Here is a 287,300-nt window from a genome sequence, read left to right as displayed (position 1 = left end):
TACTTCAAGATGTCCTTTTTATGTTACATTACGGTTGCTGTAACTGGTTTGTATTGGCGGGAAAATCCCAGGTACTGCTTTTACTATTGTGATTTGTTGCCAGCATTTATAACTTGGGAGTAAGGCTAAATTTCAGTTTTATTGCTGAAAATAAAGATGTAACATTTTCTTCCATCAAGTTCATGGTTACCCCTGGCTTCTATCCAGGTTAAGAATCGCTGCCTTTAGGGAAAATTCTGGATATAATCAGGACACTCCTGAAGAGGTTTAAAGAAGAGGTAAGACCTCACTCAAGAATTCCCACTGCAGTACAGACAGACTTCTATGGTTTCTTTCCTTGTTGTCTTCAGGGTTGTTGCAGATCCCTCCTCAGGGCTTGTTTGTCCAGGCCTCGTTGATGAGATGGTATTTTGAAAACAAGTTCATCAACAAGTTCCGGTTTTCCTGACATTGAGCAGTTTCTGAGTTGTATCAGCTTGCCAGCTAACCAAAAGTCAAGGAAAGTTTTTTTGTTTTGTTTTGTTTTTTTAGAGACAGGGTCTTGCTCTGTCACCCAGGCTGGAGTGCAGTGGAGCTCCATCATAGCTCACAACAACCTTAACCTCCCAAGCTCAAGTGATCCTCCCACCTCAGCCTCCCAAGTAGCCGGGATTACAGGCGGGCATGTGCCACCACACCCAGCTAACTCTGCTGCTAACATTTTTTGACATTTCCTCCTACTTTTATGGTGAACCATGACATATAGAAAATGCATAAAACCTATATATGTTCAGTTTAATGAATAACTACAAGGTGTTATTTGGTGTAACTGCAGGATGTTCACTGTCATTGTTGTACAGTTCTCCACGGTGAATGTACCACGATTTAATGGGCATATACTACAGATAGTGCTGCTAGCAACACTCTAGGACTCATTTCCTTTTGAGATGGAGTCTCACTCTGTCACCTAGGCTGGAGTGCAGTGGCATGATCTCAGCTCACTGCAACCTCCACCTCCCAGGTTCAAGTGATTCTCCTGCCTCAGCCTCCTGAGTAGCTGGGATTACAGGCGCCCGCAACCATGCCCGGCTAATTTTTGTATTTTTAGTAGAGATGGGGTTTTGCCATGCTGGTCAGGCTGGTCTTGAACTCCTGACCTCAGGTGATCCACCCACCTTGGCCTCCCAAAGTGCTGGGATTACAGGCGTTGAGCCACCGCACCCGGCCTCTAGGACTCATTTCTTAGGAGTGGAACTGGCACACATGCAGCTTTAGTAGGTAATGCCTAAGTTTTCCACAGTGGCTGCACCATTTTACCTTCCCAGTAGCACGTACGAGGCTTTCAATTGCTGCATATCCTTTCAAATACTTAGTGTTGTTGATATTTTGAGTTTTCACTTGCATTTTCCTGATGAGCAGCTTTTCATGGGCTTACTGGCCACTCTCATTTTTTTCCTTATTGATTTACAGGACCCTTTAAATATTAGAAATTGTAAATCTCTTTCACACAGTGATTTGCTGTTTCAATTTTTTCTTAAGGTGGCTTCTTGTGGCCAGGCGTGGTGGCTCATGCCTGTAATCCCAGCACTTTGGGAGGCCTGAGGCAGGCAGATTTTGTGAGGTCAGGAGTTTGAGACCAGCCTGGCCAACATGGTGAAACCCCGTCTCTACTAAAAATACAAAAATTAGCCGGGTGAGGTGGGAGCACGCGTCTGTAATCCCAGCTACTCGGGAGGCTGAGGCAGGAGAATCTCTTGAACCCGGGAGGCGGAGGTTGGAGTGAGCTGAGATAGTGCCACTGCACTCCACCCAGCCTGGGCGACAGAGCGAGACTCTGTTCTCAAAACAAAACAAAAAAGGCCAGATGCGGTGGCTCACACCTGTAATCCCAACACTTTGGGAGGCCGAGGCAGGTGGATCACCTGAGGTCATGAGTTTGAGACCAGTCTGGTCAACATGGCAAAACCCCGTCTCTACTAAAAATACAAAAATTAGCCATGCGTGGTGGCGGGTGCTGTAATCCCAGCTATTCGGGAGGCTGAGGCAGGAGAATCGCTTGAACCTGGTAGATGGAGGTTGCTGTGAGCTGAGATCATGCCACTGCACTCCAGCCTGGGTAACAGAGCAAGACTCTGTCTCAAAAAAAGGTGGCTTTTTGTGATGGCTGACTTAGTCTGAATAACCTGCTATGCCATTGTCAGAAAGGGCCATCCTCTAACATCGTGGTTTTAGAACATTTGGCTATGGATAAACTTTCCTCCCATACCAGGTGCAGTTCCATCTTTGGGACTTGGCTATTTCCTTTACCCAGAATGCTCTTCCCTCAGATAAACACATGGCTTCCCTCCAGCAGTGCCTTCAGGTCTTTGCTCAAACATTACCTCTGAGGAATGTCTGAGGCCTTCTATGACAACTCTTTTAAAAAGTGCAAACTGTCTGGGCGCAGTGGCTCATGCCTGTAATCCCGGTACTTTGGGAGGCCGAGGACGGCAGATCGCTTGAGCCCAGTAGATCGAGACCAGCCTGGGCAACATGGCGAAACTCCATCTCCCCTAAAAATACAAAAATTTGCCGGGCATGGTGGTGCATGCCTGTAGTCCCAGCTACTTGAGAGGCTGAGGTGGGAGGATTTTTTGAGCCCGGGAGATCACACCACTGAACTCCAGCCTGGGCGACAGAGTGAGACCTTGTCTCAAAACAAAAACACCAAAAGATGAAAACTGCCATGCCTAGAATTCCTGATTCTCTTCACCCTGCTTTACTTTTTTCTATTTTTCATATCCCATATTACTCTTACATATTATATATATTGCAAGATATGTAAATTGAGAAATGCAAGCTATATAGTATATGTGTGTATGTAAACTCTTGCACTTACGGACTGTTTTATTGATTGTTGCCTCTTTTTCAAACTGGAAGTACTGTGAGAGCCAAGATATTTGTTTTGCTCCCTGCTCTATCTCCAAACCTAGTACAATGCCTGGCACACAGTATGTGCTCAATAAATGTTTACCGAATGCCTCAAATGTAAAATGCTTAAAGCAGTTCCTGGCATACAACAACAGATGTTTAGAAAAGGGTTTGTTGATTAAAATCTTATCAGTTGACATAAAAATTTCAAAGGTGAAATTTTACTGAGGTTTTTCATAAAGGTTGCCCTTATTCAAACTCTTAGATAACAAGGCAAACTTACCGTAATGGGTTAAGGTGAACAACTCATTTCATTGTCTTCCATCTACCCAAGAAAAAGAAAAGTGATTCACATATTTGGCGAAACTTTTCCATTCATTATGCTTGGTTTTACCAATTTTTTTATAGCTATTGGGAGGCAAGAAAGGGAATTTTGGCCCCAGAAACCATGAGATTTGGGTCAGAAAAAGGCACATGGGGAAGGGGTCAATGCAGGCTGAGAGTCACATTTCCAGACCTCAGGGGCCAGCAGGGTATGGCACTGAGGGGCGGCCAGGGGCCGGGGAAACGTGTCCACTCTGCTGATGGGGCAGTCCTGGGGGCGGATCTCCTTGGCCAGCTGCCCCTTCTTCTTCAACGTGCAGGCCTCCTGGTATGGTGGCGAGATGGGGGGCTGTGTGGGTGGAGTGTACTTGTACTCTGAGCCGCCCTCTAGCTGCAGGGACAGAGGGGTAGGGAGATGGTGAGGACCTGGGAACCTAGGACAGCCTTCCTCCCACCCACCTACTGTTGGTTGGGCACTCACGTCCAGTGGGTAACTGCGGTCCGAATCATAGGAGCTCAGGTCCCCACAGGTCACAAAAGGCACAATGATGCGGGTGGGACCATCCAGCTGGTTGAAATCTGGGTCTTAGGAACAGGGGGAGACAACTGAGGACAAGATCAGGATGCCTGGGGCCAGTCATGACGCAGGCGGCGGTATGGCTGCCAAGCCCTCCCAACATATCCACCAGCTACTCTCTTCCCACCCCACCAGAAATCCTTCATTTGGTTCAGATCACCTCCTCGGGGAGGCCCTCCATAATCACCCCTTCTAAAACATCAGTGCCCTGCTCTTTTTCACTGCATTTATGTCCACCTGATGTTGGATTATATGCTGCCTGGATGACATCTCCCTCACTCAAATGTCATCCCAGGGCCAGGCTCTGTCTCTTCCTGCTAGAGGCTTAAGGGGCAAAAGTTTCACACCGAGGAGGTTTCCACCTGGGGGCGTGACTGAGATCTTCCTAGGAGAGAATGTCCTTAGGCAGGTGGAGTCTCCACTGGGGCAGGGCTCAGGATCCTCCTGGGATGGAATTTTCACTAGGCCCAAGAGTTACCACTAGAGGACTGCCTGGGCTGAAGCTCCTCCTGGGACAAAATACCCATAAAGGGGTGGGATTTCCACCAGAGAATGGGGCTGAGGATCCCCCTTGGGAAAAAAATTCCCATGAGGGGACAGAGCCTCCACCAGGGGGTGGGGCTGTGGGCCCTCGTGGGACCTAGATTGCATAAGGTGTGGCACAGTCCCCCAGGGTGGCCCATGCTCCAGCTCTCACCGTAAGAATGGTCCAGCAGGGGTTTGCTCAGGTCCGGGATGAAGCCCTCGGGAGGGTCATAGCCCTGACAGACAGCGAAGGCCTCTGCCGGGGGAAGGTGGAGTGAGGCGTGACTGCCGCTTCCTCCTCGTGCAGGCGGCGTCCCAGAGATCCCCCTCTGCCTGCCTGGCCCCTCCACCCCACTGACCGATGCTGGAGTTCCGGCTGCTCCTGGGCTTGGCACACAGCACGCTGGAGAAGAAGACCTGCAGCTGGCTGTAGAGGAGCGTCACATCCCGGCCTCGGAATATCTGCAGGGTGGGAAGGCAAAGACAGTGGGTGAGGGTGGCCCTCAGCGACCTCTCTCTACTCCACCAGGTTCCTTGAGACTTACCTTGGCCACAAAGCAGCCCCCTGGCTTCAGGACATGTGTAGCAATGTTCAGAGCCTGTGGGCAGGACAGACGGCTGAGGCTGGGGTGGAGACAGCCAGGAGGGGGCCAAAGTGGGTCAGGGGTGGCCAGGGTTACTCACGGCTAGGAGGAGCTGGGCCTGCATATACTCATCAACATCATGGAGGCCGGTTACTGTGGCAAGAGGAACAGCGTTAGTGGGGGGCCCATCTGGCTCTGTGCATCTTCTTGTACCACACAGATCAGACACCAAATACATTTTCCAGGCTCTTTTACTGCTAAGGTTCCAGATGCAAATTACTATCTGCTAACTGGATGCATATTCTGAGCTCCTAACCTTTAGGAACTCATTTCAATTCTAAAACAACCTCACGCACAAGCATCATTATCATTTCCACCTCCAGCCCAGATTGCTCCTCTGAACTCGATTCACAAATCAGATTCTACATCTCCAATACATCTACAACCAAACTCCTGACCTACCTCCCCAAACCTGCTCCTCCCACCATCCTCCCCATCTCATCTGAGCTTTCTAATTGTTCAGATCCAAAACCTTAGTCACCTCTGATGCTCCCCCTGCATCCTCTCCTCACACCCACATTGAAGCCATTAACACATCTACTTGCAAAATATCTGACTTGATCTTCTCCTCTCCACCACTGCCCTCACCCATTATCACTTGCCTGGACTACTACACCCCGGAGCCCCTGCTTCTGCCCTTGGCCCTCACACAGCTCATAGCAGCCCAGGCCCGGCACAGTCCTCTTCTCCTCACAACCCTCTCATGGTTTTCTCCAAGCTCTCATCTCGGTGAAAATGCCAACAGCCTCACCATGGCCCATGAGGCCCTATAGGACCTGTCCCCTGTCACCTCTCTGATGTTACCTTTTACCACTCTCCCCCTCACTCTGTTCCAACCACAGTGATCTCCTTGTCATTACTCATACATAGCAAGCACCCTCCTGCCTCAGGACCTTTGCATGGGCTGCAATTTTTCCTGGATTGCTCTTCCTCCAGACATATCCATAGCTTACTCCCCCACCTCCTTTAGTCTCTGCTCTTAAGTCAGTGAGGCCTTCCCCATCCACTTGATTTAAAATTTCAACAGGTACTCCTGCTTTCCTCCTGCTCAATGATTTCCCTATGGTACCCATCCCCCACCCTACCTTTTTTTTTTTGAGACGGAGTTTCGCTCTTGTTGCTCAGGCTGGAGTGCAGTGGTGTGATCTCAGCTCACTGCAACCTCCGCCTCCCGGGTTCAAGCGATTCTCCTGTCTTAACCTCCCAAGTAGCTGGGATTACAGGCACATGCCACCACAGCTGGCTAATTTTTGTATTTTTAGTAGAGATGGGGTTTCATCATATTGGTCAGGCTGGTCTCGAACCCCTGACCTCAGGTGATCTGCCTACCTCAGCCTCCCAAAGTGCTGGGATTACAGGCGTGAGCCACTGTGCCGGGCCTCCTCACCCCGTTTTTTTAGAGACAGGGTCTCACTCTGTTGCCCAGGCTGGAGTGCAATGGTGCGATCAAAGTGTACTGTAACCTTGACCTCTTGGGCTCAAGTGATCCTCCCACCTCAGCCTCCTGAGTAACTGGGACTATGGGCATGCACCACCATGCCCAGCTAATTTTTTAAGACAGGGTCTTGCTATGTTGCAAGGCTGGTCTCAAACTCCTGCCTCAAGTGTTCCTCTCACCTCATCCTCCCAAAGCACTGAGATTACAGGTGGAAGCCACCATGCCTGGCCCCATCCCCTTTTAATGGTACAGAGCTGAATCATTTATTTTCTTTCCCATTTGCTCCCACTAGAACATCAGCTCCATGAGGTTAAAGATTAATGGAATTTTATTCATGAATGTTTTCCCAACACAATAGGTGCTCAGTAAATGTGTGTTGAATGGCTGGCTGGCTGACAATGAATGAACAGTGCAACGGAATTGGACAGTTGCAGAGAGATGAGAGCAGGGAAAGGTAGACAACAGACATGAAACTCAAAGGGTGGGGTGCAAGTAGGAGGAAGAGAGAGGCAGAGAGAGAGCAGGCAGCAGAGGTAGGGAGAAGTTACCAGATGTGGGAGAAGCTGAGAGCGGAAGGGAGAGGCAGGGAGTAACTGAAGAGGTGAATAAGTCAACCAAGGTGGGAGATACAGAGAAGGACACACACAGGGGCCCCCGCCTGGCCTCCCACTTTCTGTTGCTATTTACCATCAGGAGCCCCATCACACACCACTAGGTCCGCAGGGCAGCCCTTAAAGTGCTGGATGATCTCCTTGGCAGTGGACAGCTATGGAGAGAGGGAGGATGAGTGGCCCCATGGCCCTCCACTGCTGCCCTTAGATCCCACCTGCCCATGGTCCTGGCCCACAGCCCCTGGGTCAGCCAAATTCCCAGGCTTTGCCTCTCTAAGACTGGGCTCCATCTCTGGGGACCCAGCATCATCATTTTCTGCTGTGTCTCTGCAATGACGACCTGCTGGCTGTTTCTCCATGGTTACTCTCTCATTCTCTTTCTCTCTCTCTGTTTCTCTTCCACTCTGCATAGACCCCAGGTAAGGGCCTTCACCCAGGATATACCCCAACACCCTCAGCCATGCTCTTACCTGGGTGATGTCCCCCTGGATCTGTACCACACCTGGTAGTGGAGCCATAGCCTGCAGGTCCACAGCCACCACGTGGCCGGACCCTTGGCCCCTGTGGACAATATGGCCCACATCAGCCTAGTTTCACTCCCGGGCCCCTCACACCCAGCCGGCCCTCCTGGGTCTCCCATCTGGGACCCCCACACTTACCCAATCTTCTGGCTCAACACCTGGCTCCAGCTGCCCGGGGCTGCACACAGGTCAACTGCCCGTGTCACTCCTGGGCATACATAGTGAAACCATCCTGGTCAGCTGCACCCACTTTTCCAACCTGGAGACCCTTGCAAAATTCACCCCTCTCCCCTGGGGAGCACCCACATATCTCCACTGCCCAGGGGCCCAACTCCTCTCCGGTATTCTGCCTATCTTCCTGCCTGTCTTCCTGCCCCAGAGACCCTCTGAGTCAGCCCACCTACCATAGGGAGCTCTGCAGACCCAGGCTACTTGTCTACCTCCTGTGCCCACCTCACCGCCCAGTGACCTGCCCACCAGTCAGGGACCTTGGAAGAGTTGGAATTCCTTATCCAGTTGTAGCAGTTTGAAGGCGCTGCGAGCACGCCAGCCATTCTCCTTGGCCAGCCGGTAGTAGACATCCCGCTTGTCCTTCGACGTCCGTCCCATTTCACACTCCAGTTGCTCAAGGACCTGCCGACAGTCAGCTGATGTATCAGTAACCAGATGAGTGGGCTACCACCTACCTCTGTAGGGCGGAGAGAACCACACAAACTAAACTGGGCTCATCTGACTCACATGACAGCTCACACAGAAGATGGGCTGACTGAAGCCCTGGCACTGACCCCACTGACCTTATAGGGCCCGAAGGACCCTATCACTGAACTCTCAGGCTCCATTGCTTATCACACAGACCCTCCTCGCCCCCATCACTTACCCCACAGTTCCCACAAAAAACCCCATAAACCCAACATTCATCCCATAGATGGCCCACTTGTGAACCTGTCCACCTCCCATCACTGTCACCCACACTCCACACATTAAACCCTGTAACTGTCACTATCAACCCTTCTCTGCCCATGTCATGCCCATTAAAATCTCACTGACTGTATCCCCAGTTGTCCCCATTGCCCCTAGATTCATATAGTCCCATTAGCCCCCATTAATCCCTTGTTTTCCACCTTTATCCTAATACTACTTCATTGTACCTCCTACTCCCTATATCTCTCTCGTTTCACCCCATTCCCCATTAATCCCTTAGATGATTAGGCCCCCTTTATTACTACATCCTTATGAACCTCTAACAATGCCTGGAGAATCATGGTCTATTAGCTCCCCATTGAGCATTCAATTACTGATTTATCAGCCCCCATTAACTCAGTTTCCTCCAATAGACCCTTCATAGATCACAGCACTAGCCTCCTGCCCTGTAACTCTTTCATTAACAAACACCTTACTCCCTGATGATCACACATCAGTTCCCCATTCTCCTCTCACTGTCCACCTTGCTCTCCATGGATCCATCACTGGATGATCACACTCCAACAGTTTACTATTCACCTACTATGTATCAGCAAAAGTTAACCCCCACAACCCTAGTTTACTATTGCCCTCTCTTTGCTCACTCTGTCCCCTAATTCCTCGACGGTCATGCCACCATAGCCCAACTACTGACTCTGACTACAACACCATCAGCCTCTCATTATCTTTTCTTTCACCAAGGCCCCTTGATCATGACCTCCATCCATCTATTATTCCCCCCACAACCTCACCATCATCCTTGCCATTACTATGCCCCATCACTTTCCATTAACCCGTTGAATATCATACCTCCATCAATACCTGGGGGATCACTTTTCCCATCCACCACTACTTATATTCTAGTTGCTTACTCTGCCATCCCCTCATTAATCAATCAATGAACAACACTTCGACTAAAATATTCTTATTAGCCCCCATTGATTCCCCAGTAACACCCCACCCTCGCGCTCCACCCAACCTTCCATTAAACAGCCTTCTGACCACACTCCCCTTCCCTCCTCATCAATACCTCAAAGATCATAGCTCCATCGGGACCACCGGGTCCCCCTCCAGGCGGCTCCGACCGCTGCGTCCCATGTCCCCACCTCGAACCCACCCCGTCTACTGGTCCCCTTCTGCAGAAAAACCTTGGGTCTAGAACCCACCCGGTGCCAGCCGCCCGAACCATACACAGCTGCGGCGCCCAGGGCGGACCTCCCTCCTTTCCCCGCAGGCGGGACAGTGCAGGCGTGCCTCAATAGCCTCCGCCCGCATCCTTGTCTTCCGCGCCCCAGGGCCCACCTTAGTTTTCGGAGCAGGGTGGTTCGCGAGCAGCCTGTGCCTCGGCGAGAGCGCAAACGGGCGACAAGTCGTAGGGCTTCAGTTTGTGTTCGTAGTCCACCCGAATGCCCAGGGGGCAAGCCTATGGGCTGACGCAGCGTGGCAAACTCGGCATCGTGGATCGCCCAGGTTCTGGCGGGCCGGGACCCGATGTGAACGTACAACGTGTGTCCCGTCATCTATTGTCGACGTATCCGGGACTCGCGAACTGCGTTTCCCGGCATGCAACGGGCACGGCCAAAGCGGCTGAATCCACGCACTGCGTGGCTGCAGCGACGCGACGCGCAAGCTGCCAGCGATTCTTTGTTCTTTTTATTCCGAGGGCAAGATCGATTTGCTCCCCCGCCCCTCCCTTCTTGGACCGTGCTTGTTATTGAGCCTGTAAACTACATTTCCCAAGATGCCACGCGCACGATGGCGCCCATTCATTTTTCGCGTGCCGGGAGGCGAAATTACCACTCGGGGCATAAACGTGACAGTAAGGAAAATGCGTTCTTGAAGTGCGCGAGCGCGCGGAGGCTGCTCGGCTGCAATTTCAGATCGTACTACAGCTAATGGATGGCGCTGCCTGAGTTTTACCGCCTCAGAACTTCAGTTTCCCTGTCTGGAAAGTGGGGATAATCAATAGTATAGACTTAACAGCATTATTGGGAGGGTTAAATAGGTGTAGCTTAGCCACTCTCTGGCCTTTTGTAATTCTGTGATCTTAAATATTTTAAATTCCAACCCAGACACAAAAAAAGACTATACATCCTGACCCAGTGGACAAACGGAAAAATAATGAAAACGTTTATCATAGTGTTTACCATGTGCTAGGCTCTAAATGCCCTCAGTGGTGTGCTGGTAAATGGTTAACCACTGGCTGGGGCGGGGATGGTGGCGGGGAGGGGTGGGGGGAAGGGAGGCTGGTTTCTAGCATTTACCAATTTCCATGGCTTAGGTACAATCTTCTTGTTAGATTTCAAGGTACCGACCTGTGGTCACTGAACAGGGAGTTCAAAAGAGATGCAGTAGTGCACTATCATGTATTATTTTTACCATACAGATAAAATGGGGGTAAATGACCTCAAGAGCATAGAGAATAGTGGAATGTGGTAAAATTAGGAAGTTATGAGTTTTGAGTAAGTTTATATCATTTCATTTTTAACCATAGCTCTTTAACTTTAGGAGGCTGAGGTGGAAGGATCGCTTGAGTCCAGGACTCAAGACCAGCCTGGGCAATATGGTGAGATCCCTGTCTCTACAAAAAATAAAAATCGCCGGGCGTGGTGGTGTGCGCGAGTAGTTCCAGTTACTTGGGAGGCTGAGGTGGGAGGATTGCATGAGCCTGGGAGGTCAAGGCTGCAGTGAGCCTTGATCGTGCCACTGCACTCCACTGTGGGAGACAGAGTGAGACCCTGTCTCAACAAACAAACAAAACCAGTTGTTAAACCAGCTGTTTAACAACCAGTTTGCAAAATTCCTGAAAATTGAACAGCTCCTCCCAACCTGTACAAGTTGGCTCCAGCATGTCCTTCCCTTTGTTCATTCATTTTAATCCTGACAACATGCATATGAGTATTAGCCAGGGGCGGCGGCATGCACCTTTAGTCCCAGCTACTCCAGAGGCTGAGGTGGGAGGATCTCTGGAGCCCAGGGGTTTGAATCTAGTCTGGACAACATAGCGAGAACCCATGTCTCTTTAAAAAATAAAAGGGCTGGATGGAGTGGCTCATGCCTATAATCCCAGAACTTTGGGAGGGCGAGGCGGGTGGATCACTTGAGGTCAGGAGTTGGAGACCAGCCTGGCCAACATAGTGCAACCCCATCTCTACTAAAAATACAAAAATTAGCTGGGCGTGGTGATGCACACCTCTAGTCCCAGCTACTCAGGAGGCCAAGGTGGGAGGGTCACTTGAACCTGGGAGGCGGAGGTTGCAGTGAGCCGACATCGTGCTACTGCACTCCAGCTTGGGCGACAGAGTGAGACCCTGTCTCAGAAAAAAAAAAAAAAAAAGAACAGAATGATTGATTCCTTAGCACAGGAGCTTCACCAGGCAGGGATTCCTGCTCTGTCATGTTCACTGCTGCCTCCCAGTGCCTGGAACACGGGTGGTGCACAGTCGATGTTCAATAAATGTTGCTTGAATTCATCCTTTTGTTGCTTCGTTCCTTAATTTTTTCCCCAGTGGTGCATCCTGCATTTCTATGGAGCCCTGAGTGGAGGCGTAGAGACTCTGAGAACTAGGGAAGAAGCCAGAGGTTGTCAGCAGAACTCAAGGGCATTGTGGGACTGTGGGAACATGACTCCCCTGCAGAGGCGAGCGAGTGTGAGAAAGGAAGGGTTCGAGCCACCAGGCCTCCGCTCCACAAGAGAGGAGGGGGTGCCAGGCATTGGGGGCCCATGTTCACCCTGTGGGACGCTTCCCACGTCCTGTTTTCTTGTCGCTCACGAAGAGGATGTTTAACTTTTAGCAAAGAAACTTGCTTCCTCCAGCAGGGCTGGGGGTTTGGGGGACAGAAGCCAGGCTCTGAACTCTCCAGGCTCTTCCCGAAGTAGGGTGTCGGCCTGCAGCTCCCACCCGGCACCCTACTGAGTGTAAAGGTGTCCTTCCCTTGGCCTCCTGGAGGGGTCAAGGAAGGGGGAGCTGCCAGGCCAGCTCTTTCCCGGAGGGGGCATCTTAGCAGTGTGAGGGAAGGAGGGGGGTGGCCCAGGGGCAGGGGACTAGGACTTTGCTGCCCAGGGGCTGCTTTGAGGAAAGGAAGTGACTGGAAAGAGTTACTCCGTGGGGAGCCTGCATGAAAGGACAGATCGGAATCCCATATGCAGCCCAGCAAGTGGGACTTTGCTTTCACAGAGAAGAAATCATTAATTCCTCCCACAAATATGTATTGAGCAATAACTATGTGTAAAGCATTGTCTTAAGTGCTCTGCCTGTGTTAATTAATTCAATTGTCTCAATAACCCAATGAGTTAGGTGTTATTAGGCCCTTGGGGAACCTGAGACTCAGTGAGGTTTAGGAATTTGCTTGTTTAGCCACACAGCTTATAAGTGGCAGAGCTGAGAAAGCTTTTGCTGTTAACTGCTTCACTGTGTCCCTCCCTCCCCTGGATGCTACCGGGCAGTGAGCAGTTTTCATCAAAGGTCTCCTTAGAACTGACGATAACCCAAAGTGACTTTTAACAGATTTCACGGGACTCCCATGTGTCACACAAGGGTCTGCTTTACTGAACCAACAGAAACCTTAAATGACCCTGAGAAGGAGCCCTACTTTGATGAACTAACAAAGTGTTCTTATCCCTGGCACAGCCTCAAGGCCTCGGTCCTGCTTAAAGACATCTGTTCCTTCTAAAGCAGGTTCCTCTACGCAGCCGGATCACACTTTCCCTTTGTTTTCCCACTGCCATACCGGCTTATGTTGAGCACCTGCTATCTGCAGTGCCCTGAAACTTAGCAGAGCTGTGGGGTTCTCAGAGCTGGATGGAGGTTCATCTCTCCCGTAGAAGAGTTCCTTTGGCAGAAATAAAAGTAATGATAATAATACGACATTAGATAAGTGGCCTTTGTTGAGCACCTGCTGTGTGCCTGGTAGTCCTGTGTTGGTCCATGTTGGAAGGCCAGTAGGGGCAGGCCCTGGGAGGGAAGGGGAGCAATCAGAGCAGGAGGCTGTGGCAGGGAGATGGCGAATAGATGCAGAGGGGAGGGGGGGTTGTCTTTTTTTTTTTTTTAATCCAAATAAGGTATGCTAGTTATTCGGACGGGACACTTCAGACTTGAAATATGGATACCTGCATCTCCCCACCCCCCGACCTTTAGCCATCTGGGTCAAAGCCTCTGGTGACAGGTGTCTCTTTCCCTGGCCAGCCGGTAGCACAGATGTGTAATGGCTCTGGGTGGGGGAGGGGTATGAGGGGAGAGAAATCAGAGTAGATAGGAAAGGAGACAGAGGCTGGAGGAGGCTGGACAGGAGTGTGTGTATGTGTGTGTGCACACGTGTGTGTGAATATGCTGAGTGTATCTCACCTGCCCGTTCTCAGCCACAGCCACGCATATGTGAGCTGTGCCTGCGTCTTCCTATGTAACTTGCCTGGTGCTGTGTTCTGTCTACGGCCGCCTGCCCAACTTGTGCTTTTTTTTTTTTTTTTTTTTTTTTGCTATGGAGTCTCACTCTGTCGCTTGGGCCAGAGTGCAGTGGCGCGATCTCGGCTCACTGCAACCTCCGCCTTCCAGGTTCAAGCAATTCTCTTGCCTCAGCCTCCCGAGTAGCTGGGATTACAGGCACCCGCCACCACGCCCAGCTAATATTTTTTGTAGTTTTAGTAGAGACGGGGTTTCGCCACGTTGGCCAGGCTGGTCTTGAACTACTGACCTCGTGATTCACCCACCTTGGCCTCCCAAAGCGCTGGGATTACAGGCGTGAGCCACTGCACCCGGCCCAACTAATGTTTTTTTTTTTTTTTTTTTGGCAACCGTGTGCATCGGTACTGTCTGTCGGCGCAGTTCATCTATATGTTGCGTGTGTGTGTTGCTTGGGTGTTTGTCTCCTTTGTAATGGTTGTGAGTGACAAGTGTGTCAGAGTACTTGTCCCTCCTATATGTGTATCTATGCGCACGTATCTTTCTTTGTGTGTCTGCTGCTGTATTTGTGTCTCTTCTTAGCGAGTGGCTGCAGGTATGTGTGCCCTCGGGGTGTTTCTTCTGGTGCCATGGTATGAGTACTATCTGGTTCTCTTGTTTCTTCCTTGTGTAACTTTCAGTGTGGTTTCTGGATTTTTTCTTTGCAACGATAGTAAGCGTACTCTGCATTCCTGTGCTTTGTGTTTGTGTGCAGGTATATGCTTTCCCTGTATGTTTCTTTTCTGACTTGATTTGTGACTAGCTGTGTGTATACATGGCTGTGTGCAGCCATTTGCTGAAATGCAGTTGTGCGTGTGTGTGTGTGAGAGAGAGAGAGAGAAGAGAGAGAGAAAGAAAGAGAGAGAAGGAGACTATGGCTTTTCTGTTTGTACAAAAATCACGTCAGCCTATGAGTGCCTCTCTCTGTGATTGGAGCTGTATGTGGTTACATGTGGTCACAAGTGCACATTCAAGTTCACATACACAGAGACATCATTTTAGGGCTTGAATCTGGAAGTTTGCCTCCAGGGTCATCTGAACCTGGATTCAGGTTCAGATCCAGGGCCATCTGAACCTGGATCGTGTGTGTGTGAAAGACCCAGGACCCATGAACAATGTCATCAGCTGTGTGTAATTGTCTGTGTGCAATTGTCTGTGTGCTCTGTGTGTGGCTGTGAATCTGTGTGTGTGATTTGCCTGTTGATTGTCTTTGGCATGGCTGTGGGTCCACGGGCGATGATGTTCAGGAGTCTAGAGTGTCTGGAAATCGGCACAAGCCTATCCCTGTGTTAGTCTGTGCTCTCTGTGAGTGGCTCTGAGCCTGTGGGTATTGATAGCTGTAAGACTATTGTCACTCTGGGTGGCCACGCGTGTGACTGTCCCATGAGCCTGTGCTCTTAACGTGCAGTGGTGAGTCTGTGTGTGTTCATGTCTGTCAGTCTTTATTCTCTTGTGTGGCTGTGTCTTTGTGCACCTCTGTGAGTGATGGCGAGTTGGCGCCTGTATCTGAGCCCCTTGATGGGGCTGTGATGGGTCCTGTTGTGTAGCTGCGATTCCTGAGTGTGCAGGAGTCTCTCTCCTGCTGTGGAGAAGTAAACGCCCCATCCCTTGTCCTCCTCCAACTGTGGGTGGGGTGAGGGCATCTAGGCCAGCTTTGAAGCCCCAGCCAGCTCCTGGCCTTTCCGGGAATTCTGTGTTCCCTGTCGGGGGTGGGCAGGCGGGCAAGGGGCCCAGACAGAGGCCTCTTGTCCACCTGGGCTTCAAGCAGCCCAGTTGAGGTGGTCCCAGACCCCAAGTCCACCCTGCCTGACATCCTGTAGCGGACACGTGCCTTGCCTGGGACAGGCATGCCTGTCATATGCCTGGAGGGGAGTGAACAGACGGACTCCCATAGAAGACAGACGGACAGACAGATAGTGGGACTTCTCAGGGCTTGGACAAGCCCCACCCCACGGTTGGGGTGGGGTCCAGGACTACAGTGCCCGCCCAGTTTGCGGACAGTGTGAGTTCACAGTCCACATTCCCCGCCCAGCCACAAATGCCCTCCCTGCCTCCCTCTGGGGGCCCCCAAGATCTAGGGTCCTCTCGTGACTAGGCTGTCTGCCTGAGGTCTGCCTGGAATAGCCTGGCTACTACCCCTGCACCTGTTCCCCTGCTGTCCCCAGGCCTCTCTGCCTGAATCTGCCTCTCTCTGCCTCTTTTCTTCTGTCCCTCCAGGAGTCTCTCTGCCTCAACCACTCCCTCTGCCCCTTCATCTCTCTGAGCTGGTGTGTCTGGTCCTACCCTCTGTTTGGGGAGCTGTCTGGCTCTGTCCCCCGCCTCTTTGCCAGCCTGTGTCTCCTGTCTATGAATCGGGGTTAAATGGGAGTCCCTGTGTCTATGACTGAGCCCAATTGCCTGTTGCCTTTCTGCAGGTGTTTTCACGAGCCTATCCCTACCCACCTGTCTGTTTCTGAGTCTGCCTGTGCGTCCCTTTCTCCCTGTCTCTGCCTGTCTACCAAGCTCCCCCAGCATCCCCTCCTCCCGCCCATCTGTCTTTCTGTCCCTTCTGTGGTCTGTCTGTTCCTGTGCTGTTTCTCATGCCTGCTTTCTTTGTAACTTCGGTTCTCCTACTCTCTCTCTGTCTCCTCTCTGCACCTTTTTCTGCCATCCATCCCATCCTGCTGTCCGTCTGCTCTGAGTCCATCCCCCCTCTGTCTGCCTGTCACTCTCTCTAGCTGTGGGTCTACACCCTCAATCTTTCAGGCCATTTCCCCCACCATCAACACACAGACAAACCTCTGTCTCCCTCCAAGTGGGTCCAGATAGGGGGCGCCCCTTCTCCACCTCTTCCCCCGCCCAGGGCCAGAAGGAGGGAAACGAAATTAAAATTAACATTTCTTCTCAGGAAAAAAAAAAAAAAAAAAAAGTACCGTGCCAGAGCAGGAGCCTAGGCAGCCGAGAGGGCGCCCGAACCTGAGTCTGAGTTGCGGCCACTTCAGGAGCTGAGAGGAGCAGGTAGGTGAGGAGGGAGCGTGGGCTGCCGGGATGGTGTTCCTGGGGGCCTGAGATATGAGTAGGGGTCCTGGGAGGGGGCTCGGGGTTCCTTGGAGACATTTTAGCACTAATGGGGAATGGAATGGCGTGTGTGTGGGGAGGTCCTTTTGGTACCCTGATCCCAGGAAGTGAATTCAGGTGTGGGTGGGAGGCTCCGGAGGGTGCTGGTCGTGGGGGATGGGACTCCTTGAGACCCTCCCTGTCCCAGGAACGGGATTCAGGACTTGGGAAAAGGATTTCCTGAGCCAGTTTGAGCTCTAATGGGGACCTTGAATGGGGGTTTCTGAGATACCTCCTTCCCAAGGAGTAAGCGAGGGAGAGGGCTGGGGTTTCTTCAGAGACGCCCTACCCACAAGACAGGGGCTCCAGGCTCGGGTGGGGATTGCAGAGACACCCCCACCCCAGGAAACTCGTTAGGCCACGGGAGGGGGTCTTTGATGAAGGTCTCAGAAATAGCTCGTCCTCCGGAGGGGAAATGAGGGCTCGGGCCAGGTTCCTGAGACACCCCACACTCCACACCCAGGAAGTTTCTCAAGTCTGGAAGTGTCTCCAAATGGACTTCTGCCAGAAGATGAGTGTTTAAGACTTGCTAGGGGTCCTGGAAAAGACCTCTAGGCCCTAGAATCGGGGTTAAATGGGAGTCCCTGTGTCATTTCTGTCCCTGGGAAGGGGCTCGGTTCGGGTACTTGTCTTTGGCTTCTAGTGAGGATATTCAGAGTCGTGGCAGAGAGCACTTTGCAGCGTCTGAGGCAGGGGTCTCCGAGTCTGTCCCCAACCCTCAGCTCACTCAACAGGTTGCATTAGCTCTGGGCTCGGGCTTGGGGACCCAGGCGGGAAGGAGGGGGGGTGAGGGCATTAGGAGGGGTGGGGCAGCCAGGCCGACACGTGTCCCTGCAAGGAGTGAGCTGCCTGGCCACGCGGTGAGGGTGGAGGGAAGGGGGGGCCGCGGGGGACCGGGGAATGAAAGACACAGACGGCAAGAGAGACAGCGTGAGTCTGGGGTCTGGGAGGAGAGGCTATCCCTTCTCCACGTGGTCGGCTCATCTGCGCTGGGGTCCGGCTCTCTCTCTAGCTTTCTGTCTCTCTCTCCCCCACTATTTCTCTCTCACTGGCTCTCTCTGTGTCTTTCTGAGTAACTAACTGTTGGCTTCTCTCCTTCTCTGATTTTTTTCTTCTCTCTCTCTCATCTCTTTCTCTGTCAACCTGCCTCCATTTCTATCCCTGTCTGTTCCTGCTCCCCTGCCTCATCTCGTTCTCCATGTTTCCGTCGGTCTCTATGGGACTCCCCTCCCCCCTTCTTCAGCTCCCCTCACTTTGAAGCACGCTCGTTCTATCTCTGACCCCCCACCCCATTTCTTTGCCCACAGGATGGAACTGCAGGATCCAAAGATGAATGGAGCCCTCCCTTCGGATGCTGTGGGGTGAGTCAGGGGTCCAAGGAGGTGGGCTCGGGGATCAGGGGTCAGGGTTACCCTCTTATCGGCCCCTATTTCCCTGCCCTATCCAGCTACAGGCAAGAACGTGAGGGCTTCCTGCCCAGTCGTGGTCCTGCTACTGGGAGCAAGCCAGTCCAGTTCATGGATGTGAGTGGACCCACAGGATCTGTCCTGGTGGCACCTTCCCCAGCTAATCTCCTCCCACACTGCTCCCTCTTCCCCACTCCTCCTCCTCCCTGCTGTTCCCCTGCCCAGCTATCTCCCCAGTGCAGCTACACACTATTTGGTCGCTCCCCTCTCCAGATACTCCTCTTCCCCAGATATGCCCTTTCCAGCTCTCTCCCTGGCCTTGCTTCTCCCCACCCGCTCTTCGGCCCAGTGACTGCTCTCCCTGTCTGCTCCCCTCCCGGCCTGCCTTTCTCCTCCAGCTGTTCTTCCTCCTCCAGCACTCCTCATCCTCAGCCTATCCCCACCTGCAGCGTCTCCCCTCCCCAGCTGTTTTACCTCTGGTTGCTGCTTCACCCTCCCCGGGTCCTCTCCACTTCCAGCTGCTTTCTCCAAAGTTTGTCCTAGTTTCCCCCTTCCCAGCTCTCCCCATTCGCAGCCTCTTCCATCTTCAACTCTTCTTCCCTGCTAGCCTCTTCCCTCCTCCTATGGTCTCTCCTTGGCTTCTCTCCACCCCGCTTGCTTCTTCTCCAGTCCTTCCCTTGCCCTGGCATTAGTCTCCTTACCTGGTGCCCCATCCCAATGTGTGCCCGGGCTTTGCTCCTTGCGTGCAGTTCGAAGGGAAGACATCGTTTGGAATGTCAGTGTTCAACCTCAGCAACGCCATCATGGGCAGCGGCATCCTGGGGCTGGCCTATGCCATGGCCCACACGGGGGTTATCTTCTTCCTGTGAGTCCATAGGTGGCCTGCGGGGCCAGGGGTGTTGCGGGGCAGGTGGGAGGCCTGGGGCCAGGTCTGAGCTGTGCCACCTGCCGCAGGGCCCTGCTACTGTGCATTGCGCTTCTGTCGTCCTACTCCATCCACCTCCTGCTGACCTGTGCTGGTATTGCAGGTGAGACCCAGAGCCTGGATCCCAGTCCCCACTCCACCCCTTTGGACCCCAGACTCTGGAGCCACATCCAGAGCTCAACACAGACCTTGGACCCCAGACCCCAGACCCAACTCCCTGAATGCAGACCCCAGATCCCAGATCCAGCATCCCAGAACCCACCCCCAGACCACTACACTCTACCTCTAACCCCCACCCCTCAGTCCCCGGTTCCCCAGCTCCTACTATGGTCTCAGTTCATAGTCTGGCTCCAAGACCCCTACTCTTACCTCCAGCCCTCATCCTTTTCCCTGGCCTCAGATTCCACCTCCCAGACTCTGCCCCCAAACTCAACCCCAACTGCTTAACCCCCACCTTCGTCCTCCATCAGTCAAAGCCGGTTCCCCCAAGCCCCAACTCCCCAGCTCCCGGGCCCTCTGGCCTGCACCTCTGGCCTGGCCTCCTGGACCTTCAACCCTTTTCCTGCATCCCCCCGCTAGGCATCCGAGCCTATGAGCAGCTGGGACAGAGGGCATTCGGGCCTGCGGGGAAGGTAGTGGTGGCCGCAGTCATCTGTCTGCACAATGTTGGGGGTGAGGACTCTGGGAGGTGGGGGTCAGCTTGGGGGGAGAGGGCGGAGTGAGGTGGGCTTCCCCAGGCTGGGCTGGGGAAGACGGGGTGGGGGCATGAAGAGAATCCTTCTGCTTACACCTCCCCCACCTGCACCAGCCATGTCCAGTTACCTGTTCATCATCAAATCTGAGCTCCCCCTGGTTATCGGCACCTTCCTGTACATGGACCCCGAGGGGTGAGTGAGCAACACCCCTTGGCTGGCCAGCAGCCCCTTGACTCTGCCTGTGAGGCCCGGTCAGTATCTTCAGCGCTGTGTGTGCAGCTGACTTCCAGATGTTCTAGTTTGAGACTGCTGGGCAGGCCACTTGGGTCAGACTGATTCCTCTGTGTGCCTGTTGCTCTGACCACAGGAGTCCAGTCGACCATGTGCTGATTTTGTGACTTATTCTGGCTGCTTCTGGCTGGAGGCTGACTCTTTACGTCCGGTTTACCCTGCTGCTGACCATGTGTGTGTGCATGTATATAGCCAATGGACTCAGACTCTGCCTGTGGGTTTGACTCTGCGTCTGCTCTCCTGGCTGATTCTCTTGGGCTAGCTCTGTGATTGACTACAGCTGTGTCCCGTATACTGGGATTCCAACCATGTGTGTCTTACCCTTGGTCACTCTGACTTCCCCTGTCCAGCTGATTGTTTGAGCTTGATTCTAGGTTCATCTGGCTGAATCTGTCTAACTGTAAGTGTGTGATCGCTGACTCCAGCAGTGTGTCTGTGTGCACGTAGTATGCTGTGGTACCAACTATGTGTGACTCACTCTGACTGTACGTGTCCAGCCAACTCCGTCTCTGTGTTTGATTTGGTGGCTGTTCTGGCAAATTCTCTCTGGTGTGTGTGTGTGTGTGTGTGTGTGTCTGTGTGTGTGTGTGTGTGATCCCTGAATGTGGCTATGTGTCCTCTGTATTATGGTTGCAGCCATATATGCTGGACTGTTCTGATGATGCATCTGGCTGACTGTGTGTGAGTCCGGATCCGCTGTGCTGGCTCAGTATGTGTGGCGGGCACGTGCACGATGGGACTCCAGCACGGCTAGTGTGTATGCATAGTGTGTTGCAGTGCTTGTGCTTCAGCTGCATGTGTGTAGCTGCCTCTGTGTGTTTCATGAACAGCTCTGTGTGTCCAGTGGCTAACTCTGCCTCTGGTCCCATGGGCTAACTCTGCCTCCGGTCCCATGGGCTTTGCATGGTGTATAGATGTGTCTCTGGTTTTGTCTGTCTGACTCTGGTCTGTGTGACAGTTGTTTTTTTTTTTTTTTTTTTTTGACGGAGTCTCACTCTTTCGCCCAGGCCTGGAGTGCAGTGACATGATCTCAGCAAACTGTAACCTCTGCCTCCCAGGTTCAAGCGATTCTCCTTCCTCAGCCTCCTGAGTAGGTGGGATTACAGGCATGCACCACCATGCTCGGCTAATTTTTTAATTTTATTTTTTTGAGACAGGGTCTTACTCTGTTGCCCAGGCTGGAGTGCAGTGGCGCCATCTTGGCTCACTGCAACCTCCACCTCCCAGGTTCAAGCCATCCTTTTGCCTCAGCCCCCATGCTTGGCTAATTTTTGTATTTTTAGTAGATACAGGGTTTCGCCATGTTGGCCAGGCTGGTCTTGAACTCCTGACCTCAGGTGATCTGCTCTCCTTGGCCTCCCAAAGTGCTGGGATTATAGGCGTGAGCCACCACACCCAGCCAGTCTGACAATTTTAACTGAGTGCTTGATCTTTACTCTCTGTGGGTATCCTTTTAGATTTTTGGTTTGATTCTGAGAACACTAGATAGCTGACAGTGTGACCAGAGATGTCTCATTATTATAGTTAGCTCCCATTGGTTTATTTCTGTGTAACTGTGTATGAGATAGAAAGAGACCATGTGAATGTCTAGAACATAGGCATTCAATCAAGTTGTTTTGAATGCATGAGCAGTTGTTCAGCTGATTCTGTCTTAACTGACTGTCTTGCCTGGTCACCTTCCTCCAATGTCTGTACAGATCCCACCTTTTCTCAGAGCTTGGTTCCAACAGTGTGGCCAGCTGGATGATTTCGTTTCTATTTCAGTCTTTCTTTGGCTGTGCAGCCAAATCAGTCCACAGGCATACTTTCAGGCATCCAACAAACCCTGAGCTGTTCAAACAAGCATGCATGTGTGTTTCTGACTTTTTGATGGACTCTGCATCGTGGCTTGTCTACTGGATCATCAGACTGTTGCTCTACCTGTCAGACATACCACGATCATGACTCACTCTCTTTGTGTCTGGCACCTTGTGTTGGACTGATTTTCTCTTTTCTCTTTTCTTTCTTTCTTTCTTTCTTTCTTTCTTTCTTTCTTTCTTTCTTTCTTTCTTTCTCTTTCTTTCTCTTCTTTCTTTCTTCTTTCTTTTCTTTCTTTATTTTCTTTCTTTCTTTCTTTCTTTCTTTCTTTCTTTCTCTCTCTCTCTCTCTTTCTTTCCTCCCTTCCTTCTTTCTTTTCTTTCTTTCTTCCTTTTTTTTTTTTTTTTTGAGTGTCTTGATCTGTCACCCAGGCTGGAGTGCAATGGCACTATCTTGGCTCACTGCAACCTCTGCCCCCTGGGTTCAAGTGATTCTCCTGCCTCAGCCTCTCGAGTAGCTGGGATTACAGGCGCGCGCCACCATACCTGACTATTTATTTATTTATTTTTTGAGACGGAGTCTCCCTCTGTCGCCCAGGCTGGAGTGCAGTGGCATGATCTCAGCTCACTGCAAGCTCCGCCTCCCAGGTTCATGCCATTCTCCTGCCTCAGCCTCCCGAGTAGCTGGGACTACAGGCGCTCCCCACCACGCCTGGCTAATTTGTTTTGTATTTTTAGTAGAGACAAGGTTTCACCATGTTGGCCAGGCTGGTCTCAAACTCCTGACCTTAGGTGATCCACCTGCCTCAGCCTCCCAAAGTGCTGGGATTACAGGTGTGAGTCACCGCACCTGGCCTGGACTGATTTTTATATTGAGTCTGACCGATTTGGGGTGTTTGACCATCTGGTTGTGCATCCACTTGTGATGTCTGATGGCAAGTTTTGTCCAGCTGTGTATGTGTTAGCTGTGTCCCACCGATAGTATCTGACAATCTCATAATCAGCTTGACTGTTTTTGTCAACCCTATTGTTCCATTTGTCACTGTAACCACCTAAATGACTTCTCAAGCTGAGGTTGTCAGCTTAAGTCTCCTGACTTAGGGCAGAAAGCTGCCTGTCCAGCTGTCTTCTGTGAGTGTCTGCCTGACGGTTTCCTTTGGCTGGCAGCTAGGCACTGTGTCTTCCTGTCTCTCTAGGGACTGGTTCTTGAAGGGAAACCTCCTCATCATCATTGTCAGTGTGTTAATCATCCTGCCCCTGGCCCTCATGAAACACTTGGGTAAGAGGCTCCCTGGGTTGGCCATTGGGTAGTGGGGTTAGACAGAAGAAGCCAGACTGAGAAAACCCCCATTCATTTTCAAGGGCTGCAGAACACTAGGAGAGAGCTTATTTGATGTGGGCTTGAACAGATTAGTAGGAGTTTGCTATGGAGGGGAGGTTTTTCTGGGTGGAAGTAGAAGCTTATGCAAAGGTAACTGGGGTGGGTAGACCTTGAAGGCCAGACTAGGTGTTTGCAGTTCACTGTACGGGGGTCCATTGAATTTTTTTTTTTTTTTTTTTGAGACTGAGTCTCGCTCTGTCACCCAGACTGGAGTGGTGCAATGGCGTGGTCTTGGCTCACTGCAACCTCTGCCTCCTGGGTTCAAGCGATTCTCCTGCCTCAGCCTCCCAAGTAGCTGGGATTACAGGTGCATGCGCCACCACACCCAGCTAATTTTTGTATTTTTAGTAGAGATGGGGTTTCGCCATGTTGGCCAGGCTGGCCTCGAACTCCTGACCTCAGGTGATCCGCCCGCTTAGGCCTCCCAAAGTGCTGGGATTATAGGTGTGAGCCACCAGCCTAGCTGATTTCTGAGACTCTGTGTTTTGCCCCTCTTAGGCTACCTGGGGTACACCAGTGGTCTCTCTCTGACCTGCATGCTGTTTTTCCTTGTTTCGGTGAGTCACAGAGAAGTGGGGAGAGAGTTTGGGACGTTGGGACACAGCCTCCCCCATGACCTGGCTTCCCCGCTGCCCCCATCCTCAGGTCATCTACAAGAAGTTCCAGCTTGGCTGTGCTATAGGCCGCAATGAAACAGCAATGGAGAGTGAAGCTCCCGTGGGACTCCCCAGCCAAGGGTTCAACAGCAGCTGTGAGGCCCAGATGTTCACAGTTGACTCACAGGTGTGTGTGCAGGCATGTAGGAGATTGCATCACACTCAGGCCCTCTGGTTCTGTCATACGGTGCATCCTGCTCAGAGTGGAGCCGGATATTGGACATTGGGAGCTTCTGTGTGTCTGATATGGAGGGCGATTACGGGGCGGGAGGGGGATGGGAAGAAGGGGATGGACCCCTGTGGGCTCTAATCCCATGTACTCGGGCATTCCCCTAGATGTCCTACACAGTGCCCATTATGGCTTTTGCTTTTGTCTGCCACCCTGAGGTGCTACCCATCTATACGGAGCTCTGCCGGTGAGTGGGCAGGCAAGTGGGCCTGAATGATGGGCCAGCAAGTGGGGTAACCAGAATGTCTGACACTCCCTACAGCAGTCCTGGGACTGTCACTTGGTGGAAGCTATGTTGTGTCATGGGAGGGGTTTGGGGTGGCCAGGAGGTCTTGGGGCACTCAGGGTAGTGATTGTTTGCTGATCGGGGCTTAAGTATTCTCCTATTTTAATATCCAGCACAAATGTGGATGGACAGAGTTGGGAAGCAGAGATCAGATGATCAGATGGAGGGGGTGATATGCATGGCTGGTGATATGGGGATAGGGAGGTACAGACAGAGGCGGAGGCAGGGATGATATGATGGGAGATGTGTGGATGATCAGACAGAGGGACAGCATGGATGGTCAGATGGAAGAGGCAGTGGCAGTCAAATGCAGGGGAGAGGGAGACGGTCATATGGGGGGGAATATGGATGGTCAGAGAGGGGATTTTGGCTAGTCACAGGAGAGGCGGAGACGGGTGTCCCCATGTGTGCCAGCTGAATGTCAGTCTGGGAGAAGGGGACTCTGGAGGGTGGAGGCTGGCTTTGAGGGACCTGGGGCAAGTCCCAGGGTCTGGGCATGACAGTTCCACGACCTCTACACCTCAGGCCCTCCAAGCGCAGGATGCAGGCCGTGGCCAACGTGTCTATTGGGGCCATGTTCTGCATGTATGGGCTCACAGCAACCTTTGGATACCTCACCTTCTACAGTGAGTGGGGCTGGGGCTAGGGCTGGGGGGAGGGGGAAGGCCTGGGGCGGGAGCCTCTGAGCTCTTTCCTTCTGTGACCACGGACCTGTCAGTTTCCAAACAGAAGGTGTGCCTCACTTGTGTGGATTTTGTCACTGTGCATGTATGTATGGGTTTCTGGGGCATTGATCCTGGTGCTGTCTCCACATCCTGCATCCCGTACCCCCTGTCTCACGGCCCAGGCAGCGTGAAGGCGGAGATGCTTCACATGTACAGCCAGAAGGACCCGCTCATCCTCTGCGTGCGCCTGGCCGTGCTGCTCGCGGTGACCCTCACTGTGCCAGTCGTGCTGTTCCCTGTGCGTGGGGCCTACGGCTCAGAGGGACATGGATGGATGGGTAGAGGGCATAGGCATGGATGTGTGGGTCGAGGCTGGAGACAGGAGTGGATGCATGGATGAAGGAGGCAAGGATGGACAGACAGGAAAGGGCAGCGTTTTCAGATGGACAGAGATGGCAAAAATCGATAAACAGAAGTAGGGAGGACATAGATAGTAGGAGAGAGAGGGTCAGGGGACGGGGTAGTCAGTTGGAAGGAGGAGGCACAGATGGATGGTTAGAAAGAAGAGGGAGGCAGGAAGGGTCAGTTGGAGGGTAGAATTAAGAAACAGGGATGGACAGAAAAAGGGTGGAGGCTGAAGTGATGGAATGTAGGAGGGTCAAGGCTCCCAGATGGGGAGGCAGAACTAATTAGACAGAGGAGGGAGGTAGAGGTCAGATGGAGAGAGGCAGGGAGCTCACACAGGGTGGAAGGATCGGTGGATGGTCAGACAGAAGGAGAAGGCGAAGATGGTCAGCTAGAGGAGGAGGCAAGATTTCAGACAGTGGGTGCAGGTGCCGATGAGTGTTCAGACAGAAGGAAGAGACGTGGATTGTCAGAGGATGGAGGCAGGAAGCCTGTTCAGAACATGGAGACACAGATGTTGGGTTAGGCAGGGTGGAGCCATAGATAGTCAGAGGGAGGGGAAATCAGGGATCTCAGCCAGAGGGTGGAGCTAAAGACAGATGATCATGTGGAAGGGGGGCAGCACTTGGGTCCTGACTTCTGTCCCACCCTACTCTGGCCACAGATCCGCCGGGCCCTGCAGCAGCTGCTTTTCCCAGGCAAGGCCTTCAGCTGGCCACGACATGTGGCCATAGCTCTGATCCTGCTTGTTTTGGTCAATGTCCTTGTCATCTGTGTGCCAACCATCCGGGATATCTTTGGAGTTATCGGTCAGTAAACCTCACCCCAGTCCCATACCCCATCTAATATGGGCCTTGTCCCCAAGTCAGGTTGACTCCTGTCCCTCCTTCTTGTTCTCCAGGGTCCACCTCAGCCCCTAGCCTCATCTTCATCCTCCCCAGCATCTTCTACCTCCGCATCGTACCTTCTGAGGTGGAGCCTTTCTTATCCTGGCCCAAGATCCAGGTAAGCATTCCAGGGCAGAGTAGGGAGAGAGGGAGCACTCCAAGGAGGGAATGCTCACTCCAGGATGGCTGGAGGTGAAAGGGACATGCATAGGAGGGAGCTGGGAGAGCATCTGAAAGAATGGTCTGGAAGAATGGAGGTGATTGTCTTAGGAAGAGGCAGAGGAGACAGAGCACCAGCAGGGTCCAGGAAGACAGGGAGCACTCAAACAGAGGCTGGCATAGAGGGAGCATTCTCCAGACAGATGGAGGAGCACTATTGGGAAGAGAGCTGGAAGCACTTTGAAGAAGGAGGATGGAGGAACGTGTTCTCTCATGGGTCCTGGGAAGGTGAAAGGACTCGCAGAAAGGGGCTGGCTGTAAAGAAGGAGAGGGCACGCAGAGGTGGGTCAGGAATGGATGGAGCACTCTCTGAAGGAGGTGGAAGACTTGAGGAACATTCTCAGAAGGCAACTGGGTGAGGAGTCCCAACCAGCCCCATCTTGTCTCTCTGGCCCGCAGGCCCTGTGCTTTGGAGTCCTGGGAGTCCTCTTCATGGCTGTCAGTCTAGGCTTTATGTTTGCCAACTGGGCCACAGGCCAGAGCCGCATGTCTGGACACTGATCAGGCCCTGCTGGCCCAGGTCCCTGTGCGCATGCACATGGAGGGGTCGGGGCCGCTCCCTAGGGTCCCTCCTGCCCGGCATGTGGAGGTGGCTGGTTCCCATGAACGTGGTTGTCAGAGGCGGGGGACAGCAGAGGTTGCAGACTGGCCCACTTCCCTCCTCCCCAGGGATGCCAAGCTTGGATCATGGCCCTAATCCCAACCCCAACCCCATGGGAGGAGGAAGAGGAGGAGGAGGAGGCCAGGTCCTGGTGGAGCCTTTACCCAGCCCAGTCCTCTCTGCCTCCTCCTGGCTGAAGCTGTTTGTCAGGATTACCCTCGGGCTAAAGAGGAAAAATAAAGATGTTGAGCTACCACTCTGGACTCAGCCTTCTGATCTTTCTCTGAGTCTTGCTGGGGGAGCCTGCCGGAGTCCAGGCTGGAGCAAACTGGAGCCCTGCGAGTGGGACTGTGCCTGATCATGCGTTCACTCACTTCACTCTTTCAGTAACTTGCTACTCAACTTAATATTTCACTCACTTGGCCAGGAGCAGTGACTCACGCCTGTAATCCTAGCACTTTGGGAAGTTGAGGCCGGCGGATCACTTGAAATCACAAGTTTGAGACCAGCCTGGCCACCATGGCAAAACCCCATCTCTACTAAAAAATACTAAAATTAACTGGGTGTGGTGGTGCACGCTATAGTCCCAGCTACTCGGGAGGCTGAGGCGGGAGAATCGTTTGAACCCGGGAGGCAGAGGTTGCAGTGAGCCGAGATCATGCCACTGTACTCCAGCCTGGGTGACAGAGTGAGACTCCATCTCACACACAGAAAAAGACTTCACTCATTCACTCAGTGAACATCTCCTGAAAGCTTACTGGGTGCCAGGCACCATTCTAGGTGCTAGCGATATAGCAGTGAACCAAGCAGACAATAGTGCCCTGGAGTTGATGTTCTGACACACGAGTGGGCAAATCCATCCTGCTGCCTGTTTTGGTATGGCCCTTTAACTAAGACTGGCTTTCATATTTCTAAATGATTGAAAAAAGGTGGACCCAGCACGGTGGCTCATGCCTGTAATCACCAGCACTTTGGGAGGCTGAGGCAGGAGGATCATTTGAGACCAGCCTGGGCAACACGGCAAGACCCCATCTCTACAAAAAATATTAAAAGAAATAGCCGGGTGTGGTAGTGCAAGCCTATAGTCCCAGCTACTTGAGAGACTGAGGTGGGAGGATAGCATGAGCCCGGGAGATTGAGGCTGCAGTGAGCCATGATCACGCCACTGCACTCTAGCCTGAGTGACAGAGTGAGACCCTGTCTCAAAAAGAAAAGGGGCTGGGTGTGGTGGCTCATGCTTGTAATCCTAGCACTTTGGGAGGCCGACGCGGGCAGATCACCTGAGGTCAGGAGTTTTAGACCAGCCTGGCCAACATGGTGAAACCCCGTTTCTACTAAAAATACAAAAATCAGCCAGGCATGGTGGCATGCGCCTGTAATCCCAGCTACTCAGGAGGCTGAGGAAAGAGAATCGCTTGAACTCGGGAGTCAGAGGTTGCAGTGAGCCGAGATCTCACCACTGCACTCCAGCCTCTGTCTCAAAAAAAAGAAAAGAAAATGAAAAAATATTATTAAAAGAAATAATATTCTGTGACACTTGGAAATTATGTGAAATTCAAATTTCAGTGTCTAAATCATTTACATATCAATTTCAGTGTCTGTAAATTATTTACATATCATTCACAGTGTCTTCTTCATTTACATATTGTTTGTGGCTTTCTCATGCAGAGCTGAGGATTTGCAACAGAGACCATACGGCCTGCAAAGCCTGAGCTATTAACTCTCTGGCCCTTTTCAGAAAATATTAGCTGACCTCTGACCTAACAAAGAGAATAAAAGAGAAATCATTCCTCATAAAGATGAATGCAATGAAGAAAATGAGCGATGTGAGAGTGGTGTGGGGAGGTGTGGGTGAGGAGGCGTTCAGCGAGACCTCGCCAAGGAGGGGACAATGAGTTTGGTCCTAGGTTGGCTGAAAGGAGCAAGCCTCATGGTTATTTTGGCAAAGGGTGTTCCAGACAGAGGGAGCAACAAGTGCAAGGGCCCCGAGGTAGGAACGAACATGGCTGGTCCAAGCAAGAGCAAGGAGAAGCTAGCATGAGTATGTGAGTGCCATTTTCACCACAGCCTTGTCAACAGCCTGAGCAATGAAACAGATTTTTGTCAGCCTCATAGAAAAAATGGTATTGCCATTACAATTCACATGCGTGTGTGTGTGTGTGTGTGTGTGTGTGTATTTCTAATTCTTTAATTTTTAATTTTTAACTTTTTTTGAGACAGGGTCTTGCTCTGTCACCCAGGCTGGAGTGCAGTGGTGCCATCACGGCTCACTGAAGCTTTAGCCTCCCAGGCTCAAGCTATCCTCCTGCCTCAGCCTTCTGAGTAGCTGGGACTACAGGCATGCACCACAATGCCTGGATGACTTTTTAAAATTTTCAGTAGAAATGAGATCTCTCTATGTTGCCTAGGCTGGTCTCAAACTCTTGGGCTCAAGTGATCCTCCCACCCTGGCCTCCCAAAGTGCTTGGATTACAGGCATGAGCCATATTTATGAAATAAAGTTTTTTTTTGTTTTTTTTTTGGCAGGGTTTCAGTCACCCAGCCTGGAGTACAGTAGCGAGATCACAGCTCACTGCAACCTCAACTTCCCAGGTTCAAGTGATTCTCTTACCTCAGCCTCCCAAGTAGCTGGGACCACAGGCATATGCTACCACACCCGGCTTATTTTGTTTTATTTTATTATTTTATTTTATTTTTTAGATGAAGTCTTGCTCTTGTCTCCCAGGCTAGAGTGCAATGGCGCGATCTCGGATCAGTGCAACCTCTGCCCCCCAGGTTCAAGTGATTCTCTTGCCTCAGCCTCCCGAGTAGCTGGGACTACAGGTGTGTGCCACCACACCTGGCTAATTTTTTGTATTTTTAGTAGAAACGGGGTTTCACCATGTTAGCCAGGATGGTCTCGATCTCCTGACCTCGTGATCCGCCTGCCTCAGCCTCCCAAAGTGCTGGGATTACAGGTGTGAGCCACCACGCCCGGCCTTTTTTGTATTTTTTTGTAGAGACAGGGTCTCACCATGTTGCCCAAGCTGGTCTTGAATTCCTGGGCTCAAGTGATCCACCCAGCTCGGCCTCCCAAATTGCTGAGATTATAGGCATGAAGCACTGCACCCAGCCTGAAGGAAGCTTTTAGATGTTTGAGAGACATTTGTTTATCTTCCCAGATAATTTTTATGCATTTATAAGCTACTACACATATATATTATTTCCCTGCTTCTATTTACAAATAGGGCAGTTGACTGTAGTTGCTTAATACTATATGCTCCTTGTTTCACTGTTCTTTATCCCTTACTGCCACTAAACTTAAGCTCAACAAGCCATTCTTTTTGATAATAACGGTAACCTGAAATTCCAGCACCTGGCCTTAAAATTGCAAGTCTTGGCTGGGCATGATTACTCATGCTTGTAATCCCAGCACTTTGGGAGGCCAAGGCAAGAGGATGACTTGAGGCCAGGAATTTGAGACCAACCTGGGCAACATAATGAGATCCTGTCCCTAAGTTTTTTTTAATTAGCTGGGCATGGTGGTGTGCACCTGCAATCTTAGCTACTCAGGGAGGCTGAGGTGGGAGAATTGCCTGAACTAAGGAGTTCAACGCTGCAGTGAGTTGGATTGGACCATTGCACTCCAGCCTGGGCAACAGAGTGAGACCTTGTCTCAAAAAAAACAAAAAAAACAAAAAACAAAAAACGAAAAACAACAACAAAAAGCCCCCCAGAAGCCTCATACCCATTAATAGTAACTCCCCACTCCACCCAGCCTTTGGGAACCATGAATCTACTTTCCGTCTCTATGGATTTGCCTATTCTTGGCATTCATATAAGTGGAATCATACACTGTGCCCTTTTGTGTCTGGCTTCTTTCACTTAGCATATTTTCAAGGTTTATGCATGCCACAGCATGTATCAGTACTTCATTAAATCTTCCGATCCATGAAAAATGGGCTATCTTTCCATTTATTTAGGTCTTTAATTTCCTTCAGCAATGTTTTGTAGTTTTCAGTGCAGAAGTCTTACACTTCCTTGCGATGCAAGTCCCACTTAGGGGATTTTAGTAGTCTTTTAGTGCTGCTGTGATAGAATACCTCAGACTGGGTAATTTGTATAGAACAGACATCTATTTTCTCACAGTTCTGAAGGCTGGAAAGTCCAAGATCAAGGCACCAGCATCTGGTCAGGGCTTTTTGCTGCATTCTCACATGGCAGAAGGCAGAAAGACATGAGAGAAGCAACTCCCTCTGTCTCATTTATAAGGACACCTAATCTCATTATGAGGGAGAACCGCTCATGGCCTAGTCACTTCTTAAAGACCCTATCTCTTAATACTGTCATATTGACAACACCTGAATTTTGGAGGGGACACATTCAAACCATACTAGGGATTAAAAATAACATCTTAATTTTTAGCAATCTAGTTCAGATTGATACCAACTTAATTTCAATACTGTACAAGACATTGCTCTTATATAGCTTTGTCCACTCCCTTTACTGCCACTAAACTTAAGCTCAGCAAACCATTCTTTTTGATAATAACGGTAACCTGAAATTCCAGCATGGAATTAAGACTGGCCTTAAAACTGCAAGTCTTGGCTGGGCATGATGACTCATGCCTATAATCCTGGCACTTTGGGAGGCTAAGGAGGATGACTTGAGGCCAGGAATTTGAGACCAACCTGGGCAACATAGTGAGATCCTGTCCCTACACAATATTTATTTATTTATTTATTTATTTATCTATTTATTTAGAGACAGAGTCTTGCTTTGTTGCTCAGGCTGGGGTGCGATGGCGCGATTTTGGCTCACTGCAACTTCTGCCTCCTGGGTTCAAGCGATTTTCCTGTTTCAGCCTCCTGAGTAGCTGGGACTACAGGCATTCACCACCGTGCCCAGCTAATTTTTGTATTTTTAGTAGAGACAGGGTTTCACCATGTTAGCCAGGCTGGTTTCAAACTCCTGACCTCAGGTGATCCGCCTGCCTCGGCCTCCCAAAGTGCTGAAATCTCAGCCACCGTGCCCAGCCTCCAATTTTTTTTTTTTTTAATTAGTCGGGCATGGTGGTTTGCACCTGCAGTCCCAGCTACTCAGGGAGGCTGAGGTGGGAGAATTGCTTGAACCTAGGAGTTCAGGGCTGCAGTGAGCTGTGATTGCACTGCTGCACTCCAGCCTGGGCAACAGAGTGAGACCTTGTCTCAAAAAGAAAAAAAAAGCAAGTCTTCATATTTAACAGAAAGCACCCCAAAAAGAGATGAGGGTGATGTCCCTACTCCTAGCATCAGCAGAAGATGAATTTTTCATTTTGATTATTACGTTTTAAACTCCAGAAATTTCTATTTGGTTCATTTTTTATATTTCTATGTCTATATTGATACTCTCTATTTGGTGAGATATTGTTTCTATACTTTAGTTCTTTAGACATAGTTTCTTTGAGGGTTTTGGACATATTTTAAATAGCTCATTTAAAGTCTTTTTATAAGAAAACCCAGCATCTGGCTGGGCGTGGTGGCTCACACCTGTAATCCCAGCGCTTTGGGAGGACAAGGCTGGTGGATCACTTGAGGTCAGGAGTTCAAGACCAGCCTGGCCAATATGGTGAAGCCCTGTCTCTACTAAAAATACAAAAATTAGCCAGGTGTGGTGGTGGGTGCCTGTAGTCCCAACTACTTGGGAGGCTGAGGCAGGAGAATTGCTTGAGTCCGGGAGGCAGAGGTTGCAGTGAGCCGAGATCGCACCACTGCACCCCAGCCCGGGCGACAGAGCAAAACTCTGTCTCAAAATAAATAAATAAATAAAATAAAATACATTGAGAAAAAAGGAAAACCCAACATCTGGGCTTTCTCAGGGATGGTTTCTATAGGTGGTCTTTTTTCTTTATTCTGTGGATGGGTCATATTTTCTTTTTTTGCATGTGTCATAATTTTTTTATTGAAAACTGGACATTTTGAATAATATAATGTGGCAACTCTGGAAACCAGATTCTGTCCCCTCCCTAAGGTTTCTTGTTGCTGTTTTGTTTGTTTGTTTGTTTTCAATGTTTGTTTAGGCTGAGCTTAGTGGCTCATGCCTGTAATCCCAGCACTTTGGGAGGCCAAGGCAGGAGGATCATTTGAGCCTAGGAGTTTGAGACCAGCTCAGGCAACATAGTGAGACCCCGTCTCTTAAAAAAAAAAAAATTGGCTGGGCACGGTGGCTCACGCCTGTAATCCCAGCACTTTGGGAGGCCGAGGCGGGCGGATCACAAGGTCAGGAGATCGAGACCATTCTGGCTAACACGGTGAAACCCCGTCTCTACTAAAAATACAAAAAAATTAGCCAGGTGTGGTGGCGGGCCCCTGTAGCCCCAGGTACTCGGGAGGTGGAGACAGGAGAATGGTGTGAACCTGGGAGGCAGAGCTTGCAGTGAGCCGAGATCGCGCCACTGCACTCCAGCCTGGGCGACAGAGTGAGACGCCATCTCAAAATAAATAAATAAATAAGTAAATAAGTAAATAAATAAATAAATAAATAAAATTAGCTTGGTGTGGTGGCGCATGCCTATAGTCCCAGCTACTCAGAGGCTGATGCTGGAGGATTGCTTGAGCCTGGGAGATAAAGGCTGCAGTGAGTTGTGTTAGTGCCACTGTACTCCAGCTTGAGAGACAGATCAAGACCCTGTCTCAAAACACAAGTTTGTTTAGTTTTTTTCCTGAACAAATTCTGTAGTCTCTATTACTTGTCCTCTGTGGCCACTGAAGTCTCTTGGTTAGCTTAGTGGCCACTAATGATTGAACAGAAATTTCTTTAAATGCCTGGAACCAGTATGTCTCCCAGTCTTTGCCAAAGGTATTTGTGTATGTGTTGGGACATACCTTCTGCACTCAGCCTGGCAGTTTACAACATTGCCTTATCTTTCTCTTCCTGCTTGCTCAGAGCCTCGAGGTCTGCAGAGGTGAGTGATTAAAGCCTACTTAGTTCTTCTGTGGGCATTCGCCTAGCTGCAGCCCAGGGCCTATGTGTGTGGCCTTCTAGATTTCCAGGCATGTGTTAGAGTTATTCAAGCCCCAATAGATATCCCATTTTCCAGCCTTTGCTTCTTCTTCTTCTTTTTTTTTTTTTTTTTTTGAGATAGAGTCTCGCTCTGTCACCAGGCTGGAGTGCAGTGATGCTATCTCGGCTCACTGCAACCTCTGTCTCCTGGATTCAAGCAATTCTCCTGCCTCAGCCTCCTGAGTGGCTAGGATTACAGGTGCACACCACCACAACTAGCTAATTTTTGTATTTTTAGTAGAGATGGGGTGTCTAGTAGAGACCATGTTGGCCAGGATGGTCTCGATCTCTTGACCTCGTGATCCACCCGCCTCAGCCTCCCAAAGTGCTGGGATTACAGGCATGAGCCACCGTGCCTGGCCTCCAGCCTTTCCTTTTAAGCTTGCTGGTCGATGTATTGTTTGCCCCAACTGCTATTCACTACCGCAGGTTGTAGTGTCAGTTTGAGTAAGGTCAAATGAAGACAAGGCTTTCAAGTGGGTTCTTCCAGGGAACCACCAGACAAGTCAAAACAAACAACTGTAATTCTTTGTGAATAAGGTCCATTCTTTTCTCTCTGGTACTGGTACCTGTACTGGGAATGCAGATCATTATCTTCAGGGCTACCACCAAGCTGGGAGCAGGAGATGGGATGAGGGTAAGTTAAAATACCACAAAGCTTACTGTTCTCATGGAGATTCAGCTGGTTTTTCTTCTTCCTTCCTTCCTTCCTTCCTTTCCTTCCTTTTTCTTCCTTTCTTTTTCTTTTTTTGACAGTCTTGCTCTGTTGCCCAGGCTGGAGTGCAGTGGTGCCGTCTCAGCTCACTGCAACCTCCACTTCCCGAGTTCAAGCAATTCTCGTGTCTCAGCCTCCTGAGTAGCTGAGATTACAGGCACGCGCCACCATGCCTGGCTAATTTTTGTATTTTTAGTAGAGAGGGGGTTTCACCATGTTGGCCAGGCTGGTCTCGAACTCCTGACCTCAGGTGATCTGCTTGCCTCGGCCTCCCGAAGTGCTGGATTATAGGCGTGAGCCAGTCAGCTGGTTTTTCTTGATTAAACATTCCTCTGCTTGTTATACGCTTTCGGTTAGTTTTCAAAGTTCTGAAAAAGTTGATCCTGATAGTTTTTGCCAGTTTTTTCACTGATTTTTATACAGGCATAGATTTTTGGAGTTCTCTATTCCACCATTTACTTTGTGTTAGAAACATTAAACATTTTAAACATCATTACTTGACATTAAAAGGTTTAAATTTGATTGATAACTTTAGTTTCCATTTTCACATGTCCTTTGATTACTTTAACTCTCATCTCCTCTTTCAATGTTTGTGTTATTGTGGCCTAGAACTTTATTTTTGTTACTTTTTCTTTCTTTTTCCACATGTTCTAATGTGGCCTAGTATTTTAGTACCACTTCAAATTTATGATCCCCAAATGCTCCCAATCAGTATTTTTGCAAATGACATCATCTTAATGAACACTGGATTATAATTAAACTACATTAAAACAGCATGTGTTTTAGTAAATAAATCCTTAAATAATAAAGTAATAGGTCTGGGTGAACTCACATAAGGAGCATTGGTGCTTTTTACCAAAGCTGGAAAATTCTCAGCCATTATTCCTTTGAACATTGTTCTCCATAAATCTTTCTATTCTCCCTTTATAGAATTTGTGTTCAATATATGTGAGCTCTTTTCATTCTATCCTCCATATCTTTATATTTTCCATTTCTTTTTTGTTTTTTTTTTTGACATGGAGTTTCACTCTTGTCCAGGCTGGAGTGCAATGACACAATCTCGGTCACTGCAACCTCTGCCTTCCGGGTTCAAGCAATTCTCATGCCTCAGCCTCCTGAGTAGCTGGGATTACAGGCATGCATCACCATGCCTGGCTAAGTTTTATATTTTTAGTAGAGATGGGGTTTCACCATGCTGGTCAGGCTGGTCTCAAACACCTGACCTCAGGTGATCCACCCACCTCGGCCTCCCAAAGTGCTAGGATTACAGGCTTGAGCCACCATGCCCGGCCTATTTTCTGTTTCTTTATCTCTAATTGTGTGTTTTCCTCAGAGCTATATTTTAGTTCACTAATTATTTCTTTGTTTGTGTCTAATCTGCAGTTTAATATGTTTATGAATTATTTAAATCACCATTTTCACTTCTAGAAGTTGTATTTGGTTATTGTGCAGATACTCAGATAAGCCTGTTGTTTCTCATCCTGATCTTTCATTAAGAAATGTATTTTTAGCTTGGGCAACATAGTAAGACCCCATCTCTAAAAAAAAAAAATGGCTGGATATGTGGCATGTGCCTGTAGTCCTAGCTACTTGGGAGGCTGAGGCAGGAGGATTGCTTGAGCCCAGGAGTTTGAAGCTGCAGTGAGCTATAATTGCCCCACTGCACTCCAGCCTGGATGACAGGGCGAGACCCTGTCTCAAAAAAAATTGTTTGTTTTTCCCTTTTTACTTGGGAATGGTATAGATTAATGGGAAATTGCAAAAATAGTACAGAGACGTCCCATATACCCTTTACTTAGTTTCCTCTATATTATAGTAGTGTAAAAATACTATAGTACAATATCAAAATCAGGAAATTGACATTGGTACAATAGTGTGTATAGTCCTATGCCTTTTTATCCCATTTGTAGACTCCTGTAACCAACACCGTAATCAAGATACAGAACATGGCTGTGCTTTGTAGATGGCATGTGTCCCAGGTGGTCCTCAGGCACTGTCAGGAGATTTTGGACTCTCTAAAGATCATCCTTGGATCTTGGGTTAAAAATCTGCATTCTAGTATGAACCATGGGAAGAAAAAAATAGTCGATCTGTGTGGTTTTTCTACTTGAAGGACACAATGTTTTCTAAACTAGCACCTTTGCAGAGGTTTGCTGTACTTAGTTGTGGAACTCATTCTTCAGTGGCTTCTGCTGCATCTTTTGCAACAAAAAAAAATCCAGACCCGGCGTGGTGGCTCACACCTGTAATCTCAGCAATCTGGGAGGCCAAGGTGGGCAGATCACCTGAGGTCGGGAGTTTGAGACCAGCCTGGCCAACATGGAGAAACCCCATCTCTACTAAAAATACAAAATTAGCCCGGCACGGTGGCACATGCCTGTAATCCCAGCTACTTGGGAGGCTGAGGCAGGAGAATTGCTTGAAACTGGGAGGCAGAGGTTGCAGTGAGCCGAGATTGCACCATTGCACTCCAGCCTGGGCAACAAGAGCAAAACTCCATCTCAAAACAAAAAGCAAGCAAACAAGCAAAAAAAACCAAAGAAAACAGTCCAAGGCCCTCCAACCTCTGATTACATTTTTGAAAGGGAATCTAAGTGTGGTGCACACAATTACCATCCTTTACCTGTAGCCCTGGAGAGAGGAAAATGTATTTACTTATGGGATGTAGAAGGCAGAAAATATTTTGACTTTCTGAGTTCTTACAGTGCTGTCAACCAAGGGCATTGTCACCCCAAGATTGTGAATGCGCTAAAGAGTCAACGGAACAAATAGACCTTAATAATAACGTACTTGGTGAATATGAGGAGTATATTACTAAACTTTTCAACTACCACAAAATTCTTCCTATGAATACAGGAATGGAAGCTGGAGAGACTGCCTGTAAACTAGCTCATAGGTGGGGCTATACCGTGAAGGGCATTCAGAAGTACAAAGCAAAGGTTATTTTCGCAGCTGGAAACTTTTGGGGTAGGACGTTGTCTGCTATCTCCAGTTCCACAGACCTGACGAGTTACGATGGTTTTGGACCGTTTATGCCGGGCTTCGATGTCATTCCCTGCAATGATCTGCCTGCACTGGAGCGTGCTTTTCAGAATCCAAATGTAGCTGCATTCATGGTAGAACCAATTCAGGGTGAAGCAGGTGTTGTTCCAGATCCAGGTTACCTAATGGGAGTGCGAGAGCTCCGCACCAGGCACCAGGATCTGTATATTGCTGACGAAATACAGATAGGATTGGCCAGAACTGGTAGATGGCTGGCTGTTGATCACGCAAATGTCAGACCTGATATAGTCCTCCTTGGAAAGGCCCTTTCTGGGAGCTGATACTCTGTGTCTGAAGTGCTGTGGGATGATGGCATAATGCTGAGCATTAAGCCAGGGGAACATGGGTCCACATAGGGTAGCAATCCACTAGGCTGCTGAGTGGCCATTGCAGCCCTTGGGGTTTTAGAAGAAAACCTTGCTGAAAATACAGAAAAAATGGGTATTCTCTTGAGAAATGAACCCATGAAGCTACCTTCTGATGTTGTAACTGCCGTAAGAGGAAAATAATTACTTATTCATTTATTTATTTATTTGAGTCAGAGGTTCACTCTGGTTGCCCAGGATGGAGTGTAATGGCGCAATCTCGGCTCACTGCAACCTCTGCCTCACAGGTTCAAGTGATTCTCCTGCCTCAGCCTCCTGAATAGCTGGAATTACAGGCACGCACCACTATGCCCAGCTAAATTTTGTATTTTTAGTAGAGATGGAGTTTTGCCATGTTGATCAAGCTGATCTTGAACTCCTGACCTCAGGTGATCCAGCTGCCTCGGCCTGCCAAAGTGTTGGGAGGCGTGAGCCACTGTGCCCGGCAAGGAAAGGAATTATTAAACATTATTGTTATTAACGAAACCAAAGATTGTGATGCTTGGAAGGTGTGTCTACGACTTCATCATTATGGACTTCTGGCCAAGCCAACCCATGGCGACATCATCAGGTTTCACCTCTGCTGGTGGTCAAGGAGGATGAGATTTGAGAGTCCAGTGAAATCATTAACAAGGCCATCTTATCGTTCTGAGGGTAGCAGCTGTTTTCAGTGGTCCCTGGGAGCCGGCTGGAGACAGGTGGTCCTGTAAAAGCTCTGCTCTAAATGTAGGCACATTCCACTCCATGTGTCTTCAAAACTGTTTCTTGGAATATATGTTTTTTTTCAGTTGATACATAATAGAAGAACGTTTATGAACCTGCCGTTTGCTTTGTAATATAAGTAAGAGAATGTAGTGGCATCTATATTCAGTGAAAGTGTTTTGATGTGCATATGTACTTTATAAGGTGAAACACATCTATGTATACAGATAGCTTTTAAATCACATCCTTCACTATACTTTATATATGCTTTCATAATTTCCTTGCTGGTATAAATGTTTTGTATTTGAAAAAGTTATCTCTGGCATATTACATAAAACGCTTCACCTTATAAAGTCAAATCATTGTTATCATTGAATTTTAGGAAGGATGAATGGTTAAGCATATATAAAATACTAATATTAAGTAAACTTCATGTTGGCCAACATCAGGATGTATTCTATGGATGTCATTATTTTCAATTAAGAATTAGTGTTTAAAATTCCTAAATTGTTTGAGTGCTTGATTATAATTTGTAAAAAAAGTTTAATATTTCTTTAAATTTAAAATAAAGCTTATATTTCAGAAAAAAAGAAAAGATACAGAACATGGCCAGGTGCAGTGGTTCACGCCTGTAATCCCAGCACATTGGTAGGCCAAGGTAGGCAGATCACTTGAGGTCAGGAGTTGGAGACCAGTCTGCCAAGATGGTGAAACCCCGTCTCTAATAAAAATACAAAAATTAGCCAGGCGTGGTGGCACTCAGCTACATGGGAGTCTGAGACAGGTGAATGGCTCAAACCTGGGAGGCAGAGGTGGCAGTGAGCCGAGATCCCGCCACTGCATTCCAGACTGGGTGACAAAGTGAGACTCAGTCTTGGAATAAAATAAAAAAAGGTACAGACCATTTCCATCACCACAATGCCATCCCTTGTGCTACTCATTTTTAGTAATACTCACTCTCCTCCCATCCACCATCCCTAACCCCTGACAACCACTAATCTATTTTTCATTTCTACAATTTTATCTTTTCTACAATGCTGTACAAATGAAATCTCATAGTATATAACATTTTAGAGGCTTGTTTCACTCAGCATAATTCCCTGGAGATTCATCCAAGATATTCATATTTGTGTATCAATAGTTCATATTTTTGTTGTTGTTGTTGAGATGGAGTCTCACTATGTCACCCAGGCTGGAGCGCAGTGGTGCGGTTTTGGCTCACTGCAACCTCTGCCTCCCGGATTTAAGCGATTCTCGTGCCTCAGCCTCCCAAGTAGCTGGGACTCCAGGTGCATGCCACCACGCCCAGTTAACTTTTGTATTATTAGTAGAGACAGGGTTTCACCATATTATCCAGGCTGGTCTCGAACTCCTGACCTCATGATCTACTTGCCTCCTGACCTCATGATCTGCCTGCCTCGGCTTCCCAAAATACCGGGATTACAAGTGTGAGCCACCGCGCACGGCCAATGGTTCATTTTTATTACTGAGTAGTATTCCATGGTATGGATGTACCACAGTTTGACCATTCACCTATTGTAGGACATATTGATTATATCTGGCTATTTGGCTATTACAAGTAAAGCTGCTATGAACAATTATGTACAAGTTTCTGGATGGGGATATATTTTAACTTCTCTGAAGTGTAATTGATGAATTGTATGGTCACTGCATGTTTAGTTTTATAAGAAACTACCAAACTGCTTTCCAGAGTGGCTGTAAGATTTTACCTTCCCAGCAGCATTTTACTAGATGCCCAGTTTCTCTGCATCCTTTCCAGCATCTCGTATTGCCACTATGTCTTTTATTTTAGCTGTTGTAGTAAGTGTGTAGTGATGCCTCATTGTGGTCTTAATTTGCACCTAGTGAAGCAGATAAGTGTTGAACAGCCTTTCATGTGCTTATTTGCTTATTTCCTCTTCAGTGAAATGTATGTTCATATATTTTCATAATTTCCTAATTGAATTATTTGTTTGTTTGTTTTTACCGTTGTTTTGTTTTGTTTTGTTTTGTTTTTGAGACAGAGTCTCGCTCTGCTACCGAGGCTGGAATGCAGTGGCATGATCTTGGCTCACTCCAACCTCTGCCTCCCAGGTTCAAGCGATTCTCGTGCCTCAGCCTCCCGCGTAGCTGGGATTACAGGTGTGAACCATCTTGCCTAATTTTTGAATGTTTAGTAGAGATGGGTTTTGCCATGTTGCCCAGGCTGGTCTCGAACTCCTGGCCTCAAGGGATCTGCCCTCCGTCCACCTCGACCTCCCAAAGTGCTGGGATTACAAGCGTGAGCCACCACGCCTGGCATACCGTTGAGTTTTGAGAGTACTATACATATCCATTATATATTCTGGATGTGAGTCCTCTGTTGGATATGTGGTTTGCAAACATTTTCTCCCAGTTTACACCCTGTTTCTTCATCCTTTTAACATGGTTTCTACAGAGCAAAAGTTTTAAATTGGATGAAATCTAATTTATTTTTTTCCTTATGGATTATGTTTTTTGAACCGTTCACTATGCCTAGATCTCAGACGTTTCTCCTACTCTTTCTTGTAAAAGTATTTTTAGTGTTATATTTTAGATTTAAAATCTATGATCCACTCGAGTTTTATGTATATATATATATACATATGAAGAGCAGGTGTTGTTTGTTGTTGTTTGTTTGTTGTTGTTGTTGTTGTTTTGTCTATGGATATGCAACTGCTCCAGCACCATTTGTTAAGCAGACGATCCTTCCTTCTTTTTGTCTCTTGGGAAAAATCAGTGTGGGGCTATTTCTAGGTTCTCTATTTTGTTCCAGTGATCTATGTGTCTATTCTTCTCCCAGTACTACACAGTCTTGATTCCTGTAGCTATATAAGAAGTACTGAAATATGGTAGAGCCATTCCTCCCACCTTATTCTTCTTTTTCAAAAATTGTCTTAGCCACATATACATTTTTTGAGAAGGAGTCTCACATTTGTCGCCCAAGCTGGAGGGCAGTGGGGTGATCTCGGCTCACTGCTATCTCTGCCTCCCGTGTTCAAGCGATTCTCCTGTCTCAGCTTCCCAAGTAGCTGGAATTTCAGGTACCCGTCACCACACCCAGCTAATTTTTGTATTTTTAGTAGAGAGGGGGTTTCTCCATGTTAGCTAGGCTGGTCTCAAACTCCTGACCTCAAGCGATCCACCCATCTCGGCCTCCCAAAGTGTCTTTGTTCAGTTCAGAAAATTCTAGGACATTATTTCTTCAAGTGCTGCCTTCTCCCCAGTCTTAATATTCTTTTTTTTTTTTTTTCATTTTTGTGACATAGTTTTGCTCTGTCACCCAGGGTGTAGTGCAGTGGCAAGACCTCAGCTCACTGCAACCTCCGCTTCCCAGGTTCAACTGATTCTCCTGCCTCAGCCTCCCAAGTAGCTGGGATTTCAGATGCCCACCACCACACCAGGCTAATTTTTGTATTTTTAGTAGAGACAGGGTTTTGCCATGTTGGACAGGCTGGTCTCGAACTCCTGACCTCAGGTGATCTGCCTGCCTCGGCCTCCTGAAGTGCTGGGATTACAGGCGTAAGCCACTGCGCCCGGCCCAGTCTTTCTATTCTGTATGTCTGGAACTTCTATTGGATGAATGGTGAAACTTCTGGGATCTATTCTCCATTTCCTTTATTACTTTACTTTCATACTTTCTATTTCGTAATCGTTTTCTACTATACCGTGAAGTAGTGCCGTGCCTGAATTTTTTCACTGGGTTATTCCAATTTCTCTTATGATATGCAAAAGCTTTGTTGCATATTAGAGATGGTTACTTTTACTGCGGATGCTTCACCATTTTCTCCCAAATTTGCCTTTTTACATACACAGTTGTTTATGGTGTCTTTTCACTTAAATGATACTTTAATTTTTACATCTTTAAGTATGTCAGATTCATTGTTCATAGCCTTGGTGTAATGTCAGGAAGTGCCTATGCCAACTCAAGATGTCTTACACTGTAGTATTTTCCTAAATTGTCATCTAGTTCTTTATGACTTCACGTTTTCACATTTAGGTGACTGAATTTTAGAATTTATTATTTTATGTAGTTTAAAGTAAGTATTTTAATCTTTATTTTTTCAAATGGATAGACACTTGTCAAGCAATCATTTATTATACAACCCATCTTTTGCCCAGTGTTTGGAAATGCATGCTGAATTTTGCACATAACTTAGTCTGTTTCTTGACTATTTTTTTTTCACTAATCTGTTTCTATATGTATTCATTTTTTATTGTTGCTGTAACAAATTGTCAATAGCTAAGACAACGCTGGGCTGGGCACGGTGGTTCACGCCTGTAATCCCAGCACTTTGGGAGGCGGAGACGGGCGGATCGCTTGAAGTCAGGAGTTTGAGACCAGCCTTGCCAACAGGGCGATTCCCTGTCTCTACTAAAAATACAAAAATTAGCCGGGTGTGGAGGTGCACGCCTGTAATCCCAGCTATTCGGGAAGCTGAGACAGGAGAATCCCTTGAACCCGGGAGGCAGAGGTTGCAGTGAGCCGAGGTCACCCCACTGCCTTCCAGCTTGGGTGACACAAGTGAGACTCCACATCAAAAAAAATTTATATAGCTAAGACAATTTTTGTAAAAGAAGAATAAGGTAGGAGGACTGGCTCTACCATATTTCAATACTTCTTATGTAGCTACAGGAATTAAGACTGTGTAGTATTGGGAGAAGAATAGGCACATAGATCACTGGAACAAAACAGAGAACCTAGAAATAGCCACACACTGATTTTTTACAAACAGACAAAAAGAAGGAAGGATCGTCGTCTGTTTAACAAATAGTGCTGGAGCAGTCGCATATCCATAGGCTAAAAAAAAAAAAAAAAAAGAACTAATCTTCATAACTTTATACAAAAAAGTAACTCAAGTGGATCATATGTTTAAATCTGAAACATAAAACTAAAAAAAAAGCTTTTACAAGAAAACGTAGGAGAAACGTCTGAGATCTAGCGCATAGTGAACAGTTCAAAAAGCATAATCCATAAGGAAAAAAAGTAAATTAGATTTCATCCAATTTAAAACTTGTGCTCTGCAAGAAACCCTGTTAAAAGGATGAAAAAACAAAGGATGGACTGGGAGAAAATGTTTGCAAACCACATATCCAAGAAAGGGCTCACATCCAGAATATATAATGGGTATGTATAGTACTCTCAAAACTCAACCGTAGGCTGGGCGTGGTGGCTCAGTCGTGTAATCCCAGCACTTTGAAAGGTCGAGGTGGACGGAGGGCAGATCCCTTGAGGCCAGGAGTTTGAGACCAGCCTGGGCAACATGGCAAAAACCCATCTCTACTAAAAATACAAAAGTTAGACAGGCATGTTGATGCATGCTGGTAATTCCAGCTACGAGGGAGGCTGAGGCACAAGAATCGCTTGAACCTGGAAGGCAGAGGTTGGAGTGAGCCAAGATCATGCCACTGCACTCCAGCCTGGGTAACAGAGAGAGACTCTGCCTTAAAAATAATAATAATAATAATAATAATAACTCAACGGTAAAAAAAACCAAATAATCGAATTAGAAAATTATGAAAAGATATGAACATACATTTCACTGAAGAGGAAATAAGCAAATAAGCACATGAAAAGATGTTCAACACTCATTTGCTTCACTAGATGCAAATTAAGACCACGATGAGGTATCACTACACACTTATTAAAATAGCTAAAATAAAAGACATAGTGACAACACCAAATGGTGACAAGGATGCAGAGAAACTGGACACCTCATTAAGTGCTGCTGGGAAGGTAAAATCTTACAGCCACTCTGGGAAGCAGTTTGGTAGTTTCTTATAAAACTAAACGTGCAATGACCACACAATTCAACAATTACACTTCAGAGAAGTTAAAATGTATGCCCATCCAGAAACTTGTTCACAATTGTTCGTGGCAGCTTTACTTGTAATAGCCAAAAGCTGGAAATAATCAATATGTCCTACAATAAGCGAATGGTAGAACTGTGGTACATCCATACCATGGAATACTACTCAGTAATAAAAATGAACAATTGGCCAGGCGCAGTGGCTCACGCATGTAATCCCAGCACTTTGGGAGGCCGAGGCGGGCAGATCACGCGGTCAGGAGATTGAGACCATCCTGGCTAACACGGTGAAACCCCATCTCTACCAAAAAATACAAAAAATTAGCCGGGAGTGGTGGCGGGTGCCTGTAGTCCCAGCTACTCAGAAGGCTGAGGCAGGAGAATGGCGTGAACACAGGAGGCAGAGCTTGCAGTGAGCAGTGATTGTGCCACTGCACTCCAGCCTGGGCGACGGAGTGAGACTCTGTCTCAAAAAAAAAAAAAAAAAATTACCCGGTCGTGGTGGCACGCACCTGTAGTCACAGCTGCTCGGGAGGCTGAGGCAGTAAAATCTCTTGAACCTGGGAGGCAGAGGTTGCAGTGAGCCGAGATCACGCCACTGCACTCCAGCCTGGGCGACAGAGTAAGTCTGTCTCAAAAAACAAACAGCATCTCTCACCTACAGTGATTTGAGCTGTGGTCTTGTCTCCTTGGGTTTCTCTGTCAGTCTGACCCCATCTACTCTATCTCCCAGGAATGCCTCAATATTTCTGGTGGACCGCTGACACGCTTTCCTATTTTCCTCTACTGTTAAGAGTTGACCCTTGAAACCATTTTCTTCCCAGTTCGATGGAATGTTGACTGGGGCACGGGATCTATCTGCCATCTTGCTCCAATCATCTGGTTTTAGATACTTTATGTACTTTTCTCACTATATACGTGTAATTTTTCTCAATTTGGTTTTCTAAATGGTTATTATTGGTATGCAGAAAACCTATCTATTACTGTATATAATATTTTGTTACCTGTCTGGGTGCAGCTTCCCCTGCATTTTGGCACAAGACTCAATCTGTTTTATTCTCCAAAAGAAAACTGACAGGCTGGGCGCGGTGGCTCACGCCTGTAATTCCAGCACTTTGGGAGACTGAGGAGGGTGGAACACCTGAGGTCAGGAGTTTGAGACCAGCCTGGCCAAGATGGTGAAGCCCCATCTCTACTAAAAATACAAAAAAAAAAAAAAAAAAAACAATTAGCCATGCGTTGTTGGCGTGCGCCTGTAGTCCCAGCTACTAGGGCAGCTGACGCAGGAGGATCACTTGAACTGAGGAGGTGGAGATTGCAGTGAGCTGAGATCGTCCCACTGCACTCCAGCCTGGGCGACAGCAATTCTATCTCTAAAAAAAAAAAAAGAAAAGAAAAAGAAAAGAAGAAAATTCACATCACTGGCAATAGATAGTTATAAAAGGATACTTTATGGAAGATTTCACAGGAGAGACTGATGGAAAGAAAGAAGTATATATTTTACAGAGCTAAGCAGTTCACTGCAAAAATCAACAGAACTGCCTTTTTCTCCAAAAATAGTACCCCTAAGCTATATTACTACTGGTTCTTCTAGTCCTTCCCCCTACTCCAAATCCTCAAATTGTCCATTTCCTTATTGGGATAATTTTCCTCTGCCCAGATCTGGGTCCTCCACAACACTTACCACTGTCTTTGGGTGTTTGAATGCCCGTTGTTTTAGCTCAGGTTCACAAGGAGACAGGCTTTGGGCCATACAGGACACATCTAGGCAGACTATACTGAGAAACCATGGCTGGAACGGTGCAGAGGAAGAGGAGAGGAGAGGAGAGGAGAGGAGAGGAGAGGAGAGGAGAGGCAATTTACGTACCCGACTCTCACTCCTGGTTCCTTTTCTTATTGGTCAAAATTTACCCCACAGGCACGAACTCCCCCACACTTCTAAATTGCACCATCTGCCCCTTTGGCAGCTGTCTGGGAAGCCAGATCCCACACTTTGAAGTGTAGTGTTTCATACAATCCAAAAGTGGTAGCAGAGGCCAAGCATGGTGCCTCACGTCTGTAATCCCAGCAATTTGGGAGGCCGAGACAGGCGGATCATGAGGTCAGGAGTTTGAGACCAGCCTGACCAGCATGGTGAAACCCCGTCTCTAGCAAATATACAACAATTAGTCAGGCATGGTGGTGCATTTCTGTAATCCCAGCTACTCGGGAGGCTGAGGTAGGAGAATCACCTGACCCCAGGAGGCAGAGGTTGCAGTGAGCTGAGATCGCACCACTGTGCTTCAGCCTGGGCGACAAAGCAAGACTCCATCTCAAAAACAAACAAACAAACAAACAAGCAAAAGTGGTAGCAGAAATCAGAAAGTCCAGGTATGTAGCTACTTTGCCTGGTTGTACAGCAGCAGCCAAGGGTGAAAACTGAATACTCCCACAGAAGTCCTAAGTTCACCAAGTAATTGCAGTACCCATCTGTGTTAATTAATTGCCTTTATCTGAAGGAAAAATAAAACTCCTATCTCTATGACAACCAGGTGCTTACAGCTTAGAGCAAGTCACCTAGGCTAAACTCCCCTGGTGACAGGGAGACAAGGACATCATCTTTCTAGACGTTCACATTTCAAAGATGGCTCCCAGGCCCTGAAGAAAGACATTTCCAGGGGACGGGTGTGGTGGCTCATGCCTGTAATCCCAACAGTTTGGGAGGCTGAGGCTGGAGGATCACTTGAGGCCTGGAGTTCAAGTTCAAGATATTCCTGGGTTCTAGGGTGGACAGAGGCTTACATATCAAAGGAAGAATTTATAAATACAAATTTTCTCAAGGAAATGCTCTAAGGAAAGTGAAATGGGGAAGGTCTCTTCTTGCTCTTTTGGCAACAGGAAAATCTCAATTTTCTGTTTAGTTACACTTACAGTTTCCCCCTTTTGTTATTCTTTTATAGTAACAGTACAATTTTCTAATTGTCTCCACTGCTTTGAAATGAAGCTCATTGGCACTGGAGAAGCTGGTTCATTCGCACAGTCAGCTTTCACATTCCCTCTTTTGATCAAGGTCTTTCTTTGAAAACCTCACAAACCTGAGGTGATCCACCTGCCTCAGCCTCCCAAAGTGCTGGGATTACAGGCACAAGCCACTGTGCCCGGCCCTATAACCAATGTTTTTAATTGTATCCCTCTAGAGAGAGTGAGCAGAGATGTCTGTGTATGTCTGTATTGTGCTTTGTGTTTTACAGAACATTTACTCTTTATAAAGCACATATTTCTAACCTAGGAAAATATCAAATGGAAAGGGGATGGGAATACCTTTGATATGTACATTCAGCAGAACTATGTGCTGCCGGGTACAGTTGCATGAACATATACACATCTCCACTTCCTGTGAGATAAAATTTTAGGAAGAAAATTTTCTTTAGGAATCAGTCTTCCCCCAGGCCTTATTTACAACGTCTGGCTTACTGTCAACCTGTGGGTCTGCCCACCAACCCTACAGGACCTCATATCCCTCCCTTCTCAAATGCCTACCTCTTCCCTTCCCTTCCCCCCCACCATCAGAAAACAGGCAGAGATATACACAGCCATCAGCTTCTCAAACTTGATTTTATTGTAATCATCACTGTTGGTGGTGAGGATTTGTCCAATTTGGTCTCTCCATGTTTAATTAGTCGTTGTCACCCTCCTCTGATGATCCTTCAGATGCGTCTGGGTCTTCTTCCTCTGTCGAAGATCCTTCGGATGAGTCTAGGTCTTCATCCTCCTGTGAAGATCCTTCAGCAGAGTCTTGGTCTTCATCCTCCTCCTCTTGGACTGGATTGATGGAGTTCTCCAGAGACTGGTCATTCTCCAGTTGATTTGGATGTATTTTCTTAGTTTTCCTGTCGCACAACACTAATATTGTTGAATATTCTGCTGTTTTCATCTTTTTCAAACTTGGTTCGGGGGCTAAGTCACTGTTTGGTGTCTCCTGCATCTGTTAAGAAAACAGAGAGAGGCCAGAAAGACATTATTTTGGGTGAATAGGATAGAGACTGGATAGCAACGGGGGCTTCATGAGAAGGAATGCAGGTTGAGGAAGGGGTTTGATCCAGAGAAGAACAAGGTTGAATCACAGGGTAGGGATCTATGGGGAAGAAGAAGAGGAGCATGGGTAGGGTCATCTGTTAGTCCAAACTGCACCATTTTGAAAGTTCTTTGCTATTTTGCAGACCTTGGTCAAAGTGAAACATCCCATGGGGGTTCAGGCCGTGAGAAACATCCTGCCTAACCACCTGTCCACAAGGCAGACAAAGGCCCAACTAAAGAAACAACCCTATCATATCTTGCTTGGCAAAGTTCTAAGGAACACCGCAATGATATTCCACCAGAAAGAGGGCCAAACCACCTGGTCATAACATCTTATCAATATCCTGCCGGGCAGCAAGCCATACTGCCCAGATCCCTCCCACCCATACCTGTAAGTACCCCAGGCTGTAAGCGGTGGTGGGATCTGGCATTAAGCTGATCCCCAACTTCCACAAGTGTCTGCAGTATTCCTGTGTTGCTGTTTGAGCTGCCCCCTCTCTGTGTGTCTTTCTTTCACCCTTGCCTTCGCTTCAAAACCTAACAATCTTACCTCATCATTTTTGTTGGAGTCTCAGGGGCTTTTCCTCTTCTCCCCGTTGGTGCTTGAAGTGGGCTTTTCCATGATTCTAGTTGGTTGTTGAATGTCTACAGCAGGATCTTGTAGAGTCCAGACTTCCACAGCTATATTGAAGCTTCCCAGTGGCCCAGAGCTCTTGCCCTCCCTATACATACCCTCCTGGTGACAAGGCAAAGCCACACCCTTGGGCTTTGTTCGATCATACAGGCAAGTGTCCCAGCCAATGGCAGACCTAGGGTGGCTTAGACATCACAAAGCACCACTGCTGACCACTGCCTGGGCTTGTGGGGGAGGGGTGACAGGGGTGTAGAGGAAATCAAATGCTGTTGTTCTTTCAGCATCCCCTGAAGATGCATCCCAAATTGATCTGCTGCCGCTCCTCATTTCTCCATGTTTAATGTTCATGGTTCGCATGGAAGTGAGAGGATGATTCCTTCAAGCCCTTCCCCATAGCCCTTCCTATTAAGTGATTCATTCTTTTGTCTTCCAGCCCTCACCATGACTTAGTATTTTAGATATCTCACCTCAAATCCCCCAAGCTAGTGTGGCTACATTTAATTATTGGTGAAGATGTGCATTATCCCATTTCCCTCCTACAGTTCCTTCATATGCACCTTGAAGACCATTTACTTTTGGGCTACTGCCAGGCAAATTTCAACCCATGTTCTTTTACCCAATGTCCATGTAGTTCTTTTAAGTTTCCTATTTCCAATCTGAAACAATGGCCTTCAGTCTGTCACAACTTTAGTGAATAAACATTCTTTACCGTGTATCCTAGTCTTGTTTCAAATCAGGGGTGTATGTTCATAGTAAATGTAGTATCCCAACATGAATTCTACCAGTACGTGGGGTGGGGGAAGGAGTAAATATTCAAGTGCTGGAAGTTGTTCTAAGTATTCACCTGCAGGATACTACAATCTAAGACTAACATGTGCAAGAATGTGGGCATAGTTAAGCTTTGTACTGGAGATTGTGTCCAGTGCCGAAAAAAAATGCATTCAGATTGGAAGGGAGAAGTAAAAGTATCTTTTATCAAAGACTACATGAGAGTGTATGTAGAAAAGTCAATCTAAAAAAACTGCTTCTACAATAATTGAGGTTAGCAAGATTTCAGAGTAAGCAATCAACATATAAATCAATTGTATGTTTATCTATTAGAAGTTATATATTAGAAATTTATATATTAGAAGAGACAGTGTTTCAGCCAATGGTAGTCCTAGGGTGGACTGGAAGTTAATTTCAACAACTGAAAGTTGAAACTAAGAACAGTGCAACTTAAAATATCACTAAAAATAGTAAGGCTTAGGGACAAATCTGAACAAAGATGTAAATGACTTGTACACTGAAAACTACAAAAAAAATTGCAAAGATAATGGCATAAGAAAAAATTAAAATGTATTTTTGATTTTTGGTTGGAAGATTCAATATTGTAAGATGGCAGTTATTTCCAAATTCATCTATACTTTCAACTCAATCTAACCAAAATCCTAAAATAGTTTTTAATAGAAATTGACAAGATAATTACAACATCCACATGGAAATGTAAAGTGCCTAGAATACCCAAAAGACAAGTGTTGAATCTTAAAAAGCTCTGGATTATATTAATGTCGGTGTTCTAGTTTTGATAGTGTAATGTGGTAGCATACTGAAGAGTGTAGTATTGGGAGAGACTGGTTGAAAGGTACATAAGGACTCCATGTACATATCTTTGAAACTTCTTGTGAACTTATAATTGTTTCAAAATAAAAAGCTAAAAATATTTTAAAAGGCAATAAAAGAGAGGGCCAAATACAGAGAAGGCATGGCCCTAGATTCTTCTCCCTGGTTGACACTTGTCTCATCCTCTATAGGAAGTAACAAAACTCGATAATGGAAAATAAATTTAAAAAATAAAACACAAGAGAAACAGACCCTGGAATTTTGTTTCAGTGTTCATCAAGCTCACATATCTTTACATCATACACCCTAAAATCAAGAGAGGCCTAGCAAAATACCCTGCTGACCTCCAGATGCAACCAATTTATTGCATTCCCATGACTGTCATCTAAACACAAATGAAACAAAAGATTGGTATTAACGTATATAATTTTTTTAGTGAACCCCAGATGTTGTCTAGAGTTCAACAATTCCATTTATTAAATGCTCACAAGCAAACTTTTAATAATTTTTTGCACTCTGGTCTGCAATTAACAGTGCGAATAAAACCCTGTCATGTCATGTTATAGAAAGAAAAACAAACAAACAAAACACCAAAAGGCCACATCAAATAGAGTAGGTCAGAAACTGATTCCAGTTGCTGAAAATAGTAACTTTCAATTACCTTATTACCTTTCAAAATTGTTTTCTGAATTTGTTTACCAAAAAAATTTTTTTTATTATACTTTAAGTTTTAGGGTACATGGGCACAACGTGCAGGTTTGTTACATGTGTATACATGTGCCATGTTGGTGTGCTGCACCCATTAACTCGTCATTTAGCATTAGGTATATCTCCTAATGCTATCCCTCCCACCTCCCCCCACCCCACAACAGTCCCCGGTGTGTGATGTTCCCCTTCCTGTGTGCATGTGTTCTCATTGTTCAATTCCCACCTACGAGTGAGAACATGCAGTGTTTGGGTTTTTTTCCTTGTGATAGTTTGCTAAGAATGATGGTTTCCAGCTTCATCCATGTCCCTGCAAAGGACAGGGACTCATCATTTTTTATGGCTGCATAGTATTCCATGGTGTATATGTGCCACATTTTCTTGATCCAGTCTATCATTGTTGGACATTTGGGTCGGTTCCAAGTCTTTGCTATTGTGAATAGTGCCGCAATAAACATATGTGTGCATGTGTCTTTATAGCAGCATGATTTATAATCCTTTGGGTATATACCCAGTAATGAGATGGCTGGGTCAAATGGTATTTCTAGTTCTAGATCCCTGAAGAATTGCCACACTGACTTCTGCAATGGTTGAACTAGTTTCCAGTCCCACCAACAGTGTAAAAGTGTTCCTATTTCTCCATATTCTCTCCAGCACCTGTTGTTTCCTGACTTTTTAATGATCGCCATTCTAACTGGTGTGAGATGGTATCTCATTGTGATTTTGATTTGCATTTCTGTGATGGCCAGTGATGATGAGCATTTTTTCATGTGTCTTTTGGCTGCATAAATGCCTTCTTTTGAGAAGCGTCTGTTCATATCCTTCACCCACTTTTTGATGGGGTTGTTTTTTTCTTGTAAATTTGTTTGAGTTCATTGTAGATTCTGGATATTAGCCCTTTGTCAGATGAGTAGATTGCAAAAATTTTCTCCCATTCTGTAGGTTGCCTGTTCACTCTGATGGTAGTTTCTTTTGCTGTGCAGAAGCTCTTTAGTTTAATTAGATCCCATTTGTCAATTTTGTCTTTTGTTGCCATTGCTTTTGGTGTTTTAGACATGAAGTCCTTGCCCATGCCTATGTCCTGAATGGTATTGCCTAGGTTTTCTTCTAGGGTTTTTATGGTTTTAACTCTAACATGTAAGTATTTAATCCATCTTGAATTCATTTTTGTATTACGTGTAAGGAAGGGATCCAGTTTCAGTTTTCTACACATAGCTAGCCAGTTTTCACAGCACCATTTATTAAATAGGGAATCGTTTCCCCACTACTTGTTTTTGTCAGGTTTGTCAAAGATCAGATAGTTGCAGATATGCAGCATTATTTCTGAGGGCTCTGTTCTGTTCCATTGGTCTATATCTCTGTTTTGGTACCAATACCATGCTGTTTTGGTTACTGTAGGCTTGTAGTATAGTTTGAAGTCAGGTAGCGTGATGCCTCCAACTTTGTTCTTTTGGCTTAGGATTGACATGGCAATGCAGGCTCTTTTTTGGTTGCACATGAACTTTAAAGTAGTTTTTTCCAATTCTGTGAAGAAAGTCATTGGTAGCTTGATGGGGATGGCATTGAATTACAGAGGAAGGCACCATGCCTGGCCTCTGCTACCACTTTTGGATTGCATGAAACACTACACTTCAAAGTGTGGGATCTGGCTTCCCAGACAGCTGCCAACAGGGCAGATGGTGCAATATAGAAGTGTGGGGGAGTTCGTGCCTGTGGGGTAAATTTTGACCAATAAGAAAAGGAACCAGGAGTGAGAGTCAGGTACGTAAATTGCCTCTCCTCTCCTCTCTTCTCCTCTCCTCTCCTCTCCTCTCCTCTCCTCTCCTCTCCTCTCCTCTCCTCTCCTCTCTCCTCTCCTCTCCTCTCCTCTCCTCTCCTCTCCTCTCCTCTCCTCTCCTCTCCTCTTCCTCTGCACCATTCCAGCCATGGTGCCTAGATGTGTCCTGTATGGCCCAAAGCCTGTTTCCTTGTGAACCTGAGCTAAAACAATGGGCATTCAAACACCCGAAGACAGTGGTAAGTGTTGTGGAGGACCCAGATCTGGGCAGAGGAAAATTATCCCAATAAGGAAATGGACAATTTGAGGATTTGGAGTAGGGGGAAGGACTAGAAGAACCAGTAGTAATATAGCTTAGGGATACTATTTTTGGAGAAAAAGGCAGTTCTGTTGATTTTTGCAGTGAACTGCTTAGCTCTATAAAATATATACTTCTTTCTTTCCGTCAGTCTCTCCTGTGAAATCTTCCATAAAGTATCCTTTTATAACTATCTATTGCCTGTGATGTGAATTTTCTTCTTTTCTTTTTTTTTTTTTTTAGAGATAGAATTGCTGTCGCCCAGGCTGGAGTGCAGTGGGGCGATCTCGGCTCACTGCAATCTCCACCTCCTCAGTTCAAGTGATCCTCCTGTGTCAGCTGCCCTAGTAGCTGGGACTACAGGCGCGCGCCAACAACGCATGGCTAGCTGTTTTTTTTTTTTTTTTTTTTTTTGTATTTTTAGTAGAGATGGGGTTTCACCATCTTGGCCAGGCTGGTCTCGAACTCCTGACCTCAGGTGTTCCACCCTCCTCAGTCTCCCAAAGTGCTGGAATTACAGGAGTGAGCCACCATGCCCAGCCTGTCAGTTTTCTTTTGGACAATAAAACAGATTGAGTCTTGTGCCAAAATGCAGGGGAAGCTGCACCCAGACAGGTAACAAAATATTATATACAGTAATAGATAGGTTTTCTACATACCAATAATAACCATTTAGAAAACCAAATTGAGAAAAATTACATGTATATAGTGAGAAAAGTACATAAAATATCTAAAACCAGATGATTGGAGCAAGATGGCAGATAGATCCCGTGCCCCAGTCAACATTCCATTGAACTGGGAAGAAAATGGTTTCAAAGGTCAACTCTTAACAGTAGAGGAAAATAGGAAAGTGTGTCAGCGGTCCACCAGAAATATTGAGGCATTCCTGGGAGATAGAGTAGATGGGGTCAGACTGACAGAGAAACCCAAGGAGACAAGACCACAGCTCAAATCACTGTAGGCGAGATATCCTGTTTGTTTTTTGAGACGGAGACTTACTCTGTCGCCCAGGCTGGAGTGCAGTGGCGTGATCTCGGCTCACTGCACCCTCCGTCTCCCAGGTTCAAGGGATTCTCCTGCCTCAGCCCCTGCAGTAACTGGAATTCACAGAGGCCAGCCACCACTACCGGCTAATTTTTGTATTTTTAGTAGAGATGGGGGTTTCACCCTGTTGGCCAGGCTGGTCTCAAACTCCTGACCTCAAGTGATCTGCCTGCCTCGGCCTCCCAAAGTGCTGGCATTACAGCGTGAGTCACTGTGCCCGACCAGGAGATGCTCTTTGTAACAAAGCCTCTGAAAAACTCCAAACCCTGAATCAAAAAAAAAAACACGGAGCAGGAAACGGCCTTAGGATAATCATCATGTAGGTTAATTTAAATGTTCAGATTCGCCTCCAACACCACAGACAGATTGGCTGGCAGTAGCCACTTTTGCCTCTAAGATGAAACTCTGATAATTGTTCATTAAAGAAAGTGAAGGCCTGGCGAGGTGGCTCACACTTGCCATCCCAGCACTTTGGGAGGCTGAGGCAGGAAGATTGCCTGAGGCCAGGAGATCGAGACCAGCCTGGGCAACATAGTGGATGCCGTCTCTACCAAAAATAAAAAATTAGCTGGGTGTGGTGGTGTGTGCCTGTAGTCCCAGCTAGTTCGGAAGCTGAAGCGGGTGAATCCCTTAAGCCTGGGAGCTCGAGGCTGCAGTGAGCTGTAATTGCATCACTGCACTCCAGCCTGGGAGACAGACTGTGATCCTGTCTCAAAAATAACACAAAAAATTAATGTATCAGAACTTGGTGCAACTTCAGCCCTTTACAGTAATAACCGAGGAGAAAAACACATTTGTGGAGAGGGGACCATATTCACTCTTTATCCATGATAGACAGATAGTCGGGAGCTTTATATACCCAAGGAACCTAAGAAATAATGTTCCCTGTCATAACTCACAATCTTCCAGCCACCCTTCCTGGCACCTGTCTTGTGGGCTGGGGGACCCAACTTATGGATCCCATCTTCCCAGGGAGAAAGAAAAATCAAATCCTTCATTATCTCTTTTAGGGTATCCTCTCCTCTATTTGCATGGAGGATAAGGCACTCAATATCTAGTAGCTGAATGTTACAATTGTGTAATACAGAACTATATTGGGATAAAATAGAATTTGTTTCCTCTGAGACACAGGTAGAGGTACGTCCACACTGACCTGGGTGGCAGCCACCTCTTCCTGCAGTGCCAGGCAGGGCATGCTCGCAGATCTGGGGAAACTCTACTGCTCCCGGAGCCCCACAACCTCCTTCCTGGCACCCTCTCCCTCTGGTGGCTGTGACAGCCCCCACTTGGCCTTGGATCTCCCCTGCTTCTTTGCCTGCCCCTCTTCTGCCCACCCTGCATATCTCTGTCTCCCACTGTCCCTGCTGTGACCACGACTGCCTCTCCCTCCCTGCACTCTCTCTCTCCTGGGGCTCCTTGTCTTGGGAAAATGAACCCGCAACCTCTACCTTGTCACTGGGGACAGAAGCCGGGGCTTGTTGAATTCTCCCTCCCTCCACCACACACACCTGTCCTCCTTAATGTTTCTGATTCAGTGAGCTCCAAACTCAGCCCCTCCTGCACCTGCCAGCTGTGGGACCTCAGACAAGACGCCTACCATCTGTCTGGGACTCCGTCTCTCATCTAATACATAAGCATAAAGATGATAGTGTCCTCCTTCCAAGGCTGGGGAGAAGCGGGAGGCCTTGATGTCTCCATTCACACACAATCACACACAATGGTTTGTTCGAAAATAGACTCCCATCTGCGCTCCCCTTCCGCAGACCTGTTTCCCCTCCACACTGTGCAATGGTACATGTGAGAAAGAACTGGCTCCTTCTGAAATCATCGTCCCCACCCCAGTCCCAGGCCTCTGGTTGCTGAGACCCCTGATGGGCAGTCTCATGCTTCTGTCCAGGGGACTTTCCCACCGTTGCTCCCCTGCATGGAGACTGAGTGGACTCTTCTATTCCCTGTCCATCACAGGGTCTACAGTGCACGCATCTTCCTCATTCCTCCATGTTCCCCAGATGACGATTTCATCTGTGTCTCCTCCCACATACTCCCAAATGGACCGTCCCAGCCCTTGAACTTGAAAATCATTCAGAGAGCAAAGGCCCAGATGCCCAACCTCCTGCTGCAGTATCCTGCTCCAGGACTGAAGTGTATAGTCTCTATCAAAATAAAAACTGGAGGCCAGGTGCAGTGGCTCACTCCTGTAATCCCAGCACTTTAGGAGGCCAAGGTGGGAGGATTGCTTGGGCCCAGGAGTTGGAGACCAGCCTGGGTAATATAGCGAGACTTTCTTGACAAAACCTAAAAAAATTAGTGGGTCATGATGGTGCGTGGCTGTAGTCACAGCTTCTCTGGAGGCTGAGGTGGGAGGATCCCTTGAGCCCACAAGTTCAAGGCTGCATTAAGCTATGATCGTGCCACTGCACTCTAGCCTGGACAGAGCAAGACCCCACGTCTAGAAGAAACAAAGGAACAAACAATACCAACGACTGGAAATATCCTCCTCTAGAATGGTGGTCAGGAACATCTGTCTGCCTTGGTCCCTGATGTCTCTCCAGCACCTAGAACAGGGCTCAGCACTAGTACACACTCATTAGTTTTTTGTTGAATAAATGCCTCCTTTGACACAGCAATTCCTCTTCTAAGAATCTTTCCTAAAGAAATATTCACACACGTGCACAGAGCTGTGTGCACAATAATGAGAGGAGCAAACAACTGGGGAACATTTGCAAAGGTTTATTAACTGTCAGTGACTGACAGAGGGGAATCGGATGAGGGCGGTACATGCTGAACAGGAAACAGAGTGAGGGAGGCTTGACCAGGACGCGTGGCAATGGAGAAAAGCAGATGGGAGATGCTTATACTGGTACTTGGTGTGTGTGTGCGCGTGTGTGGTGTGTGTGTAAATGCAGAGGAAAAAATCGGAAATTAAACACTCAGACCTCCCCTCAGCAGTCACATCTGGGGAGAGAGGAGGGTAGTGCTGTTCTATGGAGAGAATACCTGACTATACTTGTTTTCTGAGGTAGGTGCATGGATACACAAACCGAAATATGCTTTAAGCATGTCTTGCTCATCAGTGAAAACGCTAATATCTAACAGAATGGCACACTGTAAGAAAATACAACGGAAACGCCAACATCGAACTCTTGTCACACTAAGAAAAATGACGCCCAACTTTTCACTGTTGTGAACACTTGCTTTCACTTGCTGTACACCTGATGACGAGGGGTCCGCAGCCATGCCCATGTTCGTGAAAGGTCACCACATTCTGCTTCTCATCATGGGCATGTGTCATGTCCCTGAGGCTGAGGCAAGAAGAGAGAAGGAACGTAAGTGGCAGTGAGTTCCCACCATGTGACAACTCAATCTCAACTCCTCCTGACCTGCAGACCCTGCACACTCCGATTCTGCCCTATCTCAGGACCTGCACACACCTTCCACGGTTCCTCGAAGTGAACCATCTGTTCATGCCACAGTGACTTCCTCGCATGGGTTATCAATTCCTAGGCTGGAGGAAGGTGTGGCCCGCAGATCAGGGCTGACCTGGGGTTTGGGAACCCACAGCATCCTGGGTAGGGAGCAACCTTGGATATACAGGGCAGGGAGTAGAAAGAGCATGGGAAATCAGCCGGGCACGGTGGCTCATGCCTGTAAACCCAGCACTTTGGGAGGCCGAGGCAGGTGGATCACGAGGTCAGGAGTTCAAGACCAGCCTGACCAACATGATGAAACCCCGTCTCTACTAAAAATACAAAAATTACCCTGGTGTGGTGATGTGCACCTGTAATCCCAGCTACTCAGGAGGCTGAGGCAGGAGAATTGCTTGAACCTGAGAGGCACAAGTTGCAGTGAGCCGAGATCGCGCCACTACACTCCAGCGTGGGCGACAGAGCAAGACTCCTTCTCAAAAAGGAAAAAAAAAAATAGAAAGAAAGAGCATGGGAAATCTCATCATTCAGCCTCAGTGCTGTACCCTAGCAAATTATGAGAAGGGAATGATTTGAGGAACAAGTGAGAAGATGGGATACCAGTACCATAACAGAATAGCACATCTGCAGGGATGTGGGGGGTGAGCCGAAGGTTCACTCACGGAGTTACTCGTCATCTTCCTCAGGGTCGCTGATCTCTTCATAAATCACCAGCTGCTTTCTCTCACGCAGTCTGTGGGTCCAGGCATGTTCCCCCCTTTTGGCTCCTATGATGGAGAAGAGTTGGAAAATGAGGGTTGGGTAGATTGGAGAGTGTTAGGCTCTGTTTTCTCAAAAGAAGGAGATGCCTCCCCCCTCCCAAGTGCCCCGGACCTTCTTTATCCAGTTTTTCATATTCCCTGGTTTAGAGAGGCTGAGACCTTAGATCCACACCAACGCAGGCCAAATGCCAATTAAAATTTTAGCTTCTGGCTCCTTCCGTTGTCAAGTTAAATTCCCAACCTCTTCACTTACGGGAACATTCACCGATACCTCCTTTCATTCGGCATGTATTTGTTAAGGGCACACAGGCATACCTGGTTTTGTTGCACTTCATTTTTATAGTGCTTCACAGATACTGCAATTTTTTGGGGGAATTCTCACCAATTTTATACTTTTCCATTATTAGTATATCTGTTATAGTGATCTGTCATTAGTGAGCTTTGATATTATTATTGCAATTGTTTTGTTGTTCTTTAGTCTTTTAAAATAATTTTTGTTTTTTATGTTAGCGGGTACACAGTAGGTGTATATACTTATGGGGTACGTGACATGTTTTGATAGATGCATGCAATGCGTAATAATCACATCATGGAAAATAGGGTATCCATCCCCTCAAACATTTATCCTTGTGTTACAAACAATTCATTTACACTCTTTTTGGTTTTTTTAAATGTATGGTTAAGTTATTATCGACTATAATCATCCTGTTGTATGTAATTGTTTTTGGGGTACCATGAACTGCACCCATAGAAGATGACAAACTTAATCGATTAATGTTGTGTGTGTTCTGACTGCTCCATCAATGAGCTCTTCCCCATCTCTTCTCCTTTTCTTGGGCCTCCCTATTTCCTGAGACACAACAACACTGAAATTAGGACGATTAAGAACCCTACAATGGCCGCTAAGTGTTCAAATGAACGGAAGAGTCGCATGTCTCTCACTTTAAATCAGAAGCTAGAAATGGCTAAGCTTAGTGAGGAAGCATGCTGAAAGCCAAGACAGGCTGAAAGCTTGACCTCTTGCACCAGTCAAGCTGTGCATGCAAAGGAGAAGTTCTTGAAGGAAATAATAATACTAATACTCCAGTGAACACACGAAGAAGAAAGCAAAACTGCCTTACTGCTCAAATAGAGGAAGTTCGAGTGGTCAGGATAGAACATGAAACCAGCCACAACATTCCCTTAAGCCAAAGTCTAATTCAGAGCAAGACCAGAACTCTCTTCCAGTCCATGAAAGCTGAGAGAGGTGAAGAAGCTGCAGGAGAAACGTGTGAAGCTAGTAGAGGTTGGTTTGTGAGGTTTAAGGAAAGAAGCCGTCTCCATATCATAAAAGTGCAAGGTGAAGCAGCAAACCCTGATGGAGAAGCTGCAGCACGTTATCCGGAAGATCTAGCTAAGATCACTGATGAAGGTGGCTACACCAAACAACAGATTTTCAATGTAGATAAACTAGCCTTCTATTGGAAGCAGATGCCATCTAGGACTTTCATAGCTAGAGGAGATTGACTCCAACTTTGAAAGAAGTTCTCCTGTGGGTAAAATGCTGTCCAATAGCATCACATACTACAGAGAAATCCTTCATGAAAGGGAGAGCTAATCGATGTGGCAAATTTCACTGTTGTGTTCTTTTAAGAAACTGCCACAGCCACTCCAGCCTTCAGCAGCCACCACCTTGATCAGCCGGCAGCCATCACCACCCAGGCAAGAGTCTCCACCAGCAAAAAGAGTGACTCACTGAAGGCTCAGAAGATTGTTAGCATTTTTTATCGATGTATGATTTTAAAATAAAGGTATGTACATTTTTAGACATTATGCTATCGCACACTTAGTAGACTGCAGCATAGTGTAAACATAATGTTTGTATGCACTGCAAAACAAAAAAACAATGTGTGTGACTCACTTTATTGCAGTGGTCTGGAACCGAACCTGCAATATCTCTGAAGTACACCTGTACTGGGTATCAGGCATTGAGCTGAGTAAGATATGATCCCAGGTTACCACAGATAGAATCGCCTGAGCACCGTTCATGTCATCAGGTCTTCTAGATTAAATTTAATGCCTCCAAACAATCTATGAACTATGATTCTTTATTTCCATCTTATGGACTGGGAATCTGGAGCTGAGAAAATTTGGAAGACTTTCCCCAAGTCACGTGGTTTTTGTGTGGATGAGAACTCCAGTCTGTGTCTCTGGAGGTCACGTCTAACATCTCATCTGGAGCTGGGCGAGCTCCTGAGCCCAGCCTGGACCCGGGCTTGTCTGGGATCCATGCCACACACCCAGTCCACACACCTCAACATAGCCAGGGAAGCCAGAGGGGTTGTTCCCGCATTCTTTCCTCTTACCAGATGTCTCGTGAATCTTCTGAGAGGTACTTGGATTTCCCGGGGGGCACAGCTGTTTCCCATGGTTCTGTGGGGCAGATGCTTCTGACACTCCCTTCGAATCACTTCCTTCCTCTGCTGGGTTCTGGGGCATGATCTTTATAATGTGAAGGTCACAGATAAACAGTATGAGTGACATTTCTATAGTGCTTTAGAGCTTACAAAGGGTCTTCACATGCATTAGCTTATTCAGTGTTCTCAACAACGCTGGGAGAGTTACACAGGCCTAAATTAGGAGAAACCTGGGAGGTTAGAAGGGAAAGGAATGGCCTAAATGGATGGGCTTTCCAGGGCTAGAATGCTTATCTTCACACTCTTTTAAGACTCACATTCTTGCAAAAAGCAAAAGTCTCCATTTAATTGAGAGTTTGGTATACAGAAGATTTGGAGAATAGCATTCTAAGATTCACAAGGTCTAGAAAAGGAAAAGCTTCTATAAAATACGAGGGAGCTCATATAAGCTCTTAGCTGCTGCGAGAGTAAATATAAAAACATAGAGAGGGGACAAAACACTGCTGGGAAAGACGGTGTGGGGAGATGAATACAGGGAAGGGAGAGGGAAAGAAATGGTTTTGCTGAAATTAATCCAGGCAGCAAAGAAAGCTGGCATATGGCATACCACCCTACCGAGGCACCGACATTGAATGTGGAATTCAGTCAGGTGGTGCCCATCACAATTCTGGTTGCACTGGGATGTGTCACTGACCAACAATCTTAAGCTACTTTCTTTTCCTTTTTTTTTTTTTCTGACACAGAGTCTTGCTCTGTTGCCAGGCTTGAGTGCAGTGGCGCGATCTCAGCTCACTGTAACCTCCATCTCCCAGGTTCAACCATTCTCCTTCCTCAGCCTCCAGAGTAGCTGGGACTACAGGCAGGCTCTAACACGCGCCGTTACGTTTTCTATTTTTAGTAGAGACGAGGTTTCACCATGTCGGGCAGGATGGTCTCGATCTCTTGACCTCGTGATCCACCTGCCTCAGCCTCCCAAAGTGCTGGGATTACAGTCGTGAGACACTGCGCCCGGCCCTTAAGCTATTTTTATTCAGCTTCCTCACTTACGAAATAGTCAACAATACATGTAAAATAGGCTAAGGGAAAGTGCTCTCTGAGCTTGTAAACACTGTTTAAATGTAGTAATAATAAAAAACTAATATTTTTCATGATCCTTCTTTGAATTTGGTCTCCACACTGGCAACCCAATCTCAGATCCCTTTACCCTCCAAACAGAGTTGGATCTGCACTTGTGGGATCACTCATTCAGGGGCCTTCGAGGGATCCCCTGAGCTGGGAGCGGGGCTTCCCGGATGCCCCAGGTACACACAAGGCCATCAAGGAGATCACAGTAGGGAGGGGCCAACAGTCAAAGTGATTCCTAAGCCATGCAAGTGGCCCCAGTAACAGAGCAGAGGCCAGCTGGTCCTTCCTGTTGCGAGAGTGGGTGTCTCAATGGAAGCACCAGCAGGCCCTATGGGGTGAAGCCTTAGTGAGCAACATCTGAAGTTCATAAACAAATGCAAACGTGAATGAACTTTAAATGGCTTGGAGCTCTGGATTAGACTACCACTGCCGCTGCGCCTCAGGAAAATTCTTTAACATCTCTGTACCCAGATAGCCTCATTTTATTATCATGTTGCTGCTAACTATGATCTAAAACATGAACTATGATTCTTTACTTCCATTTCATGGACCAGGAATCTGGAACTCAGAGAACTTAGAAGATTTGCGCCAAGTTACATGGCTTTTATATGGGTGACAACTGAAGTGTGTGGCTCGATAGTATTTGGAGATAGTAATAGAAACATCGTCATAGAGGTCTTCTTAAGGATTAAATAAATTAACCCATGTGAACTGCTTAAAATAGTAATCTGGCATCACTATGAAAACCAAAGAAGTATTAAGGATCACAGCTGTTAATATTATCAAGCTGTCGGTGCTACATAAGTTGTTGTGATAGACATGGGGAGAAGGAGGCAGTGAGGACATTTTTTATATTCTCCCACTCTTAGCAGTGTTCGCATCCATGGAGGGACAAAGGTTCTCTGGTCCTTTAGATTTGAGAGATACACACCTTCGGGAAGATTCTCTGGAGCCTGCCGAAAGTCGTCTGAGGACGTTCAACTGAAAGAGAATACATCAGAATTTTTCTTTGTTGGTAAACATTTCCAAACTCTAGAGAGACTTTTGTCGCATGAGGGCACTCTGCAGCAGAGGTTACGAGTCCACTCATTGTTGAGGAGTTATTTGAGATTTGCTTCTGAATTATGCTTTGTAATGGTTGGTGCATTTATCTGTGGCTTCAATTCAGAATTTTCCATCTCATGGTTTATCACGTGGGTATTAAACCCCATCACAGTCTCATCTTATTCCATTACATATCTTTTACTTTTTCCCAAATAGTTAAATTGACTGGGAATCTAAACTGTAATCACTCAAGATGTGCAACAACTAAAAATCACTGTACACTTAAAATGGGTGAATCTTATGGTATGTCAATTAAGCTGTTAAATGTGTGATGAACCATCGATGATTTAGTCCAGTGGCTCTGAAATATTTTCAGTATAAATATTTGACACTCATTTAATGTCAAAAACTTGCCAGATACTCAAGCACCGGATTGTCAGACCTCTTATAGTGATTGTGGGAGATTGTAGAATCTGGCCTGTTTAGTTGGGAAGTAACAGGTCTATTGGAGACAGTTTGGACATTCTGACCTTGTCTTATAACTGTGTTCTCAGAGCAGAAGAGCAAGTAAACACATACATCCCCTTTATATTCCTGAAATGCACAAAGATCTCTACGCAAAACTTGCCTTTTATTCACCCTATGTTACCTCTGCTCACTGAGAAGTGGGAAAGCTCTCTGCGTGTTGGATGAGGGATCACTCTTTCAAACTCTCTTCCAAGCTCATCATAGAGAATTGGGGTTGCTGGGGAATGTGAGGACTATTTGGTTTTGATAAAATACAGAGAAACAGCGATCTTTATCACATAATGTGTTCATCACCCTCACTCCTAAGATACCTATCTAATACCTACATGCTGTTAATGAAACAAACTCTGGAAGTTTTTGGCGGATCTACAGTTTTAACATTTTCTTTTTTTTTTTTCACTTTTAACATTTTCTTAAATGTCCTTTGATTCGTTAACAGTGCTTAGGAAGAACAACATGTCATGTAAAAAAGAAATATTTCAAAAACACAGAAAAGTATGGGGAACAAAATTGAGCAGTCGGGTCTCAACATTACCCCACAGTTATCTTAGATCTGATTTATTTATTCAGAATATTAGCAATAGTATAAACAGTCCAGGAGTGGTAGCTCACGCTTATAATCCCAGAACTTTGGGAGGCTGAGGCGAGTGGATCACCTGAGGTCAGGTAGTTTGAGGCCAGACTGGCCAACATGGTGAAACCCCGTCTCTACCAAAAATACAAAAATTACCTGGGTGTGGGGGTGAGCGCCTGTAATCCCAGCTACTCGGGAGGCTGAGGCAGGAGAATCACTTGAACCTGGGAGGTGCAAGTTGCAGTGAGCTCAGATTTTGCTATTGCACTCCAGGCTGGGTGACAAGAGCGAAATTCTGTCTCAAAAAAAAATAACAATAACAAAAAACACAAAACACACTATCGACAAGCCACAGCTGAAGCTGTCTGTGCAGCACTCATCAATCCCTGCCCTCCCTCCCTCCTCCACTTACAGCCAGTCACCTTAATTTGATGGCTTTTTATTCACATTCATGTTTGTATACATTTACCATTTACTTATTATCCATAAAAATATATCTTCTTGTTTTGCATGTTTTAGAATTTTATGTGATTGGCCTCTGTAGTTAACTTTCTGCATGCAACTTTTTTTTCACTCAGCCCTGATGTGTGTGAGGGAACAAATGCCTGAGGATCTTTCCCAGGTAGCTGAGGTGAAAAGAAATTGGGCTTGAGGAGACCCTTTCCAGCCCCTTCCCATCTACTCACCCTGATTCCTGCGGTTTTGATCATTATAAAAATCATTCCCTTGGAAGTCTGCAGCCCGTTTACTACACATGAAAGGTGGGAGGGTGACCCTGAAACCTAGAAAGGAGCAAAATGTTTATTTCTTAAGAGACAAGCTTAGGCCTGGCACAGTGGCTCATGTCTGTAGTACCAGCCCTTTGGGGGGCTGAGGCTGGAGGATTGCTTGAGGCGAGGCACTCAACACTAGCCTGGGCAACATAGAGAGACCCACATATCTACAAAATATAAAATAAAATTAGTTGGGCATAGTGGCATGTGCCTGTAGCCTCAGCTACTCCATAGCTGGGCAGGAGGATTGCTAGAGCCCAGGAGTTCGAGGCTGCAGTGAGCTATGATTGCGCTACTACACTCTAGCCTAGGTGACAGAGTGAGACTCTGACTAAAAAAAAAAAAAAAAAAAAGAGAGAGATAGAGAGAGACAAACCAAGAGAAGGAAGGGAGGGTGTGCGTGTTGGGTGGGGGGGTGCCGGGATGCCACAGCGACAGTTGGGCTCATCAGAAAAGACGCCTATGGGAGAGAAACGTGCAGGATCCAGGTATGAGCTCCACTGCGGCCAGTCCCTGCCCTCAGCCCTGACAGGATACAGAAGACAAGAACACCCAGAAGCTGCCTTGTGATTTTTCCCTGCACAAAAGGAAAATGTGGGGTACTTTCTGCAGCCTAAGAAGTAGCCAAAGCAGGAAAAAGGATGCTCATGTGTCCCCAGACTTGTCTGTTCCTAGAACTTTCTGTTACCTAGTTTAGTCATGGCCTCATAGTTTAGCTTCATATACACACAGATGATTTTCTCCGAGGATTTCATCTTTTCCCACTCGTTCTTAGAGAAGTATTTGGCAATATCATCGAAGGCCTGGGGAAAAAAAAAGGAATTCTGGCAGTGACTCAGCTAGGCATGTCTGCCATTCAGCTGGAGCCACTTCCTGTGTGCTGGATCTGGGAAGTGGGGATGATAGTCTGTCCTGGATGACGCCATGGCTAACTGACAGAACATGAGGGAACTTCCCTAGCTTCTCCCTTGCCACACAGTAGGGCTTTAATGCTGCTGGCTGGCTCTCTTCCCACCTTCCAGAACGGAGTGGGAGTCACCAAATGAAGTGCAAGGGTCAGAGACTTGTCTCCAGGGATGCTAGGTGATGACAGAGCGAGGGTGGGAGGCTCCCAAGGATGCAGATCTCCCCCGAGACCCTGTTCCTTGTCTCCAGTACCTCTGTCCTCCCCTCCTCAGAAACCTGGTCACCCCACACTGTCCCCTGGGCCACTACTCTGCCCCCTCCAGGTCACCTCACCTTTCGTAACTTATCTGATATTTGAGCATCATCCCTGGGTCTGCTTGCAAAGGCGTCGTCTCCGTTCATGGCACTGGGAGCAGTCTCACCTGCAAGAGAAACAGCCTGAGTCTTTCCAGCCTCAGGACCTCTGGTGCTCTGGGCCGGGTGGTGCACGCCTGTAGTCCCGGGGCTGAGGCGAGAGGATCGCTTGAGCCCAGGAGGAATGATTTGAGTGAGCTTTTTTTTTTTTTTTGAGACAGGGTCTCTCTCTGTTGCCCAGGCTGTGTTGCAGTGGCACGATCGTGGCTCACTGCAACCTCCGCCTCCCGGGTTCAAGTGATCCACCACCTGTGGCCTCCAAAGTGCTGGGATTACAAGCGTGAGCCACCACGCCCAGCCCAGATTTCTTAAGTTACTACAGAGCTCCTAGGAAAAATCCCATACCTGAAAAAGTTAGAAACTGACAGGAAGGATTTGAGATGGCGACCTGCCTCACATAAATACATTATTAAAATTAGATAAGAAATGCACCATGGGGGAGGGGAGGGGTAGGAAGAATGGAAAGAGAAAATCAGCGCATGCTTACCCTGATTGTGGAAGAATCAAAAGAGCCAATCAGAGTGTGTGTACTCTGAACTTAAAGTAGCCAATCCAAGGGGATGCTTTCGGCGGGAAAATCAGAGTCTCTGCCCCCGCCCCCCCTTTGAGAAGGTTCTGTCCCTAGAGCCTGGACTGACAGAAGCCACATCAGCTTTGCTTGTTCCGCCTAGTGTTCTGACTTCTAATTGGCCAGATGGAGTTCACTAACTGCCCTGATTGGTCCATCATCCTTGGGCAGTGACATTGCAGACTATTGTCGCCTCCTCCAGCCACACTTCGTGCGACAAAGTGGATGGTCCTCAGGCGCCATCAGGAGATTTTGAACTCTCTGAAGACCGTCCCTGGATCTTGGGTTAAACATCTGTATTCTAGTTTGAACCATGGGAAGAACACAACAGTCGATCTGTGATTTTTCTCTTTGAAAGACACAATGTTTTCCAAACTAGCACATTTGCGGAGGTTGGCTGTACTTAGCGTGGAGTTCATTCTTCAGTGGCTTCTACATCTGTTGGAACTAAAAAAACAGTCCAAGGCCCTCCAACCTCTGATTGCATTTTTGGAAGGGAATCTAAGTAAGGTGCGCACAATTACCATCCTTTACCTGTAGCCCTGGAGAGAGGAAAATGTATTTACTTATGGGATGTGATTGTGGTATTCGTTACATCTGCCTTGGCCAATCCTCCCGTCTCGGTCTCGGGACTACAGGCATGCACCACCCTGCCCAGGTTGTGTTTTGTTTTGTTTTGTTTTGTTTTATTTTAGTTGAAACCGGGTTTCTCTATGTTGGCCAGGCTGGCCTCAACCTCCTGGGCTCAAGGGATCCTCCCGCCTCCTCAGCCTGGGGACTACAGGCGTGCACCACCCTGCCCACGGTATTTTTTTGTTTTTCAGTAGAAACCGGGTTTTGCTATGTTGCACAGACTGGCCTCAACCTCCTGGGCTCAAGCCAATGCTTCCGCCTCGGCCTCAGGACTACAGGCGTGTGCCATTCTGCCCTGATAATTTTTTTTAGGAGAGACAGGCTTTTGCTATGTTGACCAGGCTGCTATCGACCTTCTGGGCTCAAGCAATCCTCCCACCTCAGCCTGGGAACTACAGGGGTGAGCCACCCCGCCCACGCTATTTTTTGTTGTTCTTGTTAGTAGAAATGGGGTTTCACCATGTTGGCCAGGCTGGCCTTGACCTCCTGGGCTCAAGCAATCCTCCTGCCTCGGCCTCGGGACCATCGGCACACACCACCCAGCCCCCACTAATGTTTTTAATTTTTCTGGTAGAGACAGTTTCGCTGTGTGGTCCAGGCTGGTCTCCACCTCCTGGGCTCAAGTGATCCTCCTGCCTTGGCCTCGGGACTGCAGGCCTGCACCACCCTGCCTTTTGCTATGTTTCCCAGGCTGGTGTCGATCTCCTGGGTTCACTCAATGATTTGAACCCGGGAAGGGGAGGTTGCATTGAGCTGAGATCTCACCACTGCACTCCAGCCTGGGCGACGGAGAAAAACTATCGAAAAGAAAAGGAAGGGAAGGGAGAAGGGATGGGAGAAGGGAAGGGAGAAGGGAAGCGAAAGGAGAAGGGAAAGGAAGGGAAGGGAGAAGGGAAGGGAGGACGGAAGGGAAGAAGGAAGGGGAGAAAGGGAACGGAAGACGGGAAGGGAAGACAGGAAGGGAAGATGGGAAGGGAAGAAGGGAAGAGAAGAAGGAAGGGAAGGAAAGGGAAGGAAAGGGAAGAAGGAAGGGAAGGGAAGAAGGAAGGGAGGGAGGGAGGGAGGAAGAAAGGAAGGAAGGAAAGAAGGAAGGAAGGAAGGAAGGAAAGAAGGAAAGAAAGAAAGAAAGACCAGCTGAATCTCCGTAAGAACAGTAAGCTTTGTGATATTTTAACTTACCCTCATCCCATCTCGTGATCGCAGCTTGGTTCTGTTTATTGTTGATGAAATACAGACAGGAGTGGCCGGAATTGGTAGATGGCTGGCTGTTGATCATCAAAATGTTAGGCCTGATATAGTCCTCCTTGGAAAGGCCCTTTCTGGGGGCTGATACTCTGTGTCTGTGGTGCTGTGGAATGATAACATAATGCTGACCATTAAGCCAAGGGAACATGGGTCCACATACGGTGGCAATCCACTAGGCTGCCAAGTGGCCATCGCAGCCCTTGAAGTTTTAGAAGAAGAAAACCTTGCTGAAAATGCAGAAAAAATGGGTATTCTCTTGAGAAATGAACCCATGAAGCTATCTTCTGATGTTGTAACTGCTGTAAGAAGAAAATAATTATTTTATTTATGTATTCGTTTACTTAAGTCACAGGTTCACTCTGGTTGCCCAGGCTGGATTGCAATGGCGTGATCTTGGCTCACTGCAACCTCCGCTTCCTGAGTTCAAGTGATTCTCCTGCCTCAGCCTCCTGAGTAGCTAGGATTACAGGCACGCACCACTATGCCCAGCTAACTTTTGTATTTTTAGTAGAGATGGGGTTTCACCCTGTTGGCCAGACCGGTCTTGAACTGCTGACCTCAGGTGATCGATCCACCCACCTTGGCCTCCCAAAGTGTTGGGATTACAGGTGTGAGCCACCGCACCCGGCGTGGAAAAGAATTATTAAACACTATTGTTATTAAAGAAACCAAAGATTGTGATGCTTGGAAAGTGTGTCTAAGACTTCGAGATAATGGACTTCTGGCCAAGCCAACCCATGGCGACATCATCAGGTTTCGCCTCCGCTGGTGGTCAAGGAGGATGAGATTCCAGGGTCAATTGTTATCATTAACAAGACCATCTTGTCTTCCTGAGGGTAGCAGCTGTTTTCAGTGGTCCCTGGGAGCCAGCTGGAGACGGGTGGTCCTGTAAAAGCTCTGCTCTTAATGTGGGCACATTCCACTCCATGTGTTTTCAAAACCTTTTTGTGGAATATATGTTTTTTTGCAGTTGATACATACTAGAACAACGTTTATGAACCTGCCCGTTGCTTTGTAACGTAAGTAAGAGAATTTAATGGCATCTATATTCAATGAATGTTTTGATGCGCATGTGTGCTTTCTAAGGTAAAATGCATCTATGTATATTGACAGCCTTTAAATCACATCCTTCAGTATAATTTACATATGTTTTTATAATTTCCATGCTAGTCTAAATGTTTTGTATTTGAAAATGTTAGCTCTGGGGTATTACATAAATGGCTTCACCTTATAAAGTCAAATCATTGTTATCATTGAATTTTAGGAAGGATGAATGGTTAAGCATATATAAAATACTAATATTAAGTAAACTTCATGTTGGCTAACACCAAGATGTATTCTATGGATGTCATTATTTTCAATTAAGAATTAGTGTTTAACATTCCTAAATTGTTTTGAGTGCTTGATTAAAATTTGTAGAAAAATGTTTATTTTTTAGTTTTTATTTTTTGAGATTTTAATTTTTATTTTTTATTTATTTTTAGTAGAGACGGGGTTTCACCGTGGTCTCCATCTCCTGACCTTGTGATCCACCCGCCTCGGCCTCCCAAAGTGCTGGGATTACAGGCATGAGCCACCGCGCCTGGCCGAAAAATGTTTTTAATATTTCTTTAAATTTTAAATAAAGCTTATATTTCAGGAAAAAAAAAAGATACAGATCATGGCCAGGTGCGGTGGTTCACACCTGTAATCCCAGCACTTTGGGAGCCTGAGGTGGGTGGATCACTTGAGGTCAGGAGTTTGAGACCAGCCTGGCTAACATGGAGAAACCCCATCTCTACTAAAAATACAAAACTTACCAGGCATGGTGGCAGGCACCTGTAATCCCAGCTACATGGGAAGCTGAGACAGGAGAATAGCTTGAACCAGGAAGACAGAGGTTGCAGTGAGCCAAGATCGTGTCACTGCACTCCAGCCTAGGTGACAGAGTGAAAATCCCTCTCGGGAAAAAAAAAATTAAAAAAGAAAAAAAAAAAGAAAAAAAAAAGGTATAGAACATTTCCATCACCAAAGTGCTATCCCTTGTGCTACTCATTTTTAGTAATACCCACTCTCCCCCCATCCACCATCCCTAACCCCTGGCAACTACTAATCTTTTTCATTTCTACAATTTTGTCTTTTCTACAATGCTGTACAAATGAAATCTTATAGTATATAACATTTTACGGGCTTATTTCACTCAGCGTAATTCCATGGAGATTCATCCAAGATATTAATATTTTTGTATCAATAGTTCATTGTTGTTGTTTTTGTTGTTGAGACGGAGTCTTACTCTGCTGCCCAGGCTGGAGTGCAGTGGTGCGATCTTGGCTCACTGCAACCTCTGCCTCCCAGGTTCAAGAGATTTTACTGCCTCAGCCTCCCGAGCAGCTGTGACTACAGGTGCGTGCCACCACGACCGGGTAATTTTTTTTTTTTTTGAGACAGAGTCTCACTCCGTCGCCCAGGCTGGAGTGCAGTGGCACAATCACTGCTCACTGCAAGCTCTGCCTCCTGGGTTCACGCCATTCTCCTGCCTCAGCCTTCTGAGTAGCTGGGACTATAGGCACCTGCCACCACTCCTGGCTAATTTTTTGTATTTCTTGGTAGAGATGGGGTTTCACCGTGTTAGCCAGGATGGTCTCAATCTCCTGACCGCGTGATCCGCCCGCCTCGGCCTCCCAAAGTGCTGGGATTACATGCGTGAGCCACTGCGCCCGGCCAATTGTTCATTTTTATTACTGAGTAGTATTCCATGGTATGGATGTACCACAGTTCTACCATTCGCTTATTGTAGGACATATTGATTATTTCCAGCTTTTGGCTATTACAAGCAAAGCTGCCACGAACAATTGTGAACAAGTTTCTGGATGGGCATACATTTTAACTTCTCTGAAGTGTAATTGTTGAATTGTGTGGTCATTGCACGTTTAGTTTTATAAGAAATTACCAAACTGCTTTCCAGAGTGGCTGTAAGATTTTATCTTCCCAGCAGCACTTAATGAGGTGTCCAGTTTCTCTGCATCCTTGTCACCATTTGGTGTTGTCACTATGTCTTTTATTTTAGCTATTTTAATAAGTGTGTAGTGATACCTCATCGTGGTCTTAATTTGCATCTAATGAAGCAAATGAGTGTTGAACATCTTTTCATGTGCTTATTGGCTTATTTCCTCTTCAGTGAAATGTATGTTCACATCTTTTCATGATTTTCTAATTCGATTATTTGGTTTTTTTACCGTTGAGTTATTATTATTATTATTATTATTTTTAAGGCAGAGTCTCTCTCTGTTACCCAGGCTGGAGTGCAGTGGCATGATCTTGGCTCACTCCAACCTCTGCCTTCCAGGTTCAAGCGATTCTTGTGCCTCAGCCTCCCTGGTAGCTGGGATTACCGGCACGCATCAACATGCCTGTCTAACTTTTGTATTTTTAGTAGAGATGGGTTTTTGCCATGTTGCCCAGGCTGGTCTCAAACTCCTGGCCTCAAGGGATCTGCCCTCCGTCCACCTCGACCTTTCAAAGTGCTGGGATTACACGACTGAGCCACCACGCCCAGCCTACGGTTGAGTTTTGAGAGTACTATACATACCCATCATATATTCTGGATGTGAGTCCTTTCTTGGATATGTGGTTTGCAAACATTTTCTCCCAGTCCATCCTTTGTTTTTTCATCCTTTTAACAGGGTTTCTTGCAGAGCAAAAGTTTTAAATTGGATGAAATCTAATTTACTTTTTTTCCTTATGGATTATGCTTTTTGAACTGTTCACTATGCCCTAGATCTCAGACGTTTCTCCTGTGTTTTCTTGTAAAAGCTTTTTTTTTTAGTTTTATGTTTCAGATTTAAATATATGATCCACTTGAGTTACTTTTTTGTATAAAGTTATGAAGATTAGTTCTTTTTTTTTTTTTTTAGCCTATGGATATGCGACTGCTCCAGCAATATTTGTTAAACAGACGATCCTTCCTTCTTTTTGTCTCTTTGTAAAAAATCAGTGTGTGGCTACTTCTAGGTTCTCTGTTTTGTTCCAGTGATCTATGTGCCTATTCTTCTCCCAATACTAAACAGTCTTAATTCCTGTAGCTACATAAGAAGTATTGAAATATGGTAGAGCCATTCCTCCTACCTTATTCTTCTTTTTCAAAAATTGTCTTAGCTATATAAATTTTTTTTTGATATGGAGTCTCACTTGTGTCACCCAAGCTGGAGGGCAGTGGGGTGACCTCGGCTCACTGCAACCTCTGCCTCCCGGGTTCAAGGGATTCTTCTGTCTCAGCTTCCCGAATAGCTGGGATTACAGGCATGCACCTCCACACCCGGCTAATTTTTGTATTTTTAGTAGAGACAGGGTTTCGCCATGCTGGCAAGGATGGTCTCGAACTCCTGACTTCAAGCGATCCGCCCGTCTCCGCCTCCCAAAGTGCTGGGATTACAGGCGTGAACCACCGTGCCCAGCCCAGCGTTGTCTTAGCTATTGACAATTTGTTACAGCAACAATAAAAAATGAATACATATAGAAACAGATTAGTGAAAAAAAATAGAAAGTCAAGAAACAGACTAAGTTATGTGCAAAATTCAGCATGCATTTCCAAACACTGGGCAAAAGATGGGTTGTATAATAAATGATTGCTTGACAAGTGTCTATCCATTTGAAAAAATAAAGAATAAAATACTTACTTTAAACCACATAAAATAATAAATTCTAAAATTCAATGACCTAAATGTGAAAACGTGAAGTCATAAAGAACTAGATGACAATTTAGGAAAATACTACAGTGTAAGACATCTTGAGTTGGCATAGGCACTTCCTGACATTACACCAAGGCTATGAACAATGAATCTGACATACTTAAAGATGTAAAAATTAAAGTATCATTTAAGTGAAAAGACACCATAAACAACTGTGTATGTAAAAAGGCAAATTTGGGAGAAAATGGTGAAGCATCCGCAGTAAAAGTAACCATCTCTAATATGCAACAAAGCTTTTGCATATCATAAGAGAAATTGGAATAACCCAATGAAAAAATTCAGGCACGGCACTACTTCACGGTATAGTAGAAAACGATTACGAAATAGAAAGTATGAAAGTAAAGTAATAAAGGAAATGGAGAATAGATCCCAGAAGTTTCACCATTCATCCAATAGAAGTTCCAGACATACAGAATAGAAAGACTGGGCCGGGCGCAGTGGCTTACGCCTGTAATCCCAGCACTTCAGGAGGCCGAGGCAGGCAGATCACCTGAGGTCAGGAGTTCGAGACCAGCCTGTCCAACATGGCAAAACCCTGTCTCTACTAAAAATACAAAAATTAGCCCGGTGTGGTGGTGGGCATCTGAAATCCCAGCTACTTGGGAGGCTGAGGCAGGAGAATCAGTTGAACCTGGGAAGCGGAGGTTGCAGTGAGCTGAGGTCTTGCCACTGCACTACACCCTAGGTGACAGAGCAAAACTATGTCACAAAAATGAAAAAAAAAAAAAAAAAGAATATTAAGACTGGGGAGAAGGCAGCACTTGAAGAAATAATGTCCTAGAATTTTCTGAACTGAACAAAGACACTTTGGGAGGCCGAGATGGGTGGATCGCTTGAGGTCAGGAGTTTGAGACCAGCCTGGCTAACATGGAGAAACCCCCTCTCTACTAAAAATACAAAAATTAGCTGGGTGTGGTGACGGGTACCTGAAATTCCAGCTACTTGGGAAGCTGAGACAGGAGAATCGCTTGAACACGGGAGGCAGAGATAGCAGTGAGCCGAGATCACCCCACTGCCCTCCAGCTTGGGCGACAAATGTGAGACTCCTTCTCAAAAAATGTATATGTGGCTAAGACAATTTTTGAAAAAGAAGAATAAGGTGGGAGGAATGGCTCTACCATATTTCAGTACTTCTTATATAGCTACAGGAATCAAGACTGTGTAGTACTGGGAGAAGAATAGACACATAGATCACTGGAACAAAATAGAGAACCTAGAAATAGCCCCACACTGATTTTTCCCAAGAGACAAAAAGAAGGAAGGATCGTCTGCTTAACAAATGGTGCTGGAGCAGTTGCATATCCATAGACAAAACAACAACAACAACAAACAAACAACAACAAACAACACCTGCTCTTCATATGTATATATATATACATAAAACTCGAGTGGATCATAGATTTTAAATCTAAAATATAACACTAAAAATACTTTACAAGAAAGAGTAGGAGAAACGTCTGAGATCTAGGCATAGTGAACGGTTCAAAAAACATAATCCATAAGGAAAAAAATAAATTAGATTTCATCCAATTTAAAACTTTTGCTCTGTAGAAACCATGTTAAAAGGATGAAGAAACAGGGTGTAAACTGGGAGAAAATGTTTGCAAACCACATATCCAACAGAGGACTCACATCCAGAATATATAATGGATATGTATAGTACTCTCAAAACTCAACGGTATGCCAGGCGTGGTGGCTCACGCTTGTAATCCCAGCACTTTGGGAGGTCGAGGTGGATGGAGGGCAGATCCCTTGAGGCCAGGAGTTCGAGACCAGCCTGGGCAACATGGCAAAACCCATCTCTACTAAACATTCAAAAATTAGGCAAGATGGTTCACACCTGTAATCCCAGCTACGCGGGAGGCTGAGGCACGAGAATCGCTTGAACCTGGGAGGCAGAGGTTGGAGTGAGCCAAGATCATGCCACTGCATTCCAGCCTCGGTAGCAGAGCGAGACTCTGTCTCAAAAACAAAACAAAACAAAACAAAACAACGGTAAAAACAAACAAACAAATAATTCAATTAGGAAATTATGAAAATATATGAACATACATTTCACTGAAGAGGAAATAAGCAAATATGCACATGAAAGGCTGTTCAACACTTATCTGCTTCACTAGGTGCAAATTAAGACCACAATGAGGCATCACTACACACTTACTACAACAGCTAAAATAAAAGACATAGTGGCAATACGAGATGCTGGAAAGGATGCAGAGAAACTGGGCATCTAGTAAAATGCTGCTGGGAAGGTAAAATCTTACAGCCACTCTGGAAAGCAGTTTGGTAGTTTCTTATAAAACTAAACATGCAGTGACCATACAATTCATCAATTACACTTCAGAGAAATTAAAATTTATCCCCATCCAGAAACTTGTACATAATTGTTGATAGCAGCTTTACTTGTAATAGCCAAATAGCCAGACATAATCAATATGTCCTACAATAGGTGAATGGTCAAACTGTGGTACATCCATACCATGGAATACTACTCAGTAATAAAAATGAACCATTGGCCGTGCGCGGTGGCTCACACTTGTAATCCCGGTATTTTGGGAAGCCGAGGCAGGCAGATCATGAGGTCAGGAGGCAAGTAGATCATGAGGTCAGGAGTTCGAGACCAGCCTGGATAATATGGTGAAACCCTGTCTCTACTAATAATACAAAAGTTAACTGGGCGTGGTGGCATGCACCTGGAGTCCCAGCTACTTGGGAGGCTGAGGCACGAGAATCGCTTAAATCCGGGAGGCAGAGGTTGCAGTGAGCCAAAACCGCACCACTGCGCTCCAGCCTGGGTGACATGGTGAGACTCCATCTCAACAACAACAACAACAACAACAAAAATATGAACTATTGATACACAAATATGAATATCTTGGATGAATCTCCAGGGAATTATGCTGAGTGAAACAAGCCTCTAAAATGTTATATACTATGAGATTTCATTTGTACAGCATTGTAGAAAAGATAAAATTGTAGAAATGAAAAATAGATTAGTGGTTGTCAGGGGTTAGGGATGGTGGATGGGAGGAGAGTGAGTATTACTAAAAATGAGTAGCACAAGGGATGGCATTGTGGTGATGGAAATGGTCTGTACCTTTTTTAATTTTATTCCAAGACTGAGTCTCACTTTGTCACCCAGTCTGGAATGCAGTGGCGGGATCTCGGCTCACTGCCACCTCTGCCTCCCAGGTTTGAGCCATTCACCTGTCTCAGACTCCCATGTAGCTGGGTATACAGGCACATGTCACCACGCCTGGCTAATTTTTGTATTTTTATTAGAGACGGGGTTTCACCATCTTGGCAGACTGGTCTCCAACTCCTGACCTCAAGTGATCTGCCTACCTTGGCCTACCAATGTGCTGGGATTACAGGCGTGAACCACTGCACCTGGCCATGTTCTGTATCTTTTCTTTTTTTCTGAAATATAAGCTTTATTTTAAATTTAAAGAAATATTAAACTTTTTTTACAAATTATAATCAAGCACTCAAACAACTTAGGAATTTTAAACACTAATTCTTAATTGAAAATAATGACATCCATAGAATGCATCCTGATGTTGGCCAACATGAAGTTTACTTAATATTAGTATTTTATATATGCTTAACCATTCATCCTTCCTAAAATTCAATGATAACAATGATTTGACTTTATAAGGTGAAGCCTTTTATGTAATATGCCAGAGATAACTTTTTCAAATACAAAACATTTATACCAGCAAGGAAATTATGAAAGCATATATAAAGTATAGTGAAGGATGTGATTTAAAAGCTATCTGTATACATAGATGTGTTTCACCTTATAAAGTACATATGCACATCAAAACACTTTCACTGAATATAGATGCCACTACATTCACTTACTTATATTACAAAGCAAACGGCAGGTTCATAAACGTTCTTCTATTATGTATCAACTGAAAAAAAACATATATTCCAAGAAACAGTTTTGAAGACACATGGAGTGGAATGTGCCTACATTTAGAGCAGAGCTTTTACAGGACCACCTGTCTCCAGCCGGCTCCCAGGGACCACTGAAAACAGCTGCTACCCTCAGAAAGACAAGATGGTGTTGTTAATGATTTCACTGAACTCTGGAATCTCATCCTCCTTGATCACCAGTGGAGGCGCAAACCTGATGATGTCACCATGGGTTGGCTTGGCCAGAAGTCCATTATCTCGAGTCTTAGAATCACCTTCCAGGCATCACGATCTTTGATTTCTTTAATAACAATAGCGTTTAATACTTCTTTTCCTCACTGGGCATGGTGGCTCACACCTCTAATGACAGCATTTTGGAGGCCTAGGCAGGTGGATCCATTGTTTTCTTAGTTGGAAATGATCCTGGCATTTAGTGAGTACCTATTACTTAATCTGACATAATGTAACTTTAATATTTCATCTCCATATGGTAAGAGCAAAAGAAAAAAACATCTCAAATTACATGAAAAGTTCACTTATAAACATGTATCTCAGTTACCTCATTTATTCATTTTAACAATTATACCTAGATTACTTATGAAAACTGACATATTAAACAAAGCCAGTCGGCCGGGGTCGGTGGCTCACACCTGTAATCCCAGCACTTAGGGAAGCCAAGAAGGGCAGATCACTTGAGGTCAGGAGTTGAAGACCAGCCTGGCCAACAAGGTGAAACCCCATCTCTACTAAAAATACAAAAAATTAGCCAGGTGTGGTGGCGAATGCCTGTAGTCCCAGCTACTTGGGAGGCCGAGGCAGGAGAATGGCGTGAACCCTGGAGGCAGAGCTTGCAGTGAGTCGAGATAGTGCCACTGCAGTCTGGCCTGGGCGAAAGAGCGAGAGTCCGTCTCAAAAAAAAAAATACAAAAATTATCCAGGCATGGGGACGCACACCTAGAGTTCCAGCTACTTGGGAGGCTGAGACAGGACAATCTCTTGAACCTGGGAGGCAGAGGTTGCAGCGAGCCGAGATAGCACCACTACACTCCAGCCTGGGCGACAGAGGGAGACTCTGCTCTAAATAAATAAATAAATAAAGCTAGTCCTTTGGAGTTATTTTCCTATTAAAACATTTTTATAGCCTGTAAATGTCAGGTATCCACCTGAGCAAAAACCTTAAATACATGAGTATTTTGCCAATAACTCAGAAAATACAGCTGTTTTATTACACCCACAATATTAAATTAGTCTTACTTATCAAAGAATTGCACATAAAAGACCATTCTGTTTTTAGGTTAAGTTTATGTTTCATAACCTTAAAACATCTAACAGAGACAAACATAGAACCAGTAAACCCAGCCAAAAATGTGTGCTCACAATTTTGAAAACATTTCTCATTTTATTTTACCAATAATTTTAAAACCAGCTTATTTTTCAACTACTTAATTAAGTTGCATGAACTAAATGCGTTCCAGTTAATTACTGTATATTTATATGAGTACCTATTTAAGCCAATCTGAATAGGATTCTTTACATAAGTGTTTGCCAATGATTCCAGATTTTACCATGTAGACACATTTAACATAACACATGTACATATGTATGAATACACCCAAACACAGATACGTACATAAACAAAGGTAACTTTCATTTTAGAATTTTGATTATGGGACAGTAAAACATACAAACTCACCAATTTATAAAAGACGTTGGATCTCAATTATATTTCTGACAAAATGGAAGAAGGCTAAACTTTATTTAAGATTTTTCTCCTCGATAGGTAATCTTATGAAGGTGGTGACCCAAATTTTGGGTAAAGCAGTTTGAGTTAGTTATCAACATGTTGAATTAGACAAAGAATTGTTAACTGTAAAAGTGTGACTGAATTATGTGAGGAGGCCCAAAAGATAAGAGGTATTCCAATAAGCTTTGTATAGTGTTCTCTTGGTCTCAATTCCTCATCCTTGAAGACAAGAGTGTTGTCTTTCCTTTTAGTATAGGAAGGAGATCTTTTACATGGGAATTTCATCTTTTGCTTTTAAGAAACACTACAAAGGTCAGTGATTTTATTTTATTTGTATCTGATGTCTTTCAACTGTCTTTATTTTAATAGTCAGTATGCCAGAGTAGCTGAGGAGTTTTGGAAAAAGAGTTTTGCTTAAAGAAGGAGAAAGAGGAAGAGGTAAATGAAGGAGAGGGGAAGGCTTTGGAGAAGAAAATCTCAGCTAGCTTTAGACAGTATTTTGTAGTGAGGCAGCCTTTGAGTCTTGAATGTGTTCTGGAGCCTCAAGATACCAACTGAGATAGGAGTCCCATTTGGACTGTATTATTTTAGTTCAGTTTGAGGAAAACAGACTGCGTGAATGATCCCCATAATGTTGGCACATATTACCAGCTGGCATCCCAGAAAGAGGGAACTATGTTGGCATGCCTTTGAACTTTGAGAGCCTGTGTGCAAATAAATTAATCTAGGTGATTCGGTTTAATGCCTAATACACAAAAGCCAAATTAAACTCTAAGCATGCAAACGATTCAGCAAATAAAGTACAAACTTACCAGGAAGCATGAGAAACCTTCTCTAACAGAAAAATCTCTGTAACCAGGCCTCGTAACCAGGAGGGAGAAAATCCCTCTTAAACAGGCCGTCTCTTGCTGGGTGTAGTGGTTCACGCCTGTAATCCCAGCACTTTGGGAGGCCAAGGTGGGCAGATCACTTGAGCTCAGTACTTCAAGACCAGCCTGGCTAACAGGGTGAAACCACATATCTACTAAAAAATACAAAAATTATCCAGGCATAGTGGCGCACACCTGTAATCCCAGTTACTCCGGAGGACGATGCACGAGAATCACTTGAGCCTGGGAGGTGAAGGTTGCAGTGAGCCCAGATCACACCACTGCACTGCAGCCTGTGTGACAGAGCAAAACACTGTCTCAAAAAAAGAAGAAAAGAGAAAGACAAGATAAAAAAGACAAGACAAGAAAGGAAAAGAAAAGAGGAGGTTTCATAACCAGGAGAGAGAGAAAGACCCTTCCTAACAAATTCCCAAATAAAACTGAACTCAACTCAACAAATGGCAGTTTGATCCAAGAAAGACTCACCAGGGGGGAAAGAGGCAACCAGAAAAGCAAAAGCTCAAGGGGACCAAGTGCGCAGACCTCACGCCATAGTTCCAGAGGTCATTGATATCTCCAAGGTGAGTCAGCTTCGGACCCTATTTCTGACACCACAAATATCAAAATCAAAGACTATGGAGATGAATCTCTTTTTTTAACTACAATATTAAGGATGTTATATTATGTTTTTATTTTTGTTTTTTGTTTTAAGACTGGGTCTTACTCTGTCGCCCACCCTGGAGTGCAGTGGCACAATCTCGGCTCACTGCAACCTCTGCCTCCCCGACTCAGCCTCTGGAATAGCTGGGATTGCAGGCATGCACCACCACATCCAGCTAATTTTTGTATTTTTTTGTGGTGACAGGGTTTCACCCGTTGTCCAGGCAGGTCACGAACCCCTGGGCTCAAGCGATCCACCGGCCTCAGCCTCCCAAAGGGCTGGGATTACAGGGTGAGCCACCACGCCAGGCCATGAATCTCTAAACATTTTATTTGAGAATCATAGAATTGTAATCTGAGGCATACACACAAACTGGCTGGTCTTTGGTATGTCCAAAGAACAAAGAGAAAGTTGAGAGTTTTATTAGAAACAGAAAGTTACCTATATTTTTTAAAGCAAGTCCATTGGTACCAGAGAAGCTTTCAGGAGCTGGAAGCTCTGATTGGTGAGTGCGGACAATAGGTAAAACAAGCCTTAGAGTCATTGCAGGTTGTTTCAGCAGTTACTAGGTAAAAGTGGTCTTAGGGTGGCAGCAGGCCATTTCAGCCACCAGCCTTGCGGAAAATTCAATTCTTTGAGCAGGTGCAATGTGCCCTGAGTGCTTTTTCCCCTGGCCACACAACTCCGACATAGTTGTATATTTCAAGAATGAGTCAATTCAGGTGGGTTGTGGTGGAGCACGCCTGTAATCACAGCACTTTGGGAGGCCAAGGCAGACAGACGGCTTGAGGTCAGGAGATTGAGACCAGCCTGGTCAACATGGCAAAACCCTGTCTCTAGTAAAAATACAAAATTAGTCAGGTGTGGTGGTACGTGGCTGTAGTCCCAGCTACTCAGGAGGCTGAGGCAGGAGAATCGCTTCAATCCAGGAAGCTGAGGTTTCAGTGAGCCGAGATCATGCACTGCACTCCAGCCTGGGTGACACAGCGAGACTTCATCTCAAAAACAAAACAAAACAAAACAAAACAAAAAAACAAAACAAACAAAAAAAACTAAGAGGGACTCACTTCACATAATCAACTTTCACAATGGTTAAAGCAGAGTCCTGCTTAGCAATGCACAAAAATTCTCCTTCGTGATCCATTCATTTTACTGCTGTTGACTTTCTTGCTTTTGCTTTCAGACAGACACTCTCCTTTGACCAAACTTGAGTCGGGCTCCTCTGAGTCCTGTTTCTCACTAGGTCCCAACCTCGGGCTCTGTCCTTCATCCAGGGACTCTGCCCATTTAGCCTGTTTCAGCAAAAATCCTGTCAAGTCAGTTTAGCCAGAATCCCCCTGCACACCTGAGTTTTCCTCCAAGTAATTTCCCATCTTCTGACCCCCTGCTCCTACTCCCTGACTACAAATCCCCACTTGTCCTTGTGGAGTTGAAGTCGATCCCAATATCACTCTCCCACTGTAAGACCCCATTGCAGTGGTCCCTGCGCCTATCACAGTAGTCCCCCCTCTGAGTAAAATTGTCCTTACGATCTTTCTTTTTTTTTTTTTTTTTTTTTCAGAGACAAAGTCTCACTCTGTAACTCAGGCTGGAGTGCAGTGACCCAATCCTAGCTCACTGCAGCCTCAAACTCCAGGGCCCAAGCAACCTTCCTGCCCCAGCTTCCCGAATAGCTGGGACTATAGGTACGCACCACCAAATCCAGCCATGTATATATATATATATATATATATATATATATATATATATATATATATATTTTAATTCTCTACAGACCCAGGAACTTGATATGCCCATCTAATTTTTGAGTTTTTTGTAGAGACGGGGTTTTGCCATGTTGCCCAGGCTGGTCTTGAACTCCTGGGTTCAATCAATCCTCTTGCCTCAGGCTCCCAAAGTGCTGGGATTACAGGAATGAGCCACTGCAGCTGGCCCTTCCTTGCAGTCTTTAATAAGCGCAATAAATACTTGTTTGCTTTAACATTTCCCTCTATCTTCAATCTCCTGAAGTCATATGGCTGACATTGTCTTTACTCCACCTGGTATAAAAATTCCTTTCTTTCGTCGGGTGCAGTGGCTTACGCCTGTAATCCCAGCACTTTGGGAGGCCAAGGCAGGCAGATAACCTGAGGTCAGGAGTTCCAGACCAGCCTGGCCAAAATGGCAAGACCACATTTCTACTAAAAGTACAAAAATTAGCCAGGCGTGGTGGTGTGCGCCTGTAGCCCCAGCTACTCAGAAGGCTGAGGCAGGAGATTTGCTTGAACCCAGGAGGCAGAGGTTGCAGCGAACTGAGATCATGCCACTGCACTCCAGCCTGGGTGAGAAAGCGAGACTCTGTCTCAAAAAAAAAAAATCATTTTTTTCAACACCTTGGAATTATTACACCATTGTATCCTTGCCTCCAGTGTAGTATTTGAGAGATCCGATGTCAGTTTAATTATTTTTCCTCTGTAAGTAACCTGCTATTTCTCTCTGATCGTTTTTAAAATATTTTTTCTTTGTCTTTCACAATTTTACATTTCACTTTTCCTGTGTGTGTGTTTGTACTATAATACCTTTAAATCTTAAGTCATTTTTTTAAATCTGAGAAATTCTCATTGATTATTTATTTAAATACACTCTCCTTTTTAATGACTATATTCTCTTCTTATAAGGCTACTATTAGATGTGTTTTGACATTTATTCTTCTGTCCTCTCTATCCTCTCTATTAATTAACTTTTCTTTCATTTACTTCATCTCTATCCATTACCGATTACTTTTATGAATTCTTTAGACGCATTTCCTCAGCTCAGTAATTGCTTTTTCAACTATATCAGTTTTAACATCCAATCTATTCTGCTGAATTATTTATTTAAGCAGTTAATGTTTTCATATCCAATCTATCCAATAGGTTTTCTATTTACTTATTTATTTATTTATTTGAGACAGAGTCTTCCTCTGTCGCCCAGGCTGGAGTGCAGTGGCACGATCTTGGCTCACTGAACCTCTGCCTCCCAAGTCCAAGCAATTCTCCTGCCTCAGCCTCTTGAGTAGCTGGAACCACAGGCATGTGACACTATGCCAGGCTAATTTTTGTATTTTTGGTGGAGACGGAGTTTCACCTTATTGGCCAGACTGGTCTTGAACTCCTGAACTCAAGGGATCCACCTGTCTCGGCCTCCCAAAGTGCTGGGATTACAGGTGTGAGCCACTGTGCCTGGCCTTTTTTTTTTTTTTTTTTTTTTCAGAGTTTCACTCTTGTTTCCCAGGCTGGAGTGCAATCGTGTGATCTCACCTCAATGCAACCTCCACCTCTCAGGTTCAAGTGATTCTCCTGCCCCAGCCTCCTGAGTAGCTCGGGTTACAGGCGTGCACCACCAAATTCTATCATTCACTAGCATCTGTATCCATTCCTTGAACACCAAAAGAACTTATCTTTTCTTTCCTGTCCCTGCTCCCATCTTCCAAGTTTATAATACCAGGAATTTTAGTTCAAGACTCTAATTTTTAAATTTTTCAATCTAAAGTTTAAACTTTTCAATAAATTTTACTATTTTTCTCCTCACCACTGCTTACTGAAATCACCTCCTTCCTCCTAAATTTAGTTTTCCCTTCTCACAGGACTGTATGCCAATAATTATTTCTGAAGGGTCTATGCGTCATGAATTTTCTGAAATATTTTTCCCCTCATTCTGGATTATCCTGGCTGTGTATAGATATCTAGGTTCAACTTTTTTTTATTGTTTGTTCTTGTTTTGTTTTTTTGAGACAGTGCCTGGCTCTGTCATCCAGGCTGGAATGCAATGGCACAATCTCGGCTCACTGCAATCTCCACCTCCCAGACTCAAGCAATTCTCCTGCCTCAGCCTCCCAAGCTGGGACTACAGGCATGTGGCACCACACCTGGTTACTTGTATTTTTTGTAGAAGTGGGTTTCGCCTCGTTGGCCAGGCTGGTCTCAAACTCCTGAGCTCAAGCGAGCATCCGGTCTTGGCGCCCAAAGTGCTGGGACTACAGGCATGAGCCACTGCACCTGGCCCAAAGTTATTTTAAATCAGCTCCTTGAAAAACTTCTCCATTGCATTCTCTCTTCTCTTTTTCTCTCTGGGACCTTTCAGGATTTTATCTTTATCCTAGAAATTTTACCCCGAGGGGATTTGTGTGTGTGTGTGCTCCTGCGTGCGCAGGTGTGTGTGCACGTGTGGGTTAGTCAGGCTCAGAACTAGGTGGCTCTTTTCAGTTTGAAGATTCATGTCTTTCTTCAGTTGGGAAAATTCTAGAACAAGTAGTGCCTTCTCTCCAGTCTTTCTATTTTTTTTTTTTTTTTCATTTTTGAGATGGAGTTTTGCTCTGACACCGAGGTTGGAGTGCAGTGGCAAGACCTCAGCTCACTGCAACATCTGTTTCCTGGGTTCGAGTGATTCTCCTGCCTCAGCCTCCCAAGTAGTTGGGATTTCAGGCGCCCACCACCACACTGGGCTAATTTTTGTATTTTTAGTAGAGACGGGGTTTCACCATGTTGGACAGGCTGGTCTCGAACTCCTGACCTCAGGTAATCTGCCTGCCTTGGCCTCCCAAAGTGTTGGAATAACAGGCGTGAGCCACAGCGCCCGTCCCAGTCTTTCTATTCTCTACCTCTGGATCTTCTATTGGATGAACGTTGAAAGTTCTTGGATCTCTTCTCCATTTCCTTTATTATTTTCCTTTCGTAATTTCTATTTCATAATCCTTTTCTGCTATATGATAAAGTAGTGCCATGCCTGAACACATTTTTTCATTGGGTTGTTCCAGTTTCTCTTATTGATATGGAAAAGCTTTGTTATATATTAGAGATGGTTACTGTTAATTTATTGGGGATGCTTCATTTTCCCCAAAATTTGCCTTTTTTTTTTTTGAGATGGAGTCTCACTCTGTTGCCCAGGATGGAGTGCAGCGGTGCGATCTCGGCTCACTGCAAGCTCCACTTCCCAGGTTCACGCCATTCTCCTGCCAGGTTCATACCATTCTCCTGCCTCAGCATGCTGAGTAGCTGGGACTACAGGCACCCAGCACCACACCCAGCTAATTTTTTGTATTTTTAGTAGAGACGGGGTTTCACCGTGATAGCCAGGATGGTCTTGATCTGCTGACCTCGTGATCTGCCTGCCTTGGCCTCCCAAAGTTCTGGGATTACAGGCATGAGCCCCTGTGCCTGGCCTAAAATTTACCTTTTTAAATAGTTTTATATGGTATCTTTTGACTTAGATGACACTTTAATTTTTACATCTTTAAATATGTCAGATTCATTGTTTATAGCCTTGGTGTAATGTCAGGAAGTGCCTATGCCAACTCAAGATGTCTTACACTGTAATATTTTCCTAAAATTTCATCTAGTTCTTTATGACTTCACGTTTTCACATTTAAGTCTCTGAATTTTTAGAATTTATTATTTTATGTGGTTGAAAGTAAGGATTTAATGTTTATTTTTACAAATGGATAGACACTTGTCAACAATCCTTTATTATACAACCCATCTTTTGCCCACTGTTTGGAGATGCGTGCTGAAGTTTGTATATAAATTAGTCTGTTTCTTGACTTTTTATTTTGTTTCACTAATTAATCTATTTCTATGTATATTCATTTTTGATTGCTGCTGTAACAAATTGTCAATAGCTAAGACAACACTGGGCCCAGTGGCTCATACCTGTATTCCCAGCACTTTGGGAGGCTGAGACAGGCAGATCGCTTGAGGTCAGGAGTTTGAGACCAGCCTGGCCAACATGGCAAAACCCTGTCTCTACTAAAAATACAAAAAGTAGCTGGTGTGGTGGCGTGCACCTGAAATCCCAGCTACTTGGGAAGCAGAGACAGGAGAACCGCTTGAACACGGTAGACAGAGGTTGCAATGAGCCGAGATCACCCCACTGCCCTCCAGCTTGGGCGACAAAAGTGAGACTCCATCTCAAAAAATATTTATATATCTAAGACAATTTTTGAAAAAGAAGAATAAGATGGGAGGAATTGCTCTACCATATTTCAATACTTCTTATACAGCTACAGGAATCAAGACTATATACTATTGGGAGAAAAATAGACACATAGATCACTGTAACAAAATAGAAATCCTAGAAATAGCCCCACACTGATTTTTTACCAAGAGACAAAAATAGGGAAAGATCCTCTGCTTAACAAATGGTGCTGGGGCAGTTGCAGAGCGATAGGCCAAAAAAAAAAAAGGCCTAATCTTCATAACTTTATACAAAAAAGTAAGTCAAGTGGATCATAGATTTAAATCTAAAATATAAAACTATAAAAGGCCGGGCATGGTGGCTCAAGTCTGTAATCCCAGTACTTTGGGAGGCCAAGGTGGGCGGATCACGAGGTCAGGAGATCGAGACCATCTTGGCTAACACAGTGAAACCCTGTCTCTACTAAAAATACAAACGAGTTAGCCAGGCGTGGTGGCAGGCACCTGTAGTCCCAGCTACTCGGGAGGCTAAGGCAGGAGAATGGCGTGAACCCGGGAGGTGGAGCTTGCAGTGAGCCGAGATCGTGCCATTGCACTCCATCCTGAGCAACAGAGAGAGACTGAATCTCAAAAAACAAACAAACAAAAAAAACTAAAAAAAAAGTTTTACAAGAAAATACAGGAGAAACGTCTGAGATCTAGGGCATAGTGAATGGTTCAAAAATCATAATACATAAGAAAAGAATGAATTAGATTTCATCCAATGTAAAACTTTTGCTCTGCAAGAAATCTTGTTAAAAGGATGAAAAAATAGGGTATGATCTGAAAGAAAATGTTTGCAAACCACATATCCAAGAAAGGACTCACATCCAGAGTATGTAATGGATACGTATAGTGCTCTCAAAACTCAACAGTAGGCTGAGCGTGGTGGCTCACATTTGTAATCCCAGCACTTTGAAAGGTCGAGGTGGATGGAGGGCAGATCCCTTGAGGCCAGGAGTTCAACACCAGCCTGGGCAACATGGCAAAAAACCCATCTCTACTAAAAATACAAAAATTAGACAAGCATGATGATGCGTGCCTGTAATCCCAGCTACTCTGGAGGCTGAGGCACTAGAATCACTTGAACCTGGGAGGCGGAGGTTGGAGTGAGCCAAGATCGTGCCACTGCACTCCAGCCTGGGTAACAGAGCAAGACTCTGTCTCAAGAAAAAAATAATAATAAAAACCTCAATGATAAAAAATACAAACAAATAGTCCAATTAGAAAATCATGAAAAGATACTAACATACATTTCACTGAAGAGGAAATAAGCAAATAAGCACATGGAAAGATGTTCAACACTCATTTGCTTCACTAGATGCAAAATAACACCACGATGAGGTATCACTACACACTTATTAAAATAGCTAAAATAAAAGACATAGTGACAACACCAAATGGTGACGAGGATGCAGAGAAACTGGACACCTCATTAAGTGCTGCTGGGAAGGTAAAATCTTACAGCCACTCTGGAAAGCAGTTTGGTAGTTTCTTATAAAACTAAACAATGCAGTGACCATACAATTCAACAATTACACTTCAGAGAAATTAAAATGTATGCCCATCCAGAAACTTGTACATAATTGTTCATAGCAGCTTTACTTGTAATAGCCAATAGCTGGAAATAATCAATATGTCCTAAAATAAGTGAATGGTCAAACTGTGGTACATCCATCTCCTGGAATACTACTCAGCAATAAACATGAACTATTGTCAGGGCACAGTGGCTCACCCTGTTATCACAGCACTTTGGGAGGTTGAGGCGGGCGGATGATGACGTCAGGAGTTCAAGACCAGCCTTGCCAGTATGTTGAAACTCCGTCTTTACTACTAATACAAAAATTACCTGGGCGTGGTGGCGCGCACCTGTAGTCAGAGCTACTCGGGAGGCTGAGGCTGGAAAACTGCTTGAACCCGGGAGGTGGAGGTTGCAGTGAGCCGAGACACTGCACTCTATCCTGGGTGACAGAGTGAGACTCTGTCTCAACAACAACAACAACAACAACAACAACAACAACAACAATGAACTATTGATGCACAAATATCAATATCTTGGAGGAATCTCCACGGAATTATGCTGAGTGAAATAAGCTGTAAAACGTTATATACTATAAGATTTCACTTGTACAGCATTGTAGAAAAGACAAAATTGTGGAAATGAAAAACAGATTTGTGGTTGCCAGGGATTAGGGATGGCGGATGGGAGGAGAGTATTACTAAAAATGAGTAGCACAAGGGATAGCATTGTGGTGATGAAAATGTACTGTACATTTTTTTTTTTTCAAGAGGGATTCTCACTCTGTCTGCTAGGCTGTAGTGCAGTGGCACGCTCTCGAGCTCACTGCAACCTCTGCCTCCCGGGTTCGAGCTATTCTCCTGTCTCAGCCTCCCATGTAGCTGGGACTACAGGCGGGTGCCACCATGCCTGGCTAATTTTTGTACTTTTAGTAGAGACGGGGGTTTCTCCATGTTGGCCAGGCTGGTTTCAAACTCCTGACCTCAAGTGATCTGCCCACCTCGGCCTCCCAAAGTGCTGGGATTACAAGTGTGAACCACTGCACCCGGCCATGTTCTGTCTCTTTTTTTTTTTTTTTTCTGAAATATAAGCTTTGTTTAAAATGTAAAGAAATATTAAAAATAAACTTTTTTTTACAAATTATAATCAAGCACTCAAAACAATTTAGGAATGTTAAACACTAATTCTTAATTCAAAATAATGACATCCATAGACTATCCTGGTGTTGGTCAATATAAAGTTTACTTAATATTAGTATTTTATAGGCTGGGCGCAGTGGCTCACACCTGTAATCCCAACACTTTGGGAGAGTGAGGCGGGCGGATCACGAGGTCAGGAGATCAAGACCATCCTGGCTAACACGATGAAACCCTGTCTCTACTAAAAATACAAAAAATTAGCCAGGCGTTTTGGTGGGCACCTGCAGTCCCAGCCACTCGGGAGGCTGAGGCAGGAGAATGGCGTGAACCCAGGAGGTGGAGCTTGCAGTGAGCGGAGATCGAGCCACTGCACTCCAGCCTGGGCGACAGAGCGAGACTCTGTCTCAAAACAAAAACAAAAACAAAACAAAACAACTAGTATTTTTTATATGCTTAACCATTGATCCTTCCTAAAATTCAATGAAAACAATGATTTGACTTTACAAGGTGAAGCCTTTTATGTAATACGCTAGAGATAACTTTTTCAAATACAAAACCTTTATACCAGCAAGGAAATTATAAAAACATATATAAAGTATACTGAAGGATGTGATTTAAAGGCTGTCTGTATATATAGATATGTTTCACCTTATAAAGTACACATGCACATCAAAACACTTTCACTAAATATAGATGCCATTACCTTCTCTTACTTAACATTACAAAGCAAATGGCAGGTTCATAAACATTGTTCTATTATGTATCAACTGAAAAAACACATATACACAAAAAGATTTTGAAGACACATGGGAGTGGAATGTGCCTACATTTAGAGCAGAGCTTTTACAGGACCACCGGTCTCCAGCCGGCTCCTAGGAACCACTGAAAACAGCTGCTACCCTCAGAACAACAAGATGGTCTTGTTAATGATTTCACTGGACTCTCGGATCTCATCCTCCTTGATCACCAGCAGAGGTGAAACCTGATGATGTCACCATGGGTGGGCTTGGCCAGAAGTTCATAATCTCGAAGTCATAGACACACCTCCCAAGCATTACAGTCTATGGTTTCTTTAATAACAATAGCATTTAATAATTATTTTCCTCCTGGGCACAGTGGCTCACGCCTGTAATCCCAACACTTTGGGAGGCTGAGGCTGGTGGATCGCCTGAGGTCAGGAGTTCGAGACCAGCCTGGCCAACATGGCGAAACCCCGTCTCTACTAAAAATACAAAAATTAGCCAGGCATAGTGGCGCGTGCCTGTAATCCCAGCTACTCAGGAGGCTGAGGCAGGAGAATCGCTTGAACCCAGCAGGCAGAGGTTGCAGTGAGCCAAGATTGTACCATTGCACTCCATCCTGGGCAACCAGAGTGAACCTCTGACTCAAAAAATAATAATAATAATAATAATAATAATAATAATAATAATAATTCTGTTCCTTTTATGGCAGTCACACCATCAGAAGGTAGCTTCATGGGTTCATTTCTCAAGATAATACCCATTTTTTTTCTGCATTTTCAGCAAGATTTTCTTCTTCTAAAACCTCAAGGGCTGCGATGGTCACTCAGCAGCCTAGTGGATTGCCACCGTATGTGGACCCATGTTCCCCTGGCTTAATGGTCAGCATTATGCCATTGTCCCACAGCACTGCAGACACAGAGTATCAACCCTCAGAAAGGGCCTTTCCAAGGAGGACTATATCAGGTCTGACATTTTCATGATCGACAGCCAGCCATCTACCAGTTCTGGCCAATCCTATCTGTATTTCATCAGCAATGAACAGAACCAAGCTGGGAGCATGAGATGAGACGAGGGTAAGTTAAAATATCACAAAGCTCACTGTTCTTACGGAGATGCAGCTGGTCTCTCTCTCTTTCTTTCTCTTTTTTTTTCAGTCTTGCTCTGTCGCCCAAACTGGAGTGCAGTGGTGTGATCTAAACCACTCCTGTGGTTTTGAGGCCAAGGTGGGAGGATTGCTTGAGCCCAGGAGGTTGATACCAGCCTGGCCAACAAAGCGAAAGCCTGCCTCTCCTAATAAATAAATAAATAAATAAATAAATAAATAAATAAATAAATAAAAATAAAAATGAGCAGAGCAGAATGGCACACGCCTATAGTCCTGAGGCCGAGGTGGAAGCATCTTCTGAGCCTAAGAGATTGAGGCCAGCCTGGGCAACATATCGAAACCCGGTTTCTACTAAAACGAAACAAAACAAAACAAAAAATAGCCTGGGCAGGGTGGTGCATGGCTGTAGTCCTGAGGCGGGAGAATCCCTTGAGCCCAGGAGCTTGATGCCGGCCTGGCCAACATAGGGAAACATGGTTTCTTTTTTTTTTTTTTTTTTGAGACGGAGTCTCGCTATGTCGCCCAGGCTGGAGTGCAGTGGCGCAATCTCTGCTCACTGCAGGCTCCGCCTTCCGGGTTCACGCCACTCTCCTGCCTCAGCCTCTCCGAGTAGCTGAGATTACAGGCGCCCGCCACCACGCCCGGCTAATTTTTTGTATTTTTAGTAGAGACGGGGTTTCACCGTGGTCTCGATCTCCTGACCTCGCGATCCGCCCGCCTCGGCCTCCCAAAGTGCTGGGATTACAAGCGTGAGCCACCAAAAAAAAAAAGCGTAGGCCGGGTGGTGCATGCCTGCTGTCTCGAGGCTGTGGCGGAAGGATCCCTTGAGCCCAAGACGATGAGACCAGCCTGGCCAACATAGCAAAACCTGGTTTCTACTTAAAAATAAAAAAAAAAAAAGCGTGGGCAGGATGGTGAATGCCTGTAGTCCCGAGGCCGAGGTGGGAGGATCGCTTGAGCCCAGGACGTCAAGACCAGCCTGGCCAACACAGCGAAACCTTCTCTATTAAAAAATCAAAAAATAAAAAATATTAGTGGGGGTGGGGTGGTTCACTCCTGTAGTCCCGAGACGGAGGCGGGAGGATTGGCCAAGGCAGATGTAACCAATACCACTATCACATCCCATAAGTAAATACATTTTTCTCTCTCCAGGGCTACAGGTAAAGGATGGTAATTGTGCGCACCTTACTTTGATTCCCTTTCAAAAATGTAAGCAGAGGTTGGAGGGCCTTGGATTGTTTTTTCAGTGGCGACAGATATAGAAGCCACTGAAGAATGAACTCCACGACTAAGTATAGCAAACCTCCGCAAATGTGCTAGTTTGGAAAACATTGTGTCTTTCAAGTAGAAAAATCACAGATTGACTACTTTTTTCTTCCCACAGTTCAGACTAGAATACAGATTTTTAACCCAAGATCCAGGAACGGTCTTCAGAGAGATCAAAATCTGACAGCTCCTGAGGACCACCCACTTTTTCGCAGTGGCGACAAAGTGTGGCTGGAGGAGGAGACATTATTCTGCAATGTCACTGCCGAAGGATGATGGACCAATCAGGGCAGTTAGTGAGCTCCATCTGGCCAATTAGAAGTCAGAACAGTAGGCAGAACAAGCCAAGCGGATGTGGCTTCTATCAGTCCAGGCTCCAGGGACAGAACCTTTTCAAAGTAGGGGTGGAGACTCTAATTTTCCCGCCTAAAGCATCCCCTGGGATTGGCTACTTTAAGTTCAGAGTACGCATGCTCTGACGCTCTCTCCATTCCTCCATACTCAGAGTACACGTCTGATTTTCTCTTTCGATTCTTCCAAAATCTGAGTAAGCATACACTGATTTTCTTTTTCCATTCTTCCTACCCCTCCCCTTCTCTGCAATGCATTTGCTATCTAGTTTTAATAAGGAATGTATATGAGGCAGGCCGCCATCTTAAATCTTTCCTGTCAGTTTCTAACCGCCATCTCAAATCTTTCCTGTCAGTTTCTAACTTTTTCAGGTAAGGGATTTTTCCTAGGAACTCTGTAGTAACTTAAGAAATTTGGGCCGGGCGTGGTGGCTTACACTTGTAATCCCTGCACTTTTGGAAGCCACAGCTGGTGGATCGCCTGAACCCAAGAGGCGGAGGTTGCAGTGAGCCATGATCACGCCAGTGCACTCCCGACTGGGCAACAGAGCGAGAACCTGTATGGAAAAAAAAAAAAAAAAGCTCTCTCAAATCTTTCCTTCTGGGCTCAAGTGATCCTCTCGCCTAGGCCTTGGGACTACAGGCGCGCACCACCCCGCTTCTAAATTTTGTTTGTTTGTTTTTTTTAGTAGAGATGGTTTTGCTACGTTTGTGAGCCTGGTCTCAAGCTCCTGGGCTAAGGTGATCCACCCACCTTGGCCTTCCAAAGTGCTGGGATGGTACAGGCCTGCTCCACCAACTCCAGCTAACTTTTTGTATATTTTGTAGACAGGGGTTTTGCTGTGTTTTCCAGCCTGGTCTCGACCTCCTGGGCTCAAGCGACCTGCACGCCTCGGCCTCGCAAACTGCTGGGATTACAGGTGTGAGCCACTGCTCCTGGCTGATTGCTGCATCTTGAAATGCCCCACATTCTCTCTAAGTGATGGCGGGCTCTTGAAGTCTCAGAAATTCTAGCTCTCTTCCTTCTAATAATTTACAAATCACCCAGTAATAGCCTCTGAACACGTTAATATTAGCGATGCTCATTTCTCTTCAACAGAACCGAACCCCCCATCCCTCTGCCTGATCAGATCCATCACCAAAGAGACCACGTTATCTCTGGGACTAACTTCCCTTCCTTTATTTATTGAGTGGGGGTGTCAGCATGCCCCCACTGAATAAAATTACACAGTCATGTCCCTGCCTCCCCCACAAGGGTCTGTACATCTTTCAGGGTAAGCCTAGCCCCAGGGAAACTACTAACAACATTAGCCAACCCCCTCCCAAAGACTCAAGGCTGCTTTGCCCATAGGAAACCTGTCATCCCCTATCAATACTTCTCCCAGAGACCCCTGGCTCCCTGTTTTCATCTGACTTCTCCCCATGTCCTTACTCAGGGACAGATAAGTCCCGGATGGAGAAATGCAGCAGCTGATCCAGGTGACTGAGTGTGGCCGGCCTTCACTGATTTCTCCCTCCATAGGATCAAAGGTCCTGCGGCTGGAAAGTCTCAATCTGTTTCTCTTGCAGGTCAGACTGCTCCCAGTGCCATGAATGGAGACGACGCCTTTGCAAGGAGACCCATGGTTGGTGCTCAAATGCCAGAGAAGATACAAAAGGTGAGGTGACCTGGAGGGGGCAGAGTAGTGGCCCAGGGGACAGTGTGGGGTGACCAGGTTTCTGAGGAGGGGAGGACAGAGATACTGGGGACAAGGAGCAGGGTCTCAGGGGAGATTTGGATCCTTGGGAGCCTCCCACCCTCGCTCTGTCATCACCTAGCATCCCTGGAGACAAATCTGTGACCTTGCACTACATTTGGTGACTCTCAGTCCATTCTGGAAGGTGGGAAGAGAGCCAGCCAGCAGCATTAAAGCCCTACTGTGTCGCAGGGGTGAAGCTAGGGAAGTTCTCTCGTGTTCTGTCAGTTAGCCATGGCATCAACCAGGAAGGATTATCATCCCCACTTCCCAGATCCAGCACACAGGAAGCGGCTCCAGCTGAATGGCAGACATGCCTAGCTGAGTCCCTGCCATAATTCCTTTTTTTTTTTGTAGGCCTTTGATGATATTGCCATATACTTCTCTAAGGAAGAGTGGGAAAAGATGAAAGCGTCGGAGAAAATCATCTATGTGTATATGAAGAGAAAATATGAGGCCATGACTAAACTAGGTAACAGAAAGTTCTAGGAACAGAGAAGTCTGGGGACACATGAGCATCCCTTTTCCTGCTTTGACTACTTCTTAGGCTGCAGAAAGTACCTCACATTTTCCTTTTGTGCAAGGAAAAATCGCAAGGCAACTTCTGGGTTTTCTGCTCTTCTGTATCCTATCAGGGCTGAGGGCAGGGACTGGCCACAGTGGAGCTTATACCTGGATCCTGCACATTTCTCTCCCTTAGGCTTCTATTCTGATGAGCCCAACTGTCTCTGTGGCATCTGGGCAACCCACCTACCCCCACCCCACACACACCCACCCTATCTTCTCTCAGCTTGTCTCTTTCTCTTTTTTTTTTTTGAGTCAGAGTCTCACTCTGTCACCTAGCCTAGAATGCAGTAGTGCAATCATAGCTCACTGCAGCCTTGAATTCCTGGCCTCAAGCAATCCTCCAGCCTTAGCCTCCCAAAGTGTTGGTACTACAGATGTGAGCCACCATATGAGGCCCAAGCTTGTCTCTTAAGGAATAAACATTTTGCTTCTCTCTAGGTTTCAAGGCCACCCTCCCATCTTTCATGCGTCATAAACGGGCCATAGACCTCCAGGGGAATGATTTTGATAATGACCATAACCGTGGGCATCAGGGTGAGTAGATGGGAAGGGGCTGGAAAGGGTCTCCCCAAGCCCAATCGCTTTTCAGCTCAGCTACCTGGAAAGATCCTCAGGCATTTGTTCCCTCATACACATCAGGGCTGAGTGAAAAAAAACATTGCATGCAGAAAGTTAACTACAGAGGTCATTCATATAAAATTTTAAAACATGCAAAACAAGAATATATATTTTTATGGATAATAAGTAAATGGTAAATGTATACAAACATGAATGTGAATAAAAAGCCATCAAATTAAGGTGACTGGCTGTAAGTGGAGGAGGGAGGGAGGGCAGGGATTGCTGAGTGCTGCACACACAGCTTCAGCTGTGACTTGTTGATAGTGTGTTTTGTTTGTTTTTGTTTTTGAGATGGAGTTTCACTCTTCTCGGCCAGGGTGGAGTGCAATAAGGCAATCTCAGCTCACTCCGACTTTCAGCTCCTGGGTTCAAGTGATTCTCCTGCCTCAGCCTCCCAAGTAGCTGGGGTTACAGGTGTGTGCCCCCACACCCAGCTCATTTTTTAATTTTTGGTAGAGATGGGGTTCCACCATGTTGGCCAGGCTGGTCTCAAACTTCCTGACCTCAGGTGATCCACCTGCCTCAGCCTCCCAAAGTGCTGGTATTACAAGTGTGACCTATCACATCCGGCCTGTTTGCAGTATTTCTAATATTCTGAATAAATAAATCAGACCTAACATAGCTGTGGGGTAATGTTGAGATCCGACTGGACTCAATATTATTCCCCATACTTTTCTGTGTGTTTGAAATATTTCTTTTTTAAAGGACATGTTGTTCTTCCTAAGCACTGTTAATGAATCAAAAGACAGTTAAGAAAATGTTACAAGAGAAAAAAAAAAGAAAGAAAATGTTAAAACTGTAGATCCACCAAAAACTCCGAGAGGTTGTTTCATTAACAGCATGTAGGTATTGGATAGGTATCTTAGGAGTGACGGTGATGAACACATTATGTAATAAGCATTGCTGTTTCTCTGTATTTTATCAAAACCAAATAGTCTTCTCATTCCCAAAGAACCCTGATTCTCCGTGATGAGCTTGGAAGTGAGTTTGAAAGAGTGATCCCTCATCCAACACACAGAGAGCTTTCCCACTTGTCAGAGAGCAGAGATAACATAGGGTGAAAAAAGACAGGTTCTTGGGTAGAGATCTTTGTGCATTTCAGGAATATAAAGGGGACATATGTATTTACTTGATCTTCTACTCTGACAACATAATTATAAGACAAGGTCAGAATGTCCAAACCGTCTCCAATAGACCTATTACTCGCCAACTAAACAGGCCAGATTCTACAATCTCCCACAATCACTACAAGAGGTCTGAAAAGCCAGTGCTTGAGTATCTGCCAAGTTTTTGACATTAAAGGAGTGTCTTTATACTGAAAATATTTCAGAGCCACTGGACCAAATCATTCATGGTTCATCACACATTCAACAGCTTAATTCACATACCATAAGATTCACACATTTTAAGTGTACAATGATTTTCAGTTGTTGTACATCTTGAGTGGATACAGTTCAGATTCCTAAACAATCAATTTAACTATTTGGGAAAAAGTAAAAGATATGTAATGGAATAAGATGACACTGTGATGGGGTGTAGTCCCCATGTGATAAACCATGAGATGGAAAATTCTGAATTGATGCCAGCAATAAATGCACCAACCATGACTAAACATAATTCAGAAGCAAATCTGAAATAACTCCTCAACAATGAGTGGACTCATAACCCTCTGCTGCAGAATACCCAGATGCGACAGAAGTCTCTCTAGAGTTTGGAAATCTTTACCAACAACGAAAAATTCTGATGTATTCTCTTTCAGTTGAACGTCCTCAGATGACTTCAGGCACGCTCCAGGGAATCTTCCCGAAGGTGAGTATCTCTCAAATCTAAAGGACCAGAGAACCTTTGTCCCTCCACGGATGTGAACACTGGGAAGAGTAAGAGAATATCAAAAATGCCCTCACTGCTTTCTTCTCCCCATGTCTATCACAACACCTGATGTAGCACTGACAGCTTGATAATACCAACAGTTGTGATTGTTAATACCTCTTTTGTTTTCATAGTGATGCCAGATACTATTTCAAGCAGTTCACATGGATTAATGTATTTAATCCTTAAGAATACATTGTTTCTAGTATCTCCGAATAATAATGAGTCACACACTTCAGTTTTCATCCATATGAAAGTCATGTGACTTGGCACAAATCTTCTAAGTTCTCTGAGCTCCAGATTCCTGGTCCATGAAATGGAAGGAAAGAATCATAGTTCATGTTTTAGATTATAGCTATCAGCAACATAATAATAATAAAATGAGGCTATCTGGGTACAGAGATGTTAAAGAATTTTTCTGAGGCGCAGCGGCAGTGGTAGTCTAATCCAGAGCTCCAAGCCATTTAAAGTTCATTCACGTTTGCATTTGTTATGAAGTTCAGATGTTGCTCACTAGGGCTTCACCCCATAGGGCCTGCTGGTGCTTCCATTGAGACACCCAGTCTCGCAACAGGAAGGACCAGCTGGCCTCTGCTCTGTTACTGGGGCCACTTGCATGGCTTAGGAATCACTGACTGTTGGCCCCTCCCTACTGTGAGCTCCTTGATGGCCTTGTGTGCACCTGGGGCATCTGGGAAGCCCCAGTCCCAGCCCAGGGGATCCCTCGGAGGCCCCTGAATGAGTGATCCCAGAAGTGCAGATTCAACTCTGGTTTGGAGGGTAAAGGGATCTGGGAGTTGGGTTGCCAGTGTGGAGACTGAATTCAAAGAAGGATTGTGAAAGGTATTAATTGTTATTATTACTACATTTAAAGAGTGTTTACAAGCTCAGAGGGGACTTTCCTGTAGCCTATTTTACATGTATGGTTCACTATTTCATAAGGGAGGAAGCTGAATTAAAAGTAGCTTAAGAGCCGGGCGCAGTGGCTCACGACTGTAATCCCAGCACTTTGGGAGGCTGAGGCAGGCAGATCACGAGGTCAAGAGATCGAGACCATCCTGCCCAATATGGTGAAACCTCGTCTCTACTAAAAATACAAAACTTAGCGGGGCGTGGTAGTGCTTGCCTGTAGTCCCAGATACTCTGGAGGCGAAGGAAGGAGAATCGCTTAAATGTGGGAGTCGGATGTTGCCTTGAGCCGATATCATGCCATGGCACCCCAGTTTGGCGACACAGCGAGACTCTGTCTCAAAAAAGAAAAAAAAGTAGCTTAAGATTGTTGGTCAGCGACACATCCCAATGCAACCAGAATTATGGGCACCACCTCACTGAATTCCACATTCAATTGGTGCCTCGGTAGGGTAGTATGTCATATCTGGTACTACTTTGTTTGCTGCCTAGATTAATTTCAGCAAACCATTTCTTTCCCTCTCCCTTCTTTGTATTCATCTCCCCACACCATCTTTCCCAGCAGTGTTTTGTCGCCTCTCTATGTTTTTATATTTACTCTCCCAGCAGCTGTCTACAAGCTTATATGGGATCGCTTGTATTTTACAGAACCTCTTCCCTTTGTAGACCTTGTGAATTCTTAGAGTGCTACTCTTCTCCAAATCATCTGTATATCACACTCTCAATTACATGGAAATTTTTGCTGTTTGCAAGAATGTCAGTCCTAAAAGAGTGGGAAGATAAGCATTCTATCCCTGGAAACCATATTCACTTAGGCCATTCCCTTCCCTTCTAACCTTGCCTCCCAGGTTTCTCCTAATTTAGGCCTGTGTAACTCTCCCAGTGTTGTTGAGAACACTGAATAAGCTAATGCATATGAAGACCCTTTGTAAGCTCTAAAGCACTATAGAAATGTCACTCGTACTGTTTATCTGTGACCTTCACATTATAAAGATCACCCCCGAGAAGCCAGCAGAGGAAGGAAGTGATTCGAAGGGAGTGTCAGAAGCATCTGCCCCACAGAACCATGGGAAACAGCTGTGCCCCCCGGGAAATCCAAGTACCTCTCAGAAGATTCACGAGACATCTGGTAAGAGGAAACGATTTGGGAACAACCCCTCTGGCTTCCCTGGCTATGTTGAGGTGTGTGGACTGGGTGTGTGGCATGGATCCCAGACAAGCCCGGGTCCAGGCTGGGGTGAGGAGCTCACCCAGCTCCAGATGAGATGTTAGACGTGACCTCCTGAGACACAGACTGGAGTTCTCATCCACACAAAAACCACGTGACTTGGGGCAAGTCTTCCAAATTTTCTCAGCTCCAGATTCCCAGTCCATAAGATGGAAATAAAGAATCACAGTTCATAAATTGTTTAGAGGCATTAAATTTAATCTAGAAGGCCTGATGACATGAACGGTGCTCAGGCGATTCTATCTGTGATAACCTGGGATCATATCTTACTCAGCTCAATGCCTGATACCCAGTACAGGTGTACTTCAGAGATATTGCAGGTTCGGTTCCAGACCACTGCAATAAAGTGAGTCACACGCATTGTTTTTTTGGTTTTGCAGTGCATACAAACATTATGTTTACACTATACTGCAGTCTACTAAGTGTGCAAAGCGTTATGTCTAAAAATGTACATACCTTAATTTTAAACTAATTCATTGTTAAAATGCTAACAATCTTCTGAGCCTTCAGTGAGTCACTCTTTTTGCTGGTGGAGGGTCTTGCCTGGGTGGTGATGGCTGCCGGCTGATCAAGGTGGTGGCTGCTGAAGGCTGGAGTGGCTGTGGCAGTTTCTTAAAAGAACACAACAGTGAAATTTGCCACATCGATTAGCTCTCCCTTTCATGAAGGGTTTCCCTGTAGTATGTGATGCTATTGGACAGCATTTTACCCACAGGAGAACTTCTTTCAAAGTTGGAGTCAATCTCCTCTAGCTATGAAAGTCCTAGATGGCATCTGCTTCCAATAGAAGGCTATTTAATCTACATTGAAAATCTGTTGTTTGGTGTAGCCACCTTCATCAGTGATCTTAGCTAGATCTTCCGGATAACGTTCTGCAGCTTCCCCATCAGGGTTTGCTGCTTCACCTTGCACTTTTATGTTATGGAAACGGCTTCATTCCTTAAACCTCATGAACCACCCTCTGCTAGCTTCACACGTTTCTCCTGCAGCTTCTTCACCTCTCTCAGCTTTCATGGACTGGAATAGAGTTCTGGTCTTGCTCTGAATTAGACTTTGGCTTAAGGGAATGTTGTGGCTGGTTTCGTCAAATATCCTGACCACTCAAACTTCCTCTATTTGAGCAGTAAGGCAGTTTTGCTTTCTTCTTCGTGTGTTCACTGGAGTATTAGTATTATTATTTCCTTCAAGAACTTCTCCTTTGCATTCACAGCTTGGCTGTTTGGTGGAAGAGGCCGAGCTTTCAGCCCGTCTTGGCTTTCAGCAGGCCTTCCTCACTAAGCTTGGCCATTTCTAGCTTGTGATTTAGAGTGAGAGACATGCGACCCTTCCTTTCATTTCAACACTTAGCGGCCATTGTAAGGTTGTTAATAATCCTCATTTCAGTATTGCTGCGTCTCAGGAAATAGGGAGGCCCAAGAAAAGGAAGAGAGACGCGGAACAGCTCATCGGTGGAGCAGTCAGAACACACACAACATTGGTCGATTAAGTTTGTCAACTTCTGTGGGTGCAGTTCATGGTACCCCCAAAACCATTACACACAACAGGGTGACTATAGTCAATAATAACTTAACTGTACATTAAAAAAACTAAAAGAGTCTAACTGGATTGTTTGTAAGGCAAGGAGAAATGCTTGAGGATGGATACCCTATTTTCCATGATGTGATTATTATGCATTGCATGCCTGTATCAAAGCATCTGATGTACCCCATAAGAATATACACCTACTGTGTACCCACAAAATAAAGAACAAAAATTATTTTAAAACACTAAAAACAATAAAAACAATTGTAGTAATAATATCAAAGCTCACTGATCACATATCACTATAACGGATATAATAATAATGGAAAAGTGTAAAATTGGTGAGAATTTCCAAAAAAAAAATTGCAGCACCTGCGAAGCAGTATGAACATGAGGTGCAATAAAACAAGGTATGCCTGTGTGCCCTTAACAAATACGTGCTGGATTAAAGGAGGTATGGGTGAATGTTCCCGTAAGTGAAGAGGTTGGGAATCTAAGCCTGAGAAGAGAAGGAGCCAGAAGCTAAAACTTTAATTGGCATTTGGCCTATATTGGTGTGGGTCTAAGGTCTCAGCCTCTCTAAGCCAGAGAATGTGAAAAACTGGATAAAGAAGGCCTATGGGCACTTGGGAGGGGGAGGCATCTCCTGTTTTTGAGTAAACAGAGCCTAACACTCTCCAACCTACCCAATCCTCACTTTCCAACTCTTCTCCATCATAGGACCCAAAAGGGGGGAACATGCCTGGACCCACAGACTGCGTGAGAGAAAGCAGGTGGTGATTTATGAAGAGATCAGCGACCCTGAAGAAGATGACGAGTAACTCCGTGAGTGAACCTTCGGCTCACGCCCCACATCCCTGCAGATGTGCTACTCTGTTATGGTACTGGTATCCCATCTGTCACTTGCTCCCCAAATCATTCCCTTCTTATAATTTTCTAGGGTACATCATTGGGGCTGAATGATGAGATTTCCCATGCTCTTTCTACTCCCTGCCCTGTATATATCCAGGGATCCTCCCTACCCAGGATGCTGTGGGCTCCCAAACCCCAGGTCAGCCCTGATATGTGGCGACACCTTCCTCTAGCCTAGGAATTGATAACCCAGGCGAGGAAGTCACTGTGGCATGAAGAGATGGTTCACTCTGAGGAACCGTGGAAGGCACGTGCAGGTGCTGAGATAGGGCAGAATAGGAGTGTGCAGGGTCTGCAGGTCAGGAGGAGTTGAGATTGAGTTGTCACGTGGTGGGAACTCACTGCCACTTACTTTCCTTCTCTCTTCTTGCCTCAGCCTCGGGGATATGACACATGCCCATGATGAGAAGCAGAACGTGGTGACCTTTCACGAACATGGGCATGGCTGTGGATCCCTCGTCATCAGGTGTATAGCAAGTGAAAGCAAGTGTTCACAACAGTGAAAAGTTGAGTGTTATTTTTCTTAGTGTGACAAGAGTTTGATGTTAGCGTTCACACTGTATTTTCTTACACTGTGTCATTCTGTTAGATATTAACGTTTTCACTGATGAGCAAGACATGCTTAATGCATATTTCGCTTTGTGTATCCATGCACCTACCTCAGAAAATAAGTATTGTCAGGTGTTCTCTGCATAGAACAGCACTACCCTCCTCTCTCCCCAGATGTGACTACTGAGGGCAGTTCTGAGTGTTTAATTTCAGATTTTTTCCTCTGCATTTGCACACACACACAAACCACACCACACTACACACACACACACACACACACACACACCAAGTACCAGTATAAGCATCTCCCATCTGCTTTTCCCATTGCCATGCATCCTGGTCAAGCTCCCCTCACTCTGTTTCATGTTCAGCATGTACTCCCCTCATCCGATTCCCCTCTGTCAGTCACTGACATTTAATAAACTTTTGCAAACGTTCCCCAGTTGTTTGCTCCTCTCATTATTGTGCATACAGCTCTGCACAGGTGTGTGAATATTTCTTTAGGAAAGATTCTTAGAAGCGGAATTGCTGTGTCAAAGGAGTCATTTATTCAACAAAACCCTAATGAGTGCGTCCTCGTGCTGAGCGCCGTTCTAGGTGCAGGAGTGACATCAGGGAACAAGGCAGACAGAAGTTCCTGACCCCTGTTCTGGAGGAGGATGTTTCCAGTTGTTGGGTTTTGTTTGTTTGTTTGTTTGTTTCTTCTAGAGATGGGGTCTTGCTCTGTCCAGGCTGGAGTGCAGTGGCATGATCATAGCTCAATGCAGCCTTGAACTCCTGGGCTCAAGCAATCCTCCCTCCTCAGCCTCCAGAGAAGCTGTGACTACACGCATGCACCATCATGATCCACTAATTTTTTTAGGTTTTGTCAAGAAAGTCTTGATCTGTTACTCAGGCTGGTCTCAAAGTCCTGGGCCAAAGCGATCCTCCCACCTTGGCCTCCTAAGTACTAGGATTACAGGAGTGAGTCACCATGCCTGGCCCCCATTTTTTTTTTTTTTGATAGAGACTATACACTTCAGTCCTGGAGCGGGATTCTGCAGCAGGTGGTTGGGCATCTTGGCCTTTGCTCTCTGAATGATTTTCGGGTTCAAGGTCTGGGATGGTCCATTTGGGAGTATGTGGGAGGAGACACAGATGAAATCGTCATCTGGGGAACGTGAAGGAATGAGGAAGACGCGTGCACTGTAGACCCTGTGATGGACAGGGAATAGAAGAGTCCATTTAATCTCCATGCAGGGGAGCAATCAGTGCGAAAGTCCACTGGACAGAAGCATGAGACTGCCCATCAAGGGTCTCACCAATCAAAGGCCTGGGGGCTGGGGTGGGGACGATGATTTGGGAATGGGACAGTTCTTTTTCACATGTACCATTGCACAGTGTCGAGGGGAAACGGTTGTGGGGAAGGGAAGGGCAGAGGGGAGTCTATTTTAGAACAAACCATTGTGTGTGAATGAAGACATCAAAGCTCCATTCACGTACAATGGACTTAAAACACCAGCCCCAGGTGGAGGCAGGATTGGAGCAGTTTTGACCATCCATGGCCATCAAACGAGGACACTATCATCATTATGCCTATATGATAGATGAGAGACGGAGTCCCAGAGAGATGGTAGGCATCCTGTCACAGGTCCTACAGCTGGCAGGTGCAGGCGGAGCTGAGTTTGGAGCTCACTGACTTCAGAAACATTAAGGAGGAAAGGTGTGTGTGGTGGAGGGAGGGAGAATTGAACAAGTCCCGGGCTCTGTTTCCAATCACAATGTAAAGGCTGTGGGTTCATTTACCGAAGACAAGGAGCCCCAGGAGAGAGAGAGTGCAGGGAGGGAGAGGCAGTCGTGGTCACAGCACGGACAGTGGGAGACAGAGATGTGCAGGGTGGGCAGAATAGGGGCAGGCAAAGAAGCAGGGGAGACACAAAGCCACATGTGGGCTGTCACAGCCACCAGAGGGAGAGGGTGCCTGGAAGGAGGTTGTGGGGCTCCAGGAGCAGTAGAGGTTCCCCAGATCTGCGAGCATGCCCTGCCTGGCACTGCAGGAAAAGGTGGCTGCCACCCAGGTCATTGTGGACGTACTACCTGTGTCTCAGAGGAAACAAATTCTATTTTATCCCAATATAGTTCTGTATTACACAAATGTAACATTCAGCTACTAGATATCGAGAGCCTTATCCTCCATGCAAATAGAGGAGAGGATACCCTAAAAGAGATAATGAAGGATTTGATTTTTCTTTCTCCCTGGGATGATGGGATCCATAAGTTGGTTCCCCAAACCCACAAGACAGATACAAGGAAGGGTGGCTGGAAGATTGTGAGTTATGACAGGCAACATTTTTCCTTGGGTTCCATGGGTATATAAAGCTCCGGACTATCTTTCTATCATGGATAGATAAAGAGTGAACATGGTCCCCTCTCCACAAATGTGTTTCTCTCCTTCATTATTACTGTAAAGGGCTGAAGTCACACCAAGTCCTGATACATTAGTTTTTCGTTTTTTTTTTTTTTTTTTTTTTAGACAGAATCGCATTCTGTCGCCGAGGCTGGAGTGCAGTGATGCAAGTACAGCTCACTGCAGCCTCGATCTCCCAGGCTCAAGGGATTCTCCCACTTCAGCTTCGGATCTAGTTGGGACTACAGGCAAACGCCACCACGCCAAGCTAGTTTTTGTATTTTTTTGTAGAGACGGCATCCACTATGTTGCCCAGGGTGGTCTGGATCCCCTAGCCTCAGGCAATCCTCCTGCCTCAGCCTCCCAAAGTGCTGTGATGGCAAGTGTGAGCCACCTCGCCAGGCCTTCACTTTCTTTAATGAACAATTATCAGAGTTTCATCTTAGAGGCAAAAGTGGCTACTGCCAGCCAATCTGTCTGTGGTGTTGGAGGGGACTCTGGCTGATTCAGATGTTTCTAATGAACTTTTTTTTTTTATTATACTTTAAGTTTTAGGGTACATGTGCACAATGTGCAGGTTTGTTACATATGTATACAAGTCCCATGTTAGTGTGCTGCACCCATTAACTCGTCATTTAACATGAGGTATATCTCCTAATGCTATCCCTCCACCCTCCCCCGACCCCACAACAGGCCCCGGTGTGTGATGTTCCCCTTCCTGTGTCCGTGTGTTCTCATTGTTCAATTCCCACCTATGAGTGAGAACACGCGGTGTTTGTTTTTTTGTCCTTGGGATAGTTTGCCGAGAATGATGGCTTCCAGCTTCATCCATGTCCCTACAAAGGACATGAACTCATCATTTTTTATGGCTGCATAGTATTCCATGGTGTATATGTGCCACATTTTCTTAATCCAGTCTATCACTGTTGGACATTTGAGTTGGTTCCTCTAATGAACTTTTAAATTAAACTACATGATGATTATCCTAAGGCCCTTTCCAGCTCTGTGTTTTTTTTTTGATTCAGGGTTTGGAGATTTTCAGAGGCTTTGTTACAAAGAGAATCTCCTGGGCGGGCGCGGTGACCCACTCTGTGATATCAGCACTTTGGGAGGCCGAGGCAGGCAAATCACTTGAGGTCAGGAGTTTGAGACCAGCCTGGCCAACAGGGTGAAACCCCCGTCTCTACTAAAAATACAAAAATTAGCCGGTAGTGGTGGCTGGCCTCTGTGAATTCCAGTTACTGCGGGCAGTGAGGCGGGAGAATCCCTTGAACCTGGGAGACGGAGGGTGCAGTGAGCCAAGATCACGCCACTGCACTCCAGCCTGGGCGACAGAGTAAGTCTGTCTCAAAAAGCAAACAGCATATCTCGCCTACAGTGATTTGAGCTGTGGTCTTGTCTCCTTGGGTTTCTCTGTCAGTCTGACCCCATCTACTCTATCTCCCAGGAATGCCTCAATATTTCTGGTGGACCGCTGACACCCTTTCCTATTTTCCTCTACTGTTAAGAGTTGACCCTTGAAAACATTTTCTTCCCAGTTCAATGGAATGTTGACTGGGGCACGGGATCTATCTGCCATCTTGCTCCAATCATCTGGTTTTAGATATTTTAAGTACTTTTCTCACTATATACGTGTAATTTTTTTCAATTTGGTTTTCTAAATGGTTATTACTGGTATGTAGAAAATCTATCTATGATTGTATATAGTATTTTGTTACCTGTCTGGGTGTAGCTTCCCCTGCATTTTGGCACAAGACTCAACCTGTTTTATTCTCCAAAATAAATGTGACAGGCTGAGTGCGGTGGCTCACGCCTGTAATCCTAGCACTTTGGGAGACTGAGGCGGGTGGAACACCTGAGGTCAGGAGTTCGAGACCAGCCTGGTCAAGACGGTGAACCCCCTTCTCTAATAAACATACAAATAAAAAAATTAGCCAGGCATTGGTGTTGCATGCCTGTAGTGCCAGCTACCAGGGCAGCTGAGGAGGGAGGATCACATAAACTCAGGAGGCAGAGATTGCAGTGAGCCGAGATCGGGCCACTGCACTCCAGCCCGGGGGACATAGACTCTGTCTCTAAATGAAAAACAAAAAGAAAAAAAAGAAAATTCATTTCACAGGCATTAGATATCCCATAGGCACGAACTCCCCTACACTTCTAGATTGTATCACCAGCCCCTTTGGCAGCAATTTGGGAAGCCAGATCCCACATTTGGAAGTGTAGTGTTTCGTACAATCCAAAAGTGGTAGCAGAGGCCAGGCGCGGTGGCTCACACCTGTAATCCCAGCACTTTGGGAGGCCAAGGCAGGCAGATCATGAGGTCAGGAGTTGGAGATCAGCCTGGCCAGAATGGAGAAACCCCATCTCTACTAAAAATAAAAATACAGAAATTAGTTGGGCATGGTGGTACACGCCTGTAATCTGAGCTACTTGGGAGGCTGAGGTAGGAGAATTGCTTGAATCTGGGAGGCACAGGTTTCAATGAGCTGAGATCACACCACTGCACTCCAGCCTGGGCAACAGAGGGCGACTCCGCCTCAAAAAAACAAAAAACAAAAAACAAAAAACAAAAAAAAAGCAAAACAAACAAACAATAAAAAGTGGTAGCAGAAATCAGAAAGTCCAGATATGTAGGTAATTGGCCTGGCTGTACGGCAGCAGCCAAGGATGAACACTAAATGCTCCCAGGCGAGTCCTGACTTCATCAAGTAACTGGAGTTCCCATCTGTGTTAGTTAATTGCCTTTATCTGAAGGAAAAATAAAACTCATGTCTCTATGACAACCAGGTGCTTACAGCTTAGAGCAAGGCATCTAGGTTAAACTCCCCTGGTGACAGGGAGACAAGGACATCATCTTCCTCAGTGTTCACATTTCAAAGAGATGGCACCAAGGACCTGAAGAAAGACATTCCTAAGGGACGGGCATGGTGGCTCTCGCCTGTAATCCCAACACTTTGGGAGGCTGAGGCTGGAGGATCACTTGAGGCCTGGAGTTCAAGTTCAAGACATTCCTGAGTTCTAGGATGGCCAGAGGCTTACAGATCAAAGGAAGAATTTACAAATACAAATTTTCTAAAGGAAATGCTGTAAGGAAAGTGAAATGGAGACAGGTTTCTCCTTCTATCTTGGCAACAGGAAAAATTAAATTTTATGTTATTTACCCTTACAATTTCTCCCTTTTGTTAATTGTTTTATAGGAACACTACAATTTTCTAATTATCTCCACTGCTGTTTCTATCTTTCTCTGCATAGTTTACAGCCACCTAGATATCCAACAAGTCCATAGTAAGATGCAAAGCAAAGCAATTATCAACATTGTAATAGAATGCTTTTTTTTTTCAGGACGGAGTTTCACTCTTGTTGCCCAGGCTGGAGTGCAATGGTGCGATGTCAGCTCACTGTAACCTGTGTCTCCTAAGTTCAAGCAATTCTCCTGCCTCAGCCTCCCAAGTAGCTGGGATTACAGGCATGTGCCACCACGCCCAGCTAATTTTGTATTTTTTTAGAGATGGGATTTCACCATTTTAGCCAGGCTGGTCTTCAACTTCTCACCCTAGGTGATCCACCCACCTCAGCTTCCCAAAGAGTTAGGATTACAGATGTGAGCCACCATACCCTGCCTAGAAAGAATTTTTAAATTCAGTATAATACTCACCCTGTCAGGGGGTGGGGCAACCTTTAAGCACATCATATTGGTTAATTGTGTCAAAGTCAAAATAAATTATAGAGACAAATCCCTAAATCAAATGCTATATTTGGGAATCACAAAATTGCAATTCAGGGCATACACACAGACTAGGGTGGTCTTCAGTATGTCCAACGAACAAACAGAAGTTGGAAACTCTATTAGAAAGAAAAATGTTACATATTGTTTTGAAATGAGGCTCATTGGCCCTGGAGAAGCTGGTTCATTCGCACAATCAGCTTTCACGTTCCCTCTTTTGATGAACATCTGTCTTTCAAAACCTCACTGATCAGCCATCTTAAAGTGAGGCTTCATTTTCACTCCATGCCAGGATGGACCTGTGCTGGTTGTCTTTGTCCCATGTCAAGGGAAAGGTAAGGGAGTCTAGATCAGGGACATGGGCCACATTTGAGCAACAAAGAGGCCAGAAGGAAAAAAAAATTCAGGCAGGTTTGTCTGGAGTTCAGCATCAAGTTCCATCTTGTTAGTTCCATCTATATTAGCAATCATCTGGACCCACTGGGCTAGCATTATTTTCTTGGGAGAACTGGCTGAACAATTATTAGGCAACAAGTATGGAGCTCAAAGATCATAATTCCAAAGTAATTAGCAATTGTTTATTTTATTTTATTGTTTAGTTTAGTTTAGTTTTAGGTTATTGCATTGCAATGGATTCTTGCTGTGTTGCCCAGGCTGAAGTGCAGTGGCGTGATCCCGGCTCACTGCAACCTACATCTCCCGGGTTCAAACGATTCTCCTGCCTCAGCCTCCCAAGTAGCTGGGATTACAGGTGCCCACCAACATGACTGGCTTATTTTTGTCTTTTCAGTAGAGACGGGGGTTTCACCATGTTGCCAGGCTGGTCTCTTAACTCCTGACCTCAAATGATCCCCCCTCCTTGGCATCCCAAAGTGCTGGGATTACAGGCATGAGCCACCACACCCAGCTATAATTAGCAATAGTATAATAAATTTAGTTTGTATAATGGTTTTGAACCAAGATCCCAAGCCTAAGGGCCACCAGCTAAACAAATAAAAAAACTATGGGGGAATTGAATGAGACCTCTTGTAGTCTTTGAGTAGCATTTTAGGACTGGGTGGAATTAAAGCAGTGTGCCAACTCTAAAGGGACCGCTAGGTGAAGTAAAGGATTTGGGAGTCATGATCTGTCAAGTGAAAAATGCAGACATTAAGGGGATTAGAGTCTCATTATGATATGAAGACTTATTATGACGTCTTGGGAAAAGCTGTCTATAGTGTGGAAACGTCAACTTCTCATCCTGATTTGTCGTTCGAATGCCTCTGGTTATGGCATTGGACAGTTTGGTGAACTTTTTGTTTGGTCCATACATCAGGCAGCAGACTTGTTCCTTAAAATTTATGCACTTTTATCTTATAGAACTTGTAGATCAAAAATAAAATCCTATCCCCCGCCACCCCACAATCATTTGAATGGACTTCTTCCTCAGCCAGGGCTCTTTTAAAATTTAACCTGAGAGACGGTTTCAGGCCATGACAGGAAGTGGGGGTCAGGCATGCCTCATTATACTTCCTCTGGCATCAACATCAACACAGACTTTCAGTCTAATAAGAAACATGTTACAACCTAATCTCTCTGAAGCCTAGTACCTGAAGGCTTCCTCTGCAAATAAGAACTTGGATTTCCACAATCCTTTATCTTAACCCAGGCATTCCTTTCTGTTGATCCTAGGGTTTTGTTTTGAGATGGAGTCTCTCTCTGTCGCCCAGGCTGGAGTGCAATGGGCGGGATCTTGGCTCACTGCAACCTTTGTCTCCTGGGTTCAAGCAATCCTTTTGCCTCCTGTAGCTGGGACCACAGGCGTGGGACACAACGCCCAGCTAATATTTTGTCCTTTTAGTAGAAAAGGGGTTTTGCCATATCACTCAGCCTGGTCTTGAACTCCTGACCTCAAGTGATCTGTCTGTCTCGGCCTCCCAAAGTGCTGGGATTCCAGGCATGAGCCAACACGCTCGGCCTACTAATTAGGTTTCTTCTTGCTTAGGAAAACTGAGCTTTGAAAGGGCAAGTTTTTAAGTCCATGTAACTTTCTGTATTGCTTTTGAAGTTTGTGGACTATCACTCTGGTTAAATGAGTGACTATTATTTCACAGTGACCCATGATCTTATTTTGAACAAGTGTTTTGAGCCTTTTAACATCTTTGACAAACTTCCCCAAAATGCAATTCTTTTTTATCTATTGCTGTTGAACAAACTAATCAAATTTTAATTTAAGTCTTTTTAACCTAAATTTGACTTTGAGATTTACCAGTGAGGCCCCTGGAGAGCCTCAAAGAATGTGTCTCTCATTAGGCTTATTTGATATGTTAGATTATATGAAAAGCAATGTCAAATAATAAAAAATTCTAATTGGTGTTTACATTTATATAGATATGTTATTGATGTTAATGTTCGGAAGATCTTATAAAATTTACAGAGGTCTGATTGTCCTGCTGTGATGCTATTAGTCATGATTCTGGTTGTTAAAATGCTCCCTATAATAGAAATAACTGAATTTTCTTGCCAATTATTGAAGTTTCATCAGATTTTAATTGTTACTATTCTAAGCTTTATCATCTACAGTGCTGATTCTTCTCTAAAGGCATCCAGAATCAGATTCATAAAAAATATTTTAACAAGTACTGTTGAATATAGATTTGTAATAACTTTCATATCAATGAACTAAATAAATTATTTTTGAAAACTCTAACGAAAACTGATGGGTTCATGCAACTGATTATCAAGATCAAGCAGAACAAACATTAATTATATGAGGCTAAATAACCAATAATGTTTTTATGACCTTTATTTAAAACTTTTTTTATTCTTGGGCTGGGTGCAGTGGCTCACACCTCTGATCCCAGCACTTTTGGAGGCCGGAACAGGAGGATCCCTTGAGTGCAGGAGTTCAAGACCAACCTGGGAAATATAGAAGACCCAGTTTCTGAAAGAAATTAAGAAAATAAAATTTTATTTGTTTTTTACCTAAATGTTTTGTTTTCCACATTTAAGAAAATTTTCTGGTGGGATGTGGTGGCTCACTTTGGAAGCCAAGGCAGGAGGATCGCTTGAGCCCAGGAGTTCAAGACCAGATTGGGCAACATGGCAAAACCCTGTCTCTACAAAAACAAAAACAAAAATAAAAAGATTAGCTGGGTATGGTGGCATGCGCCTGTGGCCCCACCTACTTGGGAGGCCGAGGTGGGAGGATCACTTGAGTCGGGACGCAGAGGTTGCAGGGAGCCGTGTTTGCACCACTGCACTCCAGCCTGTGCAACAGGGCACAATCCTTTCTCAAAAAAATGAAAAAAAAAGAGAAAATTTTCTGTTAAACTATCTATAGTTTATAATAACTTTGTGAAGTATACTTTTGTAAACTGAGATGGAAATGTTTGCTTTTTCTTACTACTCGATTCCTCCAGAATTCGAAAACTATTAGTAAATATTCCTATGGCGGTATGGTTATTTACACAGGTCCAGTAAAAACCTGCTCTTGGTGCCTCATTCAACTCCAACATGGCAAAGTCTCCAGCCCTATAGAGAGTCCCTGATTGCTATTTTCCAGAAATAGGCTGGAAAGGATGGTTACGATAGCATTCACTCCAAGACGGAGTTCCCAAGCTTCATGAATACAGAACTGGATGCCTTCATGAAGAACCAGAGGGCCCCAGTGTGTTTGACCACATGATGAAGAAACTGGACCTCACTAGTGATGGGCAGCTAGATTTCCAAGAATGTCTGCACCTGATGGATGGCATGACTGTGGCTTACCATGACTCTTTTCTCAAGGCTGCCCATTCCAAGAAGCAGATCTGAGGATCTCTTGGGCCTGGTTTCCAAGCAACCCCCTTTCCTTCCAGCCTCGCCATCACCATCTCCTCATAGCCCACATGTACCCTGGGCCCAGCACACCCACCACCTCATGCAGGCCCTGCCTGCAGGTAGTAATAAAACCATTCCCTCCTCCGTGCCACTCCACCGCTCCCCCTCCCCTGTCCCCTTCCTACTCCTCCCCTCGCCTTTCCCCCCCTCTTTCCTCCCCTCCCCTCTCCTCCTTTCCTCTTCTCTTCTCTCAAGTACGCCCACCACCTCATGCAGGCAGTACCTGCAGGTAGTTATAAAACCATACTTCTTTTCTCTTTTCTATCTTTCTTTCTTTTTCCTTTTTTTTTTTTTTTTTAGCAGTGGGGGTCTAGTTATGTTGCCCAGGTTGATCTTGAACTTCTGGGCTCAAGTGGCCTCCCAAAGCTCTGGGATTTTAGGTGTGAGCCATTGCACCTGACCCACCTTTTTTCTAAACATACACACACAAAATCTGCTCTCTCTTTATAGACAGATACAATTAAAAACATTGGTTATAGGGCCGGGCATGGTGGCTCACACCTGTAATCCCAGCACTTTGGGAGGCTGAGGTGGGTGGATCACCTGAGGTCGGGAGTTTGAGACCAGCCTGGCCAACATGGGGAAACTGCATCTCTACTAAAAATTATAAAGAAAAAATGTAGTAGAGCATGGTGGTGTACACGTGTAATCCTAGCTACTCAGGAGACTGAAGCAGGAGAATTGCTTGAACCCAGGAGGTGAAGGCTGCAGTGAGCTGAGAGCTCACCAGTCTGGGTGACAGAGCAAGACTCTGTCTCAAAAAGAAAAAAAAATTGGTTATATTACCAAGGCTTTCATCAAAATGCATGGAATGCCTGACTTCAAGTGTTTTTGGCTTTACAGTGGGTGAATAAAAACGGTCACTTTCCGTCAGGCCCAGGAACCTTAAGAAGGTAGGTGAAATCTAAAGTCGGCCTTGGTTTGACTTTCTATCCTCAAGAGGTTTTTAAATCTGAGATTCCTAAGTGATCAATGTATAGAGAAAAATTATGCTGCTGAAGAAAAGCTCTAATAGACCAGTTATTAGATTGTAGCTCTCTGCATTTTTTCGAGTTCTTATTTTATTTTATTTTTTTGTGTGTGTTGTTGTTGTTTTTGAGACAGAGTCTCGCTCTGTCACCAGGCTGGAGTGCAGTGGCGGGATCTCGGCTCACTGCAACCTCCGCCTCCCACATTCAAGCGATTCTCCTGCCTCAGCCTCCCAAGTAGCTGGGACTACAGGTGCACGCCACCACGCCCAGCTAATTTTTGTATTTTCAGTAGAGACGGTGTTTCACCATGTTGGCCAGGATGGTCTCCATCTCTTGACCTCGTGATCCACCTGCCTCAGCCTCCCAAAGTGGTGGGAATACAGGTTTGAGCCACTGTGCCTGGCCAAGTTCTTGTTGTCTTCATATAGACTAGACTAGATTCAACTTTTTCCCATAAAATTACTAAAAACAGAAATTGCTCTGTTCCTGAAGTCTGCCGATGAAGAGTCAAACTCTGGAAAACACTTGAAGAGACTTATTCTGAGCCAAATAGGAGTGACCATGGCCCATGACACAGCCTCAAGAGGTGCTGAGTTGCCCAAGGAGGTTGGGGTGCAGCTTGGTTTTATAGATTTTATGGAGACTCAATCAAATACATTTAAGAAATACATTGGTTTGGTCCAGAAAGGCAGGACAACTCGAAGCAGGGGCTTCCAGCTTATAGGTAGATTAAAAATTTTTCTAGTTGACAATTGGTTGGGTTTTCTAAAAACCTAGGATCGGCCGGGCCTGGTGGCTCATGCCTATAATCCCAGCACTTTGGAAGGCTGAGGCAGATGAATCACCTGAGGTCAGGAGATCGAGACCAGCCTGGCCAACATGGTGAAACACCGCCTCTACTAAAAATACAAAAAAATTAGCTGCATGTGATGGCGGGTGCCTGTAACCCCAACTACTGTGTAGACTGAGACAGGAGAATTGCTTGAATCGGGGTGGCAGAGGTTACAGTTGGCAGAGAATGCGCCATTGCACTCCAGCCTGGTCAACAGATCTAGACTCTCAAAAACAAACAAACAAAAATGCCTAGGATCAACAGAAAGGAATGCCTGGGTTAAGATAAAGGATTGTGGTGACCCAAGTTCTTATTTGCAGAGGAAGCCTTCAGGTACTAGGCTTCAGAGAGACTACGTTGTAACATGTTTCTTATGAGATTTAAGTCTGTGTTGATACTGATGCCAGAGAGGTATAATGAGGCATGTCTGACCCACACGTCCTGTCATGGCCTAAAACAGTCCCCCAGGTTAATTTTAAAAGAGCCCTGGCTGAGGAGGATGTCCATTCAGATGATTAAGGGTGGGGGTGCTTATGATGCTATTTTTGGTTTACAAATACTCCAAGATAAAAACTGCATAATTTTTTTTTTTTTTTTGAGACGGAGTCTCACACTGTCGCCAAGGCTGGAGTACAGTGGTGAGATCTCGGCTCACTGCAACCTCCGCTTCCCGGGTTCAAGTGATTCTCCTGCCCAAACCTCTCGAGTAGCTGGGACTACAGGCACATGACAACATCTCCGGCTAATTTTTTGTATTTTTAGTAGAGGCGGGGTTTCACCGAGTTACCCAGGATGGTCTCTATCTCCTGACCTCGTGATCTGCCCACCTCGGCCTCCCAAAGTGCTGGGATTACAGGCATGAACCACTGCACCCATCCAAACTGCATAAATTTTAAGGAACAAGTCTCGTGTCTGATGTATGGACCACACAGAGTTCACCAAACTGTCGAATGCCGTAACCAGAGACATTTGAACGACAAATCAGGATGAGAAGTTGATGATTCCACACTGTAGACAGCTTTTCCCAAGACATCAGAATAAGTCTTCATATCATAATGAGATTCTTATCCCCTTAATGTCTACATTTTTCACTTGACAGACCATGACTCCCAAATCCTTTGATTCACCTAGTGAATCCTTTTTATAGAGTGGTCCCTTTTATAGAGTTGGCACTCTGCTTTAATTCAACCCAGTCCTAAAATGCTACTCAAAGGCTATAAGAGGTCTCATTCAATTCCCCCAGAGTCTTTTGATTTGTTTAGCTGGTGGCCCTTAGGCTTGGGATCTTAGTTCAAAATCATTGTACAAACTAAATTTATTATACTATTGCTAATTATAGCTGGGTGTGGTGGCTCGCGCCTACAATCCCAGCACTTTGGGATGCCAAGGAGGACGGATCACTTGAGGTCAGGAGTTCGAGACCAGCCTGGCCAACATGGTGAAACCCTGTCTCTACTGAAAAGGCAAAAATTAGCCCGGCGTGGTGGTGAGCACTTGTAATCCAAGCTACTCGAGAGGCTGAGGCAGGAGATTCAGGAGGTGGAGGTTGCAGTGAGCCGGGATCACGCCACTGCACTCTAGCCTGGGTGACAGAGCAAGACTGCATTGCAATAAAATAAAATAAAATAATAAAATAAAATAAAATAAAATAAAACGGTTGCTAATTACTTTTGTATTATGATCTTTGAGCTCCATTCTTGTTGCCTGTCTAATATTTGCTAACATAGTTCTACCAACAGGAAAATGTTGGCCTAGTGCTTCAAGATGAATGCTAATATAGATGGGACTAATAAGATGGAATTTGATGCTGAACTCCAGACAAACCTGCCTGAATTTTTTTTTCCTTCTGGCCTCTTTGTGGCTCAAATATGGCCCATGCCCCTGATCTAGACTCCCTTACATTTCCCTTGACATGGGACAAAGACAACCAGGCCACGTCCATCCTGGCATGGAGTGACAATGAAGCCTCACTTTAATATGGTTAATCAGTGAGGTTTTCAAACAAAGATGTTGATCAAAAGAGGGAATATGAAAGCTGACTGTGTGAATGAACCAGCTTCTCCAGGGCCAATGAGCCTCATTTCAAAACAATATGTAACATTTTTCTTTCTAATAAAACTTCCAACTTCTGTTTGTTCGTTGGACATACTGAAGACCATCCCAGTCCTCGTATATGCCCTGGATTGCAATTTTGTGATTCCCAAATATAGCATTTGATTTAGGGATTTGTCTCTATAATTTATTTTGACTTTGACACAATTAACCAGTATGATGTGTTTAAAGGTCCCCCCGCCCAAACAAGGGGAGTATTATACTGAATTTAAGAATTCTTTCGGTGGAGCCAAGATGGCCAAATAGGAACAGCTCCGGTCTCCAGCTCCCAGCCCCAGCGACACAGAAGACGGGTGATTTCTGCATTTCTGCTTGAGGTACCGGTTTCATCTCACTAGGGAGTGCCTAACAGTGGGTTCAGGACAGTCGGTGAAGCGCACTGTGCGCGAGCCGAAGCAGGGCGAGGCATTGCCTCACTCGGGAAGCGCAAGGGGTCAGGGAGTTCCCTTTCCTAGTCAAAGAAAGGGAAAACAGACGGCACCTGGAATATCGGGTCAGTCCCGTCCTAATACTGCGCTTTTCCAACGGGCCTGGAAAACGGCACACTAGGAGATTGTGTCCCGCACCTGGCTCGGAGGGTCCTATGCCCACAGAGTCTTGCTGATTGCTAGCACAGCAGTCTGAGATCACGCTGCAAGGCGGCAACGAGGCTGGGGGAGGGGCGCCCGCCATTGCCCAGGCTTGCTTAGGTAAACAAAGCAGCCAGGAAGCTCGAACTGGGTGGAGCCCACCACAGCTCAAGGAGGCCCGCCTGCCTCTGTAGGCTCCACCTCTGGGGGCAGGGCACAGACAACCAAAAACTCAGCGAGAACCTCCACAGCCTTAAATGTCCCTGTCTGACTGACAGCTTTGAAGAGAGTAGTGGTTCTCCCAGCACGCAGCTGGAGATCTGAGAACGGACAGACTGCCTCCTAAAGTGGGTCCCTCACCCCTGAGCAGCCTAACTGGGAGGCACCCCCCCAGTGGGACAGACTGACACCTCATTCAACCGGGTACTCCTCTGAGACAAAACTTTCAGAGGAACTATCAGACAGCTGAATTTGTGGTCTCACGAAAATCTGCTGTTCTGCAGCCACCGGTGCTGACACCCAGCCAAACAGGGTCTGGAGTGGACCTCTAGTAAACTCCAACAGACCTGCAGCTGAGGGTCTTGTCTGGTAGAAGGAAAATTAACAAACAGAAAGGACATCCACACCAAAAACCCATCTGTACATCACCATCATCGAAGACAAAAAGTAGACAAAACCACAAAGATGGGGAAAAAACAGACCAAAAAAACTGGAAACTCTAAAAAACAGAGCACCTCTCCTCCTCCAAAGGAACGCAGTTCCTCACCAGCAACGGAACAAAGCTGGATGGAGGATGACTTTGATGAGTTGAGAGAAGAAGGCTTCAGACGATCAAACTACTCTGAGCTACGAGAGGAAATTCAAAACAATAGCAAAGAAGTTAAAAACTTTGAAAAAAAATTAGAAGAATGGATAACTAGAATAACCAATGGAGAGAAGGGCTTAAAGGAGATGATGGAGCTGAAAGCCAAGTTTCGAGAACTACGCGAAGAATGCAGAAGCCTCAGTAGCAGATGCGATCAACTGGAAGAAAGGGTATCGCTGATAGAAGATGAAATGAATGAAATGAAGAGAGAAGGGAAGTTTAGAGAAAAAAGAATAAAAAGAAATGAACAAAGCCTCCAAGAAATTTGGGACTATGTGAAAAGACCAAACCTACGTCTGATTGGTGTACCTGAAAATGATGGGGAGAATGGACCCAAGTTGGAAAACACTCTGCAAGATATTATCCAGGAGAACTTCCCCAATCTAGCAAGGCAGGCCAGCATTCAGATTCAGGAAATACAGAGAACGCCACAAAGATACTCCTCGAGAAGGGCAACTCCAAGACACATAATTGTCAGATTCACCAAAGTGGAAATGAAGGAAAAAATCTTAAGGGCAGCCAGAGAGAAAGGTCGGGTTACCCACAAAGGGAAGCCCATCAGACTAACAGCTGATCTCTCGGCAGAAACTCTACAAGCCAGAAGAGAGTGGGGGCCGATATTCAACATTCTTAAAGAAAAGAATTTTCAACCCAGAATTTCCTATCCCGCCAAACTAAGCTTCATAAGTGAAGGAGAAATAAAATACTTTACAGACAAGCAAACGCTGAGTGATTTTGTCACCACCAGGCCTGCCCTAAAAGAGCTCCTGAAGGAAGCACTAAACATGGAAAGGAACAACCGGTACCAGCCCCTGCAAAAACATGCCAAATTGTAAAGACCATCGAGGCTAGGAAGAAACTATAGCAACTAACGAGCAAAATAACCAACTAACATCATAATGACAGGATCAGATTCACACATAACAATATTCACGTTAAATGTAAATGGGCTAAATGCTCCAATCAAAAGACACAGACTGGCAAACTGGATAAGGAGTCAGGACCCATCAGTGTGCTGTATTCAGGAAACCCATCTCACGTGCAGAGACACACATAGACTCAAAATAAAGGGATGGAGGAAGATCTATCAAGCAACTGGAAAACAAAAAAAGGCAGGGGTTGCAATCCTAGTCTCTGATAAAATAGACTTTAAACCAACAAAGATCAAAAGAGACAAAGAAGGCCATTACATAATGGTAAAGGGATCAATTCAACAAGAAGAGCTAACTATCCTAAATATATATGCACCCAACACAGGAGCACCCAGATTCATAAAGCAAGTCCTCAGTGACCTACAAAGGGACTTAAACTCCCACACAATAATAATGGGAGATTTTAACACCCCACTGTCAGCATTAGACAGATCAACGAGACAGAAAGTTAACAAGGATATCCAGGAATTGAACTCAGCTCTACATAAAGTGGACCTAATAGACATCTACAGAACTCTCCACCCCAAATCAACAGAATATACATTTTTTTCAGCACCACACCACACCTATTCCAAAATTGACCACATAGTTGGAAGTAAAGCTCTTCTCAGCAAATGTAAAAGAACAGAGATTATAACAAACTGTCTCTCAGACCACAGTGCAATCAAACTAGAACTCAGGATTAAGAAACTCAGTCAAAACCGCTCAACTACATGGAAACTGAACAACCTGCTCCTGAATGACTATTGGGTACATAATGAAATGAAGGCAGAAATAAAGATGTTCTTTGAAACCAACGAGAACAAAGACACAACATACCAGAATCTCTGGGACACGTTCAAAGCAGTGTGTAGAGGGAAATTTATAGCACTAAATGCCCACAAGAGAAAGCAGGAAAGATCCAAAATTGACACCCTAACATCACAATTAAAAGAACTAGAAAAGCAAGAGCAAACACATTCAAAAGCTAGCAGAAGGCTAGAAATAACTAAAATCAGAGCAGAACTGAAGGAAATAGAGACACAAAAAACCCTTCAAAAAATTAATGAATCTAGGAGCTGGTTTTTTGAAAAGATCAACAAAATTGATGGACCGCTAGCAAGACTAATAAAGAAGAAAAGAGAGAAGAATCAAATAGATGCAATAAAAAACGAAAAAGGGGATATCACCACCGATCCCACAGAAATACAATCTACCATCAGAGAATACTACAAACACCTCTATGCAAATAAACTAGAAAATCTGGAAGAAATGGATAAATTCCTCGACAAATACACCCTCCCAAGACTAAACCAGGAAGAAGTTGAATCTCTGAATAGACCAATAACAGGTTCTGAAATTGTGGCAATAATCAATAGCTTACCAACCAAAAAGAGTCCAGGACCTGATGGATTCACAGCTGAATTCTACCAGAGGTACAAGGAGGAACTGGTACCATTCCTTCTGAAACTATTCCAATCGATAGAAAAAGAGGGAATCCTTCCTAACACATTTTACGAAGCCAGCATCATCCTGATACCAAAACCTGGCAGAGACATAACCAAAAAAGAGAATTTCAGACCAATATCCTTGATGAACATTGATGCAAAAATCCTCAATAAAATACTCGCAAACCGAATCCAGCAGCACATCAAAAAGCTTATCCACCATGATCAAGTGGGCTTCATCCCTGGGATGCAAGGCTGGTTCAACATACGCAAATCAATAAATGTAATCCAGCATATAAACAGAACCAAAGACAAAAACCACATGATTATCTCAATAGATGCAGAAAAGGCCTTTGACAAAATTCAACAACCCTTCATGCTAAAAACTCTCAATAAATTAGGTATTGATGGGACGTATCTCAAAATAATAAGAGCTATCTACAACAAACCCACAGCCAATATCATACTGAATGGGCAAAAACTGGAAGCATTCCCTCTGAAAACTGGCACAAGACAGGGATGCCCTCTCTCACCGCTCCTATTCAACATAGTGCTGGAAGTTCTGGCCAGAGCAATCAGGCAGGAGAAGGAAATAAAGGGTATTCAATTAGGAAAAGAGGAAGTCAAATTGTCCCTGTTTGCAGATGACATGATTGTATATCTAGAAAACCCCATTGTCTCAGCCCAAAATCTCCTTAAGCTGATTAGCAACTTCAGCAAAGTCTCAGGATACAAAATTAATGTACAAAAATCACAAGCATTCTTGTACACCAATAACAGACAAACAGAGAGCCAAATCATGAGTGAACTCCCATTCACAATTGCTTCAAAGAGAATAAAATACCTAGGAATCCAGCTTACAAGGGATGTGAAGGACCTCTTCAAGGAGAACTACAAACCACTGCTCAATGAAATAAAAGAGGATACAAACAAATGGAAGAACATTCCATGCTCATGGGTTGGAAGAATCAATATCGTGAAAATGGCCATACTGCCCAAGGTAATTTATAGATTCAATGCCATCCCCATCAAGCTACCAATGACTTTCTTCACAGAATTGGAAAAAACTACTTTAAACTTCATATGGAACCAAAAAAGAGCCCGCATCGCCAAGTCAATCCTAAGCCAAAAGAACAAAGCTGGAGGCATCACGCTACCTGACTTTAAACTATACTACAAGGCTACAGTAACCAAAACAGCATGGTACTGGTACCACAACAGAGACATAGATCAATGGAACAGAACAGAGCCCTCAGAAATGATGCCGCATAGCTACAACTATCTGATCTTTGACAAACCTGACAAAAACAAGAAATGGGGAAAGGATTCCCTATTTAATAAATGGTGCTGGGAAAACTGGCTAGCCATATGTAGAAAGCTGCAACTGGATCCCTTCCTTACACCTTATACAAAAATTAATTCAAGATGGATTAAAGACTTATATGTTAGACCTAAAACCATTAAAATCCTACAAGAAAACCTAGGCAATACCATTCAGGACATAGGCGTGGGCAAGGACTTCATGTCTAAAACACCAAAAGCAATGGCAACAAAAGCCAAAATCGACAAATGGGATCTCATTAAACTAAAGAGCTTCTGCACAGCAAAAGAAACTATCATCAGAGTGAACAGGCAACCTACACAATGGGAGAAAATTTTTGCAACCTACTCATCTGACAAAGGGCTAATATCCAGAATCTACAATGAACTCAAACAAATTTACAAGAAAAAAACAAACAACCCCATCAAAAAGTGGGCAGAGGACATGAACAGACACTTCTCCAAAGAAGACATTTATGCAGCCAAAAAACACATGAAGAAATGCTCCTCATCACTGGCCATCAGAGAAATGCAAATCAAAGCCACAGTGAGATACCATCTCACACCAGTTAGAATGGCCATCATTAAAAAATCAGGAAACAACAGGTGCTGGAGAGGATGTGGAGAAATAGGAACACTTTTACACTGTTGGTGGGACTGTAAACTAGTTCAACCATTGTGGAAGTCAGTGTGGCGATTCCTCAGGGATCTCGAACTAGAAATACCATTTGACCCAGCCATCCCATTACTGGGTATATACCCAAAGGACTATAAATCATGCTGCTATAAAGACACATGCACACGTATGTTTATTGCGGCACTATTCACAATAGCAAAGAGTTAGAACCAACCCAAATGTCCAACAACGATAGACTGGATTAAGAAAATGTGGCACATATACACCATGGAATACTATGCAGCCATAAAAAATGATGAGTTCGTGTCCTTTGTAGGGACATGGATGAAACTGGAAAACATCATTCTCAGTAAACTATCGCAAGGACAAAAAACCAAACACCGCATGTTCTCACTCATAGGTGGGAATTGAACAATGAGAACTCATGGACACAGGAAGGGGAACATCACACTCCGGGGACTGTTGTGGGGTGGGGGGAGGGGGGAGGGACAGCATTAGGAGATACACCTAATGCTAAATGACGAATTAATGGGTGCAGGAAATCAACATGGCACATGGATACATATGTAACAAACCTGCACATTGTGCACATGTACCCTAAAACCCTAAAGTATAATAAAAATAAATAAATAAATAAGTAAATAAATAAATAAATAAAAAAAAGAATTCTTTCTAGGCAGGGCATGGTGGCTCACATTTGTAATCCTAACACTTTGGGAGGCCGAGATGGGCTGATCACCTGGGGTAAGGAGTTTAAGACCAGCCTGGCTAAAATGGTGGAACCCTATCTCTACAAAAAATACAAAATTAGCTGGGCGAGGTGGCACATGCCTGTAATCCCAGCTACTCCGGAGGCTGAGGCAGGAGAATCGCTTGAACTCAGGAGACAGAGGTTACAGTGAGCCGACATTGCACCATTGCACTCCAGCCTGGGCAACAAGAGCGAAACTCCATCCTGAAAAAAAAATCATTCTATTATAATCCTGATAATTGCTTTGTTTTGCATCTTACTATGGACTTGTTGGATATGTAGGTGGCTGTAAACTACGCAGAGAAAGATAGAAACAGCACTGGAGATAATTAGAAAATTGCAGTGTTACTATAAAACAATAACAAAAGGGGGAAATTGTAAGGGTAACTAAACATAAAACTGAATTTTTCCTGTTGCCAAAAGGGAAGAGGAGACCTTTCCCCATTTCACTTTCCTTAGAGCATTTTCTTGAGAAAATTTGTATTTGTAAATTATTCCTTTGATCTGTAAGCCTCTGGCCATCCTAGAACCCAGGAATGTCTTGAACTTGAACTCCAGGCCTCAAGTGATCCTCCAGCCTCAGCCTCCCAAAGTGCTGGGATTACAGGCATGAGCCACCACGCCCATCCCCTAGGAATGTCTTTCTTCAGGGCCTTGGAACCATCTCTTTGAAATGTGAACGTTGAGGAAGATGATGTCCTTGTCTCCCTGTCACCAGAGGAGTTTAGCCTAGGTGCCTCGCTCCAAGTTGTAAGCACCTGGTTGTCATAGAGACATGAGTTTTATTTTTCCTTCAGATAAAGGCAATTAACTAACACAGATGGGTACTCCAGTTACTCGGTGAACTTAGGACTTGCCTGGGAGTATTCAGTTTTCACCCTTGGCTGCTGCTTTACAACTAGGCCAATTAGCTACATACCTGGACTTTCTGACTTCTGCTACCACTTTTGTGTTTGTTTGTTTGTTTTGTTTTTGAGATTGAGTCTCGCTCTGTCGTCCAAGCTGGAGTGTAATGGTGAGAACTCAGCTCAGTGCAACCTCTGCCTCTAGAGGTCCAGTGATTCTCCCACCTCAGCCTCCCAAGTATCTGGGATTATGGGTGCACGCCACCATGCCCAGCTAAATTTGTATTTTTAGTAGAGACGGGGTTTCCCCATGCTATCCAGGCTGGTCTCGAACTCCTGACCTCATGATCTGCCTGCATTGGCCTCCCAAAGTGCTGGAATTACAGGCGTGAGCCACCACACCTGGCCTCTGCTAACACTTTTGGATTGTATGAAAAACTACACTTCCAAGTGTGGGATCTGGCTTCCCAGACAGCTGCCAAGGGGGCAGATGATGCAATCTAGAAGTGTAGGGGAGCTCGTGCCTGTGGGAGAAATTTTGACCATTAAGAAAAGGAACCAGGAGTGAGAGCCAGGTATGTAAATTCTCTCTCCTCTCCTCTCCTCATGTACCGTTCCAGGCATGGTTTCTTAGTATAGTCTGTCTAGAGGTGTCCGGAATGGCCCAAATTCTGTTTCCTTGGGAACCTGAGCTAAAACAATGGGCATTCAAACACTTGAAGAGAGTGCTAAGTGTTGTGGAGGACCTAGATCTGGGCAGAGGAAAATTATTGCAATAAGAAAATGGACAATTTGCGGATTTGGAATAGAGGGAAGGACTAGAAGAACCAGTAGTAGAATAGCTTAGGGGTAATAATTTTGGAGAAAAAGGCAGTTCTGGTGATTTTTGCTGTGAACTGCTCAGCTCTGTAAAATATACACTTCTTTCTTTCCATCAGTCTCCTCTATGAAATCTTCCATAAAGTATCCTTTTATAACTATCTATTGCCTGTGAAGTGATTTTTTTCTTTTTATTTAAAGATAGAATCTCTGTCGCCCAGGCTGGAGTGCAGTGGTGCCACCTCGGCTCACTGAAATCTCTGCCTCCTGAGTTCAAGTGATCCTCCTGTCTCAGCTGCCCTAGTAGCTGGGAATACAGGCGTGCACCACCAGGCGTGGCTAATTTTTTTATTTTGTATTTTTAGTAGAGATGTGGTTTCACCATCTTGGCCACGCTGGTCTCGAACTCCTGACCTCAGGTGATCTAACACCTCGGCCTACCAAAGTGCTGGGATTACAGGCATGAGCCACTGCACTCAGGCTATCATTTTTTTTTTTTTTTTGAGAATAGAACAGATGGAGTCTTGTGCCAAAATGCAGGGGAAGCTGCACCCAGACAGGTAACAAAATATTATATATAGTAATAGATAGGTTTTCTACATACCAATAATAATCATTTAGAAATCCAAATTGGGAAAAATTGCACGTATATAGTGACAAAAGTACATAAAATATCTAAAACCAGATGATTGGAGCAAGATGGCAGATAGATCCCATGCCCCACTCAACATTCCTTCCAACTGGGAAGTGCAGTGGGAGATCTCGCCACTGCACTCCAGCCTGGGCGACAGAGTGACATTCTGTTAAAAAAACAAATAATAATAATAAAAGTAATGTATCAGAACTTGACGGAACTTTAGACCTTCACTGTAATAGTGAAGGAGAGGAATACATTTGTGGAGAGGGGACCATGTTCACTCTTTATCCATGATAGATAGTCGGGAGCTTTATATACCCGTGGAACCTAAGGAAAAATATTCCCTGTCATGACTCACAATCTTCCAGCCACCCTTACTTGCACCTGTCTAGTGGGCTGGGGGACCCAACTTATGGATCCCATCTTCCCAGGGAGAAAGAAAAATCAAATCCTTCAGTATCTCTTTTAGGGTATCCTCTCCTCTATTTGCATGGAGGATAAGCACTCAATATCTAGTATTGGAATGTTACATTTGTGTAATACACAACTATATTGGGATAAAACAGGATTTGTTTCCTCTGAGACACAGGTAGAGGTACGTCCACAATGACCTGGGTGGCAGCCACCTCTTCCTGCAGTGCCAGGCAGGGCGTGCTCGCAGATCTGGGGAACCTCTACTGCTCCTGGAGCTCCACAACCTCCCTCCTGGCACCCTCTCCCTCTGGTGGCTGTCACAGCCCACACGTGGTCATGGGTATCCCCTGCTTATTTGCCTGCCTCTCTTCTGCCCACGCTGCACATCTCTGTCTCCCACTGTCCCCGCTATGTCCATGATCGCCTCTCCCTCCCTGCACTCTCCATCTCTAAGGGCTCCTTGTCTTGGAAAATGAACCCACAGCCTCTACCTTGCAATTGGGGACAGAACCCGGGGCTTGTTCAATTCTCCCTCTCTCCACCACACACACCTTTCCTCCTTAATGTTTCTGAAGTCAGTGAGCTCCAAACTCAGCTCCGCCTGCACCTGCCAGCTGTGGGACCTGTGACAAGACACCTACCATCTGTCTGGGACTCCGTCTCTCATCTATCATACAGGCATAATGATGATAGTGTCCTCCTTCCAAGGCTGGGGAAAACCAGGAGGCCAAGGTGATAGGGTATGAATGGTCAAAACAGCTCCAATCCTGTCTCCACCTGGGGCTGGTGTTTCAAGTCTGTTGTGTGTGAATGGAGCTTTAATGTCTTCATTCACACACACTGGTTTGTTCTAAAGTGGACTCCCCTCTGCCCTTCCTTCCCCACAACCGTTTCACCTCCACACCGTGCAGTGGTATATGTGAGAAAGTACTGTCCCATTCCCAAATCATCGTCCCCACCCCAGCCCCCAGGCCCTTGGTTGGTGAGACCCTTGATGGGCAGTCTCATGCTTCTGTCCAGGAGACTTTCCCACCAATTGCTCCCCTGCATGGAGGCTAAGTGGACTCTTCTATTCCCTGGCCATCACAGGGTCTACAGTGCACGCATCTTCCTCATCCCTCCGTGTTCCCCAGATGATGATTTCATCTGTGTCTCCTCCCACATACTCCCAAATGGACCGTCCCAGCCCTAGAACGCGAAAATCGTTCAGAGAGTGAAGGCCAAGATGCCCAACCACCTGCTGCAGAATCCTGCTCCAGGACTGAAGTGTATAGTCTCTATCAAAATAAAAACTGGAGGCCAGGTGCGGTGGCTTACGCCTGTAATCCCAATATATTAGGAGGCCAAGGTGGGAGGATTGCTTGAGGCCAGGAGTTGGAGACCAGCCTGGGTAACATAGTGAGACTCTCTAGACAAAACCTAAAAAAATTCGTGGGGCGTGATGGTGCATGCCTGTAGTCACAGCTACTTCAGAGGCTGCAGTGGGAGGATCACTTGAGCCCAGGAGTTCAAGGCTGCATTGAGCTATGATCATGCCACTGCACTCTAGCCTGGATAGAGCAAGACCCCCATCGCTAGAAGAAACAAACAAACAAACCAAGAAGCCCAACAACTGGAAACATCCTCCTCTAGAATGGGGGTCAGAAACATCCGTCTGCCTTGTTCCCTGATGTCTCTCCAGCACCTAGAACAGCGCTCAGCATGAGTATGCACTCATTAGTTTTTTGTTGAATAAGTGACTCGTTTGACACAGCAATTCCACTTCTAAGAATCTTTCCTAAAGAAATATTCGCACACGTGCACAGAGCTGTATGCACAATAATGAGAGGAGCAAACAACTGGGGAATGTTTGCAAATGTTTATTAACTGTCATGACTGATAGAGGGGAATTGGATGAGGGGAGTACAAGCAGATGGGAGATGCTTACAGTGTTACTTGGTGCTTGTGTGTGTGTGGTGTGTAAATGCAGAGGAAAAAATCTGAAGTTAAACACTCAGACCTCCTCTCAGCAGTCACATCTGGGGAGAGAGGAGGGTAGTGCTGTTCTATGCAGAGATACCTGACTATACTTGTTTTCTGAGGTAGGTGCATGGATACACAAACCGAAATATGCTTTAAGCATGTCTTGCTCATCAATGAAAACGTTAATATCTAACAGAATGGCACACTGTAAGAAAGTACAACGTAAACGCTAACATCGAACTCTTGGCACACTAAGAAAAATGACGCTCAACTTTTCACTGTTGTGAACACTTGCTTTCACTTGCTGTACACCTGATGATGAGGGGTTCGCAGCCATGCCCATGTTCGTGAAAGGTCACCACATTCTGCTTCTCATCATGGGCATGTGTCATATCCCCAAGGCTGAGGCAAGAAGAGAGAAGGAAAGTAAGTGGCAGTGAGTTCCCACCACGTGACAACTCAATCTCAACTCCTCCTGACCTGCAGACCCTGCACACTCTGATTCCGCCCTACGTCAGGACCTGCACACGCCTTCCATGGTTCCTCAGAGTGAACCATCTGCTCATGCTACAGTGACTTCCTCACCTGGTTTATCCATTCCTAGGTTAGAGGAAGGTGTGGCCCACATATCAGGGCTGACCTGGGGTTTGGGAACCCACAGCATCCTGGGTAGGGAGGATCCCTGGATATATAGGGTAGGGAGTAGAAAGAGCATGGGAAATTGGCCGGGTGCGGTGGCTCACACCTGTAAACCCAGCACTTTGGGAGACCGAGGCAGGTGCATCCTGAGGTCAGGAGTTCGAGACCAGCCTGACCAACATGGTGAAAGTTCATCTCTACTAAAAATACAAAAATTAGCCGGGTGTGTGGGGTGCACACGTGTAATCCCAGCTACTCAGGTTGCTGAGGCAAGAAAATCTCTTGAACTGGGATGCAGAAGTTGCAGTGAGGCGAAATCACGCCACCACATGCAGCCTGGGTGACAGAGCAAGAATCCCTCCAAAAAGAAAAAAAGAAAAAAAAAAAAAAGAAAGAAAAGAAAAGAAAGAAAGAGAATGGGAAATCTCATCATTCAGCCTCGATGATGTACCCTAGAAAAGGGAATTATTTGGGGAATAAGTGAGAAGATGGGATACCAGTACCATAACAGAATAGCACATCTGTAGGGATGTGGGGGGATGAGCCCAAGGTTCACTCACGGAGTTACTCGTCATCTTCTTCAGGGTCGCTGATCTCTTCATAAATCACCACCTGCTTTCTCTCACGCAGTCTGTGGGTCCAGGCATGTCCCCCCCTTTTGGGTCCTATGATGGAGAAGAGTTGGAAAGTGAGGGTTGGGTAGGTTGGAGAGTGTTAGGCTCCGTTTTCTCAAAAAAGGAGATGCCTCCCCACCACCAAGTGCCCATGGGCCTTCTTTATCCAGTTTTTCACATTCTCTGGCTTAGAGAGGCTGAGGCCTTAGACCCACACCAATACACGGCAAATACCACTTAAAGTTTTAGCTTCTGGCTCCTTCCGTTGTCAGGTTTAGATTCCCAACCTCTTCACTTCTGGGAACATTCACCCATACCTCCTTTCATGCTGCACGTATTTGTTAAGGGCACAAGGCAAACCTTGTTTTATGGCACCTCATTTTTATCCTGCTTTGCAGATACTGCAATTTTTTTTTGGAAATTCTCACCAATTTTACACTTTTCCATTATTATTATATCTGTTATAGTGATCTGTGATCAGTGAGCTTTGATACTATGATTGCAATTGTTTTGTTGTTCTTTAGTCTTTTAAGATAATTTTTTTAATTTTTGTGGGTACACAGTAGGTGTATATACTTAGGCGGTATGTGAGATGTTTTGATACACGCATGCAATGCGTAATAATCAGATCATGGAAAATAGGGCATCCATCCTCAAGCATTTATCCTTATGTTACAAACAATCCATTTACACTGTTTTAGTTTTTTTAAATGTACAATTATTATTGACAATAATCACCCTGTTGTGGGTAATTGTTTTATGGGTAACAGGAACTGCACCCACAGAAGATGACGAACGTAATTGATCAATGTTGTGTGTGTTCTGACTGCTCCATCGATGAGCTCTTCCTTGCCTACCTTCCTTTTCTTGGGCCTCCCTATTTCCTGAGACACAGCAACACTGAAATCAGGACAGTGAACAACCCTACAATGGCCACTAAGTGTTGAAATGAAAGGAAGGGTCGCATGTCTCTCACTTTAAATCAGAAGCTAGAAATGGCTAAGCTTAGTGAGGAAGGCCTGCTGAAAGCCAACACAGGCTGAAAGCTCGGCCTCTTCCACCAAACAGCCAAGCTATGCATGCAAAGGAGAAGTTCTTGAAGGAAATAATAATACTAATACTCCAGTGAACACACGAATAAGATAGTAAAGCAGCCTTACTGCTCAAATAGAGGAAGATTGCGTGGTCAGGATAGAAGATGAAATCAGCCACAACATTCCCTTAAGCCAAAGTCTAATTCAGAGAAAGACCTGAACTCTCTTCAAGCCCATGAAAGCTGAGAGAGGTGAAGAACCTGCAGGAGAAAATGTGAAGCTAGTAGAAGTTGGTTCCTGAGGTTTAAGGAAAGAAGCTGTCTCCATATCATAAAAGTGCAAGGTGAAGCAGCAAACCCTGATGGAGAAGCTGCAGCACGTTATCCGGAAGATCTAGCTAAGATCACTGATGAAGGTGGCTACACCAAACAACAGATTTTCAATGTAGATAAACTAGCCTTCTATTGGAAGCAGATGCCATCTAGGACTTTCACAGCTAGAGAGGATTCACTCCAACTTTGAAAGAAGTTCTCCTGTGGGTAAAATGCTGTCCAATAGCATCACATACTACAGGGAAACCCTTCATGAAAGGGAGAGCTAATCGATGTGGCAAATTTCACTGTTGTGTTCCTTTAAGAAACTGCCACAGCCACTCCAGCCTTCAGCAGCCACCACCTTGATCAGCCAGCAGCCATCACCACCCAGGCAAGACCCTCCACCAGCAAAAAGAGTGACTCACTGAAGGCTCAGAGGATTGTTAGCATTTTAACAATGAATTAGTTTAAAATTAAGGTATGTACATTTTTAGACAATGTTATTGCACACTTAATAGACTATAGGATAGTGTAAACATAAAGTTTTTATGCACTGTGAAATGACAATAACAAAAAAATGTGTGACTCACTTTATTGCAATGGTCTGGAACCGAACCTGCAACATCTCTGAAGTACACCTGTATTGGGTGTCAGGCACTGAGCTGCGTAAGATACGATCCCAGGTAATTACGCATAGAATTGCTTGAGCACCTTTTATGTCATCAGGCCTTCTAGATTAAATTTAATGCCTCCAAACAATCTATGAACTATGATTCTTTATTTCCAACTTATGGACTGGGAATCTGGAGCTGAGAAAATTTGGAAGACTTGCCCCAAGTCACGTGGTTTTTGTGTGGATGAGAACTCCAGTCTGTGTCTCTGGAGGACACGTCTAACATCTCATCTGGAGCTGGGCGAGCTCCTGAGCCCAGCCTGGACCCGGGCTTGTCTGGGATCCATGCCACCCACCCAGTCCACACACCTCAACATAGCCAGGGAAGCCAGAGGGGTTGTTCCCGCATTCTTTCCTCTTACCAGATGTCTCGTGAATCTTCTCAGAGGTACTTGGATTTCCCGGGGGGCACAGCTGTTTCCCATGGTTGTGTGGGGCAGATGCTTCTGACACTCCCTTCCAATCACTTCCTTCCTCTGCTGGCTTCTTCGGCATGATCTTTATAATGTGAAGGTCACAGATAAAGAGTATGAGTGACATTTCTATAGTGCTTTAGAGCTTACAAAGGGTCTTCACATGCATTAGCTAAATCAATGTTCTCAACAATGCTGGGAGAGTTACACTTGCCTAAATTAGGAGAAACCTGGGAGGGGAGGTAAGAAGGGAAAGGATTGGCCTAAATGAATGGGGTTTCCAGGGTTAGATTGGTTATCTTCACACTCTTTTAAGACTGACATTCTTGCAAACAGCAAAAATCTCCATGTAATTGAGAGTGTGACATACAGAAGATTTGGAGCATAGCGTTCTAAGAATTCACAGGTCTACAAAAGGAAAAGCTTCCATAAAATACAAGGGATCCCATATAAGCGTCTAGACAGCTGCTGGGAGCATAAATATAAAAACATAGAGAGGGGACAAAACACTGCTGGGAAAGACGGTGTGGGGAGATGAATACAGGGAAGGGAGAGGGAAAGAAATGGTTTTGCTGAAATTAATCCAGGCAGCAAAGAAAGCTGGCATATGGCATACCACCCTACCGAGGCACCAACGTTGAATGTGGAATTCAGTCAGGTGGTGCCCATATCAATCCTTATTGCATTGGGATGGGTCACTGCCCAACAGTCTTAAGCTACATTTATTCAGCTTCCTCACTTATGAAATAGTGAACAATACATGTAAAATAGGCTAAGGGAAAGTTCTCTCCGAGCTTATAAACACTGTTTAAATGTAGTAATAATAACAATTAATACATTTCATGATCCTTCTTTGAATTTGGCCTCCATACTGGCAACCCAATCTCAGATCCCTTTACTCTCTAAATCGGAGTTGAATATGCACTTGTGGGGCCACTCTTTCAGGGGCCTCCAAGGAATCCCCTGGGCTGGGACTGGGGCTTCTTGGATGCACCAGGTATAGACAAAGCCCTCAAGGAGCTCACAGTAGGGAGGGGCCAGCAGTCAAACCGATTCCTAAGCCATGTGAGTGGCCCCAGTAACGGATCAGAGGCCAGCTGCTCCTTCCTGTTGCGAGAGTGGGTGTCTCATGGGAAGCACCAGCAGGCCCTATGGGGTAAAGCAGTGAGCAACATCTGAACTTCATAAACAAATGCAAACATGAATGAGCTTAAAATAACTTGGAGCTCTGGATTAGACTACCACTGCCACTGCACCTCAGGAAAATTCTTTAACATCTCTGTACCCAGATAGCCTCATTTTATTATTATTTTGCTGATAACTATGATCTAAAACATGAACTGTGATTCTTTACTTCCATTTCATGGACCAGGAGTCTCGAGCTCAGAGAACTTAGAAGATTTGTGCTAAGTCACATGGCTTTTGTGTGGATGACAACTGAAATGTATGAGACATTATTATTTGAAGATAATAATAGAAACAACATCATAGAGGTATTCTTAAGGATTAAATAATCTATGTAACCTGCTTAGGATATCTGGCATCACTATGAAAACAAAAGAAGTATTAAGGATTACAACTGTTAGTGTTATCAAGCCATCAGTGCTACATCAGGTGTTGTGATAGACATGGGAAAAAGGCGGCAGTGAGAGCATTTTTGATATTCTCCCACTCTTACAGTTTTCGCATCCATGGAGGGACAAAGCTTCTCTGGTCATTTAGATTTGAGAGATACTCACCTTCAGGAAGATTCTCTGGAGCCTGCCGAAAGTCATCTGAAGACATTTAACTGAAAGAGAACACATCAGAATTTTTCTTTGTTGGTAAAGATTTCCAAAAAGTGCTGGGATTACAGGCCTTAGCCACTGCGCCCAGCGTTGTCTAAGCTATTGAAAATTTGTTACAGCTGCAGTAAAAAATGAACGCACATAGAAACATTTATTAGTGAAACAAAATAGAAAGTCAAGAAACAGACTAATCTATACACAAATTTCAGCATGCATTTTCAAACAGTGGGCAAAAGATGATGGGTTGTATAATAAATGATTGCTTGACAAGTGTCTATCTATTTGAAAAAATAAAGATTAAATCCTTACTTTAAACCACATAAATCAGTTACTTAAACGTGAAAATGTGAAGTCATAAAGAACTAGATGAAAATTTAGGAAAATATTACAGTGTAAGACATCTTGAGGTGTCATAAGCACTTCCTGATATTACACTAAGGCTATGAACAATGAATCTGACATAAAGATGTAAAAATTAAAGTGTCATCTAATTCAAAAGATACCACAAACAACTGTTTAAAAAGGCAAATGTTGGGGAAATTGGTGAAGCATCTGCAATAAATTAACAGTAACCATCTCTAATATACAACAAAGCTTTTGCATATCAGTAAGAGAAACTGGAACAACCCAATGAAAAAATGTGTTCAGGCATGGCACTACTTCACCGTATGTCAGAAAAGGATTATGAAATAGAAAGTGTGAAATGAAAATAATAAAGGGAATGGAGGATAGATCCCAGAAGTTTCAACGTTCATCCAATAGAAGTTGCAGAGGTAGAGAATAGAAAGACTGGACGAGGCGCCGTGGCTCATGCTTGTAATCCCAGCCCTTTGGAGGCCGAGGCAGGCGCATCACCTAAGGTCAGGAGTTTCTGACCAGACTGGCCAACATGGCGAAACCCCATCTCTACTGAAAATATAAAAATTAGCCCAGTGTGGTGGTGGGAGTCTGAAATCCCAACTATGTGGAAGCCTGAGGCAGGAGAATCACTTGAACCTGGGAGGTAGAGGTTGCAGTGAGCTGAGATTGTGCCACTGCACTCCAGCCTGGATGACAGAGCAAAACTCCGACTCAAAAAGGAAAAAAAAAAAAAAAAGAATAGAAAGACTGTAGAGAAGGCGGTACTTGAAGAAATAATGTTCTAGGATTTTCTCAACTGAACAAACACATGAATCTTCAAACTGAAAAAAGTCACCTAGTTCTGAACCTGATTAACACACAGGCGCACACACACATAGACACACACACACACACACACATATACACACACACTCCCTAGGAGTAAAATTTCTAGGATAAAGATAAAATCCTGAAAGGCCCCATAGAGAAAGAGAGAAAAGAGAATGCAATGGAGAAGTTTTTCAAGGAGCTGATTAAAGATAACTTTGGGTCAGGCACAGTGGCTCACGTCTGTAGTCCCAGCACTTTGGTAGGCCAAGATGGGAGGATAGCTTGAGCTCAGGAGATTGAGATCAGCCCGGCCAACAAGGAAAAACCTATCACTACAAAAAATACAACAAGTAGCCAGGTGTGGTGCCACGTGCCTCTAGTCCCAGCTGAGTCCGGGAGGTGGAGATTGCTGTGAGCCGAGATGGTGCCACTGCACTCCAGCCTGGGTGACAGAGCCAGACACTGTCTCAAAGAACAAAACAAAACAAAAACAAACAAAAAAAGTTGAACCTAGATATCTATATACAGCCAGGATAATCCAGAATGAGGGAAAAAATATTTCAGAAAATTCATGACACATATACCCTTCAGAAATCATTATTGGTATACAGGTCTATGAGAAGAGAAAAGTAAATTTAAGAGGAAGGAGGTGATTTTAATAAGCAATGATGAGAAGAAAACGAGTTAAATTTATTAAAAAGTGTAAACTTTTGATTGTAAACTTAAAAAATTATAGTCTTGAAATAAAATTCCAGGGTTATAAACATGGAAGATGGGAGGAAGGACAAGAAAAAAAAGAGAAGTTCTTTTGGTGTTCAAGGAATGTATACAGATGTTTATGAATGATAGAACAGTAGAATGGTAAAAGGCACTAGCATTAAATTTTGTTTTATTTTAGACAGGGCCCACTCTGATGCCCAGGCTAGAGTTCCGTAGCACAGTCATGGCTCACTGTAGCCCCAGCCTCCTCAGCTCAAGTGACCCTCCTGCCTCAGCCTCCCATGTAGCTGGGACTACGGGTGTGCATCACCATGCCTGGGTAACTAAAAAAAATTTTTTTTTTGGTAGAGACAGGGTCTTGCTATGTTGCCCAGGCTGACCTTGAACTCTGGACCTCGAGCAATCCTCCCACATCAGCCTCTCAAAGTGGTGGGATTATAGGAGTGAGCCACTGTGCCCCATTAAAGCTAGTATTTTAGAGTACAAACTCTGGAACCAGACAGCTTGGGTTCAGTTTCTGGCTTCTCAACTTATTAAGCTATGTGACCTTGTGCAAGTCATATAACCTTTCTGTGTCTCAGGCTACTCAAGAGTAAACTGGGGATAACCACACTATCTAGCTCATTTGATTGCTATGATTAAATGGGCAAATACACATAAAGCACTTAGAATAGTGCCTGTCATGTGGTTAAGTTAGTATATATATTTTAGTTGTTGTTAGTAATAACTTCAAATTACTTTTAAAATGTAAAGGCATATCTGGTTCAAGAAGAAGATGGTGAACTAGGAATAGCTGCTGGCTTCCTTCCCAAACCAAACCCTGCAGATGCCACAGAGGAGGTGGGAAGTGGTTGGAGTTCAGAACAGTTCCCAGTAACAAAACCCTTGATGGTTTGGCCCCACTGGGGGATGAGATGGCTTCGAGTGGGAAAAGGTCAGAGGCCACAGATGGAGGATCAGCCCAGGTGGAGCTTTCTAAGTTGCATTCTTGTTTTCTCCTTGTTTTCTGGATGGCTTATTACCTGTTCTGTAAACATATAGAGCAGACACTTGGCAGGGCTGGCCCAGTGCTAGCCCAAAGTGGCCTGATAACATTAAAGAATAAGGGGCTTGGGAAGCTCCTAGAAAAAGTGCAGACTCATCAAAGCTGGCCAGTAACTGAACATTCCTTTCCTATCTGTCCCTCTGCCCTCTGAGCTGGGCGATTACAACCAATATCATCCACCTGTAGACTCCCTCCACGCTGTAAGGCAGAAATCCTGTAAGGGTCTCTGGGGGCTCAGAGGCTAGGGACTAGAAAGAATTGGCTCAGCTCAGCTCTAGAGGCTCCGTATTCTATGACTTATCAATCCAGAAACCCTGAAACTCACATGGAGTGTCTAGGCTGACACACCTTCCCAGGAACAAAGAGTTATATAGAAAAACTATGGGATAGGCCAGGTGCGGTGGCTCATGCCTGTAATCCCAGTACTTTGGAAGGCAGAGGCGGGAGGATAACCTGAGGTCAGGAGTTTGAGACCAGCCTGGCCAACATGGCGAAACCCCATCTCTACTAAAATTAGCTGTGCGTCGTGGTGCATGCCTGTAACCCCAGCTACTCAGGAGGCTGGGGCAGGAGAATCACTTGAACCTGGGAGGCGGAGGTTGCAGTGATGTGAGACCATACCATTGCACTTCAGCCTGGGCAACAATAGCGAAACTTTAAAAAAAAAAAAGATCGGGCACAGTGGCTCACGCCTGTAATCCCAGCACTTTGAGAGGCTGAGGTGGGCGGCTCACCTGAGGTCAGGATTTCAAGACCAGCCTGGCCAACATGGTGAAACGCTGTCTCTACTCAAAATGCAAAATTCGCCTGGCATAGTGTCACACGCCTGTGGTCCCAGCTATTCAAGGGGCTGAGGCAGGAGAATTGCTTGGACTCAGGAGGCAGAGCTGCAGTGAGCCAAGATGGAGTCACTGCACTCCAGCCTGGGTGAAAGAACAAGACTCCATCTCAAATAAATAAATAAAAAGAAAACCTATTGGATAGATTGGATATGAAAACATTAATTGCTCAAATAAATAATTCAGTGAAATAGGTTGGATATTAAAATGGATATAGTTGAAAAAGCAATTACTGAGCTGAGGAAGTGAGTCTAAGGAATTCATAAAAGTAATTGGTAATGGATAGACATGAAGTAAATGAAAGAAAAGTTAATTAATAGGGAGGATAGAAGAATAAATGTTGAAACACATCTAATAGTAGCCTTATGAAAACAGAGTATAGTCATTAAAAAGGACAGTGTACTTAAAAAAGTAATGAATGAGAATTTCTCAGATTTAGACAAATGTCTTAAGATATAAAGGGGTCATCGTACAAACGCACATACACAGCCACAGGAACAGTGAAATAAAAAATTGTGAAAGACAAAGAAAAAATATTTTTAAAATTATCTGAGAGAAATAGCAGGTTACTTACAAAGGAAAAATATTTAAACCTTCATCGGGTCTCTCAAACACCACACTGGAGGCAAGGATACAATAGTGTAATAACTCCAAAGTGTTGAACGAAAGGATTTTTTTTTTTTTTTGAGAGAGAGTCTCGCTTTGTCGCTCAGGCTGGAGTGCAGTGGCGTGATCTGCCTCCCAGTTTCAAGCGATTCTCCTCCTCAGCCTCCTGAGTAGCTGGGGCTACAGGCGCACACCACCACACCAGGCTAATTTTTGTAGTTTTAGTAGAGAAGGGGTTTCACCATGTTGGCCAGGCTGGTCTCGAACTCCTGACCTGAGGTGATCTGCCCGCCTTGGCCTCCCAATGTGCTGGGATTATAGGGCTAAGCCACTGCACCCAGCGAAAGAAAGGAATTTCTATATTTGGTGGAGTAAGGCAATGTCAGGCATATAACACTTTAGGAGATTGAAGACACAGGGAAATGTTAAAGCAAACAAGTATTTATTGCACTTACTAAACTCTGTAAGGAAGGGCCAGCTGCAGTGGCTCATGCCTGGGAGTGGCCTCCCAGGACTTTGGGACCCCAAGGCAAGAGGATTGGTTGAGCCCAGGAATTCAAGACCAACCTGGACAACGTGACAAAACCCCCTCTCTACAAAAAATACAAAAATTAGACAGACATATCAAGTTCCCGGTTCTGTAGATAATTAAAAAAAAATACCTGGGTGTGGTAGTGTGTACCTGTAGTCCCAGCTATTCGGGAGGCTGGGGCAGGAAGGTTGCTTGGGCTCTGGAGTTTGAGGCTGCAGTGAGCTAGGATTGGGTCACTGCACTCCAGCCTGAGTGACAGAGTGAGACTTTGTCTCTGAAAGTAAAAGAAAGATTGTAAGGACGACTTTACTCAGAGGGGGGACTACTGTGATAGGCGCAGGGACCACTGCAATGGGGTCTTGTGGTGGGAGAGTGATATTAGGATCGACTTCAACTCCTCCAAGGACAAGTGGGGATTTGTAGTCAGGGAGTAGGAGCGGGGGGTCAGAAGATGGGAAATTACTTGGAGGAAGCCTCAGGTGCAGGAGGATTCTGGCTAAACTGACTTGACGGGATTTTTGCTGAAACAGGCTAAATGGGCAGAGTTCCTGGATGAAGGACAGAGCCCGAGGTTGGGACCTAGTCAGAAACAGGACTCAAGAGGAGCCCGATTCAAGTTTGGTCAAAGGAGAGTGTCTCTGTCTGAAAGCATAAGCAAGAAAGTCAACAGCAGTAAAATGAATGGATCACAAAGGAGAATTTTTGTGCGTTGCTAAGCAGGACTCTGCTTTAATCATTGTAAGAGTTGATTATGTGAAGTGAGTGGTTCTTAGTTGTTTTTAAGTTCTTATTTGCAGAGGAAGCCTTCAGGTACTATGCTTCAGAGAGAACAGGTTGTAACATTTTTTTTTTTTTTTTGAGACGGAGTCTCGCTATGTCGCAAATGTCGCCAGGCTAGAGTGCAGTGGCTCCTTCTCCGCTCACTGCAACCCCCGGCTTCTGGGTTCAAGCGATTCTCCTGCCTGAGCCTCCTGAGTAGCTGAGACTACAGGCGCGTGCCACTACGCCCAGCTAATTTTTTTGTATTTTTAGTAGAGACGGGGTTTCACCGTGTTAACCGGGATGGTGTTGATCTCCTGACCTCGTGATCCGCCCTCCTCAGCCCCCTAAAGTGCTGGGATTACAGGGGTGAGCCACCAGGCGCGGCCAACGTGTTTCTTATCACGCTTCAAGTCTGTGTTGATGTTGATGCCAGAGAGGTATAACGAGGCATGCCTGACCCCCACTTCCGGTCATGGCCTGAAACCCTCTCTCCAGTTAAATTTTAAAAGAGCCCTGGCTTAGGAGGACGTCTATTCAGATGGTTGGGGGCAGGGGACTTAGGATTTTATTTTGGATTTACAAGTCTTATAAGGTAAAACTGCATAAATTTTAAGGAACAAGTCTTGTGCTTGATGTATGGACCACACAAAAAGTCCACCAAACTGTCCAATGCCATAACCAGAGACATTTGAACGACAAATCAGGATGAGAAGTTGATGTTTCCACACTGTAGACAGTTTTTCCCAAGATGCCAGAATAAGTCTTCCTATCACAATGAGACTCTTACCCCCTGAATGCCTACATTTTTCGCTTGACAGAACCTGACCTCCAAATCCTTTCCTTCACCTAGTGGTCCCTTTTATAGAGTTGGCACTCTGCTTTACTTCAACCCAGTCCTAATATGCTACTGAAAGACTATAAGAGGTCTCATTCAATTGCCCCATAGTCTTTAGATTTGTTTAGCTGGTCGCCCCTAGGCTTGGGATCCTCATTCAAAACCATTGTACAAACTAAATTTATTAAACAGTTGCTAATTATAGCTGAGTACAGTGGCTTAGGCCTGTAATCCCAGGACTTTGGGATGCCAAGGCAGGCAGATCACTTGAGGTCAGGAGTTGGACACCAGCCTGGCCAACATGGTGAAACCCCGTCTGTACTAAAAATACAAAAATTAGCCGGGCATAGTAGTGGGCACCTATAATCCAAGCTACTCAGGAAGCTGAGGCAGTAGAATCACTTGAACCTGGGAGATAGAGGTTGCAGTGAGCAACCTTGCACACTGCAGTGGCTGGATCACACCACTGCACTCCAGCCTGGGCGACAGAGTGAGACTCCGTCTCAGAAAACAAAACAAAAACAAAAACCTAATAAATGCAGTTAAGAAACTATCTTAAAAGAAAATCCCCATTTTTTTAGACTGATTATTTAAAAGATAAAGAAAAATAGATCAACCTGTTAAGAAAACCTATTTCAAACCTAGAGGAGCAGACTCACCCTGCTTCAATTCACCCTTGACACTAATGTTCGCTTTTTAGAAAAATTGATAAACCATTTCTTTTCAATCCCAACCAATCTGATCATATATGAGACTCCCTTCCCAAAGCTCATCCTTCATAAACGTCAACAATGTGTGTAGACATTCCATCGTGTTTTTACCCCCAGTCTTAGTTCTATAATTTTTCATTTTTATATTGGACTCCAATCCAAGTACTAACCAAGCCTGACCCTGTTTAACTTCTGAGATCAGACAAGATTTGGCATATTCAGGTGGTATGGCCGTAGACTTTTTTTTTTTTTGAGACGTCTCACTCTGTTGCCAGGCTGGAGTGCAGTGGCGCGATCTCAGCTAGCTGCAACCTCCGCCTCCTGGGTTCAAGTGATTCTCCTGCCTCAGCCTTCCAAATAGCTGAAACTACAGGCAAGTCACCACGCCCAGCTCATTTTTGTATTTTTAGTAGAGTCAGAATTTCACCATGTTGTTCAGGATGGTCTCAATCTCTTGACATCAGGAACCGCCCACCTCTGCCTCCCAAAGTGCTGAGATTACAGGCCTGAGCCACCGTACCTGGGCTAAACTATTTTTTTTATACTAAGGCAACCAATCATTTTATTTTAGGATAAAAATATATTTATCACTCAGACCACACAAAATTTTTTGATATAAAAATTGTTTTTTGTACATTTTGTATACGGAACTACATACCTTAAGAACTTTTAATTTTTAGTAACCTTATTTGTTTTTTTTTTGAGATGGAGTCTTGCTCTGTTGCCCAGGCTGGAGTACAGTGGCGCAATCTTGGCTCACTGCAACCTCCACTTCCCGGGTTCCAATGATTCTCCTGCCTCAGGCTCCTGAGTAGCTGGGATTACAGGCGCGGGCCACCACACAGGGCTAACTTTTTACTTTTAGTAGAGACGGGGTTTCACCATGTTGGCAAAGCTGGTCTCGAACTCCTGACCTCGTGATCCATGCACCTCAGCCTCCCAAAGTGCTGAGATTACAGGCATGAACCACCACGCCCGGCCATAACCTTAATTTTTAGTAAATATCTAGAAAGTAGTTTGGAATTGTTATATATTAACATCTCATGAATATATATTTTATAATCTTTAAAAATATTTTTATAGAACAATTTTTTTTTTTGAGATGGAGTCTCCCTCTGTTGCCCAGGCTGGAGTGCAGTGGCCCAATCTAGGCTCACTGCAACCTCTGCCTCCCAGGTTCAAGTGATTCTCCTGACTCAGCCTCCCAAGTAGCTGGGAGTACAGGCGCCCGCCACCGTGCTCAGCTAATTTTTGTATTTTTAGTAGAGACGGGGTTTCACCACGCTGGCCAGGATGGTCTCGATCTCTTGACCTCATGATCCACCCGCCTCAGCCTCCCAACGTGCTGGGATTACAGGCGTGAGCCACCACGCCCAGCCAGAACAATTTTCAATGTAGAACAGGGCGTTTCATTAATGGATCCAAATATCTTTTGTGTTTTATAAAACTTAAGGGCCAAGAACAAACTTGTATTTATGTTTAGCGATTTGTTTCAGCTGTTTTCTTAGTTGGAAATGATCCCGACATTTAATGAGTACCTATTACTTACTCTAACATAACATAACTTTAATATTTCATCTTCATATGATAAGAGCAAGAGAAAAAAGATTTCCAATTACATGAAAAGTTCATTTATAAACATGAATCTCACATTTACCTCGTTTATTCATTTTTGACAATTATACCTAGATTACTTATGAAAACTGACATATTAAACAAAGCCTGTTGGCCAGGTGAGGTGGCTCACACCTCCCCATCCAGGGACTCTGCCCATTAAGCCTGTTTCAGCAAAATTCCTGTCAAGTCTGTTTAGCCAGAATCCCCCTGCACCTGATGTCTCCTCCGAGTAATTTCCCATCTTCTGACCCCCTGACCCTACTCTTGACTATAAATCCCCACTTGTCCTTGGTGGAGTCCAAGTCGATCCCAATATCTCTCCTCCCACAAAAACCCACTGCAGTGGCCCATGTACATCTCATAGTACTCCACCTTCTGAGTAAAATCGTGCCTACGATCTTTTTTTTTAATTTTCAGAGACAAAGTCTCACTCTATCACTCAGGCTAGAGTGCAGTGACCCAATCCTAGCTCACTGCAGCCTCAAACTCCAGGGCCCAAGCAATCCTCCTGCCCCAGCCTCCTGAGTGGCCGTGACTACAGGTACACACCACCACATGCAGCTTTTTTTTTTTTTTTTTAATTATCTACTGAAGCAGGAGAATTGCTTGGACTCGGGAGGCGAGGTGCATTGAGCCAAGATCGCGCCACTGCACTCCAGCCTGGGCGACAGAGCGAGACTCCATCATAAATAAATAAAAAAAAAAACCTATTGGATAGATTGGATATGAAAACATTAAATGCTCAAATAAATAATTCAGTGAAATAGGTTGGATATTAAAACGGATATAGTTGAAAAGGCAATTGCTGACCTGAGGAAATGAGTCTAAAGAATTCATAAAACTAATCGGTAATGGGTACAGATGGAGTAAATGAAAGAAAAGTTAATTAATAGGGAGAATAAAAGAATAAATGTCAAAACACATCTAATAGTAGCCTTATAAGAAGAGAATATAGTCATCAAACAGGAGAGTGTACTTAAATAAGTAATGAAAGAGAATTTCTCAGATTTAGAAAAATGACTTAAGATTTAAAGGTATTATAAGTACACACACACACAGGATCAGTGAAATGTAAAATTGTGAAAGAAAGAAAAAGTATTTTTAAAACGATCAGAGAGAAATAGCAGGTTACTTACAGAGGAAAAATAATTAAACTGACATCGGGTCTCTCAAACACCACACTGGAGGCAAGGATACGATGGTGTAATAACTCCAAAGTGTTGAAAGAAAGGTTTTTTTTTTTTTTTTTTTGAGACAGAGTCTCACTTTGTCACTCAGGCTGGAGTGCAATGGCATAATCCTGGCTCACTGTAACCTCCGACTCTCGGGTTCAAGCGATTCTACTGCCTCAGCCTCCAGAGTAGCTGGGGCTACCTGTGCACACCACCACACCGGGCTAATTTTTGTACTTTTAGAAGAGACAGAGTTTCACCATGTTCGCCAGGCTGTTCTCCAACTCCTGACCTCTGGTGATCCCCCGGCCTTGGCCTTCCAAAGTGCTAGGATTACAGGCATGAGCCACCGTACCTGGCCTATCTGATAGTTTGTCTATATAACTCTTTGTCCCTGGGAAAATTGTGTCACCCCAGACACTACATGTGAGTTTCAGGGTTTCTGGATTGATAGGTCATAGGATACAGGCCTCTAGAGCTGAGCTGAGCCAATTCTTTCCAGTTCCTAGCCTATTAGCCCCCAGAGACGCTTACAGGATTTCTGCCTTACAGAGTGCAGGGAGTCTACGGGTGGGTGATATTGGTTGTAATCGCCCAGCTCAGAGGGCAGAGGAAGAGGTAGGAAAGGAATGCTCAGTTACTGGCCAGCTTTGATGAGTCTGCACTTTTTTAAGGAGCTTTCCAAGCCCCCTATTTCTTAATGTTATCACGTCACTTTGGGCTAGCACTAGGCCAGCCCTGCCAAGTGTCTGCTCTATATGTTTACAGAACAGGTAATAAGCCTTCCAGAAAACAAGGAGAAAACAAGAATGCAACTTAGAAAGCTCCACCTGGGCTGATCCTCCATCTGTGGCCTCTGACCTTTTCCCACTCTAAGCCGTCTCATCCCCCAGTGGGCCCAAACCATCAAGGGTTTTGTTACAGGAACTGTTCTGAACTCCAACCACTTCCCACCTCCTCTGTGGCATCTGCAAGGTTTGGTTTCGGAAGGAAACCAGCAGCTATTCCTAGTTCACCATCTTCTTCTTGAACCAGATATGCCTTTACATTTTAAAAGTAATTTGAAGTCATTACTAACAACAACTAAAAGATATATACCACTTAACCACATGACAGGCACTATTCTAAGTGCTTTACATGTATTTGCCCATTTAATCATAGCAATCAAGTGAGTTAGATAATGTAGTTATTCCCCGTTTACTCTTGAGCAGCCTGAGACACAGAAAGGTTATATGACTTGCACAAGGTCACATAGCTTAATAAGTTGAGAAGCCAGAAACTGAACCCAAGCTGTCTGGCTCCAGAGTTTGTACTCTAAAATACTAGCGTTAACTAGGCACAGTGACTCACTCCTGTAATCCCACCACTTTGAGAGGCAGAGGTGGGAGGATTGCTTGAGGACAAGAGTTCAAGGTCAGCCTGGGCAACATAGCAAGACCCTGTCTCTACAAAAAAAAATTAGTTAGCCAGGGGTGGTGGTTCATACCTGTAGTCCCAGCTACATGGGAGGCTGAGGCAGGAGGGTCACTTGAGCTGAGGAGGCTGGGGCTACAGTGAGCCATGACTGTGCTAAGGAACTCTAGCCTGGGCAACACAGTGAGGCCCTGTCTAAAATAAAACAAAATAAAATGCTTGTGTTTTTAACCATTCTACCATTCTATCATTCATTAGTATCTGTATCCATTCCTTGAACAGCAAAAGAACTTCTCTTTTCTTTTCTGTCCTTCCTCCCATCTTCCATGTTTATAATACCTGCAAATTTAGTTCAAGACTACAATTTTTTAAATTTACAATCTAAACTTTACACTTTTCAATAAATTCTAGTATTTTTCTCCTCACCATTGCTTATGAAGTCTTCTCCTTCCTCTTAAATTTACAACCTCTGCCTCCCGTGTTCAAGCGATTCTCCTGCCTCAGGTTCCTGAGTAGCTGAGACTACAGGTGCGTGCTACCATGCCTGGCTAATTTTTTATATTTTTATTAGAGATGAGGTTTCACCGTGGTAGCCAGGATGGTGCTGATCTCCTGGCCTCGTGATCCGCCCTCCTCAGCCCCCTAAAGTGCTGGGAGTACAGGCGTGAGCCACCACGCCCAGCCTAAAATTTGCCTTTTTAAACAGTTGTTTATGGTGTCTTTTGACTTAGATGATACTTTAATTTTTACATCTTTAACTATGTCAGGTTAATTGTTTATAGCCTTGGTGTAATGTCAGGAATTGCTTATGACAATTCAAGATGTCTTACACTATAATATTTTCCTGAATTTTCATCTAGTTCTTTATGACTTCACATTTTCACATTTATGTCTCCAAACGTTTAGAATTTATTATTTTATGTGGTTCAGAGTAAGGATTTAATCTTTATTTTTTCAAATGGATAGACACTTGTCAACAATCCTTTATTATACAACCCATCTTTTGCCCACTGTTTGTTTGGAAATGCATGCTGAAGTTGGTATATAAATTAGTCTGTTTCTTGACTTTCTATTTTGTTACGCTAATCTGTTTCTACGTATATTCACTTTTTATTGTTGCTGTAACAAATTGTCAATAGCTAAGACAACGCTGGGAGTGGTGGCTCACGCCTGTAATACCAGCACTTTGGAAGGCCAAGATGGGCAGATCGCTTCAGGTCAGGAGTTCGAGACCAGCCTGGCCAACATGACAAAACACCATCTCTACTAAAAATACAAAAATTAGCTGAGTGTGGTGGTGCGTGCCTGAAATCCCAGTTACTCGGGAAGCTGAGGCAGGAGAATCACTTGAACATGGGAGGTGGAGGCTGCAGTGAGCCAAGATCACCCCACTGATCTCCAGCTTGTGTGACACAAGTGAGACTCCATCTCAAAAAATATTTATATAGCTAAGACAATTTTTGAAAAAGAAGAATAAGGTGGGAGGAATGACTCTTTCATATTTCAATACTTCTTATATAGCTACAGGAATCAAGACTGTGTAGTACTGGGAGAAGAATAGACACATAGATCACTGGAACAAAATAGAGAACCTAGAAATAGCCCCACACTGATTTTTTACCAAGAGACAAAAAGAAGGAAGGATTGTCTGCTTAACAAATGGTGCTGGAGATGTTGTAGACATAGGCCAAAAAAAAAATGACCTAATTTTCATACCTTTATACAAAAAAGTAACTCAAGTGGATCACAGATTTAAATCTAAAATATAAAACTAAAAGAAAACTTTTACAAGAAAATATAGGAGAAAAGTCTGAGATCTAGGGCATAGTGAATGGTTCAAAAAGCATAATCAATAAGGAAAAAAATAAATTAGATTTCATCCAATTTAAAACTTGTGCTCTGCAAGAAATCTTGTTAAAAGGATGAAAAAACAGGGTATGACCTGGGAGAGAATGTTTGCAAACCACATATCCAAGAAAGGACTCACATATATAATGGATATGTATACTACTCTCGAAACTCAATGGTAGGTTGAGCGTGGTGGCTCACACTTGTAATCCCAGCACTTTGAAAGGTCGAGGTCGACGGAGGGCAGATCCCTTGAGGCCAGGAGTTCAAGACCAGCCTGGGCAACATGGCAAAAAACACATCTCTACTGAAATACAAAAATTAGACAGGCATGATGATGCGTGCCTGTAATCCCAGCTACGTAGGAGGCTGAGGCACAAGAATTGCTTGAACCTGGAAGGCAGAGGTTGGAGTGAGCCAAGATCATGCCACTGCACTCCAGCCTGGGTAACAGAGAGAGACTCTGTCTCAAGAAAAATAATAATAATAAAAGAAACCTCAATGGTAAAAAATGCAAACAAATAATCCAATTAGAAAATTATGAAAAGATATGAACATACATTTCACTGAAGAGGAAATAAGCAAATAAGCACATGAAAAGATGTTCAACACTCATTTGCTTCACTAGATACAAATTAACACCACGGTGAGGTATCACTACACACTTGTTAAAATAGCTAAAATAAAAGACATAGTGACAACACCAAATGGTGACAAGGATGCAGAGAAACTGGACACCTCAATAAGTGCTGTTGGGAAGGTAAAATCTTACAGCCACTCTGGAAAGTAGTTTGGCAGTTTCTTATAAAACTAAACATGCAATGACTATACAATTCAACAATTACACTTCTGAGAAATTAAAATGTATGTCCATCCAGAAACTTGTACATAATTGTTCATAGCAGCTTTACTTGTAATAGCCAGTAGCTGGACATAATCAATATGTCCTACAATAAGTGAGTGGTCAAACTGTGGGACATCCATCCTATGGAATACTACTCAGTAATAAAAATGAACTGTTGGCCGGGCACAGTGGCTCACCCTGTTACCCCAGTGCTTTGGGAGGCCGAGGCGGGTGGATCATGACGTCAGGAGCTCAAGACCAGCCTTGCCAATATGTTGAAACCCCATCTCTACTACTAATACAAAAATTACCCAGGTGTGGTGGCACGCACCTGTAGTCACAGCTACTTGGGAGGCTGAAGCTGGAAAATCACTTGAACCTGGGTGGCAGAGGTTGCAGTGAGCTGAAACACTGCACTCCAGCCTCAGCGACAGAGAGACTCCATCTCAACAACAACAACAACAATAACAACAACAACAACAACGATGAACTATTGATACACAAATATTAATATCTTGGAGGAATCTCCATGGAATTATGCTCAGTGAAATAAGCCCCTAAAACGTTATATACTATTAAGATTTCATTTGTACAGCATTGTAGAAAAGACAAAATTATAGAAATGAAAAACAGATTAGTGGTTGCCAGGGTTAGGGATGGTGGATGGGACGAGAGTGAGTATTACTAAAAATGAGTAGCACAAGGGATAGCATTATGGTGATGGAAATGTTCTGTACCTTTTTTTTTTTTTTCTGAGAGGGATTCTCACTCTGTCACCTAGGCTGTAGTGCAGTGGCATGATCTTGGCTCACTGCAATCTCTGCCTCCCGGGTTCAAGCGATTCTCCTGTCTCAGCCTCCCATGTAGCTGAGAATACAGGCGTGTGCCACCATGCCTGGCTAATTTTTGTATTTTTAGTAGAGACGGGATTTCTTCATGTTGGCCAGGCTGGTCTCGAACTCCTGATCTCAAGTAATCTGCCCACCTCGCCCTCCCAAAGTGCTGGGATTACAAGCGTGAACCACTGCACCCAGGCATGTTCTGTATCTTTTTTTTTTTCTGAAATATAAGCTTTATGTTAAATTTAAAGAAATATTAAAAATAAACATTTTTTAACAAATTATAATCAAGCACTCAAAACAATTTAGGAATGTTAAACACTAATTCTTAATTGAAAATAATGACATCCATAGAATACATCCTGGTGTTGGCCAACATGACGTTTACTTAATATTAGTATTTTATACATACTTAACCATTCATCCTTCCCAAAATTCAATGATAACAGTGATTTGACTTTATAAGGTGAAGTCTTTTATGTAATTCCCTAGAGATAACTTTTTCAAATACAAAGCATTTATACCAGCAAAGAAATTATAAAAACATATATAAAGTATACTGAAAGACGTAATTTAAATGCTGTCTGTATATATAGATATGTTTAACCTTAGAAAGTACACAACACATCAAAACACTTTCACAGAATATAGATGCCATTGCATGCTCTTACTTACGTTACAAAGCAAACAGCAGCTTCATAAACGTTGTTCTACTATGTATTAACTGAAAAAAATAGATACTCCACAAAAAGGTGTTGAAGACACATGGAGTGGAATGTGCCCGCATTAAGAGCAGAGCTTTTACAAGACCACCTATCTCCAGCCGGCTCCCAGGGACCACTGAAAACAGCTGCTACCCTCAGAAAGACAAGAAGGTTTTGTTATTGATTTCACTGGACTCACGAATCTCATCCCCCTTGACCACCAGCAGAGGCAAAACCTGATGATGTCGCCATGGGTTGGCTTGGCCAGAAGTGGATAATCTTGAAGTCGTAGACACACTTTCCAAGCATCACAATCTTTGGTTTCTTTAATAACAATAGAAATTAATAATTCTTTTCCTCCCGGGCACAGTGGCTCACGCCTGTAATCCCAAAATTTTCGGAGGCCGAGGTGGGTGCATCACCTGAGGTCAGGAGTTCAAGACCAGCGTGGCCAACATGGTGAAAGCCAGTCTGTACTAAAAATATGAAAATTAGCTGGGCATAGAGGTGCATGCCTGTAATCCCAGCTTCTTAGGAGGCTGAGGCAGGAGAATCGCTAGAACCCAGCAGGCAGAGGTTGCAGTGAGCCAAGATCGCACCATTGCATCCTGGGCAACCAGAGTGAACCTCTGACTCTAAATACATACATACATGCATACATACACACAATAATTCTTTTCCTCTTATGGCAGTTACAGCATCAGAAGGTAGCTTCATGGGTTCATTTCTCAAGATAATACCCATTTTTTCTGTATTTTCAGCAAGGTTTTCTTCTTCTAAAACCTCAAGGGCTGCGATGACCACTCGGCAGCCTAGTGGATTGCTACCCTATGTGGACCCATGTTCCCCTGGCTTAATGGTCAGCATTATGCCATCGTCCCACAGCACTGCAGACACAGAGTATCAGCCCCCATAAAAGGCCTTTCCAAGGAGGACTATATCAGGTCTGACATTTTCATGATCAACAGCCAGCCATCTACCAGTTCTGGCCAATCCTATCTGTATTTCAGCAGCAATGAACAGAACCAAGCTGGGAGCACAAGGTGGGATGAGGGTAAGTTAATATACCACAAAGCTTACTGTTTTTACGGAGATTCAGCTGGTCTCTTTCTCTTTCTTTCTTTCTTTCTTTCTTTCTTTCTTTCTTTCTTTCTTTCTTTCTTTCTTTCTTTCTTCTTTCTTTCTTTCTTTCTTTCTTTCTTTCTTTCTTTTCTTCTTTCTTTCTTTCTTTTTCTTCTCTCTCTCTCTTTCTTTCTCTCTCTCTCTTTCTTTCTTTCTTTCTCTTTCCTTCTTTCTTTTCTTTCTTCTTTCTTTCATGTATGTATGTATTTATTTATTTGACAGTCTTGCTCTGTCGCCCAAGCTGGAGTGCAGTGGTGTGATCTCGGCTCAATGCAACCTCCGCTTCTCAGGTTCAAATCATTGAGTGAGCCCAGAAGGTCAAGAGCAGCCTGGGAAAAATAGCAAAAGGCAGGGTGGTGCATGCCTGTAGTTCCAAGGCCGAAGCGGGAGGATTGCTTGAGCCCAGGAGGTAGGGACCAGCCAGGACAACATAGCAAAACTGTCTCTACTAGAAAAATTAAAAATATTAGTGGGGGCGGGGTGGTGTGAGCCTGTAGTCACCAGGCTGAGGCGGGAGGATTGCTTGAGCTCGGGAGGTCGAGGCCAGCCTGGCCAACATAGATAAACCCCATTTCTACTAACAAGTACAACAAAAAAATTGTGTGGGCGGGGTGGCTCACCCCTGTAGTTCCGAGGCCAAGGTGGGAGGATTGCTAGAGCCCAGGAGGTCAACACTAGCCTGGCCAACGTAGCGAAACCCTGTCTTTCCTATAAATAAATAAATAAATAAATAAATAAATAAAAAAATGAGCAGCGCAGAATGGCACACTCCTGTAGTCCTGAGGCCGAGCTGAAAGCATCACTTGAGCCCAGGAGATTGAGGCCAGGGTTTCTACTAAAGAAAGAAACAAACAAAGAAGCAAAAAAAATAGCGTGGGCAGGGTGGTGCATGCCTGTAATCCCCAGGCCAAGGAGGGAGGATCCCTTGAGGCCAGGCCAACATAGCGAAACCTGGTTTCCATTAAAAAATAAAAAAGTAAATAAAGCATGGGCCGGGTGGTGCATGCCGGTAGTCCCGAGGCCGTGGCGGAAGGATCCCTTGAGCCCAGGAGGTTGAGGCCAGCCTGGTCGACATAGCAAAACATGGTTTCTACTAAAAAAAAAACAAAAAACAAACAAACAAACAAACAAAAAACAGCATGGGCAAGGTGGTGCATGCCTGTAGTCCCAAGGCTGAGGCGGGAGGATCGCTTGAGCCCAGGACGTCGAGACCAGCCTGGCCAACGTAGTGAAACCGTCTCTTTTAAAAAATCAAAAAACAAAAAATATTAGTGGAGGTGGGGTGGTTCCCGCCTGTAGTCACGAGACCGAGGCGGGAGGATTGGCCAAGGTGGATGTAACCAATACGGAAATCACATCCCATAAGTAAATACATTTTCGTCTCTCCAGGGCTACAGGTAAAGGATGGTAATTGTGCACGCCACACTTAGATTCCCTTTCAAAAATGTAATCAGAGGTTGGAGGGCCTTGGACTGTTTTTTCAGTGGTAACAGATACAGAAGCCACTGAAGAATGAAAGCCACGACTAAGTACAGCAAAGCTCTGCAAATGTGCTAGTCTGGAAAACATTGTGTCTTTCAAGTAGAAAAATCACAGATCTGACTATTTTTTTCTTCTTGCTCTTCAGACTAGAATACAGATGTTTAACCCGAGATCCAGGGACGGTCTTCAGAGAGTTCAAAATCTCCTGACGGCGCCTGAGGACCACCCACTTTGTCGCAGTGGCAACAAAGTGTTGCTGGAGGAGGAGACGCTATTGTGCAACGTCACTGCGCAAGGATGATGGACCAATCAGGGCAGTTAGTGAACTCCATCTGGCCAATCAGAAGTCAGAACAGTAGGCGGGATAAGCGAAGCTGATGTGGCGTCTATCAGTCCAGCCTCCAGGGACAGAACCTTCTGAAACTGGGGGCGGAGGCTCTGATTTTCCCGCCTAAAGCATCCTCCGGGATTGGCTACTTTAAGTTCAGAGCACGCATGCTCTGACTTTCTCTCTCTTTCGATTCTTCCATACTCAGAGTACGGAAGGTCTGATTTTCTCTTTCGATTCTTCCAAAATCAGAGTAAGCATGCGCTGATTTTCTTTTTCCATTCTTCCTACCCCTCCCCTCCTCCGTGGTGCATTTGTTATCTAGTTTTAATAAGGAGTGTATGTGAGGCAGGCCGCCATCTCAAACCCTTCCTGTCAGTTTCTAACTTTTTCAGGTATGGGATTTTTCCTGGGAACTCTAGTAACTTAACAAATTTGGGCCAGGTACGGTGGCTCACGCTCGTAATTCCAGCAGTTTTGGAGGCGACAGCTGGTGGATCACTTGAACCCACGAGGCGGAGGTTGCAGTGAGCCATGATCACACCACTGCATCCCAGCCTGGGCAACAGAGAGAGACCATGACTCAAAAAAAAAAAAAAAAAAACTCACTCAAATCTTTCCTCCTGGGATCAAGTGATCCTCTCGCGTAGGCCTTGGGACTACAGGCGCACACCACTCTGCTTCTGTTAATGTGTGTGTGTGTGTTTGTTGTTGTTGTTGTTGTTTTAGTAGAGATGGTTTCGGTATGTTGGCCAGGCTGGTCTCAAGCTCATGGGCTGACGCGATCCTCCCCCCTTCGCCTCCCAAAGTGCTGGGATTACAGGCGTGAGCCGCTACACCTGGCTGATTGCTGCGCGTTGAAACTCCCCACATTCTCTCTAAGCGATGGCGGGCTCTTGTAGTCTCAGACATTCTAGCTCTCTTCTAATAATTTAGAAATCATCCAGTAATAGCCTCTAAATCCTTTCATATTAGCCATGCTCATTTCTCTTCAACAGAACAGAACCCCCCATCCCTCTGCCTGATCAGATCCATCACCAGAGAGGCCATGTTATCTCTGGGACTCATTTCCCTTCCTTTATTTATTGAGTGGGGGTGTCAGAACGCCCCCACTCAATAAAATTACACAGTCACATCCCTGCCTCCCCAAACAAGGCTCTGTACGTCTTTCAGGGTAAGCCTAGCTCCAGGGAAACTGCTAACAACATTAGCCAACCCCCTCCCAAAGACTCAAGGCTGCTTTGCCCGTAGGAAACCTGTCATCCCCTATCAATACTTCTCCCAGAGACCCCTGGCTCCCTGTTTTCATCAGACTTCTCCCCATGTCATTACTCAGGGACAGATAAGATCCGGATGGAGAAATGCAGCACTCTCCCAGCAGTTGTCTACCAGCTTATATGGGATCCCTTGTATTTTATAGAAGCTCTTTCTTTTCTAGAGCTTGTGAATCTTAGAATGCTATTCTCCAAATCTTCTGTATACCAAACTCTCAATTAAATGGAGACTTTTGCTTTTTGCAAGAATGTGTCTTAAAAGAGTGTGAAGATAAGCATTCTAGCCCTGGAAACCCCATTCATTTAGGCCATTCCTTTCCCTTCTAACCTCCCAGGTTTCTCCTATTTAGGCCTGTGTAACTCTCCCAGTCTTGTTGAGAACACTGAATAAGCTCATGCATGTGAAGACCCTTTGTAAGCTCTAAAGCACTATAGAAATGTCACTCATACTGTTTATCTGTGACCTTCACATTATAAAGATCATGCCCAAGGAGCCAGCAGAAGAAGGAAATGATTCGAAGGAAGTGCCAGAAGCATCTGCCCCACAGAACCATGGGAAACAGCTGTGCCCCCCGGGAAATCCAAGTACCTCTGAGAAGATTCACGAGACATCTGGTAAGAGGAAAGAATGCGGGAACAACCCCTCTGGCTTCCCTGGCTATGTTGAGGTGTGTGGACTGGGTGTGTGGCATGGATCCCAGACAAGCCCGGGTCCAGGCTGGGGTGAGGAGCTCACCCAGCTCCAGATGAGATGTTAGACGTGACCTCCAGAGACACAGACTGGAGTTCTCATCCACAGAAAAACCACGTGACTTGGGGCAAGTCTTCCAAATTTTCTCAGCTCCAGATTCCCAGTCCATAAGATGGAAATAAAGAGTTCATAGATTGTTTGGAGGCATTAAATTTAATCTAGAAGGCCTGATGACATGAAAGGTGCTCAAGCAATTCTATCTGTAGTAACCTGGGATCATATCTTACTCAGCTCAATGCCTGATACCCAGTACAGGTGTACTTCAGAGATATTGCAGGTTCTGTTCCAGACCACTGCAATAAAGTGAGTCACACACATTGTTTTTTTGGTTTTGCAGTGCATACAAACATTATGTTTACACTATGCTGCAGTCTACTAAGAGTGCAATAGCGTTATGTCTAAAAATGTACATACCTTAATTTTAAACTAATTCATTGTTAAAATGCTAACAATCTTCTGAGCCTTCAGTGAGTCACTCTTTTTGCTGGTGGAGACTCTTGCCTGGGTGGTGATGGCTGCTGGCTGATCAAGGTGGTGGCTGCTGAAGGCTGGAGTGGCTGTGGCAGTTTCTTAAAAGAACACAACAGTGAAATTTGCCACATGGATTAGCTCTCCCTTTCATGAAGGATTTCTCTGTAGTATGTGATGCTATTGGACAGCATTTTACCCACAGGAGAACTTCTTTCAAAGTTGGAGTCAATCTCCTCTAGCTATGAAAGTCCTAGATGGCATCTGCTTCCAATAGAAGGCTATTTAATCTACCTTGAAAATCTGTTGTTTGGTGTAGCCACCTTCATCAGTGATCTTAGCTAGATCTTCTGGATAATGTGCTGCAGCTTCTCCATCAGGGTTTGCTGCTTCACCTTGCACTTTTATGTTATGGAAACGGCTTCATTCCTTAAACCTCATGAACCACCCTCTGCTAGCTTCACATGTTTCTCCTGCAGCTTCTTCACCTCTCTCAGCTTTCATGGACTGGAAGAGAGTTCTGGTCTTGCTCTGAATTAGACTTTGGCTTAAGGGAATGCTGTGGCTGGTTTCGTCAAATATCCTGACCACTCAAACTTCCTCTATTTGAGCAGTAAGGCAGTTTTGCTTTCTTCTTCGTGTGTTCACTGGAGTATTAGTATTATAATTTCCTTCAAGAACTTCTCCTTTGCATGCACAGCTTGGCTGTTTGGTGGAAGAGGTCGAGCTTTCAGCCCGTCTTGGCTTTCAGCAGGCCTTCCTCACTAAGCTTAGCCATTTCTAGCTTCTGATTTAATGTGAGAGACTTGCGACTCTTCCTTTCATTTGACTACTTAGCGGCCATTATAGGGTTGTTAATTGTCCTAATTTCAGTATAGGTGTGTCTCAAGAAATAGGGAGGCCCAAGAAAAGGAGGAGAGATAGGGAACAGCTCATCGGTGGAGCAGTCAGAAGACACAAAACATTAAGCGATTAAGTTTGTCATCTTCTATGGGTGCAGTTCCTGGTACCCACCCCCCAAACAATTACACAGAACAGGGTGATTATAGTCAATAGTAACTTCATTGTACATTTTTTAGAAACTAGAAGAGTGTAACTGGATTGTTTGTAACACAAGGGTAAATGGTTGAGGGGATGGATACCCTATTTTCCATGATGTGATTATTACTCATGGCATGCGTGTATCAAAATATCTCACATACCCCATAAGTATATACACCTACTGTGTACGCACAAAAATAAAAAACAGGGACGGGCGCTGTGGCTTATGCCTGTAATCCCAGCACTTTGGGAGGCTGAGGCAGGCCGATCACGAAGTCGGGAGATCGAGACCATCCTGGCTAATACGGTGAAACCCCATCTCTACTAAAAATACAAAAGATTAGCCAGGCGTGGTGACATGCTCCTGTAGTCCCAGCTACTCGGGAGGCTGAGGCAGGAGAATCGCTTGAACCAGATAGGCAGAGGTTGCAGTGAGCTGAGATTGCTCCACTGCACTCCAGTCTGGGTGACAGAGCAAGACTTTGTCTCAAGTAACATAAAATAAAATAAAATAAAATAAAATAAAATAAAATAAAATAAAATAAAATAAAATAAAATAAAAATAAAAAATTAAAAAATAAAAATAAAAAATTAAAAAATTAAAATTATTTTAAAAGACTAAAAAACAACAAAAACAATTCCAGTAATAATATCAAAGCTCACTGATCATAGATCACCATAACAGATATAATAATAATGGAAAAGTGTAAAATTGATGAGAGTTTCCAAAAAAAACATTGCAGTATCTGTGAAGCACTATGAAAATGTGGTGCAATAAAAAAAAGTACGCCTCAGTGCCCTTAATAAACACGTGCTGAATGAAAGGAGGCAAGGGTGGATGTTCCCATAAGTGAAGATGTTGGGAATCTAAACCTCACAATGAAAGGAGCCAGAAGCTAAAACTTTAATTGGCATTTGGCCTGTATTGGTGTGGGTCTAAGGCCTCAGCCTCTCTAAGCCAGAGAATGTGAAAAACTGGATAAAGAAGGCCCATGGGCACTTGGGAGCGGGGAGGCATCTCCTGTTTTTGAGAAAACAGAGCCTAACCCTCTCCAACCTTCCCAACCCTCATCTTCCAACTCTTCTCCATCATAGGACCCAAAAGGGGGGAACATGCCTGGACCCACAGACTGCGTGAGAGAAAGCAGGTGGTGATTTATGAAGAGATCAGCGACCCTGAAGAAGATGACGAGTAACTCCGTAAGTGAAGCTTTGGCTCATCCCCCACATCCCTGCAGATGTGCTATTCTGTTATGGTACTTGTATCCCATCTTGTCACTTATTCCCCAAATCATTCCCTTCTCATAATTTTCTAGTGTACAGCATTGGAGCTGAATGTTGAGATTTCCCATGTTTTTTTTTTTTTTTTTTTTTTTTGGAGGGCTCTCCCTTTGTGGCCCAGGCTGCAGTGCGGGGGCACGATCTCCGCTCACTGCAAGCTCCGCCTCACGGGTTCACGCCATTCTCCTGTCTCAGCCTCTCCAGTAGCTGGGACTACAAGCACCCGCCACCACGCCCGGGTAATTTTTTTTGTATTTTTGGTAGAGACGGGGTTTCACTGTGTTAGCCAGGATGGTCTCGGTCTCCTGACCTTGTGATCCGCCCGCCGCGACCTCCCAAAGTGTTGGGATTACAGGCGTGAGCCACCGCGCCTGGCCTTCACAAGCTCTTTTTATTCCCTGCCCTGTATATCCAGGGATCCTCCCTACCCAGGATGCTGTGGGTTCCCAAACCCTAGGTCAGCCCTGTATGTGGGCCACGCCTTCCTCTAACCTGGGAACCGATAAACCAGGTGAAGAAGTCACTGTGGCATGGGCAGATGGTTCACTTCAAGGAACCGTGGAAGGTCCTGAGATAGGGCAGAATCAGAGTGTGCAGGGTCTGCAGGTCAGGAGGAGTTGAGATTGAGTTATCAGGCAGTGGGAACTCACTGCCACTTACTTTCCTTCTCTCTTCTTGCCTCAGCCTCAGGGATATGATACATGCCCATGATGAGAAGCAGAACGTGGTGACCTTTCACGAACATGGGCATGGCTGCGAACCCCTCGTCATCAGGTGTATAGCAAGTGAAAGCAAGTGTTCACAACAGTGAAAAGTTGAGTGTCATTTTTCTTAGTGTGCCAAGAGTTCGATGTTAGAGTTTCCGTTGTATTTTCTTACAGTGTGCCATTCTGTTAGATATTAGCGTTTTCACTGATGAGCAAGACATACTTAATGTGTATTTCCATTTGTGTATCCATGCACCTACCTCAGAAAACAAGTATAGTCAGGTATTCTCTCCATAGAACAGCACTACCCTCCTCTCTCCCCAGCTGTGACTACTGATGGCAGATCTGAGTGTTTAATTTCCGATTTTCTCCTCTGCATTTACACACCGTACACACAAACACACACACAGACACACACACACACACACCAAGTACCAGTATAAGCATCTCCCATATGCTTTTCCCCATTGCCATGCTTCCTGGTCAAGCCCCCCTCAATCTGTTTCCTGTTCAGCATGTACTCCCCTCCTCTGATTCCCCGTATCAGTCACTGACAGTTAATAAACCTTTGCAAACATTCCCCAGTTGTTTGCTCCTCTCATTAATGTGCACACAGGTCTCTGCACGTGTGTGAATATTTCTTTAGGAAAGATTCTTAGAAGTGGAATTGCTGTGTCAAATGAGTCACTTATTCAACAAAACACTAATGAGTGTGTTCTTGTGCTGGGCATTGTTCTAGGTGCTGGAGAGACATCAGGGAACACGGCAGGCAGATGTTCCTGACCCCCATTCCAGAGGAGGATGTTTCCAGTTGTTGGGTTTCTTTGTTTATTTTTTCTAGAGAAGGGGTCTTGCGCTGCCCAGGCTAGAGTGCAGTGGCATGATCATAGCTCAATGCAGGCTTGAACTCGTGGGCTCAAGTGATCCTCCCACCTCAGCCTCCAGAGAAGCTGTGACTACAGGCATGCACCATCATGACCCACTAATTTTTTTAAGGTTTTGTCAAGGAAGTCTATGTTACCCAGGCTGGTCTTAAACTCCTGGGCCCAAGCAATCTTCCCACCTTGGCCTCCTAAAGTGCTGGGATTACAGGCGTGAGCCGCAGCACCTGGCCTCTAGTTTTTATTTTGATAGACACTATACACTTCAGTCCTGGAGCAGGATTCTGCAGCAGGTGGTTGGTCATCTTGGCCTTTGCTCTCTGAATGATTTTCGGGTTCAAGGTCTGGGACGGTCCATTTGGGAGTATGTGGGAGGAGACACAGATGAAATCGTCATCTGGGGAACGTGGAGGAATCAGGCAGATGCGTGCACTGTAGACCCTGTGATGGACAGGGAATAGAAGAGTCCACTTAGCCTCCATGCAGGGGAGCAATTGGTGGGAAAGTCTCCTGGACAGAAGCATGAGACTGCCCATCAAGGGTCTCACCAACCAGGGGCCTGGGGTGGGGACGATGATTTGGGAATGGGACAGTTCTTTCTCACAGGTACCACTGCACGGTGCAGAGGTGAAATAGTTGTGGGGAAGGGAAGGACAGAGGGGAGTCTACTTTAGAACCGACCATTGTGTGTCAATGGAGATATCAAAGCTCCATTCACACACAATGGACTTGAAACACCAGCCCCAGGTAGAGGCAGGATTGGAGCTGTTTTGCCCTTTCGTGGCTCATCACCTTGGCCTCCTGGTTCTCCCCAGCCTTAGGAGGACACTATCGTCATTATGCCTATATGATAGATGAGAGACGGAGTCCCAGAAAGATGGTAGGCGTCTTGTCACAGGTCCTAGAGCTGGCAGGTGCAGGCGGAGCTGAGTTTGGAGCTCACTGACTTCAGAAACATTAAGGAGGAAAGGTGCGTGTGGTGGAGGGAGAATTGAACAAGTCCCGGGCTCTGTTTCCAATCACAATGTAAAGGCTGTGGGTTCGTTTACCGAAGACAAGGAGCCCCAGGAGAGAGAGAGTGCAGGGAGGGAGAGGCAGTCGTGGTCACAGCACGGACAGTGGGAGACAGAGATATGCAGGGTGGGCAGAATAGGGGCAGGCAAAGAAGCAGGGGAGACCCATGGCCAAGTGTGGGCTGTCACAGCCACCAGAGGGAGAGGGTGCCAGGAAGGAGGTTGTGGAGCTCCAGGAGCAGTAGAGGTTCCCCAGATCTGCGAGCATGCCCTGCCTGGCACTGCAGGAAGAGGTGGCTGCCACCCAGGTCAGTGTGGACGTGCCTCTACCTGTGTCTCAGAGGAAACAAATTCTATTTTATCCCAATATAGCTCCGTATTACACAAATGTAACATTCAGCTACTAGATATCGAGAGCCTTATCCTCCATGTAAATACAGCAGAGGATATACCCTGAAAGAGATACTGAAGGATTTGATTTTTCTTTCTCTCTGGGATGATGGGATCCATAAGTTGGTTCCCCGAGCCCACAAGACAGATACAAGGAAGGGTGGCTGGAAGATTGTGAGTTACGACAGGCAACATTTTTCCTTAGGTTCCATGGGTATATAAAGCTCCGGACTATTTGTCTGTCATGGATAGATAAAGAGTGAACATGGTCCCCTCTTCACAAATGTGTTTCTCTCCTTGTGAAGGGCTGGAGTTACACCAAGTTCTGATACGTTACTTTTTTGTGTGTGTGTGGGTTTTTTTTTTTTTTTTTTTTGACATGATCGCACTCTGTCGACCAGGCTGGAGTGCAGTGATGCAAGTACAGCTCACTGCAGCCTCGATCTCCCAGGCTCAAGAGATTCTCCCACTTCAGCTTCCGATCTAGTTGGGACTACGGGCACACGCCACCACACCCAGCTCGTTTTTGTATTTTTTTGTAGAGACGGAATCCACTATGTTGACCAGACTGGGGTGGATCCCCTGGCCTCAGGCAATCCTCCTGCCTCAGCCTCCCAAAGTGCTGGGATGGCAAGTGTGAGCCACCCCGCCAGGCCTTCACTTTCTTTAATAAACAATTATCAGAGTTTCATCTTAGAGACAAAAGTGGCTACTGCCAGCCAATCTGAGTGTGGTGTTGGAGGGGAATCTGGCTGATTCAGGCATTTCTAATGAACTTTTAAATTAATCTACCTGATGATTATCCTAAGGCCCTTTCGAGCTCCGTGTTTTTTTTGATTCAGGGTTTGGAGTTTTTCAGAGGCTTTGTTACAAAGATCATAACCTGGGCGGTGTCCCACGCTGTAATATCAGCACTTTGGGAGGCCAAGGCAGGGAGATCACTTGAGGTCAGGAGTTGGAGACTAGCCTGGCCAACAGGGTGAAACCCCCGTCTCTACTAAAAATACAAAAATCAGCTGGCCGTGGTGGCAGGCCTCTGTGAATTCCAGTTACAGTGGGGAGTGAAGCAGGAGAATCCCTTGAACCTGGGAGATAGAGTGTACAGTGAGCCGAGATCACGCCACTGCACTCCAGCCTGGGCGACAGAGTAAGTCTGTCTCAAAAAACAAACAGCATCTCTTGCCTACAGTGATTTGAGCTGTGGTCTTGTCTCCTCGGGTTTCTCTATCAGTCTGATCTCATCTACTCTATCTCCCAGGAATGCCTCAATATTTCTGGTGGACCACTGACATGTTTTCTTATTTTCCTCTACTCTTGAGAATTGACCCTTGAAAACATTTTCTTCCCAGTTCAATGGAATGTTGACTGGGGCACGGGATCTATCTGCCATCTTGCTCCAATCATCTGGTTTTAGATATTTTATGTACTTTTCTCACTATATATGTGTAATTTTTTTCAATTTGGTTTTCTAAATGGTTATTACTGGTATGTAGAAAACCTATCTATGATTGTATATAATATTTTGTTACCTGTCTGGGTGCAGCTTCCCCTGCATTTTGGCACAAGACTCAATCTGTTTTATTCTCCAAAAGGAAAATGACAGGCTGGGCACAGTGGCTCACGCCAGTAATCCCAGCACTTTGGGAGACTGAGGCGGGTGGATCAACTGAGTTCGAGACCAGCCTGGCCAAGATGGTGAACCCCCTTCTGTACTAAAAATACAATAATATAAAAAAATTAGCCGGGCATTGGTGGTGTGCACCTGTAGTCCTAGCTACTAGGGCAGCTGAGGTGGGAGGATCATTTGAACTCAGGAGTCGGAGATTGCAGTGAGCCGAGATTGTGCCACTGCCCTCCAGCCCGGGTGACAGAGACTCTATCTCTAAATAAAAAAGATAAAGAAAAAAAGAAAATTCACTTCACAGGCAATAGATAGTTATAAAAGGATACTTTATGGACGATTTCATAGGGGAGAATGATGGACAGAAAGGATATATATATATATAAAACCGAGCTGAGCAATTCTCTGGAACAATCACCAGAACTGCCTTTTTCTCCAAAAATAGTACCCTAAGCTATACCACTACTGGTTCTTCTAGTCCTTCCCTCTGTTCCACATCCTCAAATTGTCAATTTTCTTATTGGGATAATTTTCCTCTGCCCAGATCTGGGTCCTCCATAACAGTTAATACTGTCTTCGAGTGTTTGAATGCCCATTGCTTTAGCTCAGGTTCCCAAGGAAACAGGCTTTGGGCCATACAGGACACCTCTAGACAGACTATACTGAGAAACAATGCCTGGAATGGTCCGTGGGGAGAGGAGAGGAAGGGAGGGGAGGGCAGGGGAGGGGAGGGGAGGGGAGGGGAGAGAGAGGAGAGGAGAGGAGAGGGAATTACGTACCTGACTCTCACTCCTGGTTCCTTTTCTTATTGGTCAAAATTTACCCCACAGGTGCGAACTCCCCTACACTTCTAGATTGCACCATCTGCCCCTTTGACAGCTGTCTAGGAAGCCAGATCCCACACTTTGAAGTGTAATGTTTCATACAATCCAAAAGTGTTAGCAGAGGCCAGGCGTGGTGGCTCACGCCTGTAATCCCAGCACTGTGGGAGGCCAAGCCAGGTGGATCATGATGTCAGGAGTTGGAGACCATCCTGGCCATCATAGTGAAACCCCGTCTCTACTAAAAATACAGAAATTAGTTGGGCATGATGGTGCACGCCTGTAATCCCAGCTACTCGGGAGGCTGAGGAAGGAGAATCGCTGGACCCTGGGCGGCAGAGATTGCGATGAGCTGAGATTGCACCATTGCACTCCAGCCTGGGCAACAGAGGGCGATTCCACCTCAAAAACAAACAAAAAAAAGCAAAACAAAAAACAAAAAGTGGTAGCAGAAATCAGAAAGTCCAGATATGTAGGTAATTGGTCTTGTTGTACAGCAGCAGCCAAGGGTGAACACTAAATGCTGCCAGGCAAGTCCTAAGTTCACCGAGTAACTGGAGTACCCATCTGTGTTAGTTAATTGCCTTTATCTGAAGGAAAAATAAAACTCATATCTCTATGACAAGCAGGTGCTTACAGCTTGGAGCGAGGCACCTAGGTTGAACTCCCCTGGTGACAGGGAGACAAGGACATCATCTTCCTCAACGTTCACCTTTCAAAGAGATGGCTCCATGGCCCTGAAGAAAGACATTCCTGGTGGCGGTGCTTGGTGGCTCTCGCCTGTAATCCCAACACTTTGGGAGGCTGAGGCTGGAGGATCACTTGAGGCCTGGAGTTCAAGTTCAAGACATTCCTGGGTTATAGGGTGGACAGAGGCTTATATATCAAAGGAAGAACTTACCAATAAAAATTTTCTCAAGGAAATGCTCTAAGGAAGGTGAAATGGAGAAAGGTCTCTTCTTCCCTTTGGGCAACAGGAAAAATTCAATTTTATGTTTCGTTATCCTTATAATTTCCCCCTTTTCTTATTCTTTTATAGTAACAGTACAATTTTCTAATTATCTCCACTGCCGTTTCTAACTTTCTCTGCTTAGTTTACAGCCACCTAAATATCCAACAAGTCCATAGTAAAATGCAAAGCAAAGCAATTATCAAGATTATAATAGAATGCTTTTTTTTTTCAGGACAGAGTTTCTCTCTTGTTGCCCAGGATAGAGTACAATGGCTCGATGTCGGCTCACTGCAACCTCTGTCTCCTGAGTTCAAGCGATTCTCCTCCTCAGCCTCCCGAGTAGCTGAGATTACAGGCATGCGCCACCAGGCCCAGCTAATTTTGTATTTTTTGTAGAGATGGGGTTTCACCATTTTAGCCAGGCTGGTCTTGAACTCCTCACCCCAGGTGATCCACCCACCTCGGCCTCCCAAAGTGTTAGGATTACAGACATGAGCCACCATGCCATGTCTAGAATGAATTTTTAAATTCAGTATAATACTCACCTTGTCAGGGGGTGGAGCGACCTTTAAACACATCATACTGGTTAATTGTGTCAAAGTCAAAATAAATTATAGAGACAAATCCTAAATCAAATGCTGTATTTGGGAATCACAAAATTGCAATCCAGGGCATATACGAGGACTGGGGTCATCTTCAGTATGTCCAACGAACAAAGAGAAGTTGGAAGTTTTATTAGAAAGAAAAGTGTTACATATTGTTTTGAAATGAGTCGCATTGGCCCTGGAGAAGCTGGTTCATTCGCACAGTCAGCTTTCACATTCCCTCTTTTGATCAACATCTTTCAAAACCTCACTGATCAGCCATCTTAAAGTGAGGCTTCATTGTCATTCCATGCCAGGTTTGCCTGGAGTTCAGCATCAAGTTCCATGTTATTAGTCCCATCTGTATTAGCAATCATCCTGACGCACTGGGCTAACATTATCCTGTTAGGAGAACTGGCTTAACAAATATTAGACAGGCAACAAGAATGGAGCTCAAAGATCATAATATCAAAATAAGTAACAATTGTTTTATTTTATTTTATTTCGATGGATTGTTGCTTTGTCTCCCAGGCTGAAGTGCAGTGGCGTGATCCCGGCTCAATGCAACCTCCATCTCCCGAGTTCAAGAGATTCTCCTGCCTCAGCCTCCCGAGTAGCTGGGATTACATTTGCTCACAACCATGCCTGGTTAATTTTTGTATTTTCAGTAGAGACAGGGTTTCACCATGTTGGCCAGGCTGGTCTCGCACTCCTGACCTCAAGTGATCTGCCCTCCTTGGCATCCCAAAGTGCTGGGATTATAGCACCCAACTATAATTAGCAATAGTATAATAAATTTAGTTTGTACAATGGTTTTGAACCAAGATCCTGAGCCTAGGGGCCGCCACCTAAACAAATCAAAAGACTGTGGGGGAAGTGAATGAGACCTCTTGTAGTCTTTGAGGAACATTTTAGGACTGGGTTGAATTAAAGCAGAGTGCCAACTCTATAAAAGGGACCACTGGGTGAAGGAAAGGATTTGTGGGTTAGGTTCTGTCAAGGGAAAAATGTAGACATTAAGCGGGTAAGAGTCTCATTATTATATGAAGACTTATTCTGATGTCTTCGGAAAATCTGTCTACAGTGTGGAAATACCATCTCCTCACCCTGATTTGTCTTTCGAATGTCTCTGTTTATGGCATTGTGTGTCCTGAATTGGTGGGTTCTTGGTCTCACTGACTTCAAGAATGAAGCCGCGAACCCTCGCGGTGAGTATTACAGTTCTAAAGGCGGCGTGTCCGGAGTTTGTTCCTTCTGATGTTCAGATGTGTTCGGAGTTTCTTCCTTCTGGTGGGTTCGTGGTCTCGCTGGCTCAGGAGTTAAGCTGCAGACCCTCCCATTGAGTGTTACAGCTCTTAAGGCGGCACGTCTGGAGTTGTTCGTTCCTCCCGGTGGGCTCGTGGTCTCGCTGGCTTCAGGAGTGAAGCTGCAGACCTTCGCGTTGAGTGTTACAGCTCATAAAAGCAGTGTGGACCCAAAGAGTGAGCAGTAGCAAATTTATTGCAAAGAGCGAAAGAACAAAGCTTCCACAGCGTGGAAGGGTACCCAAGCGGGTTGCTACTGCTGACTCAGGCAGCCTGCTTTTATTCTCTTATCTGGCCCCACCCACGTCCTGCTGATTGGTAGAGCTGAGTGGTCTGTTTTGACAGGGCGCTGATTGGTGCATTTACCATCCCTGAGCTAGACATAAAAGTTCTCCACGTCCCCATCAGATCAGTTAGATACAGAGTATGGACAAAAAGGTTCTCCAAGGCCCCACCAGAGCAGCCAGACACAGAGGGTCGATTGGTGCATCCACAAACCTCGAGCTAGACACAGGGTGCTGATTGGTGTGTTTACAGTCCCTGAGCTAGACATAAAGGTTCTCCACATCTCCACCAGACTCAGGAGCCCAGCTGGCTTCACCCAGTGGATCCTGCACGGGGGCTGCAGGTGGAGCTGCCTGCCAGTCCCGTGCCGTGTGCTCGCACTCCTCAGCCCTTGGGTGGTGGATGGGACTGGGCACTGTGGAGCAGGGGGTGGCGCTCGTCGGGGAGGCTCGGGCCGCACAGGAGCCCATGGAGTGGGTGGGAGGCTCAGGCATGGCGGGCTGCAGGTCCGGAGCCCTGCCCCTCGGGAAGGCAGCTAAGGCCCGGTGAGAAATCGAGTGCAGCACCGGTGGGCTGGCACTGCTGGGGGACCCAGTACACCCTCCGAAGCCGCTGGCCCGGGTGCCAAGCCCCTCATTGCCCGGGGCCGGCAGGGCCGGCCGGCTGCTCCGAGTGCGGGGCCCGCCAAGCCCACGCCCACCCGGAACTCCAGCTGGCTCGCAAGCGCCGCGCGCAGCCCCGGCTCCCGCTGGCGCCTCTCCCTCCACACCTCCCCGCAAGCTGAGGGAGCCAGCTCCTGCCTTGGCCAGCCCAGAAAGGGGCTCCCACAGTGCAGCGGTGGGCTGAAGGGCTCCTCAAGTGCCGCCGAAGTGGGAGCCCAGGCAGAGGAGGTGCCGAGAGCGAGCGAGGGCTGTGAGGACTGCCAGCATGCTGTCACCTCTCAATTGGACAGTTTGGTGAACTTTTTGTGTGGTCCATACATCAGGCACAAGACTTGTTCCTTAAAATTTATGCACTTTTATCTTATAGGACTTATAAATCAAAAATCAAAGCCTAAGCCCCCTGCCCCCCACCATCTGAATGGACGTCCTCCTAAGCCAGGGCTCTTTTAAAATTTAACCTGAGAGATGGTTTCAGGCCACGACAGGAAGTGGGGGTCAGGCATGCCTCGTTATACCTCTCTGGCATCAACATCAACACAGTCTTGTTGGATCACCAGGACTTGCGGATCACGTCAGGAGATCCACACCATCCTGGCTAACACAGTGAAATCCGGTCTCTACTAAAAACACAAAAAGTTAGCCGGGCATGCTGGCATGGGCCTGTAGTCTCAGCTACTCGGGAGGCTCAGGCAGGAGAATCACTTGAACCCGGGAGCCGGAGGCTGCAGTGAGCGGAGAAGGAAGGAGCCACTGCGCTCTAGCCTGGCAACATAGTGACTCCACCTCAAAAAACACCAAACAAACAAAAAAAAGTTACAAACTATTCTCTCTGAAGCATAGTACCTGAAGGCTTCCTCTGCAAATAAGAACTTAAAAAACAACTAAGAATGACTCACTTCACATAATCAGCTTCCACAATGGTTAAAGCAGAGTCCTGCTTAGCAATGCACAAAAATTCTCCTTTGTGATCCATTCATTTTACTGCTGTTGACTTTCTTGCTTTTGCTTTCAGACAGAGTCACTCTCCTTTGACCAAACTTGAGTCGGGCTCCTCTGAGTCCTATTTCTGACTAGGTCCCAACCTCGGGCTCTGTCCTTCATCCAGGAACTCTGCCCATTTAGCCTGTTTCAGCAAAAATCCTGTCAAGTCAGTTTAGCCAGAATCCCCCTGCACACCTGAGCTTTCCTCCAAGTAATTTCCCATCTTCTGACCCCCTGCTCCTACTCCCTGACTACAAATCCCCACTTGTCCTTGGAGGAGTTGAAGTCGATCCTAATATCACTCTCCCACTGTAAGACCCCATTGCAGTGGTCCCTGTGTCTATCACAGTAGTTCCCGCTCTGAGTAAAGTCGTCCTTACGATCTTTTTTTTTTATTTTCAGAGACAAAGTCTCACTCTGTAACTCAGGCTGGAGTGCAGTGACCCAATCCTAGCTCACTGCAGCCTCAAACTCCAGGGCCCAAGCAATCTTCCTGCCCCAGCCTCCCGAGTAGCTGGGACTACAGGTACACACTACCAAATCCAGCTATTTTTTAAAAAAATTCTCTACAGACCCAGGAACTTGATGTGCCTGTCTAATTTTTGTATTTTTTGTAGAGACGGGGTTTCGCCATGTTGTCCAGGCTGGTCTTGAATTCCTGGGCCCAACCAATCCTCTTGCCTCAGACTCCCAAAGTGCTGGGATTACAGGCATGAGCCACTGCAGCTGGCCCTTCCTTACAGTCTTTAATAAGTGCAATAAATACTTGTTTACTTTAACATTTCCCTGTGTCTTCAATCTCCTGAAGTGTTATATGCCTGACATGCCTTACTCCACCAAAAATATAAAAATTCCGTTCTTTCGCTGGGTGCAGTGGCTTAGCCCTATAATCCCAGCACATTGGGAGGCCAAGGCGGGCAGATCACCTCAGGTCAGGAGTTCGAGATCAGCCTGGCCAACATGGCGAAACCCCATCTCTACTAATTTTGAACTAAAAGTACAAAAATTAGCCTGGTGTGGTGCTGTGTGCCTGTAGCCCCAGCTACTCAGGAGGCTGAGGAGAATCGCTTGAAACTGGGAGGCAGAGGTTACAGTGAGCCGAGATCACGCCACTGCACTCCAGCCTGGGGGACAAAGCGAGACTCTGTCTCAAAAAAAAAGAAAACAAATTCCTTTCGTTCAACACTTTGGAGTTACTACACTATTGTATCCTTGCCTCCAGTGTGGTGTTTGAGAGACCCGATGAAGGTTTAAATATTTTTCCTTTGTAAGTAACCTGCTATTTCTCTCAGATCATTTTAAAAATATTTTTTCTTTGTCTTTCACAATTTTTCATTTCCCTGTTCCTGTGTGTGTGTACGAAGATCCCTTTAAATCTTAAGAGATTTGTCTAAATCTGAGAAATTCTCACTCATTACTTGTTTAAGTACACTCTCCTTTTTAATGACTATATTCTCCTCATAAGGCTACTATTAGATGTGTTTCGACATTTACTCTTTTTTTTTTAATTGAGACAGAGTCTTGCTCTGTCGCCCAGGCTTGAGTGCAGTGACTCGATCTTGACTCACTGCACCACTGCCTCCTCCTGAGTCCAATCAATTTTCCTGCCTCAGCCCCTTGAGTAGCTGGGACCACAGGCGTGTGACACTATGCCAGGCTAATTTTTGTATTTTTAGTAGAGACGGGGTTTCACCATGTTGGCCAGGCTGGTCTCCAACTCCTGATCACAGGCGAGCCGCCTGCCTCAGCCTCCCAAGGTGCTGGGATTACAGGTGTGAGCCACAATGCTCAGCCTTTTATTTTTATTGATTTATTTATTTATTTTTAGACAGTTTCACTGTTGTTGCCCAGGCTGAAGTGCAATGGTGTGATCTCACCTCACTGCAACCTCTGCCTCCCAGGTTCAAGTGATTCTCCTGCCCCAACCTCCTGAGTAGCTGGGGTTACAGGCACGCACCACGACGCACAGCTAATTTTTTTTTTTTTTTTTGAGTCAGAGTCTGGCTCTGTCCCCCAGGCTGGAGTGCAGTGGCACCATCTCGGCTCACTGCAAGCTCCGCCTCCCGGGTTCACGCCATTCTCCTGCCTCAGCCTCCCGAGTAGCTGGGACTACAGGCGCCCGCCACCACTCCCGGCTAATTTTTTTGTATTTTTAGTAGAGACAGGGTTTCACTACGTTGGCCAGGATGGTCTCGAACTCCTGACCTCGTGATCCGCCCACCTCGGCCTCCCAAAGTGCTAGGATTACAGGCTTGAGCCACCGCGCCTGGCCAACACAGCTAATTTTTTATTTTTAGTAGAGATGGGGTTTCGCCATGTTGGCCAGGCTGGTCTCAAACTCCTGACCTCAGGGGATCCTCCCGCCTTGGTCTTCCAAAGTACTGGGATTACAGGCGTGAGCCATGGCGCCTGGCCTATGCGATAGTTTTTCTATATAACTCTTTGTTCCTGTGAAGATGTGTCAGCCCAGACACTCCACATGAGTTTCAGGGTTTCTAGATTGATAAGTCATAGGATACGGAGCCTCTAGAGCTGAGCTGAGCCAATTCTTCTTTCCAGTCCCTAGCCTAGGAGCCTCTACAGAAGCTTATAGAATTTCTGCCTTACAGTGTGAAGGGAGTCTACGGGTGAGTGATACTGGCTATAATTGCGTAGCTCAGAGGGCAGATGGAGAGGTAGGAAAAGAATGTTCAGTTACTGGCCAGCTTTCATGAGTCTGCACTTTTTTTAGGAGCTTTCCAAGCCCCCTATTCCTTAATGTTATCACCTCACTTTGGGCTAGCACTGAGTCAGCCCTGCCAAGTCTCTGCTCTATATGTTTACAGAACAGGTAAAAAGCCTTCCAGAAAACAAGGAGAAAAAAAGGATGCAACTTAGAAAGTTCCACCAGGGCTGATCCTCCATCTGTGGCCTCTGACCTTTTCCCACTCGAAGACATCTCATCCTCCAGTGGGGCCAAACCATCAAGGGTTTTGTTACTGGAAACTGTTCTGAACTCCCAAATAGATGAGATTTCGGGCACCCACCACCAACCCCTAATAGAGACAGGTTTTCATCCTGTTGGCCAGGCTGGTCTCAAACTCCTGACCTCAGGTGATCCGCCTGCCTCAGCCTCTCAAAGTGCTGGGATTACAGGCGTGAGCCACAGTGCCTAGCCTTTTTTTTTTTTTTTCAAGACAGTTTCACTATTGTTGCCCAGGCTGAAGTGCAATGGTGTGATCTCACCTCACTGCAACCTCTGCCTCCCAGGTTCAAGTGATTCTCCTGCCCCAACCTCCTGAGTAGCTGGGGTTACAGGCATGCACCACGACGCACAGTTAATTTTTTATTTTTAGTAGAGGTGGGGTTTCGCCATGTTGGCCAGGCTGGTCTCAAACTCCTGACCTCAGGGGATCCGCCTGCCTTGGCCTCCCAAAGTGCTGAGATTACAGGTGTGAACCATGGCGCCCAGCCCAGTCTTTCTTTCTATCTCTCGAACTTTTTTTTTTTTTTTCTTTTCTTTTCTTTTTCTTTTTTCTTTCTTTCTTTCTTTCTTTTTTTTTTTTTGAGTCAGAGTCTAGCTCTGTTGCCCAGGTTGGAGTAGAGTGGAACGATCTCGGCTCACTGCAACCTCCGCCTCCCAGGTCGAAGTGATTCTCCTGCCTCAGCACCGCTAGTAGCTGGGATTACAGGCATGTGCCACCATGCCCGGCTAATTTTTGTATTTTCAGTAGAGACGGGGTTTTACCATATTGGCCAGGCTGGCCTCAAACTCGTGACCTCAGGTGATCCGCCCAGCTGGGCCTCCCAAAGTACTGGGATTACAGGCGTGGGCCACTGCGCCTGGCTTATCTCTGGAGCTTCTATTGGATGAACGTTGAAACTTCTGGGATCTATTCTCCATTTCCTTTATTATTTTTCTTTCATACTTTCTATTGCGTAATCCTTTTTTGATATATGGTGAAGTAGTGCCATGCCTGAACACATTTTTTCATTGGGTTGTTCCAGTTTCTCTTATAGATAGGCAAAAGCTTTGTTGTATATTAGAGATGGTTACTCTTAATTTATTGGGGATGCTTCACCAATTTCCCCAACATTTGCCTTTTTAAACAGTTGTTTATGGTGTCTTTTGAATTAGATGACACTTTAATTTTTACATCTTTATGTCAGATTCATTGTTTATAGCCTTGGTGTAATGTCAGGAAGTGCCTTTGCCAACTCAAGATGTCTTACACTGTAATATTTTCCTAAATTTTCATCTAGTTCTTTATGATTTCATGTTTTCATATTTAAGTCACTGAATTTTTAGAATTTATTATTTTATGTGGTTCAAAGTAAGGATTTAATCTTTATTTTTTCAAATGGATAGATGCTTGTCAAGCAGTCATGTATTATACAACCCATCATCTTTTGCCCACTGTTTGGAAATGCATGCTGAAGTTTGCATATAGATTAGTCTGTTTCTTGACCTTCTATTTTGTTTCACTATTAAATGTTTCTGTGTGTATTCATTTTTGATTGCTGCTTTAACAAATTTTCAATAGCTTAGACAACGTTGAGCGCGGTTGCTCACGCCTGTAATCCCAGCACTTTGGGAAGCCGATACGGGTGGATTGCTTGAGGTCAGGAGTTCGAGACCAGCCTGGCCAACATGGTGAAACCCCCCCTCTACCAAAAATACAAAAATTAGCCAGGTGTGGTGGCACGCAGCTAAAATCCCAGCTACTCGGGAGGCTGAGACAGGAGAATCACTTGAACCCAGGAGGCAGAGGTTGCAGTGAGCCGAGATCACCCCACTGCGCTCCAGCTTGGGCAACACAAGTCAGACTGCATCTCACAATATATATATATGTAGCTAAGACAATTTTTGGAAAAGAAGAATAAGGTAGGAGGAATGGCTCTACCATATTTCAATACTTCTTATATAGCTACAGGAATCAAGACAGTGTAGTATTGGGAGAAGAATAGACACACAGATCACTGGAACAAAATAGAGAACCTAGAAATAGCCCCACACTGATTTTTTTACAAAGAGACAAAATAAGGAAGGACTGTCTGCTTAACAAATGGTGCTGGAGAAGTTTCATATCCATAGGCAAAAAAAAAAAAAGGCCTAATCTTCATACCTTTATACAAAAAAAAAATACTCAAGTGGATCATAGACTTAAATCTAAAATATAAAACTAAAAAAAGACTTTTACAAGAAAGCATAGGAGAAACATCTGAGATCTAGGGCATAGTGAACAGTTCAAAAAGCATAATCCATGAGGAAAACAAATAAATTGGATTTCATCCCATTTAAAACTTTTGCTCTACAAGAAATCTTGTTAAAGTGATGAAAAAAAGGGTATGACCTGGGGGAAATGTTTGCAAACCACATATCTAAGAAAGGACTTACATCTAGAATATATAATGGATATGTACAGTACTCTGAAAACTCACTGGTAGGCTGGGCGTGGTGGCTCAGGCTTGTAATCCCAGCACACTGAAAGGTCGAGGTGGACGGAGGGCAGATCCCTTGAGGCCAGGAGTTGGAGACCAGCCTGGGCAACATGGCAAAAAAACCATCTCTACTGAAAATACAAAAATTAGACAGGCATGATGATGCCTGCCTGTAATCCCAGCTACTCGGGAGGCTGAGGCATGAGAATCACTTGAACCAGGGAGGTGGAGGTTGTAGTGAGCCAAGATCATTCCACTGCACCCCAGCCTGGATAACAGAGTGAGACTCTTTCTCAATAATAATAATAATAATAATAATAATAATAATAATAATAATAAAACTCAATGGTAAAAAATATAAACAAATAATCCAATTAGAAAATCATGAAAAGATGTGAACATACATTTCACTGAAGAGGAAATAAGCCAATAAGCACATGAAAAGATGTTCAACACTCATTTGCTTCATTGGATGCAAATTAAGACCACAATGAGGTATCACTACACACTTATTACAATAGCTAAAATCAAAGACATAGTGACAACACCAAATGGTGACAAGGATGCTGAGAAACTGGACAATTCGTTTAGAGCTGCTGGGAAGGTAAAATCTTACAGCCACTCTGGAAAGCAGTTTGTTACTTTCTTATAAAACTAAACATGCAATGACCATACAATTCAACAATCACACTTCGGAGAAGTTAAAATGTATGCCCATCCAGAAACTTGTACATAATTGTTCATAGCAGCTTTACTTGTAATAGCCAATAGCTGGAAATAATCAATATGTCCTACAATAAGCGAATGGCAGAACTGTGGTACATCCACACCATGGAATACTACTCAGTAATAAAAATGAACTATTTACTGGGCCCAGTGGCTCCCGTAGGTAATCCCAGCACTTTGGGAGGCCGAGGCGGGTGGATCACGACATCAGGAGTTTGAGACCAGACTTGCCAATATGTTGAAACCCCGTCTCTATGACTAAAACAAAAATTACCAGGGTGTGGTGGCGCATGCCTGTAGTCACAGCTACTTGGGAGGCTGAGGCAGGAAAATCACTTGAACTTGGGAGGCTGAGGCAGGAAAATCACTTGAACCCAGGAGGCAGAGGTTGCAGTGAGCCAAGATCATGCCACTGGACTGCAGCCTGGGCGGCAGAGCGAGACTCTGTTTCAACAACAACAATAACAACAACAACAACATCAACAACAACAATGAACTATTGATAGACAAATATTAATATCTTGGAGGAATCTCCATGGAATTATGCTGAGTGAAATAAGCCCCTAAAACGTGATATACTATAAGATTTCATTTGTACAGCATTCTAGAAAAGACAAAATTGTGGAAATGAAAAACAGATTAGTGGTTGCCAGGGGTTAGGGATGGTGGATGGGAGGAGAGTGAGTATTACTAAAAATGAGAAGCACAAGGGATAGCATTGTGGTGATGGAAATGTTCTGTACCTCGTTATTTTTTTTTTTTTTCCCCCAAGAGGGATTTTCACTCTGTCACCTAGGCTGGAGTGCAGTGGCACAATCTCGGCTTACTGCAACATCCGCTTCCCAGGTTTAAGTGATTCTCCTGTCTCGGCCTCCCATGTAGCTAGGACTACAGGCATCCACCAACTCACCTAGCTAATTTTTGTATTTTTAGTAGAGACAGGGTTTCTCCATGTTGGCCAGGCTGGTCTCAAACTCCTGACCTCAAGTGATCTGGCCACCTCGCCCTCCCAAAATGCGGGGATTACAGGCATGAACCACTGCACCTGGCCATGTTCTGCACATCGAAACACTTTCACTGAATATAGATGCCTTTACATTTTCTTACTTATGTTACAAAGCAAAAGCCAACTTCATAAACACTATTCTATTATGTGTCAACTGAAAAAAACATAGATTTTTGTATCAACTGAAAAACATATATTCCAGAAAAAGGTTTTGAAGACACATGGAAGTGGAATGTGCCTGCATTAAGAGCAGTGCTTTTACAGGACCACCTGTCTCCAGCCGGCTCCCAGGGACCACTGAAAACAGCTGCTACCCTCAGAATGACAAGATGGTCTTGTTATTGATTTCACTGGACTCTCGAATCTCATCGCCCTTGACCACCAGCAGAGGTGAGACCTGATGATGTCACCACGGGTTGGCTTGGCCAAAAGCCCATAATCTTGAAGTCGTAGACACACCTTCCAAGCATCACAATCTTTGGTTTCTTTAATAACAATAGCATTTAATAATTCTTTTCCTCCTGGGAATAGTGGATCACGCCTGTAATCCCAACATTTTGGGAGGCCGAGGCAGGTGCATCACCTGAGTTCTGGAGTTCGAGACCAGCCTGACCAACATGGTGAAACCCCATCTCTACTAAAAATTCAAAAATTAGCTGGGAATAGGGGCACGTGCCTGTAATCCCAGCTACTCAGGAGGCTGAGGCAGAAGAATGGCTTGAACCGAGGAGGTGGAGGTTGCAGTGAGCCAAGATCGTGGCATTGCACTGCAGCCTGGGCAACCAGAGTGAACCTCTGACTGAAAAAAATAAATAAATGAATAAATAAAGTAATCATTTTCCTCTTACAGCAGTCACAGCATCAGAAGGTAGCTTCATGGGTTGATTTCTCAACATAATACCCTTGAGATAAAAACCTTGCATTTTCAGCAAGGTTTTCTTCTTCTAAAACCTCAAGGGCTGCAGTGGCCACTCGGCAGCCTCGTGGATTGCCACCATATGTGGACCCATGTTCCCCTGGCTTAATGGTCAGCATTATGTCATCGTCCCACAGCACCGCAGACATAAGAGTATCAGCCCCCAGAAAGGGCCTTTCCAAGGAGGACTATATCAGGTCTGACATTTTCATGATCAACAGCCAGCCAGTTCTGGCCAATCCTATCTGTATTTCATCAGCAATGAACAGAACCAAGCTGGGAGCATGAGATGGGACGAGGATAAGTTAAAGTACCACAAAGCTCACTGTTCTTACGGAGATTCAGCTGGTCGTCCTTTCCTTTCCTTTCCTCTTTCCTTTCCTTTTTCTCTTCTTTCTTCCGTTCCTTCTTCCTTTCCTTTTTCCTTTCCTTTCTTTCCTGTATTTATTTATTTGACAGTCTTGCTCTGTCGCCCAAGCTGGAGTGCAGTGGTGTGATCTCAGCTCAATGCAACCTCCGATTCCTGGGTTCGAATCATTGAGTGAGCCCAGGAGGTCAGGACCAGCCTGAGAAATACAGCAAAAGGCAGGGTGGTGCATGCCTGTAGTTCCAAGGCCGAGGCGGGAGGATTGCTTGAGCCCAGGAGATAGAGAACAGCCAGGACAACATAGCAAAACTGTCTCTACTAGAAAAATTAAAAATATTAGTGGGGGCGGGGTGGTATGAGCCTGTAGTCCTGAGGCCGAAGGGGGGAGGATTGCTTGAGTCCAGGAGGTCGAGGCCAGCCTGGCCAACATAGTGAAACCCCATTTCTACTAACAAGAACAACAAAAAAATAGCGTGGGCGGGGTGGCTCACCCCTGTAGGTCCCAGGCCAAAGTGGGAGGATTGCTTGAGTCCAGGAGGTCGATAACAGCCTGACCAACATAGCGAAAGCCTGCCTCTCCTAAAAAAAATGAAAATTAAAAAATAAATAAATAAAATAAAAATGAGCAGGGCAGAATGGCACATGCCTGTAGTCCTGAGGCCGAGGTAAAAACATCACTTGAGTCCAGGAGATTGAGACCAGCCTGGGCAACATAGCAAAATCCGGTTTCTACTAAAAATGAAATAAATAAATAAATAAATAAATAAATAAATAAATAAATAATAAATAAATAAATAATAAATAAAGCATGGCCAGGTGGCACATACCTGTAGTCCTGAGGCTGTGGCAGAAGGATCCCTTGGGCCCAGGAGGTTAAGGCCAGCCTGGTTAACATAGCGAAACATGGTTTCTACTAAAAAAAAAAAAAAAAAATCGTGGGCAGGGTGGTGCATGCCTGTAGTCCCAAGGCTGCAGCGGGAGGATCCCTTGAGCCCAGGACGTTGAGACCAGCCTGACCAACATAGCGAAACTGTCTCTATTAAAAAATCAAAAACCAAAAAATATGACAGGGGGTGGGGTGGTTCGAGCCTGTAGTCCCGAGACCGAGGCGGCAGGATTGGCCAAGGTGGGTGTAACCAATACCACAATCACATCCCATAAGTAAATACATTTTCGTCTCTCTAGGGCTACAGGTAAAGGATGGTAATTGTGCACGCCACACTTAGATTCCCTTTCAAAAATGTAATCAGAGGTTTGAGGGCCTTGGACTGTTTTTTCAGTTGCAACAGATACAGAAGCCACTGAAGAATGAACTCCACGACTAAGTACAGCAAAGCTCTGCAAATGTGCTAGTTTGGAAAACATTGTGTCTTTCAAGTAGAAAAATCACAGATCCGACTATTTTTTTCTTCTCACTCTTCAGACTAGAATCCAGATGTTTAATGCAAGATCCAGGGGAGGTCTTTGGAGAGATCAAAATCTCCTGACTCTGTCGCAGTGGCAACAAAGTGTTGCTGGAGGAGGAGACAATATTGTGCAGTGTCACTGCCCAAGGATGATAGACCAATCAGGGCAGTTAGTGAACTCCATCTGGCCAATCAGAAGTCAGAACAGTTGGCGGGATAAGCGAAGCTGATGTGGCGTCTATCAGTCCAGCCTCCAGGGACAGAACCTTCTCAAACTGGGGGCAGAGACTCTGATTTTCCCGCCTAAAGCATCCCCAGGGATTGGCTACTTTAAGTTCAGAGTACGCATGCTCTGACTTTCTCTTTCGATTCTTCCATACTCAGAGTACGCATGGTCTGATTTTCTCTTTCGATTCTTCCAAAATCAGAGTAAGCATGCGCTGATTTTCTTTTTCCATTCATCCTACCCCTCCCCTCCTCCGCGATGCATTTGCTATCTAGTTTTAGTAAGGAGTGTATATGAGGCAGGCCGCCATCTCAAATCTTTCCTGTCAGTTTCTAACTTTTTCAGGTAAGGGATTTTTCCTAGGAACTGGGAACAGAAGCCAGGGCTTGTTCAATTCTCCCTCCCTCCACCACACACACCTGTCCTCCTTAATGTTTCTGAAGTCAGTGAGCTCCAGACGCAGCTCCTCCTGCACCTGCCAGCTGTAGGACCTGTGACAAGATGCCTACCATCTGTCTGGGACTCCGTCTCTCATCTATTATATTGGCATAATGATGATAGTGTCCTCCTTCTAAGGCGGGGGAGAACCAGGAGGCCAAGGTGGTGGGCTATGGATGGTCAAAACAGCTCCAATCCTGCCTCCACCTGGGGCTGGTGTTTCAAGTCCGTGGTGTGTGAATGGAGCTTTGATGTTTCCTTTCACACACAATGCTTTGTTCTAAAATAGACTCCCCTCTGCCCTTCCCTTCCCCACAACTGTTTCCCCTCCACACTGTGCAATGGTACATGTGAGAAAGAACTGTCCCATTCCCAAATCATCGTCCCCACCCCAGCCCCCAGGCCCTTGGTTGGTGAGACCCTTGATGGGCAGTCTCATGCTTCTGTCCAGGGGTCTTTCTCACTGTTGCTCCCCTGCATGGAGACTAAATGGACTCTTCTATTCCCTGTGCACCGCATGGTCTACAGTGCATGCATCTTCCTCATTCCTCCATGTTCCCCAGATGACGATTTCATCTGTGTCTCCTCCTACATACTCCCAAATGGACCGTCCCAGCCCTAGAACCCAAAAATGGTTCAGAGAGAGAAGGCCAAGTTGCCCAACCGCCTGCTGCAGAATCCTGCTCCAGGACTGAAGTGTATAGTCCCTATCAAAATAAAAACTGGAGGCCAGGCGTGGTGGCTCGTGCCTGTAATCCTAGTACTTTAGGAGGCCAAGGTGAGAGGATCGCTTGAGCCTAGGAGTTCAAGGCTGCATTGAGCTATGATCGTACCACTGCTCTCCCACCTGGACAGAGAAAGACCCTATCTCCAGAAGAAACAAACAAACAAACAAAGAAAGCCAACAACTGGAAACATCCTCCTCTAGAATGGTGGTCAGGAACATCTCCCCATCTTGTTCCCTGATGTCTCTCCAGCACCTAGAACAGCGCTCAGCACGAGGACGCACTCATTGGGGTTTTGTTGAATAAATGACTCCTTTGACACAGCAATTCCACTTCTAAGAATCTAAAGAAATATTCACACATGTGCACAGAGCTGTATGCACAATAATGAGAGGAACAAACAACTGGGGAATGTTTGCAAAGTTTTATTAACTGTCAGTGACTGATAGAGGGGAATCGGATGAGGGGAGTACGTGCTGAACAGGAAACAGAGTGAGGGGGGCTTGACTAGGACACATGGCAATGGGAAAAGCATATGGGAGATGCTTGTACTGGTACTTGGTGTGTGTGTGTGTGTGTGTGATGTAGTGTGTAAATGCAGAGGAAAAAGTCTGAAATTAAACACTCAGAACTGCCCTCAGTAGTCACATCTGGGGAGAGATGAAGATAGTGCTGTTCTATGCAGAGAATACCTGACAATACTTGTTTTCTGACGTAGGTGCATAGATACACAAACCAAAATATGCATTAAGTATGTCTTGCTCATCAATGATAAAGATAGTATCTAACAGAATGACACACTGTAAGAAAATACAATGGAAACACTAACATCGATCTCTTGTCACACTAAGAAAAATGATGCTCAACTTTTCACGGTTGTGAGCACTTGCTTTCACTTGTTATACACCTGATGATGAGGGTCCGCAGCCATGCCCATGTTTATGAAAGGTCACCACATTCTGCTTCTCATCAAGGGCACGTGTCATATCCCCAAGGCCTAGGCGAGAAGAGAGAAGGAAAGTAAGTGACAGCGAGTTTCCACTGCCCAATAACTCAATCTCAACTCCTCCTGACCTGCAGACCCTGCACACTCTGATTCTGCCCTGCCTCAGGACCTGGACACGCCTTCCACGGTTCCTCGAGGTGAACCATCTGCTCATGCCACAGTGACTTCCTTGCCTGGTTTATGCATTCCTAGGCTAGAGGAAGGTGTGGCCACATATCAGGGCTGATCTGGGGTTTGGGAACCCACAGCATCCTGGGTAGGGAGGATCCCTGGATATACAGGGTAGGGAGTAGAAAGAGCATGGGAAATCTCATCATTCAGCCTCAATGCTGTACAGTAGAAAATTATGAGAAAGGAATCATTTGGGAAACAAATGACAAGATGGGATACCAGTACCATAACAGAAGAGCACATCTGCAGGGATGTGGGGGGTGAGCCAAAGGTTCACTTACGGAGTTACTCGTCATCTTCTTCAGGGTCGCTGATCTCTTCATAAATCACCAGCTGCTTTCTCTCACGCAGTCTGTGGGTCCAGGCATGTTTCCACCTTTTGGGTCCTATGATGGAGAAGAGTTGGAAGATGAGGGTTGGGTAGGTTGGAGAGTGTTAGGCTCTGTTTTCTCAAAAAAAGGAGATGCTTTCCCCCTCCCTAGTGCCCATGGGCCTTCATTATCCAGTTTTTCACATTCTCTGGCTTAGAGAGGCTGAGGCCTTAGACCCACACCAATACACAACAAATACCAATTAAAGTTTTAGCTTCTGGCTCCTTCCGTTGTGAGGTTTAGATTCCCAACCTCTTCACTTATGGGAACATTCACCCATACCTCCTTTCATTCAGCACGTATTTGTTAAGGGCACACAGGCATACCTTGTTTTATGGCATCTCATTTTTATAGTGCTTTGCAGACACTGTAATTTTTTGGGGGGAATTCTCACCAATTTTACACTTTTCCATTATTATTATATCTGTTATGGTGATTTGTGATCAGTGAGCTTTGATGTTATTATTGCAATTGTTTTTGTTGTTTTTTAGTCTTTTAAAATAATTTGTTTTATTTTTGTGGATACACAGTAGGTGTATATACTTATGGGGTACGTGAGATATTTTGATACACACATACAATGCGTAATAATCACATCATAGAAAATAGGGCATCCATCCTGTCAAGCATTTATCCTTGTGTTACAAACAATCCAATTACACTCTTTTAATTATTTTTAAATGTATGATTAAGTTATTATTGACTATAGTCACCCTGTTGTGTGTAAATGTTTTAGGGGTAACAGGAACTCCACCCAGAGAAGATGACTAACATAATTGATCAATGTTGTGTGTATTCTGACTGCTCCACCGATGAGCTCTTCCCCGTCTCTTTTCCTTTTCTTGGGCCTACCTATTCCCTGAGACACAGCAATACTGAAATTAGAACAATTAACAATCCTAAAATGGCCGCTAACTGTTCAAATGAAAGGAAGAGTCACATTCTCTCACTTTAAATCAGAAGCTAGAAATGGCTAAGCTTAGTGAGGAAGGCCTGCTGAAAGCCAAGACAGGCTGAAAGCTCGGCCTCTTCCACCAAACAGCCAAGCTGTTCATGCAAAGGAGAAGTTCTTGAAGGAAAGAATAGTATATAATGCAAAGGAAAAGTTCTTGAAGGAAATAATAATACTAATATCCAGTGAACACATGAATAAGAAAGCAAAACAGCCTTACTGCTCAAATAGAGGAAGTTCGAGTGGTCAAGATAGAACATGAAACCAGCCACAAAACTCCCTTAAGCCAAAGTCTAATTCAGAGCAAGACCAGAACTCTCTTCAAGCCCATGAAAGCTGACAGAGGTGAAGAACCTGCAGAAGAAACGTGTGAAGCTAGCAGAGGTTGGTTCATGAGGTTTAAGGAAGGAAGTCGTCTTCATAACATAAAAGTGCAAGGTGAAGCAGCAAACCCTGATGGAGAAGCTGCAGCACGTTATCCGGAAGATCTAGCTAAGATCACTGATGAAGGTGGCTACACCAAACAACAGATTTTCAAGGTAGATAAACTAGCCTTTTATTGGAAGCAGATGCCATCTAGGACTTTCATAGCTAGAGAAGATTGACTCCAACTTTGAAAGAAGTTCTCCTGTGGGTAAAATGCTGTCCAATAGCATCACATACTACAGAGAAATCCTTCATGAAAGGGAGAGCTAATCGATGTGGCAAATTTCACTGTTGTGTTCTTTTAAGAAACTGCCGCAGCCACTCCAGCCTTCAGCAGCCACCACCTTGATCAGCCGGCAGCCATCACCACCCAGGCAAGAGTCTCCACCAGCAAAAAGAGTGAGTCACTGAAGGCTCAGAAGATTGTTAGCATTTTAACAATGAATGACTTTAAAATTAAGGTATGTACATTTTTAGACATAACAATATTGCACACTTAGTAGACTACACTGTAGTGTAAACATAATGTTTGTATGCACTGCAAAACCAACGAAAAACAATGCTTGTGACTCACTTTATTGCAGTGGTCTGGAACCGAACCTGCAATATCTCTGAAGTACACCTGTACTGGGTATCAGGCATTGAGCTGAGTAAGATATGATCCCAGGTTATCACAGATAGAATCGCCTGAGCACCGTTCATGTCATCAGGCCTTCTAGATTAAATTTAATGCCTCCAAAAAATCTATGAAGTACGATTCTTTATTTCCATCTTATGGACCGGGAATCTGGAGCTGAGAAAATTTGGAAGACTTGCCCCAAGTCACGTGGTTTTTCTGTGGATGAGAACTCCAGTCTGTGTCTCTGGAGGTCACGTCTAACATCTCATCTGGAGCTGGGTGAGCTCCTCACCCCAGCCTGGACCCGGGCTTGTCTGGGATCCATGCCACACACCCAGTCCACACACCTCAACATAGCCAGGGAAGCCAGAGGGGTTGTTCCCGCATTCTTTCCTCTTACCAGATGTCTCGTGAATCTTCTCAGAGGTACTTGGATTTCCCGGGGGGCACAGCTGTTTCCCATGGTTCTGTGGGGCAGATGCTTCTGACACTCCCTTCCAATCATTTGCTTCCTCTGCTGGGTTTTTCGGCATGATCTTTATAATGTGAAGGTCACAGATAAACAGTATGAGTGACATTTGTATAGTGCTTTAGAGCTTACAAAGGGTCTTCACATGCATTAGCTTATTCAGTGTTCTCAACAACGCGGGGAGAGTTACACTTGCCTAAATAGGAGAAACCTGGGAGATTAGAAGCAAAAGGAATGGCCTAAATGAATGGGGTTTCCAGGGCTAGAATGCTTATCTTCATACTCTTTTAAGACTGACATTCGTGCAAACAGCAGAAATCTCCATGTAACTCAGAGTGTGGTACAGAGAAGATTTGGAGAAAAATAGCATTCTAAGAATTCACAAGGTCTACAAAAGGAAGAACTTCTATAAAATACGAGGGATCCCATATAAGCTTGTAGACAGCTGCTGGGAGCGTAAATGTAAAGACATAGAGAGGGGACAAAACACTGCTGGGAAAGATGGTGTGGGGACATGAATACAGGGAAGGGAGAGGGAAAGAAATGGTTTGCTGAAATTAATCCAGGCAGCAAAGAAAGCTGGCATATGGCATACCACCCTACCGAGGCACCGACATTGAATGTGGAATTCAGTCAGGTGGGGCCGTACCAATTCTGGTTACATTGGGATGTGTCACTGACCAACAATCTTAAGCTACTTTTTTTTTTTGACAAAGTCTCGCTCCGTCACCAGGCTAGAGTGCAGTGGCGCGATCTTGGCTCACTGCAATCTCCCCCTCCCCGGTTCAAGCGATTCCTCTGCCTCAGCCTCCCGAGTAGCTGGGAGTAGAGGCAGGCGCTACTACGCCCTGCTAAGTTTTATATTTTTAGCAGAGACGAGGTTTCACCATGTTGGCCAGGACGGTCTCGATCTCTTGACCTCGTAATCTGCCCGCCTCGACCTCCTAAATTGCTGGGATTACAGTCGTGAGCCACTGCACCCGGCCCTTAAGCTACTTTTTACTCAGCTTCCTCACTTATGAAATAGTGAATAATACATGTAAAATAGACTAAGGGAAAATCCTCTCTGACGATAACAATTAATACCTTTCTGGATCCTTCTTTGAATTCATTCTCCATACTGGCAATCCAACTCCCAGATCCCTTTACCTTCTAAACCAGAGCTGAATCTGCACTTGCGGAATCACTCATTCAGGGGCCTCTGAGGGATCCCCTGGGCTGGGACTGGGGCTTCCCGGATGCCCCAGGGGCAGACAAAGCCCTCAAGGAGCTCAAGGAGGGGCCAACAGTCAAAGCGATTCCTAAGCCATGGGAGTGGCCCCGGTAACAGAAGAGAGGCCAGCTGGTCCTTCCTGTTGCAAGAGTGGGTGTCTCAATGGAAGCACCAGCAGGCCTTATGGGGTAAAGCCCTAGTGAGCAACATCTGAACTTCATAAACAAATGCAAACGTGAATGAGCTTTAAATGGCTTGGAGCTCTGGATTAGACTACCACTGCCACTGCGCCTCAGGAAAATCCTTTAACATCTCTGTACCCCAATAGCCTCATTTTATTATTATTTTGCTGATAATTATGGTCTATAACATGAACCATTATTCTTTACTTCCATTTCATGGACTAGGAATCTGGAGCTCTGATAACTTAGAAGATTTGTGCCAAGTCACATGGCTTTTATATGGATGACAACCAAAGTGTGTGACTCGTTATTATTTGGAGATAATAAAAGAAACAACGTCATAGAGGTCTTCTCATGGATTAAATTAATTAATCCATGTGAACTGCTTAAAATAGTATCTGGCATCACTATGAAAACAAAAGAAGTATTAAGGATCACAACTGTTAGTATTATCAAGCCGTCGATGTTACATAAGTTGTTGTGATAGATATGGGGAGAAAGAGGCAATGAGGGCATTTTTGATATTCTCTTACTCTTCCCAGTGTTCACATCCGTGAAGGGAAAAAGGCTCTCTGGTCCTTTAGATTTGAGAGATACTCAACTTCGGGAAGATTCTCTGGAGCCTGCCAAAAGTCATCTGAAGACGTTCAACTGAAAGACAATACATCAGAATTTTTCTTTGTTGGTAAAGATTTCCAAACTCTAGAGAGACTTCTGTCGCATGACGGCATTCTGCATCAGAGGGTTATGAGTCCACTCATTGTTGAGGAGTTATTTGAGATTTGTTTCTGAATTATGTTTAGTCATGTTTGGTTCATTTATCTGTGGCATCAATTCAGAATTTTACATCTCATGGTTTCTCAAATGGGGGTTAAATCCCATCACAGTCTCATCTTATTCCATTACATATCTTTTACTTTTTCCCAAATAATTAAACTGATTGGTTGGGAATCTGAACTGTATCCACTCAAGATGTGAACAACTAAAAATCACTGTACACTTCAAATGGGTGAATCTTATGGTATGTGAATTAAGCTGTTAAATGTGTGATGAACCATGGATGATTTAGTCCAGTGGCTCTGAAATATTTTCAGTATAAAGACACTCCTTTAATGTCAAAACTTGGCAGATACTGAAGCACTGGATTTTCAGATCTCTTATGGTGATTGTGGGAGATGGTTGATTCTGGACTGTTTAGTTGGGGAGTAATAAGTATATTGCAGACAGTTTAGACACTCTGACCTTGTCTTATGATTGTATTGTCAGAGCAGAAGAGCAAGTAAACACATATGTCATCTTTATATTCCTGAAATGCACAAAGATCTCTACCCAAGAGCCTGTCTTTTTTTCATCCTATGTTATCTCTGCTCACTGACAATTGGGAAAGCTCTCAGTGTGTTAGATGAGGGATCACTCTTTCAAATTCACTTCCAAGCTCATCACGGATAATTGGGATTGTTTGGGAATGAGAAGACTATTTGGTTTTAATAAAGTACAGAGACACGGCAATCTTTATTACATAATGTGTGCATCACCCTCTCTCTTAAGTTATTTATCCAATATCTACATGCTGTTGATGAAACAATCTCTGGAAGTTTTTGGCGGCTCTACACTTTTAACATTTTCTTTTTTTTCACTTTTAAAATTGTCTTAACTGTCCTTTGATTCATTAACAGTGTTTAGCAAGAACAACATGTCTTTTAAAAAAGAAATATTTCAAACACACAGAAAAGTATGGGGAATAATATTGAGTTCAGCCGCATCTCAACATTACCCCATGACTATGTTAGATCTGATTTATTTATTCAGAATGTTAGAAACACTAGAAACGGCCTGGGTGCAGTAGCTCACACCTGTAATCCCAGCACTTTGGAGGCTGAGGCGGGTGGATCACCTAAGGTCAGGAGTTTGAGATCAGCCTGGCCAACATGGTGAAACCCCATCTCTACTAAAAATACAAAAATTAGGTGGGCATGGTGGTGGGTGCCTGTAATCCCAGCTACTCAGGAGGCTGAGGCAGGAGAATCGCTTGAACCCAGGAGGCAGAGGTTGTAGTGGGCTGAGACTGTGCCATTGCAATCCAGCCTGGGCGACAAGAGCTAATCTCCAGTTCAAAACAAAAACAAAAACAAAACAAAACACACTATCAACAAGTCATGACTGAAGCTGTCTGTGCAGCACTCACCAATCCCTGCCCCCGCTCCTTCTCCATTTACAGCCAGTCTCCTCATTTTGCTGCCTTTTTATTCGCATTTATGTTTTTATGCATTTACCATTTACTTATTATCCATGAAAATACATATTGTTGTTTTGCATGTTTTAGAATTTTATGACTGGCCTCTGTAGTTAACTTTCTGTATGCAATTTTTTTTTCACTCAACCCTGATGTGTATGAGGGAACAAATGCCAGAGGATCTTTCCCAGGTAGCTGAGCTGAAAAGCAACTGGGCTTCAGGAGACCTTTCCAGTCCCTTCTCATCTACTCACCCTCATTCCTGCGGTTACGGTCATTATCAGAATCATTCCCCTGGAAGTCTGTGGCCTGTTTATTATACATGAAAGGTGGGAGGGTGACGTTGAAACCTAGAAAGAAGCAAAATGTTTATTCCTTAAGGGACAAACTTAGGCCTGGCACGGTGGCTCATGTCTGTAGCACCAGCACTTTGGGAGGCTGAGGCAGGAGGATTGTTTGAGGCCAGGATTTCAAGATGAGCCTGTGTAAAATAGAGAGACCCCATATCTACAATATACAAAATAAAATTAGTTGGGCATGGTGGCATGTGCCTGTAGCCTCAGCTACTCCATCGGCTGGGCAGAAGGATTGCTTGAGCCCAGGAGTTCGAGGCTGCATTGAGCTATGATTGCGCTACTACACTCTAGCCTAGGTGACAGAGTGAGACTCTGATTCAAAAAAAAAAAAAAAAAAAAAAAAAAAGGGAGAGAGAGAGAGAAAGAGACAAGCCGAGAGAAGGAAGGTAGGGTGGGAAGTGTGCTGCAATGCCACAGAGACAGTTGGGCTGATCAGAACAGACGCCTAAGGGAGAGAAAAGTGCAGGATCCAGGTACAAGCTCCACTATGGCCAGTCCCCACCCTCAGCTCTGACAGGATACAGAAGAGCAGAACACCTTCTGTAGCAGAATAACAGAAGCTGCCTTGCGATTTTTCCCTGCACAAAATGAAAATGTGGGGTACTTTCTGCAGCCTAAGAAGTAGCCAAAGCAGGAAAAGGGATGCTCATGTGTCCCCAGACTTGTCTGTTCCTAGAACTTTGTTACCTAGTTTAGTCATGGCCTCATAGTTTCTCTTCATATACATATAGCTGATTTTCTCCGAGTATTTCATCTTTTCCCACTCTTTCTTAGAGAAGTATGTGGCAATATCATCGAAGGCCTAAAAAAAAATAAATTTTGGCAGTCACTCAGCTAGGTATGTCTGCCATTCAGCTGGAGCCGCTTCCTGTGTGCTGGATCTGGGAAGTGAGGATGATAATCCGTCCTGGTTGATGCCATGGTTAATTGAGAGACCATGGGGGACCTACCCTAGCTTCTCCCGTGGCACACATTAGGGCTTTAATGCTGCTGTCTGGCTCTCTTCCCACCTTCCAGAATGGACTGAGAGTCACCAAATGGAGTGCAAGGTCACAGACTTGTCTCCAGGGATGCTAGGTGATGACAGAGCGAGGGTGGGAGGCTCCCAAGGATGCAGATCTCCCCCGAGACCCTGTTCCTTGTCTCCAGTACCTCTGTCCTCCCCTCCTCAGAAACCTGATCTCCCTACTCTGTCCCCTGGACCACTGCTATGCCCCCTCCAGGTCACCTTACCTTGCTTCTCTTTTCTGATGTTTTAGCATCATCCCTGGGTCTCTTCGCAAAGGCGTCGTCTCCGTTCATGGCACCAGTAGTCTGACCTGCAAGAGCAACAACCTGAGACTTTCTAGCCACAGGACCCTTGGTCCTGTGGAGGGAGAAATCAGTGAAGGCTGGCCACACTCAGTCACCTGGAATTAGGTGTTGCATTTCTCCATTCGGGGCTTATCTGTCCGTAAGAACATGGAGAGAAGTCAGATGAAAACAGGGAGCCTGGAGAAGTATTGCTTGGGGATGACAGGTTTCCTAGCAGCCTTGAGTCTTCGGGAGGGGGTTGGCTAATACTGTTAGTAGTTTCCCTGGAGCTAGGCTTACCCTGAAAGGTGTACAGACCCTTGTTGGGGAGGCAGGGACGTGACTGTGTAATTTTATTGAGTGGGGGCGTTCTGACTCCCCCACTCAATAAATAAAGGGAGGGAAGTGAGTCCCAGACATAACGTGGTCTCTCTGGTGATGGATCTGATCAGGCAGAGGGATGGGGGGTTTGTTCTGTTGAAGAGAAATGACCTTCACTAATATGAACAGATTTAGAAGCTATTACTGGGTTATTTGTTAATTATTAGAAGGAAGAGAGCTAGAATCTCTGAGACTACAAGAGCCTGCCATCACTTAGAGAAAATGTGGGGTGTTTCAATTTGCAGCAATCGGCCAGGCGCAGTGGCTCATGCCTGTAATCCCAGCATTTTGGGAGGCCGAGGTGTGCAGATCTCTTGATCCCAGGAGGTTGAGACTAGCCTGGGAAACATAGCAAACCCCTCATCTCTACAAAAAAAAAAAAAAAAAAAACCACACACACACACAAAATTGGCTGGGGGCGGTGGCGCAGGCCTATAACATCTCAGCACTTTGGTCAAGGGGGGTGGATTGCTTGAGCCCACGAGGTCGATACCAGCCTAGCCAACCTAGAAAAACCCTCTACTAAAAAAAAAAAAAAAAATTAAAAAGTATTAGTGGGGGCGGGGTGGTGCTCGCCTGTAGTCCCCTGGCTGAGGCAAGAGGATCTCTTGAGCCTCATGGGTCGAGGCCAGCCTGGCCAACATAGCAAAACCCCATTTCTACTACTAATAATAACAACAAAAATAATAACATCAGCGAGGTGGTTCTTGCCTGTAGTTCCGAGGTCGAGGTGGTCACCTGAGCCGAGGTCAAGCCCAGTTCAGCCAACATAAGGAAACCCTGTCTCCACTAAAAAGAACAAAAACAACAAAACTAGCAGGGGCACGGGCCGGGTGCGGTGGCTCACGCCTGTAATCCCAGCACTTTGGGAGGCCGAGGCGGGCGGATCACGAGGTCAGGAGATCGAGACCATCCTGGCTAACATGGTGAAACCCCGTCTCTACTAAAAATACAAAAAAAATTAGCCAGGCCTAGTGGCGGGCACCTGTAGTCCCAGCTACTCGGGAGGCTGAGGCAGGAGAATGGCGGGAACCCGGGAGGTGGAGCTTGCAGTGAGCCGAGATCGCGCCATTGCACTCCAGCCTGGGCGACAGAGCGAGACTCCGTCTCCAAAAAAAAAAAAACAAAAAACTAGCAGGGGCGGAATGGCACACATCTGTAGTCCTGAGGCTAAGGTGCAAGGATCGCTTGAGCCCAGGAGGTTGAGGCCAGCCTGGCCAACATAGTGAAACCCGGTTTCTACTAAAAAAAAAAAAAAAAAATCGTGGGCGGGATGGTGCACTTCTGTAGTCCCGGGGCCAAGGCGGAAGGATTGCTTAAGCCCAGGCGGCAGAGGCCAGCCTGGCCAACATAGCGAAACTGTCCGTACTAAAAAAATAAAAAATAAAAAATATTATTGAGGGTGGGGTGGTGCGTGCCTGTAGTCCCGAGGCTGAGGCGGGAGGATTGTTTGAGCCCAGGCGGTTGAGGCCAGCCTGGTCAACATAACGAATCCCCGTCTCTACTAAAATACAAAAAAAAAAAAAAAAAAAACAATACCAGGGGTGGGATGACACAGGCCTGTAGACCCGAGGCCGAGGTGGGAAGATCCTGCATGATGATCGTCCTGAAAGGCATTAGTTGTCTTTCTGTCCTCAAGATTTTCGGAACCCCAAGCACTTGACGGCCCTACAGAGGCTTCCTCCTTTTCTATCTGCCCTGATTAGCCCATCTAGGGTGTCCCTTAAAGAGAACCTACTTCAGAGACAAAGCAGTGGTGTCGAGGTCGGCAGCAGTGGTGGCGAGTTGGCAGCAGTTGGTGATGAAGTGTGGCTGGAGGAGGAGAAAATATTCTGCAATGTCACTGCTCCAGGATGATGGACCAATCAGGGCAGTTAGTGAACTCCATCTGGCCAATCAGAAGTCAGAACAGTAGGCGAGACAAGCCAAGCTGATGTGGGGTCTATCAGTCCAGGCTCCAGAGACAGAACCTTCTCAAAATGGAGGCAGAAACTCTGACTTTCCCACCTAAAGCATCCCCTGGGATTGGCTACTCCAAGTTCAGAGTACGCATGTTCTGATTTTCTCTTTAGATTCTTCCAAAATCAGAGTGGGCATGTGCTGATTTTCTCTTTTCATTTTTCCTATCCCTCCCTACCTCCCCGGTGGTGCATTGTTATCCAGTTTTAATAAGTAGTGTATATGAAGCAGGTTGTCATCTAAAATCCTTCCTGTCAGTTTCTGTCGTTTTCAGGTATGGGATTTTTCCTAGGAACTCTGTAGTGACATAAGAAATTTGGGCCGGCAGGGTGGCTCACAGTTGTAATCCCAGCACTTTGGGAGGCCACAGCTGGAGGATCACTTGAACCTGGGAGGCAGAGGTTCCAGTGAGCCACGATCATGCCACTGCACCCCAGCCTGGGCAACAGAGCCATACCCTGTCTCTTTTCTCTACAAAAAAAAAAAATAAATAAAATTAGCGAGGTGGTGTGGTGTGCCTATAGTCCGTTACTCAGGAGGCTGAGGTAGGAGGATTGCTTGAGCCCAGGAGTACGAGGTTGCAGTGAGCCATGATCCGGCTACTCCTGCCTACCTGGGCCACAGAGCGAGATCTTGTCTTTAAAAAGAGAGAGAGAGAGAAAGAGAAAGAAAGAAAAATTTCAATGAGCCAGTCCCAGTGGCTCATGCCTGTAATCCCAACACTTTGAGAGGCTGAGGCAGGAGGTGGAAGGATCACTTGTGGACCGGAATTCCAGAACAATCTGGGATACATAGTGAGACCCCCATCTCTATAAAACATTTTTTAAAAAAGAAATTTAAACAAAAAAAAAACACGTCTACACTTCTATATATTTTTTTCTAAAAGACCAAAGAAGCAGAAATATATTTTACCCATTGACATTAATAATATTTATAATAATAGTATTAAAAAGAGTATGTAATTGGGGCCCACTGTGTTCAACAGGGAGCTCATAAGTCAATTTGTCTAAGAAGTTTCCGCTACCCCCATCCCTAGTACCTCCAACAAGTCCCCGTTCCTCTCCGGGCTTTCCATCTACAGCCCTGATGTCTCTAAGATCCTCCCAGGATGACAGCAAGCTCTCTTAGGGCAGGGACAGGGCAATGGCCCTTGAGCCCAGCACAAAGCCCTTTATGTGCATCTTCCCATTCGTTTTCACAACCTTCTCTTGAGTTAAATGCTATTAGCATCCCCAGTGTGCAGATGTTGAGACTGAGGCTCAGAGAATTAAGCAGTCTGCTCGAGATCACATAGTCAGTGAGTGACAGAGCTGGGATTCACCCCCAAGATGAATGGAGTCCAAAGTCTGTGCTTTTATTTATGTATTTATTTATTTTTAATTAAAATAATTTTTTAAGAGATGGAGTCTTGCTATGTTGCCCCCGCTGATCTGGAAGGAACTGCTGGCCTCAGGCAATCCTCCTGCCTTGGCTTCCCAAAACACTGGGATTACAGGAGTGAACCACCCCACGCCCGGCCTCAAAGTCAGTGCTTTTAATTACCCTTCTATATTGCCTCGACTATTTGTTGAATGAATGAATGCATCTTACAGCTGCAAAGGTTCTTTAACATAATTTACATGACTCCTTACAATCACCCCAAATTCCCTCTGGCTGCTGTAACAAATTACCACAAACTTTGTGGCATAAACAGCATCAGTTTATTCTCTCACAATTCTGGAGCCCAGAAATCTGAAATCAGTTTCACTGAGTTGAAATCAAGTTGTCAGCAGGGCTGTAGCCCTCCAGAGGCTCTAGGAAAGAACCTGTTCCTTGCCTCTTCCCGCTTCCGGTGATTGCCAGCATTTCTTGGCTTGTGGCTTGATATGGGTTGGCTCTGTGTCCCCACCCAAATCTCATCTCGAATGGGGGTGGTTTTCCCCATGCTGTTTTTGTGACAGTGAGTTCTCATGAGATCTGATGGTTTTATAAGCGTCTGGCATTTCCCCTGCTTGCACTTCTGTCTCCTGCTACCGTGTGAAGAAAGTCTTTGCTTCCTCTTCACCTTTGGCCACGAATTGTTTCCTGAGGCCTCCCCAGCCATGCGGAACTGTGAGTCAGTTAAATCTCTTTGCTTTATAAATTACCCAGTCTCGGGCAGTTCTTTATAGCAGTGTGTGAACAGACTAATACGTGGCTGCATCGCTCTAATCTCTATCTCCATGGTCATTGCCTTCGTTTGTTTTCTGTTACTATAATGGAATAACACAAACTGGGTAATTTATAAAGGATAGAAGTTTATTTGGTATACAGTTCTAGAGGCTAGGAGTCCAAGAGCATGGCGCTGGCATCTGGTGAGGGTTGTGCCATGATGGAAGGATGAAAGGCAAAAGCAAGTGCAGGAGACAGACAGAGAAAATGTGGCTAAGCTCCCTTTTATAACAAACCCAGTCTCGTGATAACTAATCCACTCTTATGATAATGGCATTAATCACTTCCTAACAGCCCCACCTCTTAATATTGTTACAATGGCAATTAAATTTCAACACAAGTTTTGGTGGGGACATTCAAACCATGGCAGTCATACTACCTTCTTCTCTTCTGTCTGTGTCAGATCTCCCTGCCTCAATCTGATAAAGACACTCATTATTATATTTAGGGCCCACCCAGACAATCCAGGAGAATCTCCCCATCTCAGGATCTTTAACATAATTACTTTTTTTTTTTTTTGAGACGGAGTCTCACTCTGTCACCCAGGCTGGAGTGCAGTGGCGTGATCTTGGCTCACTGCAACCCCTGCCTCCCGGGTTCAAGCAATTCTCTGCCTCAGCCTCCTGAGTACCTGGGATTGCAGGTGCCCGCCACCATGCCCAACACATTTTTGTATTTTCAGTAGAGACTGGGTTTCACCATCATGGCCAGGCTGGTCTTGAACTCCTGACCTCGTGACCCACCCGCCTCGGCCTCCCAAAGTGCTGGGATTACAGGCGTGAGCCACCACACCTGGCCAACATAATCAGTTTTTTTGTTGTAAGCTAACACTCACAGGTTCCAGGGGTTACTATGTGGATATCTTTTGGAGGGGCGTTGTTCAATCTACCATAGCCTGCCCTCTGGCCCCCAAGGATTCACATCTCTCCCACATGCAAAATACATGCACCTCATCCCCAAATCCTCAAATGTCTCAAACCGTGCAACATTAGCTGACGTCCAACATCTTATCCATATAAGATCAGCTCAAAAGTACCAAGTCTCCTCATCTAAAACAGATATGGGTGAGACTCTGGTTATGAAACATCCTGGGCAAAATTCTTTTGCTGTGAATTTGTGATACTAGAAAGCAAGTTATCTGTTCCAAAAATACAGTGGCGGGACAGGTGTAGGATAGTAGTTTCAGATATTTCCATTTCAAATGGGAGAAACTGGAAGACAGGAAGGAGTCACTGCTTCCAACCATTTTGAAATCCAGCAGGACAAATTCCATTTGGTTTCAAGGACTCACAATAATCCTCTGTAGCTTGAAGCTCTCCCCTCTTGTCCCATAGCCCTCCTCTCAGAATGTATGTCATAGTGATTCACACCTTTAGACCAGCAAGTCCTTTTGTATCTTTCCAAGGTAATATCATTTCTGTTACCAGCTATGGCTGAGCATAGTGGAAGAGCTCCTTGAGTCACGTGCCTAATCTCTTCAGCACTAGCAAACATAGCCACATTCTTGACTTGATCTCTAGAGCATACCTTCCTGACAGTGCCTCTCCTAATTTTAGTGTGTTTTGCAGTCTTGATAGGCTGGGAATTTCCCTGGACCTTTTTTGCTTAACAGTCCTTTCCTCAGTTTTTCCCTTTCCTCTAACATTTTACTAGTACTTGGATTGGAGTCCAATATAAAAATGAAAAATATAGGACTAAGACAGGAGGTAAAAAAAAGATGGACTTTTTTTTATTGATTGATTTTTTATTTTATTTTATTTTATTTTTTCCCTTAGTATTTATTGATCATTCTTGGGTGTTTCTCCGAGAGGAGGATGTGGCAGGGTCATAGGATAATAGTGGAGGGAAGGTCAGCAGATAAACACATGAACAAAGGTCTCTGGCTTTCCTAGGCAGAGGTCCCTGAGGCCTTCCGCAGTGTTTGTGTCCCTGGGTACTTGAGATTAGGGAGTGGTGATGACTCTTAACGAGCATGCTGCCTTCAAGCATCTGTTTAACAAAGCACATCTTTCACAGCCCTTAATCCATTTCACCCTGAGTTGACACAGCACGTTTCAGAGAGCACGCGGTTGGGGGTAAGGTTATAGATTAACAGCACACCAAGGCAGAAGAATTTTTCTTAGTACAGAACAAAATGGAGTCTCCTATGTCTACTTCTTTCTACACAGACACAGTAACAATCTGATCTCTCTTTCTTTTCCCCATATTTCCCCCTTTTCTTTTCGACGAAACCACCATCGTCATCATGGCCGGTTCTCGATGGTCGCTGTCTCTTCGGAGCTGTTGGGTACACCTGCAGAAAGGCTGTCACTTCGCACTTGGAAGGTTGCACAGCGGCCAGGCAGAGGCGCTCCTCACTTCCCAAACGGGGTGGCGGCCAGGCAGAGATGCTCCTCACATCCCAGACGATGGGCGGCCGGGCAGAGATGCTCCTCACTTCCTAGACCGGGTGGCGGCCGGGCAGAGGTTGTAATCTTAGCGCTTTGGGAGGCCAAGGCAGGTGGCTGGGAGGTGGAGGTTGTAGCGAACCGAGATCACGCCACTGCACTCCAGCCTGGGCAACACTGAGCATTGAGTGAGCGAGACTCCGTCTGTAATCCCAGCACTTCGGGAGGCCGAGGCGGGCAGATGACTCGAGGTCAGGAGTTGGAGACCAGCCTGGCCAACACGGCGAAACTCCGTCTCCACTGAAAACCCAAAAACCAGCCAGGCGTGGCAGCGCGTGCCTGCAATCCCAGGCACTCGGCAGGCTGAGGCAGGCGAATCACGGGAGCGCGAGGCAGGGAGGTTGCAGTGGGCTGAGATCAGGCCACTACACTCCAGCCTGGGCAACAGAGGGAGACCGTCTCAAAAAAAGAAAGAAAGAAAAGAAAGAAAGAAGGAAGGAAAGAAAGGAAGGAAGGAAGGAAGGAAGGAAGGAAGGAAGGAAGGAAGGAAGGAAGGAAGGAAAACGATGGACTTTCTAGGCAAGTTGTTGAGGGTTTACGAAGGATGAGCCTTGGGAAGGGAGTCTTATATATGATCAGATTGGTGGGATTGAAAAGAAATTTTTTATCAGTTTTTCTAAAAACCGAACATTAGTGTCAAGGGTGCACTGAAGCAGGGTGAGTCTACTCCTCTAGGTTTGAAATAGGTTTTCTTAACATGTTGATCTGTTTTTCTTTATCTTTTAAATAACCAGTCTAAAAAAACGGGGATTTTGTGTTTTAAGATAATTTCCTAACTGCATTTATTAGGTTTTTGTTTTTGTTTTCTGAGATGGAGTCTCACTCTGTTGCCCAGGCTGGAGTGCAGTGGTGCGATCCAGCCAATGTAGTAAGCAAGGTTGCTCACTGCAACCTCCACCTCTCAGGTTCAAGTGATTCTTGTGCCTCAGCCTCTCGAGTAGCTGGGATTACAGGTGCCCACCACCACGCCCAGCTAATTTTTGTATTTTTAGTAGAGACGGGGTTTCACCATGTTGGCCAGGCTGGTGTCCAACTCCTGACCTCAAGTGGTCTGCCTGCCTTGGCATCCCAAAGTGCTGGGATTACAGGCATAAGCCACTGCACCCAGCTATAATTAGCAATTGTACAATAAATTTAGTTTGTACGATGGTTTTGAACCAAGATCCCAAGCCTAGGGGCCACCAGCTAAACAAATCACAACACTATGGGGCAATTGAATGAGACCTCTTGCAGTCTTTGAGAAGCATTTTAGGACTGGGTTGAATTAAAGTAGAGTGCCAACTCTATAAAAGGGGCCACTAGGTGAAGGAAAGGATTTGGGGGTCAGGTTCTGTTAAGTGAAAAATGTAGACATTCAGGGGGTAAGAGTCTCATTATGATATGAAGAGTAATTCTGACATCTTGGGAAAAGCTGACTACACTGTGGAAACATCAACTTCTCATCCTGATTTGTCGTTCAAATGTCTCTGGTTATGGCATTGGACAGTTTGGTGAACTTTTTGTGTGGTCCATACATCAGGCACGAGACTTGTTCCTTAAAATTTATGCACTTTTATCTTATAGGACTTGTAAATCAAAAATAAAATCCTAAGTCCCCTGCCCCCAACCATCTGAATAGACGTCCTCCTAAGCCAGGGCTCTTTTAAAATTTAACTGGAGAGAGGGTTTCAGGCCATGACCGGAAGTGGGGGTCAGGCATGCCTCGTTATACCTCTCTGGCATCAACATCAACACAGACTTGAAGCGTGATAAGAAACACGTTGGCCACGCCCGGTGGCGCACCCCTGTAATCCCAGCACTTTAGGGGGCTGAGGAGGGCGGATCACGAGGTCAGGAGATCAACACCATCCTGGTTAACACGGTGAAACCCCGTCTCTACTAAAAATACAAAAAATTAGCCGGGAGTGGTGGCACGAGCCTGTAGTCTCAGCTACTCGGGAGGCTCAGGCAGGAGAATCGCTTGAACCCGGGAGCCAGAGGTTGCAGTGAGAGGAGAAGGAGCCACTTCACTCTAGCCTGGCAATATAGTGAGACTCCATCTCAAAAACAAAACAAAACAAAAATCATGTTACATGTTACAACCTATTCTCTCTGGAGCATAGTACCTGAAGGTTTCTTCTGCAAATAAGAACTTAAAAACAACTAAGAATGACTCACTTCACATAATCAACTTTCACAATGGTTAAAGCAGAGTCCTGCTTAGCAATGCACAAAAATTCTCCTTTGTGACCCATTCATTTTACTGCTGTTGACTTTCTTGCTTTTGCTTTCAGACAGAGACACTCTCCTTTGACCAAACTTGAGTGGGGCTCCTCTGAGTCCTGTTTCTGACTAGGTCCCAACCTCGGGCTCTGTCCTTCATCCAGGGACTCTGCCCATTTAGCCTGTTTCACCAAAAGTCCTATCAAGTCAGTTTAGCCAGAATCCCCCTGCACCTGAGGTTTCCTCCAAGTAATTTCCCATCTTCTGACCCCCGGCTCCTACTCCTTGACTACAAATCCCCACCTGCCCTTGGTGGAGTTGAAGTCGATCCCAATGTCACTCTCCCACCGCAAGACCCCATTGCAGTGGTCCCTGTGCCTATCACAGTAGTCCCGCCTCTGAGTAAAGTCGTCCTTACGATCTTTTTTGTTATTTTCAGAGACAAAGTCTCACTCTGTCACTCAGGCTGGAGTGCAGTGACCAAATCCTAGCTCACTGCAGCCTCAAACTCCAGGTCCCAAGCAATCTTCCTGCCCCAGCCTCCCGAGTAGCTGGGACTACAGGTACGCACCACTAAATCCAGCTATCTTTTTTTTAAATTCTCTACAGACCCAGGAACTTGATGTGCCTGGCAGATTTTTCTATTTTTTGTAGAGACGGGGTTTTGCCTTGTTGCCCAGACTGGTCTTGAACTCCTGGGCTCAACCAATCCTCTTGCCTCGGGCTCCCAAAGTCCTGGGATTACAGGCATGAGCCACTGCAGCTGGCCCTTCCTTACAGTCTTTAATAAGTGAAATAAATACTTGTTTGCTTTAACATTTCCCTGTGTCTTCAGTCTCCTGAAGTGTTATATGCCTGACATTTCCTTACTCCACCCGATATAAAAATTCCTTTCTTTCGTCAGGTGCAGTGGCTTATGCCTGTTATTCCAGCACTTTGGGAGGCCGAGGCGGGCAGATAACCTGAGGTCAGGAGTTCAAGACCAGCCTGGCCAACATGGCGAAACTACATCTCCACTAAAAGTACAAAAATTAGCCGGGTGTGGGGGTGTGCACCTGTAGCCCCAGCTACCCAGGAGGCTGAGGAGGAGATTTGCTTGAACCCAGGAGGCAGAGGTTGCAGTGAGCTGAGATCATGCCACTGCACTCCAGCCTGGGTGACAAAGTGAGACTCTGTCTCAAAAAAAAACAAAACAAAAAAATCCTTCTTTCAACACTTTGGCATTATTACACCATTGTATCCTTGCCTCCAGTGTGGTGTTTGAGAGACTTGATGTCAGTTTAGTTATTTTTCCTCTGTAAGTAACCTGCTATTTCTCTCTGATCGTTTTTAAAATATTTTTTTCTTGTCTTTCACAATTTTACATTTCACTGTTCCTGTGTGTGTGTACTCTAATACTTTTAAATCTTAAATCATTTTTCTAAACCTGAGAAATTCCCATTCATTACTTATTTAAGTACACTCTCTTTTTAATGACTATATTCTCTTCTTATAAGGCTACTATTAGATGTGTTTTGACATTTATTCTTCTGTCCTCCCTATTAATTAACTTTTCTTCCATTTACTTCTTCTCTATCCATTACCGATTACTTTTATGAATTCTTTAGACGCATTTCCTCAGCTCAGTAACTGCTTTTTCAACTCTATCAGTTTTAATATCCAACCTATTCCACTGAATTATTTATTTGAGCAGTTAATGTTTTCATAGCCAATCAATCCAATAGGTTTTTCTATTTATTTATTTATTTATTTATTATTTATTTATTTATTCATTTATTCATTCATTCATTCATTCGAGACGGAGTCTTGCTCTGTCGCCCAGGCTGGAGTGCAGTGGCGCGATGTGGGCTCACTGAACCTCTGCATCCCGAGTCCAAGCAATTCTCCTGCCTCAGCTTCTTGGGTAGCTGGAACCACAGGCATGTGACACCATGCCAGGCTAATTTTTGTATTTTTAGTATAGACGTGGTTTCCCCTTGTTGGCCAGGCTGGTCTCGAATTCCTGACCTCAGGTGATCCGCCTGCCTCAGCCTCACAAAGTGCTGGGATTACAGGCGTGAGCCACCGTGCCTGTCCTTTTTTACTTTTCTTTTCTTTTCTTTTTTTTAAGACAGAGTTTCACTCTTGTTTCCCCGGCTGGAGTGCAATGGTGTGATCTCACCTCAGTGCAACCTCCGCCTCCCAGGTTCGAGTGATTCTCTTGCCCCAGCCTCCTGAGTAGCTCGGGTTACAGGCGTGCACCACCACATTCTATCATTCATTAGCATCTGTATCCTTTCCTTGAACACCAAAAGAACTTCTCTTTTCTTTGCTGTCCCTCCTACCATCTTCCGAGTTTATAGCACCGGGAATTTTAGTTCAAGACTGTAATTTTTTAAATTTACAATCTAAAGTTTACACTTTTCAATACATGTTACTATTTTTCTCCTCACCGTTGCTTATTGAAATCACCTCCTTCCTCCTAAATTTAGTTTTCCCTTCTCATAGAACTGTATACCAATAATTTTTTCTGAAGGATATATGTGTGGTGAATTTTCTGAAATATTTTTTCCCTTATTCTGGATTATCCTGGCTGTATACAGATATCTAGGTTCAACATTTTTGTTTGTTTGTTTTTGTTCTCATTTTGTTTTTTCAAGACAGTGTCTGGCTCTGTCACCCAGGCTGGAATGCAGTGGCACCATCTTGGCTCACAGCAATCTACACCTCCTGGACTCAAGCGATTCTCCTGCCTCAGCCTCCCAGGTAGCTGGGACTACAGGCACGTGGCACCACACCTGGCTAATTGTTGTATTTTTTGTAGAGATGGGTTTCGCCTTGTTGGCCAGGCTGGTCTCGAACTCCTGAGCTCAAGCAGTCCTCCTCTCTCGGCCTCCCAAATGCTGGGACTACAGGCGTGAGCCAACGCGCCTGGCCCAAAGTTATCTTTAATCGGCTCCTTGAAAAACTTCTTCATTGTATTTTCTCTTCTCTCTTTCTCTCTGGGACCTTTCAGGATTTTATCTTTATCTTAGAAATTTTACTCCTAGGGTGTGTGTGTGGGGGGGCAGAGGAGGGGTGCATGCATGTGTGTGTGTGCACATGTGTGTTAATCAAGCTCAGAACTAGGTGGCTCTATTCAGGTGAAGATTCATGTCTTTGTTTAGTTGAGAAAGTTCTAGAACATTATTTCTTCAAGTACTGCCTTCTCTCCAGTCTTTATGTATGTATGTATATATACATATATATATATATATTTTTTTTTTTTTTTTTTGAGACGGAGTTTTGCTCTGTCACCCAGGCTGGAGTGCAGTGACACAACTGCAGCTCACTGCAATCTCTGCCTCCTGGGTTCAAGTGATTCTCCTGCCTCAGCCCCCCAAGTAGCTGCGATTTCAGGCACCCACCACCACACTGGGCCAATTTTTGTATTTTTAGTAGAGATGGGGTTTCACCATGTTGGCCAGGCTGGTCTCCAATCCTCACCTCAGGTGATATGCCTGCCTCGACCTCTCAAAGTGCTGGGATTACAGGCGTGAGCCACGGCGCCCAGTCCAGTCTTTTTGTTCTCTACCTTTGGAACTTCTACTGGATGAATGTTGAAACTTCTGGGATCTAGTCTCCATTTCCTTTATTATTTTCATTTCATACTTTCTATTTTGTAATCCTTCTCCACTATACGGTGAAGTAGTGCCATGCCTGAACACATTTTTTCATAGGGTTGTTCCAGTTTCTCTTATTGATAGGCAAAAGCTTTGTTATATATTAGAGATGGTTACTTTTAATTTATTGAGGATCCTTCACCATTTTTCCCAAAATTTGCCTTTTAAAACAGTTGTTTATGGTGTCTTTTGACTTAGATGATAGTTTAACTTTTACATCTTTAACTATGTCAGATTCATTGTTCATAGCCTTGGTGTAATGTCAGGAAGTGCCTCTGCCAACTCAAGATGTCTTTCTTACACTGTAATATTTTTCTAAATTTTCATCTAGTTCTTTATGACTTCATGTTTTCACATATAAGTCACTGAATTTATAGAATTTATTATTTTATGTGGTTTAAAGTAAGGATTTAATCTTTATTTTTTCAAATGGATAGACACTTGTCAAGCAATAATTTATTATACAACCCATCTTTTGCCCAGTGTTTGGAAATGCATGCTGAAGTCTGCAATAAATTAGTCTGTTTCTTGATTTTCTATTTTGTTTCGCTAATAAATCTGTTTCTATGTGTATTCACTTTCTATTGTTGCTGTAACAAATTGGCAATAGTTAAGACAATGCTGGGCCTGGGGGCTCATGCCTGTAATCCCAGCACTTTGGGTGGCCTAGGTGGGCGGATCCCTTGAGGTCAGCAGTTCAAGACCAGCCTGGCCAACACAGCAAAACCCCGTTTCTACTAAAAATACAAAAATTAGCCGGGTGTGGTGGTGCCCGCCTGTAATCCCAGCTACTCGGGAGGCTGAGACAGGAGAATCCCTTGAACATGGGAGGCAGAGAGAGAAGTGAGCCGAGATCGCCCCACTGCACTCCAACCTGGGCGACTAAAGTGAGACTCCATCTCAAAAAATATATATGTAGCTAAGACAAGTTTTGAAAAAGAAGAATAAGGTGGGAGGAATGGCTCTACCATATTTGAATACTTCTTATATAGCTACAGGAATCAAGACTGTAGTATTGGGAGAAGAATAGACACGTAGATCACTGGAACAAAACAGAGAACCTAGATAAGAACGTAGAAATAGCCCCACACTGATTTTTTACAAAGAGACAAAAAGAAGGAAGGATCGTCAGCTTAACAAATGGTGCTGGAGCAGTTGCATATTCATAGCCCAAACAAAAAGACCTTTATACAAAACAAAAACAAAAACAAAAAAAAAACTCAAGTGAATCACAGATTTAAATGTAAAATATAAAACAAAAAAAAAACTTTCACAAGAAAACATAGGAGAAATGTCTGAGATCTAGGGCATAGTGAACAGTTCAAAAAACATAATCCATAAGGAAAATATAAATTAGATTTCATCCAATTTAAAACTTTTGCTCTGCAAGAAACCATGTTTAAAGGATGAAAAAACAGGGTATAAACTGGGAGAAAATATTTGCAAACCACGTATCCAACAGAGGACTCACATCCAGAATATATAATGGATATGTATACTACCCTCAAAACTCAATGGTAGGCCGGGCGTGGTAGCTCACGCTTGTAATCCCAGCACTTTGGAGGTGGAGGTGGATGGAGGGTAGATCCCTTGAGGCCAGGAGTTCGAGACCAGCCTGGGCAACAAAGCCCATCTCTACTAAAAATACTAAAATTAGACAGGCATGATGGCTCGCTCCTGTAATCCCAGCTATGTGGGAGGCTGAGACACGAGAATCGCTTGAACCTGGGAAGTGGAGATTGGAGTGAGCCAAGATCATGCCACTGCATTCCAGCCTGGGTAACAGAGCAAGACTCCGTCTCAAAAACAAAACAAAACATCGGGAAAAACAAACAAACAAATAATCCAATTAGAAAATTATGAAAAGATATGAACATACATTTCACTGAAGAGGAAATAAGCAAATAAGTACATGAAAAGATGTTCAACACTAATTTGCTTCACTAGATACAAATTAAGACCACGGTGAGGTATCACTACACACTTATTACAACAGCTAAAATAAAAGACATAGCGACAACACCAAATGGTGACAAGGATGTAGAGAAAATGGACACCTCATTAAATGCTGCTGGGAAGGTAAAATTTTACAGCCATTCTGGAAAGCAGTTTGGTAGTTTCTTATAAAACTAAACATGCAATGACCATACAATTCAACAATTACACTTCAGAGAAATTAAAATTTATGCTCATCCAGAAACTTGTACATAATTGTTCATAGCAGCTTTACTTGTAATAGCCAAAAGCTGGAAATAATCAATATGTCCTACAATAAGTGAATGGTCAAGCTGTGATACATCCATCCCCTGGAATACTAGTCAGTAATAAAAATGGAATATTGGCTGTGTGTGGTGGCTCACACCTGTAATCCCAGCACTTTGGGAGGCTGAGGCAGGCAGATCATGAGGTCAGGAGTTCGAGACCAGCATGGCCAATATGGTGAAACCCCATCTCTACTAATGATACAAAAATTAGCTGGGCGTGGTGACATGCACCTGTAGTCCCAGCTACTCGGGAGGCTGAGGCACCTGAATCGCTTGAATCTGGGAGGCGGAGTTTGCAGTGAGCCAAGATCACACCACTGCACTCCAGCCTGGGCGACATAGTGAGACTCTGTCTCAAGAACAACAAAAATATGAACTATTGTTACACAAATGTTTATATCTTGGATGAATCTCCAGGGAATTATGCTGAGTGAAATAAGCCTCTAAAATGTTATATACTATAGGATTTCATTTGTACGGCATTCTAGAAAAGACAAAATTATAGAAACGAAAAACAGATTAGTGGTTGCCAGGGGTTGGGGATGGTGGATGGGAAGAGAGTGGATATTGCTAAAAGTGAGAGCACAAGGGATAGCCTTGTGGTGATGGAAATGGTGTGTACTTTTTTTTTTTTAATTCCAAGACAGTGTCTCACTTTGTCACCCAGGCTGGAGTGAAGTGGCAGGATCTCAGCTCACTGCAACGTCTGCGTCCCAGGTTTGAGCCATTCTCCTGTCTCAGACTCCCATGTAGCTGGGACTACAGGCACGTGCCACCATGCCTGGCTAATTTTTGTATTTTTAGTGGAGACGGGGTTTCACCATGTTCGCCACGCTTGTCTCAAACTCCTGACCTCACGTGATCTGCCTACCTTGGCCTACCAATGTGCTGCAATTACAGGCATGAACCACTGCACCTGGCCATATTCTGCATCTTTTTTTTTCTGAAATATAAGCTTTATTTTAAATTTAAAGAAATATTAAAAATAAACATTTTTTTTTTTATAAATTATAATCAAGCACTCAAAACGGTTTAGGAATTTTAAACATTAATTCTTAATTCAAAGTAATGACATCCATAGAATACATTCGGGCATTGGCCAATAAGAAGTTTACTTAATATTGGTGTTTTACATATGATTAACCATTCATCCTTCCTAAAAGTCAATGATAACAATGATTTGACTTCACAAGATGATGCCTTTTATGTAATACCACAGAGATAACTTTTTCAAATACAAAACATTTACGCCAGCAAGGAAATTATAAAAACATATATAAAGTATACTGAAGGACGTGATTTAAAGGTTGTCTGTATATGTGTTTCACCTTAGAAAGTACACATGCACATCAAAACACTTTCACTGAATATAGATGCCATTACATTCTCTTATGTTACGAAGCAAAAGGCACGTTCATAAATGTTGTTTTATTATGTATTAACTGAAAAAAAGCATACATTCCAGAAAAAGGTTTTGAAGACACATAGGAGTGGAATGTGCCCACATTAAGAGTCGAGGTTTTACGGGACCACCTGTCTCCAGCAGCGACCACTGAAAACAGCTGCTACCCTCAGAAAGACTCTTGATGGTCTTGTTAATGATTTCAATGGACTCTCGAATCTCATCCTTCTTGATCACCAGTGGAGGCACAAACCTGATGATGTCACCATGGGTTGGCTTGGCCAGAAGTTCATTATCTCGTGTCATCCTTGCGTAGGGGCCATGCTAATCTTCTCTGTATCATTCCAGTTTTAGTATATGTGCTGCTGAAGTGGGCACTAGAAGTCCATTATCTTGAAGTCTTACACACACCTTCCAAGCATCACGATCTTTGGTTCCTTTAATAACAATAGCGTTTAATAATTCCTTTCCTCGCCGGGCATGGTGGCTCACGCCTGTAATCCCAGCACTTTGGGAAGCCTAGGCAGGTGGATCACCTGAGGTCAGGGGTTCGAGACCAGCCTGGCTAACATGGTGAAACCCTGTCTCTACTAAAAACACAAAAATTAGCCAGGCATAGTGGCCCGTGCCTGTAAACTCAGCTACTCAGGAGGCTGAGGCAGGAGAATCGCTTGAACCGAAGAGACGGAGATTGCAGTGAGCCAAGATCATGCCATTGCGTGAGTGAACTTCTGACTCAAAATAAATAAATAAACAAACAAATAAATAATTCTTTTCCTCTTACGGCAGTCACACCATCAGAAGGTAGCTTCATGGGTTCATTTCTCAAGAGAATACCCATTTTTTTCTGCATTTTCAGCAAGGTTTTCTTCTTCTAAAACCTCAAGGACTGCAATGGCCACTCAGCAGCCTAGTGGATTGCTACCCTATGTGGACCCATGTTCCCCTGGCTTAATGGTCAGCATTATGTCATCATCCCACAGCATCGCAGACAGAGTATCAGCCCCCAGAAAGGGCCTTTTCAAGGAGGACTATATCAGGTCTGACATTTTCATGATCAACAGCCAGCCATCTGCCAGTTCTGGCCAATCTTCTCTGTATTTCAGTGGCAATAAACAGAACCAAGCTGGGAGCATGAGATGGGATGAGGGTAAGTTAAAATTCCGCAAAGCTTACTGTTCTTACAGAGATTCAGCTGGTTTTTCTCTCTCTTTCTTTCTTTGTTGCTCACTTGCTTTCTTTTTCTTTCCTTCCTTCCTTCCTTTCTCTTTCTTTCTTTCTTTCTTTCTTTCTTTCTTTCTTTCTTTCTTTCTTTCTTTCTTTCTTCCTTCCTTCCTTCCTTCCTTCCTTCCTTCCTTCCTTCCTTCCTTTCTTTCTTTCTTTCTTCTCTTTCTTTCTTTGTTTCTTTCTTTCTTTTTCTTTTCTCTTCTTTCTTTCCTTTCTCTTTTTTTCTTTTCAGGCAGTCTTACTCTGCTGCCCAGGCTGGAGTGCAGTGGTGTAATCTCAGCTCAATGCAACCTCTGCTTCCCGGGTTCAAATAATTGAGTGAGCCCAGGAGGTCGAGACCGGCCTGGGAAACATAGCAAAAGCCAGGGTGGTGCAGGCCTATAGTCCCGAGGCTGAGGCAGGAGGATGGCTTGAGCCCAGGAGGTCGAGACCAGTCTAGACAACATGGCAAAACTATCTCTACTAGAAAAATTAAAATTTTAGTGGGGGCGGGTTGGTGTGAGCCTGTAGTCCCGAAGCTGAGGTGGGGGGATTGCTTGAGCCTAGGAGGTTAAGGCCAGCCTGGCCAAGATAGCAAAACCCGGTTTCTACTAAAAAAAAAAAAAAAAAAAAAAAAAAAAAAAGCCTGGGCAGGGCGGTGCATGCCTGTATTCCCGAGGCCGAGGTGGGAGGATCGCTTGAGCACAGGAGGTCGAGACAAACCTGGTCAACACAGCAAAACCGTCTCTACTAAAAAACAAAAATAAAAATATGAGTGGGGGTGAGGTGGTTCACGCCTGTAATCCGGAGAACGAGGCGGGAGGATTGGCCAAGGCGGATTTAACCAACACTACAATCACATCCCATAAGTAAATACCTTTTCCTCTCTCCAGGGCTACAGGTAAAGGATGGTAATTGTGCGCACCATACTTAGATTCCCTTTCAAAAATGTAATCAGAGGTTGGAGGGCCTTGGACGGTATTTTTAGTTCCAAGAGATGTAGAAGCCAGTGAAATATGAACTCCACGACTAAGTACAGCAAACCTCCACAAATGTGCTAGTTTAGAAAACATTGTGTCTTTCAAGTAGAAAAACCACAGATCGACTATTTTTTTCTTCCCACGATTCAGACTAGAATACAGATTTTTAACCTAAGATCCAGGGAGGTCTTCAGAGAGATCAAAATCTCCTGACAGTGCCCGAGGACCACCCACTTTGTCGCAGTGGTGACAAAATGTGGCTGGAGGAGGAGACAATGTTCTGCAATGTCACTGCCCAAGGATGATGGACTAATCAGGGCAGTTAGTGAACTCCATCTGGCCAATCAGAAGTCAGAAGAGTAGGCGGGATAAGCGAAGCTGATGTGGTGTCTATCAGTTCAGGCTCCAGGGACAGAACTTTCCCAAAGGAGGCGTGGGGGTGGGGGAGCGGGGGCGGGTGCAGGGCGAAGACTGATTTTCCCACCTAAAGCATCCCCTGGGATTGGCTACTTTAAGTTCAGAGTACGTATGCTCAGACTTTCTCTCTTTTTCGATACTTCCAAAATCAGAGTAAGCATGTGCTGATTTTCTTTTTCCATTCTTCCTATCCCTCCCCTCCTCCGCGGTGCATTTGTTATCCAGTTTTAATAAGTAGTGTATATGAGGCAGGTCACCACCTCAAATCCTTCCTGTCAGTTTCTCACTTTTTCAGGTACGGGATTTTTACTAGGAACTCTCTAGTAACCTAAGAAAATTGGGCCAGGTGCGGTGGCTCACGCTTGTAATTCCTGCTCTTTTGGAGGCCACAGGTGGCGGATCGCTTGAACCCAGGAGACAGAGGTTGCAGTGAGCCAAGATCACACCACTGCACCCCAGCCTGGGCAACAGAGTGAGACCCTGTCTCAAAAAAAAAAAAAAAACCCACTCAAATCATTCCTCCTGGGCTCAAGCGATCCTCTTGCTTCGGCCTCAGGACTACAGGTGCGGATCACTGGCCCCTGCTAATGTTTTTTTTGCTGTTGTTTCTTTCTTTCTTTCTTTCTTTCTTTCTTTCTTTCTTTCTTTCTTTCTTTCGTCTTTCTTTCTTTCTCTTTCTTTCTTTCTTTTTCTTTCTTTCTTTCCTTTCTTTCCTCCCTTCCTTCCTTCCTTCTTTCTTTCTTTCTCTTTCTTTCTTTCTTTCTTTCTTTCTTTCTTTCTTTCTTTCTTTCTTTCTTTCTTTCTTTCTCTGTCTTTCTGTCTTTCTCTTTCTTTCTTTCAATAGAGATGGTTTCGCTATATTGACCAAGCTAGTTTTGACCTCCTGGGCTCAAGCGATCTGCCCACCTTGGCCTCCCAAAGTGCTGCAATGTCACAGGCCTGCGCCTACACCCCCAGCTAATTTTTTGTATTTTTTGTAGACACGGGGATTTTGCTGTGTTTCCCACGCTCGTCTTGGGCTCAAGCAATCTGCACCACTTGGCCTCCCAAAGTGCTGGGATTACAGGCATGAGCCACTATGCCTGGCTGACTGCTGCATCTTGAAATGCTCCACATTCTCTCTAAGTGATGGCAGGCTCTTGTAGTCTCAGAAATTCTAGCTTCCTTCCTTCTAAAAATTTACAAGTAACCCAGTAATAGCCTCTAAACCCATTTATATTAGCCATGCTCAATTCTCTTCAACAGAACAGAACCCCCCATCCCTCTGCCTGATCAGATCCATCACCAAAGAGACCACGTTATCTCTGGGACTAACTTCCCTTCCTTTATTTATTGAGTGGGGGTGTCAGCATGCCCCCACTGAATAAAATTACACAGTCATGTCCCTGCCTCCCCAACAAGGGTCTGTACATCTTTCAGGGTAAGCCTAGCTCCAGGGAAACTGCTAACAACATTAGCCAACCCCCTCCCAAAGACTCAAGGCTGCTTTGCCCATAGGAAACCTGTCATCCCCTATCGATACTTCTCCCAGAGACCCCTGGTTCCCTGTTTTCATCTGACTTCTCCCCATGTCATTACTCAGGGACAGATAAGCCCCGAATGGAGAAATGCGGCACCTGATCCCAGGTGACTGAGTGTGGCCGGCCTTCACAGATTTCTCCCTCCACTGGACCAAAGGTCCTGCAGCTGGAAAGACTCAGGCTGTTTCTCTTGCAGGTCAGACTGCTCCCAGTGCCATGAATGGAGACGACGCCTTTGCAAGGAGACCCAGGTTTGTTTCTCAAATACCAGAGACGGTGCAAAAGGTGAGGTGACCTGGAGGGGGCAGAGCAGTGGCCCAGGGGACAGTGTGGGGTGATCAGATTTCTGAGGAGGGGAGGACAGAGATACTGGGGACAAGGAGCAGGGTCTCAGGGGAGATTTGGACCCTTGGGAGCCTCCCATCCTCGCTCTGTCATCACCTAGCATCCCTGGAGACAAGTCTCTGACCTTGCTCTACATTTGGTAACTCTGACTCCATTCTGCAAGGTGAGAAGAGAGCCAGCCAGCAGCACTGAAGCCCTACTGTGTGGCAGGGGAGAAGCTAGGGAAGGTCCCCATGTTCTGTCAGTTAGCCATGGCATCAACCAGGATGGATTATCATCCCCACTTCCCAGATCCAGCACACAGGAAGTGGCTCCAGCTGAATGGCAGACATGCCTAGCTGAGTCCTGCCAGAATTCCTTTTTTTTTTCTAGGTCTTCGATGATATTGCCAAATACTTCTCTAAGAAAGAGTGCGAAAAGATGAAAGCCTGGGAGAAAATCATCTATGTGTATATGAAGCTAAACTATGAGGCCATGACTAAACTAGGTAACAGAAAATTCTTGGTACAGAGAAGTCTGGGGACACATGAGCATCCCTTTTCCTGCTTTGGCTACTTCTTAGGCTGCAGAAAGTACCCCACATTTTCCTTTTATGCAGGGAAAGATCACAAGGCAGCTTCTGGGTGTTCTGCTCTTCTGTATCCTGTCAGGGCTGAGGGCAGGGACTAGCCACAGTGGAGCTCATACCTGGATCCTGCACGTTTCCCTCCCTTAGATGTCTGTTCTGATGAGTCCAGCTGTCTCCGTGGCATCCCAGCACACCCCCACCAACCCTACCTTCCTTCTCTTGGCTTGTCTTTCTTTCTTTTTTTTTGAGTCAGTCTCACTCTGTCACCTAGGCTAGAGTGCAGTAGTGCAATCATACCTCACTGTGGCCTCGAAGTCCTGGGTTCAAGCAATCCTCCTGCCCAGCCTCTGGAGTAGCTGAGGCTACAGGAAGGTGCCACCATGCCCAACTAATATTATTTTATATTTTGTAGATACGGGGGTCTCTCTATGTTGCACAGGCTCCTCTTGAGCTCCTGGCCTTAAATTTTCCTCCATCCTCAGCCTGCCAAAGTGCTGGTACTACAGAAATGAGCCAGTGTGCCAGGCCTAAGCTTGTCTCTTAAGGAATAAACATTTTCTTTCTTTCTAGGTTTCAACGTCACCCTCTCACCTTTCACGTGTAATAAACGGGCTGCAGACCTCCAGGGGAATGATTTTGATAATGACCGTAACCGTGGGAATCAGGGAGAGTAGATGGGAAGGGGCTGGAAAGGGTCTCCTCAAGCCCAACTGCTTTTCAGCTCAGCTCAGCTACCTGGGAAAGATCTTTTTTTTTTTTTTTTTTAAGATGCAGTTTTCCTCTCATCGCCCAGGCTGCTGTGCAATAGCTCAATCTCACCTCAATGCAACTTTCACCTCCCAGGGTCAAGCGATTCTTCTGCCTCAGCCTCCCGAGTAGCTGGGATTACACGTGCCTGCTCCCACACCCAGCTAATTTTTGTATTTTTGGTAGAGATGGGGTTTCACCATGTTGGCCAGGCTAGTCTCAAACTTCCTGACCTGAGGTGATCCACCTGCCTCAGCCTCCCAAAGTGCTGGGATTACAGGCATGAGCCACTGCAGCTGGCCCTTCCTTACAGTCTTTAATAAATGCAATAAATACTTGTTTGCTTTAACATTTCCCTGTGTCTTCAGTCTCCTGAAGTGTTATATGCCTGACATTTCCTTACTCCACCCGATGTAAAAAATCCTTTCTTTTGCTGGGCTCAGTGGCTTATCCTTACAATCCCAGCATATTGGGAGGCCAAGGCAGGCAGATCACTTCAGGTCGGGAGTTCAAGATCCACCTGGCCAACATGGCAAAACCCCATCTCTACTAAAAGTACAAAAATTAGCCGGGCATGGTGCTGTGTGCCTGAAGCCCCAGCTACTCAGGTGGCTGAGGAGGAGAATCGCTTGAAACTGGGAGGCAGAAGTTGCAGTGAGCCGAGATCACGCCACTGCACTCCAGCCTGAGTAACAAAGCGAGACTCTGTCTCAAAAAAAAGAAAAAGAATTCCTTTCGTTCAACACTTTGGAGTTATTGCACCATTGTATCTTTGCCTCCAGTGTGGTGTTTGAGAGATCCGATGAAGGTTTAAATATTTTTCCTTTTTATGTAACCCGCTATTTCTCTCTGATCATTTTAAAAATATTTTTTCTTTGTCTTTCACAATTTTTCACTTCACTGTTCCTGTGTGTGTGTATGTGTGTGTGTATGACGATCCCTTTAAATCTTAAGACATTCATCTAAATCTGAGAAATTCTCATTCATTACTTTTTTAAGTACACTCTCCTTTTTAATGACTATATTCTCTTCTTATAAGGCTACTATTAGATGTGTTTTGACATTTATTCTTCTGTCCTCCCTATTAATTAACTTTTCTTTCATTTACTTCATCTCTATCCATTACCGATTACTTTTATGAATTCTATACGCTCGTTTCCTCAGCTCAGTAATTGCTTTTTCAACTATATCAGTTTTAATATCCAACCTATTCCACTGAATTATTTATTTGAGCAGTTAATGTCTTCATATCCAATCTATCCAATAGGTTTTCTTTTTATTTATTTATTTGAGACAGAGTCCTGCTCTTTTGCCCAGGCTGGAGTGCAGTGACTTGATTTTGGCTCACTGCAGCTCTGCCTCCTAAGTCCAAGCAATTCTACTGCCTCAGCCCCTTGAGTAGTTGGGACCACAGGCATGTGACACTTTGTCAGGCGAATTTTTGTATTTTTAGTAGAGACGGGGTTTCATCATGTTGGCCAGGCTGGTCTTGAACTCCTGACCTCAGGTGAGCTGCCCGCATCAGCCTCTCAAAGTGCCGGGATTACAGGTGTGAGCCACAGTGCCCGGCCATTTTTTTTAAAGCCAGTTTCACTATTGATGCCCAGGCTGAAGTAGAATAGTGTGATCTCACCTCCCTGCAAACTCTGCCTCCCAGGTTCAAGTGATTCTCCTGCCCCAGCCTCCTAAGTAGCTGGGGTTACAGGCATGCACCACCACACTGGGCTAACATGGTTTCACCATGTTGGCCAGGCTGGTCTCAAACTCCTGACCTCAGGTGATCTGCCTGCCTTGGCCTCCCAAAGTGCTGGGATTAAAGGCGTGAGCCATGGCACCAGGCCCGGTCTTTCTATTCTCTACCTCTGGAACTTCCTTTTTTTTTTTTTTGAGACGGAATCTCGCTCTGTTGCCCAGGCTGGAGTGCAGTGCTACGATCTCGGCTCACTGCAACCTCCGCCTCCCAGGTCCTAGTGATCCTCCTGCCTCAGCACCACTAGTAGCTAGGATTACAGACATGCACAATCCTGCCCGGCTAATTTTTGTATTTTTAGTAGAGACGGGGTTTCACCACATTGGCCAGGCTGGTCTCAGACTCATGACCTCAGGTGATCCGCCCACCTCGGCCTCCCAAAGTGCTGGGATTACAGGCAGGAGCCACTGCACCTGGCCTATCTTTGGAACTTCTATCAGATGAACGTTGAAACTTCTGGGATCTATTCTCTATTTCCTTTATTATTTTCATTTCATGCTTTCTATTTTGTAATACTTTTCTGCTATACGGTGAAGTAGTGCCATGCCTGAATGCATTTTTCATTGGGTTGTTCCAGTTTCTCTTATTGATATGCAAAAGCTTTGTTGTATATTAGAGATGGTTACTGTTAACTTATTGCGGATGCTTCACCATTTTCCCCAATATTTGCCTTTTTAAACAGCTGTTTATGGTGTCTTTTGACTTAGATGATACTTTAATGTTTACATCTTTAACTACGTCAGATTCATTGTTCATAGCCTTGGCGTAATGTCAGGAAGTGCCTATGCCAACTCAAGATGTCTTACACTGTGATATTTTCCTAAATTGTCATCTAGTTCTTTATGACGTCACGTTTTCACATTTAAGTCACTGAATTTTTAGAATTTATTATTTTACGTGGTTTAAAGTAAGGATTTAATCTTTATTTTTTGAAATGGATACACACTTGTCAAGCAATCGTTTATTATACAACTCATCTGTTGCCCACTGTTTGGCAATGCATGCTGAAGTTTACATATAGATTAGTCTGTTTCTTGACTTTCTATTTTGTTTCACTAATAAATGTTTCTGTGTCTATTCATTTTTGATTGCTGCTGTAACAAATTTTCAATAGCTTAGACAACACTGGGTGTGGTTGCTTACTCCTGTAATCCCAGCACTTTCGGAGGCTGAGACAGGCGGATCACTTGAGGTCAGAAGTTGAGATCAGCCGGGCCAACATGACGAAACCCCATCTCTACTTCAAATACAAAAATTAGCCAGGTGTGGTGGCACGCAGCTGAAATCCCAGCTACTCGGGAGGCTGAGACAGGAGAATCACTTGAACCCGGGAGGCAGAGGTTGCAGTGAGCCAAGATCACCCAATTGCGCTCCAGCTTGGGCAACACAAGTCAGACTGCATCTCAAAATATATATATGTAGCTAAGACAATTTTTGGAAAAGAAGAATAAGGTGGGAGGAATGGCTCTACCACATTTCAATATTTCTTATATAGCTACAGGAATCAAGACCGTGTAGTATTGGGAGAAGAATAGACACATAGATCACTGGAACAAGATAGAGAAACTAGAAATAGCCCCACACTGATTTTTTACAAAGAGACGAAAAGAAGGAAGGATCGTCTGCTTAACAAATGGTGCTGGAGCAGTTGCAGAGCCATAGGCCAATAAAAACATGACCTAATCTTCAACCTTTATACAAAGAAAACAACTCAAGTGGATAATAGATTTAAATCTAAAATATAAAACTAAGAAAAAACTTTTACGAGAAAGCATAGGAGAAACATCTGAGATCTAGGGCATAGTGAACGGTTCAAAAAGCATAATCCATAAGGAAAACAAATAAATTAGATTTCTCCCAATTTAAAACTTGTGCTCTGCAAGAAACCCTGTTAAAAGGATGAAAAAACAGGATCTTGACTAGGAGAAAATATTTGCAAACCACATATCCAAGAAAGGACTCACATCCAGAATACATAATGGATATGTATAGTACTCTCAAAACTCAATGGTAGGCTGAGCATGGTGGCTCATGCTTGTAATCCCAGCACTTTGAAAGGTCGAGGTGGATGGAGGGCAGATCCCTTGAGGTCAGGAGTTCAAGAACAGCCTGGGCAATGTGGCAAAAACCCATCTCTACTAAAAATACAAAAATTAGACAGGCATGATGATGCGTGCCCGTAATCCCAGCTGCTCGGGAGGCTGATACATGAGAATTGCTAGAACCTGGGAGGCGGAAATTGGAGAGAGCCAAGATTGTGCCACTGCACTGCAGCCTGGGTAACAGAGCAAGACTCTGTCTCAAGAATAATAATAATAAAATAATAATAATAAAAAACCTCAATGGTAAAAAATATAAACAAATAATCCAATTAGAAAATCATGAAAAGATGTGAACATATATTTCACTGAAGAGGAAATAAGCAAATAAGCACATGAAAAGATGTTCAACACTCATTTCCTTCACTAAATGTAAGTTAAGACCATGATGAGGTATCACTATACACTTATTATAACAGCTAAAATAAAAGACATAGTGACAACACGAAATGGTGACAAGGATGCAGAGAAACTGGACACCTCATTAAGTGCTGCTGGGAAGGTAAAATCTTACAGCCACTCTGGAAAGCAGTTTGGTAGTTTCTTATAAAACTAAACATGCAGTGACCATACAATTCAACAATTACACTTCAGAGAAGTTAAAATGTATGCCCATCCAGAAACTTGTACATAATTGTTCATAGCAGCTTACTTATAATAGCCAAAAGCTGGAAATAATCAATATGTCCTACAATAAGCGAATGGTTGAACTGTGGTACATCCATACCATGGAATACTACTCAGTAATAAAAACGAACTATTGGCCAGGTACAGTGGCTTACCTTGTTATCCCAGCACTTTGGGAGGCCGAGGCGGGCAGATCATGACGTCAAGAGTTCAAGACCATCCTTGCCAATATGTTGAAACCCCGTCTCTATGACTAATACAAAAATTACCAGGATGTGGTGGTGCATGCCTGTAGTCACAGCTACTCGGGAGACTGAGGTAGGAAAATCACTTGAACCAGGGAGGCGGAGGTTGCAGTGAGCCGAGATCATGCCACTGCACTCCAGCCTGAGCGACAGAGTGACACTCTGTCTCAACAGCAACAACAGCAACAATGAACTATTGATACACAGATATTAATATCTTGGATGAATCTCCAGGGAATTATACTGAGTGGAATAAGCCCTTAAAACGTGATATACGATAAGATTTCATTTGTACAACATTCTAGAAAAGACCAAATTGTAGAAGTGGAAAACAGATTAGTGGTTGCCAGGGGTTAGGGATGGTGGATGGGAGGAGAGTGAGTATTACTAAAAATGAGTAGCACAAGGAATAGCATTGTGGTGATGGAAATGTTCTGTACCTTTTTTTCTTTTGTTTTCCAAAGGGATTCTCACTGTGTGACCTAGGCTTGAGTGCAGTGGCACTATCTCAACTCACTGCAACATCTGCCTCTCGGGTTCGAGGGATTCTCCTGTCTCAGCCTCCCATGTAGCTAGGACTACAGGCACCCACCACCTCACCTAGCTAATTTTTGTATTTTTAGTAGAGATGGGGTTTCTCTGTGTTGGCCAGGCTGGTCTCAAACTCCTGACCTCAAGTGATCTGCCCACCTGGCCCTCCCAAAATGCTAGGATTACACGCATGAACCACTGCACCCAGCCATGTTCTGCATATCAAAACACTTTCACTGAATGTAGATGCCTTTACATTCTCTTACTTATGTTACAAAGCAAAAGGCAGCTTCATAAACACTATTCTATTATGTATCAACTGAAAACAACATATATTCCAGAAAAAGGTTTTGAAGACACATGTGAGTGGAATGTGCCTACATTTAGAGCAGAGCTTTTACAGGACCACCTGTCTCTAGTCGGCTCCCAGGGACCACTGAAAACGGCTGCTACCCTCAGAATGACAAGATGGTCTTGTTATTGATGTCACTGGACTCTCGAATCTCATCCTTCTTGACCACTAGCAGAGGCAAAAACTGGTGATGTCACAATGGATTGGCTTGGCCAGAAATCCATAATCTCGAAGTCATAGACACACCTTCCAAGCATCACAATCTTTGCTGTCTTGAATAACAATAGCATTTAATAATTCTTTTCCTCCTGGGCAGAGTGGCTCACGCCTGTAACCCCAACATTTTGGGAGGCCGAAGCAGGTGCATCAGCTGAGGTCAGGAGTTCAAGACCAGCTTGGCCAACATGGTGAAACCCCGTCTCTACTAAAAATACAAAACTTAGCCGGGCATAGGGGCACATGCCTGTAATCCCAGCTACTCAGGAGGCTGAGGCAGGAGAATCCCTTTAACCCAGGAGGCAGAGGTTGCAGTGAGCCAAGATCGTGGCATTGCACTCCAGCCTGGGCAACCAGAGTGAACCTCTGACTCAATAAAATAAATAAATGAATAAATAAAATAATCATTTTCCTCTTACTGCAGTTACAACATCAGAAGGTAGCTTCATGGGTTCATTTCTCAAGAGAATACCCATTTTTTTTCTGCAGTTTCAGCAAGGTTTTCTTCTAAAACCTCAAGGGCTGCAATGGCCACTCGGCAGCCTCGTGGATTGCCACCATATGTGGACCCATGTTCCCCTGGCTTAATGGTCAGCATTATGTCATTGTCCCACAGCACCACCGACACAGAGTATCAGCCCCTAGAAAGGGCCTTTCCAAGGAGGACTATATCAGGTCTGACATTTTCATGATCAACAGCCAGCCATCTACCAGTTCTCGCCAATCCTATCTGTATTTCATCAGCAATGAACAGAACCAAGCTGGGAGCATGAGATGGGACGAGGGTAAGTAAAAATACCAAAAAGCTTACTGTTCTTATGGAGAGTCACCTGGTCTTTCTCTCTCTTTCTTTCTTCCCTCCATTCTTTCTTTCTTTCCCTTCCTTCCTCCCTTCCTTCCCTTCCTTTCTTCCTTCCTTCCTTCCTTCCTTCCTTCCTTCCTTCCTTCCTTCCTTCCTTCCTCTCTCTCTCTCTCTTTCTTTCTTTCTTTCTTTCTTTCTTTCTTTCTTTCTTTCTTTCTTTCTTTCTTTCCCTATTTATTTGACAATCTTGCTCTGTCTCCCAAGCTGGAGTGCAGTGGTGTGATGTCAGCTCAATGCAACCTCTGCTTCCCGGGTTCAAATCATTGAGTGAGCCCAGGAGGTCAAGATCAGCGTGGGAAACATAGCAAAACGCAGGGTGGTGCAGGCCTGTAGTCCCGAAGCTGAGGCAGGAGTATGGCTTGAGCCCAAGAGGTCGAGACCAAGTCGGTCAACATAGCAAAACTGTCTCTACTAAAAAAACAAAAATAAAAATATTAGTGGGGGCTGGGTGGTGCATGCCTGTACTGTAGTCCCGAGATCGAGGCTGGAGGATTGGCCAATGTGCTGGGATTACAGGCATGAACCACCGCTCCTGGCTGATTGCTGCATCTTGAAACGCCCCGTATTCTCTCTAAGTGGTGATGGGCTCTTGTAGTCTCAGAAATTCTAGCTCACTTCCTAATGATTTACAAATCACCCAGTAATAGCCTCTAAATCCGTTCACAGTAGCCATTGCTCATTTCCCAACCCTCTGCCTGATCAGATCCATCACCAGAGAGACCATGTTATCTCTGGGACTCACTTCCCTCCCTTTATTTATTGAGTGGGGGTGTCAGAACGCCCCCACTGAATAAAATTACACAGTCATGTCCCTGCCTCCCCAACAAGGGTCTGTACATCTTTCAGGGTAAGCCTAGCCCCAGGGAAACTACTAACAACATTAGTCAACCCCCTCCCAAAGACTCAAGGCTGCTTTGCCCATAGGAAACCTGCCATCCCCTATCAATACTTCTCCCAGAGACCCCTGGCTCCCTGTTTTCATCTGACTTCTCCCCATGTCATTACTCAGGGACAGATAAGCCCCGAATGGAGAAATGCAGCAGCTGATTCCAGGTGACTGAGTGTGGCCGGCCTTCACTGATTTCTCCCTCCACAGGACCAGAACTCCTGCAGCTGGAAAGTCTCAATCTGTTTCTCTTGCAGGTCAGACTGCTCCCGGTGCCATGAACGGAGACAACGACTGTGCAAAGAGAGCTAGGGATGATGCTCAAATACCAGAGAAGATACAAAAGGTGAGGTGACCTGGAGGGGGCATAGTAGTAGCCCACGTGACAGTGTGGGGTGACCAGGTTTCTGAGGAGGGGAGGACAGACGTACTGGGGACAAGGAACAGGGTCTCGGGGGAGATCTGCATCCTTGGGAGCCTCCCACCCTCGCTCTGTCATCACCTAGCATCCCTGGAGACAAGTCTGTGACCTTGCACTTCATTTGGTGACTCCCACTCCATCCTGGAAGGTGGGAAGAGAGCCAGCCAGCAGCATTAAAGCCCTACTGTGTGGCAGGGGAGAAGCTAGGGAAGGTCCCTAGTGTTCTGTCAGTTAGCCATGGCGTCAACCAGGAAGGATTATCATCCCCACTTCCCAGATCCAGCACACAGGAAGCGGCTCTAGCTGAATGGCAGACATGCCTAGCTGAGTACTGCCAGAATTCCTTTTTGTTTTTTGTAGGCCTTCGATGATATTGCCAAATATCAGCAACGTAATAATAAAATGAGGCTATCGGGGTACAGAGATGTTAAAGAATTTTCCTGGGGCGCAGTGGCAGTGGTAGTCTAATCCAGAGCTCCAAGCCATTTAAAGTTCATTCACGTTTGCATTTGTTTATGAACTTCAGATGTTGCTCACTAGGGCTTCACCCCATAGGGCCTGCTGGTGCTTCCGTTGACACACCCACTCTCCCAACAGGAAAGACCATCTGGTCTCTGCTCTGTTACCGGGGCCACTCCCATGGTTTAGGAATCGCTTCGACTGTTGGCCCCTCCCTACTGTGAGCTCCTTGAGGGCCTTGTCTGCATCTGGGGCATCCGGGAAGTCCCAGTCCCTGCCCAGGGGATTCCTCGGAGGCCCCTGAATGAGTGACCCCACAAGTGCAGATTCAACTCTGGTTTAGAGGGTCAAGGGATCTGGGAGTTGGGTTGCCAGTGTGGATACTGAATTCAAAGAAGTATTCAGAAAGGTATTAATTGTTATTATTACTACATTTAAATAGTGTTTACAAGCTCAGAGAGGACTTTCCCTTAGCCTATTTTACATGCATTGTTCGCTATTTCATAAGTGAGGGAGCTGAATAAAAAGTAGCTTAATGACTGGGTGCAGTGGCTCACGACTGTAATTCCAGTACTTTGGGAGGCCGAGGCGGACAGACCATAAGTTCAAGAGATGGAGACCATCCTGGCCAACATGGTGAAATCTCGTCTCTAGTAAAAATACAAAACTTAGCAGGGTGTGGTAGTGCCTGCCTCTAGTCCCAGATACTCTGGAGGCTGTGGCAGGAGAATCGCTTAAACGCGGGAGTCGGATGTTGCAGTGAGCCGGACGGTGCCACTGCACTCAAGCCTCGCAACAAAGTGAGATTCCATCGCAAAAAAAAAAAGAGAAAGAAAAGTAGCTTAAGACTGTTGGTCGGTGACATATCCCAATGCAACCAGAATTGTGATGGGCACCACCTGACTGAATTCCACATTCAATGTCAGTGCCTTGGTAGGGTGGTATGCCAGATCTGGTACTGCTTTCTTTGCTGCCTGGATTAATCAGAAGACTGTTAGCATTTTTAACAATGAATTATTTTAAAATTAAAGTATATACATTTTTACACATAATGTTATTGAACACTTAGTAGACTACAGGATAGTGTAAACATGTTTTTATGCACTATGAAATAAAAACAATGCGTGTGACTCACTTTATTGCAGTGGTCTGGAACCGAACCTGCAATATCTCTGAAGTACACCTGTACTGGGTATCAGGCATTGAGCTGAGTAAGATATGATCCCAGGTTATCACAGATAGAATCGCCTGAGCACCGTTCATGTCATCAGGCCTTCTAGATTAAATTTAATGCCTCCAAACAATCTATGAACTCTTTATTTCCATCTTATGGACCGGGAATCTGGAGCTGAGAAAATTTGGAAGACTTGCCCCAAGTCACGTGGTTTTTGTGTGGATGAGAACTCCAGTCTGTGTCTCTGGAGGTCACGTCTAACATCTCATCTGGAGCTGGGCGAGGTCCTGAGCCCAGCCTGGACCCGGGCTTGTCTGGGATCCATGCCACACACCCAGTCCACACACCTCAACATAGCCAGGGAAGCCAGAGGGGTTGTTCCCAAATCGTTTCCTCTTACCAGATGTCTCGTGAATCTTCTCAGAGGTACTTGGATTTCCCGGGGGGCACAGCTGTTTCCCATGGTTCTATGGGGCAGATGCTTCTGACACTCCCTTCCAACCACTTCCTTCCTCTGCTGGCTTCTTCGGCATGATCTTTATAATGTGAAGGTCACAGATAAACAGTGTGAGTGACATTTCTATAGTGCTTTAGAGCTTACAAAGCATCTTCACATGCATTAGCTTATTCAGTGTTCTCAACAACGGTGGGAGAGTTACACAGGCCTAAATTAGGAGAAACCTGGGAGGTTAGATGGGAAATGAATGGCCTAAGTGAATGGGGTTTCCAGGGCTAGAATGCTTATCTTCACACTCTTTTAAGACTCACATTCTTTCAAACAGCAAAAATCTCCATGTAATTGAGAGTTTGCTGTACAGAGGGTTTGGAGAAAAATAGCATTCTAAGAATTCACAGGGTCTACGAAGGGAAGAGCTTCGATAAAATACAAGGGATCCCATATAAGCTGGTAGACAGCTGCTGGGAGAGTAAATATAAAGACATAGAGAGGCGACAAAACACTGCTGGGAAAGATGGTGTGGGGAGATGAATACAGGGAAGGGAGAGGGAAAGAAATGGTTTTGCTGAAATTAATCCAGGCAGCAAAGAAAGCTGGCATATGGCATACCACCCTACCGAGGCACCGACATTGAATGTGGAATTCAGTCAGGTGGGGCCCGTACCAATTCTGGTTGCATTGGGATGTGTCACTGACAAAGCTATTTTTTTTTTTTTTTTTGATGCAGTCTTGCTCTGTCGCCAGGCGGGAGTGCAGTGGCTCAATCTCGGCTCACTGCAACATGCAACTCCTGCGTTCAAGTGATTGTCCTGCCTCAGCCTCCCTAGTGTCTGGGACTACAGGCAGGTGCTGTCACGCCCCGCTAAGTTTTGTATTTTTAGTAGAGATGAGGTTTCACCATGTTGGACAGGTTGGTCTTGATCTCTTGACCTCGTGATCTGCCCACCTCGGTCTCCTAAATTGCTGGGATTACAGTCTTGAGCCACTGTGCCCGGTCATTAAGCTACTTTTTATTCAGCTCCCTCTCTTATGAAATAGCAAACAATACACGTACAATAGGCTAAGGGAAAGTCCTCTCTGAGCTTGTAAACACTGTTTAAGTGTAGCAATAACAATTAATATCTTTCTGAATCCTTCTTTGAATTCAGTCTCCATACTGGCAACCCAACTCCCAGATCCCTTTACCCTGTAAACAAGAGTTGAATCTGCTGTTGTGGGGTCACTCATTCAGGGGCCTCTGAGGTATCCCCTGGGCTGGGACTGGGGGGCAGACAAAGCCCTCAAGGAGCTCACAGTAGGCAGGGGCCAACAGTCAAAGCGATTCTTAAGCCATGTGAGTGGCCCCAGTAACAGAGCTGGGGCCAGCTGTTCCTTCCTGTTGGGAGAGTGGGTGTCTCAACAGAAGCACCAAGAGGCCCTATGGGGTAAAGCACTAGGGAGCAACATCCGAACTTCATAACAAATGCAAACGTGAATGAGCTTTAAATGGCTTGGAGCTCTGGATTAGACTACCATTGCCACTGCGCCTCAGGAAAATTCTTTAACATCTCTGTACCCCGATAGCCTCATTTTATTATTATGTTGCTGATAACTATGATCTAAAACATGAACTATGATTCTTTACTTCCATTTCATGGACCAGGAATCTGGAGCTCAGAGAACTTAGAAGATTTGTGCCAAGTCACATGGCTTTTACATGGATGACAACTGAAGTGTGTGACTCGTTATTATTTGGAGATAATAACAGACACAATGTCACAGAGGTCTTCTTAAGGATTAAATAAATTCATCCATGTGAACTCCTTAGAATAGTGTCTGGCATCACTATGAAGACAAAAGAAGTATTAAGGATCACAACTGTTAGTATTATCAAGCCGTCGATGCTACATCTGGTGTTGTGATAGATATGGGGAGAAGGAGGCAATGAGGGCATTTTTGATATTCTCCCGCTCTTACCAGTGTTCACATCCATGAAGGGACAAAGGTTCTCTGATCCATTAGCTTTGAGAGATACTCACCTTCGGGAAGATTCCCTGGAGCGTGCCGAAAGTCATTTGAGGACGTTCAACTGAAGGAGAATACATTAGAATATTTTTTGTTGGTAAAGATTTCCAAACTCTAGAGAGACTTCTATTGCATGAGGGCATTCTGCAGCAGAGGGTTATAAGTCCACTCATTGTTGAGGAGTTATTTGAGATTTGCTTCTGAATTATGTTTGGTCATGCTTGGTTTATTTCTCGGTGGCATCAATTCAGAATTTTCCATCTCATGCTTTATCACATGGGGACTAGACCCCACCACAGTCTCATCTTACTCCATTACATGTCTTTTACTTTTCCACAAATAATTAAATTGGTTGGTTGGGAATCTGAACTGTATCCACTCAAGATGTACAACAACTAAAAATCATTGTACACTTCAAATGGGTGAATCTTATGGTATGTGAATTAAGCTGTTAAATGTGTGATGAACCATGGATGATTTAGCCCAGTGGCTCTGAAATATTTTCAGTATAAAGATACTCCTTTAATGTCAAAAACTTGGCAGATACTCATGCACTGGATTTTCACATCTCTTATAGTGATTGTGGGAGATTGTAGAATCTGGCCTGTTTAGTTGGGGAGTAATAGGTCTATTGGAGACGGTTTGGACAGTCTGACCTTGTCTTATAATTGTGTTGTCAGAGTAGAAGAGCCAGTAAACACATATATCCCTTTTATATTCCCAAAATGTACAAAGATGTCTAGTCAAGAACCTGTCTTTTTTTCACTCCATGTTATCTCTGGTCACTGACAAGTGGGAAAGCTCTCTGTATGTTGGATGAGGGATCACTCTTTCAAACTCACTTCCAAGCTTATCACGGAGAATTGGGATTGTTTGGGAATGAGAAGACTATTTGGTTTTGATAAAATACAGAGAAACATCCATCTTTATTACATAATGTGTTCATCACACTCACTCCTAAGATACTTATCCAATACCTACATGCTGTTAATGAAACAAACTCTGGAAGTTTTTGGTGGATCCACAGTTTTAATAGTTTCTTTCTTTTTTTTTTTTCTCTTGTAACATTTTCTTAACTGTCCTTTGATTCATTAACAGCGCTTAGGAAGAACAAGTCCTTTAAAAAGAAATATTTCAAACACACAGAAAAGTATGGGGAATAATATTGAGTCTAGTCGGATCTCAACATTACCCCACAGCTATGTTAGGTCTGATTTATTTATTCAGAATATTAGAAATACTACAAACAGGCTGGGCATGGTAGCTCACACTTGTAATCCCAGCACTTTGGGAGGCTGAGGCGGGTGGATCACCTGAGGTCAGGAAGTTTGAGACCAGCCTGGCCAACATGGTGAAACCCCGTGTCTACCAAAAATACAAAAATTAGCTGGGTGTGGGGCCGGGCACCTGTAACCCCAGCTACTCTGGAGGCTGAGGCAGGAGAATCACTTGAACCCAGGAGTTGAAAGTCGGAGTGAGCTGAGATTGCCTTATTGCACTCCACCCTGGCCGAGAAGAGTGAAACTCCATCTCAAAAACAAAAACAAACAAAACACACTATCAACTAGTCACAGCTGAAGCTGTGTGTGCAGCACTCAGCAATCCCTGCCCTCCCTCCCTCCTCCACTTACAGCCAGTCACCTTAATTTGATGGCTTTTTATTCACATTCATGTTTGTATACATTTACCATTTAGTTATTATCCATAAAAATATTTATTCTTGTTTTGCATGTTTTAAAATTTTATATGAATGGCCTCTGTACTTAACTTTCTGCATGCAATTTTTTTTCACTCAGCCCTGATGTGTGTGAGGGAACAAATGCCTGAGGATCTTTCCCAGGTAGCTGAGCTGAAAAGCAGTTGGGCTTGAGGAGACGCTTTCCAGCCCCTTCCCATCTACTCACCCTCATTCCCGCGGTTACGGTCGTTAACAAAATCATTCCCCTGGAAATCTGCGGCCCGTTTATTATGCATGAAAGGTGAGAGGGTAACCTTGAGACCTAGAAAGGAGCAAAATGTTTATTCCCTAAGAGAGAAGCTTAGGCCTGTCACGGTAGCTCACGTCTGTAGTACCAGCACTTTGGGAGGCTGAGGCAGGAGGACTGCTTGAGGCCAGGAATTCAAGGCTTCAGTGAGCTATGATTGCACTACTGCACTCTAGGCTAGGTGACACGGTGAGAGTCTGACTCAAAAGACAGACAAGCCGAGAGAAGGAAGGTAGTGTCAGTGGGGGGTGCCGGGATGCCACAGAGACAGTTGGACTCATCAGAACAGAGGCCTATGGGAGAGAAACGTGCAGGGTCCAGGTACAAGCTCCAATGTGGCCAGTCCCTGCCCTCAGCCCTGACAGAATACAGAAGAGCAAAACACCCAGGGCCGGGCGCGGTGGCTCACGCTTGTAATCCCAGCACTTTGGGAGGCCGAGGCGGGCGAATCACGAGGTCAGGAGATCGAGACCACGGTGAAACCCCGTCTCTACTAAAAATATAAAAAATTAGCCGGGCGTGGTGGCGGGCGCCTGTAGTCCCAGCTACTCAGAGAGGCTGAGGCAGGAGAATGGCGTGAACCTGGGAGGCGGAGCTTGCAGTGAGCCGAGATTGCGCCACTGCACTCCAGCCTGGGCGACAGAGAGAGACTCTGTCTCAAAAAAAAAATAAAATATTAAAAAACACCCAGAAGCTGCCTTGAGATTTTTCCCTGCACAAATGGAAAATATGGGGTACTTTCTGCAGCCTAAGAAGTAGCCAAAGCAGGAAAAGGGATGATCATGTGTCCCCAGACTTGTCTGTACCTAGAACTTTCTGTTACCTAGTTTAGTCATGACCTCATACTTTCTCTTCATATACACACAGATGATTTTCTCTGAGGCTTTCATCTTTCCCACTCTTTCTTAGAGAAGTATTTGGCAATATCATCGAAGGCCTACAAAAAACAAAAAGGAATTCTGGCAGTACTCAGCTAGGCATGTCTGCCATTCAGCTAGAGCCGCTTCCTGTGTGCTGGATCTGGGAAGTGGGGATGATAATCCTTCCTGGTTGACGCCATGGCTAACTGACAGAACACTAGGGACCTTCCCTAGCTTCTCCCCTGCCACACAGTAGGGCTTTAATGCTGCTGGCTGGCTCTCTTCCCACCTTCCAGGATGGAGTGGGAGTCACCAAATGAAGTGCAAGGTCACAGACTTGTCTCCAGGGATGCTAGGTGATGACAGAGCGAGGGTGGGAGGCTCCCAAGGATGCAGATCTCCCCCGAGACCCTGTTCCTTGTCCCCAGTACGTCTGTCCTCCCCTCCTCAGAAACCTGGTCACCCCACACTGTCACGTGGGCTACTACTATGCCCCCTCCAGGTCACCTCACCTTTTGTATCTTCTCTGGTATTTGAGCATCATCCCTAGCTCTCTTTGCACAGTCGTTGTCTCCGTTCATGGCACCGGGAGCAGTCTGACCTGCAAGAGAAACAGATTGAGACTTTCCAGCTGCAGGAGTTCTGGTCCTGTGGAGGGAGAAATCAGTGAAGGCCGGCCACACTCAGTCACCTGGAATCAGCTGCTGCATTTCTCCATTCGGGGCTTATCTGTCCCTGAGTAATGACATGGGGAGAAGTCAGATGAAAACAGGGAGCCAGGGGTCTCTGGGAGAAGTATTGATAGGGGATGGCAGGTTTCCTATGGGCAAAGCAGCCTTGAGTCTTTGGGAGGGGGTTGACTAATGTTGTTAGTAGTTTCCCTGGGGCTAGGCTTACCCTGAAAGATGTACAGACCCTTGTTGGGGAGGCAGGGACATGACTGTGTAATTTTATTCAGTGGGGGCGTTCTGACACCCCCACTCAATAAATAAAGGGAGGGAAGTGAGTCCCAGAGATAACATGGTCTCTCTGGTGATGGATCTGATCAGGCAGAGGGTTGGGAAATGAGCAATGGCTACTGTGAACGGATTTAGAGGCTATTACTGGGTGATTTGTAAATCATTAGGAAGTGAGCTAGAATTTCTGAGACTACAAGAGCCCATCACCACTTAGAGAGAATACGGGGCGTTTCAAGATGCAGCAATCAGCCAGGAGCGGTGGTTCATGCCTGTAATCCCAGCACATTGGCCAATCCTCCAGCCTCGATCTCGGGACTACAGTACAGGCATGCACCACCCAGCCCCCACTAATATTTTTATTTTTGTTTTTTTAGTAGAGACAGTTTTGCTATGTTGACCGACTTGGTCTCGACCTCTTGGGCTCAAGCCATACTCCTGCCTCAGCTTCGGGACTACAGGCCTGCACCACCCTGCGTTTTGCTATGTTTCCCACGCTGATCTTGACCTCCTGGGCTCACTCAATGATTTGAACCCGGGAAGCAGAGGTTGCATTGAGCTGACATCACACCACTGCACTCCAGCTTGGGAGACAGAGCAAGATTGTCAAATAAATAGGGAAAGAAAGAAAGAAAGAAAGAAAGAAAGAAAGAAAGAAAGAAAGAAAGAAAGAAAGAAAGAGAGAGAGAGAGAGAGAGGAAGGAAGGAAGGAAGGAAGGAAGGAAGGAAGGAAGGAAGAAAGGAAGGGAAGGAAGGGAGGAAGGAAGGGAAAGAAAGAAAGAATGGAGGGAAGAAAGAAAGAGAGAGAAAGACCAGGTGACTCTCCATAAGAACAGTAAGCTTTTTGGTATTTTTACTTACCCTCGTCCCATCTCATGCTCCCAGCTTGGTTCTGTTCATTGCTGATGAAATACAGATAGGATTGGCGAGAACTGGTAGATGGCTGGCTGTTGATCATGAAAATGTCAGACCTGATATAGTCCTCCTTGGAAAGGCCCTTTCTAGGGGCTGATACTCTGTGTCGGTGGTGCTGTGGGACAATGACATAATGCTGACCATTAAGCCAGGGGAACATGGGTCCACATATGGTGGCAATCCACGAGGCTGCCGAGTGGCCATTGCAGCCCTTGAGGTTTTAGAAGAAAACCTTGCTGAAACTGCAGAAAAAAAATGGGTATTCTCTTGAGAAATGAACCCATGAAGCTACCTTCTGATGTTGTAACTGCAGTAAGAGGAAAATGATTATTTTATTTATTCATTTATTTATTTTATTGAGTCAGAGGTTCACTCTGGTTGCCCAGGCTGGAGTGCAATGCCACGATCTTGGCTCACTGCAACCTCTGCCTCCTGGGTTAAAGGGATTCTCCTGCCTCAGCCTCCTGAGTAGCTGGGATTACAGGCATGTGCCCCTATGCCCGGCTAAGTTTTGTATTTTTAGTAGAGACGGGGTTTCACCATGTTGGCCAAGCTGGTCTTGAACTCCTGACCTCAGCTGATGCACCTGCTTCGGCCTCCCAAAATGTTGGGGTTACAGGCGTGAGCCACTCTGCCCAGGAGGAAAAGAATTATTAAATGCTATTGTTATTCAAGACAGCAAAGATTGTGATGCTTGGAAGGTGTGTCTACGACTTCGAGATTATGGATTTCTGGCCAAGCCAATCCATTGTGACATCACCAGTTTTTGCCTCTGCTAGTGGTCAAGAAGGATGAGATTCGAGAGTCCAGTGACATCAATAACAAGACCATCTTGTCATTCTGAGGGTAGCAGCCGTTTTCAGTGGTCCCTGGGAGCCGACTAGAGACAGGTGGTCCTGTAAAAGCTCTGCTCTAAATGTAGGCACATTCCACTCACATGTGTCTTCAAAACCTTTTTCTGGAATATATGTTGTTTTCAGTTGATACATAATAGAATAGTGTTTATGAAGCTGCCTTTTGCTTTGTAACATAAGTAAGAGAATGTAAAGGCATCTACATTCAGTGAAAGTGTTTTGATATGCAGAACATGGCTGGGTGCAGTGGTTCATGCGTGTAATCCTAGCATTTTGGGAGGGCCAGGTGGGCAGATCACTTGAGGTCAGGAGTTTGAGACCAGCCTGGCCAACACAGAGAAACCCCATCTCTACTAAAAATACAAAAATTAGCTAGGTGAGGTGGTGGGTGCCTGTAGTCCTAGCTACATGGGAGGCTGAGACAGGAGAATCCCTCGAACCCGAGAGGCAGATGTTGCAGTGAGTTGAGATAGTGCCACTGCACTCAAGCCTAGGTCACACAGTGAGAATCCCTTTGGAAAACAAAAGAAAAAAAGGTACAGAACATTTCCATCACCACAATGCTATTCCTTGTGCTACTCATTTTTAGTAATACTCACTCTCCTCCCATCCACCATCCCTAACCCCTGGCAACCACTAATCTGTTTTCCACTTCTACAATTTGGTCTTTTCTAGAATGTTGTACAAATGAAATCTTATCGTATATCACGTTTTAAGGGCTTATTCCACTCAGTATAATTCCCTGGAGATTCATCCAAGATATTAATATCTGTGTATCAATAGTTCATTGTTGCTGTTGTTGCTGTTGAGACAGAGTGTCACTCTGTCGCTCAGGCTGGAGTGCAGTGGCATGATCTCGGCTCACTGCAACCTCCGCCTCCCTGGTTCAAGTGATTTTCCTACCTCAGTCTCCCGAGTAGCTGTGACTACAGGCATGCACCACCACATCCTGGTAATTTTTGTATTAGTCATAGAGACGGGGTTTCAACATATTGGCAAGGATGGTCTTGAACTCTTGACGTCATGATCTGCCCGCCTCGGCCTCCCAAAGTGCTGGGATAACAAGGTAAGCCACTGTACCTGGCCAATAGTTCGTTTTTATTACTGAGTAGTATTCCATGGTATGGATGTACCACAGTTCAACCATTCGCTTATTGTAGGACATATTGATTATTTCCAGCTTTTGGCTATTATAAGTAAGCTGCTATGAACAATTATGTACAAGTTTCTGGATGGGCATACATTTTAACTTCTCTGAAGTGTAATTGTTGAATTGTATGGTCACTGCATGTTTAGTTTTATAAGAAACTACCAAACTGCTTTCCAGAGTGGCTGTAAGATTTTACCTTCCCAGCAGCACTTAATGAGGTGTCCAGTTTCTCTGCATCCTTGTCACCATTTCGTGTTGTCACTATGTCTTTTATTTTAGCTGTTATAATAAGTGTATAGTGATACCTCATCATGGTCTTAACTTACATTTAGTGAAGGAAATGAGTGTTGAACATCTTTTCATGTGCTTATTTGCTTATTTCCTCTTCAGTGAAATATATGTTCACATCTTTTCATGATTTTCTAATTGGATTATTTGTTTATATTTTTTACCATTGAGGTTTTTTATTATTATTATTTTATTATTATTATTCTTGAGACAGAGTCTTGCTCTGTTACCCAGGCTGCAGTGCAGTGGCACAATCTTGGCTCTCTCCAATTTCCGCCTCCCAGGTTCTAGCAATTCTCATGTATCAGCCTCCCGAGCAGCTGGGATTACGGGCACGCATCATCATGCCTGTCTAATTTTTGTATTTTTAGTAGAGATGGGTTTTTGCCACATTGCCCAGGCTGTTCTTGAACTCCTGACCTCAAGGGATCTGCCCTCCATCCACCTCGACCTTTCAAAGTGCTGGGATTACAAGCATGAGCCACCATGCTCAGCCTACCATTGAGTTTTGAGAGTACTATACATATCCATTATGTATTCTGGATGTGAGTCCTTTCTTGGATATGTGGTTTGCAAATATTTTCTCCTAGTCAAGATCCTGTTTTTTCATCCTTTTAACAGGGTTTCTTGCAGAGCACAAGTTTTAAATTGGGAGAAATCTAATTTATTTGTTTTCCTTATGGATTATGCTTTTTGAACCGTTCACTATGCCCTAGATCTCAGATGTTTCTCCTATGCTTTCTCGTAAAAGTTTTTTCTTAGTTTTATATTTTAGATTTAAATCTATTATCCACTTGAGTTGTTTTCTTTGTATAAAGGTTGAAGATTAGGTCATGTTTTTATTGGCCTATGGCTCTGCAACTGCTCCAGCACCATTTGTTAAGCAGACGATCCTTCCTTCTTTTCGTCTCTTTGTAAAAAATCAGTGTGGGGCTATTTCTAGTTTCTCTATCTTGTTCCAGTGATCTATGTGTCTATTCTTCTCCCAATACTACACGGTCTTGATTCCTGTAGCTATATAAGAAATATTGAAATGTGGTAGAGCCATTCCTCCCACCTTATTCTTCTTTTCCAAAAATTGTCTTAGCTACATATATATATTTTGAGATGCAGTCTGACTTGTGTTGCCCAAGCTGGAGCGCAATTGGGTGATCTTGGCTCACTGCAACCTCTGCCTCCCGGGTTCAAGTGATTCTCCTGTCTCAGCCTCCCGAGTAGCTGGGATTTCAGCTGCGTGCCACCACACCTGGCTAATTTTTGTATTTGAAGTAGAGATGGGGTTTCGTCATGTTGGCCCGGCTGATCTCAACTTCTGACCTCAAGTGATCCGCCTGTCTCAGCCTCCGAAAGTGCTGGGATTACAGGAGTAAGCAACCACACCCAGTGTTGTCTAAGCTATTGAAAATTTGTTACAGCAGCAATCAAAAATGAATAGACACAGAAACATTTATTAGTGAAACAAAATAGAAAGTCAAGAAACAGACTAATCTATATGTAAACTTCAGCATGCATTGCCAAACAGTGGGCAACAGATGAGTTGTATAATAAACGATTGCTTGACAAGTGTGTATCCATTTCAAAAAATAAAGATTAAATCCTTACTTTAAACCACGTAAAATAATAAATTCTAAAAATTCAGTGACTTAAATGTGAAAACGTGACGTCATAAAGAACTAGATGACAATTTAGGAAAATATCACAGTGTAAGACATCTTGAGTTGGCATAGGCACTTCCTGACATTACGCCAAGGCTATGAACAATGAATCTGACGTAGTTAAAGATGTAAACATTAAAGTATCATCTAAGTCAAAAGACACCATAAACAGCTGTTTAAAAAGGCAAATATTGGGGAAAATGGTGAAGCATCCGCAATAAGTTAACAGTAACCATCTCTAATATACAACAAAGCTTTTGCATATCAATAAGAGAAACTGGAACAACCCAATGAAAAATGCATTCAGGCATGGCACTACTTCACCGTATAGCAGAAAAGTATTACAAAATAGAAAGCATGAAATGAAAATAATAAAGGAAATAGAGAATAGATCCCAGAAGTTTCAACGTTCATCTGATAGAAGTTCCAAAGATAGGCCAGGTGCAGTGGCTCCTGCCTGTAATCCCAGCACTTTGGGAGGCCGAGGTGGGCGGATCACCTGAGGTCATGAGTCTGAGACCAGCCTGGCCAATGTGGTGAAACCCCGTCTCTACTAAAAATACAAAAATTAGCCGGGCAGGATTGTGCATGTCTGTAATCCTAGCTACTAGTGGTGCTGAGGCAGGAGGATCACTAGGACCTGGGAGGCGGAGGTTGCAGTGAGCCGAGATCGTAGCACTGCACTCCAGCCTGGGCAACAGAGCGAGATTCCGTCTCAAAAAAAAAAAAAAGGAAGTTCCAGAGGTAGAGAATAGAAAGACCGGGCCTGGTGCCATGGCTCACGCCTTTAATCCCAGCACTTTGGGAGGCCAAGGCAGGCAGATCACCTGAGGTCAGGAGTTTGAGACCAGCCTGGCCAACATGGTGAAACCATGTTAGCCCAGTGTGGTGGTGCATGCCTGTAACCCCAGCTACTTAGGAGGCTGGGGCAGGAGAATCACTTGAACCTGGGAGGCAGAGTTTGCAGGGAGGTGAGATCACACTATTCTACTTCAGCCTGGGCATCAATAGTGAAACTGGCTTTAAAAAAAATGGCCGGGCACTGTGGCTCACACCTGTAATCCCGGCACTTTGAGAGGCTGATGCGGGCAGCTCACCTGAGGTCAGGAGTTCAAGACCAGCCTGGCCAACATGATGAAACCCCGTCTCTACTAAAAATACAAAAATTCGCCTGACAAAGTGTCACATGCCTGTGGTCCCAACTACTCAAGGGGCTGAGGCAGTAGAATTGCTTGGACTTAGGAGGCAGAGCTGCAGTGAGCCAAAATCAAGTCACTGCACTCCAGCCTGGGCAAAAGAGCAGGACTCTGTCTCAAATAAATAAATAAAAAGAAAACCTATTGGATAGATTGGATATGAAGACATTAACTGCTCAAATAAATAATTCAGTGGAATAGGTTGGATATTAAAACTGATATAGTTGAAAAAGCAATTACTGAGCTGAGGAAACGAGCGTATAGAATTCATAAAAGTAATCGGTAATGGATAGAGATGAAGTAAATGAAAGAAAAGTTAATTAATAGGGAGGACAGAAGAATAAATGTCAAAACACATCTAATAGTAGCCTTATAAGAAGAGAATATAGTCATTAAAAAGGAGAGTGTACTTAAAAAAGTAATGAATGAGAATTTCTCAGATTTAGATGAATGTCTTAAGATTTAAAGGGATCGTCATACACACACACATACACACACACAGGAACAGTGAAGTGAAAAATTGTGAAAGACAAAGAAAAAATATTTTTAAAATGATCAGAGAGAAATAGCGGGTTACATAAAAAGGAAAAATATTTAAACCTTCATCGGATCTCTCAAACACCACACTGGAGGCAAAGATACAATGGTGCAATAACTCCAAAGTGTTGAACGAAAGGAATTCTTTTTCTTTTTTTTGAGACAGAGTCTCGCTTTGTTACTCAGGCTGGAGTGCAGTGGCGTGATCTCGGCTCACTGCAACTTCTGCCTCCCAGTTTCAAGCGATTCTCCTCCTCAGCCACCTGAGTAGCTGGGGCTTCAGGCACACAGCACCATGCCCGGCTAATTTTTGTACTTTTAGTAGAGATGGGGTTTTGCCATGTTGGCCAGGTGGATCTTGAACTCCCGACCTGAAGTGATCTGCCTGCCTTGGCCTCCCAATATGCTGGGATTGTAAGGATAAGCCACTGAGCCCAGCAAAAGAAAGGATTTTTTACATCGGGTGGAGTAAGGAAATGTCAGGCATATAACACTTCAGGAGACTGAAGACACAGGGAAATGTTAAAGCAAACAAGTATTTATTGCATTTATTAAAGACTGTAAGGAAGGGCCAGCTGCAGTGGCTCATGCCTGTAATCCCAGCACTTTGGGAGGCTGAGGCAGGTGGATCACCTCAGGTCAGGAAGTTTGAGACTAGCCTGGCCAACATGGTGAAACCCCATCTCTACCAAAAATACAAAAATTAGCTGGGTGTGGGAGCAGGCACGTGTAATCCCAGCTACTCGGGAGGCTGAGGCAGAAGAATCGCTTGACCCTGGGAGGTGAAAGTTGCATTGAGGTGAGATTGAGCTATTGCACAGCAGCCTGGGCGATGAGAGGAAAACTGCATCTTAAAAAAAAAAAAAAAAAAGATCTTTCCCAGGTAGCTGAGCTGAGCTGAAAAGCAGTTGGGCTTGAGGAGACCCTTTCCAGCCCCTTCCCATCTACTCTCCCTGATTCCCACGGTTACGGTCATTATCAAAATCATTCCCCTGGAGGTCTGCAGCCCGTTTATTACACGTGAAAGGTGAGAGGGTGACGTTGAAACCTAGAAAGAAAGAAAATGTTTATTCCTTAAGAGACAAGCTTAGGCCTGGCACACTGGCTCATTTCTGTAGTACCAGCACTTTGGCAGGCTGAGGATGGAGGAAAATTTAAGGCCAGGAGCTCAAGAGGAGCCTGTGCAACATAGAGAGACCCCCGTATCTACAAAATATAAAATAATATTAGTTGGGCATGGTGGCACCTTCCTGTAGCCTCAGCTACTCCAGAGGCTGGGCAGGAGGATTGCTTGAACCCAGGACTTCGAGGCCACAGTGAGGTATGATTGCACTACTGCACTCTAGCCTAGGTGACAGAGTGAGACTGACTCAAAAAAAAAGAAAGAAAGACAAGCCAAGAGAAGGAAGGTAGGGTTGGTGGGGGTGTGCTGGGATGCCACGGAGACAGCTGGACTCATCAGAACAGACATCTAAGGGAGGGAAACGTGCAGGATCCAGGTATGAGCTCCACTGTGGCTAGTCCCTGCCCTCAGCCCTGACAGGATACAGAAGAGCAGAACACCCAGAAGCTGCCTTGTGATCTTTCCCTGCATAAAAGGAAAATGTGGGGTACTTTCTGCAGCCTAAGAAGTAGCCAAAGCAGGAAAAGGGATGCTCATGTGTCCCCAGACTTCTCTGTACCAAGAATTTTCTGTTACCTAGTTTAGTCATGGCCTCATAGTTTAGCTTCATATACACATAGATGATTTTCTCCCAGGCTTTCATCTTTTCGCACTCTTTCTTAGAGAAGTATTTGGCAATATCATCGAAGACCTAGAAAAAAAAAAGGAATTCTGGCAGGACTCAGCTAGGCATGTCTGCCATTCAGCTGGAGCCACTTCCTGTGTGCTGGATCTGGGAAGTGGGGATGATAATCCATCCTGGTTGATGCCATGGCTAACTGACAGAACATGGGGACCTTCCCTAGCTTCTCCCCTGCCACACAGTAGGGCTTCAGTGCTGCTGGCTGGCTCTCTTCTCACCTTGCAGAATGGAGTCAGAGTTACCAAATGTAGAGCAAGGTCAGAGACTTGTCTCCAGGGATGCTAGGTGATGACAGAGCGAGGATGGGAGGCTCCCAAGGGTCCAAATCTCCCCTGAGACCCTGCTCCTTGTCCCCAGTATCTCTGTCCTCCCCTCCTCAGAAATCTGATCACCCCACACTGTCCCCTGGGCCACTGCTCTGCCCCCTCCAGGTCACCTCACCTTTTGCACCGTCTCTGGTATTTGAGAAACAAACCTGGGTCTCCTTGCAAAGGCGTCGTCTCCATTCATGGCACTGGGAGCAGTCTGACCTGCAAGAGAAACAGCCTGAGTCTTTCCAGCTGCAGGACCTTTGGTCCAGTGGAGGGAGAAATCTGTGAAGGCCGGCCACACTCAGTCACCTGGGATCAGGTGCCGCATTTCTCCATTCGGGGCTTATCTGTCCCTGAGTAATGACATGGGGAGAAGTCAGATGAAAACAGGGAACCAGGGGTCTCTGGGAGAAGTATCGATAGGGGATGACAGGTTTCCTATGGGCAAAGCAGCCTTGAGTCTTTGGGAGGGGGTTGGCTAATGTTGTTAGCAGTTTCCCTGGAGCTAGGCTTACCCTGAAAGATGTACAGACCCTTGTTGGGGAGGCAGGGACATGACTGTGTAATTTTATTCAGTGGGGGCATGCTGACACCCCCACTCAATAAATAAAGGAAGGGAAGTTAGTCCCAGAGATAACGTGGTCTCTTTGGTGATGGATCTGATCAGGCAGAGGGATGGGGGGTTCTGTTCTGTTGAAGAGAATTGAGCATGGCTAATATAAATGGGTTTAGAGGCTATTACTGGGTTACTTGTAAATTTTTAGAAGGAAGGAAGCTAGAATTTCTGAGACTACAAGAGCCTGCCATCACTTAGAGAGAATGTGGAGCATTTCAAGATGCAGCAGTCAGCCAGGCATAGTGGCTCATGCCTGTAATCCCAGCACTTTGGGAGGCCAAGTGGTGCAGATTGCTTGAGCCCAAGACGAGCGTGGGAAACACAGCAAAATCCCCGTGTCTACAAAAAATACAAAAAATTAGCTGGGGGTGTAGGCGCAGGCCTGTGACATTGCAGCACTTTGGGAGGCCAAGGTGGGCAGATCGCTTGAGCCCAGGAGGTCAAAACTAGCTTGGTCAATATAGCGAAACCATCTCTATTGAAAGAAAGAAAGAGAAAGACAGAAAGACAGAGAAAGAAAGAAAGAAAGAAAGAAAGAAAGAAAGAAAGAAAGAAAGAAAGAAAGAAAGAAAGAAAGAGAAAGAAAGAAGGAAGGAAGGAAGGAAGGGAGGAAAGAAAGGAAAGAAAGAAAGAAAAAGAAAGAAAGAAAGAGAAAGAAAGAAAGACGAAAGAAAGAAAGAAAGAAAGAAAGAAAGAAAGAAAGAAAGAAAGAAAGAAAGAAACAACAGCAAAAAAAACATTAGCAGGGGCCAGTGATCCGCACCTGTAGTCCTGAGGCCGAAGCAAGAGGATCGCTTGAGCCCAGGAGGAATGATTTGAGTGGGTTTTTTTTTTTTTTTTGAGACAGGGTCTCACTCTGTTGCCCAGGCTGGGGTGCAGTGGTGTGATCTTGGCTCACTGCAACCTCTGTCTCCTGGGTTCAAGCGATCCGCCACCTGTGGCCTCCAAAAGAGCAGGAATTACAAGCGTGAGCCACCGCACCTGGCCCAATTTTCTTAGGTTACTAGAGAGTTCCTAGTAAAAATCCCGTACCTGAAAAAGTGAGAAACTGACAGGAAGGATTTGAGGTGGTGACCTGCCTCATATACACTACTTATTAAAACTGGATAACAAATGCACCGCGGAGGAGGGGAGGGATAGGAAGAATGGAAAAAGAAAATCAGCACATGCTTACTCTGATTTTGGAAGTATCGAAAAAGAGAGAAAGTCTGAGCATACGTACTCTGAACTTAAAGTAGCCAATCCCAGGGGATGCTTTAGGTGGGAAAATCAGTCTTCGCCCTGCACCCGCCCCCGCTCCCCCACCCCCACGCCTCCTTTGGGAAAGTTCTGTCCCTGGAGCCTGAACTGATAGACACCACATCAGCTTCGCTTATCCCGCCTACTCTTCTGACTTCTGATTGGCCAGATGGAGTTCACTAACTGCCCTGATTAGTCCATCATCCTTGGGCAGTGACATTGCAGAACATTGTCTCCTCCTCCAGCCACATTTTGTCACCACTGCGACAAAGTGGGTGGTCCTCGGGCACTGTCAGGAGATTTTGATCTCTCTGAAGACCTCCCTGGATCTTAGGTTAAAAATCTGTATTCTAGTCTGAATCGTGGGAAGAAAAAAATAGTCGATCTGTGGTTTTTCTACTTGAAAGACACAATGTTTTCTAAACTAGCACATTTGTGGAGGTTTGCTGTACTTAGTCGTGGAGTTCATATTTCACTGGCTTCTACATCTCTTGGAACTAAAAATACCGTCCAAGGCCCTCCAACCTCTGATTACATTTTTGAAAGGGAATCTAAGTATGGTGCGCACAATTACCATCCTTTACCTGTAGCCCTGGAGAGAGGAAAAGGTATTTACTTATGGGATGTGATTGTAGTGTTGGTTAAATCCGCCTTGGCCAATCCTCCCGCCTCGTTCTCCGGATTACAGGCGTGAACCACCTCACCCCCACTCATATTTTTATTTTTGTTTTTTAGTAGAGACGGTTTTGCTGTGTTGACCAGGTTTGTCTCGACCTCCTGTGCTCAAGCGATCCTCCCACCTCGGCCTCGGGAATACAGGCATGCACCGCCCTGCCCAGGCTTTTTTTTTTTTTTTTTTTTTTTTAGTAGAAACCGGGTTTTGCTATCTTGGCCAGGCTGGCCTTAACCTCCTAGGCTCAAGCAATCCCCCCACCTCAGCTTCGGGACTACAGGCTCACACCAACCCGCCCCCACTAAAATTTTAATTTTTCTAGTAGAGATAGTTTTGCCATGTTGTCTAGACTGGTCTCGACCTCCTGGGCTCAAGCCATCCTCCTGCCTCAGCCTCGGGACTATAGGCCTGCACCACCCTGGCTTTTGCTATGTTTCCCAGGCCGGTCTCGACCTCCTGGGCTCACTCAATTATTTGAACCCGGGAAGCAGAGGTTGCATTGAGCTGAGATTACACCACTGCACTCCAGCCTGGGCAGCAGAGTAAGACTGCCTGAAAAGAAAAAAAGAGAAAGGAAAGAAAGAAGAGAAAAGAAAAAGAAAGAAAGAAACAAAGAAAGAAAGAGAAGAAAGAAAGAAAGAAAGGAAGGAAGGAAGGAAGGAAGGAAGGAAGGAAGGAAGGAAGAAAGAAAGAAAGAAAGAAAGAAAGAAAGAAAGAAAGAAAGAGAAAGGAAGGAAGGAAGGAAAGAAAAAGAAAGCAAGTGAGCAACAAAGAAAGAAAGAGAGAGAAAAACCAGCTGAATCTCTGTAAGAACAGTAAGCTTTGCGGAATTTTAACTTACCCTCATCCCATCTCATGCTCCCAGCTTGGTTCTGTTTATTGCCACTGAAATACAGAGAAGATTGGCCAGAACTGGCAGATGGCTGGCTGTTGATCATGAAAATGTCAGACCTGATATAGTCCTCCTTGAAAAGGCCCTTTCTGGGGGCTGATACTCTGTCTGCGATGCTGTGGGATGATGACATAATGCTGACCATTAAGCCAGGGGAACATGGGTCCACATAGGGTAGCAATCCACTAGGCTGCTGAGTGGCCATTGCAGTCCTTGAGGTTTTAGAAGAAGAAAACCTTGCTGAAAATGCAGAAAAAAATGGGTATTCTCTTGAGAAATGAACCCATGAAGCTACCTTCTGATGGTGTGACTGCCGTAAGAGGAAAAGAATTATTTATTTGTTTGTTTATTTATTTATTTTGAGTCAGAAGTTCACTCACGCAATGGCATGATCTTGGCTCACTGCAATCTCCGTCTCTTCGGTTCAAGCGATTCTCCTGCCTCAGCCTCCTGAGTAGCTGAGTTTACAGGCACGGGCCACTATGCCTGGCTAATTTTTGTGTTTTTAGTAGAGACAGGGTTTCACCATGTTAGCCAGGCTGGTCTCGAACCCCTGACCTCAGGTGATCCACCTGCCTAGGCTTCCCAAAGTGCTGGGATTACAGGCGTGAGCCACCATGCCCGGCGAGGAAAGGAATTATTAAACGCTATTGTTATTAAAGGAACCAAAGATCGTGATGCTTGGAAGGTGTGTGTAAGACTTCAAGATAATGGACTTCTAGTGCCCACTTCAGCAGCACATATACTAAAACTGGAATGATACAGAGAAGATTAGCATGGCCCCTACGCAAGGATGACACGAGATAATGAACTTCTGGCCAAGCCAACCCATGGTGACATCATCAGGTTTGTGCCTCCACTGGTGATCAAGAAGGATGAGATTCGAGAGTCCATTGAAATCATTAACAAGACCATCAAGAGTCTTTCTGAGGGTAGCAGCTGTTTTCAGTGGTCGCTGCTGGAGACAGGTGGTCCCGTAAAACCTCGACTCTTAATGTGGGCACATTCCACTCCTATGTGTCTTCAAAACCTTTTTCTGGAATGTATGCTTTTTTTCAGTTAATACATAATAAAACAACATTTATGAACGTGCCTTTTGCTTCGTAACATAAGAGAATGTAATGGCATCTATATTCAGTGAAAGTGTTTTGATGTGCATGTGTACTTTCTAAGGTGAAACACATATACAGACAACCTTTAAATCACGTCCTTCAGTATACTTTATATATGTTTTTATAATTTCCTTGCTGGCGTAAATGTTTTGTATTTGAAAAAGTTATCTCTGTGGTATTACATAAAAGGCATCATCTTGTGAAGTCAAATCATTGTTATCATTGACTTTTAGGAAGGATGAATGGTTAATCATATGTAAAACACCAATATTAAGTAAACTTCTTATTGGCCAATGCCCGAATGTATTCTATGGATGTCATTACTTTGAATTAAGAATTAATGTTTAAAATTCCTAAACCGTTTTGAGTGCTTGATTATAATTTATAAAAAAAAAAATGTTTATTTTTAATATTTCTTTAAATTTAAAATAAAGCTTATATTTCAGAAAAAAAAAGATGCAGAATATGGCCAGGTGCAGTGGTTCATGCCTGTAATTGCAGCACATTGGTAGGCCAAGGTAGGCAGATCACGTGAGGTCAGGAGTTTGAGACAAGCGTGGCGAACATGGTGAAACCCCGTCTCCACTAAAAATACAAAAATTAGCCAGGCATGGTGGCACGTGCCTGTAGTCCCAGCTACATGGGAGTCTGAGACAGGAGAATGGCTCAAACCTGGGACGCAGACGTTGCAGTGAGCTGAGATCCTGCCACTTCACTCCAGCCTGGGTGACAAAGTGAGACACTGTCTTGGAATTAAAAAAAAAAAAGTACACACCATTTCCATCACCACAAGGCTATCCCTTGTGCTCTCACTTTTAGCAATATCCACTCTCTTCCCATCCACCATCCCCAACCCCTGGCAACCACTAATCTGTTTTTCGTTTCTATAATTTTGTCTTTTCTAGAATGCCGTACAAATGAAATCCTATAGTATATAACATTTTAGAGGCTTATTTCACTCAGCATAATTCCCTGGAGATTCATCCAAGATATAAACATTTGTGTAACAATAGTTCATATTTTTGTTGTTCTTGAGACAGAGTCTCACTATGTCGCCCAGGCTGGAGTGCAGTGGTGTGATCTTGGCTCACTGCAAACTCCGCCTCCCAGATTCAAGCGATTCAGGTGCCTCAGCCTCCCGAGTAGCTGGGACTACAGGTGCATGTCACCACGCCCAGCTAATTTTTGTATCATTAGTAGAGATGGGGTTTCACCATATTGGCCATGCTGGTCTCGAACTCCTGACCTCATGATCTGCCTGCCTCAGCCTCCCAAAGTGCTGGGATTACAGGTGTGAGCCACCACACACAGCCAATATTCCATTTTTATTACTGACTAGTATTCCAGGGGATGGATGTATCACAGCTTGACCATTCACTTATTGTAGGACATATTGATTATTTCCAGCTTTTGGCTATTACAAGTAAAGCTGCTATGAACAATTATGTACAAGTTTCTGGATGAGCATAAATTTTAATTTCTCTGAAGTGTAATTGTTGAATTGTATGGTCATTGCATGTTTAGTTTTATAAGAAACTACCAAACTGCTTTCCAGAATGGCTGTAAAATTTTACCTTCCCAGCAGCATTTAATGAGGTGTCCATTTTCTCTACATCCTTGTCACCATTTGGTGTTGTCGCTATGTCTTTTATTTTAGCTGTTGTAATAAGTGTGTAGTGATACCTCACCGTGGTCTTAATTTGTATCTAGTGAAGCAAATTAGTGTTGAACATCTTTTCATGTACTTATTTGCTTATTTCCTCTTCAGTGAAATGTATGTTCATATCTTTTCATAATTTTCTAATTGGATTATTTGTTTGTTTGTTTTTCCCGATGTTTTGTTTTGTTTTTGAGACGGAGTCTTGCTCTGTTACCCAGGCTGGAATGCAGTGGCATGATCTTGGCTCACTCCAATCTCCACTTCCCAGGTTCAAGCGATTCTCGTGTCTCAGCCTCCCACATAGCTGGGATTACAGGAGCGAGCCATCATGCCTGTCTAATTTTAGTATTTTTAGTAGAGATGGGCTTTGTTGCCCAGGCTGGTCTCGAACTCCTGGCCTCAAGGGATCTACCCTCCATCCACCTCCACCTCCAAAGTGCTGGGATTACAAGCGTGAGCTACCACGCCCGGCCTACCATTGAGTTTTGAGGGTAGTATACATATCCATTATATATTCTGGATGTGAGTCCTCTGTTGGATACGTGGTTTGCAAATATTTTCTCCCAGTTTATACCCTGTTTTTTCATCCTTTAAACATGGTTTCTTGCAGAGCAAAAGTTTTAAATTGGATGAAATCTAATTTATATTTTCCTTATGGATTATGTTTTTTGAACTGTTCACTATGCCCTAGATCTCAGACATTTCTCCTATGTTTTCTTGTGAAAGTTTTTTTTTTGTTTTATATTTTACATTTAAATCTGTGATTCACTTGAGTTTTTTTTTTGTTTTTGTTTTTGTTTTGTATAAAGGTCTTTTTGTTTGGGCTATGAATATGCAACTGCTCCAGCACCATTTGTTAAGCTGACGATCCTTCCTTCTTTTTGTCTCTTTGTAAAAAATCAGTGTGGGGCTATTTCTACGTTCTTATCTAGGTTCTCTGTTTTGTTCCAGTGATCTACGTGTCTATTCTTCTCCCAATACTACAGTCTTGATTCCTGTAGCTATATAAGAAGTATTCAAATATGGTAGAGCCATTCCTCCCACCTTATTCTTCTTTTTCAAAACTTGTCTTAGCTACATATATATTTTTTGAGATGGAGTCTCACTTTAGTCGCCCAGGTTGGAGTGCAGTGGGGCGATCTCGGCTCACTTCTCTCTCTGCCTCCCATGTTCAAGGGATTCTCCTGTCTCAGCCTCCCGAGTAGCTGGGATTACAGGCGGGCACCACCACACCCGGCTAATTTTTGTATTTTTAGTAGAAACGGGGTTTTGCTGTGTTGGCCAGGCTGGTCTTGAACTGCTGACCTCAAGGGATCCGCCCACCTAGGCCACCCAAAGTGCTGGGATTACAGGCATGAGCCCCCAGGCCCAGCATTGTCTTAACTATTGCCAATTTGTTACAGCAACAATAGAAAGTGAATACACATAGAAACAGATTTATTAGCGAAACAAAATAGAAAATCAAGAAACAGACTAATTTATTGCAGACTTCAGCATGCATTTCCAAACACTGGGCAAAAGATGGGTTGTATAATAAATTATTGCTTGACAAGTGTCTATCCATTTGAAAAAATAAAGATTAAATCCTTACTTTAAACCACATAAAATAATAAATTCTATAAATTCAGTGACTTATATGTGAAAACATGAAGTCATAAAGAACTAGATGAAAATTTAGAAAAATATTACAGTGTAAGAAAGACATCTTGAGTTGGCAGAGGCACTTCCTGACATTACACCAAGGCTATGAACAATGAATCTGACATAGTTAAAGATGTAAAAGTTAAACTATCATCTAAGTCAAAAGACACCATAAACAACTGTTTTAAAAGGCAAATTTTGGGAAAAATGGTGAAGGATCCTCAATAAATTAAAAGTAACCATCTCTAATATATAACAAAGCTTTTGCCTATCAATAAGAGAAACTGGAACAACCCTATGAAAAAATGTGTTCAGGCATGGCACTACTTCACCGTATAGTGGAGAAGGATTACAAAATAGAAAGTATGAAATGAAAATAATAAAGGAAATGGAGACTAGATCCCAGAAGTTTCAACATTCATCCAGTAGAAGTTCCAAAGGTAGAGAACAAAAAGACTGGACTGGGCGCCGTGGCTCACGCCTGTAATCCCAGCACTTTGAGAGGTCGAGGCAGGCATATCACCTGAGGTGAGGATTGGAGACCAGCCTGGCCAACATGGTGAAACCCCATCTCTACTAAAAATACAAAAATTGGCCCAGTGTGGTGGTGGGTGCCTGAAATCGCAGCTACTTGGGGGGCTGAGGCAGGAGAATCACTTGAACCCAGGAGGCAGAGATTGCAGTGAGCTGCAGTTGTGTCACTGCACTCCAGCCTGGGTGACAGAGCAAAACTCCGTCTCAAAAAAAAAAAAAAAAAAAATATATATATATATGTATATATACATACATACATAAAGACTGGAGAGAAGGCAGTACTTGAAGAAATAATGTTCTAGAACTTTCTCAACTAAACAAAGACATGAATCTTCACCTGAATAGAGCCACCTAGTTCTGAGCTTGATTAACACACATGTGCACACACACACATGCATGCACCCCTCCTCTGCCCCCCCACACACACACCCTAGGAGTAAAATTTCTAAGATAAAGATAAAATCCTGAAAGGTCCCAGAGAGAAAGAGAGAAGAGAAAATACAATGAAGAAGTTTTTCAAGGAGCCGATTAAAGATAACTTTGGGCCAGGCGCGTTGGCTCACGCCTGTAGTCCCAGCATTTGGGAGGCCGAGAGAGGAGGACTGCTTGAGCTCAGGAGTTCGAGACCAGCCTGGCCAACAAGGCGAAACCCATCTCTACAAAAAATACAACAATTAGCCAGGTGTGGTGCCACGTGCCTGTAGTCCCAGCTACCTGGGAGGCTGAGGCAGGAGAATCGCTTGAGTCCAGGAGGTGTAGATTGCTGTGAGCCAAGATGGTGCCACTGCATTCCAGCCTGGGTGACAGAGCCAGACACTGTCTTGAAAAAACAAAATGAGAACAAAAACAAACAAACAAAAATGTTGAACCTAGATATCTGTATACAGCCAGGATAATCCAGAATAAGGGAAAAAATATTTCAGAAAATTCACCACACATATATCCTTCAGAAAAAATTATTGGTATACAGTTCTATGAGAAGGGAAAACTAAATTTAGGAGGAAGGAGGTGATTTCAATAAGCAACGGTGAGGAGAAAAATAGTAACATGTATTGAAAAGTGTAAACTTTAGATTGTAAATTTAAAAAATTACAGTCTTGAACTAAAATTCCCGGTGCTATAAACTCGGAAGATGGTAGGAGGGACAGCAAAGAAAAGAGAAGTTCTTTTGGTGTTCAAGGAAAGGATACAGATGCTAATGAATGATAGAATGTGGTGGTGCACGCCTGTAACCCGAGCTACTCAGGAGGCTGGGGCAAGAGAATCACTCGAACCTGGGAGGTGGAGGTTGCACTGAGGTGAGATCACACCATTGCACTCCAGCCGGGGAAACAAGAGTGAAACTCTGTCTTAAAAAAAAGAAAAGAAAAGAAAAGTAAAAAAGGACAGGCACGGTGGCTCACGCCTGTAATCCCAGCACTTTGTGAGGCTGAGGCAGGCGGATCACCTGAGGTCAGGAATTCGAGACCAGCCTGGCCAACAAGGGGAAACCACGTCTATACTAAAAATACAAAAATTAGCCTGGCATGGTGTCACATGCCTGTGGTTCCAGCTACCCAAGAAGCTGAGGCAGGAGAATTGCTTGGACTCGGGATGCAGAGGTTCAGTGAGCCCACATCGCGCCACTGCACTCCAGCCTGGGCGACAGAGCAAGACTCCGTCTCGAATGAATGAATGAATGAATAAATGAATAAATAAATAAATAATAAATAAATAAATAAATAAATAGAAAAACCTATTGGATTGATTGGCTATGAAAACATTAACTGCTCAAATAAATAATTCAGTGGAATAGGTTGGATATTAAAACTGATAGAGTTGAAAAAGCAGTTACTGAGCTGAGGAAATGCGTCTAAAGAATTCATAAAAGTAATCGGTAATGGATAGAGAAGAAGTAAATGGAAGAAAAGTTAATTAATAGGGAGGACAGAAGAATAAATGTCAAAACACATCTAATAGTAGCCTTATAAGAAGAGAATATAGTCATTAAAAAGAGAGTGTACTTAAATAAGTAATGAATGGGAATTTCTCAGGTTTAGAAAAATGATTTAAGATTTAAAAGTATTAGAGTACACACACACAGGAACAGTGAAATGTAAAATTGTGAAAGACAAGAAAAAAATATTTTAAAAACGATCAGAGAGAAATAGCAGGTTACTTACAGAGGAAAAATAACTAAACTGACATCAAGTCTCTCAAACACCACACTGGAGGCAAGGATACAATGGTGTAATAATGCCAAAGTGTTGAAAGAAGGATTTTTTTGTTTTGTTTTTTTTTGAGACAGAGTCTCACTTTGTCACCCAGGCTGGAGTGCAGTGGCATGATCTCAGCTCACTGCAACCTCTGCCTCCTGGGTTCAAGCAAATCTCCTCCTCAGCCTCCTGGGTAGCTGGGGCTACAGGTGCACACCCCCACACCCGGCTAATTTTTGTACTTTTAGTGGAGATGTAGTTTCGCCATGTTGGCCAGGCTGGTCTTGAACTCCTGACCTCAGGTTATCTGCCCGCCTCGGCCTCCCAAAGTGCTGGAATAACAGGCATAAGCCACTGCACCTGACGAAAGAAAGGAATTTTTATATCGGGTGGAGTAAGGAAATGTCAGGCATATAACACTTCAGGAGACTGAAGACACAGGGAAATGTTAAAGCAAACAAGTATTTATTTCACTTATTAAAGACTGTAAGGAAGGGCCAGCTGCAGTGGCTCATGCCTGTAATCCCAGGACTTTGGGAGCCCGAGGCAAGAGGATTGGTTGAGCCCAGGAGTTCAAGACCAGTCTGGGCAACAAGGCAAAACCCCGTCTCTACAAAAAATAGAAAAATCTGCCAGGCACATCAAGTTCCTGGGTCTGTAGAGAATTTAAAAAAAAGATAGCTGGATTTAGTGGTGCGTACCTGTAGTCCCAGCTACTCGGGAGGCTGGGGCAGGAAGATTGCTTGGGACCTGGAGTTTGAGGCTGCAGTGAGCTAGGATTTGGTCACTGCACTCCAGCCTGAGTGACAGAGTGAGACTTTGTCTCTGAAAATAACAAAAAAGATCGTAAGGACGACTTTACTCAGAGGCGGGACTACTGTGATAGGCACAGGGACCACTGCAATGGGGTCTTGCGGTGGGAGAGTGACATTGGGATCGACTTCAACTCCACCAAGGGCAGGTGGGGATTTGTAGTCAAGGAGTAGGAGCCGGGGGTCAGAAGATGGGAAATTACTTGGAGGAAACCTCAGGTGCAGGGGGATTCTGGCTAAACTGACTTGATAGGACTTTTGGTGAAACAGGCTAAATGGGCAGAGTCCCTGGATGAAGGACAGAGCCCGAGGTTGGGACCTAGTCAGAAACAGGACTCAGAGGAGCCCCACTCAAGTTTGGTCAAAGGAGAGTGTCTCTGTCTGAAAGCAAAAGCAAGAAAGTCAACAGCAGTAAAATGAATGGGTCACAAAGGAGAATTTTTGTGCATTGCTAAGCAGGACTCTGCTTTAACCATTGTGAAAGTTGATTATGTGAAGTGAGTCATTCTTAGTTGTTTTTAAGTTCTTATTTGCAGAAGAAACCTTCAGGTACTATGCTCCAGAGAGAATAGGTTGTAACATGTAACATGATTTTTGTTTTGTTTTGTTTTTGAGATGGAGTCTCACTATATTGCCAGGCTAGAGTGAAGTGGCTCCTTCTCCTCTCACTGCAACCTCTGGCTCCCGGGTTCAAGCGATTCTCCTGCCTGAGCCTCCCGAGTAGCTGAGACTACAGGCTCGTGCCACCACTCCCGGCTAATTTTTTGTATTTTTAGTAGAGACGGGGTTTCACCGTGTTAACCAGGATGGTGTTGATCTCCTGACCTCGTGATCCGCCCTCCTCAGCCCCCTAAAGTGCTGGGATTACAGGGGTGCGCCACCGGGCGTGGCCAACGTGTTTCTTATCACGCTTCAAGTCTGTGTTGATGTTGATGCCAGAGAGGTATAACGAGGCATGCCTGACCCCCACTTCCGGTCATGGCCTGAAACCCTCTCTCCAGTTAAATTTTAAAAGAGCCCTGGCTTAGGAGGACGTCTATTCAGATGGTTGGGGGCAGGGGACTTAGGATTTTATTTTTGATTTACAAGTCCTATAAGATAAAAGTGCATAAATTTTAAGGAACAAGTCTCGTGCCTGATGTATGGACCACACAAAAAGTTCACCAAACTGTCCAATGCCATAACCAGAGACATTTGAACGACAAATCAGGATGAGAAGTTGATGTTTCCACAGTGTAGTCAGCTTTTCCCAAGATGTCAGAATTACTCTTCATATCATAATGAGACTCTTACCCCCTGAATGTCTACATTTTTCACTTAACAGAACCTGACCCCCAAATCCTTTCCTTCACCTAGTGGCCCCTTTTATAGAGTTGGCACTCTACTTTAATTCAACCCAGTCCTAAAATGCTTCTCAAAGACTGCAAGAGGTCTCATTCAATTGCCCCATAGTGTTGTGATTTGTTTAGCTGGTGGCCCCTAGGCTTGGGATCTTGGTTCAAAACCATCGTACAAACTAAATTTATTGTACAATTGCTAATTATAGCTGGGTGCAGTGGCTTATGCCTGTAATCCCAGCACTTTGGGATGCCAAGGCAGGCAGACCACTTGAGGTCAGGAGTTGGACACCAGCCTGGCCAACATGGTGAAACCCCGTCTCTACTAAAAATACAAAAATTAGCTGGGCGTGGTGGTGGGCACCTGTAATCCCAGCTACTCGAGAGGCTGAGGCACAAGAATCACTTGAACCTGAGAGGTGGAGGTTGCAGTGAGCAACCTTGCTTACTACATTGGCTGGATCGCACCACTGCACTCCAGCCTGGGCAACAGAGTGAGACTCCATCTCAGAAAACAAAAACAAAAACCTAATAAATGCAGTTAGGAAATTATCTTAAAACACAAAATCCCCGTTTTTTTAGACTGGTTATTTAAAAGATAAAGAAAAACAGATCAACATGTTAAGAAAACCTATTTCAAACCTAGAGGAGTAGACTCACCCTGCTTCAGTGCACCCTTGACACTAATGTTCGGTTTTTAGAAAAACTGATAAAAAATTTCTTTTCAATCCCACCAATCTGATCATATATAAGACTCCCTTCCCAAGGCTCATCCTTCGTAAACCCTCAACAACTTGCCTAGAAAGTCCATCGTTTTCCTTCCTTCCTTCCTTCCTTCCTTCCTTCCTTCCTTCCTTCCTTCCTTCCTTCCTTTCTTTCCTTCCTTCTTTCTTTCTTTTCTTTCTTTCTTTTTTTGAGACGGTCTCCCTCTGTTGCCCAGGCTGGAGTGTAGTGGCCTGATCTCAGCCCACTGCAACCTCCCTGCCTCGCGCTCCCGTGATTCGCCTGCCTCAGCCTGCCGAGTGCCTGGGATTGCAGGCACGCGCTGCCACGCCTGGCTGGTTTTTGGGTTTTCAGTGGAGACGGAGTTTCGCCGTGTTGGCCAGGCTGGTCTCCAACTCCTGACCTCGAGTGATCTGCCTGCCTCGGCCTCCCGAAGTGCTGGGATTACAGACGGAGTCTCGCTCACTCAATGCTCAGTGTTGCCCAGGCTGGAGTGCAGTGGCGTGATCTCGGTTCGCTACAACCTCCACCTCCCAGCCACCTGCCTTGGCCTCCCAAAGCGCTAAGATTACAACCTCTGCCCGGCCGCCACCCGGTCTAGGAAGTGAGGAGCGTCTCTGCCCGGCCGCCCATCGTCTGGGATGTGAGGAGCATCTCTGCCTGGCCGCCACCCCGTTTGGGAAGTGAGGAGCGCCTCTGCCTGGCCGCTGTGCAACCTTCCAAGTGCGAAGTGACAGCCTTTCTGCAGGTGTACCCAACAGCTCCGAAGAGACAGCGACCATCGAGAACCGGCCATGATGACGATGGTGGTTTCGTCGAAAAGAAAAGGGGGAAATATGGGGAAAAGAAAGAGAGATCAGATTGTTACTGTGTCTGTGTAGAAAGAAGTAGACATAGGAGACTCCATTTTGTTCTGTACTAAGAAAAATTCTTCTGCCTTGGTGTGCTGTTAATCTATAACCTTACCCCCAACCGCGTGCTCTCTGAAACGTGCTGTGTCAACTCAGGGTGAAATGGATTAAGGGCTGTGAAAGATGTGCTTTGTTAAACAGATGCTTGAAGGCAGCATGCTCGTTAAGAGTCATCACCACTCCCTAATCTCAAGTACCCAGGGACACAAACACTGCGGAAGGCCTCAGGGACCTCTGCCTAGGAAAGCCAGAGACCTCTGTTCATGTGTTTATCTGCTGACCTTCCCTCCACTATTATCCTATGACCCTGCCACATCCTCCTCTCGGAGAAACACCCAAGAATGATCAATAAATACTAAGGGAAAAAATAAAATAAAATAAAATAAAAAATCAATCAATAAAAAAAAGTCCATCTTTTTTTTACCTCCTGTCTTAGTCCTATATTTTTCATTTTTATATTGGACTCCAATCCAAGTACTAGTAAAATGTTAGAGGAAAGGGAAAAACTGAGGAAAGGACTGTTAAGCAAAAAAGGTCCAGGGAAATTCCCAGCCTATCAAGACTGCAAAACACACTAAAATTAGGAGAGGCACTGTCAGGAAGGTATGCTCTAGAGATCAAGTCAAGAATGTGGCTATGTTTGCTAGTGCTGAAGAGATTAGGCACGTGACTCAAGGAGCTCTTCCACTATGCTCAGCCATAGCTGGTAACAGAAATGATATTACCTTGGAAAGATACAAAAGGACTTGCTGGTCTAAAGGTGTGAATCACTATGACATACATTCTGAGAGGAGGGCTATGGGACAAGAGGGGAGAGCTTCAAGCTACAGAGGATTATTGTGAGTCCTTGAAACCAAATGGAATTTGTCCTGCTGGATTTCAAAATGGTTGGAAGCAGTGACTCCTTCCTGTCTTCCAGTTTCTCCCATTTGAAATGGAAATATCTGAAACTACTATCCTACACCTGTCCCGCCACTGTATTTTTGGAACAGATAACTTGCTTTCTAGTATCACAAATTCACAGCAAAAGAATTTTGCCCAGGATGTTTCATAACCAGAGTCTCACCCATATCTGTTTTAGATGAGGAGACTTGGTACTTTTGAGCTGATCTTATATGGATAAGATGTTGGACGTCAGCTAATGTTGCACGGTTTGAGACATTTGAGGATTTGGGGATGAGGTGCATGTATTTTGCATGTGGGAGAGATGTGAATCCTTGGGGGCCAGAGGGCAGGCTATGGTAGATTGAACAACGCCCCTCCAAAAGATATCCACATAGTAACCCCTGGAACCTGTGAGTGTTAGCTTACAACAAAAAAACTGATTATGTTGGCCAGGTGTGGTGGCTCACGCCTGTAATCCCAGCACTTTGGGAGGCCGAGGCGGGTGGGTCACGAGGTCAGGAGTTCAAGACCAGCCTGGCCATGATGGTGAAACCCAGTCTCTACTGAAAATACAAAAATGTGTTGGGCATGGTGGCGGGCACCTGCAATCCCAGGTACTCAGGAGGCTGAGGCAGAGAATTGCTTGAACCCGGGAGGCAGGGGTTGCAGTGAGCCAAGATCACGCCACTGCACTCCAGCCTGGGTGACAGAGTGAGACTCCGTCTCAAAAAAAAAAAAAAAGTAGTTATGTTAAAGATCCTGAGATGGGGAGATTCTCCTGGATTGTCTGGGTGGGCCCTAAATATAATAATGAGTGTCTTTATCAGATTGAGGCAGGGAGATCTGACACAGACAGAAGAGAAGAAGGTAGTATGACTGCCATGGTTTGAATGTCCCCACCAAAACTTGTGTTGAAATTTAATTGCCATTGTAACAATATTAAGAGGTGGGGCTGTTAGGAAGTGATTAATGCCATTATCATAAGAGTGGATTAGTTATCACGAGACTGGGTTTGTTATAAAAGGGAGCTTAGCCACATTTTCTCTGTCTGTCTCCTGCACTTGCTTTTGCCTTTCATCCTTCCATCATGGCACAACCCTCACCAGATGCCAGCGCCATGCTCTTGGACTCCTAGCCTCTAGAACTGTATACCAAATAAACTTCTATCCTTTATAAATTACCCAGTTTGTGTTATTCCATTATAGTAACAGAAAACAAACGAAGGCAATGACCATGGAGATAGAGATTAGAGCGATGCAGCCATGTATTAGTCTGTTCACACACTGCTATAAAGAACTGCCCGAGACTGGGTAATTTATAAAGCAAAGAGATTTAACTGACTCACAGTTCCGCATGGCTGGGGAGGCCTCAGGAAACAATTCGTGGCCAAAGGTGAAGAGGAAGCAAAGACTTTCTTCACACGGTAGCAGGAGACAGAAGTGCAAGCAGGGGAAATGCCAGACGCTTATAAAACCATCAGATCTCATGAGAACTCACTGTCACAAAAACAGCATGGGGAAAACCACCCCCATTCGAGATGAGATTTGGGTGGGGACACAGAGCCAACCCATATCAAGCCACAAGCCAAGAAATGCTGGCAATCACCGGAAGCGGGAAGAGGCAAGGAACAGGTTCTCTCCTAGAGCCTCTGGAGGGCTACAGCCCTGCTGACAACTTGATTTCAACTCAGTGAAACTGATTTCAGATTTCTGGGCTCCAGAATTGTGAGAGAATAAACTGATGCTGTTTATGCCACAAAGTTTGTGGTAATTTGTTACAGCAGCCAGAGGGAATTTGGGGTGATTGTAAGGAGTCATGTAAATTATGTTAAAGAACCTTTGCAGCTGTAAGATGCATTCATTCATTCAACAAATAGTCGAGGCAATATAGAAGGGTAATTAAAAGCACTGACTTCGAGGCCGGGCGTGGGGTGGTTCACTCCTGTAATCCCAGTGTTTTGGGAAGCCAAGGCAGGAGGATTGCCTGAGGCCAGCAGTTCCTTCCAGATCAGCGGGGGCAACATAGCAAGACTCCATCTCTTAAAAAATTATTTTAATTAAAAATAAATAAATACATAAATAAAAGCACAGACTTTGGACTCCATTCATCTTGGGGGTGAATCCCAGCTCTGTCACCCACTGACTATGTGATCTCGAGCAGACTGCTTAATTCTCTGAGCCTCAGTCTCAACATCTGCACACTGGGGATGCTAATAGCATTTAACTCAAGAGAAGGTTGTGAAAACGAATGGGAAGATGCACATAAAGGGCTTTGTGCTGGGCTCAAGGGCCATTGCCCTGTCCCTGCCCTAAGAGAGCTTGCTGTCATCCTGGGAGGATCTTAGAGACATCAGGGCTGTAGATGGAAAGCCCGGAGAGGAACGGGGACTTGTTGGAGGTACTAGGGATGGGGGTAGCGGAAACTTCTTAGACAAATTGACTTATGAGCTCCCTGTTGAACACAGTGGGCCCCAATTACATACTCTTTTTAATACTATTATTATAAATATTATTAATGTCAATGGGTAAAATATATTTCTGGTTCTCTGGTCTTCTAGAAAAAAACATATATAGAAGTTTTTGTTTTTTTTTTTTTTTAGTTTGAATTTCTTGTTTAAAAATGTTTTAGGCCGGGCGTGGTGGCTCACGCTTGTAATCCCAGCATTTTGGGAGGCCGAGGCGGGCGGATCACGAGGTCAGGAGATCGAGACCACGGTGAAACCCCGTCTCTACTAAAGATACAAAAAAATTAGCCGGGCGTGGTGGCGGGCGCCTGTAGTCCCAGCTACTCGGAGAGGCTGAGCCAGGAGAATGGCGTGAACCCGGGAGGCGGAGCTTGCAGTGAGCCGAGATTCCGCCGCTGCACTCCAGCCTGGGTGAGAGAGCGAGACTCCGTCTCAAAAAAAAAAAAAAAAAAACAATTTTTATAGAGATGGGGGTCTCACTATGCATCCCAGATTGTTCCGGAACTCCTGTCCTCAAGTGATCCTTCCATCTCCTGCCTCAGCCTCTCAAAGTGTTGGGCTTACAGGCATGAGCCACTGGGACTGGCTCATTGAAATTTTTCTTTCTTTCTCTCTTGTTTTTTTTTTTTTCTGACAAGATATCGCTCTGTGGCCGAGGTAGGCAGCAGTGGCCGGATCATGGTCACTGCAACCTCGTACTCCTGGGCTCAAGCGATCCTCAGCCTCCTGAGTAACTGGAACTACAGGCACACCACCCCGCCTCGCTAATTTTATTTATTTTTTGTAGAAATAAGAGACAGGGTATCGCTCTGTTGTCCAGGCTGGGGTGCAGTGGCGTGATTGTGGCTCACTGTAACCTCTGCCTCCCGGGTTCAAACGATCCACCAGCTGTGGCCTACCGATGTGCTCGGACTACAAGCATGAGCCACCGTGCCCGGCCCAAATTTCTGACGTTACTACAGAGTTCCTAGGAAAAATCCCATACCTGAAAAAGTTAGAAACTGACAGGAAAGATTTGAGATGACGACCTGCTTCATATACACTACTTATTAAAACTGGATAACAAATGCACTGCGAGGGGGTGGAGAGGGATAGGAAAACAATGGAAAGAGAAAATCAGAGCATGCGCACTCCGAACTTGGAGTAGCCAATCCCAGGGGGTGCTTTAGGCGGGAAAATCAGAGTTTCTGCTCCCACCTTGAGAAGGTTCTGTCCCTGGAGCCTCGACTGATAGACCCCACGTCAGCTTCGCTCCTCCCCCCTACTGTTCTGACTTCTGATTGGCCAGATGGGGTTCACTAACTTCCCTGATTGGTCCATCATCCTGAGGCAGTGACATTGCAGAATATTTTCTCCTCCAGCCACACTTCGTCACCAACTGCTGCCAACTTCGTCACCAACTGCTGCCGACCTCGCCACCACTGCTTTGTCTCTGAGGTAAGTTCTCTTGAAGGGACACCCTAGATGGGCTAATGGGGGCAGACAGAAAAGGAGGAAGCCTCTGTAGGGCCCTCAAGTGCTTGGGGTTCTGAAAATCTTGAGGACGGAAAGACAACTAATGCCTTTCAGGACGATCATCAGGGAGGATCCTCCCACCTCGGCCTTGGGTCTACAGGCCTGTGTCATCCAACCCCTGGAAATATTTTTTTATTTTTGTATTTTAGTAGAGACGGGGGGCTCAAGCAATCCTCCCGCGTCAACCTCGGGACTACAGGCACGCACCACCCGCCCTCACTAATATTTTTTATTGTTTTTTTTTTTAGTAGGGACAGTTCCGCCATGTTGACCAGGCTGGCCTCAGCCGCCTGGGCTCAAGCAATCCTCCCGCCTTGGCCTCGGGGCTACAGGCACGCACCACCCCGCCCCCACTAATATTTTTTATTTTTTAATTTTTTAGTACAGACGGTTTTGCTATGTTGGCCAGACTGGCCTGGACCGCTTGGGCTTAAGCAATCCTTCCGCCTCGGCCCCGGGACTACAGAAGTGCCCCAACCTGCCGACGCTTTTTTTTTTTTTTTTTTTTTTTTATAAGCCGGGTTTCACTATGTTGGCCAGGCTGGCCTCAACCTCCTGGGCTCAAGAGATCCTCTTGCCTCGGCCGCGGGACTACAGGCGTGCACCACCCCGCCCCCCACTAATATTTTTTATTTAATTTTTTTTTTTTTTTTAGTAGAGGGTTTCCCTAGGTTGGCTAGGCTGGTATCGACCTCGTGGGCTCAAGCGATCCGCCCCCCCTTGGCCTGCCAAAGTGCTGAGATGTTCCAGGCCTGCACCACCACCCCCAGCTAATTGTGTGTGTGTGTGTGTGTGTGTGTGTGTGTGTTTTGTAGAGATGGGGGTTTTGCTATGTTTCCCAGGCTGGTCTCGACCTCCTGGGCTCAAGCGATCTGCACGCCTCGGCCCCCCCAAAATGCTGGGATTACAGGCATGAGCCACCACGCCTGGCCGATTGCTGCAACTTGAAATGCCCCACATTCTAAGTGCAGGCGGGCTCTTGTAGTCTTGGAGATTCTAGCTCTCTTCCTTCTAATAATTTACAAATAACCCAGTAATAGCCTCTAACTTCGTTCACATTGGCCAGGCTCATTTCTTGTCAACAGAACAGAACCCCCCATCCCTCTGCCTCATCAGATCCATCACTAGCCTGGCGACAGAGCGAGACTCCGTCTCAAAAAGAAAAAAAAAAAAACAAAAAAGGGTAGCTTAAGATTGTTGGTCAGTGACACATCCCAATGCAACCAGAATTGTGATGGGCACCACCTGACTGAATTCCACATTCAATGTTGGTGCCTCGGTAGGGTGGTATGCCATATGCCAGCTTTGTTTGCTGCCTGGATTAATTTCAGCAAAACCATTTCTTTCCCTCTCCCTTCCCTGTATTCATGTCCCCACACCGTCTTTCCCAGCAGTGTTTTGTCCCCTCTCTATGTCTTTATATTTACGCTCCCAGCAGCTGTCTACAAGCTTATGTGGGATCCCTTGTATTTTATGGAAGCTTTTCCTTTTGTAGACCTTGTGAATTCTTAGAATGCTATTCTCTAAAACTTCTGTATACCACACTCTCAATTACATTGAGATTTCTGCTGTTTGCACGAATCTTAAAAGAGTGTGAAGATAAGCATTCTAGCCCTGGAAACCCCATTCATTTAGGCCATTCCTTGCCCTACTAACGTCCCAGGTTTCTCCTATTTAGGCAAGTGTAACTCTCCCCGCGTTGTTGAGAACATTGATTAAGGTAATGCATGTGAAGACCCTTTGTAAGCTCTAAAGCACTATAGAAATGTCACTCATACTGTTTATCTGTGACCTTTACATTATAAAGATCATGCCGAAAAACCCAGCAGAGGAAGGAAATGATTCGAAGGAAGTGCCAGAAGCATCTGCCCCACAGAACCATGGGAAACAGCTGTGCCCCCCGGGAAATCCAAGTACCTCTCAGAAGATTCACGAGACATCTGGTAAGAGGAAACGATTTGGGAACAACCCCTCTGGCTTCCCTGGCTATGTTGAGGTGTGTGGACTGGGTGTGTGGCATGGATCCCAGACAAGCCCGGGTCCAGGCTGGGGTGAGGACCTCGCCCAGCTCCAGATGAGATGTTAGACGTGACCTCCAGAGACACAGACTGGAGTTCTCATCCACACAAAAACTACGTGACTTGGGGCAAGTCTTCCAAATTTTCTCAGCTCCAGATTCCCAGTCCATAAGTTGGAAATAAAGAATCATAGTTCATAGATTGTTTGGAGGCATTAAATTTAATCTAGAAGGCCTGATGACATGAACGGTGCTCAGGCGATTCTATCTGTGATAACCTCGGATCATATCTTACTCAGCTCAATGCCTGATATCCAGTACAGGTGTACTTCAGAGATATTGCAGGTTCTGTTCCAGACCACTGCAATAAAGTGAGTCACACACATTGTTTTTCGTTGGTTTTTCAGTGCATACAAACATTATGTTTACACTATACTGCAGTCTACTAAGTGTGCAATAGCATTATGTCTAAAAATGTACATACCTTAATTTTAAACTAATTCATTGTTAAAATGCTAACAATCCTCTGAGCCTTCAGTGAGTCCCTCTTTTTGCTGGTGGAGACTCTTGCCTGGGTGGTGATGGCTGCTGGCTGATCAAGGTGGTGGCTGCTGAAGGCTGGAGTGGCTGTGGCAGTTTCTTAAAAGAACACAACAGTGAAATTTGCCACATCGATTAGCTCTCCCTTTCATGAAGGATTTCCCTGTAGTATGTGATGCTATTGGACAGCATTTTACCCACAGGAGAACTTCTTTCAAAGTTGGAGTCAATCTCCTCTAGCTATGAAAGTCCTAGATGGCATCTGCTTCCAATAGAAGGCTAGTTTATCTATATTGAAAATCTGTTGTTTGGTGTAGCCACCTTCATCAGTGATCTTAGCTAGATCTTCCGGATAACGTGCTGCAGCTTCTCCATCAGGGTTTGCTGCTTCACCTTGCACTTTTACATTACGGAGACAGCTACTTTCCTTAAACCTCACAAACCAACCTCTGCTAGTTTCACACGTTTCCTCTGCAGCTTCTTCACCTCTCTCAGCTTTCATGGACTGGAAGAGAGTTTGGCTGTTGCTCTGAATTAGACTTTGGCTTAAGGGAATGTTGTGGCTGGTTTCATGTTTTATCCTGACCACTGCAACTTTCTCATTTCAGCAGTAAGGCAGTTTTGCTTTCTTCTTCGTGTGTTCACTGGAGTATTAGTATTATAATTTCCTTCAAGAACTTTTCCTTTGCATTCACAGCTTGGCTGTTTGGTGCAAGAGGCCGAGCTTTCAGCCCGTCTTGGCTTTCAGCAGGCCTTCCTCACTAAGCTTAGCCATTTCTAGCTTCTGATTTAAAGTGAGAGACATGCGACTCTTCCTTTCATTTCAACACTTAGTGGCCATTGTAGGTTTGTTCACTGTCCTGATTTCAGTGTTGCTGTGTCTCAGGAAATAGGGAGGCCCAAGAAAAGGAAGGTAGGCAAGGAAGAGCTCGTCGGTGGAGCAGTCAGAAGACACACAACATTGATCGATTACGTTCGTCATCTTCTGTGGGCGCAGTTCTTAGTACCCCCAAAACGTTTACACAGAATAGGGTGACTATAGTCAATAATAACTTAATCATACATTTAAAAATAACTGCAAGAGTTTAACTGGATTGTTTGTAACACAAGGATAAATGGCTGAGGGGATGGATACCCTATTTTCCATGATGTGATTATTACGCATTTGCATGCCTGTATCAAAACATCTCACGTACCCCATAAGTATATACACCTACCGTGTACCCACAAAATAAAGAACAAGAATTATTTCAAAATACTAAAAAACGACAAAAACAATTGCAATAATAACATCAAAGCTCACTGATCACAAATCACCATAACAGATATAATAATAATGGAAAAGTGTAAAATTGGTGAGAATTTCTAAAAAAAAATGCAGCATGTGCGAAGCACTATAAAAATCAGGTGCCATAAAACAAGGTATGCCTGTGTGCTCTTAACAAATACTTGCAGAATGAAAGGAGGTATGGGTGAATGTTCCCAAAAGTGAAGATGTTGGGAATCTAAACCTCACAACAGAAGGAGCCAGAAGCTAAACCTTTAATTGGCATTTGGCCTGTATTGGTGTGGGTCTAAGGTCTCAGCCTCTCTAAGCCAGAGAATGTGAAAAACTGGGTAAAGAAGGCCCATGGGTACTAGGGAGGGGGAGGCATCTCCTGTTTTTGAGAAAACAGAGCCTAACACTCTCCAACCTACCCAACCCTCATCTTCCAACTCTTTCCCATCATAGGACCCGAAAGGGAGGAACATGCCTGGACCCACAGACTGCGTGAGAGAAATCAGGTGGTGATTTATGAAGAGATCAGCGACCCTGAGGAAGATGACCAGGTTTTATATGGAATAAATAACGATGTGACTTGGGGCAAGTCTTCCAAATTTTCTCAGCTCCAGATTCCCAGTGAATAAGATGGAAACAAAGAATCATAGTTCATAGATTGTTTGGAGGCATTAAATTTAATCTAGAAGGCCTGATGACATGAACGGTGCTCAGGCGATTCTATCTGTGGTAACCTGGGATCATATCTTACTCAGCTCAATGCCTGATACCCAGTACAGGTGTACTTCAGAGATATTGCAGGTTCTGTTCCAGACCACTGCAATAAAGTGAGTCACAAACATTGTTTTTTGTTGGTTTTGCGGTGCATACAAACATTATGTTTACACTATACTACAGTCTACTAAGTGTGCAATAGCGTTATGTCTAAAAATGTACATACCTTAATTTTAAACTAATTCATTGTTAAAATGCTAACAATCTTCTGAGCCTTCAGTGAGTCACTCTTTTTGCTGGTGGAGGGTCTTGCCTGGGTGGTGATGGCTGCCGGCTGATCAAGGTGGTGGCTGCTGAAGGCCGGAGTGGCTGTGGCAGTTTCTTAAAAGAACACAACAATGAAATTTGCCACATCGATTAGCTCTCCCTTTCATGAAGGATTTCTCTGTAGTATGTGATGCTATTGGACAGCATTTTACCCACAGGAGAACTTCTTTCAAAGTTGGAGTGAATCCTCTCTAGCTATAAAAGTCCTAGATGGCATCTGCTTCCAATAGAAGGCTAGTTTATCCATATTGAAAATCTGTTGTTTGGTGTAGCCACCTTCATCAGTGATCTTAGCTAGATCTTCCGGATAACGTGCTGCAGCTTCTCCATCAGGGTTTGCTGCTTCACCTTGCACTTTTACATTACGGAGACAGCTACTTTCCTTAAACCTCACAAACCAACCTCTGCTAGTTTCACACGTTTCCTCTGCAGCTTCTTCACCTCTCTCAGCTTTCATGGACTGGAAGAGAGTTTGGCTGTTGCTCCGAATTAGACTTTGGCTTAAGGGAATGTTGTGGCTGGTTTCATCTTCTATCCTGACCACTCAAACTTTCTCTATTTGAGCAGGAAGGCAGTTTTGCTTTCTTCTTCGTGTGTTCACTGGAGTATTAGTATTATAATTTCCTTCAAGAACTTCTCCTTTGCATGCACAGCTTGGCTGTTTGGTGGAAGAGGCCGAGCTTTCAGCCCGTCTTGGCTTTCAGCAGGCCTTCCTCACTAAGCTTAGCCATTTCTAGCTTCTGATTTAAAGTGAGAGACATGTGACTCTTCCTTTCATTTGAACAGTCAGCGGCCATTGTAGGATTGTTCACTGTCCTGATTTCAGTGTAGCTGTGTCTCAGGAAATAGGGAGGCCCAAGAAAAGGAAGGTAGGCAAGGAAGAGCTCGTCGGTGGAGCAGTCAGAACACACACAACATTGATCGATTACGTTCGTCATCTTCTGTGGGCGCAGTTCTTAGTACCCCCAAAACGTTTACACAGAATAGGGTGACTATAGTCAATAACTTAATCATACATTTAAAAATAACTGCAAGAGTTTAACTGGATTGTTTGTAACACAAGGATAAATGGCTGAGGGGATGGATACCCTATTTTCCATGATGTGAATATTACGCATTTGCATGCCTGTATCAAAACATCTCACGTACCCCATAAGTATGCACACCTACTGTGTACCCACAAAATAAAGAACAAGAATTATTTTAAAATACTAAAAAACAACAAAAACAATTGCAATAATAACATCAAAGCTCACTGATCACAAATCACCATAACAGATATAATAATAATGGAAAAGTGTAAAATTGGTGAGAATTTCTAAAAAAAAATGCAGCATGTGCGAAGCAGTATGAAAATGAGGTGCAATAAAACGAGGTATGCCTGTGTGCCCTTAACAAATATTTGCAGAATGAAAGGAGGTATGGGTGAATGTCCCCATAAGTGAAGATGTTGGGAATCTAAACCTCACAACGGAAGGAGCCAGAAGCTAAACCTTTAATTGGCATTTGGCCTGTATTGGTGTGGGTCTAAGGTCTCAGCCTCTCTAAGCCAGAGAATGTGAAAAACTGGGTAAAGAAGGCCCATGGGCACTTGGGAGTGGGGAGGCATCTCCTGTTTTTGAGAAAACAGAGCCTAACACTCTCCAACCTACCCAACCCTCATCTTCCAACTCCTCTCCATCATAGGACCCGAAAGGGAGGAACATGCCTGGACCCACAGACTGCGTGAGAGAAATCAGGTGGTGATTTATGAAGAGATCAGCGACCCTGAGGAAGATGACGAGGTTTTAAATGGAATAAATAACGATGTGACTTCGGGCAAGTCTTCCAAATTTTCTCAGTTCCAGATTCCTAGTCCATAAGTTGGAAATAAAGAATCATAGTTCATAAATTGTTTGGAGGCATTAAATTTAATCTAGAAGGCCTGATGACATGAAAGGTGCTCAGGCGATTCTATCTGTGGTAACCTGGGATCATATCTTACTCAGCTCAATGCCTGATACCCAGTACAGGTGTACTTCAGAGATATTGCAGGTTCTGTTCCAGACCACTGCAATAAAGTGAGTCACACACATTGTTTTTCGTTGGTTTTGCAGTGCATACAAACATTATGTTTACACTATACTACAGTCTACTGAGTGTGCAAAGCGTTATGTCTAAAAATGTACATACCTTAGTTTTAAACTAATTCATTGTTAAAATGCTAACAATCTTCTGAGCCTTCAGTGAGTCACTCTTTTTGCTGGTGGAGGGTCTTGCCTGGGTGGTGATGGCTGCCGGCTGATCAAGGTGGTGGCTGCTGAAGGCTGGAGTGGCTGTGGCAGTTTCTTAAAAGAACACAACAATGAAATTTGCCACATCGATTAGCTCTCCCTTTCATGAAGGATTTCTCTGTAGTATGTGATGCTATTGGACAGCATTTTACCCACAGGAGAACTTCTTTCAAAGTTGGAGTGAATCCTCTCTAGCTATAAAAGTCCTAGATGGCATCTGCTTCCAATAGAAGGCTAGTTTATCCATATTGAAAATCTGTTGTTTGGTGTAGCCACCTTCATCAGTGATCTTAGCTAGATCTTCCGGATAACGTGCTGCAGCTTCTCCATCAGGGTTTGCTGCTTCACCTTGCACTTTTACATTACGGAGACAGCTACTTTCCTTAAACCTCACAAACCAACCTCTGCTAGTTTCACACGTTTCCTCTGCAGCTTCTTCACCTCTCTCAGCTTTCATGGACTGGAAGAGAGTTTGGCTGTTGCTCCGAATTAGACTCTGGCTTAAGGGAATGTTGTGGCTGGTTTCATCTTCTATCCTGACCACTCAAACTTTCTCTATTTGAGCAGGAAGGCAGTTTTGCTTTCGTCTTCGTGTGTTCACTGGAGTATTAGTATTATAATTTCCTTCAAGAACTTCTCCTTTGCATGCACAGCTTGGCTGTTTGGTGGAAGAGGCCGAGCTTTCAGCCCGTCTTGGCTTTCAGCAGGCCTTCCTCACTAAGCTTAACCATTTCTAGCTTCTGATTTAAAGTGAGAGACATGTGACTCTTCCTTTCATTTGAACAGTCAGCGGCCATTGTAGGATTGTTCACTGTCCTGATTTCAGTGTAGCTGTGTCTCAGGAAATAGGGAGGCCCAAGAAAAGGAAGGTAGGCAAGGAAGAGCTCGTCGGTGGAGCAGTCAGAACACACACAACATTGATCGATTACGTTCGTCATCTTCTGTGGGCGCAGTTCTTAGTACCCCCAAAACGTTTACACAGAATAGGGTGACTATAGTCAATAACTTAATCATACATTTAAAAATAACTGCAAGAGTTTAACTGGATTGTTTGTAACACAAGGATAAATGGCTGAGGGGATGGATACCCTATTTTCCATGATGTGAATATTACGCATTTGCATGCCTGTATCAAAACATCTCACGTACCCCATAAGTATGCACACCTACTGTGTACCCACAAAATAAAGAACAAGAATTATTTTAAAATACTAAAAAACAACAAAAACAATTGCAATAATAACATCAAAGCTCACTGATCACAAATCACCATAACAGATATAATAATAATGGAAAAGTGTAAAATTGGTGAGAATTTCTAAAAAAAAATGCAGCATGTGCGAAGCAGTATGAAAATGAGGTGCAATAAAACGAGGTATGCCTGTGTGCCCTTAACAAATATTTGCAGAATGAAAGGAGGTATGGGTGAATGTCCCCATAAGTGAAGATGTTGGGAATCTAAACCTCACAACGGAAGGAGCCAGAAGCTAAACCTTTAATTGGCATTTGGCCTGTATTGGTGTGGGTCTAAGGTCTCAGCCTCTCTAAGCCAGAGAATGTGAAAAACTGGGTAAAGAAGGCCCATGGGCACTTGGGAGTGGGGAGGCATCTCCTGTTTTTGAGAAAACAGAGCCTAACACTCTCCAACCTACCCAACCCTCATCTTCCAACTCCTCTCCATCATAGGACCCGAAAGGGAGGAACATGCCTGGACCCACAGACTGCGTGAGAGAAATCAGGTGGTGATTTATGAAGAGATCAGCGACCCTGAGGAAGATGACGAGGTTTTAAATGGAATAAATAACGATGTGACTTCGGGCAAGTCTTCCAAATTTTCTCAGTTCCAGATTCCTAGTCCATAAGTTGGAAATAAAGAATCACAGTTCATAAATTGTTTGGAGGCATTAAATTTAATCTAGAAGGCCTGATGACATGAAAGGTGCTCAGGCGATTCTATCTGTGGTAACCTGGGATCATATCTTACTCAGCTCAATGCCTGATACCCAGTACAGGTGTACTTCAGAGATATTGCAGGTTCTGTTCCAGACCACTGCAATAAAGTGAGTCACACACATTGTTTTTCGTTGGTTTTGCAGTGCATACAAACATTATGTTTACACTATACTACAGTCTACTGAGTGTGCAAAGCGTTATGTCTAAAAATGTACATACCTTAGTTTTAAACTAATTCATTGTTAAAATGCTAACAATCTTCTGAGCCTTCAGTGAGTCACTCTTTTTGCTGGTGGAGGGTCTTGCCTGGGTGGTGATGGCTGCCGGCTGATCAAGGTGGTGGCTGCTGAAGGCTGGAGTGGCTGTGGCAGTTTCTTAAAAGAACACAACAATGAAATTTGCCACATCGATTAGCTCTCCCTTTCATGAAGGATTTCTCTGTAGTATGTGATGCTATTGGACAGCATTTTACCCACAGGAGAACTTCTTTCAAAGTTGGAGTGAATCCTCTCTAGCTATAAAAGTCCTAGATGGCATCTGCTTCCAATAGAAGGCTAGTTTATCCATATTGAAAATCTGTTGTTTGGTGTAGCCACCTTCATCAGTGATCTTAGCTAGATCTTCCGGATAACGTGCTGCAGCTTCTCCATCAGGGTTTGCTGCTTCACCTTGCACTTTTACATTACGGAGACAGCTACTTTCCTTAAACCTCACAAACCAACCTCTGCTAGTTTCACACGTTTCCTCTGCAGCTTCTTCACCTCTCTCAGCTTTCATGGACTGGAAGAGAGTTTGGCTGTTGCTCCGAATTAGACTCTGGCTTAAGGGAATGTTGTGGCTGGTTTCATCTTCTATCCTGACCACTCAAACTTTCTCTATTTGAGCAGGAAGGCAGTTTTGCTTTCGTCTTCGTGTGTTCACTGGAGTATTAGTATTATAATTTCCTTCAAGAACTTCTCCTTTGCATGCACAGCTTGGCTGTTTGGTGGAAGAGGCCGAGCTTTCAGCCCGTCTTGGCTTTCAGCAGGCCTTCCTCACTAAGCTTAACCATTTCTAGCTTCTGATTTAAAGTGAGAGACATGTGACTCTTCCTTTCATTTGAACAGTCAGCGGCCATTGTAGGATTGTTCACTGTCCTGATTTCAGTGTAGCTGTGTCTCAGGAAATAGGGAGGCCCAAGAAAAGGAAGGTAGGCAAGGAAGAGCTCGTCGGTGGAGCAGTCAGAACACACACAACATTGATCGATTACGTTCGTCATCTTCTGTGGGCGCAGTTCTTAGTACCCCCAAAACGTTTACACAGAATAGGGTGACTATAGTCAATAACTTAATCATACATTTAAAAATAACTGCAAGAGTTTAACTGGATTGTTTGTAACACAAGGATAAATGGCTGAGGGGATGGATACCCTATTTTCCATGATGTGAATATTACGCATTTGCATGCCTGTATCAAAACATCTCACGTACCCCATAAGTATGCACACCTACTGTGTACCCACAAAATAAAGAACAAGAATTATTTTAAAATACTAAAAAACAACAAAAACAATTGCAATAATAACATCAAAGCTCACTGATCACAAATCACCATAACAGATATAATAATAATGGAAAAGTGTAAAATTGGTGAGAATTTCTAAAAAAAAATGCAGCATGTGCGAAGCAGTATGAAAATGAGGTGCAATAAAACGAGGTATGCCTGTGTGCCCTTAACAAATATTTGCAGAATGAAAGGAGGTATGGGTGAATGTCCCCATAAGTGAAGATGTTGGGAATCTAAACCTCACAACGGAAGGAGCCAGAAGCTAAACCTTTAATTGGCATTTGGCCTGTATTGGTGTGGGTCTAAGGTCTCAGCCTCTCTAAGCCAGAGAATGTGAAAAACTGGGTAAAGAAGGCCCATGGGCACTTGGGAGTGGGGAGGCATCTCCTGTTTTTGAGAAAACAGAGCCTAACACTCTCCAACCTACCCAACCCTCATCTTCCAACTCCTCTCCATCATAGGACCCGAAAGGGAGGAACATGCCTGGACCCACAGACTGCGTGAGAGAAATCAGGTGGTGATTTATGAAGAGATCAGCGACCCTGAGGAAGATGACGAGGTTTTAAATGGAATAAATAACGATGTGACTTCGGGCAAGTCTTCCAAATTTTCTCAGTTCCAGATTCCTAGTCCATAAGTTGGAAATAAAGAATCATAGTTCATAAATTGTTTGGAGGCATTAAATTTAATCTAGAAGGCCTGATGACATGAAAGGTGCTCAGGCGATTCTATCTGTGGTAACCTGGGATCATATCTTACTCAGCTCAATGCCTGATACCCAGTACAGGTGTACTTCAGAGATATTGCAGGTTCTGTTCCAGACCACTGCAATAAAGTGAGTCACACACATTGTTTTTCGTTGGTTTTGCAGTGCATACAAACATTATGTTTACACTATACTACAGTCTACTGAGTGTGCAAAGCGTTATGTCTAAAAATGTACATACCTTAGTTTTAAACTAATTCATTGTTAAAATGCTAACAATCTTCTGAGCCTTCAGTGAGTCACTCTTTTTGCTGGTGGAGGGTCTTGCCTGGGTGGTGATGGCTGCCGGCTGATCAAGGTGGTGGCTGCTGAAGGCTGGAGTGGCTGTGGCAGTTTCTTAAAAGAACACAACAATGAAATTTGCCACATCGATTAGCTCTCCCTTTCATGAAGGATTTCTCTGTAGTATGTGATGCTATTGGACAGCATTTTACCCACAGGAGAACTTCTTTCAAAGTTGGAGTGAATCCTCTCTAGCTATAAAAGTCCTAGATGGCATCTGCTTCCAATAGAAGGCTAGTTTATCCATATTGAAAATCTGTTGTTTGGTGTAGCCACCTTCATCAGTGATCTTAGCTAGATCTTCCGGATAACGTGCTGCAGCTTCTCCATCAGGGTTTGCTGCTTCACCTTGCACTTTTACATTACGGAGACAGCTACTTTCCTTAAACCTCACAAACCAACCTCTGCTAGTTTCACACGTTTCCTCTGCAGCTTCTTCACCTCTCTCAGCTTTCATGGACTGGAAGAGAGTTTGGCTGTTGCTCCGAATTAGACTCTGGCTTAAGGGAATGTTGTGGCTGGTTTCATCTTCTATCCTGACCACTCAAACTTTCTCTATTTGAGCAGGAAGGCAGTTTTGCTTTCGTCTTCGTGTGTTCACTGGAGTATTAGTATTATAATTTCCTTCAAGAACTTCTCCTTTGCATGCACAGCTTGGCTGTTTGGTGGAAGAGGCCGAGCTTTCAGCCCGTCTTGGCTTTCAGCAGGCCTTCCTCACTAAGCTTAACCATTTCTAGCTTCTGATTTAAAGTGAGAGACATGTGACTCTTCCTTTCATTTGAACAGTCAGCGGCCATTGTAGGATTGTTCACTGTCCTGATTTCAGTGTAGCTGTGTCTCAGGAAATAGGGAGGCCCAAGAAAAGGAAGGTAGGCAAGGAAGAGCTCGTCGGTGGAGCAGTCAGAACACACACAACATTGATCGATTACGTTCGTCATCTTCTGTGGGCGCAGTTCTTAGTACCCCCAAAACGTTTACACAGAATAGGGTGACTATAGTCAATAACTTAATCATACATTTAAAAATAACTGCAAGAGTTTAACTGGATTGTTTGTAACACAAGGATAAATGGCTGAGGGGATGGATACCCTATTTTCCATGATGTGAATATTACGCATTTGCATGCCTGTATCAAAACATCTCACGTACCCCATAAGTATGCACACCTACTGTGTACCCACAAAATAAAGAACAAGAATTATTTTAAAATACTAAAAAACAACAAAAACAATTGCAATAATAACATCAAAGCTCACTGATCACAAATCACCATAACAGATATAATAATAATGGAAAAGTGTAAAATTGGTGAGAATTTCTAAAAAAAAATGCAGCATGTGCGAAGCAGTATGAAAATGAGGTGCAATAAAACGAGGTATGCCTGTGTGCCCTTAACAAATATTTGCAGAATGAAAGGAGGTATGGGTGAATGTCCCCATAAGTGAAGATGTTGGGAATCTAAACCTCACAACGGAAGGAGCCAGAAGCTAAACCTTTAATTGGCATTTGGCCTGTATTGGTGTGGGTCTAAGGTCTCAGCCTCTCTAAGCCAGAGAATGTGAAAAACTGGGTAAAGAAGGCCCATGGGCACTTGGGAGTGGGGAGGCATCTCCTGTTTTTGAGAAAACAGAGCCTAACACTCTCCAACCTACCCAACCCTCATCTTCCAACTCCTCTCCATCATAGGACCCGAAAGGGAGGAACATGCCTGGACCCACAGACTGCGTGAGAGAAATCAGGTGGTGATTTATGAAGAGATCAGCGACCCTGAGGAAGATGACGAGGTTTTAAATGGAATAAATAACGATGTGACTTCGGGCAAGTCTTCCAAATTTTCTCAGTTCCAGATTCCTAGTCCATAAGTTGGAAATAAAGAATCATAGTTCATAAATTGTTTGGAGGCATTAAATTTAATCTAGAAGGCCTGATGACATGAAAGGTGCTCAGGCGATTCTATCTGTGGTAACCTGGGATCATATCTTACTCAGCTCAATGCCTGATACCCAGTACAGGTGTACTTCAGAGATATTGCAGGTTCTGTTCCAGACCACTGCAATAAAGTGAGTCACACACATTGTTTTTCGTTGGTTTTGCAGTGCATACAAACATTATGTTTACACTATACTACAGTCTACTGAGTGTGCAAAGCGTTATGTCTAAAAATGTACATACCTTAGTTTTAAACTAATTCATTGTTAAAATGCTAACAATCTTCTGAGCCTTCAGTGAGTCACTCTTTTTGCTGGTGGAGGGTCTTGCCTGGGTGGTGATGGCTGCCGGCTGATCAAGGTGGTGGCTGCTGAAGGCTGGAGTGGCTGTGGCAGTTTCTTAAAAGAACACAACAATGAAATTTGCCACATCGATTAGCTCTCCCTTTCATGAAGGATTTCTCTGTAGTATGTGATGCTATTGGACAGCATTTTACCCACAGGAGAACTTCTTTCAAAGTTGGAGTGAATCCTCTCTAGCTATAAAAGTCCTAGATGGCATCTGCTTCCAATAGAAGGCTAGTTTATCCATATTGAAAATCTGTTGTTTGGTGTAGCCACCTTCATCAGTGATCTTAGCTAGATCTTCCGGATAACGTGCTGCAGCTTCTCCATCAGGGTTTGCTGCTTCACCTTGCACTTTTACATTACGGAGACAGCTACTTTCCTTAAACCTCACAAACCAACCTCTGCTAGTTTCACACGTTTCCTCTGCAGCTTCTTCACCTCCTTCAGCTTTCATGGACTGGAAGAGAGTTTGGCTGTTGCTCTGAATTAGACTTTGGCTTAAGGGAATCTTGTGGCTGGTTTCTTGTTTTATCCTGACCACTGCAACTTTCTCATTTCAGCAGGAAGGCAGTTTTGCTTTCTTCTTCGTGTGTTCACTGGAGTATTAGTATTATAATTTCCTTCAAGAACTTCTCCTTTGCATGCACAGCTTGGCTGTTTGGTGGAAGAGGCCGAGCTTTCAGCCCGTCTTGGCTTTCAGCAGGCCTTCCTCACTAAGCTTAGCCATTTCTAGCTTCTGATTTAAAGTGAGAGACATGCGACCCTTCCTTTCATTTCAACACTTAGTGGCCATTGTAGGGTTGTTCACTGTCCTGATTTCAGTGTTGCTGTGTCTCAGGAAATAGGGAGGCCCAAGAAAAGGAAGGTAGGCAAGGAAGAGCTCATCGGTGGAGCAGTCAGAACACACACAACATTGATCGATTACGTTCGTCATCTTCTGTGGGCGCAGTTCTTAGTACCCCCAAAGCATTTACACAGAATAGGGTGACTATAGTCAATAATAACTTAATCATACATTTAAAAATAACTGCAAGAGTTTAACTGGATTGATTGTAACACAAGGATAAATGGCTGAGGGGATGGATACCCTATTTTCCATGATGTGATTATTACGCATTTGCATGCCTGTATCAAAACATCTCACGTACCCCATAAGTATTTACACCTACTGTGTATCCACGAAATAAACAACAAAAATTATTTTAAAATACTAAAAAACAACAAAAACAGTTGCAATAACATCAAAGCTCACTGATCACAAATCACCATAATAGATATAATAATAATGGAAAAGTGTAAAATTGGTGAGAATTTCTAAAAAAAAAATGCAGTATGTGCGAAGCACTATGAAAATTAAGTGCAATAAAACGAGGTATGCCTGTGTGCCCTTAACAAATACGTGCTGAATGAAAGGAGGTATGGGTGAATGTTCCCATAAGTGAAGATGTTGGGAATCTAAACCTCACAACGGAAGGAGCCAGAAGCTAAAACTTTAATTGGCATTTGGCCTGTATTGGTGTGGGTCTAATGTCTCAGCCTCTCTAAGCCAGAGAATGTGAAAAACTGGATAAAGAAGGCTCATGGGCACTTCGGAGCGGGGAGGCATCTCCTGTTTTTGAGAAAACAGAGCCTAACACTCTCCAACCTACCCAACCCTCATCTTCCAACTCCTCTCCATCATAGGACCCGAAACGGGGAAACATGCCTGGACCCACAGACTGCGTGAGAGAAAGCAGGTGGTGATTTATGAAGAGATCAGCGACCCTGAAGAAGATGACGAGTAACTCCGTAAGTGAACCTTCGGCTCACGCCCCACATCCCTGCAGATGTGCTATTCTGTTATGGTACTGGTATCCCATGTTGTCATTTGTTTCCCAAATGATTCCTTTCTCATAATTTTCTACTGTATAGCATTGAGGCTGGATGATGAGATTTCCCATGCTCTTTCTACTCCCTGCCCTGTATATCCAGGGATCCTCCCTACCCCGGATGCTGTGGGCTCCGAAACCCCAGGTCAGCCCTGGTATGTGGCCACACCTTCCTGTAGCCTAGGAAAGGATAAACCAGGTGAGGAAGTCACTGTAGCAAGAGCAGATGGTTCACTTCAAGGAACCGTGGAAGGCATGTGCAGGTCCTGAGATAGGGCAGAATCAGAGTGTGCAGTGTCTGCAGGTCAGGAGGAGTTGAGATTGAGTTATTGGGCAGTGGGAACTCATTGCCACTTTCTTTCTCTCTTCTTGCCTCAGCCTCGGGGATATGACACATGCCCATGATGAGAAGCAGAATGTGGTGACCTTTGACGAACATGGGTATGGCTGCGGACCCCTCATCATCAGGTGTATAGCAAGTGAAAGCAAGTGTTCACAACAGTGAAAAGTTGAGCATCATTTTTCTTAGTGTGCCAAGAGTTAGATGTTAGCGTTTCTGTTGTATTTTCTTACGCTGTGTCATTCTGTTAGATATTATCCTTTTCATTGATAAGCAAGACATACTTAACGCATATTTCAGTTTGTGTATCCATGCATCTACTTAAAAAGCAAGTATCGTCAGGTATTCTCTGCATAGAACAGCACTACCCTCCTCTCTCCCCAGATGTGACTACTGAGGGCAGTTCTGAGTGTTTAATATCAGATTTTTTCCTCTGCATTTACACACCACACATGCACGCGCCTGCACACACACACACAAACACACACTCACACCAAGTACCACTATAAGCATCTCCCATCTGCTTTACCCCATTGCCATGCGTCCTGGTCAAGCCCCCCTCGCTCGGTTTCCTGTTCAGCATGTACTCCCCTCATCCGATTCCCCTGTATCAGTTACTGACAGTTAATAAACCTTTGCAAACATTCCCCAGTTGTTTGCCCCTCTCATTATTGTGCACACAGCTCTGTGCCCGTGTGTGAATATTTCTTTAGGAAAGATTCTTAGAAGCGGAATTGCTGTGTCAAAGGAGTCATTTATTCAACAAAACCCTAATGAGTGCGTCCTAGTGCTGAGCGCTGTCCTAGGTGCTGGAGAGACATCAGGGACCAAGGCAGACAGATGTTCCTGACCACCATTCTAGAGGAGGATATTTCCAGTTGTTGGGTTTCTTTGTTTGTTTGTTTCTTCTAGCGATGGGGGTTTTGCTCTGTCCAGGCTGGAGTGCAGTGGCATGATCACAGCTCAATGCAGCCTTGAACTCCTGGGCTCAAGCGATCCTCTCTCCTTGGCCTCCTAAAGTGCTGGGATTACAGGCGTGAGCCACCACACCTGGCCTCCAGTTTTTATTTTGATAGAGACTATACACTTCAGTCCTGGAGCAGGATTCTGCAGCAGGTGGTTGGGCATCTTGGCCTTCGCTCTCTGAACGATTTTCGCGTTCTAGGGCTGGGACGGTCCATTTGGGAGTATGTGGGAGGAGACACAGATGAAATCGTCATCTGGGGAACATGGAGGGATGAGGAAGATGCATGCACTGTAGACCCTGTGATGGTCAGGGAATAGAAGAGTCCACTCAGTCTCCATGCAGGGGAGCAATCGGTGGGAAAGTCTCCTGGACAGAAGCATGAGACTGCCCATCAGGGGTCTCAGCAACCAAGGGCCTGGGGGCTGGGGTGGGGACGATGATTTGGGAATGGGACAGTTCTTTCTCACAGGTACCACTGCATGGTGCAGAGGGGAAAGAGTTGTGGGGAAGGGAAGGGCAGAGGGGAGTCTATTTTACAATAAAACGTTTGTGTGTGAATGGAGACATTAAAGCTCCATTTACAAGCAAACGGACTTGAAACACCAGCCCCAGGTGGAGGCAGGATCGGAGCTGTTTTGACTGTCCATAACCCATCACCTTGGCCTCTTGCTTCTCCCCAGCCTTGGAAGGAGGAAACTACCATCATTATGCCTATATGAGAGATGAGAGACGGAGTCCCAGACAGATGGTAGGCATCTTGTCACAGGTCCTACAGCTGGCAGGTGCAGGAGGGGCTGCGTTTGGAGCTCAGTGACTTCAGAAACATTAAGGAGGACAGGTGTGTGTGGTGGAGGGAGGGAGAATTGAACAGGCCCCGGCTCCTCTCCCCAGTCACAAGGTAGAGGCTGTGGGTTCATTTTCCAAGACAAGGAGCCCTTAGAGATGGAGAGTGCAGGGAGGGAGAGGCGATCGTGGACATAGTGGGGACAGTGGGAGACAGAGACATGCAGCGTGGGCAGAAGAGGGGCAGGCAAAGAAGCAGGGGAGACCCAAGACTAAGTGTGGGCTGTCACAGCCACGAGAGGGAGAGGGAGCTAGTAAGGAGGTTGTGGGGCTCCAGGAGCAGTAGAGGTTCCCCAGATCTGTGAGCATGCCCTGCTTGGCACTGCAGGAAGAGGTGGCTGCCACCCAGGTCAGTGTGGACGTGCCTCTACCTGTGTCTCAGAGGAAACAAATTCTATTTTATCCCAATATAGCTCTGTATTACACAAATGTAACATTCAGCTACTAGATATCGAGTGCCTTATCCTCCATGTAAATACAGCAGAGGATATACCCTGAAGGAGATACTGAAGGATTTGATTTTTCTTTCTCCCTGGGAAGATGAAATCCATAAGTTGGGTCCCCAAGCCCACAGGACAGATGCAAGAAAGGGTGGCTGGAAGATTGTGAGTCATGACAGGGAACATTTTTCCTTAGGTTCCATGGGTATGTAAAGCTCTGGACTATCTGTCTATCATGGATAGATAAAGAGTGAACATGGTCCCCTCTCCACAAATGTGTTTCCCTCCATTATTACTGTGAAGGCCTGAAGCTCCATCAAGTTCTGATACATTACTCTTTTTTTTTTTTTTGAGATAGAGTCTCGCTCTGTCACCCAGGCTGGAGTGCAATGGCGAGATCTCGGCTCACTGCAACCTCCGCCTACCAGGTTCAAGCAATTCTCCCGCCCCAGCCTTCCAAGTAGCTGGGAATACAGGCGTGTGCCACCATGCCCAGCTAATTTTTGTATTTTTAGTAGATACGGGGTTTCACTGTGTTAGCCAGGATGGTCTCCATCTCCTGACCTCGAGATCCACTGGCCTCGGCCTCCCAAAGTGCTGGGATTACAGGTGTGACCCACTGCGCCCAATGATGCATTACTCTTTTGTGTTTTTTCCAGAGAGGATCTCACTCTGTCACCCCGGTTGGAGTGCATTGCTGCAATTACAGCTCACTGCAGCCTCGATCTCCCAGGCTCAAGGGATTCTCCCACTTAAGTTTCCGAACTAGCTGTAGCTACAGGCACACGCCACCACACCTAGCTAGTTTCTGTATTTTCTGTATACACAGGATCCCACTATGTTGCCCAGGCTGGTCTCTATCTACTCGGTTCAGGCAATTCTCCTGCCTTAGCCTCCCAAAGTGCTGAGAAGACAAGTGTGAGCCGCCTTGCCAGGCCTTCCCTTTCTTTAATGAACAATTATCAGAGTTTCATCTCAGAGGCAAAAGTGGCTACTGCCAGCCAATGTGAGTGTGGTGTTGTAGGGGAATCTGACTGATTCAGATGTTTCCCGCTCTGTGTGTGGTTTTTTTTTGTTTGTTTGTTTTTTGGTTCTGGGTTTGGAGTTTTTCAGAGGTTTTGTTACAAAGATCATCTCCTGGCCAGGTGCAGTGACTCGCGCTGTAATCCCAGCAGTTTTGGAGGCTGAGTTAAAAAAATTTTCCTCTAAATTAAATTTAGTTAATTATGAAAAAAAAAAACCCTTTACAATCTTTGTCTCCCAAAAGTGAGAAGCTTATAGGTGTCAGTAGAGAAAAAAACAACTTTATGAAAACCTACAGCATTGTAGGGGTTAGGGGTGATGGGGAGGGCTGAGCAGATGGGCCCTTTCCAGTTCAGAAACCTTGGTCCCAAGCAGAAATATGATGATGAGAGTTCCTCATCTTTCCCTGGCTGCCTCCCTGGTGGTTGGTGCCACATCTCCAGAAGTGGTTTGTAGTGAATTGTTTCTTTGGAGGCTGGAAGTGGACGATGCACAGGTGACCTCTGTGACAAGTGCTTAAAGGCAGATGTCACTGGCCATGTTTGTTGTAGTATTAGGATTTGGACAATGGCTAGAGATGCAGCCGCCAACATCTTTAGTCAAGAGGTGAGGAGCAGAGGGAGACAAAATAAAAGGAAGAGAATGTAGGAGGGAGAGGAAAGTCTGACAGTCTGTTAGAGAGGGTTTAGAGAGATGGGGATGGAGAGAATGCATCAGAAAGAGATCAGCAGGCCGGACATGGTGGGTCACGCCTGTAATCCCAACACTTTGGGAGGCCAAGGCGGGCAGATCGCCTGAGGCAGGAGTTCCTGACCACCCTGGCCAACATGGTGAAACACCGTCTCCACTAAAAATACAAAAATTGGCCAGGCCTGGTGGTGGGCACCTATAATCCCAGCTACTCGGGAGGTTGAGGCAGGAGAACGACTTGAACCTAGGAAGCGGAGGTTGCAGGGAGCCAAGATCACAGCACTGCACTGCAGCCTAAGCGATAAAGTGAGACTCTGTCTCTGAAGAAAGAAAGAAAGAGAGAAAGAGAGACAGAGAGAGAGAGGGAGGGAGGGAAGGAAGGAAGGAAGGAAGGAAGAAAGAAAGAAACAAAGAAAGAAACAAAGAAAGGAAGAAAGAAAGAAAGAAAGAAAAGAAAGAAAGAAAGAGAAAGAAAGAAAGAAAGAAAGAAAGAAAGAAAGAAAGAAAGAAAAGAAAGACAACACCTCGTAACCTTTTATTTCCTACTGTTGTAGTAATTGCTCTAGAAAGAAAGACAATATATTGGGCACACTGGTATTGTTCTGTGGTGAGCAGTTCTATGTAAATTTACCCTCAAAGGCCAAGGGCACTGAGAGGCCAAAGAAAGAGGCTGACAAATCGAGTTTCTCAGAAATAAACAATTAATGGGGACCTTTGAACAGAAGCTATGTGTCCAGTGGCTGCAAGAGGGTGGAACCCACACCCGTCCTACAGAAAGTTTAGTTTCTATAGCAAATTTTTATGCTAAAACACGAGCACCTGGCCATGCCTCATTTTCTTGCGGAAACTCCTGACCACTGGAGAGGTTAGATAAGCATCTTTATGAGACATTATCTATGCTACGGCCAATGTTTAAAGACCTTGTTGCCAAATACCTTGGTATGCGGGAGTCAAACATCTGTCATCATGATATTTTCCCTTCAAGATGAAATCACTCTGGCCACGCAGCAGGCTGTATACCTACGCTCCACTCCTCAGTACTGGTCCTTGCAATCTCACGTGCCCACCTGTTCCTTGATAGTCCCTGGGTCTAGAGGGAGGGTGCTTGATATCATATAGCTATAGCAGCAGCTCATTGGCTTTATTGGAGGAAAATGCTGCAGCAACAGTAAAGGCAAAACCAGGACAGTAAGGAACATAGGAGCACAACACCTAAACCAAGAAGTAGCTTCTGCCACCAGGTGCCCCAGGACCGAAGCCAGCTATGAAGCCAGTAACAACTATGGCATTCAATGCAGGGGTTCAGTCTGAGAAACTGGTCATTTGTGTTATATAGTCTCTCCAATCTCATCCTTGGAAAGGAGATACCCACCACAGCAGGCCAGAAGCATGGGAGAGTGGCATGAGGCTGCATACCCAACCAATGTTTTTCTTTTTTTTTCTCTTTCTTTTTTTTTTTTTTGAGATGGAGTCTTGCTCTGTTGCCCAGGTTGGAGTGCAGTGGCGTCTCAGCTCACTGCAACCTCCGCCTCCCAGGCTCAAGCGATTCTCCTGCCTCAGCCCCCCGAGTAGCTGGAATTACAGGCGCCCGCCACCACACCCGGCTAATTTTTGTATTTTTAGTAGAGACGGGGTTTCACCATGTTGGCCAGGCTGGTCTCGAACTCCTGAGCTCCAGTGATCCACCTGCCTCAGCCTCCCAAAGTGCTGGGATTACAGGCGTGAGCCACTGTGCCCGGCCCCAACAGATGTTTTTCTCTAAGCCAACAGCATACTCTTGGGCCCATTGTAGGAAAAGGTTTGTTTCACAGGTGGCAGCTGGTGATAGTACTGACAGAACATGACAACTAAGGATGAAAGGAAACAAACTTAGTGGGTATTTGCAAGGAAATTTCTTTTCCATCTGTTAGAATACACCAGTCCATTCATTTAGAGTAGTTAGTATAGAGTCAGCTCTTGGCTTTTGTAAAGGGAAAGGGGCCATATACCAACCATGTTGCCCAGGGATGAAGTGTCAGCAGCCGTGGTCAAAGTAATTTGATTGAGAGTACACCATATTAGAGAGCTCACCACCATGCCATGGGGTATATGTGTTTCCCCTGACCATTTATAACGAGTGATCGGGGACCAGTATTCAATAAGATCAATGGGAACCACTCTAACTGTTGAGGATATTCCCCCCTCTCTGGCAGGAAATAGCCTATCCAGCCTGGGTGTATTTGCCATTCTAAGGCCCAGTGCAGTGTCCCCTCCTCTGGTAGAATGTCTGTCACTATCTTCATGCAGAAAATATGGTGGGTGTCAACCAGGTCTGAAAGCAAAGCAGTCCTGTTAGTTACCCGTATGTGAACAATAAGAGGCTTGGGGAATGGTGGTCCCAAACTATCACATGGGGCAGGCACCTCATCCCTTTGGCTGAAGTTTAAGAAATAAGGGCTTCAGATCACACATTCATCCATCTTTGCAAGGTAGGTTTCTCCAGGAAAGTTTGAATTTGTGATTCTCTTTTTAAAAAAAACTTTTATTTTAGGTTCAGGGGTACATGTGCAGGTTCCTTGTATAGGTAAATTGCATGTCACAGGGGTTTGGCGTACAGATTATTTCATCACCCAGGCAATAAGCTTAGTATCCTATAGGTAGGGTTTCCATCCTCCCTCCCTCCACTCTCAAGTAGGCCCTGGTGTCTGTTGTTCCCTTCTTTGTGTCCATGTGTACTCAATGTTTTGCTCCCATTTACAAGTGAGAATGTGCGGTATTTGGTTTTTAGTTCCTGTGTTAGTTCGCTTATAATACTGTTTCCCCTAACCATTTATAGCGGGTGATCGTGGGTCCAGTATTCAATAGGAGCAATGGGAACCACTCTAACTGTTGAGGATATTCCCCCATCTATGGCAGGAAATAGCCTATCCAGCCTGGGGGTATTTGCCATTCTAAGCCCCAGTGCAGTGTCCTCTCCCCTGATAGTATATCTGTCAGTGTTGTTACGCACAAAATATGCTAGTTGTCAATCAGGTCTGGGAGCAAAGCAGTCTTCTCAGTTACCCATATGCAAACAGTGGTAGGCTTGGGGTACGGTGGTCCCAACAAGTCATATGGAGCAAGCATCCTGCTTTGGCTGAAGTTAAATAAATAAGCCCTGCAGATAACACATTCATCCACTCTAGCAAGGTAGGTGATAGGTGATATGGTTTGGATCTGTATCTCCACCAAATCTCATGTCAAATTGTAATCCCCAGTGTTGGAGGTGGGGCCTGGTGGGAGGTGATTGGATCAAGGGGGTGGATTACTCATGAATGGTTTAGCACCACCCCCTTCGTACTATCCTCACAATAGTGCGTGAGTTCTTGTGAGATTTGGTTGTTTAAAAGTGTGTAGCACTTCCTCTCTGACTCTCTTTTGCTCCTGCTCCTGCCATGTGAGATGCTTGTTCCCCCTTTGCCTTCCACCATGATCAGAAGCTTCCAGAGGCCTCTCCCAAAGCAGAAGCTGCTGTGCTTCCTGCATAGCCTGCAGGACGGTGAGCCAATTAATCCTCTTTCCCAGTTACCCAGTCTCAGGTATTTCTTTGTAGCAATGTGAGAACGGATTAACACTGTAGGTTTCCCTAGGAAACTTTTTTTTTTTTTTGAGACAGAGTCTCGCTCTGTTGCCCAGGCTGGAGAGCAGTGGTATGCTCTTGGCTCACTGCAACCTCCGCCTCCCAGGTTCAAATAATTCTCCTGCTTCAGCCTCCAGAGTAGCTGGGATTACAGGTGCGTGCTACCACACCTGGCTAATTTTTTTTTTTTTTTTTTAAATAGAGACGAGATTTCGCCATGTTGGCCAGGCTGGTCTCGAACTCCTGACCTCAAGCGATCCTCCCAGCTTAGCCTCCCAAAGTGCTGGGATTACAGGTGTGAGCCACCATGCTCAGCCTCCACAGGAAACTGAATTTGTACTTTCAGAAGACCAGTTTTCTTTTTAGTTAACCCTGCTGTTTGGAGGTTACATGGGAGATGAAAGTGCCATGATCTGTTGTGTTCCCTGGCCCAGTCCTGCACATCATGTCCAGCAAAATGGGTCTTTTGGTTACTGTAAATGTGTCAAAGATATCCACACATAGTACTGAGAGCCTCTAAACCTTTAATAGTACTGGCTTGATTAGCTCACTTACAAGGACAAACTTACAGCAGTTCAGTAGCAGTATCTACACAGGCCAATACATACTTTTTGTCTTGACTTACAAAAAGAAGCCCTATATAATTCATTTGCTGATCTGTTATAGGGTGGGCAGCCCTATGAGTGTGTCCTGCATGATATGGTATACAGTGTGGATGAAATCAAGAATGTGGTATACATTTGTATTAGTCCGTTTCTACACTGCTATAAAGAACTACCTAAGACTGTGTAATGTATAAAGGAAAGAAGCTTAATTGACTCACAGCTCCATGTGGCTGGGGAGGCCTCAGCAAACTTACAATCATGGCGGAAGGCAAAAGGGAAGCAAGGACCTTCTTCACATGGCGGCAGGAGAGAAAGAGAGCAAGGAGGGAACTGCCAAACACCTTTAAACCATCAGATCTCGTGAGAACTCACTCACTATCACGAGAACAGCATAGGGGAACCACCCCCATGATCCAGCCACCTCCCCTGACATGTGTGAATTACAATTCAACATGAGATTTGGGTGCAGACACAGAGCCAAACCATATCAACATTTTTAACAGCTATTGGGAGGTCAGTATATTTTAAGGGCAATCCTGCCTTCTTGGCTATCTCCAAGCCTACTCTTGCACTTCTATGACTACTTTTGTTATGTACCCAGGTCCCTATTCATTGGCCTGGGACAGAGCACAATGCTTCTAATTGTTCTTAGGGTGTCAGCTTCTATATTTCCTGGAACTGAGTCTTATTGTGTACCACTACATGAAATACCAACTATTTCATCAGCTGCAGAGTGTTGCAGCTTCTCTATATGTCTTGCCACGTGTTCATGCCTTATATGGGTTTGTGCATAAACATCCATTTTTCTTGTTGCCACTGGGCTAGCCACATAATTGGGCCTTTGAATGTAGCCCAGCTATCGGCACAAAGAGCCAGGGGCCAGGGCTTATGTGTGATTATTAACCAAGCAGCTTGCGACTCAGCCCACTGTCTACTGTAATGGGTACTTATATCAAGCCAGATTGTATCAGTTTGTGGTCATATAGCAACAGCGGTCCAAGTACAGGGGTTTCCCTTGCTGGAGCCATCTGTATACCAAGCATGATCACGGATGCATAACACTCCTTTGCTTATTGTGTCAGGCACTGGAGTAGGAAGGGGCAAAGGGATGTCCTTTGGTTGCTCACATATAACAAGGCCTAACACAGCATGCAATTCTGGGCTTAAGGGATTGGTTACCAGGACACTTCATTGTTGCAAATAGGCATGCCATTTATTCAAGATAGGTGTTTGGGATTTAAACGGAGGTGGGTGATTTAACTAATCCTTCTATCCATCCCTTGATGGGTAGACCGGTTCTCACAGTCATGGGAAGGGTCTTTGCTAATGATTCCACCTGCTGTAAAGCATATACTGCTAGCACTTGTTCAATGGGAGAGTACTGATAGGGACAGGAGGCAGAGAAATTCTAGGCAGAAGAAGTGGAGTCCCTGACGAGGGCCCCACCTTCAAGCCTGGAACCGCAGCCCAAAGTGAGAACTTCACATCCCCATTTTCCTGCTCTAATGTTGCCTTTTCCAAAACCACCCCTGGCCCACCGTGCTCTCCATCCTGTACTTATAAAAATCCCAGGCTCCACTGGCAGAGAGCAGAGAAGGGGAGAAGAAAAGAAGCAGCTGAACATTGGAGAGATGCAGTTTGACTTCAGAGGGATAGCTTGACGGCAAGACTTTGGAGAACAGTCTGGCTGAAGACGGCCAGACTTCAGGGGAAGAATACTCTCCTGCTCCTTCCTCTTTCCAGCTCCCTTTCCTGCTGAGAGCCACTTCCATCGGCAATAAAATCCCCTGCATTTGTTATCCTTCAATTCATTCGTGCAATCTGATTTTTCCCGGATGCTGGACAAGAGCTTGGAATACAAAAAGGCTGTCACACTGACCCTCTGCCCTCACGAAAAGGCAGAGGGTCCACTGAGCTCTTAAAACACTTACTTAAGCCATCCTCAGACAGTAAAGCTAAAAGAGCTCACTGTAACGCATGCCCTCTGGGGCTCTGGGGCCCGCGGGAGTTTTATCCTCCTTAGATGCTGCCTTGGGGCACGCACGGAGTTTTGCTCCTGCCAGCGCCCAAAGGCACTTTCCCTGGCTCTTACACCGGCTCGCCTGCATGCTTCCCATCCCACAAGGGGTTGAGAGCTGTGGGCTTAGTAAGGGAGGCACCCCTGTCATGAGACCTGTGAAGGGGTCAGGGAAAATTTCCTCTTTCAGTATCTGGCTTTGCTCCTTTCCATAATTGTGACCAAAATCTTAAAGGGATTGATTTACCATACCGTGGTTGCCATAAGGCCCAACTCCTGCCCACAGGAGTAGCAGTAACATCCAAAGTCATCTCTACTCCCTCTAAAGGGGTGCCTGAGGCTTGTGCCTGCTATACTAGCACTTTAGCCTGTTTAAAGCTCCCTGCTGCGACGTGTCTCAGTTTCAATGTGTCCTTTCTCTAATAAGTCCATATAGTGGCCTCAAACATTGGGCTAAGGGTGGGACAAATGCTCTCTAATATCCTAAAAGACCCACAAATATTTGGATTTCTCTTCTGTTTTCAGAGTTGGATGTTACTGAATTTTGTCCATTAATGTACCCAATATAAAAGGAATCTTACCCCACCATGTAACCCCTAAAACTTCACTGCAGGCCCTGGGCCCTAGATCTTCTGAAGGGTTGATTTCCCACCCTTGTTCCAGAAGATGATTGCACAATGCCCTCAGACTTTCATAATACACATGAACATCTCAGAGGTTAACATCATATCATAAATATAAGAAGACTAAAAAAGAGAAGTCAGGAGTGAGAGCAAAGACAAGTCTGTAGCTATCATTGGGTGACAAATTGTAGGAGTGTGAAATAGCCCTAGGGCAGCACTTGAAAGGTCCACTGGAAACCTTGCCAGGTAAAAGCAAATTGGTTTTGTGATTATTTGGACAGTAGAATGCAGAAAAAGGTATTAGCCAAACCTAACACAGCATGATGTGTACCCAGGACAGACACGATGTGGTTGACTACCTGAGTAATTTAAGAAACTGCAGCTTGTATGGCCAGGGTTACCTTGTTCAATTTCTGGTAACCTGCAGTCATCAGCCAAGCCTGGTCAGGTTTGCATGCAGGCCAGATGGAACCGATAATCTTGCTTTGAGTTGGCCGGATAATATGTACCTTTTAAGTTCCTCAATAGCTGCACTTATTACAGCATGCCCCTCAGGCAATTTGTATTGTTTAGCGTTGACAACCTACCTGGGGCTAGAGGATTGTACGGGTTTCCATTTTGACCTCTCCTGAGAATACCTGTACTATACCCACCTTTAATCTGAATTCTTCCACTGAAGTTTACAGTCTTTCCTAACAGAATATCCATGCCTAAAATATTTTATGGAATAGAGGAAATAAGCACCATATAGGGGGCAGAGGACACTTTCCCCAAACCGAGATGTATTAAAGTCCTTTTTACTGCGATCATTTGTCCCCCATAACCATCAATGGCAGACCATTGATCAAAGTGTCTTTCTGAATGTGTCCATGGATTAAAGTACATTCCGTCCCTAGTAAGGCAATAGTCTTATTTCTCAGGACCAGTAAGTGATGGGCTCAATATGGGGCCTCTGATCGCCCTCTATTGCTCAAACATGGGATTAACCTCGGCCCTAGTAATTTCGGAGCCCGGGTGGGACCCACCGTGATAGGCTGGGGCATTACAAGAAGGGGTCTAGTCTTCCTCTTCTGCAGGAGGGGCAGAAAGGAAGCAACGAAATTGCTGTTCAGGCGGTAGTTCCCTCTATGTGGCTGCTAATACAGTGTTAGGTTGTTTGTCTATTTTTTATTGGGGTGTTTCTGCTCCCAATAAATCATGCCACATTTACTTACATGTGCCTCTTATCTATCCCTTTTCCTTTTTTTTCCTCTTTCTTTCTGTGGGATTCTCCTTTTCCCTTTTGCTAACCCTCGTCGGGTTCCCAAGCTTACCCCGTCCCTGGTTTGCTTGGTTTTTTCCAAATTTGCAATGGCTTGTCCCACATCATATACATCTTGTTCCACTCCAGGCCTCAACAAAGACAGAAAAGGGCCCTGCCATTCTCTTCATGCGTGCTGTAGCAATTTATTTTTCACCCTGGCAGTAAAAACTGCTATATCAGTTCCTGTGAAAACCCAGGTATAGATGGCTTGCCTCATTCCTAATTCCCAGAGAATCCCCAGGGCCTCTTTGATTGACCACCAGCAGGTTGTCCCTCCTGGTAAATCTTTTTCATTAGGCCAAGCCTCTCTCATAGCTAGAATAATCCATTCCATAAGGCTATTCTTCCTGGGTTATGAAGGCATTGCTGCAGGACCAGGTGGGTGATGATGTTAATCATTTTTCTCTGCTTGATTCCTAGCTAAAGAAAAACCCTGTGTCCCACAATTGGACCATCTAAGAAGTCAGTGGTTCCTTAGGTGGTTGTTTAAATGGTCTTTGCAATCTTTAAGAGTTCTGTAGCAGTGAGATAGTGATAGTAAGAGTGATATACACTGATAGTGAGATTCTCCTGGATTGGTCAACTCCCATTTTGCTGGAGTTGTTCAGCTTTCACTTTCCTGTGCACGAGGGGCGAGCTTGCCAATGATCTTCGTTCCCCTCTTCAGCTATGACTTCTATGTCATCGAAATATTCCTCTCCACAACATTCCCAGGGATTCCAAATTTTCACATCCCAATCGGGCTTAGTTATGACAGCTTTAATTTCTGGTCATTTCCATTTCATTCCCCCTAGGCGGACCAATCTATCTACATGCTAAGGTTTTAATTTTTGTTCTCTTGGTCGTCAATTTTCTTCATTATGTTGGATGCAAGGAGAAAAGTCAAAAGCCACGTGTCTTTTTCTCGTTGCAATTCCTTCCCTAGCCATTTAATTTTCACCTCTGCTGCTAGCTGGGCCTCCAATGCCAAATGAACAGCCCAGAGAAGTGGCCAGCCCACTGGATAGGTTATCCACCATCCTTCCCTATCGCAGTGCACTATATGGCTTTCAGTTAATAACTCCTTTTGAGTTTTCGGGATGTCCCATTACTCATGCAGAGGTCCACAAGCATCTAACAGAGGTGTCACACCACCCCATATAGATGTTGCTGGCCACCCTGGAGTTTCACGCACAGATGCTTCATTCCCCTTACCCATTTCTTTTTTTTTTTTCATATCAGATGAATAATGTGCTGATGTCATAACAAGGTTCGAGAAAGGCACATCTCACATAAGCACATGAACACCCAATCATCATGCTTAGGAACTACTAAAGGATCAATTTCTTAGTTCTTCAGCTCCTGCCTGGCTCAGCAAATGTTCCACAGTAGCTGGTATATGCAAACCCACCCCTAAAGGCCAAAGGAACTGAAAGGCAGAAGAATAAGGCTGACAAACCCAGTTCTCAGAAAGGAATATTTAATAGGCACTTAAGAATGCAAGCCATCTCAGGGAGCTCTAAGAGGGTGGAACCCCGCACCCTCCCATCAGAAAGTATTCTTTCTATAGCATGCTTTTAGAGTAAAGACATGTCCAGCCAGTCTGGTCTTAGACTTGCTTGCCAAAACTCTGGAAAACTGGGGAGGCCGGGCGCAGTGGCTCACACCTGTAATCCCAACACTTTGGGAGGCCGAGGCGGGCAAATCACTTGAGGTCAAGAGTTTGAGACCAGCCTGGCCAACATGGTGAAACCCTGTCTCTACTAAAAATGCAAAAATTCACCAGGTGTGGGTGGCAGGCACCTGTAATCCCAGCTACTCTGGAGGCTGAGGCAGGAGAATTGCTTGAACCCGTGAGGCGGAGGTTGCAGTGAGCCAAGATTGCACCACTGCACTCCAGCCTGGGTGACAGAGTGAGACTCTGGAAGAGAAAGAAAGAGAGAAAGAGAGAAAGAGAGAAAGAGAGAAAGAAAGAAAGAAAGAAAGAAAGAAAGAAAGAAAGAAAGAAAGAAAGAAAGAAAGAAAGAAAGAGAGAAAGAGAGAAAGAAAGAGAGAGAAAGGAAAGAAAAGAAACAAGAAAAGAGAAAAAAGAAAAGAAAAGAGAAAGAAAGAAAACTGGGCAGGTTAAATAAGCTTATTATTAAGGTTGTCTATATACTGCAGGAACTGTTTAAAAACCTTGCTGCAGAACACTTCGGTATGCAGGAGTCAAACATTGATCATGATGGTAGATTTGCTTCAAGATGGCACCGTTTTTGCCATAAACTGGTTGTTTTCTTGCAGGTATATGGAACACACTTTATCTTTTTAAACCCTAAATTAAATTAATGAAACTCCTCAATTTCTGGGTGATCCCACAACCACGCGCTCAGGTGAATTCCCCCACCCTCTTCAATACATTATACCCAGGAAATCTAAGAAGCACGGTCAGGCCTTTGGATACATTTACTGCAGAAGGGAACCGGAGCATGGAATCATGGGAATCCACCTCCCAGGGCCCAACACTTTCATCCTGAGCTTGCACATGAAACAATAATGAACGAGATTTTTACCTAAAGGGGATGGGTAGGAACATGGTGGAAAGGAGGGGATGGGAAGTAGGGATGAGCAGGGAGGAACACTTTTATTCTTTTGGTATAGTTTTGCCTCTTTTAGAAGCATAGCAATGTTTCACATATTCCAAAAATAGATATAGAAAAGTGAGGAAGTGGGTGAAAAAATAAATACATTAAAATAAACTAGGCTTGGGGGGGACCCAAAATGGAACATAAATAGAAAAAAAGGAACCTAAGCATATTACAAATGAATAACATAACCACGCTAATGGGCATGAGGAAGAAAATAGCTAATCTGAGTAACTTTGGGAAACAGTTATTTTGACTGGATACTATAAGACAAAAAGCAAAAATGACTGTATGCAAATATTGTACTTTTTTATTTTTATTTTTTAAATAGAGGTGGAGTCTCCCTATGTTGCCCAGGCTAATCTCAAACTCCTGTGCTCAAGTGGTCCTCCCACCTCAGCCTCCCAAAGTGCTCGGATTACAGGCATGAGCCACCATGCCCAGCCAAATTTTGTAATTTAGTTAGTGATTTTTTTTTTTAACACAGGGGTATGGTTAGGAATTCTGAGACTACTTTATGTGTATATGAGGATTGAGCAAATGAGTAAAATAGAGATAATGAGAGCCATGTTTCTCACTGTCTGAGAAAGGCATTACAAATCTGGAAAGGAGGTAGGGCTAGAATAATCCTAAGACCTTGGACTGGAATCAGAGATGTCAGTATGAACCCAAGGTACATTCTGCAAAACAACCTGCCTATGTCCTTCAAAAAAGGCCAATGTCATAAAAGATGAAGAAAGGACAGATTAAGGGAGACTGAAGAGATGAGACAGGTAAATGCAAAGCAGAATCTGGACTGGATCCAGGAACAGAAAAAAAGTTGCCTTTTGCTGTAAAGAGCATTATTGGGACTATTGGCACATTTTGAAAAGGTTTTGTGTTTGTTTTGTTTTTGTTTTTTGAGACAGTTTCACTCTTGTCACCCAGGCTGGAGAGCAATGGCATGATCTCAGCTCACTGCAATCTCTCTGCTTCCCAGGTTCAAGCGATTCTCCTGTCTCAGCCTCCCAAGCAGCTGGGATCACAGGCACCCACCACCACACCCAGCTAATTTTTGCATTTTTAGTAGAGATGGGATTTCACCATGTTGGCCAGGCTGGTCTCCAACTCCTGACCTCAAGTGATCCACTCGCCTCGGCCTCCCAAGGTGTTGGGATTACAGGCACAAGCCACTGCACCCGGCCTGAAAAGGTTTAAAGATTAGATAATTGTGCTGTATCAATGTTAATTTCTTGACTGATTATTATATTGTGGTTATATAAGGCAATGTCCTGTTTTCTCTGTTTTTCTTTATCAAAAACACACTAGTATTTAGGGACATTTATTGTTTCTGTTTGTTTGTTTGTTTTTTGAGACAGAGTCTCATTCTGTTGCCCAGACTGGAGTACAGAGGTGTGATCTCGGCTTACTGCATCCTCCACCTCCCAGGTTCAAGCAATCCCCCCACCTCAGCCTCCTGAGTAGCTGGGACCACAGGTGTGTGCCACCACACCTGGCTAATTTTTTGTATTTTTGGTAGAGATGGGATTTTGCCATGTTGCCCAGGCTGGTCTCGAACTCCTTGGTTCAAGTGATCATCCCGCCTTGACCTCCCAAAGTGCTGCAATTACAGGCCTAAGCCACCTTGCCAGGCTGACATTTATTGGGGAACCTGCCCTGATATTCATGTAGGTTCTTTTCTATTTTCCTTAAGTGTTGGCCAGCTTGAGAAATAAAGGGATAGAGTACGAAAGAGAGAAATTTTAAAGCTGGGCGTCCGGGGGAGACATCACATGTTGGTAGGTTCTGTGATGCCCCACAAGCCGTAAAACCAGCAAATTTTTATTAGGGAGTTTCAAAAGGGGAGGGAGTATACGAATAGGGTGTGGGTCACAGACATCAGGTACTTTACAAGGTAATAGAATATCACAAGACAAGTGGAGGCAGGGCGAGATCACAGGACCACAGGACCGAGGCAAAATTAAAATTGCTAATAAAGTTTCAGGCACCATAGTCATTGATAACATCTTATCAGGAGACAGGGTTTTGAGAGCAACCGGTCTGACCAAAATTATTATGCGGGAATTTCCTCTTCCTAATAAGCCTGGGAGTGCTATGGGAGACT

At 45.0% G+C, this 287,300-nt stretch overlaps 6 protein-coding genes, 1 non-coding gene and 7 pseudogenes across 31 annotated transcripts in view; 6 read left to right on the top strand and 8 right to left on the bottom strand.

Moving 5' to 3' along the window:
- Positions 1 to 10,166, bottom strand: part of FTSJ1 (FtsJ RNA 2'-O-methyltransferase 1) — a 10,247-nt gene extending 81 nt beyond the window's left edge. Inside the window, exons 1-13 of one of the 8 annotated variants that reach the window (XM_055269007.2) lie at positions 9,792 to 10,166; positions 8,018 to 8,162; positions 7,668 to 7,737; positions 7,479 to 7,569; positions 7,085 to 7,163; positions 5,000 to 5,052; positions 4,861 to 4,914; positions 4,675 to 4,777; positions 4,488 to 4,571; positions 3,695 to 3,798; positions 3,407 to 3,604; positions 3,173 to 3,214; positions 1 to 483 (exon numbers count right to left, since the gene is read on the bottom strand). The exon at positions 1 to 483 is cut by the window's left edge and continues 81 nt beyond it. In XM_055269007.2, coding sequence (XP_055124982.1) covers positions 3,182 to 3,214; positions 3,407 to 3,604; positions 3,695 to 3,798; positions 4,488 to 4,571; positions 4,675 to 4,777; positions 4,861 to 4,914; positions 5,000 to 5,052; positions 7,085 to 7,163; positions 7,479 to 7,569; positions 7,668 to 7,737; positions 8,018 to 8,138 — 990 coding nt within the window. In that variant the 5' untranslated portion in view covers positions 8,139 to 8,162; positions 9,792 to 10,166 and the 3' untranslated portion in view covers positions 1 to 483; positions 3,173 to 3,181. Of the gene's footprint in view, positions 484 to 3,172; positions 3,215 to 3,245; positions 3,605 to 3,694; positions 3,799 to 4,487; positions 4,572 to 4,674; positions 4,778 to 4,860; positions 4,915 to 4,999; positions 5,053 to 7,084; positions 7,164 to 7,478; positions 7,570 to 7,667; positions 7,738 to 8,017; positions 8,218 to 9,791 lie in introns of those variants that run through there. The other 7 variants (XM_063634473.1, XM_063634474.1, XM_055269009.2 and 4 more) reach the window with 7 other exon arrangements.
- Positions 10,167 to 16,386: 6,220 nt separating this feature from the next.
- On the top strand, positions 16,387 to 27,721 carry SLC38A5 (solute carrier family 38 member 5). 16 transcript variants are annotated; one of them, XM_063634445.1, is made up of 17 exons: positions 16,427 to 16,721; positions 16,815 to 16,924; positions 18,331 to 18,384; positions 18,471 to 18,546; positions 19,179 to 19,294; positions 19,384 to 19,457; positions 19,934 to 20,026; positions 20,163 to 20,241; positions 23,333 to 23,415; positions 24,016 to 24,074; positions 24,163 to 24,300; positions 24,510 to 24,589; positions 25,214 to 25,314; positions 25,407 to 25,651; positions 26,423 to 26,567; positions 26,660 to 26,763; positions 27,534 to 27,721. In XM_063634445.1, exons 3-17 carry the CDS (start codon positions 18,332 to 18,334, stop codon positions 27,660 to 27,662), a joined length of 1,575 nt encoding a protein of 524 aa, XP_063490515.1. In that variant the 5' UTR covers positions 16,427 to 16,721; positions 16,815 to 16,924; position 18,331; the 3' UTR covers positions 27,663 to 27,721. The 16 variants fall into 16 exon arrangements, with proteins under 16 accessions (XP_055124973.1, XP_063490515.1, XP_063490514.1 ...); XM_063634449.1 differs by having other exon boundaries at positions 16,434 to 16,721; positions 27,264 to 27,721; XM_063634452.1 differs by having other exon boundaries at positions 16,440 to 16,721; positions 25,536 to 25,651.
- A 7,361-nt stretch (positions 27,722 to 35,082) lies between these two features.
- On the top strand, positions 35,083 to 39,259 carry LOC129476245 (ornithine aminotransferase, mitochondrial-like; annotated as a pseudogene).
- A 9,453-nt stretch (positions 39,260 to 48,712) lies between these two features.
- LOC129476251 (sperm protein associated with the nucleus on the X chromosome N2-like) lies at positions 48,713 to 49,937 on the bottom strand (annotated as a pseudogene).
- Positions 49,938 to 57,968: 8,031 nt separating this feature from the next.
- LOC129476248 (protein SSX4-like) lies at positions 57,969 to 190,544 on the bottom strand. Its single transcript, XM_063634478.1, has 9 exons — positions 190,351 to 190,544; positions 188,348 to 188,385; positions 67,119 to 67,207; positions 66,568 to 66,682; positions 65,793 to 65,888; positions 63,892 to 63,941; positions 61,785 to 61,920; positions 59,285 to 59,445; positions 57,969 to 58,555 (listed from the first exon to the last, which is right to left on the bottom strand). Exons 2-8 carry the CDS (start codon positions 188,364 to 188,366, stop codon positions 59,345 to 59,347), a joined length of 606 nt encoding a protein of 201 aa, XP_063490548.1. The 5' UTR covers positions 188,367 to 188,385; positions 190,351 to 190,544; the 3' UTR covers positions 57,969 to 58,555; positions 59,285 to 59,344.
- Positions 67,658 to 70,479, top strand: LOC129475304 (ornithine aminotransferase, mitochondrial-like; annotated as a pseudogene).
- LOC129475303 (ornithine aminotransferase, mitochondrial-like) lies at positions 78,426 to 93,615 on the bottom strand (annotated as a pseudogene).
- LOC129476247 (protein SSX2-like) lies at positions 93,749 to 104,004 on the top strand. 3 transcript variants are annotated; one of them, XM_055269014.1, is made up of 9 exons: positions 93,749 to 93,855; positions 95,228 to 95,316; positions 95,752 to 95,866; positions 96,400 to 96,495; positions 98,339 to 98,388; positions 100,351 to 100,486; positions 101,985 to 102,062; positions 102,827 to 102,931; positions 103,395 to 104,004. In XM_055269014.1, exons 2-8 carry the CDS (start codon positions 95,248 to 95,250, stop codon positions 102,925 to 102,927), a joined length of 645 nt encoding a protein of 214 aa, XP_055124989.1. In that variant the 5' UTR covers positions 93,749 to 93,855; positions 95,228 to 95,247; the 3' UTR covers positions 102,928 to 102,931; positions 103,395 to 104,004. The 3 variants fall into 3 exon arrangements, with proteins under 3 accessions (XP_055124989.1, XP_055124986.1, XP_055124990.1); XM_055269011.1 differs by having other exon boundaries at positions 101,985 to 102,130; XM_055269015.2 differs by lacking the exon at positions 101,985 to 102,062 and having other exon boundaries at positions 93,776 to 93,855.
- On the top strand, positions 93,789 to 271,131 carry LOC129475302 (uncharacterized). The gene is made up of 13 exons (XM_055267422.1): positions 93,789 to 93,855; positions 209,037 to 209,125; positions 209,558 to 209,672; positions 210,324 to 210,423; positions 216,951 to 217,105; positions 218,326 to 218,414; positions 218,850 to 218,905; positions 239,362 to 239,491; positions 243,448 to 243,456; positions 256,112 to 256,247; positions 269,115 to 269,260; positions 269,960 to 270,064; positions 270,523 to 271,131. Exons 2-12 carry the CDS (start codon positions 209,057 to 209,059, stop codon positions 270,017 to 270,019), a joined length of 1,065 nt encoding a protein of 354 aa, XP_055123397.1. The 5' UTR covers positions 93,789 to 93,855; positions 209,037 to 209,056; the 3' UTR covers positions 270,020 to 270,064; positions 270,523 to 271,131.
- On the bottom strand, positions 179,405 to 188,245 carry LOC129476250 (putative protein SSX8). Its single transcript, XM_063634477.1, has 9 exons — positions 188,172 to 188,245; positions 187,889 to 188,011; positions 187,626 to 187,740; positions 186,837 to 186,932; positions 184,952 to 185,000; position 184,883; positions 182,886 to 183,021; positions 180,399 to 180,503; positions 179,405 to 179,937 (listed from the first exon to the last, which is right to left on the bottom strand). Exons 1-8 carry the CDS (start codon positions 188,238 to 188,240, stop codon positions 180,403 to 180,405), a joined length of 690 nt encoding a protein of 229 aa, XP_063490547.1. The 5' UTR covers positions 188,241 to 188,245; the 3' UTR covers positions 179,405 to 179,937; positions 180,399 to 180,402.
- Positions 205,001 to 205,095, bottom strand: LOC129476530 (uncharacterized; annotated as a pseudogene).
- LOC129476254 (protein SSX4-like) lies at positions 220,085 to 238,486 on the bottom strand (annotated as a pseudogene).
- LOC129476529 (uncharacterized) lies at positions 239,237 to 239,331 on the top strand (annotated as a pseudogene).
- A 12,677-nt stretch (positions 271,132 to 283,808) lies between the features above and the next one.
- LOC129476607 (small nucleolar RNA U13) lies at positions 283,809 to 283,912 on the bottom strand. The gene has a single exon (XR_008655031.1). It is a non-coding gene; the product is annotated as a small nucleolar RNA U13 (small nucleolar RNA).
- Between the last annotated feature and the right edge of the window lie 3,388 nt (positions 283,913 to 287,300).

This window comes from Symphalangus syndactylus, chromosome X, assembly GCF_028878055.3.
Source record: "Symphalangus syndactylus isolate Jambi chromosome X, NHGRI_mSymSyn1-v2.1_pri, whole genome shotgun sequence".
NCBI classification, from domain to species: domain Eukaryota; kingdom Metazoa; phylum Chordata; class Mammalia; order Primates; family Hylobatidae; genus Symphalangus; species Symphalangus syndactylus.
The sequence above is the reverse complement of the archived record's forward strand: the minus strand, read 5'-3'. Positions and strand labels throughout refer to the sequence as shown.

Coding starts and splice junctions, on each gene's coding strand:
- LOC129476250 (XM_063634477.1), bottom strand. CDS start 188,240: ATGAACGGAGACGACGCCTTTGCGAAGAGACCCAGGGATGATGCTAAA. Junction 186,933..187,625: donor TGAGGCCATGACTAAACTAG/GTAACAAAGTTC, acceptor GCTTCTTTCTAG/GTTTCAACGTCACCCTCCCA. Junction 185,001..186,836: donor CCGTAACCGCAGGAATGAGG/GTGAGTAGATGA, acceptor ATTGTCTTTCAG/TTGAACGTCTTCAGATGACT.
- LOC129476247 (XM_055269011.1), top strand. CDS start 95,248: ATGAATGGAGACGACGCCTTTGCAAGGAGACCCATGGTTGGTGCTCAA. Junction 95,317..95,751: donor TGCCAGAGAAGATACAAAAG/GTGAGGTGACCT, acceptor TTTTTTTTGTAG/GCCTTTGATGATATTGCCAT. Junction 102,131..102,826: donor AAACCATTACACACAACAGG/GTGACTATAGTC, acceptor TCTCCATCATAG/GACCCAAAAGGGGGGAACAT.
- LOC129476248 (XM_063634478.1), bottom strand. Junction 66,683..67,118: donor TATCAGATAAGTTACGAAAG/GTGAGGTGACCT, acceptor TTTTTTCCCCAG/GCCTTCGATGATATTGCCAA. Junction 59,446..61,784: donor GAAGATTCACGAGACATCTG/GTAAGAGGAAAG, acceptor TCTCCATCATAG/GAGCCAAAAGGGGGGAACAT.
- SLC38A5 (XM_063634445.1), top strand. CDS start 18,332: ATGGAACTGCAGGATCCAAAGATGAATGGAGCCCTCCCTTCGGATGCT. Junction 24,301..24,509: donor TGTTCACAGTTGACTCACAG/GTGTGTGTGCAG, acceptor GCATTCCCCTAG/ATGTCCTACACAGTGCCCAT. Junction 24,590..25,213: donor ATCTATACGGAGCTCTGCCG/GTGAGTGGGCAG, acceptor TCTACACCTCAG/GCCCTCCAAGCGCAGGATGC.
- LOC129475302 (XM_055267422.1), top strand. CDS start 209,057: ATGAATGGAGACGACGCCTTTGCAAGGAGACCCAGGTTTGTTTCTCAA. Junction 209,673..210,323: donor TGAGGCCATGACTAAACTAG/GTAACAGAAAAT, acceptor CTTTCTTTCTAG/GTTTCAACGTCACCCTCTCA. Junction 210,424..216,950: donor AACCGTGGGAATCAGGGAGA/GTAGATGGGAAG, acceptor CCACCGACACAG/AGTATCAGCCCCTAGAAAGG.